We start from the raw sequence: 277,769 nt of genomic DNA on the forward strand, positions 1-277,769 counted from the left end.
GGCAAAGCCTGTTTTTACAATGTTGTGCAGAAATGCAGTATTTAGAGGCGTGTAGAGAAGCCTTTAAAAAAACAACCTTAAATTAAAATTTGTAGCAAAGCCTGTTTTTACAATGATGTGCAAAAATGCAGTATTTAAAGGCGTGTAGAGAAGCCTTTAAAAAAAAGCCTTAAATTAAAATGTGTAGCAAAGATTTTTTTTATTTTTTAAACATTTTTTTACAACAAAGTTGTGCAGAAATGCAGGCTTTGTTTTAAAATGTGTAGAGAAGCCTTTAAAAAAAAACTTTTGTTTAAGATGTGTAGCAAAGCCTATTTTTAAAAACAAAGATTCAGTGCAGAAGGGTCCATTTTAAGATGTGTAGAGACGCCTGCTGAAATGCAGAAGCGGAGAAGGTTTTATTTTAGGATGTATAGCGAAGCCTTTTTTTTTGTCCACAGTTTGTTCCTTTGTGTGTCCTCTCCTGCGGCTTCCTGTGCGGTAACCTTTGTGTTTCTTCTTCTGCTCCTAGTTCCGATGGAAAGTCTGTGTCATGGTCTGAGGCAGGTGCGAGGCCCCCCGCCCCCAAAGGCCAACACATCTGGCACAGACTGTCTGTGCACGTGAAGAAGCAGGAGGCGGCCTCCAATCAGACGGCCGTCATCAAGCCGTTGACGAGCAGCTGCCACGCCTCCACCAGGCTTCCGTTCTCACAGCTCAGCGCCAAGACTTTGTACAACCTGGCCGAGGAGGACGAGGGCGACGCCGCCATGTTGGACAGCCCCGTGACTCCTCCCTCCATGGCGGACCGGCCTCCTTCAGGGCGTCAGCGGGCCGAGCTCTACGCGCCGGGCTGCATGCAGTACAACAACGTGGTCACCCAGGAAGTTCTGGTGAAACTCAACCCAGAGGCTGCGTGCGGCGTGCCCCCGTACCCCCACAGCCACCTCGTCCACCAGGACCGCCTGCAGTTCTATGACCAGGAGCCCGCCTCCCCTTTAGAGGAGGACGTGGAGAACGAGCAGTTTGGTCTCCTCCAGGGCTACATGTATAACGGCCACCCTCCAGACGAGGAGGTCAAGGTGGCCACGGGGGAATCCTTGGCGCTCATGCCCCCGTCTCCTTTTCGAGATTTCGCAGCGCCGCCCTTGAGCCCGTTCTCCAATTCGCCCATATCGGAGTCCATTTTGTGCTCGCCACCCAGTGCTGCGTACGCGTCGGCCGTCCTCCAAGACAAGCAGAGTTCCTCCACTCTGTAATTAACATAATTACAATTATGTTATATTATTATTATATATATTATATTTATATTATATATTTATTATATTATATTTATATAATATTATAAAATATAATAAAAAAGATATAAATAATATTATTCATAATATGACAATTTTTTAAAGCTTTTTTCTTGGGGAAAAAAAATAAAATATTTTTTTTATATGCGCACCAGTTAGTTAGCTTACGTGCAAAGAGGGCGTCAATTTGAAATCATTAAAAATATTAAAATGAATACGTGAAAATAAGATAACGATATACCCAAGTGGTTATTTGCTCATGTTCATGACGTTAATCGGAGCATTTACGGTATACGTTTATGGGTACGGTATACCCATAACGTACAGCTTTGACACGACAAATGCTATGAAAGACATGAATACATGCTACAGAGCTACGAGCTAACATTTATGCTAACGTGTTGATGTGTAGTAAGGTTACGTATAATAAACTAATAGTTGCTTGCTCTGTAAGCATTTAAACTAGGCTTAAGTTTAGGGCCTTTTGTTCATTTGTGTCTTCAATTCGAACAAAAGATTAACGTCAAAGCGCGTTAGCGTTCGTTAGCTTGCGTGAAAACAACATAAAGTCTTGTTAGTCCAAGTGTAAGTTGATAAAAATATCCTTGAAGGGATTTGTAGGGTTGATTTTGTTATCAGGGAAAAAGCAGGCTAGCGCTTTAGAAACGTTTTTTCCAAGTGTGCTATGCTAGGTAGCTGCTAGCTTTAGCGCTACAGATAATAATGGCAGTGATACTGCCACATTTTTCATCATATGGATACCTTTTTCTGTGTGATTTTTTTTCTAAAGGCTTGAAAGGTGAGTTGTTTTTTCCAACGAGACGTATGTTTGGTTGGTCAATGTATCGCTACCGATAACATATTGCAGTGTTAGTATTTCCCATGTTGTGCTTGTACACAATGGAGTGGTACTGCATTATGTCATTATGTTAAAACAAAAAGTTGTCATTTACCAAGGAAAAAGTCATTTTATAAGACTAATGGAATCGGGGGAAATATCATTTTAGTAGCATACAGTTTAAATATTCAAGAAAAAATATTTTCTTTTTTTTTTTTTAAGTAAAGGCATAATATTATGAGAAACTACAGTGGCGTATTAGGGCCACTTTGGAAAAAAGAAACAAATAATCTGAGATATCGAAAATAGTCGTAAATGTACGAGAAAAAAATACACTTATAGTCACGTTCTGATGATAAGAACTTTACCGCTGTTTTTGTTCTATTTCAACTTTCTTCTTGTAGATTTTCTTTTCATAATATGGCTTTATTCCCGCACTATTCTGAATTTAGTCTCATAATATATATATATATATATATAAAATCATATTGAAACTTGGTTTTTCTTAAATATTTCAACTCTATGCCACCAAAATGACATTGTTTTTATGAGAAAAATGTATAATTTTATTCTCGTAATTTAAAAAAAATGTAAATGCAGGAGGAAAAAGTCATACTTTTTTGTTGTAAATTTCCAACTTTACTCTTGTACATTTATGTAAAAAAATCTTATATATACAAGAGTAAAGTTGTACATTTATGAGAAAAAGTATGATTTTATTCTCGTAAATAAAAAAAAGGTTCTGAATGCACGGGAATAAAGTCATACTTTTTTGTCGTAAATTTCCAACTTTACTTTATGAAAAAACATCTGACATTTTTGCAAGAGTAAAGTCGTACATTTATGTGGAAATGTAAAATTTTATTCCCATAATGTAAAAAAAAGTTGTAAATGCACAAAAATAAAGTCATACTTTTTTGTCGTAAATTTCCAACTTTACTCTTGTACGTTTCTGAAAAAAAATCATACATTTACGAGTATAAACATTGTCATAAATTGAAGAAAAAAAGTCAGAAATTCACAAGAATAAAGTCGTACTCTTTTGTCTTTATTTTTGACTTTATTCTCATAAATGTACGACAATGTTACAAGCGGAGAAGAGTGAAGTTGATCGTAATAATATGCTTTTTCAGCAATACCACAGAGCTGATATGCAGTCTTGAAATATATACATATAACTTGTTACATAACTTGCTACAACATCGGTTGTGCTGTGTTGTAGGGTATCGCACTGCAGGCGAGAGGTAAGCAAAGCTAAATATGTCCTCATGTCCCAGATAGCTGAGACCTCAATTCCCGAGTCCTTCATGCCATCACACACACACACACACACACACACACACACAAAAGCTGCCCCTCTTAACTTGTTTATAGATATGACACTCTCTCTCTCTCTCTCTCTCTCTCTCTCTCTCTCTCTCTTTCTCCCTTACACACACAGATCCCGTCACTTGTGCATTATTGATACAGGACCCATTTTATCTTGCCCTCCAGTGTGCATTTTCTGCAGCAGCGTGGTTCATATATATATTGATACTGCAGACGTGAAAATTTTTATTAAAAAAAAAATCTTCTTAGCATTTGTCATAGTTGACATGTAGGATAAAGTGTTTTGGTGTCGACACAAACGTTTTGCTTCAGTTATCATGGTGGCTACTCAAAGTGTGAATAAAAGGGACATTCAATGAAATCTGACTGGGTGCTGTCCGTGGTGCTGACATTTGTCCCTGCAGCCCCAATAAACCGATGGATTAATGCAATGCGAGACAACGGTGACATCTGGCGGATACAGCATGCATGTGCACCTGAAGTTATTTTTGAAGTTTTCAATCTGTTCAACAGCATTTGCGACCTAACGTTTGATCCCACAGTTAGAACAAAAGTAATAAATCTGACATTTTCACTTTTCATCATCCAGCTATCTGTCACAATTGTAATTTCAAAATACTAATAATAAAACCATAACAATAAATACCTAGAAAAACATTATAGTTCCCCCCATATTATTATTATTATATTAGTCCTACACTTATTTTATGTACATACTTATATACCTTGACCATGAAAACAGGACCTGGAGGGGCTTGAATGAATTCTAACATGCTAATGTTTGCATGTTAAAACCTGGCATAATAGCGCTAAGTGCTTATCTCTGAAAATGCTAAAATGTTAGCATGCTAACGTTACCGTGCTTACACCTAGCATGATAGTGCTACGTGTCTGCTTCAGTTCATATACATGAAAATTGCAAATATGCTTTTATTTTACCCATGAAAATAACAAAAAAAACGCTACAAAGCTAAAATTAGCATGCTAGCAATGCTAACAGGCCAATCCCTGGCATGATAGTGGTAAGTGTCTAACCATGAAAAAAATGCTAGTCTGCTAATGTTAATGTCATACTAACATAATGTTAGCATGCTAACACCAAGCATTTCACCAAGCATTTGGTGTCGACATATGCAAATGTTTTGCTTCACCAGGGGCTTCCGTTTGCTGTAGTGGTAAGTGTCTAACCATGAAAATGGAAAAAAAAATGCTCATATGCTAATGTTAGCATGCTAACACCAAGCATGATAGCACAAAGTCTTCTTACCACTTTGTTGTGGCGGTGTAGTTCTTGGCAAAGGCTACATCCCTTGTTTACGTTTTCATAAAGTGCATGACTCAGAAATTCTGTTCGGCAATTATATATATATATATATATATATGTATGTGTGTGTGTGTGTGTGTGTGTGTGCCATGATGCAACAGTCATTTTGCCAAAATGTAGGTTAGCTAAGAAAAAGGACAAAACCATCAATTAGCCTTTCATCTGACCAGATTTTCCGGTTTTAAACGTCTCGGTGGAAGTAAAACATACCCTCCTTTTTTTTTCTTTCCTCCTTGGGGAACGAGTCGTAAGGAGGAAATGGGGCCTATTTTCACACGCTGACAAATGGTGCTGAAAGAAAAAAAAATGTCATCCTCTGCCATCATACACACACACACGGAAATATCATTGAAGAGTGCTTGAAATATATATCATATAATTCATAATATTATGAAGGAAAATAATTTAGTCATTTTAGAAGCGGAGAGGTGAAATATTAAAGACTTTTTTTTAAGAAGTCCAAATGAGAAATGAAAAACATAAAGTGCTGATTTTTGGAAAAAAATAGGTAGAGGCAAAAGATACAATATTATCAGAATAAAGTCAAAATATTACGGTAATAAAGTGATAACATTACGCAAAGTAGGATTCCTTATTTATGAATGGAATATTTTCTTAGTTAAAGCATAGAAAACCTGTTTACTACCGTCGAAATTATTTTTTTCAACATTATAAGAGCCCTCTCAACATGAAATAACACCCCTATAGTGACCTCTACACTCCTATTACAAATATAGTGGACATAATAAGAAAAAATAAGACACAAATAAGACTCATAGTTGTGTGTGTAGCTGTAAATGTGGACAGGAAGTGACATCTGGGGTTCGAGTGACTTTTTATTCTTGTACCTATATGTTTCCTTAACCTACTAATAGGACTAAACCTACCAGATACAATAATGGGTAGGGGGAAGGGAGGGAGTACTGATAAATTATAAGTGCTGATATTTTACTCAGCTACAACCCAGTTCGTGAAGTACTTAAGTAACTTAAGTATTCCTTTCTTTGTTATTTACTTTTTCTTATTTATGCTATTGTTCTGTAGAATTGCACTTTTGTGTTCCTGTATATAGTATATATATAGTATATATATATATAAAGTAACTTAAGTGCTTAAGTAAAAGTGCAAATACAAATAAAAACTACTAAAATACATACAGTAACGCAATAAAATGTAATTATTTACTTTCGAAATCCGGACTAATTACGACGGGTCCTGTACATCCGGGTCCCCGACACTGTCGTCGCTGCGTTTCCGTAGCATGCTAGTAGCTAAGGTAGCTAGCTAAGGTAGCTAGCTGACAGCTCGGCTTGCTGCTTCCTTCCGGTGACGGTCGAGAACGCCGAAGATCGTCTTGTCGATGCCGGATTGAAGCCGGTGACGACGCGGGGAGGGGGGCAACCCGAGTGGAGTGTGTGGCAGTGGCTTTTGAAATGGAGACGGACAGGCGTTAAAAAAAAGTGTGCGTTTATCGAAGCTAACCAGCTAGCTAACTACCTAGCGGCTCACCCCTCCTCTCCCTCCCGCCCCCCGCCTTCCTCGGCTTGCCAGTTTACGGCAGCTCGCTCGGTGCGTTTCGTCCAGCCGTCTGCCGCCGACGACGACGACGCCGCCGCCGCTGCACCGGAGCTCTCCCGCTAAAAATGAAGAAGTTCAACATTCGCAAGGTGCTGGACGGCTTGACAGCGGTCTCCTCTTCCTCGTCGGCGGCCGCCCAGACCGGGGCCTCCAAGGAGAACGACGCCGTGCAGGAGAGCCTGCAGTCGGAGCATTTCCAGCTTTGCAAGGTGCTGTATTTCCTCTCCCCATTCTCCTCCTCCTCCTCCTTCTCCTTCTCCTTCTCCTTCTCCTTCTCCTTCTCCTTCTCCTCCTCCTCCTTCTCCTTCTCCTCTTATTAGCTGCGACCATGAGCTGAGGGTTCTCACGCCGTGACTGTCAGGTGACAGCAGGCGCGGTTGTGTTTAGCCTCCACCGCCGACAAATGCACTTAGAAACGGACTTCTAGTTAAGAGAACGTGGTCTCTAAAAGAACTTATCTTGAACCTTGTTTGGTTTGTCTGTGGTGGCTGCTTGCCAAAGCTTGTTTGCGCTGCACTGAATCCTCGCCTCCAGTCACTTGACATCCAGGCGAGCTTGCCGAAGAGCTCCTTCAAAGCGGTCATTTAAAGTCCACTTGAATGCATACATGTGCATTGAAAGACATTGGGGGGGGGGTCAAAGGAAATAGCATTTGCTGCTGTCATGTGAGATCTGTGTGGGAACAAAACATGCACTTGTTTCCTCGTTTGCACAATCACTGACTTCTCTATTCACCTCCTAAAGCACAGTGCAATCTATTCAAACATCAGTATCCACGTTGACATGAGGAGTTTTTCTCTTTCCCAGAGCAATGGTATCCATGGAAAGGAATATTCCAATCTCTTGTCTACATGCGCCGCTATAATCAACCGGAATAGTCAATGGGGCATGCGCGGTAAAACGTAAACATCAACATCACGTGATACCGACTTCCTCCAGTTTTTCTTTCACTTGTTGGAATAACTCCGTATTGGCAGTTTTTCCTTCGTTCTTTCCAGTCTTGAAATTTAGTTTGGATCAAAAACAAACTTTCCGCAGCAGTCCAGTGCCGATTGCTCGCCTCCATTTTTTAAATGGAAGAACATCTCAAACTGCGTGTTACGTCATATCTCAGCATTCGCTGAAAGAACGCACCCGGGAACAGGAAAAGATGAAGTTCAATCTTGCTCATATTTTATAATTAAGCTGCTTATAGTCCAGAAAATAGGGTAAATAAATCCGCAAAAAATGCAACTTATACTCCAGTGCGACTTATGGTTTTTTTTTTTCCTACACATTTATGCATTTTTGGCCTTGCGCGACTTATAGTCCAGAAAATATGGTAAATAAACCCGCAAAAAATGCACACATAAACACAATTCAACATGGAAGAATAACAGCGGCCCCTGCGGCGTACAAGGCGCATTTTGTGGACACATTTTGGATTTCTACACAAAGTCGGGTGTGCACAAATTGACAAAAGCCATGCCGTTGGGAAAATGTGTCGTGTTTCCCCGAATAACATATCGGGGGAAAACGACAAATCTGCCAGTCCACTTAGCGGGACACCATGAGGACCTGCTGCTAGCTAGCAATGCCAACGTCCTTTTGTATACTACAAAAGTAATACTGGGATATTGCAGCTATTTTCTTTTTCAAATTGATATGACTATTTAGTTAAATAATGCTCATTTCAAGCATCCTAAAAGGACTTTTCACTGATGTTAGTTACTTTGTTCCACCAAAATACTCTTCTGATGGTGGATAAGTCAGGGAATGTATACTCTATACATTTTTTCACCGCTAATAGAATGGGAACATTTGAGCAGGATCTTGAGATATCATTTCATTTATTTGTTTTTTTTGTGTAAATTTAAAGTTGGATGTTAAAGCTTTATTTATCCGAATGCTACACTTTAAGTTTTTACTGAGGAAAGTTTATGATACAGCATAACATACTGTTGTAATGGAATAAAAATGTGTTTAGTAAGTGCATATTGCTGGTGTCATTCAGTTTTTCCAGGAAATAATCTTTAACTACAAGATATGGCCTTGTTAACAGTATCGTGATATATGGTATCGTGATACGTATGGTATGGGCAGATTCTTGCCAATACACGCCCCTAGTCACACACAAAGGCAGTAGTGCACGCTCACAAGTAGGAACACCTTCACAAGGACTGTTTATTATTTTGGTTGTAGTTTGTACTGCGTCACAGTAAACCACAAAGGGCGTTAATTGGAAGCAGGTAATTAACGTTAGTTCATTTGGGGAAACATATTGTCGTTAAAAGCCAGCGCTGTCCAAACTTTTCCCACTGAGGGCCACATACTGAAGAATGTAAGGACGCAAGAAAAAGCTTGGAACATAATTTTTTTTTGGAAAATGACAACTTTATTTATTGTTTTGTTTTTCATAAGATTATGGCTTCAAATCTTTATGCAACTAAAATTATACTCTGTTTACTATTACGGTACAGTAATATTACGGTATTATTTTTGTAAAATTGTGTCTTTTCGGCTGCACGGTGGTGGAGTGGTTAGCGCGCAGGCCTACATACAAGTACTAATCAACAATAAAGTTAAAACATAACTGAAAAAATACATTCATAAATCAATTTAATTGTAAATACAATACAGAAAAGATGAAATAACAAATATATTTAATAAAAAATATATAAATAATAAAAAAATATATATATTTACATACAATACAATACAGAAGGGGGCTACACAGCGACCGAGTGGTTAGCGCGCAGACCTCACAGCTAGGAAACAACAGAACCAATGTTGTGATGCTCAGCTAGCATTGATAGCGCTGATGAGTTGATTGTTAGCAAGAGTTGTACAGCGTTTTAAAGTGCATGCAGAGCTACATAAAATGTGGATGCTGACCACTCTTCACTACACTTCACTACAGCAATCTTGTGGCGTTAAAAATAATAATAATAAATTACATCTGGAGGTTGCCCACAGCCACAGATGTTTTTTTTGTTGTTACGTTTTTTTTTCCCTTTATTGAGATGTGACTGTTGTGACTGAGTTTTTTTGTATTTTTAATTGTGCTGTTAAAAGTGCTGTTCTTTGAAGTTGCTGTGACAGTGTCAACTCAACGTGAGGTGTGTTCTGTGTGTTCTGTGTGTTCTGTGTGTTCTGTGTGTTCTGTGTGTTCTGTGTGTTCTGTGTGTTCTGTGTGTTCTGTGTGTTCTGTGTGTTCTGTGTGTTCTGTGTGTTCTGTGTGTTCTGTGTGTGTGTGAGAGACTGTGCCGAGGGCCGGCCCACCTGCCTCCGTCCCAGCAGGGAAGGAGAGTAGGTCAGGTCCCCCAGGTTGCAGAGAGGGCCTGGCGCTACCTGTTACATCATCCCGCCCTGCTACAAGCTGCGCTCCGGTCACGGAATCGCCACATTCCAAAGGAAACACAGCTTTTTTAGGGGAGGGGTGGTGGTGGGGGAAATATGCTGTATTTTTCAAAAATGAGTTTCAAATTGGAATACCGTATTTTCCGGACTATAAGTGGCACTTTTTTTCCTAGGTTGGCTGTTCCTGCGACTTATACTCCAGAGCGACTTATAAATGAAAAAAGTGTTTATGTTCCATAAACACTGGACACCTTTTGTGTTCATGTTTATTTTTAGTGTAGCTGAATAAGCATTGTGTTAGCATATCTTACACCTATTCAGCCTGTTCTCTATTCTTTTATTATTGTTACAACTTGCCTTCCAAGATGGCGGAATGTCTGTTTTGGTCAAGTAGTTTGGAAAATTAATTACCCGCAAAAAATACCACTTATACTCCAGTGCGACTTATGTATGTTTTTTTCTACCTAATGATGCATTTTTGGCCTTGTGCGACTTAAAGGGGACCTATGATGTAGTTAGAATGTTTTCTGGTGTTAAACCGTGCCAAAGTTTCAGATCATGAGGTTCACGCATTTGGAAGTGAGCCCTAAAGGAAGTTTGGGATGGCTCAAAATGCTCGGATTTGAAAAGGTGTTGTCTTAGAAATTGCGACTCCAGGAGGTCTAAAATGAATTCTGCTCTCTCCTTAGACGGTGCGTCATGGTTTCCCGCATCAGCCGTCCTCCATGGCCTTTGACCCGGTGCAGAAAATCCTGGCCGTTGGGACCCTGACCGGAGCTTTGAGGCTGTATCCTTTTTTCCCCTTCCTTCCCTTCCCACGTGGAGACGACAGGACACGCACAAGGAAAGTAAAAACTTGCATTTTTTTTCCCCTTTGCCCCTTTTTAGGGGTTATGCTGTCTCTGTTTATATCTTTGGAACCCCCCCCCCCCTAACAGGAAGCAGTGGGTTAGACCGGTATGCATAGAACATAGAAAAGGATTATTACCATCATCAATGTGATTACACTCTTCCTAGAAGGGTTCCTTTAAGGCCAGTAGGCTCTCTGAGTAACCAGGCTCATCAGCAGCGTCTCTGCAGTAGCATGAACAACCCCCCCCCCCTCCTTTCCCACCACCCACGCCATATGCCGACGAGCCACCCCTCATCAAGCTTGCGCTCGCCAGGCTGTGGCGCGATGCTGCTTAACGCGTGCCGTGCACAACCTCTGGAGCGCAGTGTTTTACAGCTTTTACATTTCAGCAAGCGTTTCATCAGCAAGAAAATCATCTTGGAAGTACTTTAGTGTAGTCAGCGTACAGCTTTTTGCCGTTTTTGCCTCTTGCGCAAAAAAAAACGTAAAAGGGAGTTAGCGTTGGAGTTGAAGAAAAAAAAACGTATTCGGTTCATCGAGGGGACGTTTAGTGTTTAATCCTCCGTGGAAGAGTCCTTAATTAAGGTCTCAATGGCCGAACAAAACAGGTCGTTTAGTTTAGAGGCGGTTCGGTGATGTAAACAATCCCAGCTTTGGTTGTCCCTCTTCTTCATTTAGATTTCCCCCTGGAAGCCCCCCCACCGCCACCACACCATTATTAAAAGAGTGGTTGTGTTTAAGGGGGGCGATCCCCGCACAGCGCCGTCCCATCCTGCATCTCGCTTACTCCGTCGGCCTTAATGTGCGAGCCGACGGGATTACTGTCGCTCAGGCAATTGGTCCATTTATCAACAGACAGGCGGCATCGATCCCCACCCTCATTGCCCCCCACCCCCACCAAACCCGGAGTTTGGAAAAGCCAGCGGCATCTCGGCCGCGCGAGTTCAATGAGATGTCTAAGCAGTAAATGTCCACGTTTACAAGATGTCTCCGCTACAGTGTTTTCATCTGCCTGTTAGCGCCGCTCGCTCTCAGGTGCGTTTAGACATACAGGAGAAGTTAGCCATAGTATCAGCAATATCATTTTGCTCCACAGATGGTCCTCGGTTGTGTTGGGTTTTATCCTTCACTGTACTTTTTAACCAGTGAGGGTCACCTTAAAATGAAAGGCTGCAATGTCCACTTTGATATTTTGTAAATGTGCTGAGACCTTACATAACGTAATTCTCCTTTATAGGTCTGCGCGCTAACCACTAGACCGCCGTGCCGCCCTACTGAAATACATTTTTTTCGTTTATCAATAGATGACGCACAAGGAGTCCATGACTCCCATAGCATTGGTTAGCATTCAATCACCTTTGTCTATGTTGATGGCCGCAGTCGAGCGGTTGGAGGCTAAAGAGTGGCCGATATTGGCAGGTGTTTATGTTCATTTTCACTTCCGTGGTGGGGGCGGTTCCCCTTTTCTTTGGCGCTCCGCCACTCGGGAGACTTAAAGAAGTGTCAAAAGTGTGTTCATCCGCCCAGCACAAGGCGCCCAGTGGGGCACGTGGCGGGCGTCTAGGTTGTGCTGGTACACCCGAATTAATCAAGTGAGGGCTGGATGAGACTAGATATCCGTTTTTAGTTGTTGCCGGCGTGAAGAAGCGAAGCGAAGCGCTCGCCCCGCCTCAGTTTGTTTTAAGCTTTTTTTTTTGTTTGTTTGTTTGACAAGCAGGATGTGGAGTCTTGTTCCATCAGGAGCTGCAGCGTGTTTGGACGCTTCTCCTGCTGTCCTGTTTGCAAAAGGAGTTTTTGTTTTTCTGTTTTTTTTCCAGGGTTGGGATGAGTGCAGGTGTCCACGCGCTCCTCCTCCTGCCTTCTTTCCCTTTCATCTCCGAGTTCACTCGCCAGCGCAGGCAGCCGACATCTAACAGCCGCACGAGCGGGCGGCACACATTGGGCAGATGGGCGTCCTCGAGAGTTGCGTAAATCACGACGGACGGGAGTCAACAAGACTCAGGGAGGGGGGGGTTATTTATAGCTCCATCGTTCAACTTTTGCTTGCATATATAAATTGGAAAAGCAAAACAAACAGTCCACCAGGTAGAAAAATATTATGGACACGTTACTTCTAATGTTGGCTAGAAAGACATAACATTAGGTACACCTGCCTGCACATGCTAACGAGATCCAAGAGCGATTCATTGATAGGTGACACCGCAGGGAAAGGATTCATCTTGGAGTGTACCACTTTTTCTAATGCGAACGACTCCCAGATATTTACACACAATATTCAAATCAGCTCTCCGTATGCTGCAGTGCAACCACAATAAGAAACATATTCTTACATGAATCATTGTTCAACAAAAAGTCAATATTGGGATTCAATAATTCCAAGAATTGTTCATTTAAAAATAAATACATATGAATATATATTTGAACATTTTAATTCACATGGGCATTTTTGATAAATATATATAAGTATGTACTGTTCAGTATTGAAAGACCTTCATACAAGTACTAATCAACAATAAAGTTAAAACAGAAGTTTAAAAAAAATACATTCATTTATCGTTTTTGTTGCGCTAGTACTTGATACAAATCACAAAGAAAAAAAAAACATGAAAAAAAATCGGTAAATACATAAAATACAAAATGACCATCTCATTAATGCCCATGAATATTTCTGACTGTATTTGTAATAACATACACAGTGGATATTATTTGGCACCTTTTCAAGAATTGCATGAATATTTTGTATGATGAATTTTGTCTTGTAATGTCTTCAAAGGTGGAAAGATGTAACGTTATGGTATGTAATGTTCAAATGAAGGTCTGGTTTTCTTTGACCAAACTGACCAGCTTCGGCCGAGCGGGTGTGGAGTGCTACTGTCAACACGAGAGCGGCGCTGCCGTCATCCAGCTCCAGTTCCTCATCAACGAGGTTGGTCCTTTTCCTCCTCCTCCTCCTCCTCCTCCTCCTCCTCCTCACCATGTTAGCTTCGCGTGATGCTAATGGGGAGCACTTCCAGCACCACGCTTCTGTTGGCGGAGTCAATTTTGCCTTTTTTTGTGTGTGTGTGTGTTTACAGGGGGCGCTAGTGAGCGCCTTAGCGGATGACAGCGTCCATCTGTGGAACCTGAGACAAAAGATCCCTGCCATCCTGCATTCCCTCAAGTTCAACAGGGAGAGGTAATATCGCCACTGTTTTTACATAAGGTAATGTTGTAGTCATAAGAGGGAAAATGTCATTTTAATGTTTTGTATTTATACAAGAATGAAGTCAAAATATTAAGAAAAGAAAGTTGCATTTGCTCACTTCCTGCTTTCCTAATATAGTTAGTTAGTAATTTGCGGTAGGAAATGAAATGAAAAAATCAAAAATTATAATAAAAATATTGTTATAATTTGAATGAGTGATGGTGAGCTCTGGTTCATCGAGGGGACGTTTAGTGTTTTATCCTCCGTGGAAGAGTCCTTAATTAAGGTCTCAATGTCCGAACAAAACGGGTTGTTTAGTTTAGACGCGTTTCGGTGATGTAAAGCAGTGTTAACGGATCTACCTGTAGTACGCTCTACCAGTGGAATACCAGAGCACCGCTACTTCGACCGCTTTTTAACCCTTTTTAACCCTTTTTAACCCTTTTTAACCCTTTTTAACCCTTTTTTAACCCTTTTTAACCCTTTTTAACCCTTTTTTAACCCTTGAGAAGGATATCAGAGACAATCGTTCTGCTCCGTTGTTGTTGTCTTTAGCCTGTCTCTTTCCGACTGACAATGCAGAGTGCTTTTTCACAGCTTTCACCATCAGTCAGTCACACAAAATCCTGGTGTCACCCCCCCCCCCCCCACAGAATCACGTACTGCCACCTGCCCTTCCAGAGCAAATGGCTTTACATTGGCACGGAAAGAGGAAACATCCACATCGTCAACGTGGAGTCCTTCACCCTCTCAGGCTACGTCATCATGTGGAACAAAGCCATCGAACTGTGAGTCTCATAACCAGTCTTCCCTCCTCCTCCTCCTCTTCTGCTTGTCACCTTTCTCTTATCTGCTGTGTGCGCACGTGACGCTCCTGGAAGCAGGAAGATGCAAAAGAATGCGGACGCACGTGTTTTGGTGACGGCTTGCTCCTGAGACCTTGTTCAGGCGATAAAGGAGCGCTGGCTTTACGAGCATCACGTGCTGCTTTAAAGCTGTAAAGATCCCAACGACGTTATGGCATGACTAGTACACCAGTACACCAGTACACCAGTCTACATCACTTCCAGTACTGTGCCAGTAAACACCAGTTCAACTCCTCTATGATGCAAAAGGGATTTATTAACCTTCCTCTTGTGTTAGCTTTCTGGTATCATCTCCTATGTTAACGGGTGGGTTTTGACCCGTGTATTAAATCAGCTATAAAATACACTAAAAACAATAAGTTACCATCAAATTTGCTTCTCATGTCTTGGTTACCTTCTTAGGCTTCCTCATCCATGAAAATGTTGCTTTTAATACTTTTGGCCTTTTTTTGTCACTATACCCCTCCATTTCTATTTACAAAAATGCTAAAATGAACCTCAAAAGAATCATATTCAGAAATTGAAGCTTCTTTTGTTACCTGGCTATTACTGAGGGATATAGAACATATCTCTTAAATCAATGACTTTGATTTATTTTTTCATTTTAGTATTCATCACTAAAGAAACATCTATGGTGTTGGGGTGACTTTTGACCCATATATATTCATGTCAAGAAAAGGTAGAAAAACATATTGTTTTCAGCAACACAACTTTAGTATAAACTGAAATCAAAAAGCACAACAGGTCCAGATCTTGGTTCACTCTACTTCTTGGCATTCTTTCCATCATCCAAATTGTTCTTTCCATGATCCAAATGGTTCTTTCCATGATCCAAATGGTTCTTTCCATGATCCAAATGGTTCTTTCCATGATCCAAATCGATCTTTCCGTGATCCAAATGGTTCTTTCCATGATCCAAATGGTTCTTTCCATGATCCAAATTGATCTTTCCGTGATCCAAATGGTTCTTTCCATGATCCAAATTGATCTTTCCATGATCCAAATAGTAAAAGTGAAATCAGCCAATCAAATGAGTGAATTCCCCTCACATGTCTGGACCTTGTTTTTCTGCCGGTATACTGGAAAAGCGGTCAAAATGAGAATCCCCTGAAGCTTCCATGATGAGAAGAGGAGCTGGTTGTCATCGTGTTGGCTAATTGTACACTTATGATTTCAGTTGTGGCTCAAAATATTGCTTTCTAGTCATATTATTCTAACCGGGTGGAAACCGACCCGAACAATACAGTGGTCATCATTTCAAGCAGACCATTTTAAAATGTAGTAAAAATGTTTTTTTGGTTTTATTTTGTTGAAATAGAGTTTCCTGACAAAGTGAAAAAGCCTTGATGCAATAAACAAATGTTATGGGATTCTTTTTATGCATTCAAACGTAAAACACAAGAGGAGGGTTAATGATGTGTCCCTAGCGCCTGTTGATGAGCACCAAATGTGAGAAGCTCTTATCTTGCTTGCTTTTCGTGAAGCCCTAAAAGAAAAAAAAAACGTTCCTTGTTCTTCGACGGCGGTGACCCTCCCCGAGCTAGATGAGCCCGCCCCCGTGTGTCCGCCCACCGCTCTGTAGAAAAGCAGGCCTTCCTTCAGATGTATCCGGTCCTATCCAGACCACCTCATGATGTGGTGATGGGGAGTTGCTATTGGACGTCCATGCCAGCCTCCTATGCCCCCCCACCCCGCAAATGTATCGACTCATCAGCAATGACATCATTAGCCAAGACCGCACAGGCAGGCGGCGACACTTTCCGTAGGCCGTACTCGCTGTTTCCTCTCTGCGGCCCTCGCTCTGTTGCCACGGTGATGTCGTCTCCGCACGCCGTAATCTCTCCTGGACCCTCATGTGACCCTGCGCCGCCTCCCTCCCTCTCCATTCTCTGTGGTACTTCACAACATCTCGCTCTTCAATTTGGTGGTTTTCTTCTTCCCTCCTTAATTGGCCGTCTAGCGGCTTCTGCATGGTTTTTTTTTGTTGTTTTTTTTCCCCGACTGCTCCCTCCCGCTGCTAGACTCAATGGAAGGCTAATAAAATAACCTCACGTCTGTCTGTAGGGGTTTCTTGTCTATGTTTCTCTATGCTTCAGTGTGTTACTTTAACGTTGTTAACATGCTTGTAGTTAGTCATGCATGTTTGTCAGCAGAATGCAACAACTGCTAATTGTAGACGCCTGTGTTTCTTCCTCCTCCTCCTCCTCCTTAAACCTTCTTGCACAGATCCACCAAGACACACCCAGGGCCCGTAGTGCACATCAGTGATAACCCCATGGACGAAGGAAAGGTAAAGCAGTGTTTCCCACAGGGCTGCAATCTATTTGCAACATGTGCATCTCATTTTTCTGGACACTGTGAGGCAAAAACAAACAAACACATTTTAGGTTTAGAAATACAAGAGAACTTTTCTTCTGGCGCTTCTTTTTCTTTGTGTGTGTGTTTTTTTTTTTTTTTTTTTTTTTTTATGCATGACGGAGTCTTGAGTGCATGTACTCCACCCCCCCCCCCAGCTCCATCACACTTTAAAAATCATCTAACATTGCTTACCTGTTATACATTTAATGAATTATTATAAAATATATTATTATTATTTTTACATATGATTATATATATTATATTATTATATTATTACAAATACATCAATGAGTATGTGGGACGATGGTACATTTGCAGTCCAGGCCAACGGTAGATGGCGGGATATTCCCTTTTGAAGATGATAAACCAGGCATAGATATGCCAAATAGGAAGAAGCCGAACCCCCACAGCATCTGTCCTCTTCTTGCAGCTCCTGATCGGGTTCGAGTGCGGGGTCGTGGTGTTGTGGGACCTGAAGTCCAAAAAGGCTGACTACCGCTACAATTACGATGAGGTAAGGCATTGTTGTTATTTCCTTTCCTTTTTGTTCCTTGGGGGGGGGGGGTGCTGTCACAAAACCAGAAATACAAGAAGGAAAGTGGATAGTGTAACAGATAAGCGGCAGAGGAATCACAACATTGCAAGTCTCTCGGGGAGTGTCTTTCATTGGCATCGACTTCTCAGTGCTTACCATTGGGCCTGTCACGATGACACAATTTTTTGATAAAGGGGAATACAAGCAACTTTCATCCACACTTTGACCCACAACCTGTCCAGTTTTACAGGAAAATGGCGGAGGGAAAAAAAACTACAGCTGGAGATGCGGCGCAGCCTTCCTTCCAAAGGGCAACACTTACTGAGGCGTTTGGTGGTCAAAGTAAATCTAAACAAAACAGCACAACATGGTGCACGCTCACAGACGCTGTCGTTGGCTGCATGTTAAACCTTCCTGTTGTTGAAAATCCCCGGAATAGACTAGAATGGCACTTTTAGTTTCACATGTTAAGGAGTAAACTTGACTTCCCACCAGCCACCAGGCGTATAAATACATCTTTTGGAGTGACAGGTCGGGTTGAAAGAAAGGTATAAATACGTCTAACTGGAATGAGTAAACAGCGCTGATGACAGCAGTAGGCGTTCCGAGTGCACCACATGAGCAGATGTTTACAGAAGCTGTTGCTAAGCTAGTAAACAATACTGTAGAAATAATGCCGAACCACTCTTAACGGTCATACGAGTGTAAAAATAAGTAGGCAAATCCATATAAGGACACTTGGGAGGTTCTTGTGGTGCCATGGATGCTGACGGAATTGTACCTCTGGATTGAGTAAGGAAATCAAACAATGCACAACGATGAGCCAATTCAAGAAACAATACAAGCAGTTGATGTTTGCTAAATCCAAGGATGAAGAGTCTTGAACCAGTCATGATGTGCTATATATATCACTATATTGACACTTACTATGGTACCCATTATGGCATTGGATGCTCATATCACAGAGTACTTTGCTACGTGACTAAAATTAAAATTAAAAAAAACCCAACTTAAACTATATTAGGAGAGCAGGAAGTGAACAAATGTAACAGTTAGCAAAATAAAAATAAAAGTACCAGATGGTGGGGTAGGATTTAATAAGCTTTGCTTCTGCCTACTCCTTTTGGACATGTGGAACTGGGAACTGATTATGGGATGCACTCAATTGGAATCTGATGCATGTTCTAATGAAATTAAACCATTGCCATTATGAATCTGTAATTTATTAAGGTGGATAAAACAAACATACACATCTCTAGTTGAAGCTTAGCTTAGCTTAGCATCCACCTTCCCTTTCCTCTTGAATTAGCTGTCTGAGCACAACCTGCCGCCGTGTCATCATTTCGCCATCGCAAGCCACGTTACGCAAGTGTCGATGTGAGAGAGTGAAATACTCCCGCACCAATGTGGCAGATTAACGCCCCCGGTGTTATTTACGCCTCATTAGTGTGATTGCGAGGGAGGGAGAGACGCCGCGATTCAGCAAAATAAACGCAAGATGGTGTCACGCCGCTGTGTGCAAGGTGTCGCTGCAGAAGCACGGCACGGACGCCACTGAACGCTGGTGTCTTTTTTATTTATTTTTTTTTTTACCTGGCCGAGTGCAGGATGCAAAATAATGTGCCAAAGACACATTTGTTGATATTTTCTCACACTTCCAGGCCATCCACTCGGTCGCCTGGCACCACGAAGGAAAACAGTTTGTCTGCAGCCACTCGGACGGCACTCTGACCACATGGAATATACGAGCCCCCGCCAAGCCTGCGCAGATCATCACGCCGCACGGTAGGGACTGTTGCACATACACACTAACTAGCATTATGTAAACACACGCGTGTTGTGTGATGCATTCATGCACTGTATTATGTCTCATGCGTCCACCAGGAAAGCAGCCCAAGGATGGCAAGAAGCCAGAGCCATGCAAGCCCATCCTGAAGGTGGAGTACAAAACAACACGGGCTGGGTGAGTGTTCCGGTCCCCACCCATCCTTCTTCTTCCCCACTTCCACATCCCGTCCTGAGAAGCAGCCTTTCCTGTTATTCTGCCACAACACAACACATGCGTGTCTGTGTGGTGTCTTGGCTTGTTTGCACCGTCCCAACACAATCATGGCTCTGAAACGGGCTATTCCACAGGATTGATCTAATGACAGGCATCCGTCACCACTCAGCTGTTTGAAATTGACAGCTTTACTGCTGTATGGTCTTTCAACAATAACATTAACGCCTTCGATCCTCCTCAATAGCGCTCCTCTCCTCTCTGTATCAGACATTTTTTATTGATTTGGACTGATTTTTCTGTGTTCTACGCCACAACATAACACACATGTATGCAGGCATGCACGTGTTTGAGCTCCCCTCAGTGCCTAATCGCACTAAACGCTACAAGACTCCGGGTCTTTTCCCTTCCTGGTTGCTGTGCAGGATGTACAGTATTTCTGTGGGAAAGTTGCAGGCCGACTTCTTACAAAATGCACCTTCGGTATGCGCTTTAAAAGGTCTGCTGCACTGCTCAATGTTGTCCCGATACAATTTTTCACCTCCCATTCTGATGAATATTCAGTAAATAAATGCCCTGGTTGTCAATAGAGCATTCATGGGGAAAAAAGATGTACACAGAAGGCACAATCGTAAAAATCGTTGTCTCTCCTCATCCGTTCACCAGTGACTGCACCAGGAAGCGTTTGATCTCCGATGCACCATATTAGCAATTCAAACGTTAGCATGTTTCCCCCTGAACCCAGGGACCCCTTCATGGTTCTGTCAGGAGGACTGTCCTACGACACGGTAGGAAGGAGAGCCTGTCTGACCGTGATGCACGGGAAGAGCACCGCCGTCCTGGAGATGGACTTCCCCATCGTGGACTTCCTCACGCTGTGTGAAACGCCATATCCAAACGGTGAGCACCACCGTTTCCCACAAGCTTTACATGTTTGTCTTTATGCTTCACGGACAATGTTTAGAGATTTCGAACTTTGTTTGACGGTCCTCAAACGCACCATATTTGCTGTGGGACACAAATGTGAAACTTACAAACAGTAGTCTGTGAAGTATAATAATAAGTAAAATGAAGTATAATACAAATACAGGGCATTCAGAAGACGTATTCTAAGACGTGATGACATGTGGTATTTGTTGTGGAAAAAATTTACCTTACTAAAAGAGAATGCCTGAAATAAAGACAGAGTTGCGCAGTTTATTTCTTTTGCAAAAGAGGTCAGACAGAAACATACATCATGCGTGGCAGTCTGTAGGTGTCTGACCAAGAGTGGCCTCTTGGTGGGAACTTTTATACTCCATAGCATGCAAATGAATTACATTACAAGAGAAAAGAGACATTCATGTCACTCCCCCGATGCCGCCCTCATGTAGGGGGGTTAGCCTACACACCCATTCCTCTGGCACGGTTTGCCACACCCATGTGAGATAACCTCCTAGGGTCAACCATTTGGTGGGACCTCTTGATGTCCCCTGTCCCGTGAAGGTAGAGCTTTGATCAAAGAATGACCTCCTCCGACACTGCCCCTAACCCCAGGTTACAGATAGCCTCCTGCTGTGCCACCATCCTTGAAGGAACAGCAGGATGTGCTCGGATGCAAACGTTGAAGCTCTACAAAAGGCCGTAAAGTAATTCACACAATGTGTAACCTATGTTATACCTGTGAAATATAAAATTTTCCATCACACTCCTCCCTTTTGATTATTAATTAATCACGAATTACAGTACATTTACAGATAAACAAACATCAGACCGGGGTTGTCAGTAAACTAATTATCGTGAAAGTTAGGAATGTGGAAAACCTTATTATAATGTGTTCAATTGTTGCGATAGATGGTGGAGGTGTTGATCGACAGTCAGTTCAATTCATTTTGATATTTGGTGTCTGCCATGTGATTGGTTGGCAGTCCGTGCATCCTCTTGCCCAAAGTCAACCGGGATAGGCTCCAGCCTACCCACAATCCCAGTGAGAATAAGTGACACAGGAAAAGACGAATGGATGTCCAGGTGTCTTAAAGCGAATCATGTCCTTGTGCCTCCGTTGATGGTTTGCTGTTGTTCTATCGTGTTGTATTCAATCAGTCAGTCAGTCAGTCAGCCAGCCAATCCTCTTGATCGTAGCACTTGTTCTTAGGCTGCCGGAGCTCGCGGTGCGAACTCGTGAGCTCCATCCAAACACGCAGTTGAGAAGGTTGAGTGCGTCATGGACATTTCTCCGTTCTGGTTGTCGTTGTAGTTGTAGTCCTCTAGTGTTCAGGTAGTGTCTTTCTGCCTTGACCGATCCGTGTGCAGGTCTCTCATATGACCACGCTGACAGTGGAGTCTTCCCTCTGCTGGAACTCCAACACGTCCTCTCCATGGCCCCCAGGGCCAACAGATGTCAGGTCACTCGACACCCACCAAGAACATAGAAAGAAATGAATGAGCAACACAACATTTTACCATTACGCGATACATGTCAGATGTGTTCTCTACAGCAGTAGGCAACCTAAGAGCAGTAGGCAGCCATCATGTAGTGTCTGATTGAATACCAACACTTTGTTCATATTTTGGCCATTGAAGTTGATTGTAAATGAGCCTTAAAATTTTCGTCAGGAGAAAGCCCGCGTAAGCATGAGGAGAACATGAAACTCCACACAGAAAGGTTCTCAAACCTTCTTGCTGTGAGACAGCAGTGCTAACCACTCTGCCATCATGCCACCAATATCTATTTTAACTTGAATTTTCGAAAGTTGTCTTTTAACATCCACTCTCCGCATTTACGTTTTTGCCAAACAACACAAGGTTTCCCTGAACCAATACACCGTCTGGTCTCTGCCTGAATTTGCATTATCACACTGTAGTAGTGTTCCTTGCTCACAGCTGGAAATTTGGGTTTCAATGAACCATTTGCTCTCATTAGCATGACCATTGGCACTATGGAAGGCAAAGTACCAAATACTGTAATATAGTCAAGAAAAAACAAGATACAGTAACTTACCAAAATCTTCAGCGTGTTGTACAATCCATGGAGTGTCATTACTACTGCTGATCACTGATCATTATCAACCTCTAATGTTGGAACTCATACCTACCTTTGTTTCACTCACTTTGGTTTTGGAGAAACCAATTTTAGCAAAAAAAAAAAAATATATCATGACCAATTGTTAACAATGATTACTCAACAAAATCACAATCTCCCCCCTTTTGACACATGTATTTCCCATGTGTCAACTTCCAAAAGCATTGGCAGTTCCCTGTAAAGTCAAATGATGGTTATCTTTCCTATACATCTGCAAACAGTAATATATGAAGCTGGACACATCAAACAAAGTTCAACAATTCAAACTCTGGATCCTGAAGAAGTGTCCTGTGGAACAAGTTAAAAGTTAAAATGATGACACACCCTGCCAGGTGTGTGAATGACTTCAAATGTTACAGTGTTAATGTTAGTACATGTTAGTACTGTTAAACGGTTTTAAACAAAAAGGATGTCATGTTTCGGCCACATATGACATTTGTCTTCTCCTCCTCCAGGAGAATGTGCTTTCCTAAAGTGGAACAATGAAGGTTAGGCTGGAATAGTTCATAGTAGTTGATGTCTTCCCACAACACAAGAACAACACTGAAAAAACAATCACATTTAAATTTCAGTCAATTTAAATTTTTGTCACAGTCCACTGTCCCCCGTGAAGAACCCTGCTGTCGGTGTGTCGCACTCATAGTCGTCATGTCAGGATGTCATTTGCAACACTTAAAAAGGTCCAAGGTCCTTTGAAAGTCGTATTGTCCTAATTTACAAGGCCTTTTTCATAATAGCTAATTTTTAGATGAAGGTTCTGCATACCCTAAATGAACTATCACATTTTAGCAGATGTAATTTATGCCTATTGATGCTAAAAGAGCAGAACAACCTAATATGTTTTTTTGCATGCGTCTATTAGTAAACTAATCATTGGGTTTGTTCTGTATTGCAATACATTTGTTTCCCTTTCCCAAAGTGATGGTCAGGGATGGCTTCAGCCTCACATTCACAGTCACACAGACAAACAAGACAACACAACAATGAAAAACCAGCTGGACAGTCCTTTCGGAGTGTATTTTTGCCAAAAACACTTTTCAAAAAATCCAATTCCGGACTGTAATAAATTAGCAAATTCTTTGTGCATTCCCAATCAAATGTAAAATAGCATGCTTGTACAAAAAAAAAGCCCACATTATTCCATTTGTCACTGTGTCTCTTTTAGATAGAGACCCATGAGGAATGGAATCATTGACGTAAAAAAAAAAACAGTACCTGAGTAACCCAAATGTGCATAAAGGCAGCACTTATGCCCAGAACAAAATATTTGTGAGATAAACATTCCCTAACAGATATCCCTATGTCGATATCTTTTACCAAACTTCTCATCACCATAGAAAGGTATGATGTGCATTGAAGACCTTGAAGAGCATCAATTTGCAATAATTGTGTGTGTGCGTGCGTGTGTGTGTGTATGCGTGCATGTGAGAAAGTACATTCTTAACCTCCTCCACCAGTTGAGCACTCATGTCACCAGTTTGCATCTTCCTTTGATATGCATACAGCTGATTGGCATCTTGCTTCACCAAAGTGTGAACATCAGGGTCAGTGTCAGTTTTTACACCTTCACCTCCATCTGAATTAGAAAATAGGCCATTTGGTCCTTTGCACCATATGCCAACAAACTTAATTTTTGAAGTTGAATTTTCTCTGAAACAGAAAATCCAATGGTAAATTGTCTTCTGACCACTTCACCTGATTGGCCAACGAAGTTAACATAATTGCCATTCAACTTTGGAGAGGTTAGGAATTTGTCACTCTTAGTGAGTGTGTGTTTCATCAGAGTCGAAAGGAAAAAGAAATAACCTTGCCATATTTTGTATTCTTAGTCTTCTTATAGCATATTCTAAAAGAGAGAAGTAGATCATATTCTACGTAGTTATCAGCAAGAGGGGCTGATTTAAGCCAAGACTCTAAACAAAAGGAAGAAAAGGACAGAGCATGTAGATGTATATGTGTGTGTGTGCGTTACTGTCAACTTCAGTATCATCCTTGGCATCAGATGAGTCAGAGTAGCCACGATCCCATCACGCCCCACCTCCTTGCTTCCTTCCACCATGCTTGTTAAGAAAGTCCTCCATCAAGTCTTTGGTCCAAAGTCTCCTTTTGCTGCACATGCCAGGGTCATATTGCTGTTCCAGTCTCTTCTCTGGATGTCCTCCTTGCAGGTGGCCATTTGTTGCCACCCATTGATTCTGGTGCATGGCTTGTCCTTGCATCAAAGGTGCGATCCATCCAGTTCTAATTCGGCCACATTCCGCTTTAGTGGCTGGTGATGTGATTGTCGTCACCGTGAACACCATGTCAGCAAACGTCTTCAGAACTCTTCAGTGGTCAGGGAAAGTGGGACAACTTCACTAAACACAAGCAGGGCTGTTATGGCCTCCCTGCACGCCTTCCTTACACCATTGTCCCACTCATGGTCTCCACAGTCATTCACAAGATACTTGCTAAGCATCCGTTTGGATACGAGTGACAATGTATGTCTGGAAGGGATCATTTGCAGTCAGAACACAGTTCATTTGATGAATCTTCTTTAGGTCTTGGTGATGATGAAACTGGACATAATGGCATGGCTGATGATATTGGACTCATCGTGCATGTTGTTGTATCAGGATGTTGTTGTCAGGTTGTTGGCAGAGCATGGGTGGAGGTGTGCGATCAAGATCATGGTCCACTCTGAGACACTGAGGCACTGTAGGATACAGAGAAGAAGCCGCATTCTGAGAAGTTTTGTCTGTTCTATTCATGTCACTGTGAGAGACCCTCATTTGAGATGAGTTATCTACTTCTGTGAAAGAAGTAGATGTGGGTGTTTGGGTGTGATTGTTGGTGTTTTCAGGCATGGTTGGAGTAAAAGTGTGTGCATTTTGTGTGTGAGTATCAGCTTTGTTTGTGGTGATATTTCTATTCTGTTTTCTCTCCCTAATCTCTGCTTCTTCCTTCCACAAAGCCAGTGCAGTAAAATGGTCTTCAATGTCATCATAGTCTTTCTTTGACACCTTTGTTTTTACCTTTTTTGACCTTATGTAAAGGTTTATTTTTCCTCAAGCACAATCAACTTGTTCAGGCTGAGAGATCCCTTTTCTGGGAATCCAAACTCAGTTATCCATACATCTACTGGGCGTAAAGCTCTTTCCCCGTATTTAATTTTCATGCATGTAATGATCGGGCTTGTGACATCTACAATGTCCTTGAATTTTTGTTTATTTGACTGATTTCCCATATCTACAAGTGTCACTACCTGTGCACAGTTACTTTTAGACGAGGCCGTCGCCCCGAATCCGAATTGTTTCCTGCTACAATTGGAAAAAGCTTAAAGGTGGTACTCAATCCTGAAGGTCAATATAAATTAACGTCAGCTTCTACCTACCCATTGGCGGTACTCAACCCTGAAATTGAATGGCAGGTATGTCTATGAGCATGACTGAATTCTGAAAACTGGTTTCAGCCTCAACATATCCATCGACAAGTTTTGCGCATTAATTTCAGCTTCTACCTGCCCTTTGGCGGTACTCAACCCTGAAATTGAATGGCAGGTATGTCTATGAGCATGACTGAATTCTGAAAACTGGTTTCAGCCTCAACATATCCATCGACAAGTTTTGCGCATTAATTTCAGCTTCTACCTGCCCTTTGGCGGTACTCAACCCTGAAATTGAATGTCAGTTATGTCTATGAGCATGACCAAAATCTGAAAATTGGTTTCAGCCTTGACATACCCATCGACAAGTTTTGAGCATTAATTTCAGCTTCTACCTGCCCATTGGCGGTACTCAACCCTGAAATTCAATGTCAGGTATGTCTATGAGCATGGTCGAAATCAGAAAACTGGTTTCAGCCTCGACATACCCATCGACAAGTTTTGAGCATTAATTTCAGCTTCTACCTGCCTAACAGCGGTACTCAACCCTGAAATTGAATGGCAGGTATGTCTATGAGCATGGCTGAAATCTGAAAACTGGTTTCAGCTTCAACATACCCATCGACAAGTTTTGCTCATTAATTTCAGCTTCTACCTGCTGATAAATGCCACTGCAGCGGGGTTGAGCCTTTTCTCAACCAGCCAGCCCTGCAGTGACACGTGACCAAATATATATATGGGAAATATTAAGGTGTGTGTATTGTTAAATTATGTCAGAATACAGTATTTATTTCAGGATTCTCACCGTGAAAAGGACGGAGTTCCACTCTTATAAGAGATTCCAGTGGAGATGGTCTGGATTCTGGACGTTCAGCCCTCCCTTCTCTTAGTCAATGAGGTAGAGGCTGGAAAATGAATTTACTTCCAGGATGATCAGTCGCTGTTCGTCGCAGGTCCAGATCCAATCAGCCAAGGAATCCCACTTCTGACACCAAATTGTTGTGGAAAAAATTTACCTTACTAAAAGAGAATGCCTGAAATAAAGACAGAGTTGCGCAGTTTATTTCTTTTGCAAAAGAGGTCAGACAGAAACATACATCATGCGTGGCAGTCTGTAGGTGTCTGACCAAGAGTGGCCTCTTGGTGGGAACTTTTATACTCCATAGCATGCAAATGAATTACATTACAAGAGAAAAGAGACATTCATGTCACTCCCCCGATGCCGCCCTCATGTAGGGGGGTTAGCCTACACACCCATTCCTCTGGCACGGTTTGCCACACCCATGTGAGATAACCTCCTAGGGTCAACCATTTGGTGGGACCTCTTGATGTCCCCTGTCCCGTGAAGGTAGAGCTTTGATCAAAGAATGACCTCCTCCGACACTGCCCCTAACCCCAGGTTACAGATAGCCTCCTGCTGTGCCACCATCCTTGAAGGAACAGCAGGATGTGCTCGGATGCAAACGTTGAAGCTCTACAAAAGGCCGTAAAGTAATTCACACAATGTGTAACCTATGTTATACCTGTGAAATATAAAATTTTCCATCACATATTCTACACTGGTTACTAGGTGTCAGTAATGTTACATCACAGGAAGTACAGTACAAAAAATCTACGCATGTATATCATGGCTTATTTATATTAAAAATGCCTGATTTTCTCTTATGTCTACCATATTGAGTAATACGAATGTAAAGATTCATGGATCATGTCAGACTATACTCTGTATTTTTTGTCATAACAGAACTGGATTGTGGGAGCATGCTTTGTGTGGTACCCGTGTACGACCACGCCGTTATGCTTTGTACTGTTTGCAGACTTTCAGGAGCCATACGCAGTGGTGGTCCTCCTGGAGAGGGATTTAGTCCTCATTGATCTCGGGCAGATCGGGTGAGTGTACCCCCCCACCCCCCCCCCCGTTGGTTCAGCTCCCAGAAGGAGAGTTGACGGTTCAAACGGTAAACGATAGAATTGTCAACTTGTCACCCAGCGCGGCCCTGAACGTGTCGTGTCGGGGAGCAAGGTTTACCAGCGTACATATTGTATCATAAAAAGCTGAAATTGTTATACTCATAACTGGAAAAAAAACATATAGCTTATATATAGTCTTTAAATGTTTGTTTTACCAAATTGGGAAAAAAATATATAAATATATTAAAGAATAGTGCAAAATATATAAATATATATACAGTATAAATATAAAAGCCGCTCCTTGTATTCTGGTGGGGTGTTCAAACCGTGGCCAGCGGGCCATTTTGGAGCCAGAGGTTTGTTTTTTATTGGACTGTGGCATATTGGAAAAATAAAATTCAACCAGAAAAAATTGAAAAACAGACCAAAAAACTTGAAATGTTAATAGAACTATCACGGATCTAATAATATTTCTTGTTGAAAAACAACTTTGTCATCAGCTTCAGCACGTCGCTCTCCTGACAGGTACCCGATATTTGAGAACCCGTATCCCCTCACCATTCACGAGTCCCCGGTGACCTGCTGCGAGTACTTCGCCGACTGCCCGGCCGAACTCATTCCTGCACTTTACTCCGTCGGCAGCCGGCAGAAGAGGCAAGGTTACAGCAAGAAGGTGAGCCAGGTTGCTGTTACTAATACTAATTAGCGGTACTATTACTAACCTGTGCTGATTTCATGCTAATATGTCTGTCCAGGAGTGGCCAATCAGTGGGGGAAACTGGGGTCAAGGCACACAGAGTTACCCAGAGATTATGATCACGGGGTGAGACAAAAATGATCCATGCATGAACCGATGAGATGAAAAGATGTGGACAGATGATTCATGTTGATGCTTTCTGAACATAAATAGGCACGCCGATGGCTCCATTAAGTTTTGGGATGCTTCTGCATGTAAGTACTCCTTTAACTTTAGCTACCCCGGGACCCGCTGTCACCGCTGTCAACACATGTACATTCAGTAGCCACGTTTACATGAGATTTTCCTCTTTCTGAATGACGTATCAGAAAACAGTGAATACATGGAAAGGAATATTCCAATCTCCTGTCTACATGCACTGCTATAATCAACCGGAATAGTCAATGGGGCATGCGCAGTAAAACGTAAACAACATGCTAATGGTAATGGTTTCATTTCATTTGAACATGCATCAGATTCCAATTGAGTGCATCCCATAATCCGTTCCCAGTTCCACATGTCCAAAAGGAGTAGGAAGAAGCAAAGCTTATTAAATCCTACCCCTCCATCTGGTACTTTTACAATCACTAACTCTTACATTTGCTCACTTCCTGCTTCCCTAATATAGTTAGTTGTTTTTTTTAATTAAAATTAATTTGTTAAAAAAATATTATAAAACAATTGTTATAAATTTTTAAATAATTAAAAAAATATATATTTATTTTTGTCACGTGCCACGTACGTTCCTTTCCTAATATAGTTTACGTTTATTTTTTTAAATTTTTTTTTTACATGTTACATTTGTTCACTTCCTGCTTTCCATAATACAGTTTAAGGTTTTTTGTTTGTTTTTTTGGGTTAGATAATATTTGAGTCCATGTAAACGAGGCTAGTGTTCAAATAACACACAAATAAATACTTGTAGCAATTATTTTTTGCGCATTGACAACTCATCCGCTGTCTTTCAAACCCCGCCCCCCTAAAAAAAAAAAAAGTGATGCTCCAAGTGCTGTACAAGCTGAAGACGGCCAAGGTGTTTGAGCGGGCGCGAGGCAAAGAGGACAAGGCCAATGCAGACATCGTGGAGGAGGACCCTTTTGCCATCCAGACCCTGTGCTGGTGCCCCGAGAGCAGGATGCTGTGCGTGGCCGGCGTGTCGGCGCACATCATCGTCTACAGATTCAGCAAGCAAGAGGTCACCGCCGCCGAAGTGCAGGTGAGACGCTTTGCCGCCCCCTTCTGGCTGTTGGGGGAAGTAGAAAAAGAAAGGCACGACTGAGGAGAGAATGAAGTTGCAAACCCTGACAGTTGACATTAGCAGACATTCATTTTGACTTAACCCTCCTCTTTTGTTTTACATTTGAATGCATAAAAAGAATCCCATAACATTTGTTCATTGCATCAAGGCTTTTTCACTTTGTCAGGAAACTCTATTTCAACAAAATAAAACCAAAAAAAACATTTTTACTACATTTTAAAATGGTTAAAATACATGATGACAAATGACCTCTCACGTGTTCGTAGCTCTTGGAGGTACGCCTGCAGTGCGAGCTGAGCGACGTGGACTCGCCCGACCCCGCTGGAGAGCAGACCCCCACGCTGCCCACATCGGTCGGAGCGCCCCCCAGCCCCCAGGAGGCGGAGCCCGCCACTCAGCCCTCCACCGGCAGCACCTCGTCGGACGGGCCGCGAGACAACTCACCCTGCCTGCAGTAGGGAGAACCATTCTTTATGCCGCGTAGCTTACACGCTTCCTCAACCGCTCCGGTGAACCAATCCTCATGACGCCTGCCTTAATGCAGGGTGCGGAGCGCCGCGCTGAAGCAGTCTCCTGGCTACCAGGTGGAGCTGGTCATCCAGCTGGTGTGGGTGAGTGGGGAGCCCCCTCAGCAGATCACCAGCTTGGCCATAAACTCCTCGTACGGGCTGTAAGTTATCTCCAGGCCTCCACAACACGCTTTGTACGGCATAAATCATCCGGAATCTTCTTCCTGATTTGTATGGATGGATGCGTTTCAGAGTGGTGTTCGGGAACAGTAACGGTCTGGCTGTGGTGGACTACCTCCAGAAAACACTGCTTCTCAACCTGGGCACATCGGAGCTCTACAGCCCCTCTGAGCCCTACCAGAGGCAGCCTCGCTCCCCACGCAAAGCCCGGCAGCCCTCTGGAGGTCAGCTTCCCTGATTTGTTACCGCACTCGTTACCCGGGTATCCCTTCACACACACCATTGTTCATCTGCATATGCTAGTGTCCCCAGTAAACAGACTTTACTGTCAGGAATGCTAATGCTAATGGTAATGGTTTAATTTCATTTCAACATGCATCAGATTCCAATTGAGTGCATCCCATAATCAGTTCCCACACAAGCAATGACTTCACGCTGCTCAAAGATCCTCTAAATGACAGGAGGACTTTAACTAGTGATTTTGCAGTAAGTCTTCAAAAACAGAAGAAGATCTTTGCTCTGCTGTTTTTAAGGATTACTTCAAACACTCTGCAGTGGTTGTGTCACGTTTGAGGTAGCGTGACGGTAGCTTTGGCAGCCTCTGTGGCGTCCTCCTGTAGTAGCTTCTTTCCCTCAACAGGGGGCAGCGCTGACAGCTGCACCACCTGTTCACTTGGCCTGCATCGTGCACAGAGATTGTCGTCTTGTTCCCTCTGTGATTGTGTTTGGTTTTTGTACCGTAAGTGCTCGCAAGTACGTTTGGAAGGCCATGCTCACATGTCTCTGTCTCACTCTTTTCACGGCTGTCGGTAAAGACATTCCCACCGGGGTGTCTTTCGTTTCCAGAGTTTCTGTCTTGTATTCAGAGTCTGTGAAAAAGCTACGATCTTCTCACTTCAGTAAGTCAGACTTTGGACTCCGTTGTTTTTGCACCCTGCAGAGGTGCTGTAGATGTAGCACCCCCACTGCCATCCTCTCCTAGGGCCCTGATGCATTCTAGTGTCCGTGCTGGACGTGTGTGTCCCACAGATGTCATAGTTGGACATGTTTAGTAGTTACCTTGTAGCATCTAGACAAAAATACAGGATTTTTCATTCATCGTGTCACAAATGGGGCGGCACGGCGGTCGAGTGGTTAGCGTGCAGACCACACAGCTGGGAGACCAGGGTTCAATTCCACCCTCGGCCATCTCTGTGTGGAGTTTGCATGTTCTCCCCGTGCATGCGTGGGTTTTCTCCGGGTACTCTGGTTTCCTCCCACATTCCAAAAACATGCTAGGTTAATTAGCCACTCCAAATTGTCCATAGGTATGAATGTAGGGTGTACCCCGCCTCTCGCCCCAAGACAGCTGGGATAGGCTCCAGCATCCCCTTGTGAGGATAAGCGTCAGAAAATGAATGAATGTATATATTTGGAATATGCTGCAGGCCGGGTTTGAACACCCCTGGCAAAGGTAAATTAGAGTTCAAGCTTCCTTCATTCTGGTGTATTTACATTCTCTCTGCAGCGCTGTGCGATTCCAACGACGGGCCCAACGCCTCCGAGGAGCGCTGCAAATCGCCGACTTCAGGTGAGCCACTCTTACGTGTGTGTGTGTGTGTGTGTGTGTGTGTGTGTGTGTGTGTGTGGTGTCTGTCTTTTTTTTAAATTTTTATTTTTGAACGCTTGCCATCCGCCACGCACCGCAGGATCGACCTCGCCGTGCAATTCCGACGAGGACCGAAAGGCCAAGTTCATAAAAAAGGGTACCGTATTTGTTTTCGACGGCCGCCAGGTGAACGGTGAACGGCCGCAGTCATGTGATTTGCCTCTGCACCCTGTTTCCAGTGAAGTACAAAAGCAGACGCTTTTCCAAGACGGTTGCCAATGACTTTGGTACTGTATCAGCCACGTGTACCGTATATACTCTCTCTCTCTCTCTCTGACTGAACGACGGCTCTAACACCACCGTGCCTTCCTCTTCGGTGCGGCTGTGCATCCTGTGATAATGAACAGAAAAGGAGCGCAATCAAATATATATATATATATATATATATATTTTTTTTTAATCACTAATCAAGTGGGGTGTTTTAATTTGGAAACTTAATCACAGTGTCCTAACTAAAATAAATGCATGACGGAAAAATCTTTTCAATGTGAGGCCTCAGATTTTCTGTGCAGTTTCTCAAATTTGGATTTGGAAAAAAAAGCAGACGAGCCAAATGGTGCAATTTTTGCATCAAAAAAAAAAGGCATAGAAAATCCGCATAAAGCCTTACTCCTCACCATTCTGGTGTTGAATGTGACTTCCGTACGTGAATTTCTCTGCAGCTGTAGACACGTGGGTTTGATTCCAGGGCTGTTAACTTGTTTGACTGCCGGCTTCCTGATTAGTATTTTTTCCTCTTCTTCTTCTTCTTCTTCTTCTTCTTGCATCACTCTGTTGACGGAAGTGCAATCATCATGCTTTGACTGCTTGTTGCTTTGTTGGACCTTGACGAGGCATGTCTTCCGCAGTGAAAAGGTGGTGACAGACTGTAAGCTGGTTGTGATAACACACCAGTGCCAAGGTCGTAGATGTGCTTCAAAACAATAGACAACACACCAGTGCCAAGGTCGTAGATGTGCTTCAAAACAATAGACAACACACCAGTGCCAAGGTCGTAGATGTGCTTCAAAACAATAGACAACACACCAGTGCCAAGGTCGTAGATGTGCTTCAAAACAATAGACAACACACCAGTGCCAAGGTCGTAGATGTGCTTCAAAACAATAGACAACACACCAGTGCCAAGGTCGTAGATGTGCTTCAAAACAATAGACAACACACCAGTGCCAAGGTCGTAGATGTGCTTCAAAACAATAGACAACACACCAGTGCCAAGGTCGTAGATGTGCTTCAAAACAATAGACAACACACCAGTGCCAAGGTCGTAGATGTGCTTCAAAACAATAGACAACACACCAGTGCCAAGGTCGTAGATGTGCTTCAAAACAATAGACAACACACCAGTGCCAAGGTCGTAGATGTGCTTCAAAACAATAGACAACACACCAGTGCCAAGGTCGTAGATGTGCTTCAAAACTTGCACATGTGAACATGAATGTCAGCATATCAAATACTTCGTAAAAGTACCACTTTTTTTCTCTTAAATCATTCACCCCCAAACATTTTTCAAAATAAATCCCCTCCAATTCTGTCCATTTTTTAAATTTTTTAATAATGCATTTTGACTGACCTTTCAAGGCTAGGGGTGTAAGAAAATATCATTTTGGTGATATAACGCGATACTTTTGTATTTTTATGTAGTCAATTAGGCACATAATCTCACACATAAACACAGTTCAACATGACAGAATGCCAGCACATTGATACTGTATCGATATTAAAAAGTATGATATGGCTATTTTTAGGCATTTATCATAGACTGTATATGGTATTTATTCAGGTGCAGACAGGGCAAAGGTTCATTTGTGATTTGAATTTAACCCCTCCGATCGTTAGGTGATTTCTGAATATGATTCTTTTGAGGTTCATTTTAGCATTTTTGTAAATAGAAATGGAGGGGTATAGTGACAAAAAAAGGCCAAAAGTATTAAAATCAACATTTTCATGGATGAGGAAGCCTAAGAAGGTAACCAAGACATGAGAAGCAAATTTGATGGTAACGTATTGTTTTTAGTGTATTTTATAGCTGATTTAATACATGGGTCAAAACCCACCCGTTAACATAGGAGATGATACCAGAAAGCTAACACAAGAGGAAGGTTAATACTCCCAATTGACCAGTCGACAACCTCTGCTGTAGTACGTTCTTTCCATCCAGCATAATCATTCCGCCTAATGGTTCCTAATAACGTGGCCGGTGTGTTGCCAAGCAGTTCCTGTTACCACCTTTCAAAATGAGCTGAGTCCTGATTGTTTGTCATGAAAAATGACCTTTTCTTTCCTCACAAAAGAGGCGTCATTTTGTTTCTGTTACAGCCAGGATGTCACGGAAAATTAGCTCGTCTAACGAGCAAAAGCCAAACACGGGTAAGCCTGAGCTGCTAACTTGTATTATTATTATTATTATTTTTATTGTTTGCTTATTTTGGAGTTTTTGCTTGGTGAGGTTTTCATTGAAGCCATAAAACGTGTTGACAAAGAGCGTCCCGGGTGATGGTGGCGATGATGATGATGTTGTTTATGTTTGCGCCGCGAGCAGAGTGGCGCTCCCTGCCGTGTCGGAATCGCATTTGTCACTCTGACGACGGCATGACGACGAGCAGGAAGAGCGTCAAGCTGGTCTTCTCTAGAACCAGCTCAGACGTCAACTTCAGTGAGTGGAGCCGGCCCCCGGTGGGGTCCAACCGGGACACCGCTAACATGGCACAGGGCTTTTATTCTGACAGGGTGTCCCTAATGCCCCCATAGCCATCTGGAAAGTGGTGTCTGCAGCTTTTAATACCAGTTCTTCAGGTTCTTTTGGGGTTTTTTTCCACGTCTTTGCCAAACATGTGACGGCATCAAAGGGACTCGTCCTTAAACGGAAAAAGCACATGGAAAAACTTTTTGATGTGGTGGGGGTTTTATTTTATTTTATTTTATTTTTATTTTTGTTTTGTTTTGTTTTGGAAGCTTGGGTCACTTTGATATGAAGGCCTCAGATTTCCTGTGTGGAAGTGGGTGCTTCAAATGTAAAAACCAAATGTCTGCCTTGGTTCTTCACAATGTTGATGTGACTAACAGAATTCAGCAAGCATCTTGTCTGTACTGCAAAATAGTCGGGGGGGGGGGTACATATTGTATATGAAAGGGTGAAAAGACTGCATGTCAGCTTTGTGATATTTTGCTGGGGTTTTTTCAAAATATTTATGGTAATGGTTTCATTTCATTTGAACATGCATCCCATAATCAGTTCCCAGTTCCACATGTCCAAAAGGAGTAGGAAGAAGCAAAGCTTATTAAATCCTACCCCTCCATCTGCTACTTTTACAATCACTAACTGTTAAAGGAACTGTTAAAGTTTTTTATTATTTTTTTTTAATTAAAAATGTTACAAAATTATTATTATAAAATGTTATAATAATTTAAAATCAACAGTACATCTTGGGAGTTCATGATCCCCCCCACCCCCAACAATGAAACCGCAGCTCCCTTCTGTGCCGGCAGCACTCGTGCAACCCCAGCCCAGGATGGCGTTGTCTTGCATGATGTTTGTGTTACTACATCTGTACTGCTATACCAGCTGTACACTGACTATTCTGAAGTAGTGACAAGATGTAGCGTCATGATGCTACATAAAATACCTTCCATATATGTAATTGTATTTGTTTGTCCCCCCCTTTGTCCAGACTCCAAGGACAACTCGTTCAGCCGCTCGCGTAGTTCAAGTGTGACCAGCATAGACCGAGAGTCCCGCGACGCCATTTCCTCCTTTTGCTTCTGCGAGACCTTCCCCAGGAAGACGGAGAGTCTGCTCGGCCCCTGCGTGCTGGTGGGCACCACCCAGGGCACCGTCATGATGGTGGCCGTCAGCCTGCCCCCCGGTGGGGACCAGAGGCTGCTGCAACCGGTCGGCATCTCCTCCTGCGGTGAGTAAGCAACAGACGGAAAGGAGCGTGCCGCGGCTCGCCGTCTAAGAACGACGGCTTTCGATCCCCAGGCACCGTGGCCAGACTCAAAGGAGGCATTCTGACCATGGCACTGCTGGACGCCACCGGAGCGTTGCTGCCCGCCTCCTACGAGCCCTGGTACGACTCCAACGCCTCCGACGAGGAGAAGGAGAAAAGCAGGAGGCGCAGGCCGGCCACCCCGCCTTCGTCGCAGGATAGCCAGGACTCCCAGTTTGCCGTGCTGTGCTCGGAGAAGCAGGCCAAGGTCGTGGCCATGCCGTCTCAGACGCGCGTCCACAAACACAACATCACCGAGTCGTCCTTCGTGCTGAGGGCCGACGTGGTGCAGATGGCCGGCGCCAACTGCATCGCCTGTTTCTGCGCCAACGGCCACATCATGACGCTAAGGTACTTTTTCCCATGACCATCGTGTTCCAAGTTGCAAGCGTCGGTCCTCACACGCGTGCATCTGCAGCTTGCCCAGTCTACGGCCGCTCCTGGACGTCAACTACCTGCCGCTCACCGACATGCGGATAGCCAGGACGTTCTGCTTCTCCAACCTGGGACAGGCCCTCTACCTCACCTCCCCCACCGAGGTCCAGAGGATCACCTACAGCCAGGACACCTGCGACAACCTGCAGGTACCGTCGTCTCACCCTGACCTTCGTGTGTGGGGCCTCGGGTGCCGTGTTTGGGTTTCTAGGCTGCCCTTTCGGGCTGTGACCTTCAGCGTTGACTGGGACGGTCTGCATCTGAGTGGGAAGCGTCTGGGATGGCCTCCAAATCAGAGGCCATGGTTCTCAGTCGGAAAAACCGTGGAATGAGGTCCTGCCCCAGGTGGAGGACTTAAAGTGTCTCGGGTTCTTGTTCACGGATCGCAGCCTCGGAAGTAATGCGGTCGCCGAACCGGACCGTCGTGGTGAAAAGAGAGCTGAGCCGTTAAATGAAATTAAAATTTAATTTAATATTTCATTTCATTTCATTTTTATTTTACAACTACAACTGTAGCGCAACCAATGTTGTAAAGCGCATGCAGAGGTAGATAAAGCTGTGGATACTTCCCATGCATCTACTCCTCTATCTTGTAGCGTTAATACAAAGGCTTTATTAACAGGTTGCCTACAGCCGCAGCACCAGACCAATCACCTGGCGGCTATTTGAAAGACTGACGTGTCTTTTGTCGTCTAGGAGATGCTGAGCGAGTTGTTTACTCCCGTGGAGACACCCGAGGCTCCCAACAGAGGTTTCTTCAAAGGCCTCTTTGGCGGAGGAGCCCAGTCTCTGGACCGTGAGGACCTATGTGAGTACCGAAAACAGGCCCAGTTAGCGGCCCCTACCAACTGCTCTGTCCCTGTTGGCCGCGGCAGTTGGCGAAACCACCGCCGGGAAGGCCTCACGCAGCCTGGCCCAGCACATCCCCGGCCCGGGCAGCATGGAGGGCATGAAGGGTGCCGCGTCGGGCGTCGTCGGGGACCTGGCCCGCGCCAGGATAGCCCTGGACGAGCGAGGGCAGAAACTGGGAGAGTTGGAGGAGAGGACGGCCGCCATGATGGCCAGCGCAGAATCCTTCTCCAAACACGCTCATGATGTAGGCACCCACGACACACACACGACACACACACGACACACACACGACACACACACGACACACACACGACAACCACACGACACACACACGACACACACACGACACACACACAACACGACACACACGACCATGACGTCTATCTCAGCTAACCAGTAAGTTGTAAACTCATGAGCAAAAGCTATTTTCAAGTAAATTTTACATTAACATTTTAGTAGCATAACATTGAAATATTCAAGAAAAAAAGACCGTATCTTCTTAAAGTCGTGAATGGCAAAAAAAAAATGTGTAGGCTAATGTTAGCATGTTAACAATGCCAACATTTTAACATGTAGCATAATAGTGTGCACCTGTAGAAATGGATAAAAATGCCAGTATGCTAAAATTAACATGCTCACAATGCTAACATGCTAATGTTAGTATACTAACACCTAGCATGATAGCTTTAAGTATCTGCTTAAGTTCATATTCACAAAAAATGAAAAAATTCTAGTATGGTAATGTTAGCATGTTAACACGTAGCATAACAGTGTACACCTATGAAAATGACTAAAAATATTAGTATGCTAAAATTTGCATGCTCGCAATGCCTAGCATACAAACATTTAGCATGATAGTATTAAGTTTCTGCTGAAGTTGCAAAAATTGCAAAAAATTATAGTATGCTAATGTTAGCATGAGAACACCTAGCATCATAATGTGCATCCATGAAAATGGCAGAAAATGCTAGTATGCTAAAATGAGCGTGCTCGCAAAGCTGACATGCTAAAGTTAGCATGCTCGCAATGCCTAGCATACGAACATCTAGCATGATAGTATTAAGTTTCTCCTGAAGTTGCAAAAAGTGCAAAAAATTATAGTATGCTAATGTTAGCATGAGAACACCTAGCATCATAATGTGCATCCACGAAAATGGCAGAAAATGCTAGTATGCTAAAATGAGCGTGCTCGCAAAGCTGACATGCTAAAGTTAGCATGCTCGCAATGCCTAGCATACAAACATCTAGCATGATAGTGTTAAGTGTTTGCTGAAGTTGCAAAAATTGCAAAAAAAATGCTAGTATGCTAAAATAAGCGTGCTCGCAATGTTGACATGCTAAAGTTAGCATGCTAACACCCAGCATAATAGTGTCTACCTATGACAGTTACCTAACATTGTTAAAACCCACGAGACGGCAGAAATAACAAAAGGTGGTTTGTTGCCCCGGAATTGTCTTTTTTTTCATTGGTCAATGACTTTTGCCGCTGTTCCACAAAATGTAGCACGCTATAAATAGCATGCTAACCACGATCAAGACCTCTTCAACGAATGTGACATATGCAGCGGTTCGGTGCATGCATTAGCCAGCATGAACGCTAGCAGAATAACAATAAAGAATACATTTGGAGTCGTGGTATGGGTCGCTTTGCTTGCAGGCCCATAATAAGCCCCAACATTGGCATGTTTCATTGGCCTGCAGACGAAGCAGCATATCTTTACTACCAACTCTTGTCGTCTTGTCCTCAGATGATGGTGAAATATAAAGACAAGAAGTGGTATCAGCTCTGATGGCGGCTCGCGGATGAGCACTGTGGACGCTATGAACGCACACACACACACATACACACGCACACACACACACACACACACACCAGTATGGCCGAAGAGGAGGTGCAGATCCTTTTGGAGGTGGGGACTTTTTTGTGTGTGTTTTTTTTTATGGGCAGCACAGAAACATCACCTCACAAAACATGCTTTCTCCACGCACGGCCCACCGGAATCGGGAGTGAGTCAAGCACTTTTGGGAACGTTTGGGATTATGAAGCATCTCCTACCTTTTGAATAAGGGCTGGTAATACATCACCAGGCGTTAGCATTAGCCGGGCATTACTTCCACACTATGTATTTATTCTTACAATATTACATTTTACATATTATTATATTGGAGATGTTTACCGCCCCCTGCTGACCATGACTTTACATTGCAGACACTGGAAACACCCTGGAGATATTATTATACTATTATTATTACTATTATTAATCATTGCATATTTTGGTAAGCGTTCTTAACGCCTATCCCCCACCCCCCACCCCCCCAAACGAGGAAGGAAAAACCACCTGTCAAATCCATATCGTTTATGATGCGGACTGTTTTGTCAAAATATCCCTATTATGGCAATCGACACCAGTATCTTATTTTGGTATCGCCAGTCCCCTGTATATGTTTTTTTAATAACATAGTTGTAATCAACACATATGTCAGAATATCGCTAATTGCCGTATGAGTATCGACACCAGTATCGGAAGGCACGGCTTGGACGTGAGCTGCTGGTCCAGGCCTGTTTTAGATGAAAATTTATGGAAAATGGAGGGAAAATAACGGCTTTCATAGCACAGAGTTTACAACGGAAAGAAAAAAATACATACATTTTAAAGTCATAATATGAGAAATAGAATATTAAACAACAAATGTAGCGTAAGCGGTAGAAAATGAATGAATGAATTATCAGAAGCAAATTTATAAAAAATATTTAAGAAAATTCAAATATTTTTTAAAAATCCCAGCAAAAATGAGGGGGAAAAAAGGCAATCTACAGATGTTTAAAAAACGAACCCCCCCCCCCCCGTACCCTCCAGATTGTGTGAAAATATCGATATTGTACAATGAGAATCGACACCCGTATGGGTAGTCTTGATATTTTGGTATCACTAGCCTTTGTCGTATATGTTTCTTAATATCATATTTTTTATCAACACATTTTCAATCTGAAAATGTTCATCTGACCCCCATACCCCCCCCCCCCCCCCACTAATAACTAGGTAGTGTGCAGGAATATCATGGGTGGCTTTTTCTTCTGATGTTTTTGGAGCGTCGCTTCCTACGTTTGGGCGTTACGGGAGCCTCATCCTGGTTGTCGTCGTGTGACAGAGAAAGACTCGTCGCTGCCAAAAGTTGTAAATAGTCAAACCACAGCGGAGGTTCAGGCTTCAAAGGGGCGGCCATCTTGTTTTTGTGACACCAAAGAACTTAATTTCACGGTTGTGACTATTATTATTTGGATTCTTCTAGTTTTTTTTTTTTTTGTGTTATATTTTTGGAACTGTTTGGAATGAAGCCCCTTGCTTATTCGCTGTGATTTTTTTTTTTTTCTTGCTGCACCGACAAACCCGCAAGAAGAAGCAGCCATTGCGGTGGCTTTTTTGCACTATTTTTTCTACTATGGTTTCTTTCAACGAGGACCAAAACATGGCAGAGCCTATGCTTACTGTATCTAGCTAGACGTATATCTATATCTGTATCTATACATCGGTCTGCCCACTCCGCTGATGATCACGTTGGGTTGAAATGATATATTTCTATATTTGACAAAACAAAAAGTTTACTTCGGAGAATACACTGTATGAACTCAAAGTTGAGTACCTTTAACGTCAGTGGGATTATTATTATTTTGGGATGTGCTTAACGGTCGTGCTTCATTAGCCGTCCTCCATGAAGCACATCCAAGTGTGTGTGTGTGTGTGTGTGTGTGTGTGTGTGTGTGTGTGTGTGTGTGTGTGGTCACATGATGGAACTTTTCTCTTTTAAAAGTGTGGCCTCAAACTTTGAAGTGCTTGGACACTCTCCTCCTCCTCTTCTTCTTCTTCTTCTTCTTCTTGCACATGGACGGATGCATGTTATTAAGTGTTTACAAACTTGAAACCACCGCCGTATGTTGCCCTCTTTTAAAAGCTGTGTGTGTCCTTGACCTTTGTTTCTATGCCCCGCTGTTTACATTGTGTGTGTGTGTGTGTGTGTGTGTGTGTGTGTGTGTGTGTGTGTGAGAGAGAGAGATGATTTCTGTTGTCCATGTCTGCTTCATCCATGAAAAGCTTTGGGTGCGCTGCATAAAAGGCTTTGCTTGGCTTCCAGCACTGTGCAAGGGAGGGGGCGGGTTTCGGAGGCGGAGCCCCCTGCCCTCCGCTCGTCACCACCATCCTTCCATCTGTCCGTCCATCCGTCTTCTGGGATGAATATCTGTGGAGTTGCAGTATTTTCTGATTTTTGTACAGTTTTATTAAAGATGAATTTCCCATGGATTTAATCTGCTGCCACAAACAATTAGACTGTAGATACAACAGTACATATAGATATTATTGTGCAATGGAAAATAAATGTTTCAAAAAATATATATAATGCTGCTTTTTGTGTCTTCTTCTGTGGTAATTTCATGTATTTTTGAAAATATATAATGTAGGACATAAAACCTTTTTTGATGCGATTATGGAGCCGATCTGCAGTGAAATGTACTTCCGATCCTGTTTTTTAATATTTTCATATTAAACTATATTAAAATATTTTTAAATATAAAACTATAAAATATAAATATTTTAAAGCTTTTTAATTTTAAGGTCATGAAATAAATTATTTAAAGATTTAAAAATATAAATATCAATTTCAAATTGTTAGAAATTTTTTTTTAATGGTTTGTACTTAAAAGCAGTTAATTGCATTTAGATTTAAATGCGTGCAAACAATATATTAACAATAGAAATAAAAGATGTTTTTACTTTAAAGCAATTACATTTTGTTATAAAATATATTCATATAGATACAAATATTAATAGTTCCATAAAAAAGGTTTTTACCATTTTAAAGGTTTCATACTTGAAAGCAATGCAATACATTTACATTTATGAGCTATAGAAAATGGATGGAATAAAATGTTTGGTAGAAATGTTTTTAAAATATTTTATAAATTGTTTTTATTCTAAGGCAATGACATTCATAAAAAGTATTTTAATCAACTTTTTAAAATTTAACACCTTAAAAAAACTAATATTTCAGGTAAATTATCCCGGCAAAAACATCTTACAGCAATTACATTAAAATCATTAAAATAAGTATATGACACTTAAAATCATTAAAAAATGTTAAATTATTTATTTGTCTTGCAAATGATAATGAAGTAATTGAAAAGTAAATACAAATAGATTTTACACTAAGAGATGAAGTTTTTAGTTTTATTTATCGACTGTATTTGAACCTGGCCACCTGACTGCATTACCCAGAGTGTCCTGCAAGTGGCGCCAAATCCCAGCGAACTCCCATCATCCCGCGGGGTTGAAACGCTCCAACCCAGCATCATCTTCATCAGCTTCTTCATCAGCTTCACGCCAGTGCGGTGGACACGCCGGTGTTGGCAGCAAAGCCAAGTTGGACTAAATAAGACACGATGAGTCTCACCGGAGAGCTGAAGATAAGTTTTAAATCCGCCTTATTGTTGTTGTTGTTGTTTTAAAATGAGCGCCATTCCGGACCGGCGTCTGGAGGGCTCGCTTCCATCGCGTCATGCAATGTTTGAATGTTTGGTGCGAGAGAACGACTCAAACCGAGTAAACGTAAAGACGATGGAAGCAGCGTGTTGGAAAGAACTTTGGGCGTTGTCCGCAGTTAATTTCATCCGAGGGATAAGCTCCTAAACCGGGGTTTCCAAAAACCCGTCGTCTTCTGGCTGAGATTTGAACTGAAGTAGTCGTCTCGTGCCATTTCACCATAACAACTTCCGCTTCATTTTGGCTGAAGGTAAAAACCACGTGCTAGCTTCAAGCTAATGCTACATTTCCACACATGGGATGTCAAAAGTCACGGTTGACAAGAGTTGTTAAAGGTCGGCGTGAGTTACAGAGGTCAAAGGTTAGACGTAGCTGGTCTTAATGTCAGAATGAAGCAGAGCAGATGCACAGTGCCTATGCTTATGCATCTGCTGTGAACACACGCTTATCAAGTGGAGATTTGAACGTGGGGCTTGCATGCTCAGCAGGACTCGACGGGCTCTAACCTCCCAGCGGGGATGAAAGGGATGATGGCGGCCTGGGCCTGAGCTGGGCCGGAACTTGGTGCATCCCAGGATGAGCCAGGGCCCAAACATGGTTCTGGAGTGGCTCTCCAAGCTCCACCTGGCCCAGTACGTGGAGGCTTTTCTTGACAACGGCTATGACGATTTAGAAGTCTGCAAGCAGATCGGAGAACCCGACCTGGACGCCATCGGGGTCCGAGTCCAGTACCACAGACACCGGCTCCTGTCCGCCGTGGGGCGGCTGAAGGACACGGACGAGAGGAAAGCGCCGGGGTTCTACTTCACCCTGGAGCCTCCGCAGGCCCCGCGTACGGGGGTGGACCTCCTCGGGACCTTCAGGTCAGGAGGGAGGGGGCCACACCAGCCGTCCTGTCCCGGAAACCACGACCCGAGATTCACGGACTGTAACGAGTTTGTGACCTACCCCAAACTGAAGCTGAAGGTCCTCATCAGGGATAAACTAGCAAAGGATGGAATCGACCTCCGAGAAGCACCGTACACCCGCCAGGTAGGAGGTCCTCCTATGTCCCTTTTTAATACCACAGTCCACACGCCTGTTATTGATTTTCATATCCCTCCAGTCTGGCTAACTTCCTCATGCTAACCTGGCTAACTTCCTGGTATCCAAGTCATGGTAATCAGGCTAACTTCCTGGTAACCACTTCCTGGTAACCTGGCTAACTTCCTGGTATCCAAGTCATGGTAATCAGGCTAACTTCCTGGTAACCACTTCCTGGTAACCTGGCTAACTTTCTGGTATCCAAGTCATGGTAATCAGGCTAACTTCCTGGTAACCACTTCCTGGTAACCTGGCTAACTTTCTGGTATCCAAGTCATGGTAATTTGGCTAACGTCCTGGTAACCACTTCCTGGTAACCTGGCTAACTTTCTGGTATCCAAGTCATGGTAATTTGGCTAACTTCCTGGTAACCACTTCCTGGTAACCTGGCTAACTTTCTGGTATCCAAGTCATGGTAATCAGGCTAACTTCCTGGTAACCACTTCCTGGTAACCTGGCTAACTTTCTGGTATCCAAGTCATGGTAATCAGGCTAACTTCCTGGTAACCACTTCCTGGTAACCTGGCTAACTTTCTGGTATCCAAGTCATGGTAATTTGGCTAACTTCCTGGTAACCACTTCCTGGTAACCTGGCTAACTTTCTGGTATCCAAGTCATGGTAATCAGGCTAACTTCCTGGTAACCACTTCCTGGTAACCTGGCTAACTTTCTTGTATCCAAGTCATGGTAATTTGGCTAACTTCCTGGTAACCTAGCTAACTTTCTGGTATCCAAGTCATGGTAATTTGGCTAACTTCCTGGTAACCTAGCTAACTTTCTGGTATCCAAGTCATGGTAATTTGGCTAACTTCCTGGTAACCTAGCTAACTTTCTGGTATCCAAGTCATGGTAATCTGGCTAACTTCCTGGTAACCACTTCCTGGGACCTTGGCTAACTCCCTGGTAACCTGGCTAACTTTCTGGTATCCAAGTCATGGTAATCTGGCTAACTTCCTGGTAACCACTTCCTGGTAACCTGGCTAACTTTCTGGTATCCAAGTCATGATAATCTGGCTAACTTCCTGGTAGCCACTTTCTGGAACTTTGGCTAACTCCCTGGTCACCTGGCTAACTTTCTGGTATTCAAGTCATGGTAGGCTAACTAACTTCCTGGTAGCCGCTTTCTGCTAGCCTGGCTAATTTTTATTTTGTTCTCTGAACTTGCAGCAATTCTCTCCTGCCTTTTGTGTATTTGTGGGTCTTTGGGGTTTTTTGCTATTTGCAGCATTTCTCTTTTGCGTTTGTTTATGATCATGCAGTGTTTACGTGATTCCAGCGTTTTTACCATCACATGTTTTATCATTTCAGTAATTGTTTCAGCGTTTCGGGCCCTGCGGGTCGCCCCTGTGTGGCACCCCCAGTGTCCATCTTAAGGCTCTAATAACGTCAGTCGGCTCACATGAATGACAGACGTGTGTGATGTGTGGAGTTCATGGAAAGGTCGCAGATACTGTATGTAGGCTACTAACCCCCCCCCCCCCACCCCCCACCCCCGGTACTTTTATTCAAACATGTGTAGATAGTTACCCCAGCCTACCTTTCATCATGGTGTAGTAGGAGAAAGTGTCTCTAAACATTTGCTCGGTACCTGTAAATAGCGTCACCTGTAAATAATTTTACTATTTCAAAAGTTTAGGGACACCTTGTCATTGTGTAGCATAAGGTGTCTCCAAACTTTTGATGGGTACTGCGTATTACTGTAACTGCATAAGAAGCTTCACCTGTAACAGTATGTTTACTATTGACTTTTTTACCATTTACTATTTACTACTATTTTGATCGGTACTCTATATTCCTGTAAAAACGCATCACAAAAGCGTCACCTGTAAATGTTTACTATTTCAAAAGTTTAGGGACACCTTGTCATTGTGTAGCATGAGAAGGTGTCCCCAAACTTTTGATGGGTACTGCATATTACTGTAACTGCATAAGAAGCTTCACCTGTGACTAATGTTTACTATTTCAAAAGTTTAGGGACACCTTGTCATTGTGTAGCATGAGAAGGTGTCACCAAACTTTTGCCCGGTGTTGTCTTTTTGGCGCCATGCACCATACGCCATACGCCATACGCCATACGCCATACGCCAGCGTTATGCGTTATGCGTTATGCGTTATGCGTTATGCACTGCAACCAATTGGTCTTTCATTAAAAAGGCTTTCTTTCGTTAGCCGTCTGAACAATGCCTCGTAGCCCCACTTGGGCCCAAAAAGCACGAAAACCCCTCTAGACCACACCCCCCCGGTCCTGTGACAAAAGACGGTAAGACAAGCAAAACCGGCAGGGGTTACAGCAAAAGTGAATGGCAGGATTTTCCTGAAGGCCACTCAGACCCCGTTCCGCTGCCAGGACCAGGACCTTTGTGTCAGTCAGACAGCAAGAATCCTTAAATGAAGACATTTGGAAGTGAAAGGTTGCTTTTGGCAGCTTTCCTTCAATTGAAAGCTCTTTCCAAAGATGTTCCTGTTTGCTTTTTCTTTATTCATTTGTCAACTCATCTCATCCCAGTGGGGGGGCAGAAAGTAACCACAATAGAAATAATGTGACCATTGTTAACCTTAACTTCTAACATACCGTATTTTCCGGACTATAAGTGGCACTTATTTTCATAGGTTGGCTGTTCCTGCCACTTATACTCCAGAGCGACTTATAAATGAAAAAAGTGTTTATGTTCCATAAACACTGGACACCTTTTGTGTTCATGTTTATTTTTTGTGTAGCTGAATAAGCATTGTGTTAGCATATCTTACACCTATTCAGCCTGTTCTCTATTCTTTTATTATTGTTACAACTTGCCTTCCAAGATGGCGGAATGTCTGTTTTGGTCAAGTAGTTTGGAAAATTAATTACCCGCAAAAAATGCCACTTATACTCCAGTGCGACTTATGTATGTTTTATTCTACCTAATGATGCATTTTTGGCCTTGTGCGACTTATACGACTTATAGTCCAGAAAATACGGTAACTAAGAGTCGGACACGTACATAAGAATAAGCACAGCTCAGCCACCAATTTTAATCATTGTCTTTTTGTGTCATTTTGCTATTTCATACTCATCTCATTTCAAACACAAAACACAACTTGAAAACTTTTGGGGTGGGGGGGGGTGCATCTTCGGCCTGCCGACAGAAAAACTTGACCGTGTCAACCAGGAATTCCCACGTGGAGCGCCTACCGAAAACAATGGAGGCTGTCCTCCCGGCGACTAAATATACCCCCCTAAGTAATTATTGAGTGTCACTTCTTTATGCCGCCGCTGCCTCCGGCTAGCGTTGCTTTGAAAGCCAAGCTCCGCCCACTCCCCTCCATTTAAGCGCATGCATCATTCAGCATGAACGCCATTACATGGCCGATTAAAGGGCGTGCACGTTTCACTTCATCGCTTTTTTATTTTTCAAAAAGAATGAATGACATTTTAAGAAATAACGAATTCTATAATTCTTCTCTTGCAATATTATGATCGTATTTCCCATCATGTTATAACATTTTTATGTTTTAAGACTTATTATTGAAAAACATATTTTTTTAATAAATCAATTTAACTCTACTAAAATGACACGATATTTTTTCTTCGTAGAATTTTTTTTATTATATTATTAAATTATGCTTGGGCTGTTGTTTTTTTTTATTTGATGTCAACTTTCTTCTTACAAATTCCTTCCTTGCAATAATTCTAACTTCATTCCTGTAATATTATTATTATTATTATTATTATTATCTTTTCCCCCAGTGTAATATTCCAAATAATTTATTTTGTTTTATTTGTTTCTCATAATATTACGACATATTTCAACTTCATGCGACTAAAATGACATTAATATTCTTTTATGAAAGTATGACTTTTTCATTGTAGTTCTTGCTGTTGTTGTTTTTACTGTTTTTTATTCAATGGTACTTGAAGATGTGCCGGGTGCCAACACCCTAACAGCCGCTGGACACAAATGGCCCCCGGGCCGCATTGTTGTAACAGCCTGACTTCCAAGTTGCCGGGGGGGGGGTTAGGACCGACATGTCACTCGACATGTCACTTTAAAAGTCAGCAAGTAAATCTCCCGTGTGGTTTAACCATCCTTCATATATATGGACAGTGCGTGTGTCGACAGGAGCTTAGCGGAGGGATTGGTTCTGGTTCCCGTGAAATCCTTTATGTTGGTCTTTGTGAGGATTTGCCAACAATGGTGAAGGTCTCCCAAACACTAAAACAGTCGTGACCTCAGGAAAAAAAGAAGTGGTCTATTATATTTAAGAAAAACAACGGCATCTCAGCTTTGTCATATTGCTGAAAAAGCCAATTAGAATCAATTTGGCATATTTTTTTCCATTTTTGCTTTTGTTTTTTTTAATTTAATCTTAATAATCTGGGTAAATATTTCTTCTTTATTCCTTCTCGTATGTTATTACTTAATTCCTATAATATCACATTTTTCTATATAATTTTTTAAATAATATATATCAATTTGGCAATTTTTTTCCATTTTTGCTTTTGTTTTTTATTTTAATCTCAATAATATGTGTAAATATTTCTTCTTTATTCCTTCTCGTAAGTTATGAATTAATTCCTATAATATCACATTTTTATATATAATTTTAAAAATAATATATATCAATTTTTTGCATAATAAAAGTTTCCAGCAATTGCAAGTTTATTCAGTTTGCTTTAGTTTTGCTTATGTCACAACTTTGAAAAAGCCGTTTATTCTTTTCTTTAATATGGCTAACATGAATGGCAGCATCATGCTAGGTTAGCCTCTTTGCGGAAGAAAACCAACAGGATGAAACTTCCAGCCATCAGTCTGTTGCCGAGACTGGCAGAGACTGGCATAGCTGGCAGAGCTTTATTTGAAGATTCGTAGCGAAGCCTGGCTTTCTTTTTTTCTACATGAAAAGACGCAACTTCAGTGAAATGTCAAGCAAACAAGTGAGAGAGAGACGCCAGATTGTTGCCACCTTAGTGCTCCTGGTCCGGACGTACTTTCCAGTGGAACAGCCATCCCGTCGCTGCCCTAATTAACCAAATTTCATAATCACGTTAATCTCCGAGCTGGTGCAGATGGCTGAGCTCCGTCTAAAGGTTTTTGGGAAAAGAGCCGAATTGTCCGCCCCGCAGGTCTGAGAGCTGAATGGCTCCCATTTTTGTTTTTGGGTTCCTCAAAGGCATCTGCACCAAAGGCATCTGCACCAAAGGCATCTGCACCAAAGGCATCTGCACCAAAGGCATCTGCACCAGAGGCATCTGCACCAGAGGCATCTGCACCAAAGGCATCTGCACCAAAGGCATCTGCACCAAAGGCATCTGCACCAAAGGCATCTGCACCAAAGGCATCTGCACCAAAGGCATCTGCACCAAAGGCATCTGCACCAAAGGCATCTGCACCAAAGGCATCTGCACCAAAGGCATCTGCACCAAAGGCATCTGCACCAAAGGCATCTGCACCAAAGGCATCTGCACCAAAGGCATCTGCACCAAAGGCATCTGCACCAAAGGCATCTGCACCAAAGGCATCTGCACCAAAGGCATCTGCACCAAAGGCATCTGCACCAAAGGCATCTGCACCAAAGGCATCTGCACCAAAGGCATCTGCACCAAAGGCATCTGCACCTGCAGTTTGTAAAGCGTCACGTGTACTGTACATACTGTATGCTAACACTGCATACACTATATTTCATCCCGCCTTTGTCATATACTGCTAGGTGAAAGGGCCATTATTAACCTCAGCAAGTATGCTGGAGCAGATTCATTTTCATTTTCATTTTCATTTTACAATTTCATTTAACAATTATTTAACAAATGTAATTTCATTTAAAGTCAATAACTTAATTAAATTTAAATAATAAAATAAAAGTAAATTAAATAAAATTTTATTAATTTTTTTTATAAAAAAATTTATAAAAAAAATAAATACACTTAAAATATAAATTAATATCAAATAAAATAAATTAATATATGAAGGTAGGAGTAAATAAATATAAAAATAACATGTAAAAATAAAATAAAAACCCCTTAAATAAAAGTGCAAGGATTTAAAATGCAAATAAAATGACTTAAATAAGAGTTAAATAAATAAATAAATGAATGAATGAAAACTACTTAAATAATAATGGACTCGGAAAAATGAAAGTGGCTAAAATAAAAATGTCAAAATGTCAAATGACTGAAATAAAGGTGCATGTTTCCAGCCGTTGCATTGTGGGAACGCGGCACAGCCGCCATGTTGGCCTGATGTCTTCCTGAGAGCATACGTCTGACTGAATGTGCATTGTGAAGGTTGCCATGATATATTCATACACTGGGACACAACCATTCCCGCTGGGATCTCATCTGTTTGCCGACGTTTTACCTCCTCCGATTTCCACCGGCCGTGATGCGTTTGCGTGTCGTTTGTAGCGGACGCTGTGCGGCAGAGAGGAAGGAAGAACGTTGCGGCAGACAAAGTGGGTAAAAATAAAGCCAAATCATGTTTAGGTGTTTAGGATTTATCACGTCACAAACGATAGAACCCGCTGCTCGTTGAGAAGAGCCATAAGTGCTTTCACGCCACGTTTTTTTTTGTTTTGTTTTATTTCCTAAAATGTTACAACTTTTTAAAATAAATCATAATAAAATCTTTTTTTCTTGAATACCTGAACTAAAATCACATTTTTTTCCTCATAATATTACGACTTTATTGATGTCACATGACTTTTTATTCAATTACAACTTCACTTTGACTGTCGTTCATTTTATTTATGGAGGTTTTTTTTGTTTTTTTTAATTAAAAAAGTCTCTGGGCTGCATTCTCGAAATATTACGTCAGCTTTTCGAGCGCACGTCTTATTTTACTCTAATATTATTTACTTATATTGACTCTAATTTCGTTGTTTGTCTTCATTTCCGTGTCGTGGAATCCAGTCATCTCTGAAAGCGAGTCCTCTTAAGGTCTCGCTTAACCGCTTCCCTCATGCAATTCTTATGATGTCAGCGTACGCTCGGCTAGCTGCGGTTAGCATCCATTAGCGGGCCTCGCCGTGACACTCTGGACGGGGCGGCGGCGGCGGCGGCGGCGATGCTCACGGAGCTGGACTGTGAAAGGCCTGTTGCTGTCTCGTCCGCTGACAAAGTCCATCACAGCGGCGTTAGCGCTGGGCTAGCTTTCTGGGGGAGGGATCTACCCGAAGGGAACGCCTCTGGCGGAGAGCTGACCAGATGACATTTGAGGGAGAAGAAATAAAAGAATCTAGAAGGTTTCCACTTGTGGCTTCAGGAAATCTCTTGAAATGTCAGATGAGTAAATGTTTCAGCTGTCATATGACTTTACTTGGAAAACAACAATGCTAATGCTAATGCTAATGGTAGTGGTTTAATTTCATTTGAACATGCATCAGATTCCAATTGAGTGCATCCCATAATCAGTTCCCAGTTCCACATGTCCAAAAGGAGTAGGAAGAAGCAAAGCTTATTAAATCCTACCCCTCCATCTGGTACTTTTACAATCACTAACTCTTACATTTGTTCACTTCCTGCTTTCCTAATATAGTTTAAGTTGTATTTTTAAATTTAATTTTAATTTTTAATTTAGTATGAGTAGTAGGTGAGTATGCGGTATCGAACACTTCCAAATACTTCAGTCTGAGGGGAGATTTGTCTTTGTCAAGCGTTTCCATCCATCCATTTTTTATGCCGGGGGGGGGGGGGTCCTGGAGCCTAAAGAAAAAAAACAACAACCGCATGGTCTTTTCCCACCCAATCCCACCAGTTGACTGGCTTTCTTCCACGTGCTGACCTACCGCCTCCTCGGGGTCCATGATCTCATCTTCATGACTGGTGGCTGCCCTTGACCCACGGGGGGTGGGCGGGCTGTGTTCCTGGTGACGGTGAGGGGGGGCATCGTACATTATTGACACACGGGAAACTATCCATCCTTTTTTTCTGTGCTTCTCTGAATGCATAATGCTCCATGGGATGGGAAGACCCCCCCCCCCCCCCCCCGGCCCCCCTGCATCAAGTCAGCATTCAGAGGAGCTTTAATACCCAGGACGCTCCAATTTCTGTGTGGTGTGCACGGCCCAAACGCAACCAATCAGGAGGTTTCATGCTGAGACAAAAGGTTTGGGTCTGTGCCTCCTGTCTGCCCTCCTAATCTTCTTAGGAGTGTCGCTCACACTAACCCATTTGATCCGCCCCCCTGGACGCTTTCCCGCGCCGCCATCGTCGCTGCTTCTCACCAGGGCGCCGCCATCGTCGCTGCTTCTCACCAAGACAGCTGGGATAGGCTCCAGCAAAAATGTCCCTGTGTGATTGCTCCCTCTGTTGAAGCATAACTGAGATGAATTGAGATCTATCAGTGTGGAAAAGGTTAAAGACATTTCTAATGCTTTGGGACTCCAGCAAACCACAGTGAGAGCCACTAGCCACAAATGGCGACACCCCTGGTCTAGGGTCCTTTTCCCATGGCCCAGGTCAGTTGAGTGCACGGCGACATTTTCCGTGCGATACGGTTCCCGCACACGGGACCGTGCCCTCGTTGTCGTGAGCGCAGGTCCGACTCCCTAGGGATGAAATCTCTAAGTGCCCAGGCGGGGATGTGACAGCGATATGAGAGGAGCGACGGGGGCGATGAGGACTAACCAGATGGGATCACGCCCTGTCTGGCAGGAAGTGTGCCAGGCCTTTTGCTGCCGTGTGCCCTCTGTATAGCCACCCACCCAACCACCCCCCCCAACTCGACCCCGTCCATCTGCAGATGGACATAATCTGCGGCCTCCTGCCACATATGTGACACGGCTATTGTGCCCCCCCCCACTTAATCTCAGCCACGCCAATCCAGGTCACTCCTGCGGGATCTCGAGGCAGGTCTTTGACTGCCGGAGTCCATTGGTTGCTAGGATGAAGATCTAGTAGGCCGTGTGGCCGGCTAAGAGCGAGAACATGCTATTTGCTGCCACCTGCTGGGAGACTAGTGTATTACATCTGTTGCTTGGTGCAGCCATTGGTGTTTTATTGGAGCGAATGCACCCTTTTATTGAGGGTAGGGCTTCCATTCATTCTTTCATACGTTTTCCAGGAAAGAAGAAATGGCCGTGATGACGTCATGAAATGTAAAAGTACCCCAAGGAGGGTTAGCTCATGCTTCAACGAGGTCCTTGTTTTTCCAGGTGCCGCCTTATTTTTAGTAAGCGGCGTGCTTATGAATCACTCGCATTCACGCAACAACAACCCGGGAAGACCCGCAAAAACTTAGCATTCGTCATAGATGGTCTGGCACACAAAGTCATGGGGGTAAAATGAGGGCACCCCCACGGGGGTCAGAGTCAGGGGTGTCCAAACTGTTCCAGCCAGGATCACATTGTGAAAAGCTTATTTGTATTCCCATAATTGAAGAACTATTTCTGTAAATAAAGTTTCCTCATAATATTACAACTTTAAAACATTATGAAATGAATTGTACATTTTTTTGCTGGTAATTAGGACTTTATTTCCATAATATTTGGAATGAATGCCCATAAAATTCAAACTTTTTCCACAACCTCATTTTGGAAAAAGGCCACTTTATTTCTTGTTTTGTTTGTTTCTCATCATACTACACAAAATATATTAATATATATATAATTATTATTTTTATATTTGTATAATTATTATACTATATATAATTTTGCTTCAATATTTATTTTTCTTCATAATACTTGTATTTCATAAAGTTGCAAATGAAAATATGAAGAAATTGGGAGTTCAGCCAGCACCCTGAAACAATCACCTTTACAGTTAAGATGGTGACAGTTTGACCCTGGAACGGACTATCTCCTGGAATCCACTGGAAAGTTGCGCCAATGATGCTCGGAGTCCACTGGGCCGGAGCCAGTTCACGCCACAGATTATGCGATGGCCGCGTAGTGGCTTGCTGTGGCGCCGCATAACAACAATATGGCAACAAATATGGCAACATGCCGAGCGAACATTAATTCGCCGCCGCAGCGAGCCACTACTGGCCAACTGGCCCCAACTGGCCCCAACTGGCCCCAACTGGCGCCGGCCCAGTGGACTCCTAGCATTAGTCTGCAGTTGCGTCATCACATCTTTTTGCCTCTTTTGCAAAAAAACGTATAAATATGTCTTCGGGATGGGCCCTTGAGGTTATGAAATATTGATATTGAAAGAGCTAATTGTGTGCAACTGCTTAATAACCCGCCACGGGGCCAAAGAATGTTGCGCTTTCATAAAGAATGTCAGCAACATTACTAAATGCAGTCTGGCCAGGATGTACGGTGCATCATAAGCTCCACCCACTTCTCATGTCTGCATCTTTCTCTATTAAATGTAATTATTATGTTGGGATCGAACTGCAGAATGCGTGTCTTCACAAGCATTTTAAGCACAACCCACAGGGGCCACCGTCTTTTACTTGACTTCTGCTTCCTGTCCGGCTAGTTTTCCACGTCCACGTCCGAGGGAGGGCGTTTTTTTTTTCCAACAGCAGAGGGAGTCCTGACTTGATCTGTGATGCAGACATAAACACAGCGCGGTGGAGCAGTGGGTTATTTCAGCATCTCCCCCAGCAGCTGGAGAGCCCCACCCAGCGTCCAATGTGCTTCCAGCACACACACGCCGACACGCTGAGCCCTCCCCTTTCACCTCCACGCAAAGCAGCTGCTAGGCTGCGGACTTGGGTGCGGAGCGGCAGGCGAGTCGAGAGCGGCGAGTGGCGTCGAGTGGCGGCGAGTGGCGGGTGGATGCCTGTTTGTGGTGAGTGTATTTTTGTGTGTGTTTGTGCTGGAATGCGATGCAGAGGTCCAAGCGGACATCCAAGCTTGAACATCTCCACGTTTAATGTTGGACTCCAACTTTTCACAGTGGGATTCAAACGTTTTCTAATTCAAATCAAAAGTTCTGAATGGACACACGTTGTTATTGATCATGTATGCCGTTTGTGTTCATCCATCAGTTATTGTTATTTATTTACATTCCATTCATTTCATATTACAGTATCATCATGTTCCCGTTTTAGTAGTTTGCCGTAAGCCAACTAATCAATACCGTACCAATAGATCATACCAATAGATCATACCAATAGATCATACCAATAGATCATACCAATAGATCATACCAATAGATCATACCAATAGATCATACCATTGGAAATGCTGTTAACAGGACTGCTGGCTGCCTGCCTAATTTGCAGAACTGGCCGTGACGCATGTACAAATGTATGCCACCAAAGTCAGTTTCAGCGAGCATACGAAAGGCAGAGTCGTGTATTTTTGCTTTTTCTTAGTTTTATTTAGTTTTACTATGATGTGAGAGTTCAAAATGTCATAACGTACAAGGTCTGATGCCAAAACGGCCTTCGCTAAGCATCCTAAAGGTGTCATCAAAGGCTGACTAGTGTACTTTTACTTTTAGTTTTATTTAGTTTTACTATGATGTGAGAGTTAAATATGTCATAACGTACAAGGTCTAATGCCAAAACGGCCTTCGCTAAGCATCCTAAAGGTGTCATCAAAGGCTGACTAGTGAACTTTTACTTTTACTTTTAGTTTTATTTAGTTTTACTATGATGTGAGAGTTAAAAATGTCATAACGTACGAGGTCTGATGCCAAAGCGGCCTTCGCTAAGCATCCTAAAGGTGTCATCAAAGGCTGACTAGTGAACTTTTACTTTTAGTTTTATTTAGTTTTACTATGATATGAGAGTTAAAAATGTCATAACGTACGAGGTCCGATGCCAAAACGGCCTTCGCTAAGCATCCTAAAGGTGTCATCAAAGGCTGACTAGTGAACTTTTACTTTTAGTTTTATTTAGTTTTACTATGATGTGAGAGTTAAAAATGTCATAACGTACGAGGTCCAATGCCAAAGCGACCTTCGCTAAGCATCCTAAAGGTGTCATCAAAGGCTGACTAGTGAACTTTTACGTTTACTTTTAGTTTTATTTAGTTTTACTATGATGTGAGAGTTAAAAATGTCATAACGTACAAGGTCTGATGCCAAAGCGGCCTTCACTAAGCATCCTAAAGGTGTCATCAAAGGCTGACTAGTGAACTTTTAGTTTTATTTAGTTTTACTATGATGTGAGAGTTAAAAATGTCATAACGTACGAGGTCCAATGCCAAAGCGACCTTCGCTAAGCATCCTAAAGGTGTCATCAAAGGCTGACTAGTGAACTTTTACGTTTACTTTTAGTTTTATTTAGTTTTACTATGATGTGAGAGTTAAAAATGTCATAACGTACAAGGTCTGATGCCAAAGCGGCCTTCACTAAGCATCCTAAAGGTGTCATCAAAGGCTGACTAGTGAACTTTTAGTTTTATTTAGTTTTACTATGATGTGAGAGTTAAAAATGTCATAACGTACGAGGTCCAATGCCAAAACGGCCTTCACTAAGCATCCTAAAGGTGTCATCAAAGGCTGACTAGTGAACTTTTACTTTTAGTTTTATTTAGTTTTACTATGATGTGAGAGTTAAAAATGTCATAACGTACGAGGTCTGATGCCAAAACGGCCTTCGCTAAGCATCCTAAAGGTGTCATCAAAGGCTGACTAGTGTACTTTTACTATTATTTAGTTTTACTATGTCGCGGTCCACCTTTTGTATGCCTCTTAAAAATGCAATGTCAAATGCCAACTTTGTTTGACTGCACAGCGGTCCACTTGTCTTACACTTGTCTTACACGTGTAAGACATCAAAAAGCATGACACGTATATTTCCGAAGTCGCCTTCACCAAGCATCCTTAAGGTGTCATCAAAGGCTGAGTGGTGTACTTTTACTTTTTTAAGTTTTATTTAGTTTTACAATGCAGCGGCCCTCTTCTTTTAAGACACTTAACAACATCAAAAAGCGCCACGCCCATTTCCAAAGTCGCCTTCATCCTAAAGATGTCATCAAAGGCTGAGTAGTTTACTTTTACTTTTTTTAAGTTGTATTTAGTTTTTGCAGCGGTGTGTTTCTTTTTCCACCCGTAAGACAGTTAAGAACATCAAGGTCACCTACTGTCCTTCACGCACCACTAAAGACCAGGTAGCATACTTTTCATTGTTTTAGTTTTATTTGACATATACAGTATATTTATAAATAAATGTCATTTGGCAGCCGCTTTCGGCAGCACATACCTCCACTTTGTTTCTCTCCATTCGCTTAAATGACAGAGGGGCTGTAAAAAAAAACAACATAAAAAACCACTCCTCCGGGGGGGGGTGCTGGGGGGGCCACGTGAGATCTTTTGTGCCACCATGTGATGCTCTCCGCCTGAGAAACGTGACACTCGGCGCGTTCCTCCTTTTCAAGCCCGGTCTGTGGTGGATGTCTGTGGGGGGGGGGGGGGGGCTGTGGCTACCACACCATTCATTTGCAGGCAGGCCCCACGTTTTGCTTTTCTCTTTTCCCCGTTAAAAAGGGCGCCATTTATCGGGAGCCTATGTAGGTCAGGGCGGAGTACTCTTCACTGTTATTAGTATTCTCTGTGTCTAATACGCCGCCGTCATGTGGCCGTGTCACAATGGGCCGTTTATGGATAGTGTATGAAAACACCAGCATGTTTTCCTCACCCCCCCCCCCCCCCCCCCCCCCCCCAGCCGAGGCCATGTCATTGGGCAAATGAATGGCCCTGTTTTCCGGACAGTCCAGCCGCAAAGTCTCGCACGCCACAAGACGACACGCGAGGGCGGCCTCCTCCGCCTGCCGCCGTTATGACGCTCGATGATGACGATGACAAGACGCCACACAGACGTGCCGTTACCTCCGCCAAGGAAGGACCTTTGGAACTTTTTCTAGCGAGGGCCAAAGGATGCAAGATTTTGAGATTTTGTAAAGCAACGCATCTTGACATATGCTAAGAAGTACATACTTTGTACCATGTACTTTATACTTCAAGAAAAAACTGCATCTCAGGTGACAAAGCACTGGTTTCCATATAATATTACATTTCCACATCTTTTCTCATTGGAATGCAACTTACAGCTGTTGCAGCTGACGTCAATGCAGCGTCACAAAGTGCTTCCTGGGGTCAGGGAGTCAGCCAAAATTGAGCGTATTTTTCCTCATAATATTCATAAATATATATCATAATATTCCAGTTCTGCATCTTTTCTCATTGGAATGCAACTTACAGCTGTTGCAGCTGACGTCAATGCAGCGTCACAAAGTGCTGCCTGGGGTCAGGGAGTCAGGTGGTCAGGTCTAAGGAGGAGGAGGTCGTTTTCACACGCCTTCACTAGTCCCCCCCCCCCCCCCCGCTTTATCTCTGCGTTTCCTGGCTGTGTGTGACTCTCCTCCAACAATGCAACAATAGCTTGTGATTGTTTGTGATTGTTTGCGTGTGTAGCTCCGCTATCTTCCTCTCCGTGTGAGTCAGAGGCTTTGTTTTGTCTTTCAGGATGGCTCCGTGGGGAACCTTGAGGAGCTGGCTCAGGAGTATTCTCGCTACTACGGCACCTCCCTCGCCGACGTGTGTGGAAGGATGGAAGAGCTGCGCAGACGGCGAGTAGGGCAGGAGGTTGGCCGGATGGTAAGCGCCTTCGCTGTGCGTCCTTCGCTGTGCGTCCTTCGCTGTGCGTCCTTCGCTGTGCGTCCTTCGCTGTGCGTCCTTCGCTGTGCGTCCTTCGCTGTGCGTCCTTCGCTGTGCGTCCTTCGCCGTGCGTCCTTCGCCGTGCGTCCTTCGCCGTGCGTCCTTCGCCGTGCGTCCTTCGCCGTGCGTCCTTCGCCGTGCGTCCTTCGCCGTGCGTCCTTCGCCGTGCGTCCTTCGCCGTGCGTCCTTCACTGTGCGTCCTTCGCCGTGCGTCCTTCACGTGCCTTTTGTTTTATTTAGTTTTATTTTATTTATTTTTAAGAATGTAAATAAAAGCACCGAAAAATGCAAGACACCCAATATCATTTTTTTTATTTAAAAAAATACATGGCATCTTTAAAAGGCCTAATAGAGTACTTTTACTTTCTTTAAGTTTGATTTAGTATTACTATAAAGCGGTTAAGACTTTTTACACCTCCATGACAGTTAAGAACATCATTTGATTGTAGTTGCCTTCACGAAGGCTTCAAAGTGGAGTTTTACTTTTTTCAAGTTCTATTTTGTTGTCCACTTCTTTTTACACTTGTATGAAAGTTACGGATATCAAAAGGCACGATACAGGACACTGAAGTTGAACCTTATAGATGTCATTGAATGCTTTTTTTAGTTTTATTTAGTTTTATCACACATTGGCTGACTCCTTTTTATACCTGTATGACAGTTCATGTCAGAAAGCAGGATGCAGGACGCTGACGTTGCATCTTTTACATGTCATTAAATGCTTAGTAGTTTTACTTTTTACTTTTTTTAGTTTTATTTAGTTTTTTTAGTTTGATTTTATTTTTATTTTTTATGCTAAGACGTTATAGATTTTGACTTTATTTCCATAATATTCAAACTTTTCCCCAACCTCATTTTCCAAAAATGATCTATTACCCATCAATGAATATTGTTTTTGATATTTAATCATCGTAAAACTTGAAAGTGTCTTTCATTCAGTCAGCTGAGTTTTTTATGTCCTGATGGCGTAATGGCATAATGATGTCATAAACATAAAAATCCTCAGCTCCCACTTCACGTGTGCGCATGTGTTGTTGTTGTTTAACCCCCCTCCCCCTCCCCCACTCAGCTTGACTCGGCCGCCACGTCGGTGCAGCTACGCTCTCAGGTCCAGGTGAGTGGATCCAAAAATGACAAAGACTTTTAAGAACTTAAAAAAAACAAAAACAATTATTTTTCTACAAGTTTATTTTCTTCAAATTGCAACTTTTCCACTTTTTTCTTTTCCTATTTTGACTCAATTCTTATAAAATTACAGCAGTTTTTCCCATTTCTGCTGTTTTTCTCCAACTATTTTAACATTCTTTTTGTAAATTTCTCTCTCACAATGTTATGATTTTTTTCCCATAATATTGGGACTTTATTTTAGGGACATAACTTTTTCCACAACCTATTTTTTTTTATTTTTTAAGTCCAACTTAAAGGGGAAGTGCCTTTTGGGGGAAATTTTAGCCATCATTCCCTTCTCATGTGAAACGTGAATACATATTTCTTTCTATTTCTTCTTCTGTTTTCTCGCATTAGAATACACAGAAAAGGGAAAGAAATATGTGTTCATGTTTCACATAAGGATTATGAATGATGGGAACCCCCCCCCCCTTTAAAATATTATCACCTTTTTTCCTTCCATATTTCAAGGAATCTCTTGGACTCTGTAGCACCACGTCGACTCCAGAGGCGGAGAGGAAGTAAGGAACTTTATTATTCCACTCTTGGCTTTTTAAGTACAGTCGTCTGTCGCCATTTTGCCCTTCGGAATTTTTTGGCTTAATTCTCAAAAGAAAGAAAGAAATAATGAAATGATGCCGTTTGTGGTTAGAAACTTTCAAGCATAACCTTAGTTAAGGCATTAAAAGATGTATTCAGAAGGTGCTAAACAGGTTTTCTATGTCTTATTATGTGTAGTATATTGGGTAATAGGAGTGTAAAGGTGACTATAGGGGTGTTATGTCATGCCTAGAGGTCTCTAATCATGTTAAAAGGCGTATTCAGAAGGTGCTAAACAGGTTTTCTATGTCTTATGTGTAGTATATCGGGTAATAGGAGTGTAAAGGTGACTATAGGGGTGTTATGTCATGCCTAGAGGTCTCTAATCATGTTAAAAGGCGTATTCAGAAGGTGCTAAACAGGTTTTCTATGTCTTATTATGTGTAGTATATCAGGTAATAGGAGTGTAAAGGTGACTATAGGGGTGTTATGTCATGCCTAGAGGTCTCTAATCATGTTAAAAGGCGTATTCAGAAGGTGCTAAACAGGTTTTCTATGTCTTATTATGTGTAGTATATCGGGTAATAGGAGTGTAAAGGTGACTATAGGGGTGTTATTTCATGTCTAGAGGTCTCTAATCATGTTAAAAGGTGTATTCAGAAGGTGCTAAACAGGTTTTCTATGTCTTATTATGTGTAGTATATCGGGTAATAGGAGTGTAAAGGTGACTATAGGGGTGTTATGTCATGCCTAGAGCTCTCTAGTCGTGTTCAAAGGCGTATTCAGAAGGTGCTAAACAGGTTTTCCAAAACATTTAACTGCTATGTTACTGCTTGTGTCATCGGTGTATACACTCCGTGTATACACTCGTGTTTCCTCCACTTCCCAATGCCTCTCCTTTGCCCCCCCCCCCCCCCCCCCCCCCCCGTAAACATCCCTTCATCTTTCCTCCCATTGTTTCTTTTTTAGGATTGTGTTGGTGACTCATTGGGAGCGACTGGAGCTATAAACCTTGTGGGGGGGGGGGGGGGGGGGCAGTAATAGAAAGTCAGCCTTGATATACTTAGAGGGCTGCACGAGTGCTGCCGGAACCTGGGCGGAGGCGCGGTTCACATGAGGCATCCTCACAAGGAAGGGGCTATACAGGATTCCAGTCACAACCCGTCCACTTCCCCTTGATGAACCGCAGCTCTCCACACTTTCGGCAGCGCTCGTACATCCCCAGACCGTGACCTCGGTTATCCGTGTTGCCAGCTATGGACTCATTTTCTGGGGATACTACATCTATACTGCTCTCCAAGCTGTACACAGACTACTCTAAAAAGTATGACAATTTATAGTATCGTTCAGCACAGGGCTGTTTAAAAAAAAAAAAAAAAAAAAACTAATTACATTTTGTCTGTGATACATTCAAAATATATATTTTATATATATATTTTTTAACATTTATAAAAATACCAGAATAAAGTCCAAATATTCCGATAAATAAGTTGTAATAAAAAGAGAATAAACTTGTAATAAAAGTTATGTCATTTTAGTCGTATAAAGTTGAAAATGAAAGAAAAAAAATAGCCGTTGTTTTTAATCCAATATTATGAGAAACAAATAAACCAAAATCATTATGGGGGGGGGGGGGGGGGTAGTAGCAGAAATGTAAAGAATAAAGCCAAAGTATGAAGAGAAAAATGTCACTATTTTATGAGAATAAACTTGTACTATGAGGAAAAATAACATCATTTTAATGGCGTAGATTGGAAATATTAAAGAAAAAAGTAAAAAATATTAATTATGGGGGGAAAGTCAAATATTGAGAGCAAAAAGTCCTGGGTTGAGACTGTAAAAGAAAGTCCAGTATATCCGGTACACAGTGTTGGAGGCCAGCACCAAGCCTGGAGAAGTCACTGCCCTCTGGTGGCTGCTTTGCATATTGCAGCCCTGAGGAAGTTGGCGAGTGATGCCCGGGCAGATGGAATCAGTCATTTCTTTGTTTTTCATATACAGTTTTTACACATTCCAGAGCGGTTAGTCGGGGTGGGGGTGGAGGAGGTTTGTGGGGGGGGGGGGGGATAAGCAGGGAATGCGGCGAGCACACCAGAACTGTTGCCGCGGCAAAACCTCCACTCCAAACTGAAAAAGGACTCCATTGTTCCTGGCGTGACTGCGGACGGCTGACCTCTCCATCAACAGAGAGAAGCTTTTTTTTTTTTTTTTTTAATCCGGCTTTATTGACAAGTTGAGTTTGCCTGACTGGTGTCACAAGGCCTTTTATGTCTAATGTGGCGTCTGATGGCGTAGAGAGGAGGCCAGATGAAGACGTACTCATGATGCTGCTGTTGGCTGGGAATTGGCCAATGAGGACGATGTTTACATTTATGTGACCCTTTTTTTTTTTTTAGGTTTCCCATGCTCAAGTCAAGCTCTGATGATGGCTCGGGGGGTAAGTTTACCTCCGCTTCTGTCTTTGAGTCGTTCATTTTGTTGAAAAAATGGTGTTTTTGAAGGGAAATGGGACAGCAAGAGGAAGAGCAAGTCTTTATGGCTGACCTTCCGAAGGTCCCAGAAAGGAGCCGTGCGACACACGTCAAAGGGTATGAACCAGTCCCACTCCCGACATGAACATGAGCATGAGCATCTCCATCCCCACGCTTTCTACCGCTTTCTACCGCTTTCTACCCGACAGGCGATGACGTCGGCTTTGTGGCCAGCCGGATCACCATGGGCGATGAAGAGCGAATCCAGCTGATGATGATGGTGAAGGACAACATGATCTCCATCGAGGAAGCCCTGGCGAGGGTGAGAATTCCAAGTTCCAAATTAGACATTTTAGAGGTCATTCATTCATTTTTCATTCAAATTTAGAATCAAATAAAACCAATGTCATGTACCAACTTTCAGTCAAAGTGACAATAAAACATCAATATCCTTTTTATTTACGTTTTCATTTTGTGGAATATTCTTTTCATTTTTTCATTTATTTTATTATTTTTTTATTTCATTTTTACAAAATTGACCTATTATTTTCTAACATTTTTATGTATTTTTATTTCATTTTTTTCCCTAAGATCCAAAGTGCATTAAAAAATTGTTAAGACTTTTTAATGCATTTTCACTTCTTTTTGGTTTTGTCTTTTTGTTCTTTTTGTAAAATTTATTTTTAGTCGTAAAAGTACTTGGATTTGCTATTTTGTATCACATTAGTATTTATTTATTTTGATTACAAATCACATTCAAAAGTGTTTTGTATCCATTTTATTTACTTTTTCAATTTTATTCACATTTTCAGTCTTTTAAATTTTTATTCGATGACAAAATTGATGACCTTTTATTAGATAATATTTTTTAAAAGACTGAATTTAAAATGTAATTTCTAATTACTAATTATTACTTATTATTTTATTTCTTTGTAATATTTCTAATCGGATTTATTTTATTGATAAGACATGTTATTTTGTATCAGCTCTTTATTGTTCATTTTAATTGAATATTCATTTTTTTAATTCTTAAAAATAAGAAATCTCATTTACTGATAACCGTTGTATTTTATTTACTGTATTTACTTTACTTTTATTGACTTACTTTATTTACTTGTATCTTTTTTGTCTGCAACCATCAGAGGCGCTGTTGAGTCAGTAGAGGCTCCATTGGCGTGGAAAACGTCCCAAGTAGCGTGTCGACTTCCGTATGAGATGAACGGTGCTTTGCGTGTGTGCGTCGCGTGTCTCGCCGAGTGTGTCATGAACTTGGCGTGTGTGCGTCGCGTGTCTCGCCGAGTGTGTCATGAACTTTGCGTGTGTGCGTGCAGCTGAAGGAGTACGAGACGCACAACAGGCAGACACGCACGTTGGAATCCGCCGAGTGCACGGACGCCTCGCCCTCTGCCGCCAGCGAGCCGGTCCACTGTAACGTAAGTGTGCTGAATCACGGCCGGAGGCCTGGCGCTAAACCCCCCCCCACCCCCAAATGACCCCGGGCCCCCTCTGGCAACTCCAGGCTGGTGGCGCTTCTATTGAGCGCTAACACCCCATTGTGCCGCCAGCCAGCGTTCGCATTCAGGCAGCGTTTGCAGCTCTTTTATGCAATGGAGGGCAGATCGGGGGGGGACCCCGGGGGGGACCCCAGGGGGGTTCAGGCTGATGCACATTTTTCAAAACTTGCAACATAAAGGAGATCTTTTCTTCTGCTTCAGCTAAGCGACCTGCCAGACTCGGAGCAGGAAGAATGGCTGACCTTCAGGAGACTCCATAAGCTGGTCAGCTCCACCCGGAAGGTCAAGAAGAAGCTCATCAGGATCGATGAGGCCAGGAGGAGCGGCGCTGAAGGTACGCAAAGTACTTTAGATACTACGTTCAGTCCACGTGGCCTGCCGAGCATGTTGGCCACACAGTCTGGAGATGTGGAAGATCTGGGTTCTCCAGGTAGCCCGCCTTCCTCCCACGTTCCAGTCTAAATGGTCCGTACCTATGACTGTGGTGTGACTGCTTGGTCCATACACGTTGTCACACCGTGCAGGTTTGGGCTTGCCTCATATCTCAGGTGGGACCCCCAGGTGGGACCCCCAGGTGGGACCCCCAGTACATGTGACATTTGCTTCCAGAGAATCAAAGCGGAGATGCGGACACGTGGAGGAAGCCGTCTCATTGTCCCGTGGACTCGCTGACCTTGGCCCTCCAAGACCACCTGAGCTGCGACACGGAGGGCCAGGCCACGCCTCGCTCCTCCGGTAGCCACCAGGCCTTGGAGGGCAGCCCTCTTCCCCATGGTGGTCAGGAGACGACCCCCGGGGCGGGACAAGCCAGCCACGATGGCGAGGAGCCCGCCGTCGCCCGTTCACGGACGGATGGCGAGCTCCGCCGCCGTCTTCTCAGCCCGCTCGGCCACCACGGGGTGAGATCTTCATAAAAATAATAATAATAATAAAAAGAAGAAGAATAGTTATTATTATAACAATAATACTAATATTTATAATTTATATATATTATTATTATTATTATTATTATTTGGAGTAATATAATGATAATAATAACTATTCTTCTTATTATTATTATTGTTATAATAACTATTCTTATTATTATTGTTGTTACAATAACAAATATTATTTGGAGTAATATAATAATAATAATAGTTATTATTATAACAATAATAATAACAAATATTATTTATATTATGAATACTGTTATTATTAGTGTAAGTATTAGTATAATAGTTATTATTATTATGAATATTATTATTATTGTTATATCTATTATTATTATTATTATTTGGAGTAATAATGAGAATAATTAATAATAATTGTTATTATAATAATTGTTATAATAATAATAAATATTATTTGGAGTAATATGATAATAATAATAATAGTTATTATTATAATAATAATAGTTATTATTATCTGGAGTAATATAATAGTTATTATTATTAATAATAATAATATTATCTTCCTATGCTGACCTACTCATGGCACTGCAGAGAGCATCCAGCTTCGGAGGGTTTGACCTCACCAGCCGTGCATCACACGGCTCCTCACACGGCTCCTCACACGGCTCCTCACACGGCTCCTCACACGGCTCCTCACACGGCTCCTCACGCGGCTCCTCACGCGGCTCCTCACACGGCGTAGGTCCTTCTCCCGCACATCTCCTCCACGACCACGCGTACGCCCGCTTTCTTGACGACTCTGCTGTCTTCCCTCACCAGGCCAACGATGGAGACGACGTGAAGGACGCAGCGAGGTCCCCGAGGGTTCCCCGCGTCACCCTGGGGAGGAAGGTGAAGTCTGTGAGGGAGACCATGAGGAAGCACCTCACCAGGAGGTATCAGGCGGCTCTCTCGGAGCAGGTAGGCTTCACCAGCTCGCACCGGTCAAAAGACCCTGAAGTTCACCCGGTTTTTATCCTGGTCTCCTCCCCGTTAAGTCGAGTCCGGACGGAACGTTCAGCTGCCCTCACTCGCCCCAGATGGACTCTTTGGAGAAACCCAACCTGAAGGCCGCCGGATCTGTGGAAAGCCTGAGGAGCTCCCTCAGCGGCCAGAGCTCCATGAGTAAGCCTGGGAATCTACACGTTCTAGAGTAGTCCGTGTACAGCTCTTGTAGCATCACATTATTGTCAAGATGATTATTGTTACATGGATGCTCCGGGGCTGCACGAGTGCTGCCGGCTCCGGCGATGTAGAGCAAGAATTCCAGTGTGACTTTTGGACAAAGTGAAGCAGAACGGGATCCTCTCCCTTGGCACGGGACCCGTTGTTCACCAGTGCTGGCAGCACTCGTGCACGCTTCCAACACCATGACACATTTCTACTGAGGGACAAAAGAGACTAAATCATTTTAGTTGCATAGAGATGAAATATGATGGGAAAATATCAATATTTTGAAGTTGGACTATGAGAAGAAAAAAATCTTGGCAAAGTTTTGGAGTCTGGTTGTCAAGCGGGTCTTTGGACTCTTGTGCTCTGAGCAGGCGGTCAGACGGTGGGGACCACGGACTCGTGCAGCAGCAATCGAGAGAGCGTCAAGTCCGAGGACGGCGAGGAGGAGGAGGTGCCTTACTGCGGACCGTTTTGCGGTCGTGCCCTGGTCCACACCGACTTCACGCCCAGTCCGTACGACTCCGACTCCCTCAAGCTCAAGGTGACAGCACTTGGGGGGGGGGGGGACCACAGTGACACAATATCACGCTCGCCCTCCCACCGCAGAGCGGCGACGTCATCGACGTCATCAGCAAGCCGCCAATGGGCACGTGGATGGGCATGCTCAAGGGCAAAGTGGGCACCTTCAAGTTCATCTACGTGGACGTCATCAACCCAGACCAACCCAAGCCCAAGAAGACACGTCGGCGCAGGAAGGCCCGACAGCCCAAGCCCACGTCGGTGGAGGAGCTCCTGGAGCGCATCAACCTCAAGGTAAGACACAGCGCCATCGCCGCCGCCACCGTCGTCATCATCACCGCCGCCCGTCATTTTCCGCCCCCCCTTCTCCGTTCGCCCGCCTACAGGAGCACCTCCCCACCTTCCTGTTCAACGGCTACGACGACCTGGACACCTTCAAGCTGCTGGAGGAGGAGGACCTGGACGAGCTGAACATCAGGGACGCCCAACACCGAGCTGTGCTGCTCACCGCCGTGGAGCTGCTGCAGGAGTACGACGGTGGGTGGCCATCAAGTCATCAACCACCAAATCTATATTTAATATTATTACATATGGCATAGACATTCCAAAATACCTAAATATAAGTAATATTACATATCTTAGAAATCTATATTTAATACTATTACATATGGCATAGACATTCCAAAATACCTAAATATAAGTAATATTACATATCTTAGAAATCTATATTTAATACTATTACATATGGCATAGACATTCCAAAATACCTAAATATAAGTAATATTACAATATCTTAGAAATCTATATTTAATACTATTACATATGGCATAGACATTCCAAAATACCTAAATATAAATATTACAATATCTTAGAAATCAATATTTAATACTATTAAATATGTCATAGAAATTCCAAAATACCTAAATATAAATAATATTAAAATATCTTAGAAATCAATACCGGCAAAAATGATGTCTCCATTGTAGTACCCAACAGTAACAGTATGCCCCCTGCTGGCGGCGCTGTGCCCTGCAGGCAGCAGTGACCCTGAGCGAAGCGGCCAGACCGGCGGTCTCTCCGAGGAGACGCCTCTGCTGGGGGTACGCGACCTGGTGGGAGACTCCCCGCGCGACTCTGGATGCTACGAGAGCAGCGACAACCCGGACAACGCCAACGACAGCTTGACTCGCCTGTGAACTCTTCCTCCGGGAAGATACGCTTTTTTTTTTTGTTGATGTCCATAAAAATGACACGCACATGCGTCGTTTAACCGAATAGACGCCGATATCCTTGCCGCGAATAGATTGCAGTCCTGTGGAATTAAGGCGGGGTTCTACTGAATGCTCACACATACGAAGTGAGATGTGCGGTGCGTCTTTTTTTTTTTTTTTTGAAGACAGAATATTTTCCGTGAGTGCTTGGTTTGGAAGAAAAGCTCTGGTGAATTTTACAAAGCTCACCAGTACGCATACAGTTTTTGTATATACTGTATACTTTGTTTTTATCAGGTCAAACATTGCCCTTTTTTTTTATCATGTGCCTCGAAAAAGTGCAGGAAGCAGACTTTGATGATACGAGGCGGAGGTTTGTGTTCGCACGACCGCCATGTGATGAGGAAGTGGGCTGGCGTCATGGCTGCTGAGTGTCAAGTATTTAAAAAAAAAAAAAAAAGAGTTTTACCAAACTGAACTTCTTGCTTCTTTCATCAATTTCTTTTATTATTGAACATGCATCAGATTCCAATTGAGTGCATCCCATAATCAGTTCCCAGTTCCACATGTCCAAAAGGAGTAGGAAGAAGCAAAGCTTATTAAATCCTACCCCTCCATCTGGTACTTTTACAATCACTAACTCTTACATTTGTTCACTTCCTGCTTTCATAATATAGTTTACGTTTTTTTTGTTGTTTTTTTTTTAATTTTGGGGGAAAATGAGGTTGTCAGTTATGAGAATAAAGTCCAAGAAGAAGACACTTCCAACACTGGGGGGGGGGGCAGCAGAGAAAAAACATTTTTTCTTATTTTACTCAAGTAGTATCAAGTTGTAGTAGTATCAAGTGAGCTACTGCAGTCACAGTTTGGCAGGTAAAGACGATTCCTGAAGACACTTCCCCACCAGCCTCATGGCGTCCACAGCCGTGCCCCAGGCCATGCTGACCCCCCATCCTCCGTGGCCGTAGTTGTGGACCACGTGCACACGGCCGCTGCCGTTCACCTCCAGCTCCTCCCTCTCCACCCTCGGGATCCACCTGCCGGGCCTCAGCCCCACCCACTCGCCCACCAGCCGGGCTTCACGGAGCGACGGTTCCAGGAGTGTGCAGCGCTCCAGGATGGACTCGCTGTCTCGCTGGTCCACCTGCAGGCGCTCGTCCCTCACCTGCCTGGTGCCGCCCAGCGTGACGTAGCGGATGCCGGGGTACACGTACGTCTTTCCGTCCCCGTCTCGGATGAAGTGCTGCAGCCAGGGCGCCTCCGCCCTAAGGACCTGCCCCCTAACGGGGTACACCTGGCTGTCGCCAGCCACATCTCTGGAGCCCAGACCTGAGCAGTTGACGATGACGTCGTAGCGGAGGCCCAGCTCTTGGAGGCGGCCGACTTTCTTCTGCTCCACGTGACCCCCGGCTTTCTGGAACCTGCCAACAAAGCACACATGAGCACAATTTAGAATCCAGAAAAATCAGGCTTCGCTACAAATCTTGAAGCTCTGCCAACTACCCAACAGTCTAAGCTAGCGTGATATTGCTGTTAAAATGTGAGTGTAAAGTTACGTAGCTACACGCTACGTAGCTACGCGCTACGTAGCTACGCGCTACGTAGCTACGCGCTACGTAGCTACGCGCTACGTAGCTACGCGCTACGTAGCTACGCGCTACGTAGCTACGCGCTACGTAGCTACGCGCTACGTAGCTACGCGCTACGTAGCTACGCGCTACGTAGCTATGCTAGTGTTGCTAACCCCCAGCGGTCGCCCAGTTCATATTGGCCCAGTGGAGAGTCTGAACCTCTTGAGGAGCCATGGCAGGTAGCTGGAGCATTCACACTTGATGGTGGTGAAAGCCTGGCCAAACTTGTGATGCGGGAAGCGTTTCAGCTCGCTCTCGCTCAAGAATCGGAAACCCAACACGATGTCCGACCAGTATGGCGTCTTGTTGGATGGAGGTTCCTTGAAGATTTGAAATCTGGGGAAGAAACGCTGTTGTAATAACGTCTGAATATCACAGGGTCTTTATTTGGAGGTCACCCTGAGCTGAAGATGATTCCGGCCTCCAGTGAGTGAGGAGACTGGGCGATGGCCAGCAGGTGCTCAAAGCTGTCCTGGAACCAGCGTCTTTGTCTGTCCGAGGGAATGTCTGAGACACATGGCGTCTGGCGCTCAAACGCTGCTGACTTGAGTTCAGGGTGGAAAGTCCAGCACCTACCTGGATACTCTTCACCCAGCACGATCCCAGCGGCGACGTCACTGGTGGTGTCCGGACTGAACTTGTCGGCCAGGAGCGTCACGGAGCAGACGGGAAGGGCCTCTGCAACGCAGACGGCGGTGGACAAGCCCACCACGCCCGCTCCCACCACCGCCACCTTGATTGGTTTCATCCTGCTGGAGACACGGCCACTTGGACACTTTAGACGAGTCCAAACAGGAAGTCCGAGGTCCAAGTTGACGTAATCAACTATGACATAACAATCAGTACAGGAAGTGGTGCACTTTGCTTCCTTTTAGATTCAGCCTTTGCAACGCCATTTACAAAAAATATTGATGAGACATCTGACCGTCTTCTAGACATGCCCACAGACCTGGCAGACCTGGTAGACCTGGTAGACCTGGTAAACCAGGGCTGTCCAATGTGGCTGTGCCTGTGGCTTTTTTTTATTGGCCCCAAAAATCCACAAAAAGTAAAAAAAATAACCAGCAGCAAAAAATCAATACAAATAAAGTCAAAATATTAAGGAAAAAAAAACGATAAAGTTGTAATTTTACAAGATTGACGTCGTAGCATTATGAGGAAAAATATAGCATTTTAGTAGACTAAATTGAAATAAGAATAAAGTCAAAATATTATGGGAATAAACTCACATTACAAGAATAAAGTTGAAATAGTGGGGAAAAAAATAAAACAGATGAAACAATGGCAACAAATTTTATGTGAAAGTCAAAATATCAAGGGAAATAAATTAAGATAAGATTAGATATGCCTTTATTGAGGAAATGAGTCACAATTTTATGGGAAAAATAATATAAATATATATATATATATATATATAAATAATATAAATAATATTTTGCACAGGCCACAGACCACCCAATCGTTACTTTTAGGTGTAAACAACCAACAACTCCTTTCCTCTCCCTTGACTCGCTGTTACTTGATGACGTCACCGGAGTTTTGTTGCTTTTTTTCAAAATAATTGTATTTTACTTCCGGTATGGGCCACGCCCATATAATAGTAGACGTGTGTTGTGCAGGCTCCCGCGTCAAAGTTTTCTATTTCCTTCCAATCCCTGATACTTTCAGCTAAGTGAGGTCAATTCTTTATTTGTATCTTGTGTGTGATAATAGGGCGTCTCAGCCGTCTCTAAGTCGAGGGCAAAACTTGTCGAAAGAGACTCTCCGGCTAGCATGCTAACCAAGAGGGAGATTAGCTTGATGCTAACGGAGCTACGTGCTGCTCTTGCGGCAGACTTTTAAGTTTCGTTTGACTCCTTGACTTCAGACCTAGATTCATTACATGCTAATAGTGACGTTACGAGAGGCGCCGTGGGTTCGAAGGGTGTCGAGTAATCGAGTGGGCGCTTCCGCAAAGCGTGCACGGAGGCTTGCTTCATTGGGGGGGCGGGGTTGGAAACGATGACGTCAGAAGTCTCGCTGCCCGGTTGTACCACGTGACGGATTCGGGAAGTGGTTTGGAATTTGGCGCGACGTTTGCCTGTCAATCAGCGATATAAACCTCAGGCTTAGACATTAAAATGTGGTGTTTTGTGGCGAGAGTCAATTAGTTGAGCGTGTGGCTAGTGGTAGTTTGGAGGCTTTGTGTAGTACGTAGTAGTACGGTGGCATTAGTTTGGAGTAGTTCAGAGATGGAGCCACCTAGAAAGAGGAAAATGTCTCCTGTGTGGAAACATTTTGACTTGATCAGTCCAAATAAGGTAAGCCAAATCCAACATTATTCTATAGAGATGGTATGTTAGCATTTCCAAACCTGTATTTTCACTGTTTCTCATTGTTATTGAAAGGTGAAGTGCTTGTTGTGCTCAACATCAGCAACACCAGGACCTCAGGCCGGTGAGCCCCCCTGGTTTTGATAAGCTGGTAGGGAGAGTGCCACTGTGATGCTACTGTTGTGGTAGGCCACCCCCATGCAGACCCACACTATGCTAACAGTGTTTGAATTAAGTTTTTCATTGTTTTTTTTTTGTTATGTCACTGATAAATGACCTACCTCTGTAGATCCATTGGATTTTTGGGACCGGCATGCAGTTTCTGAATCAATTATTCCAAATGATTTAATCGTTTCAATGTTCCATTTCTGCCACCCCTAACAAAAACAAGGAAACCTATACATGTCCATTACCACCAAGCTTTATAAATGACGTACAATGTCGGCTACTTCAATCCACAGCGTGTGAAGCTTTGTCATTTTACGGCAGTCTCGTCGTGGTCGCACTTCTCGCGATAACACATTCAAGCATTTTCTTCAGGCGGGCTAGCATTGGACTACGGCGGTAAGGTCCTAACAGCTCGCTACTGCTTTAAATAACCCAGATAAACCGTGACAGGTTTGGTGAAGTAAATGTTTGTCTATATTGTGGTTTTTTCAAGTTTTTATTGCAGGGAGTGTTTAGCTGAGTTTTTAGCTAGGTTTTGTTTGTAGAAGGGATCGGGCGTTTTGTTCGAGACGTTGTAGCTTCCTTGCTAACACGAAAAGTTGTATGCTGGCTGTGTTTGAATTCGGGCTCTGCATCGTACTAGGGTTAGTATCTTACCCGGTCTACGGAGGCCAGACGTTCGGAGGCTCCTGCTCCAGCCGCGCCTCGGCTTGCTGGATTCAGGCGGTCTAGCCTTTCACACTTCCTGGTTGTGTCACGTGGTCCTTACAGAATGATGTAATAACCGAACTAAAGTGAAGGCAAACAAACAAAATTGACATTGTAGAAGCAACGTCATTAGTTTTTTTTAATATTGGTTTTACAGGAGATTTATTTCCAGTAGTAACGTTAATAGCACCTATATTTAGTTATTACTTTATGGCTACTTTGTTCATTTCCATTCACTCATACCAATGTATTTAAATACATCATTCATATAGTCGCTGTATTTTGCTGTTCCAGATTTTGACTGAGAAGTGTTTATTTTATAATGGAAGATGGTTGAATTCAAGCGCCGTTGATTAGTAATTGCTATCAATATTCTTTTGCAGTCCTTCCGGGAGGAACATGACTCTGACAGCCACATCTTCCTCGCACAAGACCAGCATCTTGAGTAAATTCGACTGCCTCAGGAAGCGGGATGTCCTGTGCGACATCACACTGCTGGTGGATGACGAGCGCTTCCGGGCTCACAAGGCCCTGCTGGCGGCGAGCAGCGACTACTTCTCCCTACTCTTCACAGCCGAGGACCAGCTCGGTGACTGCGTCGGCGCCACCTACCGGCTGGATGGCGTGGAGGCCGCCATGTGCAGGGCCGTGCTGGAGTTCATCTACAGCGCTCAGGTGTGCGTGGAGGAGGACGCCGTGCGGCAGCTCCTGGCCGCCGCTCGTCTGCTGCAGGTAGGTGATCTTGTTGAGGCGCTGCTGCTTGGACTCGATGAGGGGGCGGAGCCAAAGCCAGCGGAGCAGACGCCGTCATCAAGGCCCAAAAGGGGGCGACCGAAGACAACCGTGGTGGCGAGGAAGGCACGAGAAGAACACAATGATGCTGAGGGAGCATCTGAACTCGAAGAGCAGTCCAATCGGCGGAGGAGACGCAAGATCACGCTACCTGTGAAATACAGCTCCTTTAAAGTGGGCGCTGATGCTTCAGGAGGAGAGCCGGCGAGGAGAGGCAGGAAGAGGAAGTACCCCGACACGGAGGCAAGATGTGACGACTGTGGGAAAGTGTTCAAGAACCATCTCTTCCTAAAGATACACCTGCGCACTCACACAGGTGACGTCCTCCTGCACGTCTACCGAACGGAATACCCAATATTCTTGTGACGCGTCTGTCCCCGCCTCCAGGTGAGAAACCTTTTGTGTGCCAGGTGTGCGGGGCGGCGTTCACCCAGAAGCACACGCTGCTGGTCCACCAGCACAAGCACACCGGAGAGACGCCGTTTGTGTGCAGCGTGTGCTCCAAAGCCCTCGCCACCAAACACAGCCTACACGAGCACATGAACCTCCACCAAGGCAAACGGCCGACGCCCACACTGTGTTTGTGTTGGATGTCTTTAAACGTGCCGTCATTGTGTCGTGTCGCCTTGCAGAAAAGAAATCCTTCTGCTGCGACAAGTGTGGGAAGAGCTTCACCCAGCAGAGGCAACTGAAAAGTCACTACAGAGTCCACTCAGGTAACCCCAAGGTGTTCTGGAGTTCAAGACCAAATGACTCCATTTTCTTTTTCCTTGTCTGCTCATTCTAGGCAGGTCCTTACCGGAGTGTGCTCAGTGTCAGCGCAGGTTCTTGGACACGGCTCAGCTGAAGAAGCACCTGCGCACTCACACGGGTAAAGTAGCGCCAGGGGGTACAGCTAGAACCACAATGCCTTTAGTTTATTTTGCACAAAAAACCAAGGATGCAGATCCAGATAAAGGTGCAAATCCAGTAATGTATTGCATTTTTGAGTCAGCTTGCTTTGGGGCCAAGTTTGGCAAGGTCTCACCAGATCCAACGCAACCAGTGGTTTAAAGAAAAGTACACTCACATTTTGTGCATTACTGCCACCTAAAGGACCGAAGTGGAACAGTTACTTGGATTGTTCTATCAAACCTGTGAAGTGATTTTATTAGTCAGTCGTCCTGATCTCATAAGGCATGCAAAATAAGACTAAAGTTAGTGTTTTAGGAGTGAACTATTTCTGGTACAATTCTCAACCAAAAAAACATTAACGAGCGCTGTCGCGGCAGGTGAGAAGCCGTTCACGTGCGAGATCTGCGGGAAGTGTTTTACCGTCAAGAGCACCTTGCAGACTCACATCAGAATACACAGGTGAGGATAGCTCGTTACCACGGTACCCACCGGGGTCAACTTCATGACCTTAGAACGGTTCTTCCAGCGAGGGCCACACAGTGAAAAGTGTCATTTCTGTGGCATTGAGTCGCTGGGGCTGGATGAAGTCGTCGTCTAATTTGCATCATATCAATTTGGCCATGATGCAAATGTCTGGAGCATTCCATTCTTTATTAGCGTGTTAGCGTGCCTGCCGTGTTTAATGCGGCCATTCAAACGCAGCTTTTCTTTGTCGCAGCGGATCCCAAATGTTCCATTTTGCTCCACAGAGGCGAGAAGCCGTACAGCTGCGACGTATGCGACAAATCCTTCTCGGACGCCAGCGCCAGACGCCGCCATGTCGCCTCCCACTCGGGGAAGAAGCCCTTCACCTGCTCCGAATGCGGCCTGTCCTTCACGCGTGTGGACAACCTGAAAACACACGTCAATTCCCACAACAAGGAGAGAGCGTCACCAGCCCAGGAAGAGGTGAAGTACCATCTGACGCCAGGCTCCGAGCAGGAGATCCGGCTGGTGGTGACGGGCAACGACATCGCCTTCGTCCCGGGTCAGGCCCAGGAGATCAGCATCATAACCTCCGAAGAAGCGTCGGCCCGATCCAGACCCCTGGCGCCACAGAGCGACCACGCCCCCCACATCCAGATGATCAGCATGCTGGAGGGTCCGCCGGCGCCCCCTGTCGAGCCCACGCACGTCATCACGCTGAGCAAAGATGCCATGGAGCACCTGCAGGCGCAGCACGCCCACGCTGCACACGGCCCCGTCCAGCGGCAGCAGCAGCAGCAGCAGCAGCAGCACGCTCAGGCCATCCACGTCAGCAACCAGGGCGGCCAACCCATCTCCATCAGCCAGACCAGCGAGCACATCTCCAGCCACCACATCCACGGACACACCTTCCAGATACAAGCCGGGACCGTCTCCTGCCTCTACGCCACCGCCGGATCGCTCCCGCCGACTCCGCAGAGCTGACGCTAGCCTAGCCTAGCCTAGCCTAGCCTAGCCTAGCCTAGCCTAGCTTAGCCTAGCCTAGCCGCTCCAACACAACTGTAAAACATACACTCGTACAGTCTTACTTTGCTACACTTGCTTTAAACAACTACATAAGATCTTCATAAGTACTTCTTTTGCCAGCAAAAACAATATGAGCATATTATACTTTTAAATAAAGTTTTTTCAACATCCAACACAAGGCTGCTTTATTTTACTAACACAACACTTTTATTGTATTACTTTTATTAATACTCTTTTTCAGCCCTAAATAATTAAGCTTCCAAGCTTATTTAGCAGTCTAATGATTTTAGACATTTCATGACATTTCAGTACAATCAAACTAATATTGCTGGAATGTGCTGGAGCCTATCCCAGCTGTCCTTGGCTGAGAGGCGGGGTCCACCCTGGACTGGTGGCCAGCCAATCCCAGGGCACATATAGACAAACAATCCTATAATATCATTAATTCATGTTATTTTCTACAATAATTTAGTAGTTTTACATTTATTATAGGTAAAATAAAAAATAAAAGAATACATTTGGAATGTCCCTTTTTTTTAAAATACATGATATATAATATAATATTTTCATATTGAATATATTTATAAATTTGTACATATTTTTAAATCTTTAAAGAAATATATATATATATGAAAAATGGATGTAATTGAGTTTTGATATCAGGAGCACAATATGTAACATTAACATTCATAATGATTCATGTAATATTTTGTCTCTAGTTTCCTTAAAAAATTGACATGTAATTTTGTCTGGTTCATTTCCAATTATTAATAATTAATAATATATATTATATATAATAAAAATATATAATATACAAATATTATTATAATATTTATATATTTAATTATAATAGTCTATAATAATAATTATTATTTATTATTATTATATATATAATAAATTTATATAATATATATTATATACAATAAAATTATACATATAATTTTATTATATATAATAATAATTAATAATAATTATTATTAATAATCAGTTGTCTTTCATACCCCAAATCCACTTTGTGCTACCCCTGCTCAGTTGTCATGTTGCCATGGCGACAGCATCCTCTGTCCCTCATGTTGAGATGCTCTGTGACTTCATTTGACCTGTAGGGGGCGTTCACGCTTCATTGGAGTCCTTTTAAATATGACATCAGTCCTCTTTTTTCGGGCTATAGAAACAGGACTAAGGCGTATTTATTAGTTTTTCCCCTTTGCAGTGTGGTGTATGTAAATATTAAAATATGCACGGTGTGCGTCAGTTGCCGAGCAGCCTCCAGCTCCCTGCGACGTCATCAGGGATGGCTGCGTTCTTCTCGGATACAACCCACGATTGGTGCGGAGTTGTGAGCCTGTGAGCCAATAGGAAATGACCTCTGTGGTGCCTGCAGTGTCTGCAGCCATGCAATTCCTCCAGGGAGAACATTTCACACACCATGAAAGACAGGAAGAATGGCCATCTGATAGACGGAGTGCTTCTTGAAGCTTTATTTACAAGCTGCAAAACACAACATTTTGGTAGGAGCACGAGGAGGGATGTTGGCAGTGAGTGAGAGGGCGAATCGTCTTTTAGAAGCACAACAAATTCAATCCAAAAAAAGGCTTCAACTGAGGTGGTGACAAAAAGCGGTTCTGAATCCAGCGTACACAAAGACAAACACCAAAGAAATAAAAACTTTTTTTTAATGCAAACATCCTGGTGTTTCTACCCAAAAAGAATCCGCTGATATCTTTTTTTTGTGCCTTTTATGGCACTGCTCGCTATGATCTATAGACTCTATTTCTAGGTACGTATATGCAGAAACATTTGGCAACATTGAAAATACTGGCCCCGCCTTTTTTCTTCTTAAAACGGCAAGAATGGCTCTCAAGATATAGCTCCTGTCACAGGCTCGCAGCACCTGCTGTAGCGCTGATAACGGGATAACGGGATAACGGGAGGGGGAAGGGGGGGGCGGGGGTGCTAATGCCGCACCCTGCTATCTTCTTATTTATAGCACCAAGAAATCCACGTCACCAAAACCACGTAGAAATACCGCATGTCGCACAACCTCCATAGGTCGAATTCACACGGCCTATTTGCCTACAAAAGCAAATAACCTCCAGGTCATTCACAGCCGTGGCTGTAGGCAACCCCCTGACATTGTTTTTCTATGGGCATTGCTGCGTTTGAAGAATCATGAGTGGTTAGCCTTTTTTTTTTTTACCTCTGCATTCAAAAGATCCACTGTGGCGACTCCATAATAAACGCTTGTTGACTACCTATTTAGCTTCCTGTGTGTTGTAGCAGTACTTTTTTGGCGTTCTCACAAGAGGAAGAACACGGAGAGAAGGAATATTTTTTTGGGGGGGGGGGCATGTCAAGCTTGACTGCACGGAGTGACGCTGTGGCATAATTTGTTGTACTGTTGCATACAGTCAACTTATCTGCATTATTAATGCTCCTTACCACCATAACAACATTGGTTCTGTTGATGCGCTGTTGTACAATATACTGGTAAATTCTACGACATATAAGAAAGCTAACAAATGGCTTGATAGCATATTTAGCTGTCTAGAGTAACATCTGTATAAAAATATCTAGCTCTGTATGCGCTTTAAAATGTTGCTATTCAGTTGTTGGTGCGAAAGTGGTGCACGTGCCATTAGTGTTGACCACATGGTTTGCTCCTTACCACTATCACAACATTGGTTCTGTTGCTGCTGTGTTGAGAATATACCGATATATTCTACAACATTGTTGGCTGTTTTAAAATGTTGCTATTCAGTTGTTGGTGCGAAAGTCGTGCTCGTGTTACGCATGTGTTTACAATCAACTCAACGCCATTAATGTCAGCCGAGCAGTTTGCTTTTAACTGCTGTTACAACATTGGTTGTGTTGCTGCTGTGTTGTACAATATACCAGTATATTCTACAACATAATTGGCCACTTTTGGAAGCTAACAAATGGCTTGATAGCATATTTAGCTGTCCAAAGTAACATCCCTATAAAAAATATCTAGCTCTGCATGCGCTTTAAAATGTTACTACCCAGCTTTTGGTGCGAAAGTGGTGCACGTGTTAGGCTCAACACATCAGCGCCATTAATGTTGGCCATATGGTTTGCTCCTTACCACTATTACAACATTGGTTCTGTTGCTGCTGTGTTGAGAATATACCAATATATTCTACAACATTGTTGGCTGCTTTTGGAAGCTAACAAATGGTTCCATAGAATATTTACCTGTCCAAAGTAACATCCCTTTAAAAGTATGTAGCTCTGCATGCGCTTTAAAATGTTGCTACTCAGTTGTTGGTGCGATAGTCGTGCTCGTGTTACACATGTGTTTACAATCAACTCATCAGCGGCATTAATGTCAGCGGAGCAGTTTGCTTTTAACTGCTATTACAACATTGGTTGTGTTGCTGCTGTGTTGTACAACATACCAGTATATTCTACAACATAATTGGCCACTTTTGGAAGCTAACAAATGGCTTGATAGCATATTTAGCTGTCCAAAGTAACATCCCTATAAAAATATCTAGCTCTGCATGCGCTTTAAAATGTTGCTACTCCGCTTTCGGTGTGAAAGTGGTGTGTATGTTGCGCTTGTTGTACTGTTTACAACCAACTCTACACTATTAAGCAGTTTGTGCCTTCCTGCTATTACAACATTGCTTCTGTTGCGCTGTTGTTTTTATGAAATATCATTTGAATAGATTTGAATTGAATTGAATGTGTTTTAACTCATCATTTCAAATGTAAATGTAATGTAAATGACCTACCTTTTTAATAAAGAATTCTAAACAATGTTGTTCAATTGGAATTGAACTCAGTTAAAATGTATACATTTCATTTCAACGACTAAATAACAAATCAGAATCAGGTGACATCAAGAGCACAGGAGCATAGGAGCGTAAATCACATTTCCATGTGGAAATATGGGAATTTCAACAGCGCCAGCCCCGACCTATTCCGACACAGGAAAAAAACATGAAAGCGGGATGGTGGCAGGAATACAGGAGGTTCCTGGAGTAAATTCAGCCTATATCATGAAAATCGTAATTCTAAACTTCGTATGACGAGTGCTTGTTCCAATGTTGCGCTCAATGGAAGATGAGCGGGGAATTGTTTTTTTTTTTTTTTTGGGGGGGGGGGGGGTATGCAGCAGTAACAACTTCAAAATGCTGTCAGGAAAAAGCACAAACGTTGGCGTGGATACAAACTAAAGGACCCAAAGAGAGCACAGGATGTAGCTCACATGTTAGCATACACGTTCATATTTGGTGTGCATGAATGAGAAGTATCCTCCTCTGCAGCCCCCCCCGACCCCCCCCCCCCCCTTCCAGGTGTAAACGAGCTCTCGGACGTTGGTTTGGCAAAAACGTTTAATGTACGGATTCCCTGAGACGAACACAACCGGACGCATTTTGTTCCCCTGCTCGCTCCCTTCCGGCACAACACCGCCGTTCACATCGCTCAGGTTCTTTGAGGACGGAGGCTGCGTTAACACTCGCAACGTTTGTTTGGCTTAAAGGAACTCTGGTGCGAGACTTGGTGTGAGCCAAACCCGGAGGACCGAGATCCCTTTAGAAAGGGGTCCTGGTCTGCTTGCGGTTCGGTTCACTGAAATGTGAGCGTACACGGACCAGCATCCATCCATCCGTTTTCTATGCCGCTTATCCTAAATTGGACCACAGGGGTATGCTGGACCAGCATCGGACCAGCATCCATCCATCCATTTTCTATGCCGCTTATCCTAAATTGGACCACAGGGGTATGCTGGACCAGCATCGGACCAGCATCCATCCATCCGTTTTCTATGCCGCTTACCCTAAATTGGACCACAGGGGTATGCTGGACCAGCATCGGACCAGCATCCATCCATCCATTTTCTATGCCGCTTACCCTAACTAGGACCACAGGGGTATGCTGGACCAGCATCGGACCAGCATCCATCCATCCATTTTCTATGCCGCTTATCCTAACTAGGACCACAGGGGTATGCTGGACCAGCATCGGACCAGCATCCATCCATCCATTTTCTATGCCGCTTATCCTAACTAGGACCACAGGGGTATGCTGGACCAGCATCGGACCAGCATCCATCCATCCGTTTTCTATGCCGCTTATCCTAAATTGGACCACAGGGGTATGCTGGACCAGCATCGGACCAGCATCCATCCATCCATTTTCTATGCCGCTTATCCTAACTAGGACCACAGGGTATGCTGGACCAGCATCGGACCAGCATCCATCCATCCATTTTCTATGCCGCTTATCCTAAATTGGACCACAGGGGTATGCTGGACCAGCATCGGACCAGCATCCATCCATCCATTTTCTATGCCGCTTACCCTAACTAGGACCACAGGGGTATGCTGGACCAGCATCGGACCAGCATCCATCCATCCATTTTCTATGCCGCTTACCCTAACTAGGACCACAGGGGTATGCTGGACCAGCATCGGACCAGCATCCATCCATCCATTTTCTATGCCGCTTACCCTAACTAGGACCACAGGGGTATGCTGGACCAGCATCGGACCAGCATCCATCCATCCATTTTCTATGCCGCTTACCCTAACTAGGACCACAGGGTATGATGGACCAGCATCGGACCAGCATGCTGCTCAGCGTTCTCCCTCTGTGTGTTTAACAATAGCACTCCTTTAAAAGGATATTTTAGAGGCTTTTGGTGAACTCTAAACTGGGTAAGATATCAGAATATTCAAAATGACCTACTGTATGTAAAAATTTCTTTGATAGTATATTTGACAAGCTTTTGGTAAAATTTAAGCTGGTTAAAATAGGAATCTAACCTACGTATTGAGCTCAGCAGATGGCATTCTGGTTTGGAATATGTGAGTTACCTCATTTAATATTTCACAAAATCTCTTTGAAAGTATGTTTTACAAGCTTTTAGGGAAATTGAAGCTGGTCAAAATAACAATATATTCAAAATAATTTACGTATTTAGCCCAGCAGATGAGATTCTTGTTTGGAATATGTGAGGTACCTCATGTAGTATTTCACTAAATCTCTTTGAAAGTATGTTTACAAGCTTTTGGGGAAATTTAAGATGGTCAGAATAACCTAGTGGTCCGTGGGGGTCTGAAAACCAGTTAGCATTTGGCGTGACCGCCATTTGCCGTCTTTAACACGCAGCATGTTTGTAGTCCATAACCTGATGACCCCACTGCTGCCGTGGGCCACTACATCCGTCCATCCATCCGTCCGTCCGTCCATCCATCCATCCGTCCGTCCATCCATCCATCCGTCCATCCATCCATCCACCCATCCGTCCGTCCATCCGTCCGTCCGTCCGTCCGTCCGTCCATCCATCCGTCCACCCATCCGTCCATCCATCCATCCACCCATCCGTCCATCTGTCCGTCCGTCCATCCATCCACCCATCCATCCATCCATCCATCCGTCCACCCATCCGTCCATCCATCCACCCATCCATCCACCCATCCATCCATCCATCCACCCATCCGTCCATCCATCCGTCCATCCATCCATCGGGCCATCCATCCATCCATCCGTCCATCCACCCATCCATCCATCCGTCCATCCACCCATCCATCCATCTGTCCATCCATCGGGCCATCCATCCACCCATCCGTCCATCCATCCATCCGTCCACCCATCCGTCCACCCATTCGTCCATCCATCCATCCACCACAACAACTACAACCTTTAGAAGATCCATTGTCGGTAGGTATTTTTGTTGAGTAATAATATAATAACCTACAGTTTAGAATAGTTGAGTTACATTTGATTTATGAAAAGTATATTTTAGCTTTTGGTGAACTTTGAGCTGGTAAATCTGGGAAATGATCAAAAGAAGTGCAGATGGCAGTTTGGAATATTTGAGTGATGAAAGCTGTTCAAAGCTGTTCAAATGTTCTTTACCGCGCAACCTTTGGTCACATGACAAAAGTACCAAACTGTGCACCAGGTACCATTTTTGGTCCGGACCGGAGTAGCCAAAGCACAAGTGTGAACGCAGCCTTAAAGTTGCCGAACTTAAACAGGATGGAAAACTAGGACTCCATAAATACATGTCAATACCCAGTGATCGAGTTCCAAGCTCTCAGCTCTGGACCCAGTTCTGTGCCGAGGTCTGTTTGGCGCTGGAGAAGCCTCCCGGGTTCATGTTGGTGTTCTGGGCGGCGTCAAAGCTGAGGTCCAAGCAGTCGGCCTCCATCAGCTCGTTGCGGATGATGGAGTCCATGTCACACTCCAGACCGCCGTTAAAAGCCTCCAGATCCAAGTCGGTGGGGAAACGGTCCGGGCCGGGCAAAGCGTTCTTGCTGGGGGACTTCGGGTGCTTGGCGTCGCTGTTGTCCGCACTCGCCAGGGCGGCTTGCCAGGCGGGCAAGCCCGGGGCCTGAGCGGCACTGGCGTGGTCTTTGCGTAGCAGGAGAGCGTTGCGGCGGGAGTTCTGCAGGGCAATGGCCGTGCTGGCTTGCGACATGAGCGGGTCGGACTGCGTGAGCATGACGCTGTGGCCGTGGGAGTCCAGGCTCAGGAGGTCCTGCAGGGTCTGGTGGTTGCTGAAGTGCGACACGCAGGAGAAGGTGGTCTGCTTGTTCTCCTGGATGGTCTGCATGGGAGACTGGCGCAGGCTCGTCATGGACGGCGGGCTGAAAAGAGGATTTGGACCGTAGCTGCCCACGGGGCTGCTCAGGCCGCTTCCAGAGCAGCTGAACGTGAACACGGGGCTCCCCTGACCTTTGCCTCCGCTGTCCTCCTCTCCAGGAGGAGGCTGCTGGGACGCCGTCAGGCTGATGTTGTCCAAAAGGTCGTCCATCAAGTTGTCAGAGAGACCGTCGTTTAGGTTCATGGTTCCCGCCAGGTCAGAGAGTCCGGTGGGTCCGGTGGGTCCGGTGGGCCCCGTGGACGGCGACATGCTGCTGGGACTGGAGTACAACATGGGGGACAGAGGAGAGTCGTCAACGGGGACCTCGTCCAGCTCCAGGTTGGCCAGGATGGGCGACAGGCGGCCGCTCAGGGTGCTGGCGTTGGAGTTGGTCCGCGAGCGGAAGTCGGTCCAGGCGTCCAGCTCGTCGCTGCTGCGGGAAGTGGGGCTCCCTGTCCACTTGGAGAGGCTGGACGAGCTCTCTGAGCCGCCGTCCTGGGCGGCCTGCAGCGAGGCCTTCTTCTTGGTGGCGCGGCCCCGGGCGCCCTTGATGTACTTGCTGTTGTCCATGGAGACGGCCCGACGCCGCGGGGCTTTCCCCCCTTTGCCCCCGTCCGGGTTGACCATCCACCAGGAGCTCTTGCCCGTCCCTTCATTCTGAACCTTGACGAAGCGGCTGTGGAGGGACAGGTTGTGCCGGATGGAATTCTGCCAAGGACGAAAAGACAACAGTAACTGGACGCTGCTCTGGCAGTCGGGGCAGGACTTGGGCTAATGGGGGCTAATGGGGGCTAACGGCGTGCGCTGACTGCCTCCAACCAGCGGAGGCGCTGTCGATGCGGTCTGGCTAAAAAGTAGACGTCGGCTGTGGTACAACTTCACTTCGCCGGAATGGAAACAGGAGTTCAGAATGATCCAGGATTCCTTGAATTCTCTTTTTTATATATTTGGAAGATTGGCGTAAATTTACGACATAAAAAACTATTTCTGGTTTCAAAGTAAACAATAATAAGCCCTCTACGATAGTCCAAAATGGGAATGTTTAAGAGTTCAAATCCTACCCAAACTTGATCAGGTAGCAGATGCTAATTATTATTTTTTTAATGAGAGAAATTAGCGAGTCAATCAATAGGGTTAATTACCAAAATCAACACTTGGGAGAATTAACTTACTGAAGATGACAGCTGGGCAATATGGACCAAAACTCATATCCCCATATATTTTATATATACAAGTAGACTAGCAATGTATAAAATATTTTTTTTCCATAAACTCAATTTAGTCAAAAGTCACAGCCAAAAAGTTTAATTAAAATTTAACAATTTTATTTTTTTAAAAATGCACTGCACTCACGGTAGTCTCTGCTGCCATGTTAGCGCCGTTAGCGCTTCCATCTCACATTCCCCACGATGTACTGTCTTTATCCGCAACCTTTATACCGTCTTTTTCGCTGTTCACTCCCGCTATGCAGCCTCTCCTCCTCCGTATCTCCGCGAGTATACCCGATCATTCAGCGTAGCAAAGGGGTGCTCAAAGCTAACAGCTACTCCGAAGTGTAAACAATGGCGCAAGAGGCAAGCTACAAACGCAACAAGATGAACAGCCATAGCTGCACGCTTCCTTAAGGGGTCGCTATAGCACAAAAACAATAAGGAAGTGATAAATAAAACACTATTAAACACTACAACCGCCACAGGACTAGCTTGCACTCGGGCGGCGCCATCTTGAAACATGAGACCATCCCCTCATTGCAGGGCTGCTGCTATCCAGTCATGCTAAGCTATGTTTGATCCCTGACCACCCCGTCCCACAGGTACATCCTGTACGACCCAAGCGGCGTCTGAGCGGGTGAATATTTCACTCCCCCCACCCCCCCGCTGCTGCTTTGCCAGTTCATCCGATCTCCTGATGTTGACCTACATGATTTCGACTGAGCTGATTGGCCCCTCCCACCCCAGGAAGCAGCCATTGGTCATGGATGACACTGACATCCATCGGAGGTGAAACACTATGAAATGTTAGCACGTTAGCATCACATAGCTATGCTCGTGTTGCTAATGTTAGACGTTATTCAGGTTGGGGATTTCAATTTGTTTCATTTTTGAGGCGTATGTTCCCTAATTGTTCTCCAGAATACAACCTGAGTGGTATTTGACCTAAAACTCTCTACTTACTAGTTACTACTAGTACTACGAGTACTACTTACTAGAAAAATGGTATTCATACACGTGATGGTGGTCAAGACGCTGATATTTTGTGTGACTTCAGAAGCGTTCTTGCGACAATGCACGCAATGGTGTAAAACAGGCTTCGCTACACATCTTAAAATACAGCTCTGCAAGCTCTCTGTCGGGCGGCAACAGGCATGGGAAGATAGATCATTTCATTTGTCCGCAGCAAACAGGCTAATGTTAGCACTTAGTTAGCATCACGTAGCTATGCTAATGTGTTGCTAATGTTGGATGTCATTCAGGATGGGGATTTTAATTTGATGGACTTCAGAGGTGTATGTTTCCCAATTTTTCTCAGAAATTCCAAATTGTACAACCTTAGCAGTATTTTACTTTATTTTGAATACTGCCTATTATTAGTCAGAAAATAGGCTACGTTAAATCAAATAAAAATGGAAGGCATTTAGAAGGCGGTGTGATATATGTAGTATTCTCTACAGGTCAATGGGTGTCAGTACTGTTACTGTTATTTTAGGTGAGACACACAAGCACCAGACTTGGTCACCAGAACAGCAGGCTTTTATTGCAGCGCTGAATTATCTGACATCAGGCACAATAATCGCTAACAGCCGTCACCCAGCGGCAAGCTAAAATTAAACTCTGAACCCCCGATGTCACTTCCTGTCCACCTTACTGAAACACATTTACAGAAACGCAAACGAGTATGAGTCTTATGTCTTAAATTGCTGTTCTGTCTACTATATTGGATAAAAGGAACGTAAAAGTGACTATGGGGGTGTTATTTCATCTTTAGACTGCTCTAATGTTAAAAACCGTATTTAGAAGGTATGCTCTAACCATGAAAATATTCCATTCCTAAAAAAGAAATCTTATTTCCCTGAAATGATCATGGTCAGGTCTAGAAGGAATTGACTGCAATACACGAGGGATTACTGTATGTCAGAAGTGGACCAGGCGGATGTACTGCATCATCATGGTACTTCAAGAAATTCCCGGGAATCGGCCCCCGTCCCACATGCAGTTGTGCAGGATTACAAACCTACCCCCCCCCCACACACACATACAGTATATATCTAAATCCTGTAAAGCTCAAAGCTCTCATCATCAGACTTGATGCCATGACAGATGAATTGGTTTTCCAGGCTGCACTAATCCTTGAAATCAGGTCTGTCTGCAATGTGTAGCATTGTCCGTGCTAGCTCATGGTCTGGAATATCTTACGCTACATAAATACTCCCAAAATTCAGCCTAAGCAGTCTCACAAAATTAGACGTGTCAAAACGTGGTGGCGTGGAAGAGTCAGAAGGGCCAGCAGTAAGTAGGACTTCATCGGTGTCCTAACTGTCTTTATTTGGTGGAGTCTTGGAACAAAAGCGCTTATCTGTGTAGCATTATAGCATAGAGGAAGCAGGGTTGCTGATAGCCTTTTCCCACCACAATTAGTGGCTCTACTAGAGGTTTATTTTACACAGCGGCAGTCCCGTAAAACGCATTAGACGCTAAAATGCTAAAGCCACTTACCATTCAGAGACGTCTTGAAGTAACCTCTTTTTTTGTGAAACTTGGGACTGTCTAGTCTCTTCTTCTGGATCAGATTGGGCATCCAATACTGTTCCTGAACTCCGATAAAGTCAGCGGCACAAACTGAAAGTGTTTCTATTTCGTGCCTCCCACGAAATCCAAAGAAATACATCTGAATAGGTGCAGATTCTGGAAGATCTGGAAAGCTTTGTGTGCTGGTTATGGTGTGTAGCTGCTCTATAGGAGTCCACAAGTCAATACAAAGGGCCAAAAAATTTACAAAATAAGTACCCGTGACCGCTGGGATGTTTACAATATAATTTCTTTTAAATCACCTAAATCAACCTATAAATGTATGTGGAAGTGTCGCACAACAAAACTACAATATTGTTTAAAAAAAAGATATAAATCATGGAATTTAAATGTACGGAAATAGTAAAATTAAACAGTAAGATTTTTTAAAATCCATTCTGCACTTTGTTTTTTGCATGCATGACAATCACATACTGTACATGTGCAACAGTATGACAACATGCATGTTTAAAATGAAGTATGACTCCAATACCAGTTGCACGCCAAGCGCCTAAAGGAGTGAACTCAAAAAAAGCCATCAAAACTTCGGACACACTCGCTCATGCCATTGAATGACTTATGACTTATGACTTATGACTGCTACCGAACATGTTTAAAAATAAAACATTTGCACGCTAAATGCAGTAAAATATGCAGTAAAATGCAGTAGTTTATGCACCCATATTGCGGTGATTGGAGCAGTAGGACGGATATAAGGTCTGGGGACGCTTTGTCATGCAAATACAAATACCACATGGAAAATACAAGGTTGAACACACTAAATTGGAGGCTAGTTTATACACTTCAGTGGTGTTGTGGTGACGTCACCACGTAGCAGAAGTGTGAATGAAAGCACTCATGGAGAGTGGGGGGGGTCTATGGGTCTATGGGTCTATGGTGCTGTGCGTCCTTTGTCGCTCACCTTCCAGCCGGCCGAACTGTTGCTGTCTCCCTTGTCCTTGAAGTAGGGGACGGAGCGGACCATCCAGTCGTAAATCTGGGACAAGGTGAGTCTCTTCTCGGGGGAGGACTCTATAGCCTGCGTGATGAGGTCTGCGTACGAGTAGTTCCCCCAAGCGTTCCTGCGGGCCGAAGACTTCCTCAGCTGCTGCGGAGCCGCCGCCGCCGCCGCCGCCGCTGCGGGGGCGAACTGAGCCGAGGAAGGTGAGCCGTCCCCGGCCTCGTCGCCTCGGAGCCCCCGCTGCTGGACCTCCACCGGCCGCGAAGCCAGGTGGAGGCGGCCGCCATTCCCGCCGCTCGGGGTGAGAGCACCGGCGGCCTCCCGGGGGGGCTCGCCACTCCCCGCGCTGCCGCTGCCTCCCTCGTCGTCATCCTCTTCCTCGGGGATGACGTCAGCGTCATTTGCCCCCGGTTTGCCCGTGCCACAGTCCGGACGGGGCAGGGGCCAAGTGCACGACCGCGGCCGCTTCTGTGGCTCAAAGTCCGGGTCGATGTCCACGATCGGCGCCTCCTCGGCCATGTCAGCGGCGGTAAGCGGGACGGTGCACGGACGGTTCCAAAGTCACTCGGGTCGCATGCCATCAAGTGAGGGCTTTGGGTGCAGGCTATTTGCTGGAATGTCAACGCACATGTCCTCCTGCCGGACTACCAGAACATTGACCCCCCCCTTTTTGTGGTCCTGTCCTCATGCGGCGTGCACCGAATGGCGAGCAGGGGAGGGCGGGGGTCGAGGGGGGGCTCTCTTGACGGAATCCAGGCAGCGTTCCAGTACAAGCAGCCCGGAGCCCATTCACAAGATCGGATCGCAACACGTCATCTTCATTCTGCAGCCCGAAGCTGCCATCTTGACCACCTTCTCTGCACTGCACAATTCATCTTCATCGTGCACAGCAGACCTCCACTGGCTCCTTCTTCTTTCTCCCCCCCCCCCACGCAACAAAATGACTGCAGAAATGTGGCGCCGCCCACTCAGTAGTTAGCAACAACATTGACAGGAACCAGCATGGTCATGAAGCAAACGTTTCATTCAAGATGATGAGCTTTGGTGCAAAAAACCCCAACCAAAATGCTGCTGCTGGAAACAAGGCTGCACCGCTTCTTCCTCCTCTGCTGTGCTGCCTCCAATTAAAGCGACAGTATGGAGATGGCCAGTGACGTCATCCTCCTCGTGCTGCATTGCACGGGGATGCCCAGCAGGGGGTCACCGAGCGACAGCATTGTACTCAAATCAGCGTCAAAATATCAGCAATACAGTCGCTATTGACAAGACCAAAGGTAAATATAACAATTGGCACATGGGGTTATCACTTTATTTGACCTTTGCTGCTAGGTACGTTTTATTTTTAAAGCATTTAGAGTGAAAAGAGTGAATAGATGTCGAATGTATCTGGTCCCTAGCTTTCATATTTTGACAAGTATCGGACTGCGATAGTAGCTATCGCGATATCAGCTTGTCAGTTTGTGTTTGGATAGTTGCGTGCCATTAAGTGCATTCTCAGCTGACTTGGTTATATTTTCATAACGCACCGGAGAGAAAGCCGTGTGTTCAAGTCTCACATAAGGATTGTTATGATTGGCAAAATTCCCTCCCAAAAGTTTTACTTTTAGAAAGTGTTTCAAATGAAACAGCGATCATTGTTTATTCGCTATTGAGAAACGGCGGCATAGACCGTATTGATAAAACATTCTTGAAGCAAAGGTCCATGAAGTGCAACATGGTTCATAAAATATTGCATGAAATACTTTCTGTACAACATGGAGTCTCTGATGGAGTCAGAGTGAGCGAGTAGTGTTTTCGTTTCCTTTCCCCACCAGATGTGAGGATTTGGGCTTAGCGCTGCGGTCGCCCTCCAGCCAGTACTCCTCAGTCTGCATCTCAGTGAGTCTGGAAACGGTCCTCTGGAAGGCAAACATCTCCTCTTCTCCGCTGAAGATGGACAAACTGCTGGCTTCTTCCTGTGATCAACACAATCCCGTGGTAATCGTTTATAATCGCGACTTTTAAGAAAAACCTTCCCCTACTCTTTTCAGTCCCAGGTCGTCCATGAGGATGTGGCTCTCGTTGTGATCGTGGTGGTCTCCCTCGTGGACAAAAAGCTCTTCCAGCGGGTGGTCTGCCAGGAGCACCACACGCACCTGAACAACACAAACCATCAAAATCTGAAATTCAGTCGTTGTACTCAGGAGGTGCTGGAGATGACCTTGTGGTCGTAGAGGGCGTCCACAAGCGTGATGAGTCGCCTGGCTTGAGTCTTCTTGTTGAGCGTCAGGAGCGGAATGTGGCGGATGAAGACGGTGTCAAACAGATGGGACATCTCCAGGTAGTCGCTGGCCCCTAGAGGCTGAGACACACATTACATGACAATGGGTGTCCAAAGTGCAGTGTGGGGACCGTTCTAAAAATAGAATTTTACAACAAGATTATTATGCAATACAAGAGTATATTGAAGAAAAAACGTTGTTAACATTGTTCAAACATGAGTCTTACTCTGTCGCACAGCTCCTCAAAGGTGCAGTCTGCAATGGTCCCGCATGCTTTGCTCAGATGCACTTTCCTGTTGTGGACGTTCAGGACTCTCGGTCGAGTTACTGTGGCGGCAATTCACATGTTACTCCATCATCATCACACATTAGTAATATTAATAGCGCTTTGCTTACTGTCATTCTGCTTAAAGGCCAGCTCATCAAACATTTTATCCAGCGTTGCTTCTGCATCGGGCTCACTGGAGCTGCAATCAACATAACGCAATCGTTTTTAAATGTATAAACATTTTCAACATCATGCCGGGACGTCTCACAGGAAGTAAAGCTTCCCCGAGGAGGGTCTGTTCCTCTTGCGGTAGTCGATGCCAGAGTCCAGACGAAGAGTTTGGCAATATTTCTGCTCATCAGGGAGAAAACTATTAATTTGCTGGCGGAACTAAAAAGGTGAGGATGGTGAGGGTTTACCTGCAATACGGCAATAAAAGGCACAAAGTTGACCCTCTGCAGCCCGTTTTTATACAAGTCTGAAGGGAAGAGAGCAAGTATTGCACTAAATTGGTTGCATGGGTTACGGCCCCGACAGTAGTCCATGTTATTATGAATGATGGCTATTATTATTACACACCTTTTTAATCAGGCTTTTAACTCATATTTTTATCTTTTTAGTCCTATTTTATGCTTTTAGTCTTTGGCTTTTAACTCAGGGGGGGTCCTCCACACTGGGGGCTGTGTCGGGTCTGCTGATGGAGGTGCTGTCCTTGGGTTCCTTCGACCCGGCCGGCTGGGGATTCCTCCCATTGATGTGGGGGTCCGCCCGTCTGTTGGGGCTCAGGTGCTGGTCCCCCGATCGCACGGCCTGTGGCTCCTCCCAGTGTGGACAATTGGAGTGGCCAATTAACCTAGCATGATTTTGGAATGTGGGAGGAAACCGGAGTACCCGGAGAAAACCCACGCATGCACGGGGAGAACATGCAAACTCCACACAGAGATGGGCGAGGGTGGAATTGAACCCTGGTATCCTAGCTGTGATCTCTGGTCTCTGCACGCTAACCACTCGACCGCCGTGCCGCCCTGTTTTCCTTTTAATTGTGGTAATTGTTTTTAATTCTGTAAAGCACTTTGTGTTGCATGTCCTTGCAGGAAAAGTGCTCTATAAATAAAGTTGGTTTGATTTGACTACTGCGTGATGAAGAGCTTTAGCTCAAGCTAAATGGCTAACAGCTTGACAACAAAAGCGACACAGAGCAACAACGACAGAGAGAGACTGACAACGTGTGTGACGAAGGAATATATATTTATAAAATCTTTCCGTGTACTAAATATGTAGTACCATGCTACGACGTGGACACCCGTGTATTATCAGTACATAAGCTAAAAATGCATAGGCAACAATCAAGGTCAAGCAATCAATCAGTTTAAAGTCTTCATGCCCACATTCTTGTTTTCATTTTAGCCACTGTTTGAGTCCTTTAATTGATTTAAGTGTGGTTTATTTATTATTATTTTCCCTAATTTTTGCTTGGCTTCTTACCTTCAGGGGGTCTATTGGATGTTGCTACAACGACAACGCCGTTCAGGAAGAGATTCTCAAAGAGCTGCTTGAGGATCATGGCGTCGGCGATGTCTGTGACCTGGGACATAACATCAGCACACACAGGTCAGGACCTTTTATGCTCATTTTGCCATCCTTTGTATTGAGTTGCGTGTCCTATAGAGCAGCTACACACAATAACCTGCACAGAAAACTTTTTAGATTGTTCAGAATCTGCACCTATTCCAGCTGTGTTTCCTTGGATTTGTGCTTCCTGCCAAAATGTTCTTAATTCATTCCACCCACGGCTCACCTTCGGACATGCCCATTCTGACACTTGACAGCCCTAATTTTTAAAAAAAAAGGAAGTCGTTACCTGGAACTCATCAAAGCAGAGCAGGCAGGCTTCCTCGCTGATCTCCTCGGCAACCGGTGCGATCGGGTCATACGATTTGGCCATTTTCCCCGCTTTCCTCTTTGGCAAACTCTGCTTCAGTCGATGGATTCCTAAACAAATAAAAAGTCAAAAGTCAAAAACCTGGCTCATTGTGTGAGCAAGACATGGTAACCATGTCACCATGGTAACAGGATTTTAACCTTGTATGGCGCTCAGTGTCACTCAGTTGGCAAAACCGAACCCTCTTGCTACATCTTCTTATTCACTGGCAGACCAGGAGCGTGTGAGCGTGTGTTAATAAGCCGAGTTAATATAAAAAATAAATATAAAATAAAATCATTATGAGCGACGGCGCCAAATAATGTACATTCAGCACATCCGGTGTACACGCTTGGACAATCTGGTCATGAAGAAACACAAACTAACGTTTATGCACGTCCAACATGAAGCCGTGAAAGTGCACCCTCTTCTTCTTGTCTGTCTCCACGTGCGAATAAAACATGTCCATCACCATCGTTTTTCCCGTCCCTGAAATGACACGTGCGGACGTCGTCAGTTTTGGATTGAAATCGGCCAGAAAGCGTTGTAGTCGGGATTGGGGTCACTTACCGACATCCCCGTAAATGTAGTGACCCTTCGGAGGCTTCGGCTTGGAGAAAAGCTGCAAAAAACATACGCTGTGCAGTGGAGGGTGGAGCCTACTTGCTGGATTTATCATTTCATCATCAGCATTGTTAGTGTCAAAATGAAACTTTGTTTTTTATGGGTAGTCAATGACTAGCGTTTTCTCCCCATTCACAGATGGTCTTGGATTGGAACCCCCACAAATGATGTTTACATTCGTCCCATGTTAGTGGGGGTGATAATTGGGATGAAAATTAAAATTTTGGAATTTGATTACGTCCACTTCAGGAGTGATGCATAAGGCTATTTAAAGTTATTTGACACAAGAAATTCATTTCTACCTTTTAGAAAAAAACACCCCTTGCGAAGAACAAATGGTAGTATTAACCTTGCGATCACGACAGATATTGCGGTACGAGAAGTGGCAAAACAGATATACGCCAAGTACTATCATGACACTGTGTACTGCGTGTCGATCAGCACCATTCAGAGGAGCGTGGAGGTTCTCAGGAAGCAGTTGAGAAGGAAGAAAGCGGTACGGACAGAAAGGAAAAGATGATGCAAAGGTTGTGAAAAATACAAAGAGCTATTTGAGAGGAAAGGCCAACTCTTGGATGTGTATGCTGACCATCCCATGCGCCGGCAATCTTTGTAGAAGGAGTGGGGAGTCAGCATGAGTATAATGGAACATCAGTACTACGAGGACCAGAAGACCGAAGGCAAGATGATCTGTTCCAAAGGAGTGGATCCTGTCTGGTATCACAGTACAAGTAGTCCAATGCGAGCCCAAAGGAAGGGAGAAAGACAAGACAGGAGAGCGAGAGAGACGAACAGTTTCAGTACAAAATAAACTCTGGATAAAGTGGATAACTGGATCAACTCCTTTCACCAATAGCGGGGAAGTTGAAAAGTATCTTGCAAACGATAATTTGAGTGACAGCGTCAAGCAACAGAGGATGAAGTTGGAGCTACAGTTTGCTAGGGAGACTTCCACACTTCTTCTTTCGGATCCAGATGACACTGCCAAGTGGAAAGAGGAGGATGAAAACTGCAGAGGGGTTTGGAGATGCCCTTGTGTCGTACTTGGCTAAAAGAAGTGATAGAACGACACTGGAGTTTGAAAGGTTCCAGCAAAGTCTTGACAAGCTGTCAGTTTCTTAAAGACGCTTTTGTAAGCGTCAGTTTGTAAAGTTAATTCATATCCGCAATATCGCTCGCCAAAATCCCAGAAATCACGATTTAGGGGCTGTATTTCATTTGCAAGAGGTGGGGGTTTTTCTAGGTAAATAAAAAAAAAAAAAAATACAGCCTTAATTTTGGTGGCAATGTGTCTGTATGACAGGTGTTAATCATATCCCAAGTGGACGTTGCATTTTGATCTTTGGATTTACCACCCCCTACTACCGAAGTTTTAATATTAGAAGTATATTTTACCTTTTGGAAGATGGACGTGGATGTGTTGCTGTATCCTCGGAGTGTTTTGTGCAGCTGGTCCAGTTTGAGCAGCACCGCTCTCTGATGCTCGTCCTCCCGCAGGGTGCCCTCCCGAATCAGCCCGCTGTAGTGGTCCAGGGGGCCGCTGAAGCTGGCGGCGGTCACTACGCTCGTCTCCACCTCCGCCACCGCATGTTGGGCGTCCACGGCGTAGCCTTCATGTCGACAGCAACAACGCAACGAGGTCAGTCACTTTTGACGCTTTCTTTCCAACTGACAGCTACAAAGAAGGGGTGGGCGGCTCCAATGAACCCTTAGATGCACGAGTGACTGGACCCTACATTCTTCCATAAGTGGCTCAAAAATCACCCATACTAGAATCTACGCCTTTTTATGCCAATTATGCCATTTTGGTTAGGAATAATCACTTGTATGATATTTAGTATTATATTTAGGACCACACAAGAACGATTTCATGTTAGAAACATCTTCATTTTTCACTTTTTTATATCTTTGAAAAAGAAAGAGCCCAGGGGTCAATACTGGGGCCAAAACTGTTCAACTTGTACATCAATGATATCTCCAAAGTAACGAAAGACTTAAAGCTGGTATTATTTGCGGATGATACCACTGCTTTTTGTTGTGGAGGGAGTACAGACCAAATCATTAGAAAGGTCAGAGAAGAAATGGTCACACTAAAAAGATGCTTTGATGATAATAGATTGTCCTTGAACCTAAATAAAACTAAAATCATGCTGAAGAAATGATCACACTAAAAAATGGTTTGATAATAGATTGTCCTTGAACTTAAGTAAAACTAAAATCATGCTGAAGAAATGGTCACACTAAAAAAATGGTTTGATAATAGATTGTCCTTGAACCTAAATAAAACTAAAATCATGCTGAAGAAATGGTCACACTAAAAAAATGGTTTGATAATAGATTGTCCTTGAACTTAAGTAAAACTAAAATCATGCTGAAGAAATGATCACACTAAAAAATGGTTTGATAATAGATTGTCCTTGAACTTAAGTAAAACTAAAATCATGCTGAAGAAATGATCACACTAAAAAATGGTTTGATAATAGATTGTCCTTGAACTTAAGTAAAACTAAAATCATGCTGTAAAACTGAAATTTCTTAAAATGTATAAAAGGTAAGTTAAAAATGTGAATGGTATGATATCAAAAACATATAGGAATATGAATGAGGAATACCTGGAATATGAAATGATGAAAAATTTTCATTACGAAGATATTTCAAGAAAACAAACCAGACCGGGTCATTTTTGACCCACTTATGGAAGGTTGGGGTAGTAACACAAAAACTACAATTTCTTAAAATGTATAAAAGGTAAGTTAAAAATGTGAATGGCATGACATCAAAAACATTCATATAGTCATTGCGAAGATATTTCAAGGAAACATTTTTGTCATTTTCGACCCATTTGTGCATCTAAGGGCTAAACATCAATACTAGCATGATCAATCAGTTCTCTTCAAGGTTGTGTTGTTGTTATCTTTATATGTTGTTATTTTCTAACTCAAGGAATAGGTGTATTTTGGGGGTTATTTTGTTAATATAGTATTATATAACTGTAGTTACATATTGTAAAATGCTCACAAATTTGTTTGTTGATTTCTTGTTTGCCTCAATCGTGTGTGTCAATAAATTTTAAATCCTTTTTTAAATTATTTGAAATGCCTTGGTGTTCGATCGACATCAACATTTGCAGTATCGCCCACTCCTACTACAAGCAAGGTAGTAATGTTACTCCGATTAATGTTGCTGTTTTTGGTCAGGGGCAAAAAATCGCTGTAAAAAAATCGCTGTTAAGTCTCCAAAGCGTGAGTTTCAGAAGGAAGCGGACGACAACACGACTCGTCACACACGGTCACCGAACGAACTCACCCAAAAGGCGTCTCACCTCGTCTGAAAAGGCCGGCCAAAGTTTTCAGCAGATTTTTGTGGAACTGTTGCTCGCTCCGACGCAGAATGCAGCCTAAAGAGGCTGAGGGTGACATCCTGACAGACAGCGGCGTCCACACCGCCATCTTGCTTTGAATCAACTTTATTGCTACACGGACAGCTAACAGAAAATGCTCATAACCAGCAGGGGGAGACATTTCATCCAGTTTGAATGGGGAGACTACATGAATACGATATACAGTATCATTTCATGTTAATGATATAGTGACTATATCATTAACATTTAATAAAAAACATATGCTACTTTCTTTAATGCATCTATAATACAAGTTGAGAGATGTCACTAAATGACAAGTGAGCCGTATACCGCCAAGAACTATTAATCAAATTTGAGACAAAAAAAATAAATCTCGTGTTAAATAGTAGTCAAGATTATGTAGTAGGGAGAAACAAAATCTATATGTATATAGAATATTTGTATGTGTATAATAAATAACAAAGGGCAAATTAAAACAAAATAGATAATAATAAATATATAAATAATATTATATAATTGTTATATTATTATATAATATAATAATACATAATTTAATAACATTTATTAAATTGGACAAAACAGAATAATAATTACTTAATTAGAACAATAATTAAACTATTAATAATAAGTACAAGTAATATTGCTGTGTATGTGTGATGATTTATGATTCACTATAGCGAACCATAGCACTGGAAATCAAATGTAATATTTTTTTAAACAAAGAAACCGTGCCATAAAACGCATCAAAATCAGTTTATTCAGCAATGAAATCGATGAAATGACAAAATGAATAGAGAATATGTGATAAATAAGACTTTGATTGTACGCAGCATCTTGTGGTCTAATTTTACCTCCACATCAGCGAACTGCAGACTAAACATGGGAGGGTGCTCGCAGGCTTACAGGCTTGTTGCCATGACAACAAAGGAACCCCACCATCACCACCGCTACGACCCCCTAGAGGCACATACTGTCTCTCTCTCTCTCTCTCTCTCTCTCTCTCTCTCTCTCTCACTCTCTCTGTCTGCCTCCGTTGTCCACACAGCGTTCCAGCGGAATCCGCCTTGCTGCGCCGCCGAAGGGAAATAGGAGCGAGGGGTCCATCCGTGTCGGGGGGGTAAGTGGCTGACGGTTTTGTTGACATTCTTTGTGCACGTCCGAGGAGATGCTCCAAATGCCGGAACTGTCATGGTAATAGTACTACATATAGCTGGGTCGCCATGGTGAAGGCCCCCCCCCCCTCTCCTCCGCCTCTCTGCTGAATGCATTAGTCTAATGAGACGCTTGCAGCCCGTGTGCAGCCGCAGCAAGAAGTACAAGAGGGAAAAAACATGGCTGCTTGTGAATTCTGACATGTTTTTGTGATTCAGAAAGGTCTCCCCGCTGGCCCCGCTTGCCCCGCTTGTACGGTGGCCGTGCATTGGTGCCGTGCATTGGTGCCGTGCATTGGTGCCGTGCATTGGTGCCGTGCATTGGTGCCGTGCATTGGTGCCGTGCATTGGTGCCGTGCATTGGTGCCGTGCATTGGTGCCGTGCATTGGTGCCGTGCATTGGTGCCGGGCATTGGTGCCGTGCATTGGTGCCGTGCAGTGGTGCCGTCCTTGGGCGTATTGATCCCATCCTATTTGTGCTCTTGGTCCGCTGTTGCGTTGCAGCTCCAAATGAGTGTACCTGCGGCGTCGGCGCATAAAGCAGACGACAACAACGTTGAGATGCAATCAGCTGCAGTGGCGCCCTCCTCCTTCATGCCCGGTCAATCGGGCAAGATTCCCGGCAGGAAGAGAGGGAGACCCCCGCTCCGCAACGTCGCCAAGCTGGATTTTCCCAGCCGCTATCCCGACTCGCTCCCTCCGCTCAAAGTGCCCAAGAAAAGAGGGAGAAAGCCGGGCTTCAAGGTCAGCGCTTTCATAACTGATGCCCGAGTTGAGTGATTGACAACCGTGAACGAGTAGTCTTCTTCCTGCCGCAGCTGAAACCCAGGATGGTGATGACGCCGCTAGCCATCTCCCCGCCCAGCAGCACCCCCGAGCCCGACATGAGCTCCATTCCTCAGGACGCCGCCACCGTCCCCCACTCGGCCACGCCCCAGGTGCTCACAGGTAGGACACGCCTTCAGCACGTCCGGGACGGCTTGCGGTGTAAACACGAAGACAAAACTTTCATTCGCTCTGGCAACTCCTGACAGGACAATAATCACGATTTGGTTTGCATCCGTTCGTCATGTTCTGTAAGAGTTCCACATGGATTTGGATGAAACTTTCAGGAAATGCGATGTGGAAGAACTGGTTCCATTTTGGAGGTGATCCGGATCACCGTCTGGATCCGGAAACTTATCAAAGGATTCTTTAAGATTGCATTTTGCACACATTTGTGCACATAACTCCACAATAAATGATCAGCAAAGTTTCCAGCTGGTTCAACAAAATATCTACGCATATAATAATACGCCGCTTGGTGGAGGTCTGAAGTACTGAAGTACTGGAGTACTTCTCTAGTTTATACATGGAATAGTTTGGTACAGAAAAGCAGTTTACGACCATATAACTACTTTTTTAGATCATTAGAGCCCTCTAGACATGAAATAACACCCCTATCACCTGCTATAATAGACAACTAAGGGGAATAAGCCATATTAGACAGAAATACGACTACATTGGTAAAGTTTTTCAGACAGCGTACTTCCTGCGGTGTCTATTGTCTCGTCAATATAACATTACTGACACCTAGTGACCAGTTTAGAATACTACATGTTATGTCGTATGAGTCATGGCATCATGCAATGACATGATAGGACAGCCTTGGCACTTTCGGTACAGAGCACTAGCTTAGTGCTAGCATGCTAACACTTAGCATGTTTGCTAATGTACTCATGTGTAATTGCAAATACTCTCATGGCATGATGGAGGGACAATATAGGACTGCTTTGACACTTTGGGTACTATCTTGCTAGGTGGTAGCATGCTAGCATGTGTTAGAATGTTAACATTTTGGCTCCATGACTAAATGCAGACACACACATGGCAAGATGTGGGGACACTATCTTCAGCCATTAAACAGCAATCATTTTTTGATGAATTTCTTTTGGTAAACCGCCGTAGATGTGGCGAGGGACGACTGCGCCGCTTAGCTATTATACGTTATTTTTGCCGGGAGCTTATGTACACGACCAGTCAAAAGCCTGGAGACGCTTTGCCATCCAATAATATGCTTCTGTGTGTGTTCGATGTCAGTGTGCATCTACATCAACAAGCAAGCCAACGCCGGCCCCAACCTGGACAGGAAGAAGATCCAGCAGCTGCCCGGTCACTTTGGACCCGACAGGCCCTCGGTGGTGTTGCAGCAGGCCGTCCAAGGCTGCATCGACAGCGCCTTCCAGCAGAAGACCGTCTTTGCGTTGCTCACGCAGGGCTACGGTGGCGAGAAAATTTCAGGTACTCAGGCCAGTGAAGATTGCTTTTATAGTTATTAGCCCATATTTCCACACAATAAGTAAGATATGGGAGAACCAGAGAGCAACAAAGAGTGTGGAGTGAATTTTGCTTTGTTCAATACTGAAATATTTCTGGCCACCTTATGTTGTATATTTGTAATATGAGGTTTCCAGCTCATATTTTCATCTATTGTGATCCCCAGAAATGTATTTTCCGTCACCCTTTCAATGTCCACACCGTCTATTTGTATTTGCTGGTGCGTGTCCTTGATGATTTTAGTTTTATTTAGGTTCAAGGACAATCTATTATCGTCAAAGCATCTTTTTACCGTGACCATTTCTTCTTCCTTCAATTGCAATTGTGACAAATGATATTTTTAAGGCAATTGGCCCACGGCCACCAGCTTGGGACGGCCAGCTCCATCAGTCTTCTGTATGAAGTCTAAAAAAACATAGAGGAAGCAAAGGCCAACTGAACAGAGGAGAGCTTTGTGTTTCCATTGCAGCCACGTTCGATGGCAAGCAGCACCTTCTCAGCCTCCCCGTGGTCAACAGCATCGACTACGTGCTGCGCTTCCTCAAGAAGCTGTGCCGCAGCCTGCACTGCGAAAACCTCTTCAGCGACCAGCCCATCAGCCAGCGAGCCTCCTACCAGTCCGATGGTACCCACACCACACCACTCCTGCCCCAGCTGCTGCCCCCGACTCACACCAACCTGCCTCTCATCTCCAGCTGAAACATCGCTGGTGGACGACTACCACCACGAGCAGTCAGACGGGAAACGCTACACGGTGGACCCCGGGGAGTCTGCTTTCAGCTCCATAAACTCCTCCTACTCGCCAAAGTCCTCCTACGGCTTCCGTTCTTCACAGCAGTTCCCCAACGGTTCGGCCGCCATCAGCGCGTGCAGGCAGTCGGCCGCCAGCCCCAACGCCTTCCCCGAGAGCAACAGGACAGGTGAGGGGTCTTCACCTGGCACATCAAACACTAGAGATGGAGCACAAAGTCATCGTTTGAATGACACTGTCAGAGATCCTCTATGTGACAGGAGCGCTTCTCTGTTTCTCAAGGACCGCCTGCAAAACACACCAGCCGGGGAATCTATCTGAGGGGAGCCCTCTGTAGTTTTTAAGGTCCTACTGTAAAACTTATTCTCAAAGATCCTCCGTACGACAGGAGCGCTCTGTAGTTTTTAAGGGCCTACTCAAAAATGCCAGTCGTCCTCCCCCTGAGGACTCTAAGTGGGTTTCGAATAGAGGATAAGGGAATCTTAAAGAACCAAATTATAAAATGAGAACCAGATTGTTTATTCCTGACAACAATACCTAATACAGACGTCCGGGCTTATCTGCAGTCCCTGTATGCCTACAAGTAAGCGGGTCTTATTACAGCAAAGCTGCAAAAAAGCACCCTTCCTTTCCCTGCCCGCCCGGCTGTTTTTGAGAATCCATCCTCTATTTGATAGGTGAGCTCTTCTGTCTCATGCTATTATGAAAAAAAACTACATCTGAAACAAACGCGAGTCAAAGATCCTTTTTTTTTTAGTTTTAAGGACCTATGGCAAAAATGATAGTGCTCTGCTGTTGTTTTGGACATACTGTTAAAATACAATTCAAAGATCCTCTGTATGACAGGAGCGCTCTTCTGCTCTTCTGAAGGAGTCAAAGATCTATCAACCGCTAAAATGCTTGCCAAAGATCCTTTATAAGACAGGAGTGCTCTGCTGTTTTTAAGGTTCAACAACAAACAAACACATGAGCTGTGTTTTCAGGGCACGCTGCCTGCAAAAACACGAGTCAGAGATCCTCTATTTGACAGGAGGCTTCTGCAGTGTCATCTCCAGCTGACAGGATGCTGTGTTGTGAAGCCATGACACAACGGCGTGTGGATGCAGAGCATCTCAACGTCGCGTGTATGTTCAAGGAGCCATGTTCAACTCGGTAGTTTACCCCGCAGAGTCCCAGGAGTCCAAGGCCCCACCCAGTAAGGACCCGTCCTCGTGGACCGTGGACGACGTGGTCTGGTTCATCAAGGATGCCGACCCCCACGCCCTGGGCCCTCACGCCGACGTCTTCAGGAAACACGTGAGCTTCGTCTCGCCTCGCCTCGCCTCGCCTCGCCTTGACCGAGAAGGAAGCCCGGCATCACGTTTATTTTGTCCCCCGCTAGGAAATCGACGGGAACGCGTTGCTGCTCCTGAAGAGCGACATGATGATGAAGTACCTGGGCCTGAAGCTGGGCCCCGCCCTCAAGCTGTGCTTCCACATCGACAAGCTCAAGCAGAGCAAGTTCTAGAAGGTGGGAAGGTTTGAGTATCTGAAGAAGAATCATCGCACCTTGTTACTTTCACTTTCTTTCCCGGACTCCTTCGGCTTCCTTCCAATCCAAAACAAAACATCTCCACTGGCGATTCACAAAGATTTTACACAGACAGAGACTGCGCTCGCACATCTTTACACCCTCGAAGCTATTGACTTTATTTTTGTCAAATGAAATTTCTTGTTGTAAATTTTCCTCATAATATTCAGACTTTTCCGCCATTCTCCCAAAAAGTCCGACTTTATTTGTTTCTCATATTACGAGTTTTAAAAAAGCATTTTTTTGCATTTCATCTATTTTTAAATTTTGAAAATAATATTTCAACTCTATCCGACTAAAGCGAAATTATTTTACCTTGTATTACGAATATATGCTCGGAAAACTGACCTTTTTTTCTCATTCAAATCCAACTTATGTATTTTGATTTTTTTATGGGTGATCTACTTTCCGCAACTAAAATGGCGCCATTATAGTACATCATTTTCGTACAATGATACTTTTTTTTTATTTCAATTTTTTCCCTTCATATTTTGCCTTCATTCTGGTAAAATGACTGATCCTTCAGTTTTTGCATTTTTTTTTTAACTTGTAAAAATAATACTTTGGGAAAATATATAATATTTCCCAATATTGGGATAATATAATATTTTTTGCTCCAGCTCCTTAAGTGTAGCAACAAAGTGGCTAAGGTGCCGAAAGCGATCCCTCCAACCACGTCTTCTTCTTCCCTGGCGTGGCAGACCTGCTGCGTTGTGACGCGTTCATGAGCGAGGGCCAACACAATGCATTTGTGGCGGTCCAAATGTATTTAATAATAAGTCAAGGAATATAGGGGAACACTGCTAAAGCGCATCATATTACGTACAATACATATTGCTTTCCATAATACATTAATAACACAACATCCATCGTTATTCTTTCTATAGGCTCTTTAAAAATCACAGCAAATCATCTTTTATATGTCTTTTTTTCAAATAAAAAATAATAATCACTTGCTAAGTGAATGCTGCTGTCATGAAAAGCATTCCGGTGTTTTTCTTTGTGAAAATAATTCATGCTGAGAAGTGCAGATGCGAAACGTATACAGTATTTACATTTGTTTATTATACAGTATTTACATTTGTTTATTATACAGTATTTACATTTGTTTATTATACAGTATTTACATTTGTTTGTTATACAGTATTTACATTTGTTTATTATACAGTATTTACATTTGTTTATTATGCAGTATTTACATTTGTTTGTTTGCTGTGGTGTCCAGCAGGACCATACCGTGTGTAATCCTGTATGTGAGTATTAAATTATAACAGACACCCAACTGGTGTGTGTGTTTGATACACTATACAGTACGTATAGCGTATGGTATAGTGACTACACCATACACTATACAGTATAGTGTATGGTATAGTGACTATACCATACACTATACAGTATAGCGTATGGTATAGTGACTACACCATACACTATACAGTATAGCGTATGGTATAGTGACTACACCATACACTATACAGTATAGCGTATGGTATAGTGACTACACCATACACTATACAGTATAGCGTATGGTATAGTGACTACACCATACACTATACAGTATAGCGTATGGTATAGTGACTACACCATACACTATACAGTATAGCGTATGGTATAGTGACTATACCATACACTATACAGTATAGCGTATGGTATAGTGACTATACCATACATGCAGCTATTCGCTCCCGGTGGACATTTTCGGGTCAAAATGGTCTATTTAGTATACTTCATTAGTTACAGAGCAGCTCTGTCGCCCCCTGGTGGTACGAAGTAAACCACCATTTAAAGGGGAATTTTGCCCATTATTCCCAATCCTTTTCTTTCCCTTTTCTGTGCATTCTAACGCCAGAATATGAATTAATGTTAGCTAGCTAACAACGCACGTCATGGGAAACATTGATTTTGATGCTAAAGCCCTCACAAAAAATGGCAACAGTGTATCATTTCCATACATAAGTGACTTGTATATTAACCAAGATGCAGCCATATTGTTATTGTGGCTAACATGAAAATGATTTAGTCATGTGCTGGAAGACACAGCCATCCCAAGTGTAGTAAGGGACTTTAATTCAGCAATTCTGTACAGGCGAGCTCAGTAGTAAGATTGATGTCTTCCGTCATTTATTTGCAGTCATGTGACACATCACATGCGTGTGTGTGTATCAGAGGTTGTGAGTGTGTGTGTGGTTTGTGTGTGTGTGTGTGTGTGTGTGTGTGGTTTTCTATGAGGGAACAAGCACACAAGACAATGCTAGTGAGTATAAACACTTAGGAGCCTATAAAGTGTTTACAATGAAACGAGGCCTTCTACAGTACACATTAGTTAGCAACATGCACACAGTTGAACAGCAACACATCTAGTGGCGATGCTAACACGGCTAACTAGCCAGGCAGTTAGCAACCAAAGGCACATGATACTATACAACACAATAATATGGACCAAACAGCGTCTAACATTAGTTAGCAACATGCGCACAGTTGAACAGCAACACATCTAGTGGCGATGCTAACACGGCTAACTAGCCAGGCAGTTAGCAACCAAAGGCACATGATACTATACAACACAATAATATGGACCAAACAGCGTCTAACATTAGTTAGCAACATGCGCACAATTGAACAGAAACCCACCTAGTGGCGATGCTAACACGGCTAACTAGCCAGGCAGTTAGCAACCAAAGGCACATGATACTATACAACACAATAATATGGACCAAACAGCGTCTAACATTAGTTAGCAACATGCGCACAGTTGAACAGCAACACATCTAGTGGCGATGCTAACACGGCTAACTAGCCAGGCAGTTAGCAACCAAAGGCACATGATACTATACAACACAATAATATGGACCAAACAGCGTCTAACATTAGTTAGCAACATGCGCACAATTGAACAGAAACCCACCTAGTGGCGATGCTAACACGGCTAACTAGCCAGGCAGTTAGCAACCAAAGGCACATGATACTATACAACACAATAATATGGACCAAACAGCGTCTAACATTAGTTAGCAACATGCGCACAGTTGAACAGCAACACATCTAGTGGCGATGCTAACACGGCTAACTAGCCAGGCAGTTAGCAACCAAAGGCACATGATACTATACAACACAATAATATGGACCAAACAGCGTCTAACATTAGTTAGCAACATGCTCACAGTTGAACAGCAACACATCTAGTGGCGATGCTAACACGGCTAACTAGCCAGGCAGTTAGCAACCAAAGGCACATGATACTATACAACACAATAATATGGACCAAACAGCGTCTAACATTAGTTAGCAACATGCTCACAGTTGAACAGCAACACATCTAGTGGCGATGCTAACACAGCTAACTAGCCAGGCAGTTAGCAACCAAAGGCACATGATACTATACAACACAATAATATGGACCAAACAGCGTCTAACATTAGTTAGCAACATGCACACAGTTGAACAGCAACACATCTAGTGGCGATGCTAACACGGCTAACTAGCCAGGCAGTTAGCAACCAAAGGCACATGATACTATACAACACAATAATATGGACCAAACAGCGTCTAACATTAGTTAGCAACATGCGCACAGTTGAACAGCAACACATCTAGTGGCGATGCTAACACGGCTAACTAGCCAGGCAGTTAGCAACCAAAGGCACATGATACTATACAACACAATAATATGGACCAAACAGCGTCTAACATTAGTTAGCAACATGCGCACAGTTGAACAGCAACACATCTAGTGGCGATGCTAACACGGCTAACTAGCCAGGCAGTTAGCAACCAAAGGCACATGATACTATACAACACAATAATATGGACCAAACAGCGTCTAACATTAGTTAGCAACATGCGCACAGTTGAACAGAAACCCACCTAGTGGCGATGCTAACACGGCTAACTAGCCAGGCAGTTAGCAACCAAAGGCACATGATACTATACAACACAATAATATGGACCAAACAGCGTCTAACATTAGTTAGCAACATGCTCACAATTGAACAGAAACCCACCTAGTGGCGATGCTAACACGGCTAACTAGCCAGGCAGTTAGCAACCAAAGGCACATGATACTATACAACACAATAATATGGACCAAACAGCGTCTAACATTAGTTAGCAACATGCGCACAATTGAACAGAAACCCACCTAGTGGCGATGCTAACACGGCTAACTAGCCAGGCAGTTAGCAACCAAAGGCACATGATACTATACAACACTGCTGTTTGCTGTTTTCATTTTACAAACTTTGTGCTATTATGGTTTTTTTTTTACTTCATTGTCATAATATTTGAGTATTTTATGGTCATATTATAACTTATAACTTTGCTCCAACTTTATTTAAATTGTTTTTCATAATATTGTAACTTTCAATATGATAGTGAATATTTTAGTCTTTAATATTTCAACTTTATGCTATTTTTGTTAATATTATGACTTTGCTCAGAAATTGCCGCTTTTTTCGTTTTATTTCGTAGCATGTTAGCATTGCTAGCACACTAAATTAGCATACTAGCATTTTTAACTATTTTCACAGACACATATATAAACACTTGGCACTATTATACTAGGTGTTAGCATGCTAACTTTGGCATGCTAGCATTGCTAGCATTTTTTCATTATTATGACTTTTTTTGTTTTCTTTCTTTCTTATTCATCATTTTAAATATGCCGCAGGTCACTAAACAACAGTTACAAGCCCTAAATGGTCCCTGCGCCGCACTTTGGACACGCCTGGTTTAACAACACAATTATTCCTTTTGTGAGATGCAACTCAGTAAAATAATTCAAGTTAAGCAAAAAGTACTACAATAATCAGATATTTATGAGCATAAACATAGAAGAGATGTCGCTGGTATCTGTACTATCGATATTTGGATCACCCCCCCCCCCCAGTGGCTAGCTTGTTAGCCACTAGGATGCTAGCCCTGAAGGCATCATGGAGGCTAGCCATATTGTCATAGAGATAACTTTTCGCTCCGAGTACCTCCTCACAAGTGATCAGGCTGCCCTGTGATTGGCTGGCCACCAGTCCAGGGTGGACCCCGCCTCTCGCCCCAAGACAGCTGGGATAGGCTCCAGCACCCCCGTCACCCTCGTGAGGATAAGCGGTAGAAAATGAATGAATGAATAAATATTGTATTTTTACCTTACCTAATTTACTGAAAACTAATTGTTTTGTTTGTATCCCATAATATTACCTTTTTACAATTACAATGTTTTTGGTCATAATATTCTGACTTATTATTTTTTTAATGACACATTCATCTTTGTGCTACTAAAATGAGCTTCTTCTTCCTCATAATTAGGAATGTCCGATATTGGCTTTTTGCTGAAAAACGATGTTGTCCAACTCTCAATTTCCCATAGCGATATCAGCCGATACCGATATGTGTAACATGATATATCTACAGCATTGTATATAGTATTTTTTAAATATCGTTTTTCGTGATTGTAAAAAATCCCAATATCAAGCGATATCAAATTTGTGTACTGATATGGGGCCGATAATCATTGGCACTGATGATGTTTGGTAGCGGCGGCGGCGGCACTTACCCCAGGCAGCTGTGGCCACGGATGTACTTTACCACCGGCAGTGTGTGACTATAAGGGGTGAAGGAATCCAAATTGTACAATAAATATAAATAATGTGGCTGTACTGCAGTGTACTGTACTGTCCAGTACTGTAGTACACGGTATTGTATGGTACATGTACACGGCAGGTGGAGGTACTACATGATGGACACACGGAGTCACCTCATCTTCCTTCCATCGGCAGGTTCCTTGTGGAAGAAGGCGAGCAGTGCTGCTGAGTGTCATTACCCCCCCCCCCCCCCCTCCCTTACCCTCCACCGCCATCACAACCACCACCACCTCCCCCCCACCCCCCCCCCCCCCACTCTTTTGGACCAGCCTCGCAAGCGGAGGGGAGTTTTTCCGTGTACTTTGCCAGCAAGGAGCACATTGTGACGCCAAGCGCAGAAAGGTAAGCCTGCCGCACCACGTCGTGCTGTTTGCGGGTGAAAGCATAGCATGAATGATGGAGCTTCTGCATGCATGCGGGCGAAGATTTGCGCATTACGTCTGAAGGCGACTCATCGTGTCAGGGTTTTTTTTTAAAGGGAAGGGGGGTTCACTTTGGCGCATTTTGCAGGACGTTATCTGCCATCACTGCGTCGTTTCCATCGGAATGCGTGCAGCGCCTTTTTGCGGTCGTTGCGCCAAGTGCTTGTCAATACATCAGCCTATATTTCTCTTTAGAGGCCCGTGTGCGCGTATAGCGTTTTATCCCCCCCCCCACTAAAAAAAAACACACCAAAAAAACAGCCGCACAGTTGCGTGATGTGGCGCGGCTGCTGCTTCCATGCGGAACAATTTGCTTGTGTCATCCTCCTCCTGCAAAGTGTTTGTCCTTCAAGGTCATTGTCTGGGAGGCGGCCGATGCTCATCTTAAGGTGTTTTTGTTGGTGGTTCCACATCCACGACCCTGTGCTGGTTCTGGGGAGGGCCCATGCAAGCAAAGCAAAGCAAAGCAAAGCAAAGCCCGGCCGCCCAGCCGCCCAGCCGCCCGGCCGCCCGGCCTCCGTCATGCTGCAGAGAAGTGGAGCATATGTTTGGCGTGCATGCTCGATGCTTACAAAATTGACGCATTCTGGTGGCTTCCCGCACAACTTTGCAGCCACCCAGGCCGGGCTGGCCCAGCATGGGCTGCCCGCTGCAGCATGTGTGTTGCTTTTCTGATGAAGTGGATCAGCCCTGACCGTGACGGGGATCCAGGTCAGGGCCACAGACTGGCACAAACAAGCTACATGACACAAATAGAAACACCAGCACGGCTGGGGGGTGGGATCAAACCAAAGTGGAGCCTCTAAAGTTGAACACGATGCGTTCACATTCTATGTTTTTTTCTAGGGCATCATGGAAATGGTCAGTTCCAGGGTTAAACTGTCACCATTTTGGTGCTGGTCACGTTTAGAATGTTTCCCACCGGATCTGTACGGATAACGTTTTAGCTGTCATACGAATGGAAAGAGAAGCTAGTTGCGTCATACAAAGATGGCGGATGCATTCGCAAGTTGGAACTTTAGGCGCTCTGGCTAGGAAATACTGGAAGGTTCTGACGTGCCAAGCATGCAATTCATTTCAATAGTCTGTTCCAGGGTCAAACTGACACCATCTTAACTGTAAAGGTGATGTTTGAACTCATCAAACATTTTTGAGGGTGCCCATAGGAAATAATGGAGATAGTCCGTTCCAGGGTCAAACTGTCACCATCTTAACTGTAAAGGTGATGTTTGAACTCATCAAACATTTTTTAGGGTGCTGGCTGATCTCTTATTTGTTCATATTTTCACATTTCCCATAGGAAATAATGGAGATAGTCCGTTCCAGGGTCAAACTGACACCATCTTAACTGTAAAGGTGATGTTTGAATTCATCAAACATTGTTTCAGGGTGCTGGCTGGACTCGATTTCTTCATATTTTCACATTTCCCATAGGAAATAATGGAAATAGTCCGTTCCAGGGTCAAATAGCCACCAGTGTCTATATAGGCTGTCATTTGTCGTTTCGGGATGCTGTTTGAGCTCCAATTTGTTTCTATTTAGACCTTTACTATTGGAATGAATGGAAATGGTCAGTTCCAGGGTCAAGCTGTCACCATCATTAGAGACACAGGCAGTATTTTTAGTCGTATTTGAACGTTTTCCATGTGAAAGGATGGAAATGGTCAGTTCCTGGGACAAATCGCCACCATCTTAACTGTAGACGTAAAGTTGTATCTGTAAAAAGCAGTTTGATGTCGTCAGCTTGCGTTGCCATCTGATGCTATAAGCGCTTTGATAATAAAAGCTAGCATAGCATAGCCGATATGGGCTACAATCACACTTCTTGAGGGTGTCAGCCATGTTTGGTGTTGCCTTTTGAGTCGGACCGTGTCAAATCGGGATATCTCACGCTTCCTGTGCGGCTCATTTGGCCATGTTGTGCTGAACAGCCAGGACAGGGACACCTGCAGTTAGTTCCATCTCAGACTCTATGGTTGTCATCATATTTTCATGCCGTCACTGGAAGCCCTAAGGATGCTTTTGTTTGAAAACATAACAACGGGAAATTCACAAATGTAATGTCAAATATTCATGAAAAAACCTTAAAATTATGAGGAAAAGTTACATATTTTGTTTTGATTTCAGAAGAAGGTTCAATATTGGAATTTAAAAAAATTAAGAAAAATGGAGAAATCAGCAGTCATTTTACAAGTATAAAGTATAAATATTATTATGAGAATAATGTTGTAATTATGAGAAAAATATAACATTATTTTAACAGTTGAAATATGAAATAAAAACTGATTTCAAAAGTGCTAATATTAGGAGAGACATAGAAAACTAAATAAAGTGGTCAAAAAAATTAGGTTGGGGAAAGGTTTTGGGAATATATAATATAATAATATATAATATTTTGGGAATAAAGTCAAAATATTATGGGAATAAAGTCATAGTATGACGAGAAAGAAAATGTATGAAGTTGAAATATTTGGAAACTGAAAAAAACAACAACAACAATGGAAAAATCAACAGTAAATTTACAAAATAAAGTCAAAATATTCTGAAAAAATGTGTAAAATAACAAAATGTATATGAGAATAGTGTTATTCTGTAATATTATGGGGAAAAGTAATATTAATTTATTTGCGTAAAGTAAAGTAGAACTATTGAAGGAAAATTATATTTTCGAAGCAGTTTCCAGAACGGTATTGCGTTCTACTTTAGAGGTTGTGCTGTCTTTATGTAATGTGCTGTTGCAGTACACACACACACAAACACACGCACACACACACACACACACACACACACACACACAAATGATTGTTCTCCCTCTGCGGCCGCTCATGCATGCATGAAGGCATTATTGACGTGGCCGTGCACCGCAGGAAGCATGGGGAAGCAAAACAGCAAGCTGACTCCCGAGGTGATGGAGGATCTGGTGAAGAACACGGAGTTCAACGAGCACGAGTTGAAGCAGTGGTACAAAGGATTCCTCAAGGACTGTCCCAGCGGCAGACTCAACCTGGAGGAGTTCCAGCAGCTCTACGTCAAGGTGGGTCCGCCGAGTCGCCCGCTGCACATTCGTCACGTACGCAAGTGCAGTACGTTCACCTTGTAGCCTGATGCCGGCCCACCGCTGACTGACTCCTGTCAAATAGAGGATCTTTGACTCCATCTTCATCTCTTGCAGTTCTTCCCTTACGGCGACGCCTCCAAGTTTGCACAGCACGCCTTCAGAACCTTCGACAAAAACAGCGACGGCACCATCGACTTCCGAGAGTTCATCTGCGCCCTGTCCATCACGTCACGCGGGAGCTTTGAGCAGAAACTCAACTGGGCCTTCAACATGTACGACCTGGACGGGGACGGCAAGATCACCAGGGTGGAGATGCTGGAGATAATAGAGGTGAGTGGAACCACCATAGGAAATAATATGTTTCCCATAGGAAACAATGGAGATAGTTATTACCAAAGAGGCAAACATCAGGCAGAAGTGGTTGGAGTTCCAGATTCCTGACCAGCAGGAGGGAAATATGCGAACATGGGCGAAAGCCGGAGGTCACAAATGAATTTATCAGTATCCTAACCGTGTTTATTTAGTGGAAGTAAGCGCTTCTCTGTGTAGCATTATAGAGTGTGCATACAGGGAGCATCTCACCTGCATGCATGCTAACTACAAGCTCACTGGAGTTGCTAACATCCTCTTCCACCACCAAAAAACATTTCATGGCCAAACGTTGTTACCCGGTAAGTCAGGGCTCTCTAGCGAGTAGCTCCTAATCACTTTTCAATTAGCTTTATTGGTTTATTATCAACTCCTATACCCACTAAATTAGAAAGCAGCCGAATAGGTGCAGATTCTGGAAGATCTGTGCGGGTTATTTTGTGTAGCTGCTCTATAGGAGTCCACAATCCAATAGAAAAGGGCCCAAAATGCTGATAACAGTTGCGGCGTTGCGATAATGACGTAACAAAGCGCTCCTCGCTCCCGCAGGCCATCTACAAAATGGTGGGCACGGTGATCATGATGAAGATGAACGAGGACGGCCTGACACCGGCCCAGCGGGTGGACAAGATCTTCAGTAAGATGGATAAGAACAACGACGACCAGATCTCGTTGGAGGAGTTCAAGGAGGCGGCCAAGAGCGACCCGTCCATCGTGCTCCTGTTGCAGTGCGACATGCAGAAGTGAGAGCCCCCGCAAGCCCCCGCAAGCCCCCGCAAGCCCCGCCGCCAACGCCGCCCTTCTCCTCCAACTCTGCTCGCTCCCCGGCCCCGCCCCCCTTGGCCCAGCCCAGCCTGCATCCACACACACACACACACACACGGGACGACAGCACATGTTCCAACGTCTCATTAGGTTCTCTGCCATTTCCACAGGAAAGAAGAAGAAGAAAAAAAACAAACAACGCTTGGACTATTTTTCAATGGACTCGCTTCTTGTGGTCGTATGCATGAGAATGTCAAATATGCTGAATCATTTTCAATATGCTAAGATATCCTTACATTTCTATTTGCCAACATGCCAGCGTGTTTTGTGCACAGTAACCCCCCCCCCCCCCCCCCCCCCCCCGCTCATCCAGCTTGTAAATCGGCGGAGCACTGCCTTGTCAAACTTGTTGACGGATAACACCACCGTACGCTTTCAGTCATAGTAAGGAATGACATCACTGGAACGTCGAGGACAGGGAGGCTTCTTCCGGAAGGAACCCAGAAAAAGTATTGCATGCATATATTACGTGTCGAAAAAATGTATCTATATATAAAAAAATCTCTTACATTTTTTTTTTTTTGCATCTTGAGATGGTTAGGAAAGAGTAACCATCTTGAGATTCATTTAGTACACAGGTGGTCCTCGGGTTACATACATGTTCTGGTGTAAGCCAGGGGGGAATATTAAAAAAAAAAAAATCAGTAGTAACAAAAATAAAGTATTAAGAGAAAAAATAATTCAACTAAGAAAGCAGACTAAATTCAGGGGGAAATTAGGTTGGGGAAAAGCGATAGCATTAAGAAATCATACTAATATAGTACTTGCGTCATAATATGATAAGAGGGAAATATAGAAATAAAAAAGCCAGGGGGGGGGCATATTAAAAAAATATATAATTTACAACAAAAAAAACAATAGTAACAAGAATAAAGTATTAAGACAAAAATCAATTCAACTAACAAAGCAGACAAAATTTTGGGGGAAAATTAGGTTGGGGAAAAGCAATAGCATTACGAAATAATGCTAATATAGTACTTGCGTCATAATATGATAAGAGGGAAATATAGAAATAAAAAAGCCCAGTTTCTAATCATAATGGAATCTCCTATTTTCAATCTCCACCATTTAGATTTTTTCTTCTTCTAATATTAATTAAGTAATTAATAATTCCCATTTTATTCTCGTATAATAACTTTTTTCCTTCATAATATTCCTTTATGAGGGAAAAATATAGAAATAAAAAAAGCCAGTTTCTAATCATAATCATCATCACACCATCTTTATCCTTAAAGATAGCAAATACCAAAAGTGCAGTCAATATTGCCTGGGGTGTTTTTATGGCTTTCCTTTTCCTTGGCGCACGTTCACCAGAAGTCCCTGCCCAGGCGACGACTACTTCTTGAGCGTTTTGCGGACCAAAATGACGTTTTTGCTTCATTTACCGGAGCGCGTTCATAACCACGTAACGCCGTAAACCCGAGGACTACCTGCAAGTTGCATGGGATGTACAGTGTGTGACGACGCTCACCTGAGGTGGGAGCATGACCCCCCCGCCCACACTTGCCCCCGACCCCCGGCCCCCGGCGTCCATTTGCAGTGTCATGTTGGTTTTCTGTCCACTTCTGATCCCGGTTGCTTTGTTTACACGGTACATATCGACATGTTTACAGAAACAAAGAGCACTACTTTGATTAAAAATGATTCCTGTGGCTTTTGACCTCCGTGCTGAGAGCTCCCTCATGACGGGGATGCTTATTAAAAAAAAAAAAAAAAAAAACGTTTACTGGACACACTGCATTCCTATGTCGACAACATTCTATTATTATATAATATCTTCCAGGCTATGCAAGCATGTCTGCTTGTAAGTCCACTCCCACTGGTGGACGTCCCGGCAGAAGAGCTTTTCTTTTCGCTGTTTACGCCCCCCCCCCTCCCCAGTCTCTCACTTCATATTTATTCATATTATTTGCTTTACTGTCTGCACACAATTCAAGATCTTTGTCAAAAGTAAATGTTTCTATCAAATATGAAAACTCATGATACAAGTGACTGTATTCTTTTATACATGTGGCATGTCTTTGCACCCCTTGAACAAATAAGTTCTGTAGTGATTAAAATCAATAAACCACAAACGGGCTTTTTTCAAAAGACACTGGAGGTGATACTCCTGGCTGATTTGTTGGAAAGATATAATGTATTGTTTGCAAATTATGTTCTTGGACTAAGGTTAGTGAAAGATAATGGTCGTAAAATGGTGAGAAAATAAATAATATTAATAACAAATTTGTTTGAATAGCATCTAAATGTGTAACGTGTACTGAATGGTAAACAAGAAAGTGACTTCCTGGTCAGTGGTCGAGCGCCTACAGGGATTGGACGTGACTAGATCCCCGCCCACCAATGAACACGCCCCCTCCAATTTATGTACACGCCCCGCCTTCCTCAGGCAACTGAAAAAAATGGCAGCGCTGCTGCCAAAATGCCAATTTATAAATATTTAATTTGTTTTTTAAAGTTTATTTTTAGATGTCAGCTTTCTGAATGACAAACCAGAACGTGGCTCTCTCGATATTTCCGTTTTTATTTTAGACTTCCTGATAAAAAAAACAACAACAAATTTTAGACTTCCTGATTATAGTGTCAATCACCTAAAAGGATTGGACGTGATTGGCTCCCGACCCACTGGCGTACAAGCCCCGCCTACCTCAAGCAACTGGAAAATGGAAACTCCTCTGCCTAAAATATGAATTTCGAAATTATTTGAACGAATTTCTGTCAACTTATTTTTTTCGACCTCCTGATGAGAGTGTCAATCACCATGATCACCAGAGGTGATTGGACGTGATTGGCTCCCCGCCTCCAGGAGTACAAGCCCCGCCTTCCACCCATGTTCTTTCAGTTATCAGCTCCCTGAATGCCAAAGAAGAAAGTGGTGCTATCTACTTCCTGTTTTTTAGACTTCCGGGTCGATTCACCTCAGGGGCTTAGACGTGATTGGCTCTCCGGCCTCGCCCCGCCTACCTGCACGCAGCTGGAGCAGCAATTAAACTTCAAATGCAAGGAGGCCATTTTAAAACTGCTGTTTAAGACCAAAAACAAACATTCCGTTCGTTTTTCTTCTTCTTTCGTAGCATCCAAAGTGAAATAATCGCTTTGTATGTGAGTCCCCTTTCTGTTTGTTTTAAGTGCTACCTGTTACCAAGGAGTTCAGGTAAGAATCTAACTGAGCTTAGAGTTAGCACGACTGAGCTGCTATAGTGAACTCATATTAATGGACTTTGACATGATTGAAAATCTTGCCAGTGTAATGTTAAATCTGTGGTTATGTTTCTGAGTTAGCCAAATGTACCTGAAATGAACACTGGATGGCAGAATGTACCTAAACTAAAGTCAACTTTTGTGTTTCGACATGCAAAGCTCAACACTCTTACGTGCTGGATTTTTGACTCTGTAGTCATTTATTCAAGTATTGTAACAATATATACCATACTGACCCAAAGTTAAGATCATCCCTAATAGAAGACTACTTTTTTTTTTTTTTTCAAGGGTTGTTTAAAAAAATGGAGAAAAAATGAGTCGTATTATTTGTTAGTGTAAGGTAAATAAAAATATACAATAAGTTAACATGGTTAACAACTGTTTAAAATGCATAAATATATTTAAAGTAGTTATAATTTATGTTTGATATACAAACACCCCACTATTTTTAAATATGTTTGCGTCTAATATAATGCAAATCTCCTTTGTTGGCGTTCGAGTGTACTATCGCAAGGTCCACTAGGGGGTGCTAGCAGCGATGGTGGTATAGAATAGGTGCTAAAACGACAGAGGAAGAATAAATCCTGATGGTGAATACACATCAAGTCATCGTGGATTATCTTCCTTATTCTGTACCACAGGTTAGTATAAAGTATACATATTATTTATACAAACGGCTGTAAAAAGTGTAGAAAATTGCTAAAGTAAACAGCTGACTGCAAAGTGGTTTGTTATAAAATGTCTTGTAGAGCTTTTGAGCACATGTGAAATGGCTAATGCTAGCAGGCCTTCATGTATGGTGAATAGCATTAGCATTAAATTGTCGCTAGATTGACATGTGAAGACAATGTCTTAACATCACAAATGCTATTGTATAACTGTTTGGCTGTTCAAGTGTTTGTTTATTTTTATGTTATTCATAATCCATCCATCTCCTTTGCCACTTATTGTCACTAGGGATACATATTGCAAATGATGATCTGAAATCGGTGTAGAAGATCAACAGCAAACAAGTTTTTTCGGAATGTTTACATGCCATCTCTGTGTGGAGTTTGCATGTTCTCCCCGTGACTCCAAATTGTCCATAGGTATGAATGTGAGTGTGAATGGTTGTTTGTCTATATGTGCCCTGGGATTGGCTGGCCACCAGTCCAGGGTGTACCCCGCCTCTCGCCCCAAGACAGCTGGGATAGGCTCCAGCACGCCCGCGACCCTCGTGAGGAAAAAGTGGTAGAAAATGAATGAATGAATATTTGATTTCTAAATTAGTAATCCTACTTTGCAGCAATTCACTAATTACGTTTGGGTCTGGAAACGATGAAGTATTAAACAAGAGGTAACTCTAGCCTTGTTGTGTTTTACAAGCAAGGGCCAACAGGTGGCGCCAAAGCTATTTGTAGCCACCACTGCACAACACTTCACTAAGTTTCTGGTGAGTTTTGAGCACTTTAACGTGTTGTTGTATTGTAGACATTTTGTTCTGTAATGTTTTGATTTACTGTTTAAGCAAGCTAAAAATATCAAATATTAATAGCCTGTTTTGGTTTAATATTCTCTTGCTTTCCAGGGACATTTAATTCCCACAATGTGTTCGATTCCCGGACTCCCGACACCAGGCTCAGAAGTAACTGTTGACATCAAGAGAGTCAACCCCAACCCCAAATGTGGACTCGTGGAACTGTGGGTCAGCATAGACGTGGGCAGGAAGCATGCCTACGAGCAAATGAAGGAGCTGATCCAAATCCCGAAAAGAATGTTTAGTGGATCTGAAGGAAAACCGGGTGATCTGTGTCTGGTTTGCATCGCCGACAAGTGGCACAGGGCTCGCATTGTGTCCATCCAAGAGGAGGCTCGCCATGTCTTCCTTATTGACCAAGGACGGCCCCACATCACCAAGTGGGATGCGCTAGCATGGGGACAGAGCGACAGTTTCTTCCTCCCTCCTGAGATCGAATCCTGTATCCTCGCCACCATTATCGCTCTTGAGGAAAGCTGGCCCGAGAAAGCCGCTAAGTTTTTGACGTCTCTTCCTGGAAAGACAATGAGTGCCGTGGTTCGTCATGTCTTGATGCCGGACCGGACAGTTCTCTTAGACATACCTTTAATCTCCAAGCAAATGTGCGCCTTTCGGGCTACTAGGAAGCTTCCTGTAGATGAGTGTAGAGAAATTGTGCTGGACTATCTGCATCCACCCAAAGCACATGCACCCGTCACCTGTGACATAACGCAGGAGCGTGTGAATACGGGTTTCCTCGATAAGACCGAACTGTACTTCTACCCAGAACTGCACAGTGGAATACTTGAAACAGTTCATGTGACTGAAGTAGTCAATACCCATAATGTATTTTGCAGACTACAGATTTTTACAAAATCATTGAATATGCTCTACAAAGAGATCCAACAGTACTATGAGGAGTTCTTGGATCCTGGAGAGGAACGCCCAAAGACCTCAGGAGAACCGTGCGCCACCAGAGGGGACAACGGCAGATGGCATCGCTCATTACTACAGCAAAACATCCTAAATTGTGACGAGCTTGTGCAAGTCATGCGGGTAGATGAAGGGAAAATTGAGTTTGTCCACGTGGGATGCATTAGACCCCTGCTGAGAAAATTCCTGAGAATGCCGGTGGTCACGTATCGCTTTTCCCTAAACGGAGTAGAGGATGGTGGCACCATGGATCAGATTGAGTATTTGAAGTCCTTACTGCTGAATAAAACCTTTGTGGCATGGCTTGAAAAGCATCCCACACACGAAGGCGCCTATAACGTCACGCTCTACAGCTCAAATGCTACGTGCATGAACACGTGTTTTTTGGAGAAAGTGGAGACTGAAAGACCGTTGGATGTCGAGATTGAACCCTCGTCAGCTCTCAGTGCAGAAGGTGTCGATTTTCACAATCTTGTCAACTTAAATGTTGAAAACATGGAAAAGCAAACTTTGGCCATTACAGAGAATGGACAGGTTGACGACCGAGAGGACGCCGTGGTGACTTCTAGTCCCAATGGCCAAGATGACCCTGAACACCCCCAACCGGTAATAGCCACAAATGGGCATTTTTGGACTTCTAAGGTGAAAAGTTTTCATTATGAAGATGAGTTTTTTGCGGGAAGCACCATCAAGGTAAATGTATCCTGCATTGAAGGTCCACACAAGTTCTGGTGTCAAAAAACTGAAAACGAAGAAACACTGAGGCTGCTGATGGAAAGTCTCCAAGACCAGTACCGCTCCGTCCGACCCCTGTCCCTCGACGAGTCAGCCTGCGTCGCCCGAAACCCAGACAACGGCATGTGGTACAGAGCGAGAATTGTCACGGGTCGCCACACCCCCGAAGTTGAGGTGCAGTTTTTCGACTACGGTGCGACACAGACGGTGCCCCTGAGAGACGTACACCCCATTGACCCGGCTTTCTTGCAGCTTGATATGCTCGCCTTTCAGTGTCGCTTACACCGCCCCAAGACTCCAACCAACTCCGCCTGGACCGATGCTGAGTCAACTGAGTTTCACAAGTTTGTGGAATTGGGCAAATCTGAACTCAAATGCATCGTGAAAGCCAGAGCTTCTGATGAAGATGGCCAACTGGTTCATGTGGTTGATCTCCAAACGTCCTCCGACAGTGCTTGTAAACTGCTTACCCAGAAATGTGTTCAAGCCCTCCCTGTGGTTTCCGCGGATACGTATCGTTATTCCACGTACGATATGGACGTAGGCCGAAAAGAGAAGGTTTGGATAACCTCATCGCAGACGGTGCATCACTTCTTCTGCCAGCTGAGCAGAAATTCTCATTTGTTCGACAAAGTGACTGCAGATGTTCAGCAGGTCATTGGTAAGTCTCGGTGCAGGGATGGCCTCATCAGACTTAACGATCTTTGCCTTGCTAGGTACACAGGTAACGAGTGGTATAGAGCCCAAGTGGTGCAAATGTCTCCAAATCCTGAGGTTCTGTTTGTGGACTACGGCAGCACCCTCACAATGAACAAGTCCGATATTCTCCCCTTGCCCGCCAGTGCAAGCGTCGCAAGGTCTGTCCCGGTACTTGCGGTTCCTCTTGGACTTTTTGGCGTTCCAGCGGATGGACCAGAGGAGGTCAACCAATGGTTTGCAGATCACGCCGTTGGCACAGCATTGACCATTTCTGTGGTGTCAAGAGGAGATGGAGGGAAGCTAATTGTGGAACTATTTGATGGGTTGGTGAATGTAAACGCCATTGTTAGAGAGAAGATAGAAAATGCAAAACGACAAACGGTGACTGAGCAAGTGCAGGATTGTCAGGCCTCAAAAGAGGAGTCCACCGTACAGGATGCGGACCTTAGAACTGAAGAACTCGTGTGTATATCAAACCTACGGGAGACGCTTGAGCAGAGAAGCAATGGAACACAAGACGACGTAGCCCTGGCGACCGTATTGGAGTGTGATCCTCAAAAGACACTTGAAGATTCAAACGTCATTCTTAACAACAACAACAAGGAAATGCTCCAAACTAACCAACCAAACGATGCAATGACTCAACATTGCCCTCCCGAGTGGCCTGAAGGGCCCGAGAAGAGGTTTGCTTACAAGACGCCGAATGTTTCTCCTTCCAGGTCGGAGGAGGCGTACATCTCCTGCATTGTTGGGCCTAGCTACTTTTGGTGTCAGTTCGCAAACACTGAAGACTTGAAAGCAGTGTCAACACTGGCTCAGACAGTCGGAGAGTCCCTCCAAGACATAACGCCCCCCAAGAGTTTGAACCCCGGTAGTCCATGCCTTGCCCTCTTCTCCGGTGACTCTCAGTGGTATCGAGCTCAAGTTGTTCGGAATACCGACAACATGGTCTGTGTTCTGTTTGTGGACTTTGGAAACGAGTCTGAGATAGACGTTCAAGATGTGAGAGCCATCCCCCGGTCTCTGATGGAATATGCTCCTCAGGCCTTCTTGTGCACTTTGGACGGATTTGACGAGTCCAAAGGATCATGGGAAGATGAAGTTTACGATGACCTCTACAATCTTGTCGTCGATAAACCCGTCAGAGTGACCGTTTTCGTTGCTAAAGAGCATTCAGAGATGGCACTTCCTCAGCATTCAGTTAAGCTTGATTGCGGAAATACAAATGTGAACGAGGCCATGCAGAAATATTGGAAAGCAGAGATTTCCACCGAGTTTGAGACTGGAACGATTCAAGAGGCCACAGAGCCCAACGCCATCGTAATCAAGGAAAATCCAAAAGCATTCCCATACAGACAACCAAATATTCCCTTAAACAAAGCAGAAGTGGTTTATGCGTCGTGCATCGTGGAACCTCACTTCTTCTGGTGCCAGTTTGCCAACACAACAGACCTTTGCACGGTGGTGAATCTTGCACAGGAAGGAGGACAAGCAGACCTGGACCCCTCGTCCTTTGAAACCTTTAGAACGGGCAGTCCCTGCCTTGCACTCTTTCCCGCAGATAACCAATGGTATCGAGCGCAGATCTTGAGCAAGGAAGGAAACGGAGCCCACGTTGTGTTTATTGACTACGGGAATGAAGCTGACATTGACGCCCAGAATGTGAGACCCCTGCCTCCGAGTCTGCAGGAGTACACCCCCCAGGCCTTTTTGTGCACCTTGGACGGATTTGATGACTGCCAGGGCTCCTGGGAGGATGATGTTTACGATGACTTCTACAATCTGGTCGTTGATAAGCCCCTCACAGTGACGGTGTCTCAAGCCAAAAACCAATCGGCGATGTCTCTTCCTCATCATGTGGTGAAAGTTGAGTGTGAAGGATTGTCTGTAAATGCAGCAATGCAGAAATACTGGACAGCAACCACTGGAGAACAGGGATCTCCCCTTCATGGTCAAACGCAAGCTCGTATGCCGATTGTAAATGCAAACATTACCATGTACAAGAAGCCAAACATCTCCAGTAAGAAGTCTGAGATGGTTTACGCCTCTTCTCTTGTGGACCCTCATTTTTTCTGGTGTCAGTTCACCAACACAAAGGACCTCAAGAACCTGACCAGACTTGCCCAGGAAGCAGGAAAAGCCGAACTGGATGAGAACTTCCTGGAGACTCTCGTTCCCGGCAGTCCTTGTCTGGTTTTGTACTCCGTGGACCACCATTGGTATCGAGCTCAAGTTGTCAGCAGAGCGGATGACAGTGTTTACGTGGTGTTCATCGACCACGGGAACTACTCGGGCGTCGACGTCAAAAATGTCAGGCCGCTCCCTCTGGGTCTCCTGGAGGTCGCTCCTCAGGCCTTCTTGTGCTCGCTGAGCGGATTCGAGGCGTCCAAATGCTCCTGGGACAAAGACGCCTGTGACGAATTTGTCAGACTTCTGACTGACAAAGAGCTCAAAGTGACAGTGTTTGATGCGGAAGACAATTCAGAGATTGCTCTTCCTCAATATGAAGTACAAATAGAGTGTGAGGGGGTAAGTGTGAATGCAGTGATGGGGAAATACCGCGATGAAAAAGCTCAGCTTCAGCTTAGTTGCTCCAATGGACTCCCGGTATCCCTTACTAACTAGAACACTTGGTTCTAGAACATCTCACCCAAACGGCAAATGGAGCATTACTATCTTTGGTATCTTTCGCTCTGCATATATTCTTGGATCTTGTCATTGCTGGGTTTCACGTGACGTCGCATTCAGTCCTTGCTCTGCCCCAAATGGATGGGGGGGGGGGCTTCAATCGCTTCAATCTCCAAAATATAGCACAAACATACTCTGTTGAAACTGAAACAGCTTTTAATGAGAACATTAAAAGTATTGAACAAAGCAAAATTTGTTCTCAATCAGAAGTCATTCCACACTCTTTATTGCTCTCTGGTTCTACCATATCTTACTTATTGTGTGGAAATATGGGCTAATAACTATAAAAGCAATCTTCACCGGCTAAATGTACTGTACTCCTTATTTGTAAAATGACATACTTCAACTTGGTGATATAGTTCATCTTCAAACAGCTAAAATAATGCATAAGGCTAAAAATAAGCAATTAGCTAAAAATGTCATCCAACACTTCTCTACAAGAGAGGAGAAATATGATCTCAGGGAAGAAGTACATTTGAAACACTTCTATGCTAGGACTACGTTATGCTAGCCATAGCATTTCAGTATGTGGAATCAAACTATGGAATGGATTGAGGAAGGAAATCAAACAATGCACAACGATGAGCCAATTCAAGAAACAATACAAGCAGTTGATGTTTGCTAAATCCAAGGATGAAGAGTCTTGAACCAGTCATGATGTGCTATATATATCACTATATTGACACGCTCTATGGTACCCATTATGGCATTGGATGCTCATATCACCCAGTACTTTGGTACGGGACAAAAAAAAAACTATATTATGGAAAGCAGGAAGTGAACAAATGTAAGAGTTAGTGATTGTAAAAGTACCAGATGGAGGGGTAGGATTTAATAAGCTTTGCTTCTTCCTACTCCTTTTGGACATGTGGAACTGGGAACTGATTATGGGATGCACTCAATTGGAATCTGATGCATGTTCAAATGAAATCAAACCATTACCATTACTATGCCGAAACTAGCTGTAAAAAAGTTATGTCTGGGTTCAAACAACCAAGAGGTTTTTGGTGTCCAAAGTGCGGTTGTCCCCTCGCTACTTTGCGTTTTTTATCGTCTATTTTCTTTTTTTAAAAAAATGAATTTTTTTTTTTTTACAATTTTAGAAAGTTTTCAGTTTTACAATGCAAAGTCAACAAGATGCAAAAAAATGTTGATTGGGGAATCTTGCCAAAGAAAGTCGGTGTTGGCGCCTATGAGAGCTACGAGATGGATGACCTTGAAGTTTCTTTGCCTCTGCTCTTGAGGCAAAGAAAGCGAAGCAATATTCGGGCTTGCAAGCAAAAAGCCCTTCAGCCAACACGCTCTGAGGGCATCCATGTTGTTTCTGATGTCTCGTAGGTAGTGACTGGGAAACGTAAAACTACCGTTATTGGCGTCCATACCCAAACAAATCATCGGATTTTTCTCCAAATCCACACTTTGGCCGGAGGTTTTGAAAACCTTTTGTTTTAGTACCAAATATCTTGGGCCAAATAGTGGAAAAATAACATAGTTTGATGAGATACCTGCCTATGTGTGGACAGGGCCTCTGTTTGTGAGTATTTCTGTCTAAGATGGCTACTATTATGTCTACTTTATTGGGTAATACTAGTGTGAAGGTGTTATTTCATGTCGACAGCGCTAATAATGGTGTAACCCCTATTTAGAAGGTGTTACGTAGGTTTTCTATGGTTTCAACTATGAAAATGACTCTAAAGAGTATAAACTAATTATGTGCCATCCAGCAGGGGGCAGCAATACTGGCATTAGTGTCTGCCCCTTGTTGATGCCAGTTGCCTCGGCAACCCACAGACATGTCAGAGTTGCACCAGGCGGCAGCAGCGGCAGACTTTGATCAGGTCGAGGAGCTTCTGAGGCAGAAGAAATGCGACCCCAACCAGAAGGACGTGGACTGGGGCAACAAGACACCTCTGCACTGGGCCGCAGCCAAAGGTTAGGACGGCATATGGATAAACCATCCGTACAGACTGGTACTCTTACTCGTCTACAGGAGACGTGGAAACGGCCAGGCTTCTCATCGACCACGGCGCCCGGCCCTGTCTGAGAACACAACTCGGGTGGACACCGGCCCACTTTGCAGCCGAGGCCGGGTCCCTGGCGGTGCTGAGGCTGCTGCATTCGGTCCACGCGCCCCTCCACAAGGACGACGCCAGCGGGGACCAGCCGGCGCGGATTGCCGAAATATACGGACACAAGGAGTGTGTTTTGTTCCTTAAGAGGTAACACGTCAACTTGGGAATCACGTTAGTGAAAGTGGTTTGAATGCAACGGAGTGTTTCTGTCGTAGGGCAGAGGTGGAGGCGAGGGCGTACCGAAAATGTGCCGCTGGGAAGGGAATACCAGTGGATGACGATGATGAGGAGTGGGAAGGGCAAAAAGGCAAAGATGAAGGAAAACAATAAACACAAGGTCAACACGTCAAGAGGTTTTTTTTTGTAACATACAGTACATACGTAGTTTACATGGGGGGGGGGGGTATCAGAAGTCCGTGGACCGTGACACAGTGTTAAAACAATTTAACAAAACTGGAAAAAATCAGTCTTACAGGAATGAAGTCAAAATATTAAGACATTAAATTTGTAATCTAAAATGGGAAATATAATTTTTGGAAAATTAGTTCATTAGGGAAACGGTTATTGTTGGAATGAAGTCAAAATGAAGACATGGAAATGCACAGTAATATAGTTGAAATGAGTGCATTTCTAAATAGTTGGAACAATTTAAAACTATTTTTAAAGAATATTTTTACAAAGATTATGTAAACATTGTTCTTCAATAATCTTCATAAATGTTATCATAATATTTTGTCTTCATTCCCACATTTTGACTTCCTTCCTGACCTTGTAAAGTTAGTGTTTTTCCATTTCTGCCCAACCTTTGCACCTTCTTTTAATATTAGTAATATTATATAATATAGTAATATTTCTCCTAACTTTCTGTGCAACCTAATGTCCCAAAAATTACAACTTGACTTTGGGTTTTTCATATTACCATTACCATTATGACCCCCTCACCCCCCCAATATTTTCACTTTATGACTTCCTGTTGTTCCTGTTGGTATTTTTCAGGGTGCCTAGAGAGGAACTGTGGTATTGTATGAAGAAGTCTGGAGTGACAGAGAAGTATGTTCAAGTGGTGCAGGACATGTATGAGGACTGGAAGACAGTAGGAACATGTGCTGGAGGTGGGACTGCATCAGGGTGTTGTGAATGAGAGGGACCCAAGTGGAAGAGTGAGGTTACGGGGAGAAGAGATACAGAAGGTGGAGAATTTGAAGTACTCGGGGTCAACAGTTCAGAACAATGGAGCTTGGAGAAGGATGGAACGGGTGGAGGACAGTGTCAGGCGTGATAGAAGAGTTTCAGCTAAAATGAAAGGAAAGCTATACAAAACTGTGGTGAGAGCAGCCATGTTGTTTGGTCTAGAGACAGGAAGCAGAACTGGAGGTAGCAGAGATGAGGATGCTGAGGTTCTCATTGGGAGTGACCAGGATGGATAGGATCAGGAAGGAGTACATCAGGGGGACATTAGATGTTAGAGATTTATGGACCAGACTGAGATGGTTGGGACATGTCCAGAGGAGAGATAGTCAATATACTGGTAGAAGGCGTAGAGGAGGACCAAAGAGGAGGTCTATGGATGTAATGGAGGACATGAGGGTGGATGGTGTGAGAGAGACAGATGCAGAAGACGGAGTTGGATGGAGGAGATTGGTAGGCTGGAATCCCACCAGTAGATGTTCCAAATGGTAGCGTATCATAATGAAATAGTGAGTTCAAGTACTACATAGAGTGAAAAAAATAAGTCATTTTAATTTTTCCATATCGCGCATTGATTGGACAATAAAAATAAGTAAGGCAGCAGATACAGGCACATGTAACAGTTGTAACATACAATCATCTTTTCATCTGCATACATATTCAAGTCATTCCCATTGCTGTGATGATGACATCCTAGCTGCGTAAATAGGCAGACAAACGTGACGCGTCATCACAATCTTTGGCTTGAAGCAAATATTACATTGACATTTTTTTTTTCCAGTGCAAAACCAGAGATGTTCTTAAACAGATGATTCATGCTCCACGTAAGTCGTGGCAGGAAGTAAACGCTCATGTGGTGCTTTGTCGTCCGTGCCGCTGAGGTCTTTATGCTCTGCTGGCTGCACGCTGCATACCTAAAACCGTATCAGAAGGTCACATGACCTGTCAAACCTGAATGGAAACGCTCGTTTAAGTCACCTCTGACCCCAAAATGTCAAACTTACAGGCTGCGGCGTAGCAGTCACACAGCACAGCTTCTTTGTCTGCAGCTTCCCCAGCAAAGGGTAGACGGTACCCGGAGCCACATCCTCCTCTCTGGTGTGACCTTTTCATCAACATTAAATATATTTCAACCTTATTTCAGTGGAGGAAAGTTTGGCTGCATGCTTTGAATGGGGAAAAGCAGTGCCATCTGGTGGACAGGGCTAAGAATGAAACACTGAAAACCAGGCGTGCAAATTCAAAGGTTTGTGTCAGGGCTGCACGGGCGACTAGTGGTTAGCGCTCAGGCCTCACAGCTGGGAGACCCGAGTTCAATTCCACCCTCGGCCATCTCTGTGTGGAGTTTGCATGTTCTCCCCGTGCATGCGTGGGTTTTCTCCGGGTACTCCGGTTTCCTCCCACATTCCAAAAACATGCTAGGTTAATTAGCCACTCCAAATTGTCCATAGGTATGAATGTGAGTGTGAATGGTTGTTTGTCTATATGTGCCCTGGGATTGGCTGGCCACCAGTCCAGGGTGTACCCCGCCTCTCGCCCCAAGACAGCTGGGATAGGCTCCAGCACCCCCGTGACCCTCGTGAGGATAAGCGGTAGAAAACAGAATGAATAAAATGAAGATATGAAGAGGGAAAAAAGTAATATTCTGTTGACAAAAAATCCCATCAAATTATGAGAATTTACAAAGATTATTTAAGAAGAAATTTGAAAAATATAAAGAGCTAATTTGATATAATGATGGGCTTTTTCACCTGAGATGCACTTTTGTTATATGCATATTTACAAAATATCCTTTCAATTGTTGTGAAATGTTGGGACCCCCCCCTTAAGAGGCGAGGCTGTGTAACCGTACCTAATGAAGTGTCCAGTGAGCGTACCTGTGAAGTAGCTGACGACCAGACCAGTCAGGATGACGACCCAGCAGTTGAAGCCGCTGTACCACATGTAGGACAGCGAATAAAACCCCCCCAGTCCAGACCACGCACGACTAAAGACGCAACGGAAGTCGTTAGTACTTGGAAATAAATGTCCACCGTGTACGTAAGCGGACTGATTACCTCAGTGTGACGTTCCCGATGCTGGAGGTGGCGTTGGGGGCCCCACAGTCCGGTGGCAGCGGCCGGGTGACCGTGCTCCCGATGCCGATCCAGAAGGCCACGGTCAGACCTGCCCCCATTCCTGCGATGGCACCCTGGTGACCAGCGTATATGATACGTTTTACATGACATGTATTTTTAAATAGCCATGTTTTTATAGCCGTTTGTTATCTTGTTGGCAGGATTACGCATCGGCGATCACATGGATTACCACGAGATGCGGTGGAGGAGGGGGTGCAGGGGTCAAGGACAAAATCATAACATTCCGGTGAAGATCTGAATAAAGCTGCAGAATCAAGGACGTAATGATTGCACAACTACCCATCATGCATGAGCAAAAGGTGAGAAGTGAATGTACAGAAATGAATATACTAAAGTATGGCCTTTTAAATGGAAAATCAGCAGTCATTTTTTAAGTATAAAGTCCAAATATTTGGAGGAAAAAGTGTTAATTTACAAAAGAATGAGGAACAATAACATCATTTTCATGGCATACTTCCTGCTTTGGCTATTGTCTCATCAAAGTGCGGTAATGGTGGCTTTAACCCTCCTCTTGTGTTTTACGTTTGAATGCATAAAAAGAATCCCCTAACATTTGTTTATTGCATCAAGGCTTTTTCGCTTTGTCAGGAAACTCTATTTCAACAAAATAAAACCAAAAAAACATTTTTACTACATTTTAAAATGGTCTGCTTGAAATGATGACCACTGTATTGTTCGGGTCGGTTTCCACCCGGTTAGAATAATATGACTATAAAGCAATATTTTGAGCCACAACTGAAATCATAAGTGTACAATTAGCCAACACGATGACAACCAGCTCCTCTTCTCATCATGGAAGCTTCAGGGGATTCTAATTTTGTTGCTGAAAACAATATGTTTTTCTACCTTTTCTTGACATGAATATACATGGGTCAAAATTGACCCCAGCACCATAGATGTTTCTTTAGTGATGAATACTAAAATGAGAAAAGAAATCAAAGTCATTGTTTTAAGAGATATGTTCTATATCCCTCAGTAATAGCCAGGTAACAAAAGAAGCTTCAATTTCTGAATATGATTCTTTTGAGGTTCATTTTAGCATTTTTGTAAATAGAAATGGAGGGGTATAGTGACAAAAAAAGGCCAAAAGTATTAAAAGCAACATTTTCATGGATGAGGAAGCCTAAGAAGGTAACCAAGACATGAGAAGCAAATTTGATGGTAACTTATTGTTTTTAGTGTATTTTATAGCTGATTTAATACACGGGTCAAAAGAAAGCCAACACAAGAGGAAGGTTAAAGGGCTTTAGACTCGTATTGGTCAATATAGTCCACATAATAAGAGTAAATAAGCCATCTGAGCCGTGAATAAAACTCCTGCTCATGTTTATCACAGTAATTGTGTTCCCTAGCGGACCTTAATGACAGATAGCGACATAGTTAACGTAGTAACAATAGGCTTTTCCAGCCATATCATAAAGCTGACAAGCATTTTTTTTTGGCCCTCTGGAAACAGTTTGGATACCCCTCCGTCTGTTTGGCTCTTTAGTTTGAACTCACAGTGGGGTTGGCCCAAGGGAAGAACATCCCCAGACAGAAGAGACCCAGATTTGGGCCACCAACCATTCCAAAGATCTTCAACGCCACCTGCAGAAGCAAGATGGCAACCGGTGTGATGGAAAAGTGCTGACAGGGTGGTGAGACGCGAGCTTACCTGCAGAACCGAGTCGCCCATCAGGTGAGTAAGACAGGCCATGGCCAAACACAGCAGCCCGTAGAACATAGCTGCACGGAGATGACCGCTCGTTAGGAGGCTTCAGTTACTCGACTTACGTACGTTTGATGCTGCCAGCTGACCTAAAGCTTTGGACAGCAGCGTGGCTCTGGTGTCCGACATGGCGGGGCAGTGCGGCTTGACCAGGTCCTCCATGGTCACCGTGGCCAAGGAGTTGAAGGCAGACGAGATGGTGCTGGGGGGAGAACGAGTTAGAATTCCTTCAAGGCACTTTTTCCAAAACTGGACACGTGTATGTTAATAATAATGTTTTATTATTACTGCAAGTTTTGTACTTTTGTTAAATTACTGCTGTTATTTTTCTACTTTTTCCTTTTTCCTCTTTTAACCGACTTAACTACAACCTCATTTTCCAAACTCCAAACTAAAATTATGTGATTTTTCCTCATATTGCATTCATGTGAAATGATAACTTTTTGGACTTTATTATGGAAAAATGGTAAAAACTCCGGATTTTTAGGTTTTTATTATTATTTATTTTATATATTATTTTTTTGTTAAATTAAAAGAAAGTGTAGGTATAAAATGTATAGGTACATGTATGGTATGCTGTACTTTTTACCTGCATTGCCACATATTTCTTATGAATTATCATACATTTCTCGAGACAATGCGTGAACATATCAGCCTGTCCTAAAGTTGTTGTTGTGCTGACCAACCTGAGAGCGGCACTGAATAAACAAGCCACAAAGAGTCCAGGCAGTCCTGGAAGATCTCGCAGCATGTCCATCACAAAGTGAATCACTACCTGTGCAAAAAAACAGTACGTTAAAGGGCACCTAAGATGCTTTTTCTACTTTTCTGACCTATAAATGTAGTTGGAATGTTGTATTCTGGTGTTAAACCATGCCAACGTTCCACATCATCAGGTTTGCACATTTGGAAGTGAGCTCCGGAAGAACTTTGGGATGGCTCAAAACGCTCCTTTTTTCTAACTCCATCTCCCTGCGATGTCACAGTGAGTCAGACTTCCTTATACGGGCGTGTCTAGGTACAAGCTGAGTGGGACCATCAGCCATGAGTCGGGGTGTCATAAATATGGAACCTACCAAAAGAAAGATTACACTCGTCTTTCGTCAGAATTTTTTTTTTCTTTGTTCCTTTTTCTATTGGGTAGAACATGGTAACGGTAATGGTAATAGTAATGGTAATGGTTTAATTTCATTTGAACATGCATCAGATTCCAATTGAGTGCATCCCATAATCAGTTCCCAGTTCCACATGTCCAAAAGGAGTAGGAAGAAGCAAAGCTTATTAAATCCTACCCCTCCATCTGGTACTTTTACAATCACTAACTCTTACATTTGTTCACTTCCTGCTTTCCATAATATAGTTTTTTTTGTCCCATACCAAAGTACTGGGTGATATGAGCATCCAATGCCATAATGGGTACCATAGTGCGTGTCAATATAGTGATATATATAGCACATCATGACTGGTTCAAGACTCTTCATCCTTGGATTTAGCAAACATCAACTGCTTGTATTGTTTCTTGAATTGGCTCATCGTTGTGCATTGTTTGATTTCCTTACTCAATCCATTCCATAGTTTGATTCCACATACTGAAATGCTATGGCTAGCATAACGTAGTCCTAGCATAGAAGTGTTTCAAATGTACTTCTTCCCTGAGATCATATTTCTCCTCTCTTGTAGAGAAGTATTGGATGACATTTTTAGCTAATTGCTTATTTTTAGCCTTATGCATTATATTAGCTGTTTGAAGATTAACTATATATATATATATATACATATACATATACATATACATATACATATACATAGGTAAGTTTCAGGAAAATATCAGCTCTCGACTAAAAAGCTTTGCTTCTTCCTACTCCTTTTGCACATGTGGAACTGGGAACTGATTATGGGATGCACTCAATTGGAATCTGATGCATGTTCAAATGAAATGAAACCATTACCATTGGGAAAAAAAGTAGAAACATTTCAAGCATAACTTTGACACAAATATTTTTTGCTTTTGTGACAGCTGGAATATCTAAATGATACCGACGTAACACAAAAAGGGGTTGTCTTACATCAAAATAATTTCTTTACCGATGTAACGCCACAAAAAGTTTGCAGCTTTCCCATTTGGAACTGAACTATATAACCTCAGAGCGCTTATCAAAAATGTTGTTGGGATTGATCGTTGGGCTTTATGAAAACATCAATGCATCACGTATGACCTCACAAAAAAGTTAATCACATCCTCCTCACGATACGGTCACGCGGATGCGTGTATGATTTCCTCCAAAGTGGCAGGAAGAGGTCTCACTCTGTGCATTGCGTCCAGCCCCTTGGCACTTTTGTTCAATAGAATAACGGCATGAGCGGAGTGAGACCATTTGTCAGTCATACAGTCAGTGGGGGGAGGCGGGGACGCTAGCATACACAGAGTGCAAGGTAGTAGCAATGAAATGAGTAGATTGTCATTATTTTTTTTTGTAATTTGTTCGGCAGTCACTGAACACGCCACAGTGAAACTAACTTTCTCCCACTCTGCCACAGACTCATCAATGCGGCAAATCAAAAGACCTTTCTTCTCCAAAAGGGTCTCCCGTGGATTTGTCCATGCTGCTTCAGCAGACGATTCTGTTCTTATTGGCCAATTCCGTGATTCCGATAAAGCAGAAAGGCCAATTGGACAGTGTATCATGAATGCACAGTCAGCCCTTGAAGCTCACCACGTCCCGCGAGGAGGCGTCCGGCCCGTCCAAGTGTTCCTCTCCACTGTAACGTGCAAACATGACCAGGCCCATCACGCAGCTCAGAGCCAGAGCCAGCTGCAAGGAGGGAAACGCCATGTAGCAAGACCTGCAGACAAGTAGCGCACGTCAACATCACGTCGTCGACTTGCACTTGGTTTGGCTCCGAGCCTCCAACCTGACGGCCTCGTCCTCTGTGCGAGCGCTGAGGTATCTTTGGACCTGGGCCTGGTTCACGCCGTACAGGGACAGCATCAGGAAGACCCCGCCGACGCCCAGAGTCCAGAAGGTGTGTCTCTCCGTAGGGTCCGGGTTTAGGCTAAACACCCGACAGACCATTCAGGTATAAATAGAACAATGTCTTATTGTTCTAATGTTATTGTGGCTGTAATTTGACTGTCATTTTTCATGCATTATAAAGATATAAAAACAGATACAATGAGACACTAACTAATGTACGTAATGGGACACACCTATTCCGCCTATTAAAATGCCTCCGTCAAGGTTTTCTAACAGGTACATTCATTCATTCATTTTCTACCGCTTTTTCCTCACGAGGGGGTGCTGGAGCCTATCCCAGCTGTCTTGGGGCGAGAGGCGGGGTACACCCTGGACTGGTGGCCAGCCAATCCCAGGGCACAAACAACCATTCACACTCACATTCATACCTATGGACAATTTGGAGTGGCTAATTAACCTAGCATGTTTTTGGAATGTGGGAGGAAACCGGAGTACCCGGAGGAAAACTATAAACCATGTTTTGTCCCTTTTATGATCAGATATGAAACCCCAATGCTATTCTGTCTGAACTCACTCCAGACCCGAGATGCGGTTTCCCTCCCAGGCTTTCCTCCACACATGAGAAACTCCTCCGGTTTGTTGTATCCCCACGACGATGACGGCCAGCTGCCCGGCGAACATCACGGCGGTCTGGAAGACGTCGGTCCAAATGACGGCCTTCAAACCACCCTGTCAAGGTAGCAGACACCTTTTTCACCAATCAATGGAACATCATTAACCATCTCGGACACAAATACCTTTTCATGCAACAGCAGCCAGCCATAGTATTTGCAATGCTATTTTTAAATGGTAGCAAGACTTGGTTCCTGAAGCCAGAGACTCTCGTGATATACGTACGTAGTGATATCATGATCCCGTAGCCTAAGCATTAGCAATGTGGTGTAAACAAATAATAAAGTGTCAAACTGGATATAGGGGTGTTATTTAGTGGCTACAAGGCTCTGATCATGGCAAAACTTTAGAAAGTCCAACAGATGGTGGCCAGCCAATCCCAGGGCACATATAGACAAACAACCATTCACACTCACATTCATACCTATGGGCAATTTGGAGTGGCCAATTAACCTAGCATGTTTTTGGAATGTGGGAGGAAACCGGAGTACCCGGAGAAAACCCACGCATGCTGTGAAGTCTGCGCGCTAACCACTAGACTGCCGTGCCGCCGTTATCGTATGTGAATTAGTCCAATCAGGCTGCAAAAATGTGAAATGAGAAAAGCTGCAGTTTGTCATATGAAAAAGTGTTAGGAAGTCTTTTGTCGCGTCCTGTCGCTTAAGAAGCAAAATGGCCATCTTGTATTTCTTACCATGGTCGTGTACAAGGTGCACACCAGCCCCGTGACCACCACTACCACCCACAGGTCAAATCCAGTCACTAAACGGGAGGAAATGATGCATTAGTATAGTAGAGTATAGCACATCACACAGCTGGTGGTGATGTTTTTACAGTACCTGCATTGAGTGCCAAGGCAGGAGTATACATGCACACCCCCATGTAGATAACCTGAGCAGGGCGACAACACGGTGTCCTAAATGTTTCTAGCCCCTGGAAGCCAATATTTGTGTCTCACCTACCATCTGAAAGATGAAGGTCAGCGTTCCACAGATGCGGACGGTTTTATTGAAGCGCAGTTCGAGGTACTGTAAATGGACGACACGTTACACTAAGCATTTATCATTCAAAGATGGACGCACATCCAGAAACCTCCCGCACTACACCTGGTAGGCGCTGGAGATGCGGAGCCTGTACAAGACCGGTATGAAAACCCGAGCCGGGATGAGGAGGCCGAGGATGTAAGCGCAGCCGATGAACCAGTACTGCGTCCCGTGCGCGTAGATCTCCGCCGGTACGCCGATGATGGCCACGGCAGACTGGAAGGAGGCGATGAGTGACAGGGAAACGGGAAGACAGCGCATGCTGCGGCCCGCCATCAGGAACTCCTGCGTGGTGCGCTGGCGCCCGCCAGACAGCGCGTAGTACAACCCGATGGCCATGGAGGCGGCCAGGAGCACGGCAAATATCACGTAGTCAGCTACTGTAAAGTGATTGGACGGGTCCATCTCGAGCGCAGTGTCAGAAGGTTCTGGCCCCCTCCCAGGCACCAGACGGGTAGGGAAGATTCTTGGATGCCAGCATCCGTCAGCAGCCACCTTGGGAGCAGAAGATTTCCTTATATGGGCGTGGCTGTAAGCCAGATAAACTCTCTGCCCTCCCCCAAGCTCTGCTTCTAAAATGCTAAAGCTAGTTAGCGTTGAGATACGTCTCGAAGTAACCTCTTTTCTTGTCCAGTCTCTACTTCTATGGCTGGATGTTAAAGCTCACGTTTTAAAACGATACATCGACCTTTATTTTCAACTCCTATGAAGTTGGCTTTGCAGCTAGAGGCAACAACAGCGAAGCGGGCGTGTCTGGAGGCCGGTGTGGGTGGGGTGGAATATATTATAACCATATGACCATTTTCGTGGGAAATACAGCTGAATAGGTGCAGATTCTGGAAGATCTAAAAGCTCTGTGTGCTGGTTATGGTGTGTAGCTGCTCTATAGGATTCCACAAGTCAATACAAAGGGCCCAAAATTGAGCATCATACTGTAGGTCCCCCTTTAAGAAAAAAACTGCATTCCAGCTTTGTGCTACAGGTGAAATGCTTCCAAATGTTTCCTCATATTATGAGTTTTGTCTTGTAAAATTGCTATATTTTTATCCATCATTCAATGATGACTTTTTTTCTCTATTTGACTATTTTCAAAATTTTTTTTTTTACAATGTTCTATTTAATTTAAACTTTAAATCTTGTAATTATGGTTTTATTCCCATAATATTTTGACTTTATTGTAATGATATTTTACCCCACTCTAATTTTTGAAAAAATACAACTTTATTCTTTTTGTTTCTCATATATTATATCTTTTTTTTTTAATCATCATTATGCTACTAAAATAACATTTGTCAAAATGAGATTTTTGTAAAATTACAACTTTATTCTCATAACATTTATTTTCTCCATTTCCGCTTTTAAAAAATTACAACTTTATTCCTTTTTTATGACTTTTTCCTCATTAAATACTGCTGATTTTCCAAATTTTGTTAGTTCTTGTTAAATTTTATTTTTAGGGCCAATACCGTCTGTCTTCTTTCATGGGAAAAACACATTATTCATATGTCAATAAATATACTGTATACATATACTTCTATACTGTAAACGGTCATTTTAAAAGATAGAACTTTTTTGCCATCCGTGAGAAAGTAGGAAGTTATCTCCGATAATACAGCGGTGACTTTGAAGTGTTTTAAACCTGATATTCTCAATTACTTTAATTCTAATTCACTAGAAAAAACAATGTCAGAGGTGACGTAATGGTGACAGGAATGTGGTAAAAGGTGAACAAAACAGGTTAAGTTACATAAACACTCACCTGTCCAACTCGTCGTCGTCCGGGTGACCGCCACCGCCGCCATGCTGATCACCGGGAGGCGTTCAAGAGCCCTACGAACGTTTTAAACGTGTTCAGCAAACCACCGCCGTCGGTACAATTCGATGACGGATTGACGTTTTAAGACAACCCTCACGTGATTTGTTAATCGTATCATTTAATGCGCAGTCCTCTGCTTTCACATGACAGCAATGTTTACGAAGGTCTTCCGGGTAGGGATGGGCGGATCGATCCAAATGGCAATACCAAGGACGGTATCAGTTTTAGACCGATACTAGTGTGATATCAAGTATTTCGCTAATCATGCTGTTAATCATAAGATATCAGGAAAAAGCCGAAAGAAAGAAACAAACTAATCACGTTACATTCATGATGCTTCTTGTTAGTCATTTTGACTGAAAAAGATTCGAATGGAAACCAATTGAAGTTTATTTCGCACTATTGGCTATTGGTTATTTTGCTTTGATAATAATTATATTGTAGTGCTAAGTTACCGATACATAATTCACCCCGGAACGATTGATCGGAGAGTAGTTGCCACCCGGAGGGGTGGGCGCGAGGGAGAGGGGTTTTTCCTCTTCCTGTGGTGGTTGCAAAGCGTACGGTTATGTGCAAGTTAATGTTTGTGAGAAGAATAAAGTTTTCTCCCAAGTTCTTAGGCGCTTCAATATTTACATTGTTTAGACGTATTGTTGAAAAAATAACGTGTTTTATTCTGATTCTAATAAGATCAAAAAAGGTTGGTACATTTTTAAGTATCGGCATCTGAAATATTGGCTATGCACTTACTTGGTATCGAATTGTCACCGGAATTGACAGTATTGCCCACTTCCGGTTTTTTGTCGAGGTGGGAGGGAGGTAGATTTTTCCTGGGTTGACGACAAACAGCCGCCAAAATCAAACATTTGTCAGCGGAGCGGCGACAAAGATTCATCATCCGGGGAACGTTTGTCATCCAAAATCAAGATATCGACTTGTTACAGGATGGAAGCGCCGGGAGGTAACATTGTAGCGGCAAATTAGCCGTTAGCTTATCTTTTGCAAACTGCTAACACTAGCTCGTCCGCACGTCACCGACGCTTTGTTCGTAATATGGCGAATAACTTGACTTCGGTAGGTGTTCTAAGTCAGCTGTGTGCCCTGGAGGTGAAGGCGAGGAGCCGGAAAGCTCAACCCAGGCAGCGGAGTCGAGTGAAGGAGCTGAGGGCCCGAGTGGTGGCGCTGACTGCCCAGAGAGACCTGCTGAGGGCGGACATCCAGGCACTCAAGGTGGGAATGTGGCACTGATGTTTGCACTTCTGCCGTCAAATTCCGGCCTGTCGCGGCTCATTTGTTGTTGCTTTGCTCCATATGTAGCAATATATAGCAAAAACCACAAAGCTCTTATTCATGACTTCATAGCGGAAAGCGGCTTCTTTATCGGGGTGTTTTTCCAGCGAGGGCCACATAATGACAAATAAAAGGATGCAACTTTGACACTTAGATTATATTATATTATAGTTTATTATGTTTATTATATATTTTTTAATGTTTACTTTTTTTTTAAAGCAACACATTCAATAAAAAAATATCTCCGCTCTTTGACATCTACTTGGTTACCAATTTTTTAAATGTTCCAAATATTACAACTTTCTTTTTCGTTTCAACTTTTCCTCTCCTAATTATGACTTTATTTTCATAATATTTAGATTTTATTCTCCGGATGTAACTTTTCCCTAACCTAATTTTCTCATGTTATGTTTTAAAAATATACTTTTTTCAAATATTTCAACTCCATGCCTCCTAAAATGCCGTTTTTTTGGAACATATTACAAGTTTATTCTCATACAACTGCAGCTTTTGTCTTGTTAGAATACAACTTTCTTTCCTTAATATTTTGACTTTCCAACTATTTCAGCTGTGTACTTGTAAATGTTGTTCTTGTAATATTTTGACTTAATTTTCATAATATTACAACTTTTTCATGAGCACAATGTTCCGAAAGTTACGACTTTAGCCTGGTGTAGTTGTTGCTTTAAATCTCCACTAGTAAGCATCATTGGTATTTGTTAGGAAAGGCATCCGGAATAGAAAGACTCCATTATCAAGAAAAAGCTGACCTCTCTTGATTTAATAAGATTTGCTTCTTCCTACTCCTTTTGGACATGTGGAACTGGGAACTGATTATGGGATGCACTCAATTGGAGTCTGATGCATGTTCACATGAAATGAAACCATTACCATATAGCCATAGAACAGTGGTTCCCATACTTTTTACAGTCGCGTCCCCCTTCAGACATTGAACCTGAAGCCATTTTGCTAGTTTTGATCCTGCTTGTTGAGCATGAAGTGTCAATTTTCTGACTGGAATCTTTCCATGGTGTCCCAACTCTAAAAGAAGCACTAGCCCCCTTCGTAATGGTATCAAAAAAAACACCCAATCATCAATAAAGCCTCATTTTCCGATCTCCATTCACAGTGCCAGCTTTTCACCGTTTCACCGTATTTTAGATGTTTGCGGAAGTGTGTTTCATCCATCCATGACACATAAAAAGACTGTTTCAATGATGACGATTGTTTCCTCCTGCTCAGGATATTCAGAAGCGCAGGACGCGGCTGGAAGAGCGAGGCGATGGTGATGAGGACGGAACAGAGTCTGAGGATCCCGAGAAGTCCCAACTTCTGCAGCTGATGGCCAGGCAAACCCAACTGAAGGAGCTTCTGCACGCTCATCACGTGATCGGTGCGTCACGTTCTCCATCTCCTTGGCTCTAGGGTGACCCCCCAAAACACTAAAACTGACCTTCATGACGTCCCCAGGAGGCTATGACGTTGTGCAAACCCGCCAGGGCAAAGGCATGTGCGTGACGCTGACGACGGCCTACGAGGGCACGTACTTGGACTCCTTCAACCTGGAGATAGAGCTGAAGCCGACGCTGAGGATCAGTCGCCACAACGTGCCCCCGTTTATTCCCCTGAGCGGCCTCGGTGACTTGCAGGCTGACATCAGGGGCTTCCTGGACACGCTCGGGACACATTTGAACGCCTTCGCCGGACGCAAGCATCAGCTGAGGCTTGTTAAGGTGACACCCTCTTTGGCTATTTGAACCGCAAGTCTTTCCACCTCCATCTTAGCGTGATGTTGGCGTGTTGGCAGGAGCTGCACACGTCCATCCAGGTGATGGAGAGCAATGTGTTGTGTTCCATTCTGGTGCTGATGCTGACCGTGCCCACAAAGACCATGGCCGTGCTCTGCTCCATGGACTACACGGACCACGCAAGATGTCTGCCCACACGCGTCTGCTTCCACTGCCAAGGTGCCACGCTTTTATTGAAATATCTTACCTAACTAGTTGGATGTTTTGTCATGATACGTTCTTTTCATTTCATACAATTGATTTACTCAGATATTTCTTCAAATATGAGCTATTTGTTTTCTGACATTTACTTTTTTAGTTGGCAACTATTTTGGGATGAAATGTTTATTTCATTGAAAGCTACTTCCTCTGTTATGAGATTTATTTGGGAGCTATTTATTCCAATATTATGTCATTTTAAGGTATGCATTCAGTTAGATATGATATACTTCATTATGAGCTATTTAGTTGGGAAAAAACAAATTTCACAACAAAATAGCTCCTAACTATCTCATAACAAAATAAATCTCTCTCCTAACTAATTAAGTAAAAATTAAATATTTCATGATAGCTCATAAATAAATAAATACAAATAATTTGTATTTTGTATTTATTTAGTTATGAGCTATTATGAAATTATGAGAGCCATACCATAATTTTTCACGTAGAAAACACGTGATATGTATTTTTAAGCAAGACCAACAAGTTTAGAATATAAGTTTCTGAGTTTGTTCTTTTTAATAAAGCCAATTAGGTAACTAATTCAATAAAAATTAAATATTTTTATTATGTTATATTATATTATATTATGAAATATTTTTCATTTAGTTGCTTATGGAGGAGATATTTATTCTTCAGAATTGTCATTTAGAATTAGCATTTATTGATAAACCAGAATGTACATTTTACCCAAATTCACCCGGCAACTACTCGGATAAGTCACGTATCAAAGAAAAGTAATCACTTTTGCACCACAGGACAAAGAATTGAGTATCTTTTGTACTGAACATATGAAATCCATGTATCAATACTTAAAATACATGCCGGTTGCTAACACATGTGTTGAATATTCTGAATATGAACACAATATTCATCACAATGTTATTTTCCCTCACACTGTTTTACAGACGAGGAGCTTCCGGATTCTCCCAAGTGGAAAAACAACACCAGCCTCCTCATGGAGACTCCGGTCCACAAAGCTTTGGCCACCATGAAGATGATGGGCCATATTGTTTAGTTAGCGCAGCCACCCAGTGCATTGGTGATAATAAAATATTCTGTTGACTCCTCTAAATAGGTTTCTCCATCATTTCCATTTGGTTCTTGTACTCCAGCTGCTGGATGAAGTCCATCACCTTCTGGTGCAAACTCTCCCTCTGGAGGATCTTCAGCTTCTCAATCTGCTCTCTGGCTTTCCTCTGTCGCTTTGCTGCTTCTCTTTCCGAGATGGAGTCGATAGCGGCGATGCTCTTCATCTGCAGGAAGGACAAACTCCTCTGCATGTGGCCCGGCGGTGCCGACACAGAGCGGTTGTGCTCATCCTCCTCCCGGCGCGGCGGCTCGTTGAAAGCGGATCTCCGACCCTTAGCGGTGCGAGCGTGCGCCTCGGTATTGACGCGCTCCACTATTTCTTTCATGGCGATGTTGACGGTGGCCTTGGGCTCGCAGGCCTTCAGCATCACGACCCTCCCGCGTTCGCTCGACAGCCAGCGGCGTCGTTGTTGGAGCATTCTGCGCGTGTACCTGAACTGTTTCTCCAGCAGGTCCAGGTTCAGCTGGAGGTCTCGCTCGTCCGACGGCTTCAGCGCCCTTGGCTCTCGCAGGAGCGCGGGGCGTTTGTGCCGTAGGTCCATGGGTCTTTGCACGGAGATCTGCAGTGTTTGCTGCTATGGTGCCCGCTGCGTAACGTAAGACGCTATTGTAAGTGGAAGTCATTGTCCATTGGCACGTTCCTCATAAGATCACATTTCAGGGACGTTAAATGCATGTACACAGTATGAAGACAACTTTATTGGGTTCACAGCAGGAATGCCTGCAACGTGGGGGGGGACACGAGCACTGGCACAGGTCAACCAGGATAGCGTCATTCGATCAGGGGTCGGGACGCTTTTTGCTAAGAGAGCTGTGAAAGGCACATACTTTAACATGTATTTCAGTGAGAGCCATACCATAATTTTTACGTAGAAAACACGTGATATGTATTTTTAAGCAAGTTTAGAATATAATTCTCTGAGTTTGTTCTTTTTAATAAAGTTTATACAGAAGCTAACCAATAATACATTAAAAAACGTCTTGCACTAATCAAATCTAGTAGGGCAACTGGGGTTTGAAAAAGCGCCGGCGCCATTTTGGCTCTGACACGCCGCAAGCCTGGAACCGCCTCATTTTTATACCTACGTCACATCCGGTTTTTACTTCCCGGTTCTGCTCTGCTCGCAGCTGAGCTCATATGGCTAAGCTAACTAGCGTGCTAACTCCTACCTCGCTCACTCATCATGAAAACGCCGGTGTGAGACACACAACAACCTGCATGTCAGCCTCACTTCATGGGTCGTAACAACCACAGACAGTCGGTCTACAACGTTTGGACTCCATGATCTGACTCAGAAAACTCAGAAAAGGATTTATCTCCTCCAGAATGTAAGAGTCTACCATTCCGTTGCTGTTTTGCTAAAGTTAGCTAAGGCATGTTAGCACTTTTTAGAAAGTTCATCCGGCGGCTCTTTAAAGTGTGTTTTTACCGTAAAGTCAATAAAGGTTTCTGAGTTGAATGAAAGTCAAAGTTTTAAGACCGCAAACGGAATACGGTGGAACTACTATGTTGCTTAAATGGCATGTAATGGCAATGATAGCTTAACACAGATTGAGCAACTGTAAAGTCGTCAAATCTAACATGACACTGTCACACTAGTGACAGTAGTACGAATGTAGTGAAGGTACACTTAAAATACATCTATTTTAAAAACGGCATAGAGTAATTGAACAATGTGAAAGCCAACTTGGTAATTGTTTTTAATTCAAACGTCAAAATGAAAGTCAAATTCAGTCATTTAAAATATTCTGTTCCTGACAATGTCCAGATAGTCTGGTTTGCTTCCCTATTTTTTATGTGTTTTACTTAAAACCAGTTCAAATGAAAGATCTGGGTGTGTTTTGTTCTTCCTGAGAATAAGGTGCTGTGTTTGTTTCAGCACATCCTGAAACATGGACGACCCAGACAGACCTCAGCGGAAAATGTCCACAGCAGGGGACAGCCTGTACAAAGTCCTGGGTCTGCAGAAGGGAGCATCAGCAGAGGAGATAAAAAAGGCCTACAGGTGGGTTTGCCAGGCTCTCAGGTCAGACTTGCTCTCCTCAATAGCTGTTTGGATTTCAAAGCAGTTTCTTTCTCATTGTAAGTCAGGAAAATAGAAATGATCTCTTCCAGTTATTGTACATGAAGGTATTACACAGCCCTTCTTGAGACCGCTGCTTCTTCTGGAATCATTTGACTCCAGGAAGCTGGCGTTGAGACACCATCCCGATAAGAACCCCGACAACCCTGAGGCAGCCGAGAGATTCAAAGAGATCAACAACGCCAACTCCATCCTCAGCGACGAGAACAAGCGCGTCATTTACGATGAGTACGGCTCCATGGGTCTCTACGTGGCCGAGCAGTTTGGGGACGAGAGCGTCAAATACTACTTCCTTATGTCCAAGTGCTGGTTTAAGGTGAGCTGGGAACTAGGATCAGGGCTCCACAGTGTGGCTAAATGCTCACATTTTGCCACTAAAATTTGAAGGTTGACCTCATTATGTGCCCGTCAATTTTCTGCTTGTGCTCCTAAAATTTTGCTCCTAAAAAGTTAAGGACGTCTGTTCTCCTAGTAGAAAAAAACCTTAGCACAAATAAGGTATTGAAAGCTGGACTCAGTCTGAGCACATTTTTGTTGCTGTTGTTCTTCAGGCCCTTCTGGTGTGTTGTGGGATTTTCACCTGCTGCTGCTGCTTCTGCTGCTGCTGCTTCTGCTGCGGGAAGTGCAAGCCCTCTGAGGAAGAGGAGAACGGATTCTACGTGGATCCCGATGACCTGGAAGCGGAAATCAGAGAACAGGAGGATGGTGAGCGGCTGTTACAATGTGTGCACGTTAAATAAAAGAAGTATCTAGTGAATTTAGTGCATCAGGGATCGGCTCTAAGCCCCTTCTTGTTAATTTAATATATTTATTAATATAGTTTGAAAATCCTCAAGAGTGAAGCCGCAAAGCATGATGTGATGAGTGGAAAAGTCCTGATGCTAAGGTTAGGTTGACTTTCTCCCTCTTTGTTAAAGGAACTGTATTGCATGTCATTGTTTCCCAGCACGAGACGCCGTAATTGTCATCCAGCCGAGCTCTTCTGCCAATGCTGACGCCTCGGGCGCTCATGGAGCTGCTGATGGAGCTGCTGATGGAGCTGCTGATGGAGCTGCTGATGGAGCTGCTGATGGAGCTGCTGATGGAGCTGCTGATGGAGCTGCTGATGCCGCCTCAGGTAAAGATGCTGCCCGGTGTGTCGAAGCAAAACGCTAAAAACTCATACACCAGTGACCTGCGCTACAACACATGACATTACAAATGCTTTTAGCAAAACATTGCTAACCTTTACCTTCCTCTTGTTAGCTTTCTGGTATCATCTCCTATGTTAACGGGTGGGTTTTGACCCATGTATTAAATCAGCTATAAAATACACTAAAAACAATAAGTTACCATCAAATTTGCTTCTCATGTCTTGGTTACCTTCTTAGGCTTCCTCATCCATGAAAATGTTGCTTTTAATACTTTTGGTGTGGGCATGGAGGCCTTTTTTTGTCACTATGACCCTCTTTCCATGATCCAAATGGATCTTTCCATGATCCAAATGGATCTTTCCATGATATTCCCATAATATTTAGATTTTATTCTAATTACAGTGTTGTTGTTCTTTTGAAACACGGCACCCAGCATTTGAACATGCCAAACTGTGTCACCCCCTGCAGGCGAGGTCAAGGCCATCGTCGTCCAGCCCCACGCCAGCAACGGAGCCATACATCTGTCGGTGGAGGAGTGAGTGGGTCAGGCTCTTAGTGGTCCTGGTCTTGGCTCCAAGTCTGGATAGAGTTTTTTTTTTTTTTCCTTTTTTGTTTACATTACAGCAGTTATTTTGGATTTATTTTTGCTTCCAGCTAGATATTTATCTTTTTAAAACATGCTATTTTTGAGGGGAGACCAAAGCCTCGTCTCCTCACGCACTTTAAACGCGTGTCAAAGTGCCAATGATGGCCGGATATGAACGTGAACGATGCCAAGCAACTGCAAAAATGGACTGAAAGGCACCAAGATGGCTGCCACAATCAAGGCCAAGATGACTCAAGTGAAGGTGCCATGTATTCAGTCCCATATGTACATCATCAAGTGACTTCCTTTTCCTGTTTGGTCCTGGCCCGGCGATGCGGCTGTTTGAGACCTTCAATCCAAATCCTGTTTTTATGTCCGTTTTTATTCCACATATACGCAAGAGAAAGCCTTTCATTTTTAATCCAATGTGTTTTATTTCTTGGATGTATATTATGTGTTGGACATCAGCAATATATTGAAAGAACGAGTGTAGAAGGTGAATGTTTTTTCTTTTGTAGGCTTTATTTGTACTTACGGATGTATCTTCATCCCAACATTCCCAACGTGTATCTCTCCTGGATAAACGTTTGTCACTCTGTTCTGATGGAATAAACTCAGGTGTCATTGATCCCACTGCGTCCACCTGCAAGCTCATTGGCCGGCAGCGTGCTCCGCCTCCTGACAGATAACGCCCGTCGGAGCAGGTGGCTTTTCTCTCGGCAACAGTTGAGTCTATGGAGCCGTCTGCCGAATCCGAGAAACCGCTCCTGGAGTGCCGAGAGCGTCCATCCTGGTACGCGGCTCACATGTTGCCGACTCGTATTGCGTGTCGTCACCAGTTCTTCTTTCTTTCAGCGCTCGGGATCAACGCGGTTCTCACTCGGACGCCCCCCTTCCAGACCACCTGCAGCAGCTGGAGCGGTCCTGTGGTGGCGAGCTGGGTGTGACGTCGCCGAATGAAAGCGAGGCGAGATGTGTGGCCAGGAGGAAGCTCCTTGTTGCCTTGGCGATCAGCCTAATCTTCATGGTTGGGGAGGTGGTTGGTGAGTCTCCTATTTATATACATAGCAATATTAGCTTTTTCACAAATATATGAATAAATCATCACGCATTTTTAACATATTTATTTCATAATAATATTAATGTTATTCTATCTATTTACCTAAATTAAGCATTTTCAAGCATAAAAATGGCAAAATGAAGTAAAATACACAAAGTAGCATGAGTCTTATTTTTGTCTTGGAGTGTAAAGGTGCATATAGGGGTGTTATTCCATGTCCACAGGGCTCTAATGTTTTCTGTAACTATGAAAATACGGCTGTTTGATTCGATTAAAATATTTAATTGCATTTTGTCCATATTTAACTGGTAACATATCACCCTTAATCGCAGCTCCAAATAAGTTATCTATGAGAAGTATGGATGTAAAACTCTTAAATTATTATGAATTATTATTCATTTAATTTAATGCAATGCAAATTAATGCAATGCAAATTTTAAATAAAAAATATAATAAAATCATAATAATCCGTAATAATTTATAGTAATTTAAGCGTTTTACATCCATACTTATCATAGATTACTTATTAAATTCATAATAATTTATAATAATTTAAGCGTTTTACATCCATACTTATCATAGATTACTTATTAAACGTATGAAATGAAATGAAATGATTCAATACTACATCACATTTTATGCATTGTGTCCCACTTTGACGGTTCTTGGACGCATCTTCTAACTTTCCTACACTTTCTCCCAGACTGTATTGTATAGATTTTAAAATGCTGACGCTATGCTGGAATACATAAATGTAACATTTCATCATCTTATTGAGTGCTAATGTGCTTATTATTATGGAACACTTTCTGAAAAACAAATCCCAGGCTCATACTGGTGGGTGGGGGTTCTCAATTAGATGTTTTAGACCATATATAATCAATAATGTCAAGTAGAGGCTGCGTGGTGGGGGAGTGGTTCTCTGTTGATTTTGTGCTCTCTATTAGATGTTTTAGACCATATATAATCAATAATGTCAAGTAGAGGCTGCGTGGTGGCGGAGTGGTTCTCTGTTCATTTTGTGCTCTCTATTAGATGTTTTAGACCATATATAATCAATAATGTCAAGTAGAGGCTGCGTGGTGGCGGAGTGGTTCTCTGTTCATTTTGTGCCCTCTATTAGATGTTTTAGACAATATATAATCAATAATGTCAAGTAGAGGCTGCGTGGTGGGGGAGTGGTTCTCTGTTCATTTTGTGCCCTCTATTAGATGTTTTAGACCATATATAATCAATAATGTCAAGTAGAGGCTGCGTGGTGGCGGAGTGGTTCTCTGTTCATTTTGTGCCCTCTATTAGATGTTTTAGACCATATATAATCAATAATGTCAAGTAGAGGCTGCGTGGTGGCGGAGTGGTTCTCTGTTCATTTTGTGCTCTCTATTAGATGTTTTAGACCATATATAATCAATAATGTCAAGTAGAGGCTGCGTGGTGGCGGAGTGGTTCTCTGTTCATTTTGTGCCCTCTATTAGATGTTTTAGACAATATATAATCAATAATGTCAAGTAGAGGCTGCGTGGTGGCGGAGTGGTTCTCTGTTCATTTTGTGCTCTCTATTAGATGTTTTAGACCATATATAATCAATAATGTCAAGTAGAGGCTGCGTGGTGGCGGAGTGGTTCTCTGTTCATTTTGTGCCCTCTATTAGATGTTTTAGACCATATATAATCAATAATGTCAAGTAGAGGCTGCGTGGTGGCGGAGTGGTTCTCTGTTCATTTTGTGCTCTCTATTAGATGTTTTAGACCATATATAATCAATAATGTCAAGTAGAGGCTGCGTGGTGGCGGAGTGGTTCTCTGTTCATTTTGTGCTCTCTATTAGATGTTTTAGACCATATATAATCAATAATGTCAAGTAGAGGCTGCGTGGTGGAGGAGTGGTTTGCTTGTAGACCTTACAGCTCGGACACCCGAGTTCAACACCACCCCTCGGCCATCTCTGTGTGGAGTTTGCATGTTTTCTCCGGGTACTCCGCCCCCCCCCCCATTCCAAAAACATGCTAGGTTAATTAGCGAGCATTCTACAGGCGGGTACGCCGCCCACAGCCTGGCCATCATGACGGACGCGGCACACCTGCTGACTGACGTTGGAAGCATCGCTGTGAGCATCTTCTCTCTCTGGGTCTCAGGACGCCCGCCCACCCCCACCATGACCTTTGGGTGGCATCGAGCAGGTGACCCCTCCCATACAAAAGACCCGTCTGCTGGTACTTGGACTAGATGAGCAGTGTCTGTCCTCCAGAGGTTCTGGGCATGCTGCTGTCGCTCATGTCCATCTGGACCGTGACGGCGGTGCTGGTCTTGTCGGCCGTGCAGAGGATCACAGACGGCGGCGGCGGCGGCGGCTACCACATCGACGCCGACGTGATGCTTCTCACTTCGGGCTGTGCTGTGGCCGCAAATATCCTGTGAGTACCGTAAATACTACAGTCAACCCCCCAGTCTCCTATTGTCCACGGGTGCATGGTTGGTTAAAAAAAACACAGCTGTGGCTGTAGGCAACCTCCTGATGTCATTTTTTAAAGATAACGTGATGTTTGAAGAGCTTTTAGTTATTGTTCAGGACCATGTGGTCAAAGGAAGTCCACTTTCTCATGCACTCCAAATCATTCTTAGTTAAAGATGAAGTTATATACAGTCTTCCTTCGCTGCAGATGCTTTATTGATCTCAAAGAGAAATATTAGTTCATATTTATTTATTGAGTGACAGAAAAGTAGTAATTTTACAAGAATGCTGTAATGTTGTAGTGTGTATGTATGTAGTGTGTGTATATATACATATATGTATATGTATATATATATATATACGTATATGTGTGTATATATATATATATATATATATGTATATGACCCCTGTTCCAGGATGGTCGTGATCCTCCACCAGTCGGGTGTCTCTCACAGCCACGCCTTCTCCGCCGCTCACGGCAACGCCAGCGTGAAGGCCGCTTTCATCCACGCGGTGGGAGACCTGGTGCAGAGTGTCGGCGTCCTGCTGACGGCTGCCGTCATCCGACTGTGGGTGAGTTGCAGCACGCCATGCGCACGCCATGCGCACGCCATGCGCACGCCATGCGCACGCCATGCGCACGCCATGCGCACGCCATGCGCACGCCATGCGCACGCCAAAGTATCTTCATCTGAGGTTTTCTTCTTCTTCCTCTGGCAGCCTGAATGCAAAGCCGCCGACCCCGTATGCACGCTGCTCTTCTCGGTGCTCGTCATGTGGAGCACCTTGCCCGCCGCCAGGGATGTGTTCCGAGTGCTGATGGATGGTAGACCGGGCATCAAACATCATCATCATCATCATTGTTGTTATTCTGATTAAGGCGCAATCTTCTTCCTGCAGGTGCCCCGCCCAACGTCTGCTACACTTCCGTGCGGGACGTCCTGCTGTCCGTGCCAGGGGTGGCGTCGCTACACGACCTGCACGTGTGGAGCCTGGACACCACCCACTGTTTACTTTGTGTGCACGTGACGGCAGGTAAGACCACACGATGGAGACTTGGAAGTCATGTACAGTATATACAGTATATACAGTATATGTTTGCATGTTCCATACCATTATTCTATTCAATTCTCTCCTTACATCACACACCGTTATCTTCCTCAAAATTGTTTTACTAATTATTTTGGATGTGGTAAGGTGTTTTTTTCCTTACTTCCTGCCAAACAATATGCTTTCAAATATATTTGAAATGTTTAAAAAATCATTTTTAACTACTTTATTTTTTTTATTTATGTTATACATTTTTTAAACATGTTTTATACATATACTTTTACATGAATTTTTAAAAAAATATTTAAAAATAAAATGCTTTACATGCATTTTTATGTACTAGAACGTTTTTTTTAAACAGAACACCTTTATCTTTTACACTTTGAAAGAATATACATAAAACATGTTACATTGTTACATTCAACTGGTGTTTTTTTAACACTTTTTTTAAACAATACATAAAAATAATTGAGAAAAAGAAGCTTCAATTTCTGAATATGATTCTTTTGAGGTTCATTTTAGCATTTTTGTAAATAGAAATGGAGGGGTATAGTGACAAAAAAAGACCAAAAGTATTAAAATCAACATTTTCATGGATGAGGAAGCCTAAGAAGGTAACCAAGACATGAGAAGCAAATTTGATGGTAACTTATTGTTTTTAGTGTATTTTATAGCTGATTTAATACATGGGTCAAAACCCACCCGTTAACATAGGAGATGATACCAGAAAGCTAACACAAGAGGAAGGATATAGTACGACATATTCCAGACATTAGGACAGCTAAGCCATGCAGTAGAAGTACTCGCCGCTCGCTGACGTGTGATTGGATGTAAACGCTGTATGTTGCAGAGGACGACGCTGATCCACTCGTCATCCTGGCAACAGCAACAGAACTCCTGCGTTCAGAGTTTGGCTTCACCGGAATGACACTCCAAGTGGAACAGTCCGGAACCACCAAGACGGACTGGTGACCCCCCCAATGAAAAGTGAGGGAGGATGCTGCATAGACGTGGAAGTAGATAAAAAAAAAGAAAAAGTACCAATTATTCGTCACATGAGGGCGCCAGATCGCACACATGAGGAACTACTGAGGATTTGATTAGCGCTAAAATGTCTGTAGAATGATGTAGAGGCAAACTTGGTATTTTTGTTGCATGGAAACATGTTCTGCACATTTGTAGCAGTTTGTACAAATAAACATTCCCACGTTATTCTCAAGGCACAGCTGAGCTCTCCCATTTTCCACGTGTGCAAAAAAAGACATAAATAGTGCAGTTTTTAGCACATCCCTAATCAGGACGTTGTCCATCCTCCCAGTAGCGAGCGTAGGCCTCCCGGAACATGTCCGCGCAAGCGATTTTGGCTTTGAGTTTGGAGCAGATGAGGAATGATCCGCCCATCTTGCGATGCAGGGAGTAGGTCTCCTCGGGCGGCGGCGTCAGGCGCTCCCTCAGCATGACCGGGATGAGGCGGTGGATGCGCTCGGTGGTGCTCTGCGCGCCGAAGTCGAAGGGCTCTGACGAGGCGAAGGCCTCCCCCAGGGTCATGACGGCGTCCACGTGGGCGTTCTCCATCGCCTGAGGACCAGAAGTCGTCTGTTTGTGTTTTTGCGTTGGCGGCGACCAAAAAGTTTCTTACCTTGGACTCGAATCCAGTAAGGAACTTCATGTCTCGGGATCTCTGCAGGACGCCTTCTCTGTCTTGATGTGCGGCCGCGTTGATAACCTGGACAGCAACACACGAATCAGAACATACGATGGCACTTGAAAAGCAACAATACATTTTTCATATCTACAAGAAAAATTACATTTAAAATTAATGCACAAAATAATATTAACATTTGAATTCAAATTAACACGTGAACTAGCACTAAAATGTCAAAACTATTGAAATGCATTCAAATTAATATGTGAAATAATACATAAATATGAATATATATAAATACACATAAATATAAAATGCATCAGTAATGCATGAAACAATACATTACATGTTTTCATTATATTTAAATTAATTCAGGAAATTCATAACATTTTAAGAATAATCAGTGCATAATCAGTGGGGCTTTACGACTACTACTAGTGCTACAACTACTACTACTACTACTACTACTACTACTACAACAGTGACTAAACCACGACCTCTGGTGGCACACAATGGAATTGCAAGCGTCAGGTCTTACCTCCATGTACGAGTCTGTGAAAGTTTTGTCAAATTGTCGCGTGGCTCCAAAGTCTAAGAGCGCCACCTGCCAACACGACAATCGTGACTTCACTTTGGACGCGTTGGAAATAAAAACCACGTTGCAGCTCACCTTGTGTGTTTGCGGGTCGTAGAAGAAGTTGGACCAGTTGGGGTCCGTCTGCATGTAGCGGAACTCGAAAAGCTCCCTCAGGCACAAAATGAGGATTTGCTCACAAATCTATCCAAAAGGTGAAAGAAAGTTCCGGTGAACAAAGTTTGTGTTTGGAACACCAAAAAAAAAAAAAAAACGCTTCTCCGGTGCCGAGCCGTACCTCGTTCCTGAGCTCCTGGGAGAGTTCTGTAGCCCGGTCCAGAGGGAAGCCCGATACCAGCGTGGTGGTCAGGATGTGGCGGCTGCTCAGTTCGTCAATCACATCGGGCACGTTGAAGAATGGGTGGCCCTTCAGCAGCTCTCTGACACACACACACACACACACACACACACACACACACACAGTTAACTTCCTCAAAATTGTTTTACAAATCATTTTGGATGTGGTAAGGTGGTTTTTTTCCTTACTTCTCCCCAAACAGTAAGTTGTCACATATTTAAAAAAATATTTTTAACATCTGCTTTATTTCAGATGGTACACGTTTGTTTTATACATATACTTTTGCATGAATTTTTACGTTTTAAAATTAAAATTGTTTACATTCTACAACTTTTTTTACAGAATACATTTTTATTTTACACTTTAAAAATATTTACATTAAAAAACACGCGTTTCATGAGTTTTTATGTAGCAGAAGTGGGGTTTTTTTACACTTTTTTTAAACGCTTTTTAAACAATACATTAAAACAGGGGTGGGCAAATACTTTCACTCGTGGGCCGCATTGAGGAAACAAAATTGTCCGGGGGGGCCAGAACATACATATATATATATATATATATATATATTTAACACATACACTATTTTATACTTATAATTTTCCTTGAATTTTTTTTTGTCTAATTTTATCTGTAAGTGTTATATACTATCAGCTGTATGTTTTCATGTCCCTTTTTTTCAGGAGCACTTTAAACATCACACCACATCTAACTACGTCATTTAATTTGACAGTTTTGTTGTTTTTTTTTTACTAAATAAGACTTGCAAGTCATGTTGCCAGTTTGTATGTTAAAAGTTGAAATACTTAGAAAGCAACTGGCGGGCCGGATTCAAACGCTTGGTGGGCCGCATGTGGCCCCCGGGCCGTAGTTTGCCCACCCCTGCATTAAAACAATGTGTGTGTGTGTGTGTGCGCGTTTTTACATACGAGAACTTTTTTTTACAGAACACTTTTACACTTATATATATATATACTTAATATTTACATAAAAAAACATGTGTTACATGAGTTTTTATGTAGCAGAAGTGTGTGGGTTTTTTTTTTTTTACACACTTTTTAAACAATACATAAAAAAATGACATGCATTTTCATTTGGCAGAATGTAAGTATATTTTTTTACACTTAAGAAAATATATCATCTGTTTCCATGAATGTTTTTATAGCAGAACTCGTGATTTTTTTTACACTTTTTAAAAATGAAACAATTTTTGACATGCATTTTATATAGCAGATGTGTTGTTTTTACCCTTAAAAAATATAGAATTTGTTTACATGCTTTTTTTTAATATATTTTTTTGTACAACAGAACCTGTTTTGAATACATTTTTTACATGAATATAAAGCATTATTAACTTTTTTAAAATGTTTGATGGAATAAGCTCGTCTTATCAATCTTGCGTTGCGTTGGGCAGCAGCAAATAGTGCAGATAGCGCATGCCAGTTTACGGTATCAACAAGGCGTGCAGGACTCACTGGAACTTTCTGGTACACTGGGCCTCTCGGACGTAATCGCATTCCAGCGCCAGCTCTCGGCTCATGACCTGGATGAGGTGCTCTGGGAACAGACCTGCGCAAGAAAGGAGAAGAAATAAGAACACGGAAGCGTGGCGTCGAACAATAGCGAGTTATCTTCGAGCCGACGTGTGCGTGGCACCTTGAGGTAGAGCGTTGCTTAAGCTCAGAGCCGCCATGATGTTGCTGACGTCGCTGTCGATACTCTTGGAGACGGCGGGATACTGAGGGAAGATGGAGAGGTGGCGTTTTGCTCCTCTTGGCCGCATGGTTCTTTCTCACCTGAATCTTCATGGCCACCTCCCTGCCGTCTTTCAGCATAGCCAGATGCACCTGGCCGATGGACGCCGCCGCGAAGGGCTTCTCCTCAAAGTAGTCCAGACGCTGGCGCCAGTCGGGGCCCAGGTCGCTGCTGATGGCCTTCTGCACAACGCACAAGCCGTTCCTTCATTTCAGCCTCTGTGCACCCCCCCTCTAGAAACACACATTACCAGCATCTGCTTGGTGGGCATGAAGTCTGCACTCTGGCGAACTCGATCAAAGATTTTGGCCAGCTGAGGGTTAATGAAGGCGTCGTCTAAAGAGGAGTTATTTGATTGTTGTTATTCCTCATCAATACATGAACCCCCCCCTCCCCCCCCCCAAGGCATCCTCTACATGAATGATGCAAACACGCCCAAAAAAAAGAAGATATTTTAATTTGTGTTTCATACTTTATTCAAAGTATTTGATTTGTGGCGGGCTGCTCCACATTCATATACAGATACAACTCACTCACATTTCCCATGGGGGGTGGGGGCGGGTCCAACTTATGACTTTGTGGTCATGGTCTTTTTTATCGCCCTACACAAATAACTCCAAAGCGTTTAGCGGGAATTTAGAAATACCAGTTGGTTTAAGTTGGTGGTCGATGCCTTGTTTTGGTTTCGTTACACCGTGAGAAAGTATATTGTACGTGCACACCCCCACCCGCGGTGTAGCCCCTCCCTACCTTGAATGCTGAGCATCTGTCCGAGTTTCAACGCAGCGCCGCGGACTTTGCACAGCGTACGGACGATCCTCTCAGCATTGGCTTCAGACAGGAAGGCGGTGGCATCCAAGATGGCCTTTCTATCGCCTGAAAACGTAGCAACATGACCCGATGGATACGTTTGTCTGCTATGACTAAGTATTGTTTCATATTCCAGAAAGAATATCCTACCTTGCTCTTGTTGAGGTTTAAAGGTTTTCTTGGCCACTTCAGCGATGGCGCCAATGCCGAGTCCCACTGCCAAACCTGGACAAACGTGCGCACACAACACGGACATAACGCTATGGAGGCTGGATGACACCAGGCTTCATTCAGCATGTGTCCATCGTAGAATGAACCCTCCTGTCAGCCAATCAGCATCTTCGTCCCAGTACGCGGGGGCGGGGCTACAGAATGCTAGCAAGTTAGCAAGCAATGAAGGCAAAAAGCCATTGCTACAATATAGTAGATGAACGTATAAAACCTGTTGGTGACCTTCTCTGATTGTTTTTTTAACATGATTAGAGCGCTCCGGACATGAAATAGCACCCCTACAGTCATCTGTACAATCCTATGATACAATATAGTAGACGTCACCAGAGAAAATAGACATGTAAAACCTATTTATGACCTTCTAAATTGGCTTCTTAACATGATGAGAGCCCTCCGGACATGAAATAACACCCCTACAGTCATCTGTACAATCCTATGATACAATATAGTAGACGTCACCAGAGAAAATAGACATGTAAAACCTATTTATGACCTTCTAAATTGGCTTCTTAACATGAGAGCCCTCCGGACATGAAATAACGCCCCTACAGTCATCTGTACAATCCTATGATACAATATAGTAGACGTCACCAGAGAAAATAGACATGTAAAACCTATTTATGACCTTCTAAATTGGCTTCTTAACATGATTAGAGCCCTCCGGACATGAAATAACACCCCTACAGTTATCTGTACAATCCTATGATACAATATAGTAGACGTCACCAGAGAAAATAGACATGCAAAACCTATTTATGACCTTCTAAATTGGCTTCTTAACATGATTAGAGCTCTCCGGACATGAAATAACACCCCTACAGTCATCTGTACAATCCTATGATACAATATAGTAGACGTCACCAGAGAAAATAGACATGTAAAACCTATTTATGACCTTCTAAATTGGCTTCTTAACATGATTAGAGCCCTCTGGACATAAAATAACACCCCTATAGTCACCTTTTTCGATACTATTATCTATTACAGTGGACTTAAAGAGAGAAATACTAATAGCATACTAACGCTAACATTAGCATTCTAACATTTTTAGCCATTTTCAGAGGTAGACACTTTGTTAGGTGTAACCATAGTAACATGAGCATATTTGCACACCCGCCTAATTATCCTCCAACTCATCAACGCGAGGGTGGTCTTGGACAGGAACAGCAGGAAGGCGTGTGAACGTACCTCCAAAACTCACTAGCCGTCCAATGCGAGTGACGGGCACTTTTCTCTCTCGGGCGCTTTCACTCAGCTGAAACAGAAACCGAAACCAAGAACATTAACGTCATTAATATCACCACTTGAATTGAAAATGGATTTTTCTTTAATATTTCAACTTTGTTACTAAAATGTTCTCGTGTATATAAGCAGGAAGTGAACAAACGTAAGAGTTAGTGATTGTAAAAGTAGCAGATGGAGGGGTAGGATTTAATAAGCTTTGCTTCTTCCTACTCCTTTTGGACATGTGGAACTGGGAACTGATTATGGGATGCACTCAATTGGAATCTGATGCATGTTCAAATGAAATGAAACCATGACCATTTTTGGTTCTATTTTTAGACTATTTATCCACTGTTAATAAACGTCCCAAATGTCCCACTGTGGACAACCTGCCTGGAGCTACAGCGTATACACACGTAGACGAGGGCCTATACCACTTGCTTGTAGGGCTTCACGTCCTCCCTCTTGCTGCTCCTCGCCTTGTCCACGTCCTCCGCTGTCAGTCTCCCCACTGATTGGTTGTCTCGGCTTAACATTCTGCTGCTGCTGCGGTGCGCACGTACGGGCTGGAGGGGCAGGTCCGAGCGTGACCTGGCCCGCTTGGTTCTTCCTCCACGTTCCGGGCCCGTACCTCCGTTTTGACCGCCACACAGCCAGGAAGGGAAGGTGGAGCATCCGCGGACGAGGAGGTCCCCGTGTTTGTTCACCGTTTCCTGGAATCATTCCACATTACTTTGGAGCATCTGTGTGCAAGTTAGCATCTTCTCAGGTGTGCTATAGAAATGATATACAGTATATAATAATAAATAATATAATATCATGCTACGGTAGTAGTGCCTTCTTGTCATTTAGCAGTTGCTTGCCAAAATATAAACCATGCTGTAGACTGTTGAATCTAGTGGCCTCTAGTGGTGAGCAAGCACATTGCAACCACATGAAATCCCTCCTTTTCCAGCTGCCCATTATTTTTTTTAATATGAACGAATTTAAAAAACGGCCACAATAATCAATATTCTACATAAACACAATTAATAATTAGTCTTGTTATTTCTATAGATGCATCGTTTGTGATAGAGATGCTGTATTGGATGCATTTTGATGCACTTAATATTAAGTGCATTTTGAGATAGCTAAATCTCCAAAAAGCATGACTGTACGATACAATTACGTCATTTCAACATCTTCCATCCCATAATAACCCTTCAAGCCAGTAAAAGAAAAGCTGGCAGAGGTTTGCAATAGTTGTGGCTCCACAAGTGGGGTCCACTCTCACCCGCAGCGATCCGTGATGGAAGCTGCCGGCACCGGCTAGCCCTGCCGGGGGAGCCCGGCCCACAGCCTGCTTGATCCAGGCGAGAGCCACCGTCCGAAGCACCGCGTCGCCTGTCATGTTGCTCTGGAGCGCCCACCTGAACGGTCGGGTAGTCTTCATTAGAGTTTTAAAAGACAGAATGAACGCTTTGGTTGAATTGAGTGTACTCACCAACAAAGTGGTTCACCTTCATTTGACTTGACGCCGAGTCAAGGCTCGTCTCGTCTCCGCTCAAGGACACTTTTCTACCCGAGGAACACCCGCGGGGAGGTCCGCTCACAGTGAGGGAGGGGCAGTTCATCCGAGTGTCAGCCTATCCACATAGAGACCGACGCCACCGGAGAACGGAGGCCGCTGGGGAGCGACTATCAGCCCGCTTGTTAGAGCCTAGAAGTCGGCCTCACGGCTGACGTGTCCGGAGCGGGGGCGGTCCCTGAGGTGGCCACGTGTGATGCGTTCAACGCACAATCGTCGGCATTCGGAAAAAGTGATTCCGCTTTTCTTTCAGCGCCAAAGAAAAGTTTTTAAAAGTAGCCTATCTTATCATGACTATGTTGAACAATTACACGCCGTTGTAGTATTTCTAAAAAAAAAAAAAAAAACAACTTAAAAACAATGAAATAGATTACAATATGTGTGTGGTACTTTTTACCATTACCACTTGTTCACCATTTATCATACTTTGTAGCATATATGGTAGATTTTGTGACATATTTTTTGCTCCCTGAAGGATTAAACATGTAGTTTTATTTTTCTTAAAAAGCCGTAGACTTGTGAGCTTGTATGTTTAAAAATACGTCAATATTTAACCTTGGACTGCAGGGATGTCCAAACGTCCACCGAGGGCCACGGACTTCAAAATAAAATGCCAGAGTTCTAGATATTTCTATATCAGGGGTCAGCAACCTGCGGCTCCAGAGCCACATGTGGCTCTTCAGACTCTTTATTGTGGCTCCCTTTGCGATGCTTGAATATTTTTAACACCCGAGTGGGGAAAATGCACATCTTTTGTAATGAGTTTTAAAAAATCCAACTTTGTCTGAGACCATGAATGCATCCTGAGTGAGTTCTGACTGCTATCCAGTTCAGTACATGAAGAAAAACAGGTAATACTTACCTACAAATCTAAAAAATAAATTCGAGATAATTTAAAAACAGCGGCATGGGAACTTGTTTTTACGTTTACAGTAGTTTACACATACATTTATGTAAGTTTATCTCCAAAACTAGCAAGAGTACTCCAACTCGTCTTTTCTTATCTGAACTACTTTGATACCCCCAAATTCCCTCCAATGTTGTTTTAAACATACTATATGTTTTGCGGCTCCAGGCTATTTTTCTTCAGTGGGCATTGGGTAAAATGGCTCTTTTCATAGTAAAGGTTGCCGACCCCTGTTCTATATCATATACAGGAGGTGAAAAAGTCCATTATTACTTTGCAGTTTCCAAATATCTCAACTTTTATTCTTCTTTCTGCTTTTTCCTCACACAAAAGAAACTTTTTCCAAAAATATTTTCAAAAAAAATAGAATTTTCTCTTTAATATTTCAACTCAATGCTACACAATTTTCATTAAATTAGAATATACATTATTCTCTTCATATTGACTTATTCTCATTTTCCAATGCCAAATATTTCCTCTTTGTTATGACTTTATTGCCGTAATATTTTGACTTTATTCTCGTAACATTTCAATTTTGTGCAACCAATTTTTTTTAATTACAACTTTGTTTGCTTCTCATACTTAAAAATATTTTTTTTGCTTCTCATATTTTACAATTCTTTTTTTGATAAAGTAACAAAATGTCATTGTCAGAATATTATGACCTATATTTTGTCTTTTTTTGTAAAATTTTTGCAATTTTTTTTTTCGCAATCTTTTGTGGGAAAATTATATTTGCCCAACATTTGATTGACAAGACCATCACGTTTGGCATGCGATGGTCTCGTCACACCTCCATAGCCGACTTCAACCTGGGGAAGAGTCGGAGCGCGTTCTCCGTGGTCGCCTCCATCACCTTCTCCACGGACACGCCTTTGATGTGGCTGATGTACTCGGCGGCGATCCGGATGTTCCGCGGCTCGTTTCTCACCTACACATCCACCAGGAGATGAAGAACACGACACAAAGACTCTTCAAAATACCCAAAATCCTCTCACCTGCTTCTCAGGGCCCAGAGCCGGCGAGTCGGTTTCCAGACACATGCTCTCCAGCGGCAACTGTTTGATCAATTTCTGCTTCTTGGCGGACACAGAAGCGCAATCAATCATTAATCCGCAATGACGCTACCTTCCTATCGCTGGAAACAAAAGCTTGTAATCAACCGACCAAAGCTCGAGCAGCCGTTTGGTTGCAGAAGGAGACCAAGTGAAAGGTGAGCCAACAGTGCCATTGTTTTGAAATGAATGTTCATTCATTCATTCATTTTCTACCACTTTTCCTAATGAGGGTCGCGGTGCGAGAGGCGGGGTCCACCCTGGACTGGTGGCCAGCCAATCCCAGGGCACATATAGACAAACAACCATTCACACTCACATTCATACCTATGGACAATTAACCTAGCATGTTTTTGGAATGTGGGAGGAAACCGGAGTACCCGGAGAAACTCCACACAGAGATGGCCAAGGGTGGAATTGAACTCTGGTCTCCTAGCTGTGAGGTCTGCGCGCTAACCACTAGACTGCTGCGCCGCCCGAAATGAATGTTGATTTTAAAAAAATTATACAAAATTATAAAATAAATAAAAATATACTTAAACTTTATATTATTAAAAATAATTTAAATTATACATTATATCAGAAAGGCAGGAAGTGAACAAATGTAACAGTTACAGATTGTTTGAATGTTGACTTAAAAAAAATTATACAAAATTATAAAATAAATTGAAAAAATACTTAAACTTAAATATGATTATAAATTATTATAAATAATTTAAATTATATTAGAAAGGCAGGAAGTGAACAAATGTAACAGTTACAGATTGTAAAAAAAACTCCAAGTGGCCAACTGAGGCAAGAAGAACGCAAGACATTTTAAGGCCTGATGTGTGTGTGTGTGTGTGTGTGTGTGTGTGTGTGTGTAGACTATGTCAAAATGAATACAAGAAGAAGACTGGCTGGACTCCAAAGGTTTAAAACGCACCGCCAGAACCAAAAGACAACACCTAGGAACTAAAAAAAAAATCAGCCCGTGTGTTTGCAGTAAAAGATGAGGAAATAAGATGTCCTCTCACTGGGACAAAAGTGCTGTGATGTGCTAAACAGCAATCAGCTATCGGCGTGTGTGACTGCGACTGAAAGGATCACCAATAGTTACTCAATTCGCTCCCAAGGCATCTAATCTGGCCATTGATTGGCTTATCAAACAAACATTCTCGGTGGCACCGTGAGAGGAACAAAAGTAGACCGATAACACTGGCAGCCAGCAAGGCACTCCAGGAACCTAACCTTATTTTAGGCTTCAATTGAACTCAAATGACATTTTTAATAAACATGTTTTACATTAACTTGGAATTCTGATTCAGCTAGGAGACCCGAGTCCACCGATTCGATTCCACCCTCGGCCATCTCTGTGTGGAGTTTGCATGTTCTCCCCGTGCATGCGTGGGTTTTCTCCGGGTACTCCGGTTTCCTCCCACATTCCAAAAACATGCTAGGTTAATTAGCCACAGGTATGAATGTGAGTGTGAATGGTTGTTTGTCTATATGTGCCCTGGGATTGGCTGGCCACCAGTCCAGGGTGTACCCCGCCTATCGTCCCGAAGGCAGCTGGGATAGGCTCCAGCACCCCCGCAGAAATGACTGAATGAAAAAGTTTCATCTTTAGATTTATAATTTACATTGTTTAAATTTAATCATTTTTTAATGTAAACTTTTAAATTTATTTTTGTTTACATTTGATATAAAGTCAATTATTTGAATTTAATTTAAATGTACATATATATATATATATATTTTAATCTTTAATCAACATAATCTTTTACTTTTAATTTTAAAGTTTTTCACAATTCATTTAAATCCAGTGGTTGGAATTGAAGTTTGTATTTTTCATTTACATTTAATTATTACATTTATTTTTAAATTCTTCATTATTTCCAATGTTTACATGTCATTAAAAAAAATTTAGTTTTTAAAAATTTTATTATTGAAATATAATTTTGTATTTTTCATTTCCATTTAATGAAAATTCAATTAAAATGTATTTATTTAATTCACATTAAGTTAAAATAAATTATTTATTTAATGTTTGCATATCAGTTAAATTATATATTTTTAAAAATTTAGTTTAGTATATAAGTGTACTTCATTCCAATGTCTAGTTGTGTTTAAAAACTAATTGAAATGTCGATGTTTAGACTATGGAGCTAATGACATGAGCAGTGAGCGTGTTAGCAAACATACATTAAAGCATGTGTTGCAACAATGAAGATAATCACATGACACCCCCCCCCCCCACACACCTGTTCACTGCGTATTACAGATGGTGGAATGGAGAAGTAGTATCCGGCCTGTACCGCCTCCATAGCAACCGACGCTTTCCCATCAAAAGCGTGAAGCAGAACTTTTTCAACACCTGGCAAACACCACAACCAACTTGATGTCATGATGATGTCATGATGATGTCATGATGATGTCACTACGTCTGCAACACATCTCATTTGTACGTACAGTAATACACGACACCTGGTACCGGAGGATACGTAACACAAGTCGTTGTTACCTTGTTCTTTCAGGAGCTGGACGGTGGGTCTTCCTGCTGAGCGGGAGTGGACGTTTCTAGTAAAACATTGACAAATATCGTATGACACACCAACGTACAGTTAAGACAACTCGCTAAGTAGAAGAGATGAATACGAGCGCCGAGCACAGCACGACGCAACACGAAAGTTATTGTATGTTCTTGCTGGCGTTTGTCTGTTTGTGTTGAAAGTAACTTGAAAAGTTCTGAATGGATTTGGATGACATTTTCAGGAATTGTCGGAAATGGGAATTTCATTCTTTAACATTGTGAGAGGACCATTTTCGGCATTTAAAAAAAGAAATGGTTTGAGCACTTCTTCGGGACATTTAGACTTCCAGAGACATTGCGTATCAGGTGTTAGCATGCCAACATTAGCATTGTTAGCATGCTAGTATTTTTAGCCATTTCCATAGGTAGACAATTACTTAGGTGCTAGTATGCTAACATTTTTAGTCATTTTCAGAGGTAGACACTTTATGTTGGGTGTTACCATACTAACATTTTTGAGATTTTTATGAATATGAACTTTGTCCTATCATGATGATATCATGCTATGTGTCACCATTTTTACAAAATAAATGGTCTGAGCATTTGTTCGGGACAATTATACTTCCCGGTATATTGCGCTCATCATTGCACTGATCATTCTAGGTGTTAGCATGCTAACATTAGCATACTAGCATTCTTAATTATTTCCATATGTAGACATATTTAAGTGCTAGCATGCTAACATTAGTAGCATTTTAGCCATTTTTAAAAAGGTAGACACTTTATGTTAGGTGTCACCATACTAACATGAGCATACTATTTTTTATGAATAAGAACTTGGTCCTATGCTATGCGATACCATTTTCAGCATTTACAAAATAAATGGTCTGAGCACTTCTTCAGGATATTTAGACTTCCCGGTACATTGCACTAACAGCATCATGCTGTTAGAATGCTAACATTAGCATTGCTAACATGAGCATATTTGCATTTTTTTTAGATTTTTACAACTATGAACTTGGTTCTATCATGCTAGGTGTTGGCATGTAAGCATTCTTTAAGTCACTGAAACCCTTCCATGGCAAATGAAAATAAATGCAAAATAAATGCATAAATGGCCACCCAAATGAGGATAAGTGGTATAGAAAATTGATGGATGGGGTGCTTTTCTACTTATTTATTTTTTGCATTGACTCACAGAGGGAGGTCCAGTTCCTTGGCTAAACGTGACTGACAAACGAGAACCTGCCTTTGACTCTCTTTGTCGGACTGGCTTTTCACATATCTGGGCGTAAAATCCAAGCCAACCTAACAGGAAACATAAATTGTGTTATAAATTGTGTTCAATCCAAGGTTCTGAGTAGTGATGTCTGCTACCTCTCCAATAGCCACAAGCTGCTCCCTGTATTTCTCAATGATGGGCAGCGCCGCGTCCACATCCTGCATGGAAGACACACATAAAGTACCAGGCTGTAGTAAACTAAATCAAAATAATTGCATCCCAACCTGGAGAGAAGCACTTCTGTGTCGCTCGGAGGAAACCTCTTGGACGGGGTGGACTCCCAGGCAGGGGAAGACAAAGCCTGGGAATCTGACAGGACAAATACAAATATAAATATCATAATCCACATTAAACAACACGGCATGAAGTCAAGTTACCTTTGTGACAAGGCAATGATCTTGTCAAATTCCCCAGCATGTTCTGCCACGGCTAGCAATGCTAGCAGTCCAGCCTGGGAGTACAAACACATTAACAACACATAAGTAAACACCGCAGCAAGTTGCTGAAAGCGAGATAACTCACCCGTTTGGAGCTCTCGATAACCGTTTCGATGTCCTAAAACACAAAAATGACACTTTATGATGGGTTTGGAGTAATTACTTGAAGTAATTCCTGTATACCTCGTCGAAATCCCCCGCGGAGATGTGACAGTGGCAGTCGATAAAGCCATGCATACTGTGGGCTCAGCTATATACAACTTCCGGGAAGCTGGCCGAATACGCATGCGTCAAACACACACATAAAGCATTGGATTATTTATAGGAGTCACCCGCGAGGGCGGTGCTCTCAGACGCGGACCAGTCGAAACCACTTCCACAAATCAAAAGACTATAAATCAAGCGCACACACATTTCTACGTCATCGCCAACTTCCTTGTTTTAGTTGTTCACGGAAGTGAAGAACGTAAAGTCCCTCTAATATACTTTAATGACGAGTAACTCTCAATGTATCGAAATGACTTTGCGTTAACGTCACATAACATGGCGGGCTGGGGCGCGGTGTCTTTCCTCGTCTGCCTGCTGTCCACCCAAGTCTCCACAGCAAAATACCAACCCGACTGGGAGTCCATTGACTCCAGGCCGCTGCCAGATTGGTATGACCAGGCGAAGTTTGGCATCTTCATCCACTGGGGGGTCTTCTCTGTGCCCAGCTTCGGCAGCGAGTGGTTCTGGTGAGACGAATTGGGGAGTCGTTTCATGTGTGTAAAGTGATGTATTGTTCCTGCGTGTTATACATGAGTAAAACTGAAAACCACATTCTGTAAACACGGCAGTCACGTGATTGAATGTATGCACTTCCTGTGTTGGCATGCAGGTGGTACTGGCAGGGTGAAAAACAAAAGCCATACGTTGACTTCATGCAGAAGAATTACCCTCCTGACTTTAAGTATCGAGACTTTGCCCCTCGCTTCACCGCAGAGTTCTTTGACGCCAAAGAATGGACGGACATCTTTGCGTCGTCTGGAGCCAAGTACATCGTCCTGACCACCAAGCACCATGAAGGTTTCTGCTGATGTGGTATCCCTGTTCTAAATCCAATCTAACTTGTGTGGGGATCACTAGGTTTCACGCTGTGGGGCTCCACGACTTCCTGGAACTGGAATGCGGTGGATGTGGGACCCAAACGGGATCTGGTGGCGGAGGTGGCGAGCGCCCTGCGTGCAGGCAGCGACCTCCGCTTGGGGCTTTACCATTCGCTGTTCGAGTGGTTCAATCCGCTCTTTGAGTCGGACGCCGCCAATAATTTCACCACAAATCACTTCCCGTCTTTGAAAAGTCTCCCTGAGCTCTACGAGATCGTCTCCAAGTACGAGCCGGATGTGCTGTGGTCCGACGGGGACGGCGACGCGCCGGACAAGTACTGGAACAGCACCGGCTTCCTCGCCTGGCTGTACAACGACAGGTACCGTCTAGTCTACACAACGTTTGGGGGCGTCCCTCTTGAATGACGTTTGTCTTCCAGCCCGGTGCGGGACACCGTGGTGACAAACGACCGTTGGGGTCGCGGCTCCATCTGCACCCACGGCGGCTTCTACACCTGCGCCGACCGCTACCAGCCGGGTCACCTGCTGGCGCACAAGTGGGAAAACTGCATGACCATCGACACCAAGTCATGGGGCTACAGACGCAACGCCCCGCTCAGCGACTACCTCGCCATCGAGCAACTGGTGGCGGTAAAAATGCCGGCGACCTACTCGGTTGGTGCAGCTGAACATTCCCTCCGCCGTGTGCGTGTGTGTGTGTGTGTGTGTGTGTGTGTCGCAGACGTTGGTGGAGACGGTGTCCTGCGGCGGGAACCTGCTCATGAACGTGGGCCCCACGCTGGAGGGGAGGATCGCCCCAATCTTTGAGGAGCGTCTGCGTCAGATGGGGCGCTGGCTGGGCGTCAACGGCGAGGCCATCTACAACAGCAGCGCCTGGCGGGCTCAGAACGACCGTGTCACGACCGCCGTCTGGTACGGACACGCCGTTTAACGCCAGTAGTCCATGCCAGTCACTCAAGTACCAAGTACCTTGAATGCATTATTAATAAATATTATTTACATCATATTTTGACTTTCATCCCATAATAATGTAGCTTTTTCCCCAACCTCATTTTTTCAACAATTTTTCTTTGTTACCCGTAATATACGTATAATTCATAATATTTCAACTCTGTGCAACTATAATACAAGTTTATTCTCTTAAAAATACAATTCTTTTCATAGGAAGGTTGCAGCTACAAAGCTACAATATTACAAGAAGAACAAAATTTGACAGCAGAAATAGAAAAAAAACAGCTGCAATTTTTATAATAATTAATCATTTATAATTTTTGGAAAATTAAGTTGTGGAAAAAGTTCAAACATTATTGGATTAAAGTCAGTTTTTAATTAATATTACCAAAAGAAAAATTACAAGAGGAAATTGACATTAAGTAACATAATTAACAATATTACAGAAAAAAGTAGCAATTTTCTGAAAAAGAACTTGTAATATTGCGTAATTTTTGTTGTATAGTAATATTATAGTAATATTATATGAAAATTACAAAATTTTAATTCTTTAATATTTCAACTCTGTGCAACTATAATACAAGTTTATTCTCAAGGTTGCAGAAAAAGCTACGATATTACAAGAAAAACAAAATTTGACAGCAGAAATAGAAAATAACAGCTGCAATTTTTACGGTAATAAAGCCAAAATATAAAAAGAAAAAAAGTTGCAATTTAATGAGAATAAACGGTAATAAAAAGTAAAAATGATGTCAATTCAGTAGCATGGAGTTGAAATATTAAAGAAAAATGTGTTGTTGTATGAGAAATAAGATACAGTTATAATTTTTGGAAAATGAAGTTGTGCAAAAAGTTCAAACATGATTGGATTAAAGTCATATAAAGTCAAATATTACAAAACGAAAAATTACAAGACTAAATTGAAATTAAGTAGTTTTGAACATTTTAATAAATACCATAAATTGCAAAAAACAGCTGTAATTTTACGAGAATAACATCAAAATATTACAGAAAAAAGTCGCAGTTTTCTGAAAAAGAACTTGTAATATTGTGTATTTTTTGTTGTATGGTAATATTGTGAAAAACAACAAAAATTCAAGCTATATTTTTGGGAAAATTAGGTAGCGGGAATAAAGTCCCACAGCGTGATGGTGATGAGGAGTAAACTGCTGAGTCGGCATCAGTAACCCCCGGGAGTTGATTGGACACGAGTACAGCAAGTGTAACACGCACGGTTGTCACGACGACAGCTGAGGATGCTGACCACTCGTGATGCTTAATTGGAGCTTTTACCGTACTTTTACCGTATTTGGTGAAAATATATTTTTTGGTTTTTATTTTCAAAATGTCACATGTTCTCCAGGTACACGTCCAAACTGACGGAAAAGCTCGTCTTTGCCATTTTCCTGGCTTGGCCCGCTGACGGATCTTTGATTCTCAGTGAACCAGAGGTCACGCCAGGTGACACTCAGGTGAGCTGCAATGATGCTTTATTAGCTACACTCACTATTTTAACTGGTGACTTTATTTCCCTCATCTATTATCTTCGTTATTATCTTCCTTTTAAATGGGTAAAAACGTCTAATGTGTACGTTTGAAATGCAAAAAAAATTAATCAATAACTGAAGCTACTACACGGCCGCCATGTTAACGTCTTTCCTTGTTTTTTTCACAAAACAACAAACACAAAAGGTGGAGCTGTTGGGTCACGGCGCCGTGCAATGGGAACCCATGAGGGACGGTGGACTTCGGGTCCTTCTGCCTCAGCTGTCCTTCAGCCAGATGCCGTGTCAGTGGGCCTGGACCCTCAAGCTGACAGGGGCCGAGTGAAGAAGACTGGAAAACCACAACCTGGCAGATACTGTGGAAAATAAAAAAAACTTCTTTTGGACCTTTTTGTACTGTACTACATGTGAAATGTTTCCAAGTCATGTTATGTTTTATTTGAGTGTTTATTATCTTATAAATGTCTTGATGTTGGAAATGTGGTTATTGTTTTATAAATGTTTTTCTCAACATCAAGTCTTATGTATTAAGTTTTTTTTCATCTTAAGTGTGTTTAATGTTATAAATGTCTTGTCATATAATATTTTTTTATATGTTATAAATGTGTTTTAATATTTTATAAATGTCTTTTGGACCATCAAGTCTGGCCATGTCATTCTTTATGTTATCAATATTTTAACACATAACATTGTGTTTTATATAATGTCTTTTTTGCATTTCATTTGTGATTATTATGTTATAAAAGCATTGTATTGTCTTTAGATTATAAGGGTTATGAATGTGTTTTATACGACTGAGTCTTGTCATATGTTATTTTAATTGTTTTTATTTTTATTTTTATTTTTTTAATGCGTTTTGGACCATCAAGGCTTATGTAGGTTTTTTACGATTTCTTCTTATTCCTATTGTTATTCCTGTTAGTTGTATATGTTTATAATTTTTATAGATATTATACGGGTGTTCTATTATTTATAAATGTGTTTGATCCCATCCATTCCGTGTTATGGAAGTGTTTTTTTAAATAAATAAATAGTAAAATTGGCTAAAACGAGAGTGCTTTTAGCAGCCTCTGGTGGCCATCACTCGTAACTGCACCTTGAGAAGCGTCAGGACGTTTCAGCTCATCTCTCCACCCCGGACCGGGGAAGCGACCCTCGTACCCCCCTTAACCGCACCACCCCCTCCCCCGTCTGTCATGCGTCCGTCAATTGGGGTTCCAACGAAGGTGTGGGCGTCGTCTAAGGACTGGTAAGCTTCCGCCGCCGCCGCCATCTCATTGTCCTATTTATGGCGTACTGCTTCTTCACTGTATGAGCCCAATTTAGCCTGGTGGGGGGGGTGGTATGTATGTATGGGATGTGGTGGGGAGAGGTCACCTGAGATGGCGGTTAAGGGGGGGCAACATCTGACTGTTGTGTCTGCTCCCTCCGCTGCACGCGTTTTAAGGTGGGAGGTCCCTGTTCTGCAAATGTTCCATGACATGCAGATGGGGGGGGTGGGGGGGTTGAAGGGGGTTTTCGGGTCCATGCCCCCCCACCCCCCCACCCCATACACACACACACACACTGGATATCCCCACAGGCAGGGATGTGCACATGCCAGCTGATCCACGGCACACAAAGAAGCCTTCTGGTGCATTTAAGGTTGTGCAGTCATGCTGTCATTTGTTTGCTTTAATGCGCAATATTGACACTTCCTGTCTCTGGAGCCGCACTGTCATACCTTGGAAAGGGTTTTACGGCAATGCAGTGCATTGACACGCATTCAAGTCCCATAATAATAATAATAATAATAATAATAATAATAGCAATAATAATGATAATAATGTGAATGAGAGCAGCCTGCAGCCTGAATGCTGCACTTCACTCCTTCAGCGCTGGTAATTATACATGCGCACCGGAAGCGGGGGAAAAGTGTAAGAGACTTGTGTTGCCATGGCGACAACACAATGGTGTCAAGATTATTTTCAGGTAGCGACCACGCTCGCGCGCGGCGTGCACGTTTAAAGAGACAGGAGCCGAGCCGCTGAATGAAATGACGGATGGGTTGTTGTTGTGTGTCGATGGTGATGTGTGCGTCACATGATCAGGCCCGCCCGGGAGGAAACCCTCGCAGCGGCCATTAATAAACATAAGCCCCCCCCCACACACACCCTGTTTATTTTGGCCCCCTGTGTGACATTCAAGCTCATGGTAGTTTTTTGGGGGGAATGATTGGATGGCGGTCAGCTGCTCCTGTGGGTCAAATGCGGAGCAAGTGCATCATCCCTGGGGGGTTGGGGTGGTTGCGGTTGCGGGTGTTATATTTATAGTCCACGGGTGGCTTGACCTTGACTGCACATGAAGTATCAGCCATTTTAGTGCCCCCCCCCACCCTCCAAATGCTGCATAATGGAGCTGAGCTGCAGTGCAGTTAGCAGGCTCTATCCACACTTCTTGATGACTAAGAATAGCGGCCCGCTGGCGAGATTGGCTCTGGACATATTCTCTCACGGCCTCGCCACCCGAGTCGTCAAAGCTAACGACTGACGTGAGGGCATCACGACACGACTGTTGTTGTTGTCGTCCGTGTCGCCGGCACGCGTTTCAAACACAACGCAAACCCTGGAGGAGGAGACGTTTCCGATGCTAATGCTAAAAACCAAGCTAACGACGCAACAAAGGGCTATTTTGTAGAGCTCATGCTAAGAAGTTCTAGATTCTAGAAGCGCTAGCAGTAAGCTAAGTCGAGTTTGAACACATACGGCTGGATGTTAAAAGCTCACGATTTAAAATAATACATCGCTCCTTATTATCAACATCAAAATATTACAGAAAAAAAGTCACAATTTTGTGAAAAAGAACTTGTAATATTGCGTAATTTTTGTTGTATGGTAATATTATGAAAAACAACCAAGATTATTATTATTATTATAATACACATTTTAAAATAATACATCGCCTGTTATTATCAACTCCTATAAGGTTAGCGGCACAACACTGGAAGTCCTTGTGAGCATTCGGGAATGTGACCAACCACAGAGGAGTGGGCGTGCCTGCAGGCACAGAAATACTGCTGAATAGGTGCAGATTCTGGAAGATCTGGAAAACCTTTTGTGCTAGTTATGGTGTGTAGCTGCTCTATCGGAGTCCACAAATCAATACACCAATCATTTTCTATGCCGCTTATCCTCACTAGCTGTCTTGGGGCGAGAGGCGGGGTCCACCCTGGACTGGTGGCCAGCCAATCCCAGGGCACATATAGACAAACAACCATTCACACTCACATTCATACCTATGGACAATTTGGAGTGGCCAATGAAGCTAACATGCATGTTAGCTTCACTGCCACAAATAGATTGCAGTCCTGTGGGAAACACGTTTTTAGTCAAAAGTTGTCATTTTCCCGCCCTTCTTCGTGTCGCTGTCTCTTGGAGATGCCGCTGAGCCGTCGGTTTTCCGCCTCCAGAGCAAACAAGCCAACTTAGCACGATGCTATCAATGTAAATGACTCCCACAATCAATGAGGATTCCCTTCGAGCTGGACCCGGAAGTACACAACATGATACACAAGTACACGGTGTACATACACAGTATGTACTAAGTGGCTCCGGTGCGGCGGTTTGAAGTGGCAGCGCACGCCATTGGCAGGATGAGGCGCAGCTGCACGTAATCTGCAGCATTGTCCCACTTTTGGCTGCGCTAATGGCGGCCCTCGTCACGACTCGGCCTCCATTCACAAAGCTGCCGACGTCGTGACGGGAAGAGCCGGCTACGAGCAGCCGGTGGGTGTCTCACAAAAGACCTCCAGCGGCTTTTTCACTCAACGCAGCTTTCCACCACTTCCTGCTCCCAGCGCACACCATGAATGGCGTCCGTGTGCACGGCAAGCATGCGTGCACTTTGAGGGGGTGCTGAAAAAATGCATCTTTTCCATATGCTAGCTTATGCTACTTTTTCCATTTGTGTTGTTGTTGTTGATGAATTGTGTTTTTGGAATGTACCAAAACAGTCCCAGGCTGTGAATGCCCCCCAGGGCGCTGCTGTACTTCCACGTTTTCCACCACAAGGGGCTGTACAAAGTGTGGCCCGGGGGCCGTTTGTGGCCTGCAGCTGTCATTTTAATGGCCCATGGCACATTCTAAATATAGCATTTAGCAATAAAGCTAAAAGAAATCCAGCAAAAATGGTAAAAGTAGCATTCATTTTACTAGATTGAAGTCAAAATATTCATTCATTCATTTTCTACCGCTTATCCTCACGAGGGTCGCGGGGGTGCTGGAGCCTATCCCAGCTGTCTTGGGGCGAGAGGTGGGGTACACCCTGGACTGGTGGCCAGCCAATCCCAGGGCACATATAGACAAACAACCATTCACACTCACATTCATACCTATGGACAATTTGGAGTGGCTAATTAACCTAGCATGTTTTTGGAATGTGGGAGGAAACCGGAGTACCCGGAGAAAACCCACGCATGCACGGGGAGAACATGCAAACTCCACACAGAGATGGCCGAGGGTGGGATTGAGAGAAACAAAATTTAAAAGGTGCCATTTTATAAGAATAATCTAGTTATATGTGGAAAAACTATTTTAGTAAGTCCGCCCCTCTGTGACATCACAAAGGAGCAGCTTTACCACGCCCTCTGAAACCGAGCGCTTTGAGCCATCCCAAACTTCTTTCAGGGCTCACTTCAAAAATGCCCAAACTTCATGATGTGAAACGTTGGCATGGTTTAACACCAGAATACAACATTTTAACTCCATTTATCGCTCAAAAAAGTGGAAAAAGCATCATAGGTCCACTTTAATTGGCCTCTAAATTCTCCAGGTTTGAATGTGAGTGAATGATTGGCTGGTTGGTTGTTTGTCTATATGTGCCCTGGGATTGGCTGGCCACCAGTCCAGGGTGTACCCCGCCCCTCGGCCCAAGACAGCTGGGATAGGCTCCAGCATACGCCCTGTGGCCACAGCATAGAAGAATAGAAAAATATAGCATAGAAAAATACTAAAGTTGATGCAAATAATACTGCATTTTTTTTACCGATTTCACAGTTTTTTCCTGAAATATACAATATATAACATCTTAGCATATTTTAACAAAATATCAAAAAGTGTATTCTTCCATTTTTCACCGTGCCCCCCCCCCCCCCAGGGGAAGGTTCGATTGTGGTTGTCAGCTGACCGGTGAGGATGAATGAAGAGTTTCACAATGGTCTTCGTATCTGACACCCCCCCCCACCCCCGCCCCCTCCCCGTTGAGAGTGCGAGAGAAGGAGGGAGAGGAAAAGCGCCCTCCAACGTGGGCTGTTGTGTAATCCCTCCCAGGGCCCCTTTGCTATTTTTGTGCCCGTGTCGGCGCGTCACGGTTGGGTATTTTCTCCTGTGACTCGCTCGCATCAATAGAAGCTTCTAAATGTTCCAGCGAGCCTCCTGGCTGATGGGACGCTCGCCCCGCGCTGCTTTATTGCCCACGGCACGAGGAAGGGAAAAGGCGGGAATGGACGGCGCGGGATGAGGAACGCCACATGTGGGACCGGGGGTGGGGGAAGAGCGCTCCAATGTCAGGTTTGTGTGAGGAGGATCGGCGCTTCGGTTGCATGCGTGCAATGTTTAGGATGCTTTGCTTGCGAAAAGCAACCCCCCCCACCCCCACCCCCCACCCCCCCACGGCACCCACTTCGCCGCTGCCGTGTCGTCGTACATTTGTTGCGCAGGTGCAACACCGTGAGATGCTTTCCCCTTTGTGGGACGGCTTGCCCCGCATGGACGCTCGTCTCTCGGGATGGGAACTAACCAATGGGGTCAGAGCGACCTTGACGAGGGAGCTTCCTCTACCGGCCCCGGGATATTTGTTACCCCGCTCCCAGACGCTCCTCGACGCTCCCCGACGCTCCGGGCGCGAGTTGTGCCTCCCAACTGAGGCAAACCCAACCAACCCCCTACCCAAATCTCCCCTGATGGCCCTCGTCAATCACGGCTCAAATCTTTGCTTTGTGAAGAGTCACCTTGGGTCCCCATCCTCCTCCTCCTCCTCCTCTCCTACTCCTCTCCTACTCCTCTCCTACTCCTCTCCATCCAACAAAGAAACAAGAGCCAGCAGGCTAGAGGGATATAGCAATAGAAGGAGAGGATGTCCTAATTAAGGGGGGGGGGGGGGGGGCTCAGAGGGTTTGAACCAGATAATCTTACATAACCTCGTTAGGGAGGACACAGCATTTGATACGAGAGGATGAGGAGGATGAGGAGGATGAGGAGGATGGCGGCGTGCCCTCGGAGAGCCGAGAAGCAATTCCCCGAATTCAGGAGGGGACGGACGGCGGTGGTGCGTTCGCTGACGGGGTCGGCAGTCGTGAGGGAATACGAGGTGATGCAGTAGAGGCACTTCCGGTTAGCAGGAGTGCATCAAAAATAAACTCTGCACATCAGGAGGGTCCAACTCAATGTGGGGGGGGGGGGGCTGGACCGTTTAACCTGGAATTTTACAAGCAGTATTTTTCCTCATAATATGACGAGTAAATTATCCCAAAATTGTGACTTTTTCATTAGAATGCAATTTTTGTCTTTTAATATTTTGACTTTATTTATTTTTTGCCCATTTCTGTTGTTTTTCATTTTTTTCAACAATTTCAACTTTCTTCTTGTAATCATAATATTGATAAATATTATGAATCTTTTGACATTCATGTAATAGTCTGACCTTATTCCCATGAAATGATAACTTTTTTACCAACATAATCTTCCAAATATTTAAAATCTTGTTTTGTTTGGTTCTCATAATATTACATTTTTTGTATTGATTTCAACATTATTTTCATAAAATGACAACCTTTTTTTGATTATATTACAATTTTTTCCTCTTTGACTGATTTTTCCAAATTCTATTTGGCAAATGGCCCCCATGCTTCAGTTTGGACACCCCCCGCTTTGCTTCTCCATCTTCCTGCTTCCTTTGCCTGTTGCTTGCCGCCAACGTTTCCTCTTCCACAGCCTCACTGGCAGAGCTTGCGGCTTCCCGGCATGCCTTGCGGCCCATGTTGGGGAAAACTTTGTAAAAGTTTGGTGTGTTTAGTATTCTTCGTAGTAGTCGTAGCCCCGCGTGCTTGTACTTACTTGTTATGTGCTGTGCTGTCATTTTTGTGTCATCATTTGGTAGCTAGCTGTGGCTAAGCACCCTGATGCCACTGTGGCTAGCGGCTGTTTTGATATCATTTTACATTTTGGCAAATTGTGGAAGCAGAATAATGTGATTATTTTGTGTTAGTTGGATTTTTTCCCAACAAAACTTGATAAAAGTAAAGTTGAATGCTCATTTTTTCCATTCATTTGTCATTTGTAATTATTTTTATTTTTATTTTTATTTTTATTTTTATTTTTATTTTTATTTTTATTTTTATTTTTATTTTTATTTTTATTTTTATTTTTATTTTTATTTTTATTTTTATTTTTATTTTTATTTTTTTTCACGAGCCGGACCTCGTGGTGATGTTATCCAAGGCACTACTGTAGTTGCAAAAGGAAATTTGTCGGAAGAAAAATTGGACGCCCTGGTTATTCCTCAATATTTTCCATTCCTGTTCCATTCCAAAATGACCACTGCTGGGAATGTTGGAGCTGATAGTCTACAAATTGTCATGGACTTCTCTCCTTTTTTTCAGATGGCCCTTCCCGGCAGCCAAACCCTGCGTATGTAAATACGGCCACATAGCAGATATTTATCCCTGAGAATCCCAAAGATCCCAAAGCCAGTGAGGTTGGATTCATGGAGTCACTGGAAACCTCTACGGGAGGTCAGGAGAAAGACGCTGCACCCAAAAAATGCCCATCAGAGTCCGGCAAGACAAGGAGGAGTCCGTCAGCGGAAACGGAAGGCCAAGTGTGGCACCAAGACGTGAAAGACGGCGCCGCCAGCGGCTCCAAATTAGGATCAGACTCAGGGAAATCAGCGAAATCAGAGGATCTGCACGCTGAAACGGAAGCGTCATCGGCTATAAAAACGACGAGCAGACTCAGAGGCGCGGCGTCATTCGGCGGGGGCGGCTCGGCGTCGCATAGAAAGTCCCCGAATTCACCTGAGCAACAGAGTTGCTATTCAGGGATGGAGCAGTCAGACGCCAGCGGCAAGGTGGAGCCAAAACCACAAAAGGCCGGCAAGTACGTGTGCGATTACTGCGGACGGGCGTGCGCCAAACCCAGCGTCCTGAAGAAACACATCCGCTCACACACCGGAGAACGGCCCTATCCGTGCGTTCCCTGCGGATTCTCTTTCAAAACCAAAAGCAATTTATACAAACACCGAAAATCCCACGCTCACTCCGTCAAAGCCGGAACAACGCCGCTTTCAGAGCACGGCTCTCACAACGTCAACGCCGACCAGGGATCTTTGGAAGGGGATGGAGAGTTCTCCGACGTGGAGCAAAGCACGGACACGGACGAGGACACCCTCAACGACCCGCTGCTTCTCCTGGACTCTCCGGCGGAAGGATCGGACCACACCGCCGTGAAAGTACTTAGCCTTATTTCTCAAAAAAAGGCATCCACCATGTCCACACCAGGGCAGGATAGTTCATCCCACGCGCCTGAAGGCAACGCCAACGCTGCCAACGCCGCCGCCGCCGCCGCCGCCGCCGCCGCCGCCGCCAACCATGCCAGTCAGTCTTGCACGATCAAACAAAGACTCGCTCTTCGGTTGTCTGAGAAAAGAAGCAGTGACTCCGAACACAATTTGTCGCTTCCGAGTCAGTCTAGCAAGGGAAGCACAGATTCCGGGTACTTTTCCCGATCCGAAAGCGCAGAGCATCAAAGCGGTCCCCCAAACGCCAACGCCAAATCTTATCAAGAAATCATGTTCGGGAAGTGTTACAGGCCGAGCCCAAAGCAGACGACGACTTACGTGACCTGCAGCACCGAACCGGGCGACGTCCAGGCGGCGAGACGTTCTGAGAAAGGAGTTTCCCGCGTGTTCACCCAGGAAAAGGACGGCGTGGAATACATCAAAATAAACACAAAGTCTTTGATGAGGGACGAGGCTAAAGAAGAAGAGTCGGACGGCGCTTCCGACATGGGGCCGCTCCTCAGGAGCAACTCCATGCCGACGTCCTCGGCGGGCAGCCTGACGATGCCTCAGGCGCTCAGGGGCAGCCATTCCTTCGACGAACGGGCGAGCAACGCCGGCATGAGGAGACTCAGGCGCCAAGCCGCTTTTGAGCTCTCCCCCCACGAAGGTCACGTCGATTCCGACAGCAGGATGAGCGACATTAGCGTGGCACCTTCCGGGCCGGAAATGGAAAATCCCACCTCAGCGGCATCGAGCGTGAGTCAGCAGAGGCACGCGATGGAGCTGGCTACACGGAAGCGCCGGAAAGAAAAGCGGGAGGAGGAGGACTTGCCGTCGCGGTATGGATCTCATCGGGAACAGTGCGAGGAAATGTTTGATGAGCCGATGAAAGGACGTTCTTCGACGACACAGCTGGACGTATCAGTGAAGCGGGAAGTGTGTGCTCGGAAAACTTTAGGGAACGTTATTTCCGTCATCCAGCACACAAACTCCATCAACAGGCCCCACGCGGAGAAGACGGAGTCTTACAAGGGTCACAAGCAGAGACAGGAAGTCTTCTCCTCCCGTCAGCCAATGGAGGAAGCGTACGAGATGGAAAGGTGCGACAGTCGACTGAGGCATTCCTTTCAAATCGGACCCAAACTTGTCCGACAGCCCAACATACAAGTTCCGGAGATAAGAGTCACCGTGGAGCCGGATAGTCCGGAAAAAACTCCAGATGTTCAAGTGAAGGAGCCGGAGAAGCACGTGGAAGAATTTCAGTGGCCTCAGAGAAGTGAAACTTTGGCTCAGTTCCCGCCGGAAAAACTCCCTCCGAAGAAGAAGAGGTTACGATTGGCCGACATGGAGCACTCCTCCGGGGAGTCCAGTTTCGAGTCCGCTTGTACGAGTCTCTCCCGGAGTCCCAGTCAAGACAGCAACTTATCTTACAGTTCCGCTTTCTCCTTCGACAGGGAGGAGAACTTGAAACCAGTTTCTCCAGCCAGGCAGGACGACTTCGGAAAGCCGCTCGAGCTCTTAGCCGTGCCGGGAAGCGGCCACTCGTTTTCCGTGCTCCATCAGCGTCAACAGCACGAAATGAGACGTTCCTCCTCCGAGCAGGCGCCTTGTAACTTGCGCAAGGAATTCCCGGAAGTGCGAAGCGTATCGTTTGACTACGGTAGCCTTTCTCCGACATCCAAAGTTCGATCTCCAGAACTCGGATCTTCCTGCATAGCGACCAAGGAGAAACGGCGAGGGAACTTGGTGCGACAGGAATCGCTTCGCATGGATACGGAAGCCTCGCATGTCACCACTACCACTTTGCCTATCTTTTCCACTGGGAATACGTTTCCCCAGCCTCCCCATCCCATTCCGGTTAGAATCCAGACTAATGTTCCGAGCTACGGCAGCCTAACGTACACATCGGTATCGCAGATCTTCGACAATCAGTACGAAAGAATTCATACTCTTTTATACTCGCCGAATCAAACGTCACGTTCGCCGGGGAACGCCGACTGTCACGGCGGTGTCGAAGCTCTTGATCTGTCCTCGGCTAAGCTCAAGACCGGCATTCCGCTCTCGCTCACTTCCCGAACTATCTCGACGACTAACGCGTCCAGCGGTGGTGCTAGCAAGCGCATGTTGTCGCCTGCTAGCAGCTTGGACGTCTTCATGGAGGTCAAGCAGCAAAAGCGCGTGAAGGAGGAACGAATGTTCGGCCAAATTGTAGAGGAACTGAGCGCGGTGGAATTGGGTAAATGTCATTTAGGCGAGGAGAAGGGTCGGGGTTGGCGGGATGACTCACGCAGGCTTGTGACACTCGGCCAGAAGGCGCCAGAGGCCAGCGAGCTGCCCATGGATAGCGGCTCGCCTCCTCCGTATTCCACGATGTCCGTCTGCGAAAGGACGGAAGTTGGCACGGATAAGCGGGTGCAGATGGACACGGGGGCACAGCCCGTCTCACAACGTGAGCATCCAGGAGCGTTAGCGCCGTTTCCAAGCCTTCGCACCACGACAGGTGTGAGCTGGTGTTATCTCAGCTACGCCAAGCCGAGCTGCTCCCACGACAACGCGCCTTTCTACTCCGTCTACGCCACCTGGTGCGTGAGCGCCCGCAATCCCAACCCTCTGGAGCTGAGCACCGGCGCCGCGCTGGCTTTGCTGCGGTCCAAACAGAAGGGAGGGAAGATTATATACTCCATGGCGGCCATGTGTCAGCCTGGCAACGGGAAACTGGTCTCGTCCCTCATCCTGTGGCGGCAGACTTTTGAGCAGGTGAGAAGATTCAATCCATTCAATTTAAACCCAACATGTACATAAGCAACACGTACAGATAGGCTGCGCGCTGGCCTAGTGGTTAGCGAGCAGACCCCACCCTCGGCCAAAAGCATAATATCCTAATATTTTAATTTACGCTTTTTTTTTTTAATTATTATTATTTTTTAAAAATAAATTATTATTACAAAAATATTAATTTTTTAAAAATTAAAATGTTTTTTAAATTATTTTTTTTTGTCACGTTCCGAAGTACTGGGTGATATGAGCATCCAATGCCATAATGGGTACCATAGTGCGTGTCAATATAGTGATATATATAGCACATCATGACTGCTTCAAGACTCTTGAACCACTCTTGAAGGTTTTCTCCAAAAACATGCTAGGTTAATTAGCCACTCCAAATTAAACATGTTTTACATTAACTTGGAATTCTGATTCAGCTAGGAGACCCGAGTCCACCGATTCGATTCCACCCTCGGCCATCTCTGTGTGGAGTTTGCATGTTCTCCCCAGGCATGCGTGGGTTTTCTCCGGGTACTCCGGTTTCCTCCCGCATTCCAAAAACATGCTAGGTTAATTAGCCACAGGTATGAATGTGAGTGTGAATGGTTGTTTGTCTATATGTGCCCTGGGATTGGCTGGCCACCAGTCCAGGGTGTACCCCGCCTCTCGCCCCAAGACAGCTGGGATAGGCTCCGGCACCCTCGTGAGGGTGGAATTGAACCCTGGTCTCCTAGCTGTGAGGTCTACGCGCTAACCACTCGTCCGCCGTGCAGCCCCTAAAATATATTATTCTTATTTTATTATTATTATTATTTTGACTTCATTCTCCTCATATTATAGCTTTATCTACAAACTCATTTTCCAAAAATGTATTTGTTGTTTTTTGTAATATTACGACTTTTTTTGAAAAAAAAGAGTTCCTTCTTCCCGCAGCAGCAGCAGCGTCGTTCCTGTTTGCTTGGCGAGCCCGAACAGAGTCCCGTTACATCATCGATAGCCGTCCACTCAGAGAGCTGGTCAACAATCAACAATCTGTTTGCTCATGTCAATCAGCAGCAGAGGAAACCGGAGCCCAAAGAGTTGGACGCCAACCCCGGGAAGAAGAAAGACGCCGGCCTCCGACTGAAGGCCGCCAAGGAGGAATGGAAGGAGAGGGAGGCTTCCGCCGCCCAAACGGCGCCGACGCGCGTCAAGATCTTTGAGGGGGGGTGAGTACAAACGCGCACGAGCGAGCACGAGGCGGCACACTCATCAAGATGGCCGCTGTTGCGTTGTCAGGTACAAATCCAACGAGGACTACGTGTACGTCCGAGGTCGCGGGCGAGGGAAGTACATATGCGAGGAGTGCGGCATCCGCTGCAAGAAGCCCAGCATGCTGAAGAAACACATCCGAACCCACACCGACGTCAGGCCGTACATCTGCAAGGTCTGCAACTTCGCTTTCAAAACCAAAGGTGAGCATTCCCGCTTTCGGACCGTCAACGCATCATATTTGCACTTTATTCCCAAAATGCAACCTGCTTTTCCAAAAATGATAACGTTATTAAGTTTAGTGTGTTTCTCGGAATACTGTATTAAGAAGAAAATAATAAACATATGTTTTTTTAAATATTTCATCTCTGTTCTACTCCAATCACATCATTTTCTCTCATAATATTCCTGTAAATTTCCAACTTTTTCCCTTGTTATATAATATTTTGACTTTATCCTTGTAAAATGACAGCTTTTTTTTTACATTTCTACTGTTCTTTTTCTTAAGATTTTCACTATTTCAACGTTGTGTATTTTTTCCTCACAATTATGTCTTCATTCCCATAATTTGATTACTTTTTCCAAAAATGTTCAAAAATGACAACTTCATTTGTTGCTACGTTTGTTTCTCATAATATTACAATTTAAAGAAAACTTTTCTTTATTATTTCAGCTTTATATTACTAAAATTTATTACTAAAATCAAATTATTTTGGTGAAATTATTCCAGATTTTTCCATTGTTTTTTTGTTTAATTCAATGGATTTATTATGTATTTATGTACCATTATGTTACTTTATGTTCAACTTTATATTACTAAAATGACATTATTTGTTAAAAAATAAATAATCAATTTATTTAAAAAAAATTCTGTCAATATTTTTACTTTTTCTTTTTTTGATTTGGTAAAATGACTGCAGATATTTTCCATTGTTGCTTTTCTGTTGCCGAGCGTGTGTCCTTTTCTTTGTTTTTGTGCAGGAAACCTGACCAAGCACATGAAGTCCAAGGCTCATATGAAGAAGTGTCTGGAATTGGGCGTGTCGTTGACCATGGACGAGACGGAGATCCAGGAGCATGGTAAGAAGACCCGCGTCAGCCTTGCACACGCAAAGGTTTTGGTCGCCATTTTTGCCAGAAAACACACAAACAGCGGTGACCTCACTTTCTGTTATTAATCCACGCCCTCGCTAATCAAATCAACATTCTAAATGGACATAAAGTTATGACTTTACATTACCACTATTTATTATTATTATTATTATTATTATTATATATATATATATATATATATATATATATATATATATATATATATATATATATATATATATATATATATATATACTCAATTCTCCTAATATTTTTAATTTAATCGCCTAATGTTTCAACATAAAATTATGAAATTATTAATTATTATAAAATTATACTTTCTTTTCGGGTCATTTTAAAAATTATCATTAGGACTTTATAATATTTAGAATTTATTGTAAAATTATGACTTTTTCTTAATATTATGACTTTACTTTCCCAGTATTCATTGTTCAGTATTTCCCAGTATATCGACTCATTTTAAAAATTCATATTGTTATGACACTATTCTCCTAATATTCATTCATTCATTTATCCTCACGAGGGTCGCGGGGGCGCTGGAGCCTGTCCCAGCTGTCTTGGGGCGAGAGGCGGGGTCCACCCTGGACTGGTGGCCAGCCAATCACAGGGCATTCTCCTAATATTTAGAATGAATTCTAGTAAAAGCAGATATTACAGTCACTCCAATTTCTCTCTGTAATATTCACTTATTTGAATACACCACTTTACCCCCCTGTTGTTGGTTTTTTTACTTACTTTTTACTTATACTTTTTTGGATTGTTATTATTAGGACTCAATTCTCCAAATATTTGAGATTTGTTCTTGTAAAATTCAGATTTTTTTTTCCCGGTAAGATTATATGTTTTTTAAAATTAATATTATGACTTTATTTTTCCAATATTTCAACTTTCCTGTCATAAAATGACGATTTGTATTCTTCGTAAAAGTGAAAATATGTTTGTGATGTTGCTGTGACCTTATTAGTTTATTATTTAATTGTTCTGACTTTTTGGCGGTAAGACTGTAAGATTATTAATATTCTGGCTTAACGCTCATAAAATGAGGACACGGACCACAAATGGCCTCGGGGCCACAGTTTAGACACCCCAGGTATAGGTACTTATAGGTTGATCCAAGATGGCTGAATCAACAAGCAAGCATCAATGCACACTTTTGTTCCAGTGATGATGCGTTCAAGCACACTACGTAACGCAGGCTGAGCTCTGAGCGTTGGACCAATAGGCTTGAAGTCATTTCAGTTTCGGGTGGGGAAAGCGAGGTTCCACCGTGGATGTGAAAACTTATGGGGAATTCTTGTCTTTTAAAGTGGACGACATGCCGCAAGAATCCAAGGCAGAGTTTGCGGTTCCGACCAAGCACCAGTTCTCCGATGCCGAAGACTCGGACGGCATGGACGAAGATGTGGATGAAATGGACGAAGACGACGACGAGGACGACGACTACGAGGGCGCTTCCACTCCGAAGCCGCGCTCCAGAAGCACGAGTCCACAGCCGTGCGGCGGCACGTCGTCACCGGTCACGGCCAACACCGCCGTCCACGGCTCCTCGGTGCCGGGCGTGGACGTCCGCCACCCAGCTTCGGGCAGGTGGGCGGGCTCGGAGCAGAGAGACAAGAATGTGGAGGAAGACACGCTGAGCGTTCTGTCCCCCCCGGATCAGGCCAGCTTCCTCTTTGATCCGTACTCGTCCTGCCTCCTCTCTCCCGGATGGGAGTCCCCCATCAGGGAGCCCTCCCCCTCACGGCTGCGCTACCCGTCGCCGAGGAGGGAACTCTCCCCGCGAGGTCGCTCCTCCCCGCGGAGGCCGGGCTCTCCCAATTTCTCGCCCATCCAGCACCTTTCTCCCGTGACCGTGGAGAGACCCACTTCCCCTGGAGCCGAGCTGACCGGGAAGCGGGAGTCGGCGGTTCGAGGCAGGCAGAGAGTCGTGCTAAGAGCCGTGTCGCCACGGAGGGGGTCCCATCAACACCGAGGCGTGGGCGACAAGAGCCGACAGCACGCCAAAATGGACGTGGCTCCGCCGCAGGGAGTCTTTGAAATGGAACTAGTACGTAACTTTTTTCCTGAACTTTCCCAAATCACAGGCGCAGATGATTGATGATCAGGAATGATCAAGTACTTCGCTACGAGGTGCATTATTTAAAACAAACAAACAAACAAAAAAAACCTTAAACTGTATTATGGAAAGCAGGAAGTGAACAAATGTAAGAGTTAGTGATTGTAAAAGTACCAGATGGAGGGGTAGGATTTAATAAGCTTTGCTTCTTCCTACTCCTTTTGGACATGTGGAACTGGGAACTGATTATGGGATGCACTCAATTGGAATCTGATGCATGTTCAAATGAAATGAAACCATTACCATTACCGTTACCATTACGTTACCGTTACCATTACCGTTACCGTTACAGTTACCGTTACCGTTACCGTTACCGTTACCGTTACCGTTACCGTTACCGTTACCGTTACCGTTACCGTTACCATTACCATTACCGTTACCATTACCATTACCATTACCATGATTGCTCATGTTTGTCCTTGTGGTGTTTCTTTAAGGATCAGAGGAGCGTCTCCGCCTCCGGTTTTCCCGGTGGTTCCCATCAGAACATCCTGAGCCACCTGCCTCTTCACTCGCAGCAGCCGGTTCTCAGCTTGCTCCCGGTTCTTCCAGTGGGAGGACTTCGGCCGTCCCCGTCTCCTCCGGCCTCCGACGTCGCCTTGTCCTCAGTGTCAGGACCCCCGAGTGTCGAAGGGTCCGCTCACGGGCCCACGGGAACGGGTGAGGAGGACCTCGGCGTGCAGGAAGGAAGCTTCAGGGACAGCGGACAGGAAGAGAATGTCCAAACGTGCTTGAAAGCCATCGCCTCTTTGAAGATCAACACCGAGGACCCTCATTAGAGCCCCCCCAGTTCAACTCCCACCCCTCTTTTGTAACCGAGGCAATAGGATGACAGCTTCTTGGCGAGACAAGCGACAAGCGACATGCGACATGCGACATGCGACATGCGACATGCGACATGCGACAAGCGACATGCGACGGGATGGGCGTCTCGGGTGCAGGTGCAATACAGGAAGAGATATATCGCTAATATGCCTTTATTTGACATAGCATACGATTGCACATCAATTCTATTCTATTTCTAGATTCTCTATACTCTCCTTCTTAGGTGCATACAAACAGTGTATTTTAACCTCTGTGTACTTTGAGAATAGACTGTTGTTTCATGTACTTATATCAAGGTGTGATGCAGTAGTGCAGTAACGATTTCTATAAAAAACAAAAGAAAACAATAACAATAATAATAATAATAATGCATTAAAAAGGGTGCGTAGAGAGATGAGAGACGCGCAGTTGGAGCGACGAAGGTCTGTGCCTTTATTTTGCTTTTCGTTGAAGAAGGTCAAAGGTCAAAAACGGGACGGACGCCGCTTGATTTATGGTGGAACAACCTTTTGAAGAAAAAAAAAACAACAATTTGTTTTTCTTAATGTTGTGGTTTTTATCTTGCATGGGATTTGCTATTGCACAAAAACACAGGAAGTCAACATGTCATTACCGATACTGTAAGATGTATTTCTATTAGAACGTAAGCACTTATTGATACTGGTAAATATTTGACTACGATTTCTATATGCTGTTATTATGATACGTATTATTATTATTATTATGCAGCAGCGATGCCGTTATGCAGTCAGCCCGGCCGCGCTGGTGTTGCTTTTGATATCACGTCTTTGCTGTCCTATACAGACCACGGCGACTATTTTAGCGCTTTATCCACGATGCACTTTGTTCCGTTGACATTTGGCGGCGGGAAATGAAGGCGATAGTCAAACATTCCACTTTTTTTTTTCAAATGAATACGCGTCATGGTGTGAAATTCACGCGCATATCGGAGGAGGAAGGAAAACGTGACAAGGAATTGGGCCGGGGGTGTCCAAAGTGCAGCCCCGAGCTCCTTTTATTGACATTTCAAACTAAGACAAAAAAAAACTAACTGGAAAGATTGAAAACAATGCAGTCATTTTACAAAAATAAAGTTGAAATATTCAGAGGAAAAAAGTCACACTTCTACCAAAATAAACTCCTAATATTTCATGGCAGAAAGTTTAAATATCAAAGACAAAAAGATGTTATTTAACAGGAAATCTAAGCCAAAAACTAAAACTCCAAAGTCTATTTTTTTTTACACTAATAAAATCTAAATAGTAAGAGGAAAAAAGTCACAGTGAAAAACAAAAATGAACTCGGAAAAAATGTACTTGATCTTTTTAAAGTGGTATTATTATGAGAAACAAAACAAAATAAAGTTGTCATTTTTGGAAAATGAGGTTAGGCGAAAAAAAAAGATAAATATACGTATTTATAAATAACTATAATTAATAAAAACCAATGTTAGGATAATAGGTAAATATGTAAATATTATGGGAATTAAGGCCATAATTATGAGAATAAGATTGACCAAAAAATAATAAAATAAAGAAATAAAGAAAAATGTACAAAATTTTGAATTTTAAATTACATTTTTTAAAATGATGAAGCAAAATAACAATCATTTTGGTAGCATAAAGTTGAAATATTAAAGAAACTCACTTTACTCACAATAAGGTACACAAAAATACAGTAGTAGTAAGTAATACAGAGTGTAAGTTGTTAGCATACAGTATTTATCCGGATGTGTCGCTCCCACCTGTCAGTACGCTACGTAGCCCGGCTGGATGTTGGACCCCCCCGGCTCTCCGTAGGTCACGTTTGCCCGGAGGTTGATATTTTTCAAAAGGCATATTTTTCTACGCATTTTGGCCTCCGGTTCACACGCAAACGTCCTCAACAAGCAAGACTCATCCGACATGTGCGACATGTTTGGTACTTTTGAAGCTTATTTAACAAGTGGGCGGGACTTCCTTCCTGGGGGGATACGCTGAAAGTCAACATTTCATGGAAGCGTGTGCTGATCTTGAAGACAGAGTACACTTGATGGTACATCTTGGAACTGTCCATCTACGCTCACTTACGAGGTTTCTCATTGGCTCCTTTTAAGACGGCTGTGGGGGATATTTTTTCAGTCTTCATTTCATCCACACAAAGATATCCATCTTTACTTCACTAGAAATGAATAATGGCAAACTAAATTAGAATAAAAATATACATCATATTCAAAAAATCAATTAAATAAAATGTCATTTTTATTTTCTCAGTTCCTAAAATTTTTATTCAAATTTTTTCATTATTTTAATTTCAGCAAATGCAGCAAATGAGAAATCAAATATAATATCCATAACATGAATAACCAGAATTTTTTTTTCAATCAAATTTAATTCATTCATTCATTCATTCTTTAAATGACATTAACATGAACATTTTTATTTCACAAAATTTTTATTAAAATGTTAATACATTTTTATTTGGATTATTTTAATTTTAGCAAATATCCATAATATCAATATCATCATTGCAAACACAATTACATTTAACATTTTATGTAATTTTATGGTATTTATTGTTTAATTGTCATGAATTTATTTAATATAATTCACTTTTATGAATTAATTAATTTTATGAATAATGGCAAACAATTATATTTATTTACATTATAATTTAAATGTATTTTTTTTGTTAATTGAGAATTTTTCGTGTTAGTCATAAACAATAAAAAGATGAAGAATGTTAGTTAGCAAATGAAAACTTCCTAAAATTCACTGTCCATAATTATTAATTATGATTATTATTGGGCGTTGGAAATGTGTCCGTAATCCAATGAGTGATCGTATCATTGTCTGAGTAGGGTGCACTACCATCTGCAACCAGCCTAGGCGCTATTGAGGCTGTTTTTTTTTTTTTTTACGAATCGAAAAATAGTCCAATTCTTACACGGGAAAGGCACGGCCATCTAAAAAAGAATCGCTGGTGTCTTCAGAGGTGGATGAAGGACACTTTTTTGCGTGTTTACCTGTGTACATACAATGCCTTTTGCTTTTATCGTTTCAGCTATTTTTGCAGTGTTGACGACTTTTTTTACGTGGCTTTTTTGTATCTCTGCCGGCGCCGACAGGGGGGGGGTTTACGAAAACGGAGGCCGTGTTGGCCCGAAGAAGGGGTTGAAGAATCACTTTCATGTTTACAGCCGACGTATTTGAAAGGTGCACCGCTTTCATCCATGACGGCGTTTTGCAGCTTTGACCACATTTTGTGGCGCTAACCAAGCAGGTGGACATAAAAGAGCCTTTTCAAACATTTCTTTGCTTTGCATAATGTACACAGTTTGTGTTTGTGTTTGCTTTTTATTATGTATTCATATATATCTATATCTATATAAATATCTCGATAGAGTATATATACTATCCTATATAAACTGAAGTGCGTTGTGCCTCTCGTGTCTACGAGCTCTGCCCCAGAGGACAAACCATTGACCTCTGGGCTGGGATTTATGGAGGACGAAGGAAAGAAAGAAACAACAACCTCAGTAGCCAATCCATGGTTGAGTTGTTTGCATCAAATGTGCTTGGGCAGGATGGAGTGCCTCTTTTACGCTTTTGGGGGGAAGGGATTCCATTCTATTATTTGGTGCTCAGATTCCATTTGAAATTGTTTGAAGAGAATATACTTCTAATAATAACCCAGCAAGTCTGTGTCTGTGTCTGTGTGTATATCGCACTTTCTTTTACGCTTCATAAATGATAATAATCATACATTTTATTTGTATAGCGCTTTTCAAAATACTCAAAGACAACTTTACAGAAGAATGCAGTTGAATAAAGCAAGTAAACAGTAAAAGATACGTTCAAATCCAACATTCATTGGTTAATACACAGTTAAAACATGAGTACAAGCGGGGCGGGGCGGGGCGGGGCGGGGCACACTTGCGTGAATGTGTCATACAGGCGGGCGTGTACGACACATTGTGTCGCAGTTGTACTTATACGTGAGCTTTGGCAAAAGTAATATTTTTATTATTATTTATAATTTTACTATGATAAATTTACAATGTTTTTTTGTTTTTATGACTTTTTTTTCATGTGAATTTACCACTTTATTCTTGAAATGTATGATTATTTTGATACTCACGAGAGTGCTATGAAAGGGGGGCACTTTCGTGACCTTTGGCTTTTGGGCATTCATTTATGACTTTATTTAAAAAAACTTTTTTCAAGGTGGCCCTATTAGTCTGCCGTATATTTGGGACCAAATATGAGGTATGTGTCGCAGTTGTTTTTGGGAGTGTTGTGCCCCCCCCCCCCCCCCCCCCCCGGTTTATTTTGAGGAGGTCTTATCACAGCTGTGTTGGTGGCAGCGTGTCCCAGCCCCTCCACACTCCTTCCTTTCCCCCTCTGGCCCTCGGTCCCGGTAAGACCCCCATGCGCTGCCTAGCCTGCCGTGTTACTAACATACAACTAACATCCAGTACGTTAACGTGTTAACATGTTAACGTGTTGACATGTTAACGTGTTGACATGTTAACGTGTCAGGACTCGCATGCGTTGTGTGATAGCATGAGAAGACTTGTCTCTCCAGCCCGGCGTCCACGCTGGGTCAACCATCCTCCGCCACGTCTCCTCTCTCCTGCTCGCCGTCACTCGTGTTTTCCAGCAAGTACAGGCTGGAAATGCAAGTTTCTGCACGCACAGCTGCCGACGCCGCCATCTATAGTGTTGGATTAGGAAATAAATAAATGTCTTGCCCATATAAAGGAGTTCTTAAAATAGCCCGCCGCTTTGGAACAGGTGCCATGTGCTCCGCTTGTGAAAGCGCCGCGCTAATTTTATGCACGTAAACAGCTTCTCGACCGTGGAACATTTGCAAAAGGACGAGTAGAAGACAAATTATACCACGGGTGTCCAAAGTGCTGCCCGGGGGACATTTGTGGTCCATGGCACGTTGGAAAAATATACCTTAACGACAAAAACAAAAGCCATTTTACCAGAATAAACACATAATATTAGGACAAAAAGGAGAAAAAAAACATTATGTCAGAAAAATAGCATAATTTTAGTCGCATAATGCTGAAATATAAAAAAATTAAATCTGTTGTTTTTTTAATTTAGAAGTTGTAAAAAAATTGTGGAAAATTAAGTTGCAGAAGAAATTAGAATGTTACAAGAATAAAGTCAAAATATTATGGGAATAAATTGGAAACAAAGTCCTAATTATGAGGAGAATATTGACCAACCAAAAGTAAACACAAAAGTAAAAAAGTCACAGTAATTTCAAAAGAGAAAAAGGCAAAATATTATGGGAATAAAGTTATAATATCACAGAAATTAAATGTACAAAGATTATTTAGGAAAAATAGCATAATTTTAGTAGCATAATGCTGAAATATTCAAGAATAAAATGTGTTGTTTTTGTAAATTTATAAGTTGCAAAAATATTTTTTCTGGGGAAAATTAAGTTGCAGAAAAATTTTGGAATGTTACAAGAATCAAAATATTACGGGAATAAAGTTATGATATCACAGAAATGAAATGTACAAAGATTATTTTGGAAAAAATTGAAATATTTGCACAATAAACAGCAAAAAAAATGTAAACATGACAAAGGTTGCTAGCATACGGCCAACTTTGTACCAATACCAAACCTTTTAGACCCGCCCCTCAAGGCCAGCTAGCAGGCGTACGTTGTGACAGTAAGACAAAACGTAGCGATGAGTCCTGACCACCAAGACTGGCTCTAGGTATCAAGAGCACCCGCCAAGATGGAGGCTTGTCCAGACAACAGCGCTCAGGCGGCACCGGCAGGAGCTCCGAACGTGGACCCGACGGACGACCTGGCCAAGCAGCTGGAGGACATCATCAGCACCTACCAGGCTGACGCCGTCCCCGCCGAGCCGGAGGACACGGAGGACGTCCAGCCCAACAAGGACAGCAGACGGGACCAGAAGCTGGAGAAGAAGATGCTGAAGAACTTGGGTAGGTTCTCTAAAGCACTTGATTGACATAGACAAGCCTTCATGGAGGCACCATGACCATCCATGAAAGCTCAACTTGTCGCCTCTCAGGAAAGGAGGCCATGCTGCTCATGCAGAGCCTCAACAAGCTCCACACGCCGGAGCAGAAACTGGAAGCCACCATCAAGAAGCACGCTGAGCTGGTCAGTGGATCAGGGATGATCATCTGATGAACACCAACTCCAAATCCATGCTCGTGGCTGTCGTTGTTGCAGCTGGAGGAGCACAGGAGCGACCAGAAGCAGCTGAAGGTTCTGCAGAAGAAGCTCCTGCAGGTGATGAAGGACAAGGACCAGCTGCAAAGCGAGCACAGTCGCGCCGTGCTGGCTCGAAGCAAACTGGAGGGACTGTGCCGGGAACTGCAGAGACACAACAAGACCTTAAAGGTGCCTTGAAAAAATATTTGTAAAGATTTATTCAAAAACATTTTGAAATACTTTTCAATTCCACCTTTAGGATTGGAAATCATAAAATAAAATAAAACTTCATGACTTTAAAAAAATATGTAAAACACTTTAAAATGCATAAAAACATAAAAATGAAGGTTGAAAAAATCAATACATTTACAAAAATGTACTATGAAAATACATTAAAGGTGCCTTCTGAAAGTCCACCTTTACAATAAAATAAACAAAGAAATTAATATTTATTTATAAAATACATTAATCATGTAAAAAAAGTAAAAGGTAAACGTTTAAGAAATGATATGGAATGAATAAATTCATAAAAAATAATATATATTTTAAAAATCCATAAAAATATATTACAAAAGATGTAAATAATAATAATAATTATTTATTATTTATTATTTATTATTTATTATTTATTATTTATTATTTATTATTTATTATTTATTATTTATTATTTATTATTTATTATTTATTATTTATTATTTATTATTTATTATTTATTATTTATTATTTATTATTTATTATTTATTATTTATTATTTATTATTTATTATTTATTATTTATTATTTATTATTTATTATTTATTATTTATTATTTATTATTTATTATTTATTATTTATTATCAATAATAATATATGGTGATGAAAACTGTATTCATCAACATTAATAATAACTTCATACATTTTTTTACAAACACAAAGAATAAAAAAATAATAATCTAAAGCGATTCAAAAATAATTCAAAGCTATAATAATTAAAACATTTCCAAAACGTATTAAAAATGCCTTAAAGGCGCCTTGTAAAAAGTAAAGAAGCAGTCCAGCGTACCTCAGGGTACCCCACCTCTTGCCTGAGAAGAGCTGGGATAGGCTCCAGCACGGCCGCCACGCAGGTGAGGACAAGCTGTATAGAAAATCCACGGCTAGATGAAAAGTGGGTAATCGCTAATTCATCAAATAGAAATGAATAAATACGTCCAGTAGATCCTCACACGTCCATGTTTGCAACGCAGGAGGAGACGTTGCAAAGGTGCAGAGAGGACGACCTGAAGAGGAAAGAGATCACCACCCACTTCCAGGGAACGCTGAGCGACATCCAGGCCCAGATCGAGGAGCACAGCAGCCGGAACACCAAACTCTGCCAGGAGAACAGCGCCCTGGCCCAGAAGCTGAAGGACCTCATCACGCAGTACGACCAGCGGGAGGCGGTACGTCGCCAGACGCAACATTGGCATCACGATGGGGGCGCCACAGTGTGGGTGGATGCATAGACGTCCCATTTCATGACCTCATTCAGTGCTCAGGTGCTGATACTGATGCTGCAGTCCAGGCTGGTCCTGGTGGATGCTGGCTCAGTACTCGTTACTTCCTCATTAGTTCCTCTGTAACTACTCTAAACTACTCTATGTATCTCAGTCATTATGTCTTCATTGGTTGCCTTAGTCATTAGTTCCTCAGTAACTACTCTAAATGTATGTGCCTTAGTCCTTAATTCTTCACTAGTTCCTCGGTAACTACTCTCAATTTGTGCCTTAGTATTTACTTCATTAGCTCCTCAGTAACTACTCTAAATGTATGTGCCTTAGTCCTTACTTCTTCACTAGTTCCTCGGTAACTACTCTCAATTTGTGCCTTAGTTATTAGTTCCTCAGTAACTACTCTAAATGTATGTGCCTTAGTTATTACTTCATTGGCTCCTCAGTAACTACTCTAAATGTATGTGCCTTAGTCCTTACTTCTTCACTAGTTCCTCGGTAACTACTCTCAATTTGTGCCTTAGTCATTAGTTCCTCAGTAACTACTCTCAATTTGTGCCTTAGTATTTATATTTTATTTATATTGTATTTATATATAACTACTCTAAATGTATGTGTATAAGTAATCAGTTCCTCAGTAACTACTCTAAATGTATGTGTATAAGTCATCAGTTCCTCAGTAACTACTCTAAATGTATGTGTATAAGTCATCGGTTCCTCAGTAACTACTCTAAATGTATGTGTATAAGTCATCAGTTCCTCAGTAACTACTCTAAATGTATGTGTATAAGTCATCAGTTCCTCAGTCACTACTCTAAATGTATGTGTATAAGTCATCAGTTCCTCAGTAACTACTCTAAATGTATGTGTATAAGTCATCAGTTCCTCAGTTACTACTCTAAATGTATGTGTATAAGTCATCAGTTCCTCAGTCACTACTCTAAATGTATGTGTATAAGTCATCAGTTCCTCAGTCACTACTCTAAATGTATGAATTAGTTCAGTACTGTACTGTACTGTACTGTATTTTTGTGTACCTGATTGTAAAGTGAGACCAAGCACCCCAACATGTCTTCCAGAACCTTGAGAAGGTCTTCAAGCACCGAGACCTGAAAGAGAAGCTGCTGGACACCAAACTGACGCAGGCCAACATGCTGCTGAAGGAGGCGCAGGAGAAGCACAAGCTGGAGAAGGAGCTTGTAGGTGAAGGGGGGGGGGGGGTGTTTCACGCCGTCCTCCAACGCTCACCTCCAGCGTTGCCCAACAGTTGCTGCAGCAGACCGCCGAGTACAAGACGAAGATGAAGCTGCTGAAGGAGCAGGAGACGGACATGAAGGCCCAGGTAGGTGATCCCGCTCATCCCGCTCATCCCGCTCATCCCGCTCATCCCGCTCATCCCGCTCATCCTGATCGATGTTCTCCTCAGCTCAACGTCTACTCGCAGAAGTTTGACGAATTCCAGGGCACGGTTTCAAAGAGCAACAGCATCTACAGCGGCTTCAAACAGGACATGGACAAAGTAAGAAGGTCTTCTCACGGCACCACGAGGCTTTGAAGGAAGAGAAGCTAAATATGGAGCCAGGATATTTTTAGCTGTTTTTCCTGCTAACATGTTTGCCGCCTTCCAAGATGGCCAAGAAGATGAGAAAGCTGGAGAAGGAATGTCAATCATGGAAGAGTCGCTTTGACGGCTGCAACAAGAGCCTCCTGGACATGGTGGCGGATGTGAGGAGCTTTTGTTCTTGGCTGGCTGCTTCACACAGCCGACATGTCTTCATTGTGTCTTCTGTGTGCTGCTGCAGAAAGCTGTGAGGGACAAGGAGCTGGAGCTTCTCACCATCAAGAACCAGAAACTGGAGAACCTGTGCAGGGCTTTGCAAGACGAAAGGAAGAGCCTCTACGAGAAGGTGCAGGCGGCAGAGAAGGAGGCTGCCCAGGAGGACCGCCACCACCATGAGGAGCAGGAGACCACTCCGACCCCCACCCAGCCCCCTCTTACCTCCGAAACCCCCCTTAGCAAGGAACTGGCTCTGCTGAAAGCAGAGCAGGCTCTTCTGAAGGAGATGGTCCTCGTCTCCCACGTCGTACCCACAGACGCCGCAGGAGAACCCTCCCACGTCGAGGAGCACCCGGAGAAGAGCAACAGCCAACACCTCCAGGAGGTGGAGGACCATGGACCTCAAGAAGGAAAAGATTTGGAACTGGAGTCTGTTGATTAGCGCTTGGAGAAGATACATTTAATAAATATAACTTCTCTCCCAAAAACATTTTGTCTTTTACAAGAATAAAGTCCAAATATTCATGGAAGGAGATTACCACCAAAATAAAGTCAAAATATTATGGCAATAAAGTCATAACAGGACGAGAGATGCGAAGCAAAAATATTCCAAAATAGTCTAAAGTCGAAATATTAAGAGGAAAAAGAGAAAAAAAATGTAATTTTGCAAAAAGTTAAAATATTAAAGACAAAAAAAGTCATTCAAAGTCGCAATATTATGTAAGACAAACAAAACAACAAACAAAGTTGTCATTTGGGGAAAATTAGCCAAAAAAGTTATGGTACAAAATAAAGTTGAAATATTAAAGTCATAATACTATGTTTAAATTTAAAAAAATAAAAATAAAAACAACACCAGACATGAGGAAAAAACAGACGTCATTTTACAAGAATAAAGTCCAAATATTTATTTGCGCGCTAACCACTAGACCACTGTGACGCCCACTATATATATATATGTATATATATATATATATATATATATATATATATATATATATATACATATATATGTATATTTATATTTTATAGTACAAATGGCTTTGTGGGACCGTGGGCCAGCGGGGGACAGAACAGGGAACGGGATCGTGATCGGACGCCAGGTCCGTATCCGGACTTTCCTTGGCCTAAAGTTATGGTCTGATTTGTTTTTATGGGAACATGTCAGAATCAGGCACGGCGGTGAAGATGGTGACATCATCAGGTATCCTCAAAAAGACGTCCAGGAGCTTTTGTTTGGTCTCCATGGAAACGTAGCCGTGAATCCACGTGCTGTCACAGAGTGTAAATCTAGCGCATGGGCCCTTAAAAGCTAGCAAACAATGGCAGGCGGGGGGGGGGGGGGGGGAGATAGCAACTATCACAGCCTCACACCAAGACCATACAAAGGAGGCCCTGGCGGCCTTTGTCCCGCATGGTTAAGAGGAGAGGCGGGTCGCACATAAAATACAGCAGCCTGTCAATCATTCAGTGGACTGATCTCACACACACACACACACACACACACACACACCTGGTAAGATAAATGATGTCTTTTTGGCTCTGGGGGTAAAGCAGGCCGTCCACAAAGCCAAGGGTTGGCGGTTTGAATACAGCTAGTACCTCTATCCCAGTCACTGCCAATGTGTCCTTGAGCAAGACAGTCTGCGGCTGCGCATGGAGATGACCAACACCGGCGTGTGGCTGCGGAGTCCACGAATCAAAGGCCCACTTATTTTTTATTATTATTATTATTTCATGTTTAAAAAAAATCTTTTTTTCAGTAGAAGCCCCAGGGACACTGCACTTTAAAAAAGACACTTATTTTTTATTATTATTATTTCTTGTTTTAAAAAAATATTATTTCAAAAAATGTGCCTATACAGTATATTTTCATGTAATTATTATAATTTTTTTATTTTATATACTTTTTTCAGTAGAAGGCCCGAGAAACACTGTACTTCAAAAAATACACTTATTTTTTATTATTATTATTTCAAAAAATATGCCCATACAGAATATTTTCATGTAATTATTATAATTGTTTTAATTTGATATACTTTTTTCAGTAGAAGGCCCAGGAAACACTGTACTTCAAAAAAGACACTTACTTTTTATTAATATTATTCCATGTTTTACAATAATATTATTTCAAAAAAATTGCCCATACAGTATATTTTCATGTCATTATTATTTTGACATTATTTTTGACATTATTTTGACATGTATGACGTTGGTTTTTATGATTTATACATGGGGGGGTTTGGGCAGCTGGGATCAGAACGGCCAGCTGGGACCTGATGCTTCTCGCTCTTTGCGAATGGTGGATATCAAATACAGGAAGTGAACACATTTTTAAGTGATTGCTGTGATATGGAAAGGGGGTAAAAAATATTTAAAAATATTATGGGAATAAAGTCATAACAGGACGAGATGCGAAGCAAAAATATTTAAAAATAGCATAAAGTCAAAATATTAAAATATTATTATTAATATTAATATATATAATGTTATCATTAATAAGAATATATATGTATTATTATTATTATTAATATATATATTGACTATATATGTACATAAATATTAATATTATTAAAAAGAGAAAAAAATGTAATTTTACAAAAACAACCTAATGTTAAGGAAAGTTAAAATATTAAAGACAAAAAAGTATTTCAGATATATATAGTCAAATATATAGTATATATATATAAAAGTCAAAATATTAAAATATTAATATTATTATTAACATATGTATAATATACATAAATATTAATAATAATCTTTTTACTTTTATCTATATATATATTTTGACTATTAATATTATTAAAAAGAGAAAAAAATGTAATTTTGCAAAAACAACCTAATGTTATCAAGAAAGTTAAAATATTAAAGACAAAAAAAAGTCTTTTGAAGTTGCAATACTATGTAAAACAAATAAAACAACAAACAAAGTTGTCATTTTGGGAAAATTAGCCAAAAAAGTTATATTACAAAAATAATAAAAAAAATATTTTTTTATAGTTATTTTTATTTTTTTAAATAAAATCATAAAAATATTAATATTGAAATATTAAAGTCATAATATAATGTTTATATATTTTTTTTAATAAATAAAAGCAACACCAGATATGGGGGAAAAAACAGCTGTCATTTTACAAAAATAAAGTCAAAATATTTCTAGAAAAATTGGAAAAAGTCAGAATTTGATGAGAATAACAAAAATGACAAAAAACAAGATAAAATGGAAAAAAGAGAAAATATATAAAGGGGGAGGGACTTAAGTCCGGTTGAGAGACATAGTTCCTTCAACATGTCCCGGGTCTTACTGACGCATCCTACCATGTCCGGATGGGAGTGCCGATGACAGTTCCAGTTCCTTGGAATTTTTGTGGAAGTGGTTTCGATGGCGCCAGTCCACAAAGTCCTGAATGAGATTTCTGATGAGTCCAATGAAAGTCGTCCGAGAACCTCTGAAGGTGGCGGTTGGGAAAAGTCGGCAGTGCAGCGGCATGTCATGCGTGACAGGAATAAATCTGACGAGTTAATAATTGACGCCTGTCAGCCAGGGTTTGAGAAAAGAAAGTGACGGATGCAACAAAGCAGCGTACCGTATTCCCGATTCCGGATGGCTCCCTTCCAGGGACCAAAGACCACGATGAGGACTTTGAGCGGCACAGATTGCTAAGTCTTCTCAGACGCTTCCAACCACGATGGCAGACCTCAACGACCTCATCAGGCAGGCCGGAGACTTCGGGCCTTTCCAGAAGAGACTGTTGTTGCTGTGCTCCCTGCCGCTGGCCCCCTTAGCCTTTGTCCTGGTGGGTGCTGTTTTCTTAGGGAAGACACCCGAACACTGGTGTGCGGCCCCCGCGGGCCAACGCCTCCAGAATGAGTGCGGATGGACGGCGGTGCGGGCGAGGGAAGTCACCGTGCCCCATTCGGGACTGTCCTTCAGCCGCTGCGAGAGGTTCGACTTGAACTGGAGCCCCAGTCAGAACATATGCAGTGAAGCGGAATGGCGGCCGTCCAACCGGACCCCGGTGGTGCCCTGCCATGGGAGATGGATGTTCGATGAAGGCCACAGCACGTTCGTTTCTGAGGTATTCCCACGTATTGTCATGGCCGTCGCTTCAGGCTTTCTTTATGGACCTCGGCTGAGTCCTGAGGCCTTGGCGGGGACCACATAGTGACTAATGACAGGATGCTACATGCTAGGTTAATTGAATGTGAGTGTGAATGGTTGTTTGTCTATATGTGCCCTGGGATTGGCCGCCTCTCGCCCCAAGACAGCTGGGATAGGCTCCAGCATAAGGATGAACTTCACTCTTAGCCCGAGTGGTTAGCATGTAGGCCACATAGTCAGGTGATTGGGAAGACCTGGGATTCGATTCTCCGGTTGGGCATCTCTGTGTGCAAGATAGATAGATGTTATACTTTACAGTTGGCGTCAGGGTTTCTCATCCAATTCCCCCCCCCTCAGTTCTCCTTGGTGTGCGAGCGCTCCTGGCTGGCTGACCTCAATCAAGTCATGGTGGCGTGTGGGCTTTTCCTTGGTTCGTTCATCACTGGCTCCATGGCAGACAGGTGTGATCACACATTTTTGCCCAACGACCCCCCCACAACATGAATTCCACAGCTGAATGCTATCCGACAGGTTTGGCAGGAAGCCATGTTTTATTGCGTTCATCCTGTGCCTCAGCGTGGCCGGCGTCGGCGTCATGCTGTCGCCGTGGTACCCGCTGCTGCTCGTGTTTCGTTTTCTGCAAGGCTGTTTTGGAAAGGGAGCGTGGTCAGCGTCCTACGTGCTTTGTAAGTTGACTGGGCATGAATACCGCCGGGGGAATGTCCGCCTTATTCTCTGTTGTGGTCACGTGCAGTGTTTGAGTTCTTCGGCTCAAACAACAGGAAACTGGTGTCCATGGTGTGTCAGACGTTCTTCTCCATGGGGATGGTGATGCTGCCTGGTCTGGCGTACCTCGTGTCCTCCTGGAGGACCCTTCAACTCGTCATGAGCGTCCCTTCCTTCCTGTTCATCTCGTACTACTGGTAATTGCCATGTGGCGAGCCAGAGATACGGTTGCATCGGTAGAGTCATGCCAACATGAGCAGGCTAGCACCTAGCCCGATAGTGCTAAGTGCTCATATAAGCGTCTACCCAAGAAAATGGCTAAAGCGTTACTATGGTAGTGTTAGCATGATAGCAACATTGACATGTAGTGTTGCTATAACTGTCAACCCATGAGAATGACTAAAAATGCTAATATGCTAATGTTAGCATGCTGATAATGCTGACATGCTGATGTTAGCATGCTAACACCTAATATGATAGAGCTAGGGGTGAATATAAGTGTCAACCTATGAAGATGGTTACAAATGCTACGATGCTAATGTTAGCATGCTAGCAATGCTGACATACTAATGTTAATAGGGCAAAATCTAGCTTGATAGTGTTTATACGTCAACCCATTAAAACAGTAAAAATGCTACTCCGCTAACATTGGCATGCTACCAATGCTAACATGCCAACATGAGCATGCTAGCGTCTAGTGTTAATATAAGTGTCTACCCAAGGAAATGTATAAAATGTACGATGGTAATGTTAGCATGATAGCAACGTTGACATGGTAATGTTAGCATGCTGTCACCTAGCATGACAGTACTAAGTGTTTATATAAGTGTCAACCCATGAAAATGGCTAAAAATGCTAATATGCTAATGTTAGCATGCTAACAATATTTTGTAATTAAGATATGCCTTTATTCGTCCCTCAGGGGAAATTTGTAATACAAAAATCAATAGGGGTAATAGGGGTGTAAAGGTGACTATAGGGGTGTTATTTTATGTCGAGAGGACTCTAATAATGTTTACATACGTAATGTATTTGGAAGACTGTAAACATGTTTCTATGCCAAAACAAATTCATTAATATTGGCTCAGACGTCATGGAAATTAATTTCTTGTGGTCGGGTCTTGAAGCAATTCAGGAGGGACGAGTTTTATAATAAAGTCAAGCGACTCGTTGGTGTAGGATTGTTCCAGAATCTCCACGCTGGCTCTTGGCTCAAAAGAGGACATCAGAGGCAGCGAGGATCATGTCCAACATCGCCAAGTGCAACGGGAGAAGTCTGCCGCAAAGCTTCCAAGAGGTATGCTCCTTTTGTGGCACTCGACTGCCGCAGTGAGGATGCAGCTGCTCATTTTCACGTCCCAGATGATTCCTCTGGATATGAAGAAAGAAGTACATCCTGTATCTGTCCTGGACTTGGTGAGGACACCTTGCATCAGGAGAAACACGCTTATTTTAATCTACGCCTGGTGAGCCTCTTCAATGGTGACCTCATGGACCAGAGCCCTGCCTTCCACGCTCTTTAACTTCGCCTTGATGCCCCCCCCCCCAAACAGGTTTACAAGCAGCATCGTGTACTTCGGTCTGGTTTTGCGACTGGGGATAACGGGTGACAACCATTTCTTGGAGTTCTTCATCGCAGCGCTGGTGGAGCTTCCCACGGGCCTCATTTTCTACCTTCTGGTTGACAGAATGGGCCGACGCGCTTTGATGGCCGCCACCAATTTAACAGGCGGCCTCGCCTGCCTCATTGTGGCCTTCGTCTCCTCTGGTAGGTGGAGCTGATGCTGGCAGGGTCACTTGACATCTTCTGCAGCAAAGTTCTCCCATATAATGAAAAATGAAAGGATGCAACTTAATATAATGATGCTTTTCCCACTTTTCTGAGCTATAAATGGAGTTAGAATGTTGTATTCTGGTGTTAAACCATGCCAACGTTTCACATCATGAGGTTTTCGCATTTGGAAGTGAGCCCTGAAAGAAGTTTGGGATGGCTCAAAACGCTCGGTTTCAGAGGGCGTGGTAAAACTGCTCCTTTGTGATGTCACAGAGGGGCAGACTTCCTTATATGGGCGTGGCTGTAAGTCAGATCAACTTTTTAAAACTGCTTTTTCTACTCTGTTTACTTGCCAGCAAAGCCCGATTTGTTTCCAATTCCCAAAGACGCCAGCATCAGACACAAGTGGTTGGAGTTCTTGACAGGATTTTTCTCCTCATATTTTGACTTTATTCTTGTAAAGATTGCAGTTGTTTTTCCTCCAGCTAATTCTAATTTTCGGCCCCGAATATTATGACTTTATTCTTGTAAGATTCTAACTTTCCCCAAACTAATTTCCCCACAAGGACACCTTTATTTTGTCATTTTTTCCCTCATAGTATGACTTTTATTATTTTTTCAGCTCCATTCTGGTAAAATAACGAATGTTTTTTTTTTCATATTTTCTAACTATTTCAAGTTTCTTCTTGTATATTTTTTCTCTTAATATAGTGACTTTATTCCCATAATATTCCAAAGCATTTGTGCCTTGACAGCGGAGCTGTCCTGGATGAGGAAAGCTGCCGCCGTCATCGGGAGGTTCGCTATCGCCGTGGGATTTGAGACGGTCAGCTTTTCCAACATCGAGATGTATCCGACCACTCTGAGGTGTGGAAGGAATTGCTGTGGCTGTTTTTTAATTAATTACATTTTCTCAATTTCTGTCAAATATTATTTTAAAAATATTTCTAAAATTATTTCTCAGAATTTGTGTGATACGACAATTTTTTTTTCTCTCAATATTTTGTCTTTATTCTCCCAGTTTTTTTAAATAACATTTTCAAAATATTTCTACCATGAATTTTTTCTCTCATAATTTGTGTGAAATTACATATTTTTTCTCTTAATATTTGGACCCTATTCACCTTGTTTTTTTATATATTTATAATTTTCGAAATAATTGTTTTTCCTCAGAATCTGTCTCTCTCACACCAACTACCCTCATGTCCTCCTTCACTACATCCATAAAGCTCCTCTTTGGTCCTCCTCTACGCCTCCTACCTGGCAGCATCCTTCTACCAATATATTGACTATCTCTCCTCTGGACATGTCCCAACCATCTCCGTCTGGCCTAAAGGACTTTATCTCTAACATGAAATGTCCCCCTGATGTACTCCTTCCTGATCCTATCCATCCCGGTCACTCCCAATGAGAACCTCAGCATCCTCATCTCTGCTACCTCCAGTTCTGCTTCCTGTCTTTTCCTCAATGGCACTGTCTCTAGACCAAACAACATGGCTGGTCTCGCCACAGTTTTGTATAGGTGTACAAGGACCCAGTGGAGGAAAGGTAGTGACGTAGCCGGGGTGACTAAGTACACCAAAAGGGTTGTCAATGTTGACTTGGGTGCTTTCTGCCATTTGCTAGAAATCTGGGCGTGTCCGTGTGCTCATCGGCCAGCGACGCCGGCATCATTGTGGCCCCGTTGCTGCTCTACAGGCTGGCAAGCATCAGACGGGAGCTCCCGCTCTTGGTCTTCGGTAGGTGAAGAATGTCCTGGCCAACGCCTCACACGTGAAAGAACGCGACACGCCAAGACCTCCGTGTGTTGTTGTTTTTTGGTGTCAGGGGTTATGTCGCTGGTGTACAGCGGCTTGGTGATGTTGCTGCCCGAGATGACGGGAGTGGCGCTGCCAGAGACCGTGGAGGACGCGGAGAAGCTAAAACGGTACATTTGCTTTTCATCATTGAAAACAATATATGGTCCTTTCTTATGTGTCCTTTCCTACAGGAAACATCACCAAGCCAAGGACACAAACAGCGTGCTTCCATGATGGCAGGATGAAGCCGCAAGATTTCGGCATCCTTCCACGCAAAGATGACATGATTTTTCTTCATCATATGATCACTTTATTCTCATAAAATTGTGACTCTCCCTTAATATTTTGACTTTATTCTGGTAGAATTACAGCCATTCAATTTTTTCAACGATTTCAACTTTCCTTGTAAAATTTCAGATGTTTCCTAATACATCTGCTATTGCTCTTCTTTCATCATTTTCAAAAATATTTCATCTTGTCAATATTTGTCTTATACCATTTTGATTTTTATTGCCATCCTATTCTACATTTTCCTAATTTTCGAAAATGTCCAACTTTATTTTTGGTTTTGTTTGTTTCTGATATTATCATAGCATGTGACTAAAATGAAATTATTTCTCCTCATAATATTATCCTCATTAAATTGTGACCAAAACTGCAACCATGCTAATGTTACTATGTTAGCAATGCTGAAATGCTAAAGCTAGCATGCTAACACCTTGCCTGATAGTGCTAATTGTTCATATAAGTGTCTACCCAAGAAAATGGCTAAAGCGTTACTATGGTAATGTTAGCATGATAGCAACATTGACATTGTAATGTTATCATGCTAGCACCTAGCATGATAGTACTAAGTGTTTGTATAACTGTCAACCCATGAAAATGGCTAAAAATGCGAATATGCTAATGTTAGCATGCTAACAATGCTGACATTAGCATGCTAACACCTAATATGATAGAGCTAAGTGTGTATACAAGTGTCAACCTATGAAGATGGTTACAAATGCTACTATGCTAATGTTAGCATAATCTAGCAAAATCTAGCTTGATAGTGTTTATACGTTATCCATTAAACGCTAACATTAGCATGCTACCAATGCTAACATGCCAACATGAGCATGCTAGCACCTAGCACGATAGTACTAAGTGTTCAAATAAGTGTCTACCCATGAAAATGCTACTATGCTAATGTTGCTAGCAATGATAGCGCAATGTATCGGGAGAGCTAAATGTCCTAAACAAGTGCTGTGACCATTTTTTGTGGAGTTATGTGCACATATGTCGAAAAATCTCGCAATATTACCGAATCCTTGAAAAATAATGACGGAATCCCGACGGTGATACGGATCATCCATCATCATGCGACAGACTCATCTTTGAGTGAGTGGTCGGTCGGTCGGCCGGTCGGTCGGTCGGTCGGTCGGCCGGTCTTTCTGAGCATCTCCAGACAACAATAGCAGCGATTGTCCAAGATGTCTATTTGTATTTGTATTTGTATATCTAATTGCGATGGAGGCTTTTGTCCCGCTGAAGGTTTACCCAGAAAAGGCCCAGACCCAACAAAAGCTGCCCCACATACGCGGGGTGGACTGAATGGGACGACCTGACAGCACCAACCGAGCTGCAGATGCCGGCTACGCGTGAGAAGTGGGTTTCCCCTCAAGCGCAGACGTGCCCCCACAGTGGTGACTGTGGCATCCCGGGGGTGTCCCCACACCCACAATGGCTTTTTGATATTGGTGATGACACAGAAAAACAGAAATGACACGCCTCCAAGGGGTGTATGATTAGATGAGCGCTCCTCACACATAACGAAGCTCCGCTGACCCGTTAAACGGGGGCAGAGGGGAGGGGGGAGGGGGCGTGCGGCTCTGAAGTAAGCAAGTATGTTAAGACCTCCCAGCGGGGGCACGGTGAGTTTACAACTAAAAGGGCGAGGAGGAGACCACGGCTGAGAAACTCGTCCCAGGTTACCAACAGGAGCCGCTCGGTGACGCCTCATTGGTGCAGAGATGCCGGCGGAGGAAGAACGGGAAAAACTGTCCCACGTCATCAGACAGTGGAACAACAACAGACTGGACTTGTTTGAGATAAGCCAACCGGACAAGGTGAGCAACCTGGAGCTAGCTGTTCAACTAACTTTGGGTGTCCAAATTGTGGCCGGGGGGCCATTTGCGACCCGCGGCTGATTTTAGACCTGAGACCATCTGACAAACATAACTAGATCTAGCTAATAAAAATATCACCAAAAACTTTACAAGAATGAAGTCAAAATATTCAGAGAAAAAGTTGTAATAGAACGAGAAAAGTTTGAAATTTATGAGAACAACGTAAAATTCTGAAAAAAAAATCTTGATTGGAGTAAAAGTTATTATTTTATGGCAATATAGTCAGAATTACAAGAAGAAAGTAAAAACAGTAAAAATGTAACAGAAAACGAGGGACAAAAACAAAAAAAGTAAAAAAATATTAAGAGAAAGAGTCGTATTCTAACGGAAAATGTTAGAAATTTGACAAGAATAATCTCATAAAAACGTCAGAATATTACAAAAAACCAAAAACTAAAGAAAGTTAGCATTTTTGGAAAATTTGGTGGAGAAAAAGTTATAATTTTGGGGGAATTAAGTTATAATTACAAGAAGAAAGTAAAAATAATAATAAATATATATAAAACAACAGCAAGCAAAACAGAAAAAAGTAACAGTAAAGGAAAAAAAAGTCATATTCTAAGGAGAAAAAGTTATTATTTTATGGGAATAAAGTACATATATTATGGGAATAGAGAAAGTTCAAATTGTAAAAAAAAAAAAGAAAATGTAATAAACAGCAACAACAGTAAAATATTATTGGAATAAAAGTACAAGAACAAAGTTGAAATAATTGGAATTTTAGAAAAACAAACCAGCTGTATTTTTATGAGAATAAAGTCAAAATATTAAGCGAGTCGGGTAAACTGGTAATATTAAGTGGAAAAAAGTCATTTTTCATAACATGGAGTTGAAATATTACAGGAAAAATATTACTGGATTATCCAGACTATAAGATGCCCTGGAATGTAAGTCGCACCAGCCAAAAATGCACAAAGAAGAAGAAGAAAAAAACGCAAAAAAAAGTCGCCTTTTGGGGGAAAAAGTGTGAAAAAATAACAAGTCGCTGTGGTGTATAAGTGGCAGGACCAGCCAAACCAAGAAAAAAAGTCTGATTCATAGTCTGAAAAAATCAGAAAAAAAGTTGGAATATTACGAGAAAAACAAAACAAAACAAAAGTTATTTCTGGAAAATTATTTCTGGGAAAAAGTTCCAGGAATAAGTCCAAATATCGCCAGAATAAATTGACCAAGATGATTTAAGAAGAAAGTTGAAACATTTGTAAAAAAAAAAAAAAAAAAAAAAATATCAAAGTGTCAAATTCGCCTATTTCATTTTTCACTATGTGGCCCTCGCTGGTAAAAAGCTTTGGACCCCCCAGGTGTAAAATCTTGCATATTTAAGCACACTGAGCACCGTTTTGCGTGTGTTTGTTAGAACCTGGTGTTTCACGGAGTGATGCGCTTCTACCTTGAAGATCCCTCCGGAGGGAACGTGGCCACCAAGTGCCTTCGTTTTTGCAGCAACGCCTCCACCCGTGAGGTTGTCCAAGCTCTCTGGGAGAAGTTCCGGCCTGATCTGAAAATGCTGAGTGACGGCTACTGTCTCTACGAGATACACGCCGATACAGGTGAGGCGCCCCCGTTCCCATTTGAACCACTAGCTAGTAATGCCGCACGTAAAATGTATGCCATATAATACGCAATGTAGCGAGTGACACCGCCTGTGAGCGCGCACTAATGATCAAACGCCTGGGTCAGCATTGACTGTCGGGACAAAGGCGCCAAAGTACCTCCATTGGTAGTTTTTTTTCTGCCCCGGTTTGAGCACATTTTCTTGTTAGCATACAATGGTGCCATTAATATTAGCATACGCCCCGGTTAGCATGTTTTTCGGTTAACATAGGAAATTCTGCCTCGGTTTGAGCACATTTTCTTGTTAGCATACAATCGTGCACACAACATTTTTGTCTTATTGTATTTGTATGCTGTCTTATGGGAAAAACTGATTGGGCCGGCGTACATTTTGGTTAAAATTGGAGCTGTTGGAGAGTTGACTGTGGTGGTGACTTCTTCCTGTGCATCACAAGAACGTAAACTGGGCCTGGATGAAAGACCTTTGGAGGTTCAGCTGAACTGGAACTCTGACAACAGAGAAGGACGTTTCGTGCTCAAGCAAAGCAAGGAGAAGACAGAGGTATGGATAGTATCTTCAACACTGAGCGACAATCAGTCAATCTTAAATTATGCGTGTCCAAAGGTTTTCCCAGCGAGGGTCACATAGTGACTATATATTAGTCTACGTATATATTTTTGACTTTATTCTTTATTCTCGTATCTTGTATTATTCATTTTTGTTGTCTGTGTTTTTTTTTTGTTAAATTGTATTTTTAGTTGTTTTTTATCAATTCAACAAATAGCTCTCGGGCCGCACTTTGGCCACCATTATCCCAAGTGTTGTAACGATGTGTACATTTCTATTTTTGCTGCTCAACAGGAGAGCAACCATGATAAAGAGAAGGGGGGCATGATCCAGACCTTCAAGAGGACTCTGTCAAGAAAAGAGAAGCAGAAAAAGAAAGTGCCTGACGGGCCTGCGGAGGACGGGTAAAAACATTGGAGTTCTATTTAGTTCAAGGGAGATGGTTTACTGTTCTCATTATTATAATCAACATCAAGGTCCAATGGAAATCCAGCAAACGGTGGACCAGAAGTACCAGAAGAATCTGCAGTAAATAAATGGAAGGGAGATGCTCGTAAGTCATACACTCCTCATGCGGACATCTTCACCTTGATGATTCACGATCAGAGATGAATAAAGTATCTATCATACAGCTGCCAGAAAGAACACAGAATGTCCTGAGCCAGGCTTCGCCAACCAGCTGGGATTACCAATTGGAATTATGATCACTGACCACCGTGAGTAGAACGCTAGCACCGTTTTAGCTCATACTGGAACACAGGGGTGCCCAAAGTACAACTGTAACACCGTTTCGCTCATACTGGAAGACGGGGGTGCCCAAAGTACAACTGTAACACCTTTTAGCCCATACTGCAAGACAAGGGTGCCCAAAGTACAACTGTAACACTTTTTAGCTCATACTGGAAGACAGGGGTGCCCAAAGTACAACTCTAGCACCTTTTTCTCTCATACTGGAAGACAGGGGTGCCCAAAGTACAACTTTGGCACCGTTTGAACTCATACTTTAAGACAGGAGTGCCCAAAGTACAACACCAGCACCATTTCAGCTCATACTGGAAGACGAGGGTGCCCAAAGAAGAACTCTCAAACCTATTTAGCTCATACTGGAAGACAAGGGTGCCCAAAGAAGAACTCTCAAACCTATTTAGCTCATACTGGAAGACAGGGGTGCCCAAAGAAGAACTCTCAAACCTATTTAGCTCATACTGGAAGACAGGGGTGCCCAAAGTACAACTGTAACACCTTTTAGCCCATACTGCAAGACAAGGGTGCCCAAAGTACAACTGTAACACTTTTTAGCTCATACTGGAAGACAGGGGTGCCCAAAGTACAACTCTAGCACCTTTTTCTCTCATACTGGAAGACAGGGGTGCCCAAAGTACAACTTTGGCACCGTTTGAACTCATACTTTAAGACAGGAGTGCCCAAAGTACAACGCCAGCACCATTTCAGCTCATACTGGAAGACAAGGGTGCCCAAAGAAGAACTCTCAAACCTATTTAGCTCATACTGGAAGACAGGGGTGCCCAAAGAAGAACTCTCAAACCTATTTAGCTCATACTGGAAGACAGGGGTGCCCAAAGAAGAACTCTCAAACCTAGTTAGCTCATACTGGAAGACAGGGGTGCCCAAAGTACAACTGTAGTGCCTTTTTTAAGATTCTCTTACTGGTTTTTAAATGTCGTAACGGCCTTGCACCTTCTTATTTATCTGATCTGCTTTTACCACATCAACCCCCGCCGACCCTGCGGTCCTCCGGCACCGGCCTTTTAACAATACCAAAACCCAGAACCAAAACCCAACTCGAGTACCTTTTAGCTCACACTGGAAGACAGGGGTGCCCAAATGAGTACTCTGGCATCTTTTCACGTGGTAACCCCAATCGTCGTCCTCTTGTCCTCACACGATCAGTGGAGGAAGCCTTCCTGTCTGCGGTCATCAACTACGCCAACAGCTCCACAGTTCGTTTCAAGCTCTCGCCGGCGTACGCCCTGTACGCCGCAGGTCGCTCCGCACTGCAAGGCCCCGCTTCCTCATCGCACAATGTGACCTTCATCGCCGACAAAATGGCTGCCATGACCGGCAAGATTATCCAGGCAAGTCAACGATGAGCGTCACACCGTTACGTCCAGTCATGTGACATTCCAAAGATTCTTTCAGAGGCAGCGAGGCATCGCCGGCGCTCTCGCCTTCTGGTTGGCCAACACGTCTGAGCTGCTGAACTTCTTCAAAAATGACGCAGACCTCAGCGGGCTCACGCAGCAGAGTCAGCTGGACCTGTCCCACCTGGTGCACCAGGCTTACAGGTTGGTGCACCCATGCCTGAATTTTTCCATTTGGGTGTCGTGCGTGCCTTATCCCGCCCCCCTTGCCCCCTTAGCCAGCTGATTGGGTGTCTCCAAAGTGAGCTTGAGAAGCACCTGCCAACGTTCTTCATGGATCCTGAGCACCACGGTCTTCTGCCTGCCGGGATAGGTGATGCAATCCATGGCTCACGTCGAGAAGAACTGCCTGATGTTTGCGTTCCGTGCCGCCCCCGACAGAGATGGTCTTGAACACCTTGCTGAGCACCATGTCGCTGCTACGCCGCTACCAGGTCAACCCCGCCCTCGCCATTCAGCTCTTCTCCCAGCTCTTCCACTTCATCAGCTCCTGGCTCTTCAACCGCCTCATGAACCCCGACGCCGATGTTGCCGCCGCCCCTGGCGTGTGCTCACACTACTGGGGGGCGGCCCTCCGCCAGAGGCTGACGGGCATCGAAGCCTGGGCGGAGAGGCAGGGCCTGGAGATGGCTGCCGACTGCCACTTGGGCCACATTATCCAGGTGGGTTGTTGTCCCAACAGGGGCAGCGCCGCATCTTGAAAACGTTCTTTTCGTCTAGGCGACCACGCTACTGACCATGAAGAAGTACACGACGCAAGACGCCGTAGCGATCCACAACACGTGCTTCAAGCTGAATTCCCTGCAGATGAAAGCCTTGCTAGCAGGATACTTCTACGCCACCGATGAGCCCGCCATCCCCGCTGTAAGGTTTGATTCCGTCACCCCCACAGTATATCCTTTTATTCGAAAACAGCACAAATGGCCCTGCTATTGGCTGGCCACCCATCCGGCGTGTACCTGCCTCTCACCTGGGATAGGCTCCAGCAAACACGCCACCCCGGCCCATGTGGCCCTCACTGGACACCAGGTTTGATGTGTGCTATTCATCACGTACCACGCTTACTCCATAGATGAGGGGTACCAGATGGAGGGGTAGGATTTAATAAGCTTTGCTTCTTCCTACTCCTTTTGGACATGTGGAACTGGGAACTGATTATGGGATGCACTCAGTTGGAATCTGATGCATGTTCAAATGAAATGAAACCATTAGCATTAGCATTAGCATTAGCATTACCTTTGTCACCATCTCGCCACAGGATTTGATCGATGCCGTGGTGATGGCCGCAAAGGCGTCTGCAGACCGAGAGATTGAGCGAGAAGGACGAGACATCGAGCTAGAGGAGAGCCTTCATCTCCGCCTGCCCTTCCTGCTGCCGGAGGGAGGATACTCCTGCTCCAACGTGAGAGGAACCCCTCCCGGCTTTCGGGAATTTCTGGAACCCATTTGCCACCGAGGTAAGGAACTGGGAATAGAATATCACAAAAAAAAGTGAGGTTCTCCTTCTTCCTTTTGTAGGTCTGTGCTGCTTCACCTCTCAGCACAACCCGCAAGGTGACTGGACTATCTTCTTTACGGAAACCACGACATCCGCTGGACTTCCATACACGGTAAACCATTAAGAGCCAATTGACAAGCAGTCCTGCCAAGACTGAACATTTTGTCCTGAAAAGGAAAGCCAGCAAGAGCCAGAGAGTGTAACGGTCACCCTGAGGAAGCCCCTAAACAGCAGCATGGGGGTCAGCATCGTGGCCGCCAAGGTAAACCGGGATGGAACTAGCCATTATCTTCTTAGTGGACTCATCTGAAGCTGGTTGTTTGGATTCGCCGGTTAGGCCCGAGACCAGGGAGGGTGTCCAAAGTCTGGGCCATTTGCAGTTTGTGGCACACGTAGTAGCATAATCTAACGACAGAACCAAAAGCCAACGGCAACAACAGTTATGTTATGGGAAAAAGGTCATAATATTACAAAAAATTAAAAATTAAACACATTTAAAATAAATAAATAAATAAATAAATAGAAAAAAGAGCTATAACTTTACAGGAATAAAATCCAAATATTTCCAGAAATAAGTCACATTCTACCAGGATAAAAAGTCCCAATTTCACAAGACTAAATCATGAGGAATAATAATGTCAATTTAGTAGCAGAATTTGAATATTTGAAAAAATATTTAAAAATGTACTCAAATATTTCAAATGTACTCTATTTCTGCCTCAGGGGGCGGGCCAGGACCACCTTGGGATTTACATTAAATCCGTAGTCAAGGGAGGACCGGCGGCCATGGTGAGTTGCGATCGGACACGCCTCACGTACCGAGGTCGGCCGCTCCTCAAATCTTCCATCTTGGGTACAGAGCGGTCAGCTGACGGCGGGGGATCAGCTGCTCAGCGTGGACGGCCGCAGCCTGCTGGGCCTCAGCCAAGAGAGGTAGCAGCGCCACGTGACAAAAGGAGAGCTTTTTCACACTAAACCCTAAAAGGTTTGATTTCTGTCGTATCAGGGCAGCGGCCATCATGACACAAACTGGCCCTGCTGTCTCTTTAAAAGTTGCCAAGTTTGCCGCACGCCACCACGGTCTTGGGGCTCTGCTGTGTGGTCGGACCGCTGCCAGGATTACAGGTAAAAAGAAATCTCATCTGCTGATCTCCATTTATCTTCTGAGGTCGGAAGTGCCGAGTCAGCAGCTGCCGAACGAAGCAGGGAAGCCCAGAATTCGTTGGAAAAGAAAAGCTCTTTTATTTTTAATTGCTCTTTTTCACAATTTTTGTTGGAGGGGTTTTTTTTGTAAATAATTTTAGTAATTTTTTTTATTTATTATGACTTATATTATCATATTATGATTTATATTATGACTTTATTCCCATAAAATTATAACTTTTTCCCCCCAAACATTTTGCCAAGATTTGTAAATATTTGTTGTAATTTTGTTTATATATTATGACTTAAATTATTATATAATGATTTATATTATGTCTTTGTTCCCATAAAATTATAACTTTTTTCCCCAAACATTTTCCCAAGATTTGTAAATATGTTTTGTAATTTTTTTTATATATTATGACTTAAATTATTATATTATTATTTATATTATGACTTTATTCGCATGAAATTATATTTTTTTCCCTAAACATTTTCCTAAGATTTGTAAATAATTTTTGTAATTTTTTGTGTAACGTTAAGACTTTATTCCCATTAAATTATAACTTTTTGCATAACCTAATTTTCCAAAAATTCTCATAATATTATGATGTAAAATAAAGCTTTTTTAAAATTACAACTTTATGCTACTTTTCCTCTTAAAATTACTAATAACCAATAACTTTTTTTCTATAAATGTTTTGACTTTATTGTTGGACAATTACTGCTGCTTTTCTATTTTTAATATTGTTGGGGGGGTGTTTGTTTTCTTGTTGTCAACTTTCTCCTTCTAAATTTCCTTCTGCTAATTCTGAATTTATTCCCATAATATTTTTATAATATAATATTTTTTTATTTATTTTTAATTAACTTTAATTTTTAATTTATTTTTAACTTTTCCCCCATTTTTGTTGGGTTTTTTTTGCATTTTCCCAAGATTTGTAAATCATTTTTCTCCTAAATATTGTAACTTTTTCCACAACCTAATTTTACAAAAAATATATAACTTAATTTTGCTGTTTGTTTCTCATAATATTACAACTTCAAAATTTCTGATTTAAAACGGTGTACTACGAAAATGATTAGTCCTTATTACAAGTTTATTCTGGTAAAATTGTGCATTTTTTCTCATAAAAAATAACGTTTCCTGTTAATATTTTGACTTTATTCTTGTAATATTGCAATTTTTGCAGATTTTTTTTTTTACCATTTCAGCTTTTTTCTTATATATTCATATTATTATTTTATTTTGACTTTATTCCCATAATAATACAACTTTTTCGTATATAATAAAGCTAATTAAAATTAATGTAAACATTGTGTTTCTCTGTCCAACTTTTTTCTCTTTATATTTTGACTTCCCACTTCCCACTTCTGGGATGAATGGGTGATAAATGGCCGCCCTGGGGGACGCCAACCCTCACTGGAAACGAGTCATTGCCGGCAATGCCAACCAAACTCCGACACCGCTCATACAGGAAGCGAACAGTCTGAATTAGGCGGTCCACCTTGTCTCTTTCCACAGGGGAGGGTAGCAGCCACGTCACGGCCAACCGCGATGCCGAGGATCCAGGTCAACCGGAGCATCCGTGGAGTCGTCGGGGACGTGGTAGCAAAATGGAGCAGATCATGCAGAAGAACCGTCAGTTTTATTGCTCCAATCCCAACATGACCAGTAAGTGGCATCCATTTTGATCCCTTTGGCGCTCTCGCGCTCGCACGGTATTGGTCTTCCGTTGTTCTTCCCGCAGATTACGCCTCGGAGGATGGAGATGATGGAGATGTGCGAGGGAATAAGTCTGCTGCTAATCTTTGCACCCATGTATGAATTTTCAACATAAATCCACTAAAGGTGTCACAAGGTCTCACAAACGCTTGCACAAGATTGGGTCCACGAGAACCAGAAGTTGATCTGAGGTCAGGTTGTGGGGGTGCCAGCAGCCTGGCCTCTTGGTCAGATCTTCCCTGAAAACAATCTAGACCAGATGCCGAACCACCCCATTTGGTTCTGTATGACTGATAAGAAGTCTCACTCTGTTCTCTGTTGTTCTACGAGGCATCTAAATGCTAATCGCCTTCATTTATACGTTTATTATCTCAAAGAGCGAGAGATCCCGTCATCCTGTTTTAATGTGGCGAGATCTTGTGGCACCCTTAATATCCACCTTTACTAAAAATGGTTGACTAAAGGAAGGGTCTGACCCGACGACGCTGGCGTTTCCTGTCCGTGTTTAGATGCTCCACAGGGAATATTTCACCCTCCCAGCCCCCAAATCTCAGGACCAGAGCAGCCGACCCCAGCAAATGTTCCAAGTGTGCTTGAGGCCTTTAGGAGGACACAGCTCCGTTATCAAAAGGACCTTCATGGTAAAGCGTGACGCCACCCTGTTAGCATAGCACCCTGTTAGCGTAGCACCCTGTTAGCGGGGTGTCCAAACCCTGTCCCCAGCGAGCCACATAGTGACAGTGAAAGGATGCAACTTTGCCACTTTTGTAAAGATACGCTAAGTAGGAGCATGTTAGCATCTGAAAAAGCTTTTATTTTTTATTTATTTTTAATTAACTTTAATTTTTTATTTATTTTTAACTTTTCCCCCATTTTTGTTGGGTTTTTTTTGCATTTTCCCAAGATTTGTAAATCATTTTTCTCCAAAATATTGTAACTTTTTCCACAACCTAATATTACAAAAAAATATATAACTTTATTTTGCTGTTTGTTTCTCATAATATTACAACTTTAAAAATTCAGATTTAAAACAGTGTATGCTACTAAAATGATTATTCCTTATTACAAGTTTATTCTGGTAAAATTGTGCATTTTTTCCTCATTAACAAATAAATAAATAAAACATTTCCTGTTAATATTTTGACTTTATTCTTGTAATATCACAATTTTTGCTCCATTTATGCTGATTTTTTAACCATTTCAACGTTTTTCGTATATATTCACATTATTATTTTATTTTGACTTTATTCCCATAATATAACTTTTTCCAAAAAAATTAAAATTATATATTATATTATATTATATAAAAATGTAATGTAAATATTTCAACTTTTTCTCTTTATATTTTGACTTTATTCTGATGCTCTTGCCACTTTTGCTTTCTTTTTTAATGCAGTGTTGGCTAATAAGAAAAACTATTGCAAGCTGCAAATGGCCCCTGGGCCTCCTTTTGGACACCCCTGCACGAACCAAAGCAGTAAACGGAGACAATGCTTTGTTCATTCAACGGAAAAGCAAACTAACAAACATCTCTGCTCTTCCCTCCTAGCGTCCAGCTCTCTCACAGGAGAACTTGTGTACGGACACAGGAGGCCCCCTGCTGGACACAAGTCAGAACCGGAGTGCAAAGCTAAGCACGGATTACCACCATCACCTGCCAATCCGCCCCGGCTTCTCCTCCCAAGACATCTTCTCTGACAAATCCAGTGCGCACCAGGGCACCTGCGCCGGAGTGTGGAGAACTCCATTTTCCCAACAAGCCACACCAACGCCTTCCACCCAGCCTATACGCATAGACATCCCTGTCACCAGGGCCCCCGGTGTCGGGGCCAATCCTCCGCTCACCACATTCCAGCAGAGCGCGAGTCAAACCCTCCGAGTGAACGGACACATCCAGAACTCCACGCGTCCCACGGCTGCTGCTAAGAATCTCCCTCTGTTAGCAAAACCCCAAGTGAGCATCACCCCCACCAAGCACGTTTCCTTCCAAGAACCTCCCACCCAACAGCAACCGACCGGGCCAACACACCTCCAGGAGCATATACAGGCCAGGGAGAAGCTGAAGGAGAGACCGGGGTCACAAGACCTGGAGCCCCTGGAGCAGGAGGCTAAAGAGGAGGAGACCCGACGACATCGCAACCTGAGCCTGGAATGGCGGTTTCAGAAGAGGCTGAGGGAGATTCAGCAACGACGAGACGATGAGGATGATGAAGAGGACATGGATATGATGGTGATGATACAGCAGCTGGACACAAGAGCTCAGGTAGGCATCAGAACTGGGAGTGGACACGTTCCTCGTGTCCATTGGTGCGTTCCTTCTTACTTATTCTGCAATAGGCTGTGGAAATCTCCACAAAAATACAGCCATAAAGTTGCAATATATTTTTTTAAAAAACAAACAAAACAAAAATTTGGTTGGGGAAAAGACCAAAGTCCAAATATGATGGAGTAAAGTCACAATATTGCAAGAAAAAGAAAATATAAATGTAAAACTATGAAGACCAAAACAAACCTCCTCCTTCCTGATCTCTTTGTAACAGCGCACAGACTCCATGACCCCCTCTAGCATTCAATTATCCTTAGCCGCAATGGTAGCCGATATCGGCTGCCATGTCCCCACTCTGAGCTTTTTAATTGTGTGCCTTTTCACGTCGGTAGTGATGATGGTAACGGTAACGGTAATGGTAATGGTTTGATTTCATTTGAACATGCATCAGATTCCAATTGAGTGCATCCCATAATCAGTTCCCAGTTCCACATGTCCAAAAGGAGTAGGAAGAAGCAAAGCTTATTAAATCCTACCCATCCATCTGGTACTTTTACAATCACTAACTCTTACATTTGTTCACTTGCTGTTTTTTGTATTATATATTATATATATATTTATTATATATATATATATATATTACTTTCTATTATAGTTTGTTATGTTTATTATTTTTGTCACGTACTGAAGTACGAGGTGATATGACCATAAACTTTATTTTTTAAATTTTAATTTTCTTTATTTTATTTGAATTTTATTTTAAATTTATTTTTTGTCACATACCGAAGTACCAGGTGAACTATTTTATAATTTTTTGTTTTTATTTTATATTTTTATTTTATTTTTAATGTATTTTTTTTTTGTCATGTACCGAAGTCCGTGATATGACCATAAACATGAATGTTACTTTTTAAAATTATTTTATTTTATTTTAATTTTTAATTTATTTTTTGTCGCGTTCCGAAGTACTGGGTGATATGAGCATCCAATGCCATAATGGGTACCATAGTAAGTGTCAATATAGTGATATATATAGCACATCATGACTGGTTCAAGACTCTTCATCCTTGGATTTAGCAAACATCAACTGCTTGTATTGTTTCTTGAATTGGCTCATCGTTGTGCATTGTTTGATTTCCTTACTCAATCCATTCCATAGTTTGATTCCACATACTGAAATGCTATGGTTAGCATAACGTAGTCCTAGCATAGACGTTTCAAATTCAAATTCAGATCATATTTCTCCTCTCTTGTAGAGAATATTGGATGACATTTTTACGTAATTGGTTATTTTTAGCCTTATGCATTATTTTATTGCTGCTAATGATGGCTTTCCTTTTCTTTGGCGCACTGCCGCTTGGGAGATAATATGAAGTGCAAGAAGTGATTTGCCTTCCTCAGCGTGGATGTATAATACGTTATTTCTTCCTCTAGAACGACAGAACCATGCCGGGAAATGCGGAGAGCAATTTTAAAGCGCAGACAAAAAGCGTTCCCGCCCCAAAGCGTGAGAAAAAAGGTGATTGATGACGAATCTGTGTGGCAAGGAGTCACTCATACAGATTTTTTTATTGTCGTATTCTCATTCCTTGGCAGATCACACACCAAGTGGATGCCTTCAAGGTCCCCCGGAGTTTAGAAAGTGAGTGTGAACTTCCCTGAGAAGAAGAACCCTGACATGAATAAATAGAAGCTTTAGTTATTGCTGGTGTCCCGGTAGTGGAAAGTCAAGCATTGTGTGTGGATCCACAGGTGCCAGGACGAGAAAACACGGAGGGTGTCGGCTCCAGAGAAGCTGACGTTCAAGGAGCGCCAGCGTCTGTTTTCTCCGCCATCTAGTGCATGAACCGTGCTGGACGCTTGGACAACTTGTGTTGAATCAAATGTACAATTTCACAGTCTAAAATGATGCCATTATGCTGAGTAGCAGCCAACACTTGATTTTAGTATCATTAGTAGCAGGGGTGTCCAAAGCAAAATAGAAAAAATAGCCATTTTGCCAAGAATAAAGACAAAAATTATGAAGAAAAAAGTTGGAAAACTGGAAAGTACCAGAAAGTTAGCCAGGTTACCAGAAACTTTGCCGAGGAAGCTTACCACTTCCACACGGAATGCGAGGGGAACCTTTTTTTACCCACCCACTCGTCGGCCATGCCCTGACTTCATGACGTGTTAAGGTAATGTAATGTAAGGATTGAACTGCAGTCTCCTAGCTGTGAGGTCATGTCTCAATGTTCTGTCATTACTGCCACCTAGTGACTAGAATATTAAATAACACTTGTGTTTCTTTATGTTTTGAATAATAAAAGATCATAGGTCAGACTGCAAAACTGCGAGGGACAAAAATGTTGCAAATTTGCATCCTTTCATTTTTCAGGAAGACCTTTGGACACCCCTGCCTTATACAGAAGGTTCACCTTCTTTTTGATGTAGTCTCGTACACCTTATGATTAAAAATGTGTTTTCAACATCATCACCTATTTGACGCGTTGATAAAATTGCACCACCGCCTTCTCCTGCTCGTGGGTTTCTATGGAGCCCTTGCGGAGTCTGCGGATCTCGTCGATGGCCTCGATGCCGGAAATCTTCCTGGTCTTGACCAGGTAGCAGGCCAGCATGGTCCCAGTTCTGCCATGGCCGTGCATGCAGTGGACGGCCACACCCTGGCCGGGAATAACGTACGTTAGTGATGGATTATGTGACAGCACAAACGCCAGCGGGAATCTTGACGGGAAGATGCTGGGAATGGCTCACTTTGGAGCGCCATCGGACACACACGCCCCCCAATCTATTCAATGGTGTATTGGTGAAACAAGGCGCTGTTGGTTCAGTCCCAACATATTGCCGTAACAACAAAATATCAGGTTTAGGGGTGTAATATCCAGCCTAAAGCGCTGACAAGGAAATAAAACCATAATAATGACATTTGTTATAATAAAAGAATAAAAACTATTTACTATGATCAACAAATACATATATTTTGTATTGTGAAATAAGTATTGAATAATGATTTAAATAAGTAAAAAAAAAAGTCCCAGAAATGAGGCTTACTTCTCCCTTGGCGTTGGCGTCCTCCACGATGGCGAGGAACCTGTCGATCTGACTGGGCGAAGGCGGAGTGAAGTCTGCCATCTTGATGTGGTGCAGCCGCAATGATGGACACGTGTCGTAATTGTTTGGCTTGCGCTCACACAGGCACACCAGATGCTTGATTCCCTCATCCAGCAGAAACTGGTACTCTGCCGTCATCCGGGGCAGAGCCAGTCCGGCCACCCGGCCCGGGTCCACCCAGGAGAAGTTGTTTGGAGCAGTGGGTGCCATTCTGGGGAGATAGGTTTTAGGTCTCAGGAAGTCCCACAATCATGCTTTAAAATTGATTTCACACTTAGCCTGCCAGAGAATAAGACGCTCATCTAACTGGCCCGTGTCAAAATCTTTCTTTCTTTTTATTTTAATTTATTTTATTTATTTAATTTCAGGCATGCATACCATGTTACATTAATGTTTCTCACATATATACACTTACAATATCTATTTATATACTTACATATATGTACACACACATATACACATGCAGCATACATACACATATTCATACATATACATACACACACACACATATATATATGCAGCATACATACACATATTCATACATATACATACACACACACATATATATATGCAGCATACATACACATATTCATACATATACATACACACACACATATATATATATGCAGCATACACACACATACACATATATATATACACACATACACATATATACACACACATACACATATATTATATAGATATATATATACATATATATATATATACACGCACACACACACATACATACACAACACTTCATTACTACACATGTCTGAAAAGGAGCAGGAAGAAGCAAAGCTAATTAAATACTACCCCTTCTCCACGCCAGAGCAGTTACCAATTCAAAGTGATTTTTTTCCCCACATATAATCACAGAATCTTTCATAAGACAAAACAACAACAAAAAATCTCAAAATATAAAGCCAATGCATGATATCCTGAAAGTTCATGGGGAAAAAAAAGTTAGCCAGGCTACCAGGAGGTTAACCATGCTTCTGGAAAATTAGCCTAACGATAAGTAGTGAGAGGAAATGTTCTTTTGGACGTTGGGACAATATTTATTTTTGTATTTTTTGTGATAACCAGAAGAAGGACTTAATTGAACTTCTATATTAACCATTTGTGTTATTACATTTATATTTATGATTATTGTGGGAAGCAATAATTAGGGGTTGCTGTGTAGGGGACAGGCTTAAGTGTCCGCACCAATGGAGGGCGTGGTCACGTGGTCATTGGTGAGTGTGTGCGGAAGTATAAAATGAGTCAGGAAGAGGTAGGAAAGGCTAGGAAGCCGGATTTTTGTATCGAATATTAATATTCTGCCATCATTGCTTTACATCCTCTGGTCTCAAGTAATAAATCGCAAGTTTTTTGGACTTTGTGTCTTTGTTGTGAGCGTCACAAAGACGTGTTTGTTTGTTTTCGGCATTTTCAGCACAGTCCCGTTACATGTGTTTTATTATAAGTTTATTGTAAGTTATCGCCTGAGGGAAAGACACCGATTTGAAAGCGGCCAACAGCTACACGACTGTTAGCAACCAGTTATCGCCCGAAGGAGATAGCTAATCAAAAGACACTGATTCAAAAGTGGCTAACCGGCTGTCAGCATGTCAGCTAGCGAGATGGCGGTCGCTGTCACATTTAGAAAGGCTACCTTGTGTCACACGAAGGAGACTATGAACTCACACCGTCGGTGGGTCGAGGGTAGTCGGCTGGCTGTTCGTCGCGTCACGTCTCCGATGTGGAAGAGATGAGTTTGGGTGCTCCACTCGCACCTGTTACATAACCACGCAGAGCATGGTGGGAAGTATTGCTGAAATGCGCACCCGACCGTCCAATCCGGGGAATGGGCACAGACGTAACTTTAAAGCATGGAGGTGTTTTATGCACACTTGTGGACGGGCCCAGCGGTGGCAAACATGGAGGGCCGAGACATATCAGATTTTTATTTCCAGTCGGTCACTAAAGAAGGCGATTTTAATGATTAACCCTCCTTTGGTTTGAGGGAAGTAGCTCATCAATGAAATCACCTGATTGGAAAGAAAACCTGCGGTGCTTCGGTCCTCCGCCGACACGTGGGCTAAACCCTTCTAGAATGAAACGCAACATACAAATCAGAGACATAATCATATAGTAGTCTTTATCATAATCATCTTATATCAATACATCAATACAATTATATATTATTGATATATCATATAATTCGCATTACACGGTGGTGTGTCAGGATGGCCGAGCGGTCTAAGGCGCTGCGTTCAGGTCGCAGTCTCCCCTGGAGGCGTGGGTTCGAATCCCACTTCTGACAGCAATATGTTTTTCACCATGCAAAAATACTGCGGTAAACCCCAACTACAATTTAAACTCAGGCTACACATGTTAGTAGTTCATTTATCTGCTGCTCTAAATGACTTTTATAAAAAACACAATCTTTACCAAATATACAGCTTGGTATCCATCTACGGTCCACGACTGACCATAAAAAGCACATACGACAGCAGCAAAAATGGAACAATCAGCGGTATATTTTGTTAGCGGTAACACAAATAATGGCTAGTAATGTAAAATATATATTACGCTGACAAAAAATCCCCAATTGTACTATTGGTTGCACACATACAAACAAACTAACAATAAAAACACATTTTCCGGGACTGGTCTATCGTTGGGAGGGCTCAGAAAAAAACGGCCGAGCTGATTGGTCAGAAACGTTGGCCAAGTGCATGATTGGTCGTTTCGTCCAACGTTCAGCTGATTGGGCGAATGTTGATGCGGCCAGAAAAACAGTTGACACAATATGCATATTTTACAATAAACATGTGTTTATAATGTCAGAGCTCGCCTACGAAGCTGAAATATTCACAATAAACGTTATTTAAACGTAGCATCCCTGATTGGAATTTGTACCTATTGTGACGTTGCCTGAACTTTACTCATTTGTATCGATATACTGTACTACTGTAGTATTGACATAATATCAAGTTAGCACTTGGGCTTACGTTTTAAAGTTAACTGTTATGCTAATTTATTTAGATACTATTGTTTCTGTTGTCGACCAAACCACATTATCGTTTAACTGTCCTGTGTTGGTGCTTGCCCGTTCGCCACCCGGTCCACCAGGGGACGCCCCAAATCCGTTTAGTCAGGACACAGCTAAAGACTAAAGATATTTTCAAGAAGTAAAGGCCAATACTTTACAGCACATCACAGTTTATTTTGCGTATTGTTTTGTACAAAGAGTAGAAAGAATGTTTGTGTGGCAGAAGGAGTCGGACGTGATGACGTTGGTCAGACAGATGTTCATTCTCACACACACACACACGCACCCAGTTACATGTGAAGAGTCTTCCAAACGTTCCCCTGGAAACCAAAACGTTGCGGGTAGGAGACAAAAAATCTTCAAGCACATATTAGCGGTATACAAAGATAGGAAGTGAGGGTACGGTAAGACGATAAGAAAGCGGCAAAACAAACAAACCAGCATTTCAGCCATCAAAGTGGGGTCTAGTTTAGTCAGCAGTTGCGGTGTGTCGGTCATGAACGAATGGGTCAAAAGAACTAGTTCTTTTTTGTGGATGGAATGAATCGTCGCGCCTTGCTCTGTGGGTGGGGTTAGCTGACTGAAAGACCGAAATCGAGAGATTGACCGACACTGTCTGTGACCGCGTTCATTCCGTTCACAAAGAAAGAACTAGTTCTTTTGACCAGTTCGTTCATGACTGACACACCACTAGTCGTCACGTGTTGTTGCACTGTTGAGTCGGAGCGAAGGTGAACATGAGTGAACGGACTGACTCGACACGACTGACCGGGTGTATGCACAGGGGGGGTGGGAGGGGGGATCACAGGCTAACGACCAATTGACCGAAATGAACAGATCTTTTTACTGAATGAACTGTAATGATCCGGTTCACTGAAATTAACGGTTTTGCCCACCTTATGGTTCACTGAAATTAACGGTTTTGCCCACCACTCGTCAGCAGTCGACCACACACGCGCGCGCACACACACACACACACACACACACACACACACACACACACACACACACACACACACACACACACACACACACACACACACACACACACACACAAACGTCCAAAGAGCTCAACAAAAGCACAAAATATGACTTTTCATTTGAACTAGTTTTGTACACATCACAGCCTGTAGAGTCGTCCATCATCATCATCCCCCTTTTAGCATCTTCATCATGGTCACCCTCCCCGTCAACATGCTACCCCCCACCCCACCCCCTCGCAAAAAAAGACGCCACCACGACCTCAATGTTTTACCACGGTTCTCATCTTCGTATGACACGACTAGAAGATGTCTACATTTTTTTCTTTCTTCCTCTCGTATTTTTCGCTTGAACGTCGTCCGCGTTCAAAGTCCCGCCTTTACAAGATAGCGCAGAAGAACTTCTTCTCCCTGAACGGGTTCTCCGAGGCCGGCACGGGTGAGAGCAGCGGGTCCTCTTTGGCGTGAGCTTCGCAGTAGGACATCAAGTCGGCGGCCGCTTTCGACACCTGCGCACACGCCCACACACACACACACACACACACACACACACACACACACACACAATTATATACTTATAGTCTTATATAGACTTATAGTCCGCAAAAAATGTGACTTATACTTCAGTGCGACTTATGTATGTTTTTTTCTACCTAATTATGCATTTTGGCCTTGTGCGACTTATACTCCGGAGCAACTTATAGTCCAGAAAATATAGTAAATAAACCCGCAAATAATGCGACTTATACTCCAGTGCAACTTATGTATGTTTTTTCCACCTAATTATGCATTTTTGGCCTTGTGCGACTTACAGTCCAGAAAATACGGTATTTCAAAAAAAAAAAAATGCACCTCCAGCTTTGTGACATGGCTGAAATGCTCCTAAATTGACCAACATTTTCCTCTTCATATTTGATTTATTCCTATGAACTGTCAGATAGAGCTTCTCAGTCATGTTACTATGAACACACAAAAGGACATGACAGTGATGTCATTCCTTTTCCACCTGTGAGAGCTCTTAGATCTTCCTGACAGTCCGTGCCGAATCGACACTCACCTTTATCCTGTCGATGTTGGCCTCCATCTTGAGCTGCTCCACCAGCTTCCTGGCTTGTGCGATGCTGGCCGTGTTATTGCTCGCCATAGGCGCCCTCTGTCGGATCTGCACGGGAAAGCGGGGACGGGGGATGTCATCGTCGGGTCAGACGTTCACATAATCATGCAGATGTGCTCTATGATGGCACGGTTTTATTTACGGTCCCCGGTTGCTAGGCAGATCTTCAACTTAAGTGTCCACATTGTGACTGACTGACTCTTGTTTTGCTGTTTTCCCTCCTCGCTGTAAGATCAATCCCTGACCCTGTTCTCGCGAGACATCTTTTCTCGACACGAGAAGTATCGTCACGCTTTCATCTTGCGAGATCGCAAGCGCTCTCTCGTGTCTTGTGACGCCCTAAGTGTACAATAATCCCTCATTTAATCTGCTAAGTAGGATTCCGTATTCACAAATTGAATGTTTTGGTACCAGTTTAAGGCGCTTTTTAACACCATTAGAGCTCTAGACATGAAATAACACCCCTATAGTCACCCTTATACTCCTATTACCCAATTTAGTACATAATATTAAGAGCAAATAAGACTTAAGTAAGACGTTTGTTTGTGTGTGTTACTGTAAATGTGCTCCCAATTTTGACAGGAAGTGACATCGGGGTTTCAGTGTTGTGTATTATCCCGGCGTGGGTTAGTGGCTTGTGTTGTGGATCGTTGCGCCTGTTGTGAGATGATTCAACGTTGAAATAAAAGCACTTGATGTTCCCGCCATTGATTTTGGTGCTTGTGTATCGGACACCGGACAGCCTCTCAGCTTTGTGATAAAGGTGAAAAACAGGACGCCCCAGTCCAAATGGGGGCATGAGTATGAGTGAGCAGTAAAAAGTAAAGTCTTTTGTATCCGGGTTATTGTTTCAAGACTCGGGGGAAACGTCTAAACGGGCCAGCGGATCACTACCGCGGCCCTCGGCACAATTTCTGGGGTGTCGACACACCCGGCTGGCTTAGCTGAGACATGTCTGATGAGAGCAGAGTTACTCACAGCGGACATAGACTTTGCTGCGCTACGCAATGTAAACATCACATGTATTATACATCAATGACGTTCAAGTACTGCAGTACTGCGGCTGTTATCATGTTGAGAAGCAAATTTAGAAGGCTGTAAACAGGCTTTTTTGTCTTGTGTCTTATTTGATCTTATTATAGTGTCTACTATTTTGGGTAATATGACTGTACAGATGAGTTATAGGGGTATTATTTTACATATGGAGGGCTCTAACCATGTCAAATGTCACATTTAGAAGGTCGTAAGCAGGTTTTCTAGGTCCCCAGTGTCTTATTTAGTCTTATTATCTCCACTATATTGGGCAATATAAGTGTAAACGCGACTATACGGGTGTTATTTTATGTCTAAAGGGTTCTAATCATGTTTAGAAAGCATATTTAGAAGGTTGTAAACAGGCTTTCTTTGCTTTATGTCTTATTTTATCTTATTATAGTGTCTACTATATTGGGTAATATGACTGTACAGATGAGTTATAGGGGTATTATTTTACATATGGAGGGCTCTAACCATGTCAAATATCACATTTAGAAGGTCGTAAGCAGGTTTTCTAGGTCTCAAGTGTCTTATTATCTCCACTATATTGGGCAATATAAGTGTAAACGCGACTATACGGGTGTTATTTTATGTCTAAAGGGTTCTAATCATGTTTATGTGTGTGTATATATGTATGTATATATATATATATACACACACACACATATACACATATATATATATACATATACATACATACATACACATACATACACACACACATATATATATATATATATATATATAAACTATATTGGGTAATATAAGTAATATGTCAAATATCACGTTTAGAAGGTCGTAAGCAGGTTTTCTATGTCTTAAGTGTCTTATTTCCTCTTATTATCTCCACAATATTGGGTAATATGAGTATAAAGGTGACTATAGGGGTGTTATTTTATATGTAAAGGGTTCTAATCATGTTTAAAAAGCATATTCAGAAAGTTGTAACCAGGTTTTCTATGCTTATAACAAATAACATAAGAATGAATAAATGATCCACAGATTCTCAACGATGCCTGTGTTTGCGGCTAGCTAGTGGCGGTGCACCCGTGTCTGATATTTGTCTTACCTGGTCTGCTCACGCCGACCGCCGCGCTCCACCTCGGGGTCTGCAGCTAGAGTCAGCGCTTTGAGTCAAGAACTTTGAGGCTGTGAGGGAAAGACAAACATGACCGTGACCACCATGATGCAACTCACGCTTCTTCTGAAAAACCAAAGCATTTTCTGCACAATTTGTGTCGTTCGGTGGTGTCCAAGGCTCATCTCAGTTGACTGTTTCACATCCATTTATTTGTGGCGGTAAAACTTTCTTACCAATTACTCTGACTATACTTAGCAATTAGCCACACCCTTTTCTGGTCTCGTTGGGACACCTCTGGAGATTTGTGAAAGCACATACGACTCCTCCTTTTCCAAGGACGAGTGGACCACCTTCTCTTCCTTTTCTGCTGAAGCAGCAAATAAATACCAGACAATTCCACGTCTTCTTCTAGACGGTTCCCGCAAATATGGTCTGTTTTTATGTATTCCACCCACGGCCCGCCTCCAGGCACGCCCGCTCTGCTGTGGTTGGTCACACATCCAAGGGCATAGAAACTTGATAAGCGGTATAGAAATTGATAACAAAGGTTGATGTACCTTTTTAAAATGTGGGCTTTAACATCCAGACATATGTGTTGGATCCCCGATCCCATCCGGAAGTAGAGACTGGACATTCCCAAGTTTCTCAAGAAAAGAGGTTACTTCAAGACGTCTCTGAATGCTAAGTAGGTTTTTTTGTCTTTTGCAGGACTACCAGTATGTAAAATAAACCTCTAGTAGAGCCACTAATTGTGGTGGGAAAAGGCTATTAGCAACCCTGCTTCCTCTATGCTATAATGCTACACAGATAAGCGCTTTTGTTCCAAGACAGTTAGGACACCGACGAAGTCCTACTTACTGCTGGCCCTTCTGACTCTTCCACACCACCAAGTAACGTTGGAAAGGCGTAGGGCTAAAGCAAGTTTGTGGGCTAGTCCAGCTACATAGTGGCCCATGTTCACTAAACAGTCCAGTGGGAAATGCCCTTCACTGACGAAAATCTGGTAGGGAATCAAGCACTCCAACCGCTTGTGGCTGATGGTGGCGTCTTTAGGAATTGGAAACAAATGTGGCTTTCCCTTTCCAGCATCGATAGCAAGTAAACAGAGAAGCAGCAGAGAGTTTACAAACAAGGGAGTCCGTCCCTCTGTGACATCACAAAGGAACGGTTTTACCACACCTTTTCAAACAGAGCGTTTTGAGCCATCCCAAACTTCTTCCAGGGCTCACTTCCAAATGTGCAAACCTCATGATGTGAAACGTTGGCATGGTTTAACACCAGAATACAACATTCTAACTACATTTATAGGTCAGAAAAGTCGGAAATGCATCATAGGTCCCCTTTAATGGACCGATTAATCGGCATGAGCTGGGGGTAAAGGAAGGTTAAATCCTGGCAGTGCACACAACACCGAGAGCATCCACTGTATGATGAGAATGTACGGTATACCCTTTCATGTGAACCCCGCATCAAACAGTTAACCCGTCCATCACTTCCATTCTCTGCCGCCGAATCCCTGATCCCTGCATTCATCCCAACCAGAATGGACTACTGCAACAGTATTCTCTACGGTACACACCTTCCAAAACCCTCATAACTACAATATATTCACAACTCTGCCCGCCTCCTCACCTCCACCCGCTCCCGTCAACACATTACCCCTGTCCTCCAAAACTTCCACTGGCTTCCCATTCCCCAACGCATTCACTTCAAAATTCTTCTCATCACCTACAAAGCCCTCCACAATCTGACCCCCCCATATCTCACAGACCTGCTCCATCCACATAATCCCTCCTCAGACTCCAACCTCCTGGCACTCCCCTGTAAGACCAAGCTCCGAACCTGGGGAGACAGGGCCTTCTCCATCGCTGCCCCCACCCTCTGGAACTCTTTGCCCCATTCACTCCGTACTTGCCCTGACCTTCTCAGTTTCAAAAAACAACTAAAAACCCACCTCTTTAAATTAGTTTTTAATGTCTAACTTTTTATATCTGACTGCTGTGCCCCGCCCCGCTTTTACTCATGTTTTAACTGTGTATTAACCAATGAATGTTGGATTTTCATGTATCTTTTACTCTGTTTACTTGCTTTTATTCAACTCCATTCTTCAGTAACGTGTCTTTGAGTATTTTGAAAAGCGCTATAAAATAAAATGTATTATTATTATTTTTATTATTATAAGTGCCATTCATGTCTTTAGTTCTGAAGCAAGCGTGACTTGGATCTGGACCAAAGACTACATGCTTCCTGACATGATGCTAATATGCTAATATTCCCTCAGCGTTGACACAGCAAATATGTGAACGACAACGCACCAACACTGTAGACAAACGCTGCGGGCCAACTTGTGACTGTTTGCGCTGGAGGGCATCCGAGTGGCTCCATGAGAAAAGTGTGCTAGGGATATATACACGAGGTAGAATATGGCGCTCATGGGGCACGCTCAATGTAAGACATTATACTTCAATGTAAGACTGTACTGTGCTGTTCCTAATATTATGGTACCCTTAACACCTCTTTGAAAGATTCATGTACGAATAAATTCATTCATTCATTCATTCTCTACCGCTTTTTCCTCACAAGGGTCGCGGTGGGTGCTGGAGCCTATCCCAGCTGTCTTTGGGCGAGAGGCGGGGTACACCCCGGACTGGTCGCCAGCCATACGAATAAATCAATCAAATAAATGCAACTTTTTTTGTTGAAATGACACGATCCATTGAATTTTGACCTACTTTATCTAAGGGTTGTACAGTATTCCCTCCTTTATCACTGTTAATTGGTTCCAAGCCTCCCGTGATAAGTGAATTTCCGCCATGTAGGATTCCTTATTCATAACTAGAATATCATTGTAGTTAGAGCATGGAACACCTGTTTATTAGCCCTTCGTTAGAGACCACTAGAAACCAACACGGCAGTTTGAAGTGGATTAGAAGCTCCAAATGTCGTTTTTTGTTATTTTTCAATGAATGGGCCAGCCTTAATATGTAGTACTATACGCTGGTCACATGGTGCCAGTACTGCTACTGTAATGTTGGGCGAGACACACAAGCACCACGCCTGATTGCGGCTTTGACCGATCCCTAATAAAAAAAAAAATGGGTTGCGGAAATATTGCTGCGGAAAGCCACGTCGAGCTAGAACCTCAACTCTGAACCCCCGACATCCCTTCCTGTCCGTCCCTGGTGCGTCAACGCACACGTGTGATGATGTTACCACTGACTTTAAAGTGTGATTGAGCGCTACGGGAGACTTCCTGCTGAGGAAAATATAATTGCAAACCCGTGGAGACAATCTGTTACTCTGATATCGACTCTGACGCCCCCATCTACCACCCCCCACCCCCGCCGCCTTTCCACTTCCTTTCTGTGCAAACCTAATTACTCTGTCTATTTTTGTGCGTCACGCAAAGACAAATGAAGACGACCAAGCGGGGAGCGTCCCTTGTCCTCCGCGATGCCCAGGGTGCAAAATCACAGCGTGGTAATTAAAAACGCATGTCTGGCTCAGCCATCTGGACCCTGGGGGAGCGGTGATTAAACAGCCAGGGTCTACAGAGAGCCTTTGGTGGGGGAAACATACACTCCTGTATGGTTCCCTTTACCCAGATCCTGCTAACTTTTTTCACAAACTATTTGTTCTTCTTTTTCTTAATAATGATGAATTTATTCCACAAACTTGCTCAAACGCCTTTCCAACGTTACTTGGTGGTGTGGAAGAGTCAGAAGGGCCAGCAGTAAGTAGGACTTCATCGGTGTCCTAACTGTCTTAATTTGGTGGAAATCATGGAACAAAAGCGCTTATCTGTGTAGCATTATAGCGTAGAGGAAGCAGGGTTGCTAATAGCCTTTTCCCACCATAATTAGTGGCTCTACCCCAGTTTTGTTACACACTGGTAGTGCTGCAAAAGACAAAAAAACTCTTGAAGTAACCTCTTTTCTTGAGAAACTTGGGAATGTCCAGTCTCTACTTCCGGATGGGATCGGGGATCCAACACATATGTCTGGATGTTAAGGCCCACATTTTAAAAAGATACATCACCCTTTGTTATCAATTCCTATACCGCTTATCAAGTTTCTATGCCCTTGGATGTGTGACCAACCACAGCAGAGTGGGTGTGCCTGGAGGCGGGCCGTGGGTGGAATACATAAAAACAGATCATATTTGCGGGAACCCCCAAATCCAAAAGAATACAGCTAAATAGGTGCAGATTCTGGAAGATCTTAAAAGCTTTGTGTGCTGGTTATGATGTGTAGCTGCTCTATAGGAGTCCACAAGTATAAAGACTTAAAAATGAGCATAATATGTCCCCTTTAAGGTTTTTCCAGCTTTGTGGTATAGTTGAAAAACGTCACTTTTTGCCCCATTTTTGCTGTTTTTTTTCCAAATACTATTTCGATTTTCTTCAACAATGTTTGTACATTTTCTTCTCGTAATATCATCCATCCATTTTCTATACCGCTTATCCTCACTAGGGTGGGGTGTATGCTTGAGTCTATCCCAACTGTCTTTGGGCGATAGGCGGGGTACACTCCTAATAATAATAATAATATATAATATGCATTTATTCCCACAATATTTTGACTTTATTGTATGCACAATATTATTTTTCCCCCGAAGCTTCCCCAATTTTGTTTTGTTTTGTTTGTTTCTTGTAATATTATGTTTTTTTTAATAGAATATTTAGTCTTTATTTAGTCTTACGCGCAGACCTCACAGCTAGGAGACCCGAGTTCAATCCCACCCTCGGCCATCTCTGTGTGAAGTTTGCATGTTCTCCCCGTGCATGCGTGAGTTTTCTCCGGGTACTCCGTTTTCCTCCCACATTCCAAAAACATGCTAGGTTAATTAGCCACTCCAAATTGTCCATAGGTATGAATGTGAGTGTGAATGGTTGTTTGTCTATATGTGCCCTGTGATTGGCTGGCCACCAGTCCAGGGTGTACCCCGCCTTTTGCTCCAAGACAGTTGGGATAAGCTCCAGCACCCCCCGCAACCCTTGTGAGGATAAGCGGTAGAAAATGAATGAACAATATTATATATAATATAATTATACATAATATAATTATAGTATCACATTTTTCTGTAACCTGATTTTCCCCCAAATTACAATTGTCATAATGGCTCTGTGCTACAAAAATGACAATATTTTCCTCATAACATTATGAGTAAGACTGTGTCTGTTTTCTAGTAAGAATATTACTTTTTTCTTAATATTTTAATTATATTCTTGAAAAAATGTCTTGTTTTTTTTCCATTTCAGCTGTTGCTTTTTAAAGGGCACCTATGATGCTTTTTTCCACTTTTCTGACCTATAAATGTAGTTGAAATGTCGTATTCTCGTGTTAAACCATGCCAAAGTTTCACATCATGAGGTTTGCACATTTGGAAATGAGCCATGAAAGAAAGTTGAAAGTTTGGAATGGCTCAAAACACTCGGTTTCAGAAGGCGTGGTAAAACTGACCCTTTGTGATGTCACAGAGGGGCAGACTTCCTTATATGGGCTTGTCTGTAAGTCAGATAAGCACTCCGCCCTCCCCCAAGCTCTGCTCCTCTGTTTACTTGCGAGGAAAGTCACATTTGTTTCCAATTCATAGACAGCACCATCAGAAGAGTCAGAAGGTTTATCAGTGTTTATTTTGTCGAAGTCATGGAGTAAAAGCGCTTGCATACAGGGAGCGGGATTGCTAATAGCCATTTCCCACCACAATTAGTGGCCATATTTGGTTACCCATGCTGTAAAAAAAACAAACGCTAAAATGCTAAAGCTACTTACGCTTGGCTAAGATGCTAGGTGACATTTGGAAACAGGCTTCAGTACAATGACACTGAGGTGAAGTGGATGATGTGCAAAGCCACCCTGACAACGTGAGAATAAGGTTGGTCAGCAATAACTCTTCCAGTACGGGGTGCACCGAGGAGTAATACAACACCAGCCCAGCGACTATGACATGCAACACTCTTTCATGCGCTGCCCTTCAAGAGCAGCAAGGTCACCCCCCCCTCCAACCCCCTGCTCAAGTGAAGAGATGGCACCCTTGTTTGTCACCACTTGGCCTCAGTTGCCATCACGCTCTGCTTCGTCCGACTTGATTGTCCGACTTAGTGGGTCGCTTCCTCCCTCCAAGCTTAGATTAACACAGGGGTGTCCAAAATGCGACACATATATTAAAGCTTAGCACTATCGCGCTAGCATTGCGGGCATGTTAACATTAGCATAGTAGTATTTTCAGCCATTTTCAAAGGTAGACACGTATATGAAAACTTAGTACTATCATGCTAGGTGTTAGTATGCTAACAATGGCATGTTACCATTGCTAGCATGATAACATTAGCATCGTAATATTTTCATGTTCATAAGTAGACACATACAGGATGTAAACACCACTATTATGCTAGGTGTTAGCATACCAACGTTAGCATTGCTAACAGGCTATCATTAGCATAGTAGTATTTTTAGCAATTTTCATAGGTAGACACTTACTATATGAAGACTTAGTACTTAGGGTAAAAACCTGCTCAAGTTCCAAGTCTTCATGTCAGGCATTCTCTTTCTTAGTAAAGATTACAGTTTTCCCACAAGAAATTCCGGGTGGTGTTTACTTGCGTTCTAACCTGCTGCCTTCACAGTCAGACCACCAAAACCACCCGTGATCATTCCATTAGCCCGGACATCTGTGACACCCCCAGCATTCTCTGCCCGTCCTGTCATCTTCTCCGCTGTAGCCTCCATTTGTGTGTGTTGGGGGGCTCGTCGAGGCCCCGAATGGGGGGGGGGGGGTGGGAGGAGGCAGCAGCCCAGGAAATGATGCATCTCCTGGGAGTCACGGAGGCAGCGGGGAGGAGGCTTATTTCTCCAGAGAGCGCAAATGTGCTCTCTTATGTTTATCAGATCAAAACCAGCAGTCTCGCCACGTCTCCTCTTTGGTGGGATTAAAGGGCTTTTTTTTGTTCTGTTTTTCCAACAATGGAGAGAGCACAGCTTTTTTAGTGTCAAAAAGCTTGAAAGGGCAAATTAGCCTCAGACCCCTAAGGGTTAAAACCTTGAAATTGTTCCGTGTTACATAAGAGCTGTGGTAAGTGGGGTAGAAACAATGTACTACAGCCACACAGCGTTTCGGGGGTGGGGGGGGACAACTGTGTTTTTGCTCATCCGGCGTGGAAAACCAGCACCACACACAAAATCCTCACAAATGTGTTTTCCCCCCTGTCTGTGATGACGCCGGGGTCGGCCGTCAAGTCAAGGTGGAACTTCTTGTGGAGGTTAAAAGTCCTCATTCAGCAAACCGGAGCGTTTCTGCATTCTCCTGGAGTGAAGACGAATAAACATGCCTTTCCCTGGAACCAATCAGCAGGCCAACAATAACAGTTCTAGACTCGTCGGCTGTGAACCATATTGCAAACATCCGGCCTTGTTTGGATTCTGCTGCTCTGCTCAGACCGAGTCCTCTAAATTGATGATGGGCTTCAGGGACAACATGAGCTGAGGGGACTCCAACACGAGTCACTGAAAATGTCTCAAAGACAAACCAATTGGTTCATTTGGTAAAGACTGGGATGCTGAAATAGATGGGATCGTTTCCTTAGGTCTGAAAGGCGTTGAAGCAGGTCTGGTGGTCTTGGGAATCAACATACTGATTTTTTTCCTGAAAAGACTATAAAACAATCCCAGATCTTGGGACTTCAATGAATGAGGAAACGTCCAATAAATGTTTTTCTGTGAGGAGAACTGTCCTTGTCCTAAAATCCTTAGAAAGACTGGCTGACTCAAGGTATAATCAAGGATAGGACCTGAATTACAAGCATCCAACATTCCGCTCTGTATGGAAAACTGAGATGCGGTTGGTTGGTTGGTACTTATCATAAAATTCTTAGAAAAACTGGCTGACTCAAGGTATACTCAAGGATAGGACCTGAATTTTAAGACAATCCTAGACCTTGGATACCCGGCTGCTCAAAACCCAAGACTCATAGAAGCATCCGACATTTCAATCTGTATGGAAAACTGAGACGTGGTTGGTACTTATCATAAAATCCTTAGAAAGACTGTCTGACTCAACATATACTCAAGGTTAGGACCTAAACTTAAGTCTAAGGACCTCTGACATGGACAACTGAATTTAAGGCAATCCAGAACCGAGGCACCCTGGCTCCTTTGAGTCTCCAAGACTTGGACCTAACCTTTAGTCCCAACTACAAAATCAACTTTACCAAGACTTACTTTGACAAGAGTTAAGCCTCTAAAAGGTTTTGGCAACAAAAGTCTCAAGACTTAGACTCAAGAATAGACTGCACTGACACCTGAGAGCAGGACCTGAATCCCACCTATGGTCCTAACAAAAAATCCAAAAGCTCGGATTTGACAGCCATGCTGTCTGACACAGACTTTACCTGGACTTTCTGCCAAAAATCTTAAGACTTTTCCAGCCTGAGGGACTTTGAGATTCATCGAAAAATCTGACAATTTTTGTGTAGTTGGACCGAACTTCAGAAAGGTCAGTTTCTGAATATGTTTTGGCAGACTCAAGACTCAGTCGGACCTGAATCGGTCCGAATGTCAGAACAATAGAACTCAAAAGCGGTAAAACAGTCAGTCTTCTCAAGACTCACCTGAGGTTCTAAGCAACAAAATGCCTTCAGCCTACCACGACGGTTGAAGAAGCTTTCAAAAGACCAAAAACCAACACTGTCACGAGCAAACAAAGTCGAGAAGGTTGAAGCCTTGAGCTCATCCTCCCTGATTCTAACCAGCCTAAGGCCGTTTCCACCTGCTGTAAACCAGTTTTTTCCGTTTGAACTCAGATCGCACACCAGGTCAGCCAGAGTGGGCTGCCGATGCTTCAAACTGTTGACGGCAGAAAATTACTCGCCCTCTCTCGCCCTGTTTGGTGACACCTGTAACGCTCGCGTAACGCTCGCCCGATTAGAAGAAGCGACTGGCCGATGCCGGAAACAGGCCAGGATTGGGAAAACAGACGCACACAAAGACTACGGTGCTTTTAGTGTATGGATGTTAATGCCTTGGGGGGGGGGGGGAGTACATGGTGTCTGTTCCATACAATATTCCAGCTTCACCCCCCCTCCCTCCTTCCCTCTACTACCCCTCCGCCCCCTCTTCCGACCACGACATAAAGCTGCTTGAGATGGCGGAAAAGGTCCAGGTTTATTTGTTGACTTATTGCACCGTCATTCCCAAAACAAATCTTCAATCAAATCCTGAATGGAGCTAAAGGCACAAAAGGAGGGAAATCCAGTAGGTTCGGTACAAAGAAGAGGGGATTCCGGATCATCAATCAGTCAAGCATGGCTAGGAAACACGCTCCTTCTCGGGAACGGGAATACACCCATGTAGAAAAAAAAAAAATACAATAGAAGCCTACCTTTCCTGATGTTTAGTCAGAGTCTTTTTCCCAACAAAGATGAATCCGGAACTCCCGCTTTCAGGATGGACACACAAGCGAGTCCGGCTACCATCCACACCGTCCTCTCCCTCCTTCCCTGCTCCGGTTGAGATCCTCCCTGCTTCCCTTCCTCGCCGCCGCTCCCAGTCTCCACCCTCCAGTCAAACGCCGTGGCTGCGAGAAGATACCCTCCTCCTCCTCCTACTTCCCCCTCCCTCACTCCCACACTCTTTCCGTGTCTCGGTGGTCCACAGCAAAGGAGCCCACCGCCTCGCTGAGATCTGTGGGTAAAAACAATTACCATTACATCCACGTGTTTCTGCTAACAATATTAATGTTACTACAACATTAACAACTGTAAGATCATGTAGCATGCTAATGACAAGCTCCACCCCCCGACCCAGGAACCGAGGAACGTAGATCCAACGCTAACGTTATTCGACTAAAATTTCCACTTCTGTCATATGTTTACTTATTTGATTAGGACATTTTCAATGAATATTTTGATAAAATTTTTCATAAAATGACAGCTGTTATTTCCATTTCTGGTGGGGTTTTTTCCAACTATTTGAACTTTCCTTTTATAAATATTCTTCTGGTAATTATGACCTGTAATATTATTATAATATGATATTAAATTGTGTTTTTTTATCATTAGAATAGTACATTTTTCTCTTAATATTTGGACTATATTTCTATATTTACTTCTGCAATTTATTTTTTGATTACGTTTTCCAAATAGTTTCAACTTTCTTCTTATGATATTCTGACATTACTCCCATAATATTCTAACTTTTTTCCCAACTTAATTTTCCAACAACAAAATATGACATCATTCCCGTAATATTATTATTATACTATTAAATGATGATATTAAATTGTGTCTTTTTATCGTTAGAATAGTACGTTTTTCTCTTAATATTTGGACTATATTTCTGCTCATTTTTCCACTTTTGCTATTTCTTTTTTGTTGACGTTTTTGAAATAGTTGAACTTTCTTCTTATAATATTCTGACTTTACTCCCAAAATATTCTAACTTTTTTCCCAACTTAATTTTCCAACAATTTCAGCCAAATTTTATTACAACTTAAAAAAAATAATTCTTCAGGGTGTCACGAGATTTAAAAAGTGACAAGATTGGACGGCAGTTGTGCCCGACTATACGCCATTTCAGTTTGGCGAGCATCTAACTACTTTTTCTTTGCCTTTTTGTTTACTTTTTCTCTTCCTTGAGGGTGATGATGCAACTCAGGAAGTTACGATGTGGTGTTACATCATTTTTTTGTTGCTAAAATGAGCGGTTAACTCCCTCTAACACTGAAGTGATCTTAACTACAGCTTTACTCGGGCCACAGTTTGACCCTGGAACAGATGAAGTGAATTGACATGGTTTTCTTTTGGGGAAAAATCTTTGCAAACAGTTGCTGCAGTGGCAGCTCCAGCGCAAAGTGCTCATGAAAGGAGCCTTTTTGTCACGTGATAGGAGGAAGGGTGTGTCGCTTCGCTGCCATAGAGAAGAATCGACCAATGACGGCGATGCATACGCACACATAATACAACAAATACGACACACGCATACAACAACATCGCAGCTGTACAGGAAATCAGCCATCCTCTGTGCAAGGGCTGTCGCCATGGCAACAGAGGGAGGGAAATCCATTCTCTCCTTTCTCCGTCACTGACCCAGCACCCCCTCCCCCGTCCTACTCAAATTAGGTGTTGCTAGCCATCTTTTTTTTTTAATGTTCACTATCGGCGCATCAATTGATTGGAGAGTATTGGGTGGCAGCGTGACCTCTCACAAGCTCCCATGAGGCATTGGGATGGAGGGCCTGGATGCCTGGGGTGGGGGGGTGGGGGGGCTTGGGGGAGTCCAGATGGTCACAAATAAGAAATGAAATCCAGCCCCCCACCACCACCATAACCACATGAACACACAATGTAAACAATGCTTCAGGCATCCTTCCTCCTCCTCCTTCTCCTCCTCCTCCATGATGAGGATGTTGCTATGAAAAACCTTTCCTCCATTTTTGAAACCTTCTTCATGTCCCTTCGCCTCCATCCAAACACTAACGCTTTGCTTTTTGATTACACCAGCTTATCTTCTACATTCATTATCAAAAACAGTCTAATAAACTAAAGCATCTGCAACATGATCCCACCGCAAGATGATAATAAAACATAAATAATCAGATTACACATACATCACTAATCTCCGGGTTTATCTGTGCCAGCCAGCATCGCCATGACAGGCAGGAAGGAGGGAAAGGCTCCCTTACTGCTCTCTCTGGTCAGTCAGGGTATGACAGTCTCGTGACGTCACAAGGACGCGTCAAAAAACAGAAAGCTTGTGCATTTCTTCATTCATTCATTCATTTTCTACCGCTTATCCTCACGAGGGTTTTCTTATTAAATTTATTTTCGAAAAATGTTTTGGCATTTTTATTTGATTTTATTATTTTTATTACTAAAGAAATAAAACGAACAAGCTTTATCCTGTTACGTCTTGACACAACCATACCCTTACTTACGGAAACCTATTAATAGAGCTAAATCCACTTTTATGAAATACATTGATTTGGAAATAACAAAATCGGGCATATTTTGGGCTAGTTTCAATATAAAGTCAGCTTGGACTTACCCGTCCAAGATGGCGGATTCGTGCGGAATCATTTCACCTCGTTTTGAAATGGCGAGAAAAGTCATTACGTCATCCAACATAATGTGATGTTTCTAAAGTATTCTCGAAGTTCGTAAACGGCATCAAGTGTTTAGTGGCCAGTTTGAACATTTTTAACGTCGTAACTTTTTGGTGTTTTTGTTACGTCTGTGTACAACAGGAAGCAGTGAGGGAAATGTGTTTAGGAAAAAGCGCAAGGCTTAGGCGACATTGCCCCCTACTGGCCCAGATGACTCGTGGCGAAAAAAACAGTAGCAGAAGTGGGCGTCGCCGACATGACAACACAACAGGGCCACACAGTGACCAATCACAGGACGCAACTTTGCCTCTTTCATATTTTCTAAAGCGACACATTAATTATGGCAAGAAGTTAAATATATTTTAAAAATATATTATATAAAATATGTATAATATAAAAAAATATACGTTATTTTTCAACAATTAAAATTTTCATGTTCAAAATTTTTTTCTCGTAACTATTACTTTATTTTCAGAATATTTTCTTTTCTTTCATAAAACTGCAACGTTTTTCCTGTTGGATTAGAACTTTCCTTCTCGTAATATTTTGACTTTATTCCCATAAGATTAATTTTTCCCTAGCTTTGCAAAAAATACAACTTGTTTAATATTTAATATTTTTAAAAAAGTCTTAGTAAAAAAAATATCAAAAACAAACAAGTTGTACTTTTTGCAAAGTTAGGTTGGGGGGGGGATTTTATGTTATGGGAATAAAGTCAAAATATTACAATATTACAAGAAGGAAAGTTCATATCCAACAGGAAAAAATTTTTTTTGAGAATAAAATAATGGTAAAAAGAAAATATTCCGAAAATAAAGTAATAGTTACGAGAACAAAATTTAGAATATTTAACAATATTTAATATTTCTTTAAGCTGCTAAAATGATCTTACTCCCCATAATATTACTTTATTGTGGTGGAATTACATCTTTTTTTCTGTCTTCATTACCAATTTTGACTTCTTGACTTTTATTTTGAAATTATTATTATTTAACAAGTCCTCTTGTTAAATTGTATTTGTGCCACTGGTGTTACACTTTGGACACCCCTGTTTTAACATAATTTAAAAAGTAACAGTGGCATTTTAACATGATAATAACATATTGTATGCAACTCATTAAAATAACCACACAGCAAAAATAAAATGTACCCTTTTATTTGAATATTGATGGCGTTAGTACCAGAAAGGCACACAGACCAGACTTCATAATAATGACAATTCTATTTTTTAGCTACAAGTTGAACAACAAAACGTTTTTTTTAAACCTGAAGGGAGAATCCTTTCACAGAAAGGACGACGTTGGACAGAGACATAGGAGACTCTTAGAAGGTTTATACAGTATATAGTAACATGGCGTTATGGCTATGTACCTTAGTTCATTAACACACATATAAGAAACATCATTGTTAAAATATGTAGAAATAATTGCTTTTTTAAAAAAAACAGTGGCAAAAACAACCTGTTAGAAATATAAATGCTGATTTTTATTTATTAAAAAGAAAAATTGTTCAGATGCTGCGAGTGTAACAATGTAGAAAATATGAGTTGATGCAGGATTGAAGCTGAAGAATAAAAAAACATTTTTTCTGCTTTTCTGACTCTATCACACAACAACCGTTTTCCCTTTGGTGTCTTTTTTTAGCAGCTTAAAAAGCTTGGAAGACGTTTAAAAAAAAAGCTGCTTGGAAGTGTAATTCTGCTAATTCACGCGAGAATAAATTGTTTTCTTTCGCAATGCAGACCCAACTCCGACGATGCGCTATGCCGTTTGAAGCGTTTTAAAGCTGTAAATGGGCGGCGGGCATGAGATTGTCAAGGCAACGGTTTGACACCCACGTAGGGCATCGAAGGCACGTCGGCTGGTTGGCACGCTGCACTTTCCGTCAAAGTGTCCAACTTTTCTTTGGTCGGTAGCAACGCTGTGTTGAGTCTTCGTCACGTTTTTTGGCTTCGAGAACTCTTCTGTACTTCCATGCGTTCATTAATGACAAAAAGCAGGAAGACATCCTCCATTTCGGAGGTCACACCACAAACTCAGGCACCTCCTCGCTGGTCAGGTCCAAGGAGAAGTACTTGCTGGTCCTCTTGATGGGAAAGGCCTGCTGGTCGCCCGCCCGCAGGCCTGCACGCTGCTCGGCCAGGCCCTGGTAGCTGCATCCATCGCTCAGCTCCTGGGCGCAGCCGAAGGTGTAGCTGTGGGCGGTGTCCTGGCAGAGGTCCGCCCACTGCAGGCAGTCTTTCTGATAGAGGCGGATGTCGTCCAGCGACTGGCTGTGGCGGTCGGTGGACGAGGGAGGCTTCCTGCATGTTGACGTCTGTTAGTGAAGGAAACATAAAGGAGGTCAGCACCTTGTCCAAGGTTCGCCACTCTCTCGGGACAGTTCGCTCGCCAGCATAACAAACTCTACCCCCTGGAGAGGGGGCACGTAGCTCAGCAGGGTAACCAATCTCTATGTGGGCAACAGCAACTCATATATATAACTTGAACTGTGCCCGCAAGGCCTGCTGGGTAGTCTTGGGGCAACAACAACATGCTGCTACAGGATACAGTAAGGCATCAGACGGAACTGTGAACTGTGCCCACAAGGCCTGCTGGGTAGTCTTGGGGCAACAACAACATGCTACTACAGGATACAGTAAGGCATCAGACGGAACTGTGAACTGTGCCCACAAGGCATGCTGGGTAGTCTAGGGGCAACAACAACATGCTACTACAGGATACAGTAAGACATCAGACGGAACTGTGAACTGTGCCCGCAAGGCATGCTGGGTAGTCTAGGGGCAGACGAGTACATTGTGTTTAAGTCAGTAGCTTCCCGTAATGTTCCCATGATGCTTCTTTCCCCCGAAATCCACTCCCACAGTGAAAGTGCAGATCTGTGGGGAACACCAAAACGCACCTGCGGCAGGGACTCGATGCTTTGTCCTCTCATCTTAACAACGGTCTCGGAGGAGCTGGAGGCGGAGGAGCTGACGTCTTTGACGATAAGACCTGCCAAGATCACGCTGTTAGTCTTCTACAGCGGGTATGAGTGGACATGAGTGAAAGTACTTTTACCAGAGTATCCGTTGGTCTGATCCGGGGACATGGTCAACATGTCCTCCGTGATGTGTATGCACAGTTCCTGGTCCAGTGACATCTCGCTGAGCTCCTCGTAGTCTTTGGGGTCGTCCACCAGCATCTCAATCTCTGCTGAGAGCAAACACACACCGAGTCATCTCTCCAGCGTTCACAAGGTCACACCTTCTCTTCCTTTACCGTCGTCATCCAGGACGCGCTCTTTTCCGCCGCTCTCGATACCCGAGGTGTGCGAGCTCCCGTGGCTGGCGGTGGACGAGCCACAGGTCCTTGGCGGCCGTGGGGCGGCCTGGTTGGACGCCCTGAAGCTGTCCGCCTCGATGCCCGAGGTGTGTGAGCTGCCGTGGCTGGCGGTGGAGTGGCGGGAGAGACGCTTGTGGCGGGACACGCTGCCGGCGCTGCTGCCGCTGGCTCGGGAACGCTTATCCAGGTGGTCCATGTCCAGGTCCAGAGCGTCACTGATATATGACTCCCGGTACTGTTTCTTCTCTGGAAGCACACGGACATCTTGAGAAAGTTGGCCAAGATCGCCACTTTTTAGGACATTCATTTTTCAAACATTAACTCATTCACGCCCAACAACTTTGGTGGCGGCCATTTTAGAAGATTTGATCTGATCTTTCAAGTCTGTATAAACATGGAACCTACCAAAAGAAAGACAAGACTCTTGACTTTCATCAGGGAAAAAAAGTTTGTTTCTACCTGTTTCCGGTTTTTAGTAATCAGCAGTAGAAGTTTCAGGAAAATAGCAGTTCCTGATTAAAAACGCCAATACGCCAATATTTTTTGTTTTTGTGACAGCTGAAATATTTAAACAAGTACACTACAACATAAACAACACACGAAGGGTTGCTTTTACATTCAAATGCATAAATACATGAACATTTAGCTTAAAAAACATAAAAGACATATAAATAGGTCTTTGGGATTTACAAAAACGTAGGTTTTTGGTGTTGAATGAGTCTGAAATGGCAAAGCATTTGTTCCTCGTAGCAAAAAATTATTCATTCATTCATTTTCTACCGCTTTTCCTCACGAGGGTCGTGGGGGTCCTGGAGCCTATCCCAGCTACGGTGTAGCATGCAGGACACAGAAGCGCGTGTGTTCAGCTTTTAATGCTCATTCATTCATTTTCTAACGCTTTTCCTCACAAGAGTCGCGGGGGTGCTGGAGCCTACCCCAGCTGTCGTGGGGCGAGAGGCGGGGTACACCCTGGACTGGTGGCCAGCCAATCCCAGGGCACATATAGACAAACAACCATTCACACTCACATTCATACCTATGGACAATTTGGAGTGGCCAATTAACCTAGCATGTTTTTGGAATGTGGGAGGAAACCGGAGTACCCGGAGAAAACCCACGCATGCACGGGGAGAACATGGAAACTCCACACAGAGATGGCCGAGGGTGGAATTGAACCCTGTTCTCCTAGCTGTGAGGTCTGCGTGCTAACCACTCGACCGCCGTGCCGCCCAGCAAAAACTTTATTAATTAATAATATAAAAAACAGGTGATGACACAAGTGCACAATAGAAGGGATCATGTTTGGTGCAGCTTTCATTGAAGCCATAAAAACGGCCACAAGGTGGCAGAAGTAAATTTGATTAGAGCTCGCCGCAAGCAGGAAGTAGAAGAGCACGGACCGATGTAGCATGCAGGACACGAAAATTTTAACGTACGCAGAAGCGTGTGTGTTCAGCTTTTAATGTGAAAACTGTAAATAGTTGATGGTGTTATATTTGTAAATAAATGGCTATTTTCATGTGCTGTTTATGTGGTATAGTGTTCAGAAATGTAGGCTAAATGTATATGGCGACATTTGTGTCAAAGTGAAAGTTGGGTTTATTTGTTGAGAACTGCTATTTCACCATGTGGTCCTCGCTGGAAGGAAACAGGACAGATGTTTGGGAAAGACCGTGTGTCATGTGACCGGCCAGAGGATAGGCTCCAGCTGGCAGAAAGGGATAACTGTGTTGATCCAATCACCTTCGTGCTCCTCCAGCCGGCGGACCTGCTTGAGGACGGGTTGCAGGTTCATGTAGAGCCTGTGACTGTTGCTCAGCAGCTGCAGCAGGTGGCGAGAGCGCACCGAGCAGCCTGTGTAGTAGATGAGCTTCCGGGCCGAGGGGAGTCCGTCTGGAAGGATTTCAAACTTCTTGCCCTGAGAGAAGAAGCGGGTGGGGAGACGAGAAGAAGGCTTAAATGGGAAACCTCAGAAGTCCAATCTGAGTCCTCAGCCAGAAAGCTAATAATTTCTCCACACTGACACTCAAACATTCTTGCAGCACGAGCACCGCTGAGCTTCCAAGCGAGGAGACGAACACGTGGAAAAACTCCTATGGCCTATGGCTGTTTTAGAGGATGTGTGGAAGTACAATGGCTGAGCAAAGCATGCAGGAATGGATGGACGCGCTGTCAAGATGTTCCTATCAAACACAATGAGCGTCTCCGAGAAGCAGAGGCCACCGCTGCAATGACCTCACCCCGCCTCAGAGGAGCACAAACACGGCTTTGTTTCGTAGTATTGCATCAGCCAATGACCTCCGCCGGGAGCCGTCGCAACATCTGGCGTTTATTGACATGCCCTGCTCGCCGCAGCGCTGGGTGACCTGACGCGTGGGTGTGGCCCGTGGGGGAAGTCTGTTATTCGGGAGAAGGGCGTGACCGCCACCCGAGCCGGTCGGAGTTGCAATTAAGTCAGATGCAAAACTACAAAGAAAAGACCGTGAAAGCCCGCCTCGATATTCAGGAAAGCCGCTGATCATGTCAGGACTTAACATCAGGAGGAACCTCATTCCCATCGGATTATAACTTTTCCCACAACTGAATTTTCTAAAAATAACTAGGGCTGACAAATGATTAAAAAAATTTAATTGAATTAATCACAGATTTTTAATGAATTAATCATCATTAATCACCATGAACAACTATGTCTGAAATATGCCAATTTTTACTGTATTTGATGATAATATATGTATATTACTATGCATAGAGAGCTCCAAATGAACTGGTAGTCTAGGGGCAACAACAACATGCTACTATAGGATACAGTAAGGCATCAGACGGAACTGTGAACTGTGCCCGCAAGGCATGCTGGGTACTCTAGGGGCAACAACGACATGCTACCTCAGGATACAGTATGGCATCAGACGGAACTGTGAACTGTGCCCGCAAGGCATGCTGGGTAGCCTCGGCGCAAAAACGACATGCTACTAAAGGATACAGTAAGGCATCAGACGGAACTGTGAACTGTGCCCACAAGGCATGCTGCGTAGTCTAGGGGCAACAACAACATGCTACTACAGGATACAGTAAGGCATCAGACGGAACTCTGAACTGTGCCCGCAAGGCATGCTGGGTAGTCTAGGGGCAACAACAACATGCTACTACAGGATACAGTAAGGCATCAGACGGAACTGTGAACTGTGCCCGCAAGGCGTGCTGGGTAGTCTAGGGGCAACAACAACATGCTACTACAGGATACAGTAAGGCATCAGACGGAACTGTGAACTGTGCCCGCAAGGCATGCTGGGTAGTCTAGGGGCAACAACAACATGCTACTACAGGATACAGTAAGGCATCAGACGGAACTGACTATGCCAATCAAGCTAAAAGCTTTTATTTGACTCTCCTGAAATGACAGCAGTTTTTCCCCATTTCTGCTGTTGTTTTTTTCCAACTATTTCAACTTTCAATTTTATTCCCATATTTTGACTCCCCAACTTAATTTTCCAGAAATTACAACTTTATTCATAGCTTTGTTTTTCATAATATTACAAAAAGTAAAAATATTTTTAAAGTATTTATTCTTTAATATTACAATTTTGATCTACAAACATTTTTTCCCTCATACTCATTCTTGAAAAATTACAACTTTTTAACAACATTAATTACAACCTTTTTCTCTTAATATTTTCACTTTATTCACTTTATTATATGAGTTTTCAATTTTTACTGTTGTTGGGGTTTTTTTTTTGTTTTCTTGTTAAATTATATTTTGAGAATGTCCTGCAAGCCAATAAAAAAAACCCCTGGGCTGCACTTTGGACACCCCTGATTTATAGGTATTATAACTACAATGTGTGCAGTCTTCCTAAATCCTTGATTTGTTCCAGGGGACTTGCAGGGCTGAGGTAAAGCATCCATGAAAACAAATAAAGCCACCACACAAACTCTCCATTCAGTCATAGATGCTTAGCGTGATTAAAAAAACACAACTGTACTGTGTGTAATAGTGTGTGTGTGTGTGTGTGCTTATGTGAAACTCACCACAAAAACTAGTTTTCCCACGTTGGTCCACGGAAAGTCGTACAAAAGCTGCCTCACAGAGCCGATATTCTGCAAAAAACGCAAAAAGCTTAGAAAGCTGCCGACTGCTTTTGGGATTAAACGCTAACATTTCTGTGAGAATGGAAAATGAAAGGAAAATGTATGCTACATCATGAATGGTACCTGGAATATTTGAATCCCGCGTAAAGTCAGTCCCAAAGTAAGAGACGCCTCCACTTCCTTTTTGTCCTAAAAGGAAATCAAAACAGATGAGCCCAGGATTCATACTTAAAATCATCCTTTCCATTGTGAACTAGAAAAGCACTCACAGAGTGCAGACCTGCATCAAGTGCCATACATGCTAACATTAGCATACTAACACCTGACATTATAGTGCTAAATGTTATTATAATAGTCTACCTATGATGCTATGATACTAATGTTAGCATGCTAGCAATGCTAATAGATAGCATAATTGTGCAAAAACGCCTAGAAAAGCTGCTATGCCAATGCAATGCAATACCTGTAGCATGATAACACTTAAGCATAATAGTGGTATGTGTTTATATAACTCCTGATAAAAATGGCTGAAATTGCGGTTACCATGCTAACAGTAGCATGACATTGTGCTGATAGTGTTTATATATGTGTTTAGCTAGGAAAAAGGCTAAAAGTGGTACTATGCTAATGTTAACATGGTAACATCAGCATGCTAACACCTAGCATGATAGTGCTAAGTGTTTATATAATAGTCTACATAGTCTATATATGAATGTTAGCATGTTAGCAATGCTAACATTGGCATGCTAACACGTAGCATAATAGTGCTGATTATATACAGTTTATATATAATGTCTAAAATGAAAATGGAAGAAATGGATGAAAATGCAATTATGCTAATGTTAGCATGTATATTTTTGATGCATTTTTATATACTGTACTGAATTTTTAAACATTTCAGCATATTTAGGTGTATTTTTTTTAATTCTGTCCACAAAATTCAAATGGCAAAAAGTAAGTTACATAAATTAATTGAGAGAAAAAAAATGTTGGCATTAAATACTAACTTGATAAAAATAGGTGAGGCGAGCCTGATGTCGCTGAGTGTAATGTTAGCATCCATAACCTAAAACTAAACTAAATCCCAGCATCGAGACACGCCTAAGACACAACTGTGGGTTGAAAAATATGACCTTTACCGGTGAGACAAAAGCAGTATACAGTGTGTGTGTGTGTGACCTTGTAGAGCCTGTAATAGTGGACGGTGACATCATCAAGCTGCGCACACTCCTTGATATACTTGAGGTGCGCCTCAGAGGCCGTGAGGGCAAACTGGTCCTTGTGCATGTTAGGGATGTGTCTCAGGATGTAGTCACGGCCGCGCTTGGCTATCACCTGCGACAAGGAGAGGAGGAGAGGAAGGGACATCAGGCTTGTTCGACAGCGGCATTGGGCAAACCCGAACGGGAGACAGGAAGGGCTTCTGGTAATTTGGAAATCTGTGTTGAGATTGGCTTTACCGTTATAAGCCGTGATAAGGAGGCAGGGGGAAATTACAGGAAGTGGCGAGCAATCAGGCGGGTGTGGTTTCATGACATGTCGGCAGCATTGGAGAAAGAAAAGCCCAACAAGTGTGGGCCACTTCCAGTGACAAAAATAAACCCTGCGCCCCACTTCTCATCATAGTCCAATGTCGTCACGCAGCACCATGAACATGGTGAAATTTGAAGCTGCTTTCGTATTGTATACAATCAAAAATTAAAATTGTCATAATAAAAGGTGTACTGAGATCATGAGGCGATTATGTGGTGAAACGGGGTAAGCTTAAGCGGAACGCCGCTTGCACAAGGTCATTCACTGTCAGGTAAAAAGGACCCATCCGAGAGACCAGATGTGTGTGTGTTTAGCCGCACTCACCCAGGGGGGGAAGTAGGTTTCGGGTTCAAAGTATTTGCCAAAGTGCTTGTTCCGTTTGAAGTTGCCCAGGTCGGCCTGCAGGGCGAAGGCCGCCAAGAGGAAGTAGGCCTCCTCCCGCTGGATGCACTGGGAGAGCAGCACCTGTTTCCTCAAGTGCCAGTAGTAGTAGTACCTGGCCGCCCGGTCGCTGCAAATATAAGGAAAGACTCCACGTCATGCGGGGCTGAGCGTACAGCGACTGATGACGGGGGCACACCTTACCTGATCAACCTGCCGTTCTCCACGTAATACTGAGCTCTGAAGTGGATGATCATAGGGGGCCCAAACTGGTCGATTCCCTGTCGGAGATGCTCATTTTTGAGTATCAAAGCAGTGGAAACACCTGACACTGCGTTACACTTTAAAATGTCCCCTCTTGTATGGAGAGAAATGTGTCTTTTTATGCAATCAAAGAAAAATCATGGATTTGAAATTTAAAATGAGCAAACAACTCCTTGCTTTGTTCTTTCATGTTCAAACGACGATTGTTTACATTCCAAAGACACCAAATTATACCAGGAGTGGGGTTCGAACCCACGAGGACTACCGTCCATTGGATCTTAAGTCCAACGCCTTAACCTCTCGGCCATCCTGGTGATGCTACCCTGTGTCTCACCTTGCTGGCTTCTCTCTTCCATTCTTTGGGACAGTACTTGGACAGTTTCTGATCCAGTTCCATGTAGATGTGTTCATTATCTGAGGGGAGGTGAATCACAGTTTCAAACCACAAGCTTATTTGATGTATTTGTGTTGACACAAGTGTGGGTGACAGCAACAAAAAATAAAAAGGTGAATAAAAAGTGATTTTCTAAAAGGGGACCTACGATGCTTTTCCACTTTTCTGAGCTATAATGTAGTTAGAATTGTATTCTAGTGTTAAACCAAGCCAAAGTTTCACATCATGAGGTTCACACATTTGGAAGTGAGCCCTGGAAGAAGGATGGGATGGCTCTGAGTGCTCGGCCCTCTGTGACCTCACAGTGAGCCCACAGTGAGCAGTTTTCATGTGCTGTCCACAAACAGAGCAGAGCCATTCGTACAGACAGAAAGATGACAGAAAAGTCGTGGGAATCAGAGCGAACGCCCGCCGGTGTGGTGACCTTGGGGCCTAAGGGTGGGTGTCACAAAGTGGCTGGGTGGCCACTGTTTGCCTTGGGGATTTCACGCTGTTCAGACAAGCACTCGAGGAATGTCCTGCAATCGGGGGCCGTTGGCTCCGGCCCAACGGACTGAGCGGCCGGCCATTGGCTCATCTGGTGGCCAGCTGTCTGAAAAGAGAGCTTTTGCAACCCACTCTCCTCTCCACAGTTGCCTCCCAGCATCATGTGTCGTCTGCTCCCACACACACACATACAGTGAATCATACGACCCTCGCAGAGCCTCGTCACCGTAAACTTTTGCTTGACAAACAATGGAGCCAGTCAGGGCCTCCGTGACATCTAGGTGAGACATGCTACATTTAGGGCCCGTTGTGCTTTCACTCGGCCTACGATGTTTTTATGTGGGCCCAACGTGAGGTGTAACAAGCGGGAAAGGGAATCATTGCTTTCTTACTTTGAATCACACTGAGTCCAAACAGGTGGCAGTCCTTGAGCCTCAGGAGGTCACACACCTGGACCAACAGTTCCTGGCACAGAGTCTTCACCTGAGTAGGAGGAGATAACCAAGTGGGGATGATAACACAGCCATTAATTTAGGAACAGTGTATAGACTGGTCATATATCTCATCTGGTTTCATATTATCTACATACTGTATTGTATATAACTCTGGGAAAAACTGTTGATTTCTGTTAATACTTGGGCTGTTTATATTGTTTATTTTTCTATATTGTGTATTTTGTACTGCTTAACTGACTCTGTACTCTTGCTGCTGTGCAATACAAATTTCCCCACTGAGGGACGAATAAAGGCATATCTTAATCTTAACAGATAGTGGGACCTTAGTTAGCCTCATTCACCCCTTCCAGAAGCTCAGACTCTAACCCAAACCGACTTTAACCAAGTCATCTTTTCCCACAAGATAGACGTGTCCAAAGTACACCCCGAACAACAATTATAACTTTTTTTTCTGGTAAAAAAAACAAATGTTAATTTCTCTATGCTAGTCTATGCTATTATTTTCCCTCATAATAATGTTTTGTCCGATTAAAAGACAGATGTTGTATAATTGGTAAACATAATGTATTTCTTCATCAAGGTCATTCACGCAATGTGCAGTCTGTGTTAAAACAGACAATTAAAATACACAAGCATATTCTTGTGGGAATATAACCAAATTCATTAAAAACTGTCAGAAGTGGGATTCGAATCCACACCTCCAGTGGAGACTGCGACCTGAACGCAGCGCCTTAGACCGCTCGGCCATCCTGACGCAGAGTAGAAATGCAAACTATGGACAGGGGTGTCAGAAATACAGAACAGGCAACAATTACACATTTTTTTCACTCACAATTAACAATGTTAATTTTGTTTCTATATTATTATTTATTATATTATTTAATATAATATATGCAATGCAATATCTGTAGCACGATAACACTTAAGGATAATAGTCGTATAACTCATGATAAAAATGGCTGAAATTGCTATTAAGGTTACCATGCTAACACGTAGCGTGACACTGTGTTTAGAGTCTTTATATACTATGTGTTTAGCTAGGAAAAAGGCTAAAACTGCTACTATGCTAATGTTAACATGGTAACATTAGCATGCTAACACCTAGCATGATAGTGCTAACTGTTTATATAATAGTCCACATATGAAAGTAGCTCAAAATGCTGCTATGTTAATGTTAGCATGCTAGCAATGCTAACATTGGTATAGCGCCTTAGACCGCTCGGCCATCCTGACATCAAGTACATATGCAGACTATGGACAGGGGAGTCTGAAATACACAACGGGCAACAATTACAATTTTTTTTCACAATTGACAATGTTAATTTTGTTTTGTTTGAATCTTCCAAAAAATTAACCTTTATACTTTAATATGCTTGAATATTTCAGCTCTATGTTAGTATATGCTATTATTTTGCCTAATAACATAATAATATGCAATGCAATACCTGTAGCACGATAACACTTAAGCATAATAGTGGTATGTGGTTATATAACTCATGATAAAAATTGCTGAAATTGCTATTAAGGTTACCATGCTAACACGTAGTGTGACACTGAGTTTATAGTCTTTATATATGTGTTTAGCTAGGAAAAAGGCTAAACTGCTACTATGCTAATGTTAACATGGTAACATGCTAATGTTAACATGGTAACATTAGCATGCTAACACCTAGCATGATAGTGCTGATTATACAGTTTATATATAGTGTCTAGCAATAAAAATGGAAGAAATGGATGAAAATGCAATTATGCTAATGTTAGCATGCTAACACCTAGCATGATAGTGCTAACTGTTTATATAATAGTCCACATATGAAAGTGGCTCGAAATGCTGCTCTGTTAATTTTAGCATGCTAGCAATGCTAACATTGGTAATGCACCTTAGACCGCTCGGCAATCCTGACATAAAGTACATACACGGACTATGGACAGGGGTGTCTAAAGTACACCGCCGGCAACAATTACAACTTTTTTTCTCATAAAAAAATGTTACTTTTGTTTTGTTTGAATCTTCCAAAAATAACCTTTATACTTGAATATGCTCGAATATTTCAGCTCTATGCTAGTTTATGCTATTATTTTTCCCTCATAATATAATATAATTGGTAAATATAGTGTATTTCTTCATCAAGGTAATTCAGAGCAAGAGTAAAAAGGATTATTTATATGTGCGGCAGAGTTAGAACGGATAGTTAAAATACATAAGCGTGTTCTAGTGGGAACATGACAGAAAAGGTCATAAATATCATGTGTCAGAAGAAGGATTCCAACCCACACCTCCAGGGGAGACTGCGACCTGAACACAGCGCCTTAGACCGCTCGGCCATCCTGACACTTACATTGACTATGACATTGAGGGTGTCGTCATTGGGCAGAAAGACACAGACGCAGCGGCGGTCTTGCATGGTTTTGTTGTTGTGGAAGTTCACTTTGTTCATCTTCGTGTGAGCTGGTGACAGGACAGGGCCCCCTCCGGGCCGGCCGTAGCCGTGCTTCAGCTGCCAGCCGGTGGTGCGGACGCGGCGGCTCCGACGGACTCAGCGGGCCGGGCAGCAGTGGAGAGGACGAGCATGAGGATCCCTGCTGCACGTAGCCACTGTGGAGACACAATGCGGAGAGCGTCAGATGTTGCTTGTGTATACAATCATCTTTCCTAATTCAGGTGGAAACATGTGACCATTTAGCCCGTTTTTCTACCAGCACCTTTATGACTAACAACTTTTTTAACTGGGTAAGAGAAAGGGAATGTATGTCGGGAGGGCGGGGTAATGGACTGGTGGCCAGCCAATCACAGGGCACATATAGACAAACAACCATTCACACTCACATTCATACCTATGGACAATTTGGAGTTTTTGGAATGTGGGAGGAAACCGGAGTACCCGGAGAAAACCCACGCATGCACAGGGAGAACATGCAAACTCCACACAGAGATGGCCGAGGGTGGAAGTGAACCCTGGTCTCCTAGCTGTGAGGTCTGCTCGTTAAGCACTCGTCCACCGTACCGCCCTTTCCCCTACTTATTATAGATAAAAAGTATTTATTTAAGTTAACTATGAACAAAATGTGATTAATCGTCAAATTTTTAATCATTTGACAGGCCTAGTCGCAGGCTATTACATAAAAAAAACACATTATGGACACCCTTGGGCTATAGTGTTATTTAAAGCTTTTGAGGGAAAAAAATCCCGACACACTGGGAGCTGACAGAGAGTGTGAACATTCCCAGAGAGGACAAAAGAAGAATGTAGAAGAACAATCAGAGCACATCAGCATATCTTCCTGTTAGCAGCCATTCATTCACCTTGCAGGCACCTTGTCATTAAAAGCAGATAGCAGCATCGGGCGGGATCACGTTACATAGCAAGAAGCAATTAGCCTTGCAAGAGGACGCGGTCAGTCAGCTGTGAATACCAACCAACGCATTGCTTCCTTTCTGCCAACAAAGCTACAGCGGCAAAGCATCATCATTGCGGACACTTAAAACAAGACATAAAGCCGCTTCAGCGCTCCTGCTGTGTGCTCTGTCACCACGGAGACGGCCCATCGTGAGCGTGGATACACTCGTACATCAGCACTCTTTAAAGCCGCGTACTGGACGCACAAAGCGGTGGGCAACCGGCCACGGCGCAGAGACTGCTGACAAGCCGTGACCGGGTCAGACGCACACGTGCTGCGGCACGCTGCTGACCTTGGACTCAATGCCTCCTCGGGACTTCACTCACTTGTACACAAAACCGTGGCACGTGCACACCTAATGCAGTTGTAACACATGACCATATGGGAGACTACTTTAGGGCAGTGTCATGGCGTGGTGGAATAAGGCTAATGAGAAGTATGATATTTATGTCACTTCCATCGTTTCTTGTTGGCAAGGTGCAGTGAAGCCGCATTATTAGAACAACCTTTCCCACACACATTCATACCTATGGACAATTTGGAGTGGCCAATTACTAGCATGTTTTTGGAATGTGGGAGGAAACTGGAGTACCCGGAGAAAACCCACGCAACAATGGTTGTTTGTCTATATGTGCCCTGTGATTGGCTGGCCACCAGTCCAGGGTGTACCCCGCCTCTCGCCCCAAGACAGCTGGGATAGGCTCCAGCAACCCCAGCGACCCTTGTGAGGAAAAGCGGTAGAAAATGAATGAATGAATTAAATCTATACAGTTAAAATTTAATATTCACTCTCCACTGAAAAAAATCGGGCCTCGACGTCAAAAAGGTTAAGAACCTCTGATATATGGCATAAATGCGGAGTTACAGAGCATACAGTACATCAATTCAGATTGATTTGTAGCCAGCTTGATGTAGAAACAAATCTTCACCATTTGATGTTAGGAGGCAGAGGATCATGAGAAAATCTTTGTAGAAAGTCTTAGGTCATGGGCTTAAAGTCTAAAAAAAACAACCCTGCCACACACGGCCAGGTATTTATGGAAAGCATCGACACAAGAACATCCTTGGAACCCTCCGCTAGTACAACACACACGTGAGTATGTTTACGCTGCGACATCCCGAGTGTCGCCCCCTTAAGAGGCTTTTTCCTGTTTATATTCCGACACTCATCTCCTCCTCTAGGCCTATGCCAGCGGCTTTAAAGGAGGAGAAGCAGAAGCAGGCCCGAGCGTCACTGTCAAGGCTAACGCTAACTCCATGTGACCGCTGTCATTTAGGGCTTGTCGGCGGCTCAGCAGCATTTTCTCTTCAGCTGAGTAAACAGGACTGTTGGTAGCGAGCTGGTGGCGCTTGGCGGGCAGTTCAAACACTTATTACTCAATTTTTTTTCAGAGTCCAAGTTCCACTTTTTTTACATAGCTTGGCCGGTTCTGCGACTTACTGTATATACTGTACGTCTAAATATTTAGGCTTGGATTCAGTGATGTGCAATGAGATCAGGAGCTCGGTGAACTTGCTTACTGGTAATTTGCTTGTTAGGCACGCTGGCTTGTTATGTTACTTCAGCCTATTCAGCCTCCCAGGTATGTTCTTTGCATGACTGTGTAGCTCAAGGGTGTCCAAAGTGTGGCCCGCAGTGTCAAATACTTATTTTCCTTATTATAGTTGTTGGGGTGATATTCTGTCTTTGAAGTGATCAGTAAAATTCTACGCTGTTGAAGTACTGTTTGTCAGTGAGAAAACCTGCAAAACCAGCAAAGTGTGTAATAATTATTTCCCCCACTGTAGCTGTTTGGACAGTTGGAGGATGCTAACAGGGAATGCAGCTTGCGGGCGGCGGTCGCAGCAGTGCTGCGTCCAGAATCAATGGACCCCATTGTCGGAATGAGAAGCAGATGTTAAAGAGGAATTCTCCTGACTGCAGCACTTTTTCTTTCTTTTTGTTTTTTAATGTCCAGGCTTTGAATGCCGCCGCCGGTCTCCATGTACCCTGGCTCTCCGTTTGCTTTCCTGGTTCTCAGCGCTGACACGTACTGTACCTGCAGGAATTCAGCACAGTGACAGCCTCCTCAAAGGAGTTCCCGTCTGCTTTTTATCTCAAAGCAGAGGAAGTTTTCCTTTCTGCGCCTCGGTTGTGTGCGGCACCTGGGCCCGGAAAGTCATCTCATGTCAGAGAAAACTTGGAAATGGATCGGCATATTTTGCAAGAGAGGCCCTGCCTCTGAAGCCCTTTGTGGGATTTGATGACAGGACCGACTCTGAGCTCTGCCACGTTGACAGAATCTCTGTTTGGGGCTGAAAGGCTGGAGGAAGCTCAGTTGGCTGCTCTTTGTTGTGCTCTTTTTAGACGGGCACGCGTGTTGCATCACACTTTTAGCGCGGCGGTAATGTGATTATCCAGCACTCTACCCTCCTCTCACTAATTGTTCCAGCCTTTCATTTCACGGCAGCAACCGCGGGCCCTCCTCCTGTGGTCTTGCGTGTGACACAGTGCATTACAATACATTACAATATTACAATGTGACTTCAGCTAGTTCTGACTCAGTCAGCATGGCTTTCTGCCTGGGTCCTCCACAAGCACTCATGCTAAACACTTCTGGCTAAAGTAGCACCACACAAGGAGAACATATGAACATCAAGCTATCCACTTTCTAAACCCTTTATCCCCCTCAGCGTTAAGACAGCACTTAAAGGGTCTCTGACACGATTCATCAACTTCGCTTAAATACGGATGTTTGTCATTATCGTGACATGTTTTAATGCGAATGGCACATTTGCAAAAATGAACTATATAGTTACATTTCAGCCTCATTTCATCAGGGTGACACCTCACAGCTAAAGCAGAGTAAACAAACGCTTCTAAAGGTAAATCGTCTTCTTGATTCAGTATATTTTTCCTCAAAATAGTAGCCAGGCCAAAAAGATTGTGTTGCTGCTGGATGTTCATAGAATCCCAGTGATACTGTACATTTGTTTTCTTTTCCGAAAGAGGATGGCTCAAGACAACAAAACAATGGATGCCCATCTGAGTTCTGTTCTGTGCAGTGATCATTTGATCATGTTTACGTAATGTCTTCTCGGGGTTTCCGTTACATGTAATCCTAATAAAAGCTGGCCCACCTTAAAAAATTACTTGAAGACAATGTCAAGTAATATTTGGTATGAATGTAGTATATACTGCATATGCACATAGATACATATATAACTTAGTATTTACGCACATATGGACCACAATAAGTGTGAAAAGAACTAGCATCTTTGTTTAGACGTTCACTGTGTTCCTTAATATTGTGCAAATAAATTTTTTTACGAAAAATGTGTAGCCCATTAACGACTGCTTATCACCAGCCAAGCCGATCAATGCCAGCGTGTGTGATCACCCAGGCTCCATTCTCATTCCACTCATTCTGGCATCTTTTACCCAATTGTACTGCCTCTCTAGCTAGCTAGACATGGCTATCAAGTTCATGCTAACTTCCCTTTTAAAATGTCACTTAACAATCTTGCACTCTGGTTATCATTAGAATACTTACAGTATGGCTTGACTTCAAAACAAAAGGCGATGCTATCACAGGGGTCTCCTACAGGTAGTTTGCGCTCCAGCGTTAGCTCACCAGCTCATGTTGAGTAGTTGATATATTTGCTTCACGTCCTAGCATTTTTACAAGTGTTCTATTCAAACATGACACCTGTATTTACTAACAAATGAGCACACTGAGTGAGGAGCGTTGGAATTAAAGTACAATTAAATGTTGGCACTCTCATAAACCAGATCGCCTCTTCTTTCTTTTCGTCAAATAGATTGAGGTTTGTGTCAAATACAACAAAATGTTGTACTTTTGTACTAATAATCACATAGTACTACTGGACTGAAAAGGCCATGAAAACACTTAGTCTCAACATTCATCCATTTTCTACCGCTTGTCCTCACGAGGGGCACGGAGGGTGCTGGAGCCTATCCCAGCTGTCATTGGGGCGAGAAGCGGGGTACACCCTGGACTGGTGGCCAGCCAATCACAGGGCACAAATAGACAAACAACCATTCACACTCACATTCATACCTATGGACAATTTGGAGTGGCTAATTAACCTAGCATGTTTTTGGAATGTGGGAGGAAACCGGAGTACCCGGGGAAAACCCACGCATGCACGGGGAGAACATGCAAACTCCACACAGAGATGGCCGAAGGTGGGCTTGAACTCGGATCTCCTAGCTGTGAGGTCTGCACGCTAACCACTTGACCGCCGTGCAGCCCCAAAACGTTAAATGAGTATGTTAAATAAATAACAGTGGGAAAAAAACTTGCAGATACAGCAACAGCACTACTCAGCTGCGGCAGTCCCATGCAGCCCATCACCACCCAACCCTAACCCTAACCCTAACCCTAACCCTAACCCTAACCCTAACCCTAACCCTAACCCTAACCCTATCCTAGCGGAAACCCTGCTTCTGAACATGATCCTACCATAGCAACAGTCCTCATCTCCATGTCTTAATGCTTAAGTCCATGTTCTGCAGGTTCTCTAGTTCACCTCCAAATGTTTCTCCCTCCTCGAAAACTATTGACACCTCGCTCAAATATTGGCTATAATCACTGCAAAAATCCTCTGTCTCGTACGTCGCTATGTTTGTTTACCTGAGTGCAAGAGCAAGCCCGTCATAGGCGACGCCATGAACTATAAGTGTCATTTTGGCAAATTCAGAGTTAGCTTTCAAAAAAATCCAACAATCTACAATATAATTACAGACAATATATAACGTACTTATTCAAAGTTGATGGCCAGAAATATTTCAGTATTGAACAAAGCAAAATTTGTTCTCAATCAGAAATCATTCCACAATCTTTATTGCTTTCTGGTTCTACCATATCTTACTTATTGTGTGGAAATATGGGCTAATAACTGTAAAAGCAATCTTCACCGGCTAAATGTACTGCAAAAAAGGTCAGTAAGGATAATTCATAATGCCGCCTACAGAGAACATACTAACTCCTTATTTCTAAAATGGCAAATACTTCAACTTGCTGATATAGTTCATCTTCAAACAGCTAAAATAATGCATAAGGCTAAAAATAAGCAATTAGCTAAAAATGTCATCCAATACTTCTCTACAAGAGAGGAGAAATATGATCTCAGGGAAGAAGTACATTTGAAACACTTCTATGCTAGGACTACGTTATGCTAGCCATAGCATTTCAGTATGTGGAATCAAACTATGGAATGGATTGAGTAAGGAAGACAAACAATGCACAACGATGAGCCAATTCAAGAAACAATACAAGCAGTTGATGTTTGCTAAATCCAAGGATGAAGAGTCTTGAACCAGTCATGATGTGCTATATATATCACTATATTGACACTTACTATGGTACCCATTAAGGCATTGGATGATCATATCACCGAGTACTTCGGTACGTGGTGCATTATTTAAAAAAAAAACAAAAAAAAACTTAAACTGTATTATGGAAAGCAGGAAGTGAACAAATGTAAGAGTTACTGATTGCTTTGCTTCTTCCTACTCCTTTTGGAGATGTGGAACTGGGAACTGATTATGGGATGCACTCAATTGGAATCTGATGCATGTTCAAATGAAATAAAACCAATACCGTTACCAAATCTCCCTGCTAGTCACCGTTACAGTTTTAGTGCTCTCCCCTTTACAATCTTTTTACAGCCATTGTTGTATGATGTTTGAAGCAGGCATGTGTGTACAAGCAACAATGGCTTCCTGTTTGTCTTTTCAGCTTGTAACGATTCCACTGACATTTTTAACATTTCATTTACATGTAGCGTACTTGGCTGTGCTAGTGTTGCTGCGCTTTGCTACACACAGTGATTTCTCATTGAGAACAAATTTTGCTTTGTTCAATACTGAAATATTTCTGGCCACCTTATGTTGTATATTTGTAATATGCGGTTTCCAGCTCATATTTTCATCTATTGTGATCCCCAGAAATGTATTTTTGTTCACCCTTTCAATGTCCACACCGTCTATTTTGTGACATACTTTGTCACACATACTTAGCATTTCATATCACATGAGGAAAAAGTGGTGGAAAAAAGCGGCGAGGGTTCCATTTTTTTTCATCCTTGTTAAATGACATTTTTAAAATGGTTCTAAAGAATGTTCATGGCCCTTACAAAAAGAGGGAGTGGAGGTTGTGTCATCGTATCAGTCATCGTCACGGTACGGTTACTACAATGTGTATCACTACATTGTAACAACGGTTGAGCTAACAATAGCTAAACATCTGTGTATGTGTACAAGTCTTTTCATGAGCAAATAAAGTAACATACCTTCATTTGTTAGATCCAAGTGATAAACACTGTGTGTGTAGCTGGCGTCCATGTGGTTTTGGACTAGAGCGAACGACAAACACACACACACAGACACACACAAGCTGCAGACATGTTAGAACAGAGTCAGCAGAGGCTCCCAACCCGGCGCAGGAGCCTGAATCGTGCATGAGTAATTCCACAGGAGCAACACACCGCAGAGACGTCAAACCGGCCATTACGTATGCTGGAAATAGAGCACGCAGCCTTTAAGCAGAGGGTTAGCGCAGGAGTTGCAATTAGAGCAAACCCCAACCCGGTTGTTTTGATTCAAGCTTGCCTCCTTACGGGTGCTTTGCGGCTGATCTTGCCTTGATTCCTTCCTCTTGCACTTTTTTACCTGGACTGAAATGTGCAAATGAAAAATATGATCATGTTTAAAGCCGGGCGGAATGTGTACCAGCCAGCATCTGCTTGGTGTGTGAAATCTATCAAGCAATCACGACGGCCGGTTGAAGGCTAAAAGCTACAACGCAAACCGCTGGAAATAGCTTGTTCAATTATCATGCCGAACAAACCCGAGGGGAAACGCGGGGCAGCTGCCAACAGAAGAATGTGTGCGAGCTCGGTTGTGCGATACCCGCAGAGAGGTGAGACGGCTCCAGCTCCATGAAAACGTGCCTAAAGAAGCCAAACAAGTAGAGGAAAAAACACAATGCAAGGAAACAGAAGGGGGGGGGGGTACAGAGAGACAAATGTAGGAAGAGGTGACCCACTTTCTTGAAAGCACAGGGGTTTTCTAAGGGTCTCAACCTGGAACCCACTTAAGTCATTTTTATTTTTATTAGTTTTTAAGATTTTTTTTTTTTTTACACTTTCAGCCATTTTTATCTTTTACAATTTTAAGAAATGTTTAATTGTTTTTTTTATTCTTCTTAATTCTGATGTTATTTAAGTAATTTTCCTTCGTATTTTTTATGTTTTAGTCAAGTCATTTTATTTTTTTACATTTTCAATTAAGTGATTTTGTTAATTCATTTATTTGTTTTGTTTACTTTTATGTCATTTGGATTTTTATTATTTTTTTACAATTTTTTTTTTATTTGTATTTTTTCATGCTGTTATTTTCATCATTTTTCTTCGTGTTTTACTTACTTTACTTATTTAAAAAAATTTAAATATTTTTTTCATTTTCTTTGAGATTGTGATATTTTAATTTTTTATTGAATTCATTTTACTTTTTTTACATTTTGTTTTTTTTTACACATTTTGTTTGACATTTTTAAAATAATTTTTACACTTTTTATTTTACTGACTTTTATTATAATATATTTTTATTATTGTTTTACACTTTTTTATTTTGATCAGTTTTAACACTTTTGTTGAAGTCATTTTTATTTTATATGTATTTATTGATGTCTTCATTTGTTTATTGTACACTTTTATTCAAGAATTTATTGAAGCGTTTTGTCAAGGAAATGGGGAAGAACTGCATGCACATTAATAATGAATCCAGTAACATTAAATATTAAAAGACCTCCAAATCAGATATTTCACTTCTAACCATGCAATGTGCATATACCAAGGAGAAAGATGACTAAAAGGCACATTCAAATAAGTCAATAAACACTAAAATGTCAGAATGGAACATTAATATTATTAATGTAATATTTTGGTTTTCAAAGCACCTGACAACCTGTTTACGACCTTCTAACTTGAATAGAGCCCTGTAGACATGAAATAACACCCCTATAGTCACTTTTATACTTCTATTACCAAATTTAGCGGACATAATGAGAGAAATTATGCCATTTATTTATTTATAAGACTCATGCTTATGCATGTTGATATAAATATGTTCTGGAGTTGAGTTGAAAGAAAAAAAACAATGAGATAAGAAAGCCAAAACTACAGGATAAAATACAAGATATCCATGCTGTGATCATGCATTAACATGTACACTGATGATAACATGTAATAGTTGTAGTATCTAGCCGTATTTTCGTGATTTAAAACACTACCCAAACTTCTTTTACAAAATTCCCCAAAAAGTGACCCCTTTAAATTAAATGAAAACATATTTTGAGGATGCGTCGTGGTCCGATTAAAAAGTAGATTACACTTCAGAGTTCAGAGTTAATCAGCCAAAGTCAGTCCTGAGGCTACTAGTACTACTACTACTAGTATTACTACTATGAGTAGTGGGTTTCTGATGTAGAATGTAGTAAACATCCGCTCCCTCAGCCACCAAATACTACACGTGACGGATAGTCCCATCCTGAACGTGGAAGAACATGAAGGTAAATCAACTACTTGCAATGAGGAGGGGGTAGGGGGGTTGGGGGGTCCATCCCGCATTCCGACACTCATCTGAGTCATCTTTGTCCACACGTTTCCTGCTTGTTTCCTACTCAAACAGCCGCCTTCCTTCCCAGACAATACCTTGCACTATTTGCTCTGCCACACACCAGCAAAGCCTCTTTTTACGCTTCAGCTTTTCGCCATGCGCCACGCGGATCATCTGATTGACATCAAACCGACAGAAAAGATTTTCCCTCTTGATTTGTGGATGTGTACCGCGGCGTTGGGCGCTTATTGTGCAACACAGTGAAGCGCCAATGTTAAAAAAAACATTATTTATGACTTCATTATGACTTGACGCCTGATGTGTTAGTAACAGTTCAGACCCACGCATTCCCGCGCCCCCAGGGACAAACAATGGATACCTTTCTACATCTTCATTTCGTTACATTTTTCATTGGTGGGGAATTTTTTTTTTATATTTATCACTACTTTGACCGCATCAAGTTCTTACATTATTGGTATTTTGTAGGGGTGTCACAAGATTGGGTTTACAACATTACTTTTAAGAGGGACAAATATCTATATATATAAGTAATCGACTCATTTCATTTCTACTATGTTACACTCTGTGTGTATGCTCGAGGCCCCGCCTACACCCACCGAGACGAAGACATTGTATGACTAAGAAGAGGGCTCACTCCATTCATATCATGTTCTACAAAACAAATGCGGCAAGGTGCTGAAACCAATGCACAGAGTGAACTCTCTTCCTTTTTCCAGAATAAACAACTTTTTTTCTTGAAAATTTACAACTTTTTATCCCACACATTTTCAACTTTTTTATAAGACTTTTTTATATATAATAAGTTTACGACCTTATTCTCGGAAATTTATGGGGAAAAAAATATGAGATTTCCTGAATAAACAACTTTTTTCTTGAAAATGTACAACTTTTTTCCACACATTTGCGACTTTATTTCTTTATTTATTTTCTTGCAAATTTATGACTTCGAAATCTCAGATTATTTCAATACTCCGTCATAGCATGCATTGCCTGAGACAGTTTACGACCGTATTCTCTGAAATTTATGAGAAAAAAATATGAGATTTCCTGAATAAACAACTTTTTTCTTGAAAATGTCCAACTTTTTTCATAAATTTGCGACGTTATTTCTTGTTAATTTATTATTTTTCTTTCTCATAAATTTACAACTTTATTAGCTTACCCCCTTATATTTGTAAACTTATGAGTTTTCTGGAATAAACCACTTTTTCATGAAAACGTATGACTTTTTCATAAATGTTCAACTTTATTCTCATAAGTGTACAACCTTTTTCTCATGAATGCATGAAAAAATAGTCACACATTTACGAGAAAAAAAGAGAATAAAGTCATATATTCACAAAAAAAGTATTAAAGACAAAAATGGCTAGATTCTTGAAAGCTCATATCTATTTTTTTAATGTGACCCTAATATATACGTCATAATGATCTTCCCATGCTTATTGACCAAGAGCAATATTTTTTTTCTGAATGACAATCTCGCGAGATCTTGTGACACCCCCTAGCAGATAGCCATTAAAAACCAGAGGAGCCCTCGTGCAAACGTCCCTAAAAGGATGACGTAAGTACACAAATTCTACTCAAACATTTGGCAAGTGTATCAGGAATGACGTCATCATGATTTTGTAATAGATGCTCCGTCTCATAGCATGAATGTAACGCTCTGCTTTCTAATTACACAACAACAACACGGGAGGAAATTAGCACTACTCTAAAGAATGTAGGGTTGTAACAAGAGAACACCTTGTTTTTAAACTTGCAACAAATACAATCAAAAATGAAATTCATGGAGTTGAAACTTTACATTCCTCAGCTAACTAGTAAAAAAATGGCAAACGTCGCTAGCTGGAATTCCATGGCAACATTCCCTGTTACATCAAACTGGCAGCATCGTCAAGTTACTTGTCCCGACACGGCTTGGTAAAAACAGTTCATTTAAAGCAACTACAATTCAGAAAAAACACATTAATTCATTCATTGAAAAAGTGGACGTATTTTAAGCGTGTTATCATCAACGTGACGTCAGAGCTAGCAAGAGTCCGCTGGGATAAAAAAAAAGCAACAATACTCACCTTTGAGTAAGGATTCCTTCCTTCCTTTAGATAATCCAGACAAAACGGTGTTTCATAAAGTATGTTGATTTAACCAACAAGAGGAAAAAATGTATCCGTGATGCTAGGAAAAAAGTTTAGAGACTTCGACGAAAGAGACGTTACCAGGTCGACACGCGCCACTATTCTGCCCCAGCTCGAGCGCCCCAGCCGGGATACAGGAGTGTGGAGCGAGGCGGTGCTTGGAGGAGCTGGGGGGGTGACTTTATGATCGGGCGAGCTAATACTCACTTTAAAATGGTAATTAAGCCCAAAATGTCACTTATTATTACAGTCAATCATTCAAAAACACTATTACGGGACATTTGTGTCAGTATTGGGCGTCGCTGTGGACAACATTTGTGGTAAACGTTCAGCTCAACGCCCCCTCCAATGCAAGCAGCTTTGGTACGGTCCACGGCTGCCTATCATTCCTGTCCCAGCAGGACTGGACGGAAGTATCCCACTGGGCTCCAAGACGGCGTGTGGGACGTTTAAAAAAAAAAAGATATTAAAAGCCGGGCCAGAAAAAGTATTGTAATGTTGGGGCAGCTTATTTTTACACGAAGAATTCCCAGCAGCTTTTATGATACTGACATCATTTTTAAAAACAGACCCAGCTTGGAACAAATCACAAAGGCGCGTCAAGAACTGCATATGACAGGGATGAAGTATCACAGTGCAACCTCAACTAAGTATTTTTTATGCAGTGCCAGATACTCCCTCTTATGATGGAGTATAAATGCCGTATTAAAAAAAAACAGTGATTTCTCAGTCTTTCTCGTAAATTTACAAATTTATTCACGTAAATTTAGAACATTTTTCTTGTAATTTTAAACTTTTTTTCCATAAATCTTGTAAACTTTGCTTTCATAAATGTACAACTTATTATCGTCATAATTTAATGACTGTTATTCTCGTAAGTATACGACTTTTTTTTCTTGTAAATTTGCAACTTTTTTCCTCATAGATTTTGCAACATTATTCTCGTAGTATTTTGACAGTCTTTCTTGTGAATTCACAAATGTATTCACGTAAATTTACAATTTTTTTCTTGTAATTTTAAACTTTTTTTCATAAATCTTGTAAACTTTGCTTTCATAAATGTACAACTTTTTATCGTCGTAATTTAATGACTGTTTTTCTTGTAAATATACGACTTTTTTTTCTTGTAAATTTGCAACTTTTTTCTCATAGATTTAGCAACATTATTTTCATAATATTTTGACAGTCTTTCTTGTAGATTCACAAATGTATTCACGTAAATTTACAAAAATTTTCTTGTAATTTAAAACTTTTTTGTAAATCTTGTAAACTTTGCTTTCATAAATGTACAACTTTTTATCTTGGAAATGTACAACTTTGTTCTCATAATATTTTTCTCGTGAATTCACACATTTATTCTGGTAAATTGATACCTTTTTTCCTGTAAATAGACAACTTTATTCTCGCAATGTTAGATTTTTCTCATAAATGTACAGCTTTATACCTCATCAATTTATAACATTTTTTCTTGTAAATTTCCAACATTGTGCTCAAAATATCACCCTTTTTTTCAATGTACTAAATATTATCTCATACCCTTTGGAGTCCTTCTTGGCTAAAAATGGTGCGCTAACTTGCATTAAAAACATTAAGATTACTAAAATGAATGTCAAATGAATATCAGGGGGTGGGACTTTGGTGGTGATTAGAGTCTGGGATACCGCAATGTAATTAAGACAAATTATTATGGGACAGGACCTCATTGTTGACACGGTGACCTGTGATTAGTGCTCGGTGCTCCTCGATCCCGCCTGCCTTGTCACAAAGAAGGATTGGAGCAGCAAACATGAAACCGTGCCGGGTCAAGTTAGGTCAAGCCGGGTCAACCCCCCCACCCCCCGCCCCCACCTCACTCTTTTTAATGCTTTGAAGTAACACCAGGACAGGAGCAGAAGACCATTCAGCAGAGATGATTATCTGAGAAAAATAGTGCAGGGTGCACTGGAACCAATGAGGTAGCCTTCCCGGTTCATAAAACATTCAAGCATTCTTAGTTGCTGTACAAGTGTAAAAAGAAGCGAAGCGGCTATTTCTTGGTGTTAAATGTGTACGTAGGTGACTATTTATTCATATCAACTTCCCTTTTTGCTCTTTTCCCCCATTCTTGCTGTCAATTTACTTTTTTATTTTCCAAACATTTCAACTTTTTTTGTAATTTTTGTAAATTTTTTTCTTTTGTGTAATATTATGACTTTATTCCTACAATATTTTCAATTTATTCCTACATTCTGACTTTCCCCCCACCCTAATTTTCAAAAAATGACAATTATTTTTTTGTTCCTCATATTATTTTTTTTAATATTTCATGTCTATACTACAAAAAATATTTTTCCCTCCTAATGTTATGAGTTTTTTTCTCATAATGTTTTGACTTTATTTTTGTAAAATGCATTTTTTTCCATTTCAGTTTTTTTCTAATTTTGCAGCTATTTCAGTGTTCTTTATTCCCCTCATATTATAACTTTCCCAAAAATAATTTCCCAAAAACAACAGTTTTGTTTTGTTGTTTTGTTTGCTCATAATATTTTGACTTTTTTCTTTAATATCTGAACTCTACATTTCTAAAAATGACAATTTTTCCTCATCATATTTTGGCATTATTATAGGAAAACTAGCTTTTTTCTTTTAATATTTGGATTTTACTTTTGTAAAACTACTGCATATTTTTTTTCCAAATATCTCAAATAATTTTTATAAAAAAAAAATTCTTGGACTAGAAATTATAAGATTATTCTTGTAAAATGTATATATATACTGTATTTTCTGGACTATAAGTAGTATAAGTATAAGTCACACAAGGCCAAAAATGCATAATTAGGTATATTCATTATTATAATTTTGTGGCTCTCTATGAGATTACTGTGTATATATATATATATATATATATATATATATATAATTTTTTTATTTTTTTCATTTATAAGTCGCTCTGGAGTACAAGTCGCAGGAACAGCCAACCTATGAAAGAAAGTGTGACTTATAGTCCGAAAATAAATTTTTTCTTGTTATAAATGACATTTTTAGCCTGATGACCAGGCGAAAAGCTATGCAGTAAGTTGTGGTAGTTTGTGGTGAGTCGCTATGCATTTTATACCTCCATCCAATATCTACAACTTTTATTGCAAATGTTGATTGGAAACTGCCCCCCCCCGGCCAGTAATGTGGAAAATGAAGCTCAGCGGGCGTTGAAATGTGTCCCACGCGGTGCTGCGTTACGCAAGAGTGAATACCAGCGGTCCAGTTGGGGTCAAGTAGGGCACTGAATCAGCCTCCTCTCGCATGGCCACAACAAAAGGACGATAAATGCAATACTGGATTGGCACCGTGGAGTCGATGCCAACCTGATGTGATACAGCGCGACCAAGAGAAACAACAGCGATGGCGTCAATGTTGTCATTGTTGGAGCCGGACACAAACGACACCAAACATTCCAGGCACCCTCGCATCTGCACACTCACCAGCTTCTTTGTTTGAAACATGTGGGGGTGGGGGGGGCAATGGATGAAGGGATGCATGGATGGAGGAGTGCGTGTCACCAGATGGCACCGTGAAAAGAATACATGATGGCAACACGACACTACTTTCATTCTGCACTCCAGAGCAAGTGCACTTATGTTGCATCAATGCTGGGCCTGCAACAACCAGCATAACACACACACCAAAATTCAATACAAGTAATCACGAGAAAAAAAATCATATTGTCATTTACAACAGATATAATACTCCTGCATTTATTTTATTATTATTTATTTATTATATTTTTAATTTTATTAGATTCCTTGTTCCTGGTATAAAAACATACCATGGAAGACTATGAATGACTTAAATAATGCTAACAATGCTAACATGGAAACATTAGCATGCTAACACCTAGCATAATAGCGCTAAGTGCCTACTTATTCATTCATTCATTTTCTACCACTTATCCTCACGAGGGTCGCGGCCATGCTGGAGCCTATCCCTGCTGTCTTCAGGCGAGAGGCGGGATACACCCTGGACTGGTGGCCAGCCAATCCCAGGGCACATATAGACAAACAACCATTCACACTCACATTCATACCTATGGACAATTTGGAGTCACTAATTAACCAAGCATGCATGTTTTTGGGGAGAACATGCAAACTCCACACAGAGATAGCCAAGGTTGGAATCGAACTCGGGTCTCCTAGCTGCGCGCTAACCACTCGTCCACCATGCAGCCGTGCCTACCTATGAAAATGCTAAAAATGTATAAAAAGTCCAATATAGTTGTATAATAATATAATATAGCGGTTTATAGTATAATATGCTAATGTTAACATGCCAACACCTAGCATAACCGTGTCTACTGATGAAAATGGATTAATGTGTAATGTCTAAAAATGCCACTATCCTAATATTAGCATGCTAGCAATGCTAACATTCAGTAGGATAGTGGTACAGTAAGTGTACATTAATACCGTATGTGTCTCCCCATGAAAATAGCAAGAAACTTTAATATGCTAATGTTAGCAACAATGCAGCAATGCAATTTAACATTTGAACATTTTTCCCCCCGTTTTCCAGTACAATGCTAGCAATGCTAGCGTGCTGACGTAAACATGCCAACACCTAGCATAGTTGTCTACCAACGAAAATAGCTAAAAATGCTATTAGGCTAATTTTAGAATGCTAACATGCTAATGTTAACACCTAGCAAGATAGTGCTAAGTGTTTATATGTGTCTAAAACCAGAATGCTAATATTAAAATGCTAACATGGTAACTTTAGCATTTGAACATTCTTGTAAATAAGCTGAAATTGCGTGAAGGGTTTTTTGGAACTGGAAGATCATCGGCTCGATACCCACCAGCGGTATGTGTGATGATGAATGAATGATGAGAATAAATACAGGATACGTATGTAGAAGTACAAGAGAAGATGGAGTACTTCCCTACTCGTTTGCATGACTGCTGCTGTTTGCCATCGAAAGGCAGCAGCAGGTTAGGCGTTGCATGCACAATTTGCTTCTTTACAGGCGCTCGCTTTGCATCCCGCAGTGTCCTCACCCACCCGACGCCACCCCACATGGCTCCACCCCCGACTGAGCCCAGAGGCCGCCGGCATTAAAAGAGCCGTTTACCCCGAGTCAGCATCCTTTGTCATCAAGTCGCTACGTGAAATGGGCCAAATGGACGTGTACTAGTACTCCGACATCAGTTGGCCTTTGTAACTAACTTGGGAAGGGGTGCTCCCTTCTTTGACGAATTCTTGGAAGTACTGCTTAGAAATTAAAATTAAGAAATAAAAAAAAAAAGAAAAAAATATGTATATATATTTTAAGATCGTAAATAATGAAGTAAAAAAATAAATTAAAAAAAGTAAATAGATGAGATTGGTAAAACAAATAAACAATGTAAATGAATAATAACATAAATAATGAAAGTGTCGATTTTTGTTCAACAAATATATATTTTTCAGCGACTCCATAATGACTGAGGAAACACAGAAATATCTGGAGCCTACCCCAGCTGATATACTCGCTATTGTTTGGTTTACCTGCTTAGGAAAGAATTGGCGGTGAATCGTCAGACGCCGCATCAAACATTGATGGAATGCCCCGCCCACATGTGTCAGTCTGTCCATCATCTGTGGACAAAAAAACGAAGACCAACCTTGATGTTGAGCCTTGATGCACTTCTTTGAATGTTGTTGTGGGTTCTTAACCCTAACCCTCTTGGGGTCATTTTGGTCGGTTTTGAGAAGGTTCACCACTGTTCCATTTGTGGAGAATGGCTCTCACTGTGGTTGGCTGGAGTCCCAAAGCTTTAGAAATGGCTTTCTTACCTTTCCTACACCGATACATCTTAATTTATGTCACTTAAGTTATGTTTTAACAGGGAAGCTTGGGATGTTTTTGTCCTTTAATAATAAAAAGTATGATTCAAAAACTGCATTTTATGCGATGATCCTAAACATTAAAGTGTGACAAAGATGCCAAAAAAGAAGAAATCAGGAAGGAGGCCAACACGGTATCATTGTCAAGGCCTTGTTTGCTCGTGGCTGCATCCTGTTCACATTGAGTGAAAACAACACGGACGCCACGCCAGACAAAATATGAGTCCGATATGTTTACAGCGAGGAGCCGTAGAGAGAAAAGGAAAGAGAAAACTACAGCAAATATTTGGCGTCATTGACAAATGTTTGGGTTTCGCTATTTTGTCCAAAGTTCAAAACCCCCAAAAATTCAACTGGCTCGTCTTCCGTACTCTGACAAACCAAAACATTCATGCTCAATCAGCAGTCTGACCTCGCAGGAGCTGCTCCACCCCCGGGTTCTCACACGGCGCCTGCAGATAACCTGCACAGGATATGAATGAATATGAATGAATGATCAAAAAACAAATAAGGAACAAGAACCGAGATATAACCTTCCCACCATTCTGTCCAGTCATAATCATTATTATATTATTCATTAGCCTATTATTATTACTATCACCACTATTATTATTCTGATTATTAATACTACTAGTAGGCTAGTTTTAGCCTGCTTTTGCCCTATTATATGAAATTTATCAGAGATTTTTTTTGTGAAAAAAAAGTAAATAAATAAAAACTTTTTTTAAAATCAATAAAAAAATATACAATTATTTAGGGGGAATTAAAGAATATTTTAGGGGGGCTGAAGCCACCCTAAAATGTTCTAATAATAATCATTATTATTATTATTATTATTACATTATTAATTAGCCTATTAACCCCTATTTCAGGGGGTTGTCAGGGGGGCCAATGTATAAAATAATTTAGGGGGCCACAAGAACATTTTAGGTTGGGCTTGAGAGATGAGCTTTCAGCTGAAAACCAAAAGAAGTGAGCATCAGTGGCATCATTAGGTCTATTTTAGGGGATCTTCAACCCCCCCCCTATTTTATTTTTGTCTTCTGAGATAATAAGATAATACACTTAACGATAATACACAACTTCAACTACTACTACTACTACTACCACCACCACTGCTGCTACCAATGTTACTGTTCCCAAAAGCTAAGAGCTCTTCCAAGCGCGGAGCCGACGGCATTGTTTGGATTTCACGCTCGACATGCCGACACATTCCGAAATGTCAGCTTAGGTGGATCCCTCGGAACGGGAGGGCAAGTCTCCACTTGTTGCCAGCTGAGCGTGAAAGCTCACCTGTGGTCACACATCGCTTTAAAACGGATGGATTCTTCTTACCCTGACCCTAACCCTGTTTTTTCCTCCGCCTGTCAATCATTCTGTCTGTGACGATGTTCAACTTGACGTCAATCACGCTAGTCAGCGTGTCACACGAGTCAGCAATCGTATCTTTTGGGTTTCTTATTCACCATAACTCGACAATCCTTGATAAATTGGTGATAATCTACAACTGAGTTTTTTTACACTTTCTTGGTGGTACGTGAACGCACCGTAGTTGCTGTGAGACGTAAAAATAACAGTGAACAGTAAATACAGGAAATAAAATGTTTATACCTTACTACCTCACAAATCAGCCAGTAATAATAAAATCAAATCATTAGTAAAATAGACAAAAAATATTGGTTAAAAAAATAGAGACAATAAATAAAATGAAAATACATGCAATAAAGGAAAATAAATAAAACAAAATGGATAAATGAACATTAAAAAAATTACAAGTAATCTGCCAATAAAAAACGATTAAAATCATTAGAAATTAAATAATGTAAGAAAATAGATTAAAAAAACGGATGAAATAATAAAAATAAATGAACAAAATGAATAAATGAAAATAAAAATTAAAACTTAAAACAAGAAATACACTTCAAATATACATTACTAAGTCATCAAGACATTAAAAATATTATTTGAAAATAAGATACAAATTAAGTCCATAAAATCATTACAGAATCGACTAAAATAAAGAAACAAATGCAAAAAACCAAAAGATTTTAAAAACTAGATCAAATCAATAAAATGGAAATAAAGTAAATAACATAAAATCATAAATAACTACCAGGGAATAAAATAAAAAGGAAAAAAATAAAATAATCTAAAGAACTGTAACAAATTGGTCAAATAAATCATACACTGAAAATAGCGACAGGTAAATAAAATCATAAATGCCTTAAAATCATTAGAAAATAGGCTAAAAATAAAACCCTACATGTGAAAAATAAAGATTTTACATAGATCAAATAAAATACAAATACAGACACTAAATATGGTAATGGTAATGGTTTATACCATTATTGTATTTAATTTATTTAATTTAATTTAATTATTCTATTTGATCTATTTAAAATTTATATTTTTCACATGAATGGTTTTATTTTTAGCCTATTTTCTAAAGATTTTAAGGCATTTATGATTTTATTTATTGTCTATTTTCAGTTTATGATTTATTTGACCAATTTGTTACAGTTCTTTATTTTATTTTTTTCCTTTTTATTTTATTCCTCCCTGGTAGTTTTTTTATGATTTGGTAGTTATTTATGATTACCATATTTAGTGTCTGTATTTGTATTTAATTTGATCTATTTAAAATTTCTATTTTTCACTTGTGTGGTTTTAATTTTAGCCTATTTTCTAATGATTTTAAGGCATTTATGATTTTATTTACTGTCTCTGTTTTCAGTTTATGATTTTATATGACCAATTTGTTACAGTTCTTTAGATGATTTTATTTTTTTCCTTTTTATTTTATTCCTCCCTGGTAGTTCTTTATGATTTGGTAGTTATTTATGATTACCATATTTAGTGTCTGTATTTGTATTTTATTTGATCTATTTAAAATCTATTTTTCACATGTGTGGTTTTATTTTATATAAATAAATAATATTTTAAATAAATAAATACAACATTATTCATCCAATTTATCATACATTTAAAAAATCAAATAAAATGGACAAAATGCCTTAAGATATTAAAAAATCATGAGAAAATAATAAATGAACATGAAGACAAGTAAATACGTGTAAAATGAGAACGTCAACGTCAGGTTAACATATTTCCTATTTCGGCCGTGTGACGGATTGAGCTAATCTGTTATGTTTGTTGTGTTTGCCTCTCCCAAACTTCAGAGTTTCATGTTCCAACAGTTCCCCATGCAGAGTTGACAGTCCAACGCAACATCAAGGTCTTTGTGACGCTCTTCTGACATCACACACGTGTCTACATGTCACCATGTGGTCTATGATGCTTTTAAGGACGCATCATCGGACAAAGTTTCACTCTTTGTAAGCACAACCGACCTCCTCGATGACCGCCGAATTAGCCAACCGCAAGGCTAGTGTTTTGCCCCCATCGTCAAAAGCACATCCAGGACCTCCCCGCCAACAAGATGGCTGGGAAAGGGAAGGCCAAAGGAAAAGGGAAAGGCAAAGGAAAGGCTGAAGTCAACGAGAACCTGCCGTTAACCGAGATGACGGAGGAGCAACTGATGGAGCGCATCACTAAAATGACGGAGGAGCTGACCCGCATCCAGGAGGAGAAGAAGAGCTTCCAGCTCATGAGGGACCAGGTCAAAGCCTTCTGGGAGATCTCCAAGCAGAAGCTCCAGGATGTGAAGGACAAGCTGAGGGAGGGCAGCATCGTCCGAGACGAGGCCAAGATGCTTCACCGGGTGAAGGTGGCCAAGTATCAGCAGAAGGTCCGGCACCTGGAGTCGGAGTGTCACAGCAACATCTCTCAGCTGAAGCTCGACAGGGCGGGCTTCTCCACCGTCAATGACAACAAGCGTTTTGAGATGGAGCAGAGCGCTCTCAATGATATCCGCTGCCTCCAAGTGGACCTGAGCGAGAAGGAGCTCCTCGGCCAAAACCACATCGAAGAGCTGAAGTTTAACCAGGCGTCCGAGGTGGTGGAAGTCCAGGTCCCTCACGACTGGAGGACGGTGGAGCTGGAGGCCAAACACAACGCTGAGATCCTCCCCATGATTGAGGCGTCTGAAAAAAAGCTAGAGGCAGAAATCAACATTTTGGACACCCGGATGCAAATACGGCTGGAGACGCTGAAGAAGGAACATGACGGCGCTTTTCGACATGCTCTCAAGCTGAGTTCGGACTTTTACCAAGCCCACATGGATGAGATATGCCTTCTGGAGAAACATCTGACGACGCTGATGTGCCAGGGCGTGGTGCGCCAGCTGTCCTCCGCTCATAAGCAGCCGTCGTGTCCGCAGGAGAACCTCCAGCAGGAGAAGAGGAAGCTGCAGGAGCTCCACAAGCAGCTGGAGAAACACAACGAAGACAAGGCCTTGAGGGAGGCCAGCGAGGCTCGCCTGAAGGCACTGGAGGACGAGCTGGAGGAGGTGTCTATGAAGCACGGCAAGCTGCTCCAGGAGCTTCAAAGCAAGGAGCTGGAGCACGAGAGTCTTCTCAGGGAGCAGGCAAAGGCTCTTCTGGACGCACAGCACCGAAACGGACTGAAGAAGAGGCAGCTGAAGCTGAAAGTGCAAGAAGTGACCGAAACGCTGGAGAAGCTGGAGAAGAGCCTCTGCATGTGACAACGCCAGCGGACGGGGGTCCGTGTCTCACATCTGGCTGGGGAACGCCTGGAGGAACTGGAGGAGTTAACCGGGGTCAGACAGACCTAGGTGGCTGCTCGGGCATCTACTACAGATGGCGTTCCAGGTATTCCTTGGAACGCCTCCTGATGGAAATGGAGGAATTCTCGGCTTACCGTCGAGCCGGACAAGCAGACCTTCAAGGGGTCATGAAGCCCCCCTAAAATGTTCTCAATTATTTTAGGCCACCATTAAATGTACACAAGTACAGTACAGTACAGTACAGTACTATATACTATGTACTATGTACTATGTACTTATATTGCAAATTTTCCCCACTGAGGGACGAATAAAGGCATATCTTATCTTAAGGCATATCTTATATTATTATTTAGCCTATTATTATTACTAATACAAAAAATATTGAATTATTTAGGGGGGCTTAAGAACCATTCTGTCCAGTGGACAGTGATCAATTATATAATAATCATTATTATATTTATATTATATTATATTAATTAGCCAATTATCATTATTCTTCTTCTAATTATTACTAGTATTACTAGTAGGCTAGTATTAGCCTGCTTATTGGCTTGCTTATTAGACTGCTTTTGCCCTATTATATGAAAGTTGTCTGATTTTTTTGTAAAAAAAATCAATAAAAAATAACAAAAAATCAATAAAAAATATTGATTTATTTAGGGGGGCTTAAGAACATGTAAGGGGGTCATGAAATCCCCCTAAAATGTTCTCAATTGTTTTAGGCCACCATTAAATGTACACAAGTACACACATCTACACTGCAATTATATAATAATCATTATTATATTATTAATTAGCCTATTATTATTACTATCATCATCCTTCTTCTGATTATTACTACTAGTGGGCTAGTATTAGCCTGCTTATTGGCATGCTTATTAGTCTGCTTTTGCCCTACTATATGAAATTTGTTCAGAGATTTAAAAAAATAATAATAAAATAAATAAAATAATAAAATAAATTTAAAAAAATTTAAAATCAATAAAAAATATTGAATTATTTAGGGAGGCTTAAGAACCATTCTGTCCAGTGGACCGTGATCAATTATATAATAATCATTATTATATTATTAATTAGCTTATTATTATTATCATTCTTCTTCTTCTGATTATTACTACTACTATTACTAGTATTAGTAATTTACTAGTACTAGTAAATTTGTCAGATTTTTTTGTAAAAAAATCAATAAAATTTTTTTAAAAATCAATAAAAATATTGATTTATTTAGGGGGCTTAAGAACATTTTAGGGGGTCATGAAGCCCCCCTGAGCATTTGCCCTGTTATTGGCTAGCCACCAGGCCAGGGTGTACCTTCCCCTAAGACAGCTGGGATAGGCTCCAGCACACCCTGCAACCCTCGTGAGTATAAGCGGTAGAAAATGAATGAATGATCATACATCTGCCTGGAGACGCCCGTGCTAACCAATGTCAGCGTCCTTAGCTCGCTGGCGGTGATAAAACTGAATCATAGGACAGGGGAGGGAGTGAACAAAAAGGACGCCAAGAAATCCACCTCCATCTTGAGGGCCGCTGTGACACATTACAACACAGCCTGCCTGCAAGGAATGTTGTCCTGGATGAACAGCAGGCCTAAGCAGAAGCAGATGTTCCCCTGCGGCTGTGAATAAGAAAGCACCGTGGTCCTGCTCTGGACCCGGCCCAGCCCAGCCCAGCCCGGCCCTCCGATGCGTCAGATTTAGGCCCTAGTTCAATGCTGAGCCTCACTGAAGCAACTATTCCTATTCTGAGAGGCTCTTTAGCGTTTCATTGGAGGCGTCTGACGCCGCAATCAAAGCAAGATTTCCCACAATACAGAGGGGGTGGTTTAGAGGGATGTCTTTGTCCGGAGAACACACGTTACACAGGGCTCCAAGAGTCCTCAAGGCTCTCCTCACACGCAAGCAATCCTGACTTCACGCAACGAGACGCAGCCTGGTGGCGCCGTACACCGACATCAAACACTTCTGTTCATCCGCGTCCCCACACAGGTGGGCGGGGCCTGTCTACAGGTGCTTTGGAGCCAACTGGCCGGCCTTGCTGGAGGGTTTTGTTGATCAGCGGACTGATGGATTGCAGCGACCATCAGGCCCCCCCGGGCGGGGGTGTCCTAACTTTTTTAACCCAGCATAGGCTCCATGAAAAATAAAAGGATGCAACTTTGCCACTTTGATGGTTTGTAAATCACATGCAAAGAAGTTACTATAGACGTATTTCATGAAGAACAAAATTAAAAGTTGTCCCTCGTTTACGGTGCTTGATTGGTTCCAGACCTAACCTAAAGTAAAAGTAGAATTTAATATAAATTAACAGAATATTTTTGTAGTTACAGCATAGAAAACCTTTATGACTTTCTAAATACGGGTTTAAACATACAGTAAAGTCTCGTTATATTGATATTCTCAGGAGTCGGAAAAAATACCGATATAACCGGACTATCCATATATCCGATCCTGCGCCGAACTGCATTAAAAGTGGGCAATAATGCACTCGACATTGTTCTATACTATAGAACAATGTCGAGCAGCTTAAATCAATCTTTGCTTAAGGATTTCAATACCAAAAAAGAACACGGCGAACAGCTGCTTCCAGTCAACTTTATTTTTCACACTTCCACCACCAGAGCACAGCACACACACCGATTCCGGCACTTCCTGGTTCACAGGTCATGCTCAACCCGCCCCACATAGCTGGCCAAACACATGCCTGCAACAGAAGAACCAACGAACGCCAGCATGTACATATGAAAAACAGTGATTATTGCAAGCGATAAAAAGATATCTGAATACAACACAATTAAATACATGTATTTGTACGCTTGTGTCTTCGTTGGAATAGGTGTGTATGCTATGTCAGTTGGTTCTTCTGTTGCAGGCATGTCTTTTTTGGTATTGAAATCCTTAAGCAAAGATTGATTTAAGCTGCTTTTGTATCGATATAAGCAGACCAAATTGGCTGGCGGGAGATGAAAAGGGCATCGTAGTAACCGAATTATCATAATAACCGGGTATCGTACGGAACTAATTATATCATAAAAGACTAGAAATTTGCCGGGAAATGAAAATAGTATCGTAATAAGTAGTAATTCGTTATAACCGATATTGATATAACGAGACTTTACTGTAATTGAGATCTCTGGACCTGAAATAACACCCCTACAGTCCCTTTTACACTGCTATTATTATTTTTTTACATCATATTGCGCTGACTACAACATCACTGCAGGGACATAACATGCAGTCGTTACATACAACTCGTTTGCCTCTTCAATTTATTTACTCGAAACTAGGACAAAATAGACAAGAACTTACCACTTCCACATGGAATTATAGGAGAACCTTTTTTCACTTGATCTCAGGTATGCTATGTCTGTCTGACTCAGCCATGGCATGTTCGTCTCAGCCATAGCATGTCCATCGAAGCCGTGGCATGTTCGTCTCAGCCATGGCATGTCCGTCTCAGCTATGGCATGTCCATCAAAGCCATGGCATGTTCGTCCGTCTCAGCCATGGCATGTCCATCTCAGCCATGGCATGTTTGTCCATCTCAGCCATGGCATGTCCATCTCAGCCATGGCATGTCTGTCTCAGACATGGCATGTCCATCTCAGCCATGGCATGTCCTTCGAAGCCATGGCATATCCATCGAAGCCATGGCATGTCCATCTTAGCCATGGCATGTCAGCTGGGCTCCATGTCCAGTCTCCATGCAGTGTGAAAGGTAATGTAATCTAACATTAAGTGTTCATAACATTACTGATGCCTGGTAACCACAATACTACATCATAACTTTCTGTCATAACTTGTCTTTCAATATTTCTGGACTAATAATAGGCCATGGTCAACCACTAAACAGCCATCATTTATTCATAAAAAAAACAATAGAGTGAGGGAGTGATATTCAAACTGTTTTTCTAATATTTAATTTTGCAAGCAATATTCCTAATATTTCAACTTTTTTCTTGTGATATTGTGACTTTATTCCCATAACTTTTCCCCCCAACCAAGTTTTCCAAAAATGACAAGTTTATTCTTTGTGTTGGTTTCTCATAATATTACAACCAACTTTCTTTCATTTACGTCCTGGGGTGCTATGTTGGGTTGACTGTGTGGGGGACACACAAGGTGGGTGGCACCCCCCTCCCGGCTTACTGTTCTCCTTAATGAGGCCATTAGTGGATGACAGAGGAACATGCCCGCATGAGGGGGGATGTAATTGCTTGCAAAAATACCTTTTGTTGTTTTTTTTGTGCCGCCAGCCTGCCAGATACAATCAAGCACATTTACCATGGAGGGGCCGGCTGTAAAAAAAAACAACAACAAATGAAACAAATAAAGACTTTTTATTCATTTTTTTGTTATTAATAAAGACTTTTGGACAGATTTAGTAGAGATACTCAATTGTTTTAGACCACCATTAAATTAAAAGTATACACAATCTTCACGGCAAAACCGCTGCTCAAGCTCTGCAACCATTCTGTGCAGTGATCAATTATATCATAATCATTATTATATTATTAATTAGCCTATTATTATTACTATCATCATTATTCATCTTCTGATTATTACTAGGCTAGTATTAGCCTGCTTATTGGCTTGCGTATTAGCCTGCTTTTGCCCTATTATATGAAATTTGTCAAAGTAAATTTATTTTGTCAAGTAAATAAATAAATAAAAATTTAAAAATCAAGAAAAAATATCAAATTATTTAGGGGGGTTAAAGAACATTTTAGGGAGGCTTCATCTCCCCTGAAATGTTCTAATAATAATCATTATTATATTATTAATTAGCCTATTATTATATTATTACTTTATTTATTATTACTTTTCTTATTATTCTTTTTCTGATTATTACTACTACTACTAGTAGGCTAGTATTAGCCTGCTTATCGGCTTGCTTATTAGCCTGCTTTTGCCCTATTATATGAATTTTGTCAGAGATTTTTCTGGTATTTTTTTTTTATTAAAAATATCAAATATTTAGGGGGGGATTAACAACATTTTAGGGGGCCCTTTAGACCCCCTAAAATAGGCCTAATGACGCCACTGCTAAAAACTCATGAAGATCCAAATGTGCTAAAGCTCCATTCTAGCTAGTTTTATACTGGTCTTAAGGTTTTCATCAGGTCTGTATTTTGTTGCATCCCACTATAGAACCATTTTAGGGG

The 277,769-nt window shown here is 42.8% G+C and overlaps 26 protein-coding genes and 3 non-coding genes across 63 annotated transcripts in view; 18 read left to right on the forward strand and 11 right to left on the reverse strand.

The window, feature by feature from the left end:
- The window catches only part of grm1b (glutamate receptor, metabotropic 1b), an 11,436-nt gene extending 9,931 nt beyond the window's left edge, over positions 1-1,505 (forward strand). The window contains exon 9 of the mRNA XM_058056538.2: positions 512-1,505. Coding sequence (XP_057912521.2) covers positions 512-1,238 — 727 coding nt within the window. The 3' untranslated portion in view covers positions 1,239-1,505. The remainder of the gene's footprint in view (positions 1-511) is intronic.
- A 4,560-nt stretch (positions 1,506-6,065) lies between these two features.
- Positions 6,066-41,806, forward strand: stxbp5b (syntaxin binding protein 5b (tomosyn)). 3 transcript variants are annotated; one of them, XM_058056837.2, is made up of 29 exons: positions 6,066-6,555; positions 10,375-10,472; positions 13,383-13,464; positions 13,613-13,713; positions 14,376-14,510; positions 16,815-16,878; positions 17,377-17,460; positions 19,143-19,266; positions 19,366-19,444; positions 20,226-20,380; positions 27,723-27,795; positions 28,342-28,489; positions 28,572-28,639; positions 28,727-28,767; positions 29,548-29,768; positions 30,077-30,264; positions 30,355-30,480; positions 30,572-30,723; positions 32,007-32,069; positions 32,188-32,244; positions 32,327-32,374; positions 34,464-34,514; positions 34,687-34,800; positions 35,816-36,055; positions 36,127-36,484; positions 36,552-36,717; positions 37,265-37,376; positions 37,444-37,664; positions 39,169-41,806. In XM_058056837.2, exons 1-29 carry the CDS (start codon positions 6,412-6,414, stop codon positions 39,208-39,210), a joined length of 3,555 nt encoding a protein of 1,184 aa, XP_057912820.2. In that variant the 5' UTR covers positions 6,066-6,411; the 3' UTR covers positions 39,211-41,806. The 3 variants fall into 3 exon arrangements, with proteins under 3 accessions (XP_057912820.2, XP_057912822.2, XP_057912824.2); XM_058056839.2 differs by lacking the exon at positions 34,687-34,800; XM_058056841.2 differs by lacking the exons at positions 32,188-32,244; positions 32,327-32,374; positions 34,464-34,514; positions 34,687-34,800.
- Positions 41,807-42,760: 954 nt separating this feature from the next.
- Positions 42,761-68,755, forward strand: sash1b (SAM and SH3 domain containing 1b). The gene is made up of 17 exons (XM_078798904.1): positions 42,761-43,986; positions 58,379-58,510; positions 59,640-59,684; positions 60,209-60,258; positions 62,674-62,714; positions 62,779-62,865; positions 62,958-63,070; positions 64,080-64,181; positions 64,464-64,596; positions 64,872-65,161; positions 65,744-65,890; positions 65,972-66,112; positions 66,190-66,316; positions 66,736-66,905; positions 66,971-67,177; positions 67,270-67,420; positions 67,919-68,755. Exons 1-17 carry the CDS (start codon positions 43,531-43,533, stop codon positions 68,077-68,079), a joined length of 2,553 nt encoding a protein of 850 aa, XP_078655030.1. The 5' UTR covers positions 42,761-43,530; the 3' UTR covers positions 68,080-68,755.
- Positions 68,756-68,852: 97 nt separating this feature from the next.
- ddo (D-aspartate oxidase) lies at positions 68,853-72,969 on the reverse strand. Of its 3 annotated transcripts, XM_058057351.2 has the most exons (5): positions 72,863-72,969; positions 70,302-70,477; positions 70,124-70,232; positions 69,885-70,061; positions 68,853-69,515 (listed from the first exon to the last, which is right to left on the reverse strand). In XM_058057351.2, exons 2-5 carry the CDS (start codon positions 70,471-70,473, stop codon positions 68,954-68,956), a joined length of 1,020 nt encoding a protein of 339 aa, XP_057913334.2. In that variant the 5' UTR covers positions 70,474-70,477; positions 72,863-72,969; the 3' UTR covers positions 68,853-68,953. The 3 variants fall into 3 exon arrangements, with proteins under 3 accessions (XP_057913334.2, XP_078655038.1, XP_078655039.1); XM_078798912.1 differs by having other exon boundaries at positions 70,124-70,477; XM_078798913.1 differs by having other exon boundaries at positions 70,124-70,474; positions 72,863-72,957.
- On the forward strand, positions 71,315-76,256 carry zbtb24 (zinc finger and BTB domain containing 24). Of its 7 annotated transcripts, XM_078798906.1 has the most exons (9): positions 71,315-72,025; positions 72,113-72,222; positions 73,297-74,021; positions 74,093-74,260; positions 74,338-74,421; positions 74,493-74,576; positions 74,977-75,058; positions 75,349-76,065; positions 76,101-76,256. In XM_078798906.1, exons 2-8 carry the CDS (start codon positions 72,209-72,211, stop codon positions 76,046-76,048), a joined length of 1,857 nt encoding a protein of 618 aa, XP_078655032.1. In that variant the 5' UTR covers positions 71,315-72,025; positions 72,113-72,208; the 3' UTR covers positions 76,049-76,065; positions 76,101-76,256. The 7 variants fall into 7 exon arrangements, with proteins under 7 accessions (XP_078655032.1, XP_078655031.1, XP_078655033.1 ...); XM_078798905.1 differs by having other exon boundaries at positions 75,349-76,256; XM_078798907.1 differs by having other exon boundaries at positions 72,113-72,161; positions 75,349-76,256.
- A 6,339-nt stretch (positions 76,257-82,595) lies between these two features.
- On the reverse strand, positions 82,596-89,509 carry foxo3a (forkhead box O3A). Its single transcript, XM_058056667.2, has 2 exons — positions 88,419-89,509; positions 82,596-84,419 (listed from the first exon to the last, which is right to left on the reverse strand). The coding sequence occupies exons 1-2, from the start codon at positions 88,974-88,976 to the stop codon at positions 83,163-83,165; spliced, it is 1,815 nt and encodes a 604-aa protein (XP_057912650.2). The 5' UTR covers positions 88,977-89,509; the 3' UTR covers positions 82,596-83,162.
- Positions 89,510-89,790: 281 nt separating this feature from the next.
- On the reverse strand, positions 89,791-97,007 carry afg1la (AFG1 like ATPase a). Of its 2 annotated transcripts, none has more exons than XM_078798856.1 (13): positions 96,838-97,007; positions 94,927-95,141; positions 93,478-93,573; positions 93,295-93,396; positions 92,848-92,978; positions 92,472-92,571; positions 91,406-91,464; positions 91,255-91,337; positions 91,115-91,185; positions 90,945-91,045; positions 90,658-90,798; positions 90,479-90,592; positions 89,791-90,412 (listed from the first exon to the last, which is right to left on the reverse strand). In XM_078798856.1, exons 1-13 carry the CDS (start codon positions 96,978-96,980, stop codon positions 90,230-90,232), a joined length of 1,539 nt encoding a protein of 512 aa, XP_078654982.1. In that variant the 5' UTR covers positions 96,981-97,007; the 3' UTR covers positions 89,791-90,229. The 2 variants fall into 2 exon arrangements, with proteins under 2 accessions (XP_078654982.1, XP_057912651.2); XM_058056668.2 differs by having other exon boundaries at positions 89,797-90,412; positions 93,478-93,529; positions 96,854-97,007.
- On the forward strand, positions 90,255-103,160 carry LOC131107037 (sex comb on midleg-like protein 4). 2 transcript variants are annotated; one of them, XM_078798857.1, is made up of 11 exons: positions 90,255-90,777; positions 92,478-92,597; positions 95,029-95,170; positions 97,938-98,009; positions 98,548-98,787; positions 98,862-98,991; positions 100,123-100,323; positions 100,829-100,984; positions 101,055-101,279; positions 102,279-102,406; positions 102,492-103,160. In XM_078798857.1, exons 5-11 carry the CDS (start codon positions 98,554-98,556, stop codon positions 102,615-102,617), a joined length of 1,200 nt encoding a protein of 399 aa, XP_078654983.1. In that variant the 5' UTR covers positions 90,255-90,777; positions 92,478-92,597; positions 95,029-95,170; positions 97,938-98,009; positions 98,548-98,553; the 3' UTR covers positions 102,618-103,160. The 2 variants fall into 2 exon arrangements, with proteins under 2 accessions (XP_078654983.1, XP_057912654.2); XM_058056671.2 differs by lacking the exons at positions 90,255-90,777; positions 92,478-92,597; positions 95,029-95,170 and having other exon boundaries at positions 97,912-98,009.
- Positions 103,161-108,553: 5,393 nt separating this feature from the next.
- Positions 108,554-114,739, forward strand: vsnl1b (visinin-like 1b). The gene is made up of 4 exons (XM_058056042.2): positions 108,554-108,652; positions 111,600-111,766; positions 111,905-112,120; positions 112,709-114,739. The coding sequence occupies exons 2-4, from the start codon at positions 111,605-111,607 to the stop codon at positions 112,904-112,906; spliced, it is 576 nt and encodes a 191-aa protein (XP_057912025.1). The 5' UTR covers positions 108,554-108,652; positions 111,600-111,604; the 3' UTR covers positions 112,907-114,739.
- Positions 114,740-116,039: 1,300 nt separating this feature from the next.
- On the forward strand, positions 116,040-123,044 carry tdrd6b (tudor domain containing 6b). Of its 2 annotated transcripts, XM_058056024.2 has the most exons (3): positions 116,051-116,138; positions 117,551-117,617; positions 117,753-123,044. In XM_058056024.2, exon 3 carries the CDS (start codon positions 117,771-117,773, stop codon positions 122,670-122,672), a length of 4,902 nt encoding a protein of 1,633 aa, XP_057912007.2. In that variant the 5' UTR covers positions 116,051-116,138; positions 117,551-117,617; positions 117,753-117,770; the 3' UTR covers positions 122,673-123,044. The 2 variants fall into 2 exon arrangements, with proteins under 2 accessions (XP_057912008.2, XP_057912007.2); XM_058056025.2 differs by lacking the exon at positions 117,551-117,617 and having other exon boundaries at positions 116,040-116,138.
- Positions 123,045-123,675: 631 nt separating this feature from the next.
- On the forward strand, positions 123,676-135,736 carry LOC131106714 (ankyrin repeat domain-containing protein 66). 2 transcript variants are annotated; one of them, XR_013630413.1, is made up of 8 exons: positions 123,676-124,667; positions 124,726-124,954; positions 125,023-125,144; positions 125,804-128,432; positions 129,623-129,811; positions 130,738-130,826; positions 132,380-132,865; positions 133,396-135,736. XR_013630413.1 is itself a non-coding variant. In XM_078799164.1 (3 exons), the coding sequence occupies exons 1-3, from the start codon at positions 124,529-124,531 to the stop codon at positions 125,135-125,137; spliced, it is 483 nt and encodes a 160-aa protein (XP_078655290.1). In that variant the 5' UTR covers positions 123,676-124,528; the 3' UTR covers positions 125,138-125,176. The 2 variants fall into 2 exon arrangements, 1 of the variants encoding a protein (XP_078655290.1); XM_078799164.1 differs by lacking the exons at positions 125,804-128,432; positions 129,623-129,811; positions 130,738-130,826; positions 132,380-132,865; positions 133,396-135,736 and having other exon boundaries at positions 125,023-125,176.
- slc5a6b (solute carrier family 5 member 6) lies at positions 126,528-136,542 on the reverse strand. Of its 2 annotated transcripts, XM_058056031.2 has the most exons (16): positions 136,291-136,538; positions 134,595-135,026; positions 134,451-134,516; positions 134,328-134,379; positions 134,183-134,250; positions 133,391-133,545; positions 132,755-132,895; positions 132,556-132,685; positions 130,528-130,616; positions 129,931-130,043; positions 129,788-129,858; positions 129,634-129,720; positions 128,053-128,186; positions 127,873-127,982; positions 127,000-127,100; positions 126,528-126,909 (listed from the first exon to the last, which is right to left on the reverse strand). In XM_058056031.2, exons 2-16 carry the CDS (start codon positions 134,934-134,936, stop codon positions 126,796-126,798), a joined length of 1,773 nt encoding a protein of 590 aa, XP_057912014.2. In that variant the 5' UTR covers positions 134,937-135,026; positions 136,291-136,538; the 3' UTR covers positions 126,528-126,795. The 2 variants fall into 2 exon arrangements, with proteins under 2 accessions (XP_057912014.2, XP_078655289.1); XM_078799163.1 differs by lacking the exons at positions 126,528-126,909; positions 127,000-127,100; positions 127,873-127,982; positions 128,053-128,186 and adding an exon at positions 128,838-129,050 and having other exon boundaries at positions 129,634-129,858; positions 136,291-136,542.
- A 530-nt stretch (positions 136,543-137,072) lies between these two features.
- On the forward strand, positions 137,073-140,735 carry cenpo (centromere protein O). The gene is made up of 6 exons (XM_058056034.2): positions 137,073-137,308; positions 137,426-137,577; positions 138,880-139,030; positions 139,108-139,370; positions 139,445-139,604; positions 140,552-140,735. The coding sequence occupies exons 1-6, from the start codon at positions 137,293-137,295 to the stop codon at positions 140,659-140,661; spliced, it is 852 nt and encodes a 283-aa protein (XP_057912017.2). The 5' UTR covers positions 137,073-137,292; the 3' UTR covers positions 140,662-140,735.
- Positions 140,736-141,813: 1,078 nt separating this feature from the next.
- Positions 141,814-145,166, forward strand: dnajc5gb (DnaJ (Hsp40) homolog, subfamily C, member 5 gamma b). 3 transcript variants are annotated; one of them, XM_078798939.1, is made up of 7 exons: positions 141,814-142,064; positions 142,616-142,741; positions 142,922-143,135; positions 143,371-143,524; positions 143,766-143,824; positions 143,885-143,936; positions 144,421-145,166. In XM_078798939.1, the coding sequence occupies exons 2-7, from the start codon at positions 142,629-142,631 to the stop codon at positions 144,489-144,491; spliced, it is 663 nt and encodes a 220-aa protein (XP_078655065.1). In that variant the 5' UTR covers positions 141,814-142,064; positions 142,616-142,628; the 3' UTR covers positions 144,492-145,166. The 3 variants fall into 3 exon arrangements, with proteins under 3 accessions (XP_078655065.1, XP_078655066.1, XP_078655064.1); XM_078798940.1 differs by having other exon boundaries at positions 143,909-143,936; XM_078798938.1 differs by having other exon boundaries at positions 141,816-142,064; positions 143,766-143,936.
- Positions 145,167-145,190: 24 nt separating this feature from the next.
- On the forward strand, positions 145,191-150,316 carry LOC131106708 (proton-coupled zinc antiporter SLC30A2-like). Of its 2 annotated transcripts, none has more exons than XM_058056033.2 (8): positions 145,191-145,331; positions 145,394-145,581; positions 147,631-147,777; positions 147,846-148,011; positions 148,466-148,622; positions 148,770-148,875; positions 148,950-149,084; positions 149,950-150,316. In XM_058056033.2, the coding sequence occupies exons 1-8, from the start codon at positions 145,273-145,275 to the stop codon at positions 150,069-150,071; spliced, it is 1,080 nt and encodes a 359-aa protein (XP_057912016.2). In that variant the 5' UTR covers positions 145,191-145,272; the 3' UTR covers positions 150,072-150,316. The 2 variants fall into 2 exon arrangements, with proteins under 2 accessions (XP_057912016.2, XP_078655063.1); XM_078798937.1 differs by having other exon boundaries at positions 147,733-147,777.
- On the reverse strand, positions 149,467-157,719 carry coq8ab (coenzyme Q8A, genome duplicate b). 2 transcript variants are annotated; one of them, XM_058056032.2, is made up of 15 exons: positions 157,177-157,719; positions 156,967-157,102; positions 156,128-156,406; positions 155,658-155,724; positions 154,389-154,463; positions 154,179-154,304; positions 153,679-153,764; positions 153,470-153,610; positions 153,330-153,411; positions 153,149-153,242; positions 151,617-151,758; positions 151,415-151,522; positions 151,283-151,348; positions 150,739-150,825; positions 149,467-150,677 (listed from the first exon to the last, which is right to left on the reverse strand). In XM_058056032.2, the coding sequence occupies exons 2-15, from the start codon at positions 157,081-157,083 to the stop codon at positions 150,390-150,392; spliced, it is 1,758 nt and encodes a 585-aa protein (XP_057912015.2). In that variant the 5' UTR covers positions 157,084-157,102; positions 157,177-157,719; the 3' UTR covers positions 149,467-150,389. The 2 variants fall into 2 exon arrangements, with proteins under 2 accessions (XP_057912015.2, XP_078655062.1); XM_078798936.1 differs by lacking the exon at positions 157,177-157,719 and having other exon boundaries at positions 156,135-156,406; positions 156,967-157,096.
- A 737-nt stretch (positions 157,720-158,456) lies between these two features.
- On the reverse strand, positions 158,457-163,734 carry LOC131106711 (putative deoxyribonuclease TATDN3). 5 transcript variants are annotated; one of them, XM_058056040.2, is made up of 10 exons: positions 163,637-163,734; positions 163,539-163,571; positions 163,394-163,467; positions 163,241-163,325; positions 163,112-163,174; positions 162,984-163,042; positions 161,726-161,781; positions 161,466-161,578; positions 159,166-159,243; positions 158,457-159,098 (listed from the first exon to the last, which is right to left on the reverse strand). In XM_058056040.2, exons 1-10 carry the CDS (start codon positions 163,688-163,690, stop codon positions 158,955-158,957), a joined length of 759 nt encoding a protein of 252 aa, XP_057912023.2. In that variant the 5' UTR covers positions 163,691-163,734; the 3' UTR covers positions 158,457-158,954. The 5 variants fall into 5 exon arrangements, with proteins under 5 accessions (XP_057912023.2, XP_057912021.2, XP_057912020.2 ...); XM_058056038.2 differs by having other exon boundaries at positions 159,166-159,246; XM_058056037.2 differs by having other exon boundaries at positions 159,166-159,240; positions 162,933-163,042.
- Positions 163,735-163,870: 136 nt separating this feature from the next.
- fuca2 (alpha-L-fucosidase 2) lies at positions 163,871-168,053 on the forward strand. 2 transcript variants are annotated; one of them, XM_078798811.1, is made up of 7 exons: positions 163,871-164,214; positions 164,331-164,518; positions 164,579-164,918; positions 164,979-165,189; positions 165,281-165,471; positions 166,874-166,982; positions 167,203-168,053. In XM_078798811.1, coding segments are annotated over exons 1-7 (1,179 nt in total). In that variant the 5' UTR covers positions 163,871-164,212; the 3' UTR covers positions 167,341-168,053. The 2 variants fall into 2 exon arrangements, with proteins under 2 accessions (XP_078654937.1, XP_057913316.2); XM_058057333.2 differs by having other exon boundaries at positions 163,871-164,187.
- A 52-nt stretch (positions 168,054-168,105) lies between these two features.
- Positions 168,106-184,649, forward strand: hivep2b (HIVEP zinc finger 2b). Of its 5 annotated transcripts, XM_078798809.1 has the most exons (8): positions 168,106-168,264; positions 174,652-178,307; positions 179,247-179,521; positions 179,592-179,767; positions 180,546-180,644; positions 181,985-182,724; positions 183,231-183,597; positions 183,713-184,649. In XM_078798809.1, the coding sequence occupies exons 2-7, from the start codon at positions 174,756-174,758 to the stop codon at positions 183,570-183,572; spliced, it is 5,184 nt and encodes a 1,727-aa protein (XP_078654935.1). In that variant the 5' UTR covers positions 168,106-168,264; positions 174,652-174,755; the 3' UTR covers positions 183,573-183,597; positions 183,713-184,649. The 5 variants fall into 5 exon arrangements, with proteins under 5 accessions (XP_078654935.1, XP_078654933.1, XP_078654936.1 ...); XM_078798807.1 differs by having other exon boundaries at positions 183,231-184,649; XM_078798810.1 differs by having other exon boundaries at positions 179,367-179,521; positions 183,231-184,649.
- A 3,290-nt stretch (positions 184,650-187,939) lies between these two features.
- txlnbb (taxilin beta b) lies at positions 187,940-193,546 on the forward strand. 2 transcript variants are annotated; one of them, XM_058056793.2, is made up of 10 exons: positions 187,940-188,016; positions 189,344-189,578; positions 189,668-189,759; positions 189,832-190,002; positions 191,039-191,233; positions 192,361-192,480; positions 192,549-192,623; positions 192,708-192,800; positions 192,911-193,006; positions 193,084-193,546. In XM_058056793.2, the coding sequence occupies exons 2-10, from the start codon at positions 189,365-189,367 to the stop codon at positions 193,498-193,500; spliced, it is 1,473 nt and encodes a 490-aa protein (XP_057912776.2). In that variant the 5' UTR covers positions 187,940-188,016; positions 189,344-189,364; the 3' UTR covers positions 193,501-193,546. The 2 variants fall into 2 exon arrangements, with proteins under 2 accessions (XP_057912776.2, XP_057912777.2); XM_058056794.2 differs by having other exon boundaries at positions 187,963-188,016; positions 189,348-189,578.
- Positions 193,547-196,615: 3,069 nt separating this feature from the next.
- On the forward strand, positions 196,616-201,789 carry slc22a3 (solute carrier family 22 member 3). The gene is made up of 11 exons (XM_078798974.1): positions 196,616-197,137; positions 197,518-197,621; positions 197,692-197,846; positions 197,915-198,083; positions 199,066-199,183; positions 199,249-199,352; positions 199,440-199,654; positions 200,416-200,527; positions 201,287-201,399; positions 201,488-201,587; positions 201,651-201,789. The coding sequence occupies exons 1-11, from the start codon at positions 196,748-196,750 to the stop codon at positions 201,691-201,693; spliced, it is 1,623 nt and encodes a 540-aa protein (XP_078655100.1). The 5' UTR covers positions 196,616-196,747; the 3' UTR covers positions 201,694-201,789.
- A 1,571-nt stretch (positions 201,790-203,360) lies between these two features.
- afdnb (afadin, adherens junction formation factor b) lies at positions 203,361-217,445 on the forward strand. Its single transcript, XM_078798944.1, has 24 exons — positions 203,361-203,567; positions 204,985-205,177; positions 205,637-205,743; positions 206,044-206,153; positions 206,226-206,302; positions 206,382-206,465; positions 207,661-207,845; positions 207,910-208,055; positions 208,130-208,224; positions 208,293-208,573; positions 208,632-208,775; positions 209,170-209,368; positions 209,430-209,521; positions 209,585-209,671; positions 210,133-210,198; positions 210,269-210,342; positions 210,416-210,534; positions 212,078-212,227; positions 212,304-212,374; positions 212,788-212,919; positions 213,828-214,541; positions 215,979-216,063; positions 216,141-216,186; positions 216,297-217,445. Exons 1-24 carry the CDS (start codon positions 203,472-203,474, stop codon positions 216,388-216,390), a joined length of 3,447 nt encoding a protein of 1,148 aa, XP_078655070.1. The 5' UTR covers positions 203,361-203,471; the 3' UTR covers positions 216,391-217,445.
- On the reverse strand, positions 216,095-219,508 carry dusp23b (dual specificity phosphatase 23b). Of its 3 annotated transcripts, none has more exons than XM_078798945.1 (4): positions 219,313-219,485; positions 217,596-217,866; positions 217,022-217,207; positions 216,095-216,217 (listed from the first exon to the last, which is right to left on the reverse strand). In XM_078798945.1, exons 2-3 carry the CDS (start codon positions 217,863-217,865, stop codon positions 217,022-217,024), a joined length of 456 nt encoding a protein of 151 aa, XP_078655071.1. In that variant the 5' UTR covers position 217,866; positions 219,313-219,485; the 3' UTR covers positions 216,095-216,217. The 3 variants fall into 3 exon arrangements, with proteins under 3 accessions (XP_078655071.1, XP_057913347.2, XP_057913348.2); XM_058057364.2 differs by having other exon boundaries at positions 216,095-216,202; positions 219,313-219,483; XM_058057365.2 differs by having other exon boundaries at positions 216,095-217,207; positions 219,345-219,508.
- Positions 219,509-219,880: 372 nt separating this feature from the next.
- trnal-cag (transfer RNA leucine (anticodon CAG)) lies at positions 219,881-219,963 on the forward strand. Its single transcript has one exon. It is a non-coding gene; the product is annotated as a tRNA-Leu (tRNA).
- Positions 219,964-220,856: 893 nt separating this feature from the next.
- On the reverse strand, positions 220,857-234,469 carry gng2 (guanine nucleotide binding protein (G protein), gamma 2). The gene is made up of 4 exons (XM_078799053.1): positions 234,284-234,469; positions 224,894-224,973; positions 222,733-222,837; positions 220,857-222,184 (listed from the first exon to the last, which is right to left on the reverse strand). Exons 3-4 carry the CDS (start codon positions 222,817-222,819, stop codon positions 222,056-222,058), a joined length of 216 nt encoding a protein of 71 aa, XP_078655179.1. The 5' UTR covers positions 222,820-222,837; positions 224,894-224,973; positions 234,284-234,469; the 3' UTR covers positions 220,857-222,055.
- Positions 234,470-238,150: 3,681 nt separating this feature from the next.
- On the reverse strand, positions 238,151-262,217 carry frmd6 (FERM domain containing 6). 4 transcript variants are annotated; one of them, XM_058057121.2, is made up of 15 exons: positions 262,042-262,217; positions 257,623-257,685; positions 250,266-250,522; positions 247,864-247,954; positions 246,926-247,005; positions 246,532-246,608; positions 246,271-246,457; positions 245,593-245,748; positions 244,537-244,602; positions 244,354-244,422; positions 242,071-242,245; positions 240,265-240,573; positions 240,064-240,198; positions 239,906-239,997; positions 238,151-239,320 (listed from the first exon to the last, which is right to left on the reverse strand). In XM_058057121.2, the coding sequence occupies exons 3-15, from the start codon at positions 250,362-250,364 to the stop codon at positions 239,027-239,029; spliced, it is 1,830 nt and encodes a 609-aa protein (XP_057913104.2). In that variant the 5' UTR covers positions 250,365-250,522; positions 257,623-257,685; positions 262,042-262,217; the 3' UTR covers positions 238,151-239,026. The 4 variants fall into 4 exon arrangements, with proteins under 4 accessions (XP_057913104.2, XP_057913103.2, XP_057913105.2 ...); XM_058057120.2 differs by having other exon boundaries at positions 257,623-257,726; XM_058057122.2 differs by lacking the exon at positions 257,623-257,685 and having other exon boundaries at positions 240,064-240,195.
- On the reverse strand, positions 246,823-246,905 carry trnal-uaa (transfer RNA leucine (anticodon UAA)). The gene has a single exon. It is a non-coding gene; the product is annotated as a tRNA-Leu (tRNA).
- trnal-cag (transfer RNA leucine (anticodon CAG)) lies at positions 248,598-248,680 on the reverse strand. Its single transcript has one exon. It is a non-coding gene; the product is annotated as a tRNA-Leu (tRNA).
- Positions 262,218-271,395: 9,178 nt separating the features above from the next.
- On the forward strand, positions 271,396-272,802 carry LOC131106910 (dynein regulatory complex subunit 4-like). The gene has a single exon (XM_058056433.2). It carries the CDS (start codon positions 271,400-271,402, stop codon positions 272,561-272,563), a length of 1,164 nt encoding a protein of 387 aa, XP_057912416.1. The 5' UTR covers positions 271,396-271,399; the 3' UTR covers positions 272,564-272,802.
- The last annotated feature ends 4,967 nt before the right edge of the window (positions 272,803-277,769 follow it).

This window comes from Doryrhamphus excisus, linkage group LG19 (genome assembly GCF_037039965.1).
Source record: "Doryrhamphus excisus strain RoL-2023G ecotype Guam linkage group LG19, RoL_Dexc_Guam_v1.1, whole genome shotgun sequence".
In the NCBI taxonomy this organism is placed as follows: Eukaryota; Metazoa; Chordata; class Actinopteri; order Syngnathiformes; family Syngnathidae; genus Doryrhamphus; species Doryrhamphus excisus.

Excerpts from the sequence above, each read along its gene's own strand:
- gng2 (XM_078799053.1), bottom strand. The coding sequence starts at position 222,819 with ATGGCGAGCAATAACACGGCCAGCATCGCACAAGCCAGGAAGCTGGTG. Across the intron at positions 222,185-222,732 it reads CCAACATCGACAGGATAAAG|GTGTCGAAAGCGGCCGCCGA; the intron begins GTGAGTGTCGAT and ends GCGTGTGCGCAG.
- coq8ab (XM_058056032.2), bottom strand. The coding sequence starts at position 157,083 with ATGACAGGCGACGCGGTGCTTCGGACGGTGGCTCTCGCCTGGATCAAG. Across the intron at positions 153,243-153,329 it reads AAGCAACGCTCTACCTCAAG|GTCTGTTCCCAGAGCACCTC; the intron begins GTGCCACGCACA and ends TTTCTTGCGCAG. Across the intron at positions 150,678-150,738 it reads TTACTGGATTCGAGTCCAAG|GCGATGGAGAACGCCCACGT; the intron begins GTAAGAAACTTT and ends TCTGGTCCTCAG.
- dusp23b (XM_058057365.2), bottom strand. The coding sequence starts at position 217,865 with ATGGCACCCACTGCTCCAAACAACTTCTCCTGGGTGGACCCGGGCCGG. Across the intron at positions 217,208-217,595 it reads ACGCCAACGCCAAGGGAGAA|GGTGTGGCCGTCCACTGCAT; the intron begins GTAAGCCTCATT and ends ATTCCCGGCCAG.
- LOC131106711 (XM_058056035.2), bottom strand. The coding sequence starts at position 163,690 with ATGCATGGCTTTATCGACTGCCACTGTCACATCTCCGCGGGGGATTTC. Across the intron at positions 163,175-163,240 it reads ACAGAAGTGCTTCTCTCCAG|GATGTGGACGCGGCGCTGCC; the intron begins GTTGGGATGCAA and ends TCTTCCATGCAG. Across the intron at positions 163,043-163,111 it reads AGCTTGTGGCTATTGGAGAG|GTTGGCTTGGATTTTACGCC; the intron begins GTAGCAGACATC and ends GTTTCCTGTTAG.
- ddo (XM_078798912.1), bottom strand. The coding sequence starts at position 70,473 with ATGAAACCAATCAAGGTGGCGGTGGTGGGAGCGGGCGTGGTGGGCTTG. Across the intron at positions 70,062-70,123 it reads GGAATCATCTTCAGCTCAGG|ATTTCAAATCTTCAAGGAAC; the intron begins GTGACCTCCAAA and ends TTTCTTCCCCAG. Across the intron at positions 69,516-69,884 it reads CTGCCATGGCTCCTCAAGAG|GTTCCAGAAAGCCGGGGGTC; the intron begins GTTCAGACTCTC and ends CTTTGTTGGCAG.
- frmd6 (XM_058057119.2), bottom strand. The coding sequence starts at position 250,364 with ATGAACAAAGTGAACTTCCACAACAACAAAACCATGCAAGACCGCCGC. Across the intron at positions 247,006-247,863 it reads TGGACTCAGTGTGATTCAAA|ATAATGAACACATCTACATG; the intron begins GTAAGAAAGCAA and ends ACCTCCCCTCAG. Across the intron at positions 245,749-246,270 it reads AAACCTACTTCCCCCCCTGG|GTGATAGCCAAGCGCGGCCG; the intron begins GTGAGTGCGGCT and ends TCCTTGTCGCAG.
- fuca2 (XM_058057333.2), top strand. The coding sequence starts at position 163,961 with ATGTATCGAAATGACTTTGCGTTAACGTCACATAACATGGCGGGCTGG. Across the intron at positions 164,919-164,978 it reads GCCTGGCTGTACAACGACAG|CCCGGTGCGGGACACCGTGG; the intron begins GTACCGTCTAGT and ends TTTGTCTTCCAG. Across the intron at positions 166,983-167,202 it reads TCACGCCAGGTGACACTCAG|GTGGAGCTGTTGGGTCACGG; the intron begins GTGAGCTGCAAT and ends CAAACACAAAAG.
- LOC131106714 (XM_078799164.1), top strand. The coding sequence starts at position 124,529 with ATGTCAGAGTTGCACCAGGCGGCAGCAGCGGCAGACTTTGATCAGGTC. Across the intron at positions 124,668-124,725 it reads GCACTGGGCCGCAGCCAAAG|GAGACGTGGAAACGGCCAGG; the intron begins GTTAGGACGGCA and ends ACTCGTCTACAG. Across the intron at positions 124,955-125,022 it reads TGTGTTTTGTTCCTTAAGAG|GGCAGAGGTGGAGGCGAGGG; the intron begins GTAACACGTCAA and ends TTTCTGTCGTAG.
- dnajc5gb (XM_078798938.1), top strand. The coding sequence starts at position 142,629 with ATGGACGACCCAGACAGACCTCAGCGGAAAATGTCCACAGCAGGGGAC. Across the intron at positions 142,742-142,921 it reads GAGATAAAAAAGGCCTACAG|GAAGCTGGCGTTGAGACACC; the intron begins GTGGGTTTGCCA and ends ATTTGACTCCAG. Across the intron at positions 143,525-143,765 it reads AATCAGAGAACAGGAGGATG|CACGAGACGCCGTAATTGTC; the intron begins GTGAGCGGCTGT and ends ATTGTTTCCCAG.
- slc22a3 (XM_078798974.1), top strand. The coding sequence starts at position 196,748 with ATGGCAGACCTCAACGACCTCATCAGGCAGGCCGGAGACTTCGGGCCT. Across the intron at positions 198,084-199,065 it reads CTGTTCATCTCGTACTACTG|GATTGTTCCAGAATCTCCAC; the intron begins GTAATTGCCATG and ends TCGTTGGTGTAG. Across the intron at positions 200,528-201,286 it reads ATGTATCCGACCACTCTGAG|AAATCTGGGCGTGTCCGTGT; the intron begins GTGTGGAAGGAA and ends GCCATTTGCTAG.
- sash1b (XM_078798904.1), top strand. The coding sequence starts at position 43,531 with ATGAGCCAGGGCCCAAACATGGTTCTGGAGTGGCTCTCCAAGCTCCAC. Across the intron at positions 65,162-65,743 it reads GCCCGCTCGGCCACCACGGG|AGAGCATCCAGCTTCGGAGG; the intron begins GTGAGATCTTCA and ends ATGGCACTGCAG. Across the intron at positions 66,906-66,970 it reads CCGACTCCCTCAAGCTCAAG|AGCGGCGACGTCATCGACGT; the intron begins GTGACAGCACTT and ends CTCCCACCGCAG.
- tdrd6b (XM_058056025.2), top strand. The coding sequence starts at position 117,771 with ATGTGTTCGATTCCCGGACTCCCGACACCAGGCTCAGAAGTAACTGTT.
- hivep2b (XM_078798807.1), top strand. The coding sequence starts at position 174,756 with ATGGAGTCACTGGAAACCTCTACGGGAGGTCAGGAGAAAGACGCTGCA. Across the intron at positions 178,308-179,246 it reads GGCGGCAGACTTTTGAGCAG|CAGCAGCAGCGTCGTTCCTG; the intron begins GTGAGAAGATTC and ends TTCTTCCCGCAG. Across the intron at positions 182,725-183,230 it reads GAGTCTTTGAAATGGAACTA|GATCAGAGGAGCGTCTCCGC; the intron begins GTACGTAACTTT and ends TGTTTCTTTAAG.
- foxo3a (XM_058056667.2), bottom strand. The coding sequence starts at position 88,976 with ATGGCCGAGGAGGCGCCGATCGTGGACATCGACCCGGACTTTGAGCCA. Across the intron at positions 84,420-88,418 it reads ACAGTTCGGCCGGCTGGAAG|AATTCCATCCGGCACAACCT; the intron begins GTGAGCGACAAA and ends CGTCCTTGGCAG.
- LOC131107037 (XM_078798857.1), top strand. The coding sequence starts at position 98,554 with ATGAGTGTACCTGCGGCGTCGGCGCATAAAGCAGACGACAACAACGTT. Across the intron at positions 100,324-100,828 it reads CGGTGGCGAGAAAATTTCAG|CCACGTTCGATGGCAAGCAG; the intron begins GTACTCAGGCCA and ends TTTCCATTGCAG. Across the intron at positions 100,985-101,054 it reads AGCCTCCTACCAGTCCGATG|CTGAAACATCGCTGGTGGAC; the intron begins GTACCCACACCA and ends TCTCATCTCCAG.
- afg1la (XM_078798856.1), bottom strand. The coding sequence starts at position 96,980 with ATGGCGGTGTGGACGCCGCTGTCTGTCAGGATGTCACCCTCAGCCTCT. Across the intron at positions 93,397-93,477 it reads CTACATTTACGGGGATGTCG|GGACGGGAAAAACGATGGTG; the intron begins GTAAGTGACCCC and ends GTGTCATTTCAG. Across the intron at positions 90,413-90,478 it reads ACGACCTGGGACTGAAAAGA|GAAGAAGCCAGCAGTTTGTC; the intron begins GTAGGGGAAGGT and ends TGTTGATCACAG.
- afdnb (XM_078798944.1), top strand. The coding sequence starts at position 203,472 with ATGCCGGCGGAGGAAGAACGGGAAAAACTGTCCCACGTCATCAGACAG. Across the intron at positions 209,522-209,584 it reads CCGCTGGACTTCCATACACG|GAAAGCCAGCAAGAGCCAGA; the intron begins GTAAACCATTAA and ends TGTCCTGAAAAG. Across the intron at positions 210,535-212,077 it reads GACCGCTGCCAGGATTACAG|GGGAGGGTAGCAGCCACGTC; the intron begins GTAAAAAGAAAT and ends CTCTTTCCACAG.
- vsnl1b (XM_058056042.2), top strand. The coding sequence starts at position 111,605 with ATGGGGAAGCAAAACAGCAAGCTGACTCCCGAGGTGATGGAGGATCTG. Across the intron at positions 111,767-111,904 it reads TCCAGCAGCTCTACGTCAAG|TTCTTCCCTTACGGCGACGC; the intron begins GTGGGTCCGCCG and ends CATCTCTTGCAG. Across the intron at positions 112,121-112,708 it reads AGATGCTGGAGATAATAGAG|GCCATCTACAAAATGGTGGG; the intron begins GTGAGTGGAACC and ends TCGCTCCCGCAG.
- zbtb24 (XM_078798905.1), top strand. Across the intron at positions 74,577-74,976 it reads GCACCTGCGCACTCACACGG|GTGAGAAGCCGTTCACGTGC; the intron begins GTAAAGTAGCGC and ends CTGTCGCGGCAG. Across the intron at positions 75,059-75,348 it reads ACTCACATCAGAATACACAG|AGGCGAGAAGCCGTACAGCT; the intron begins GTGAGGATAGCT and ends TTTGCTCCACAG.
- stxbp5b (XM_058056837.2), top strand. The coding sequence starts at position 6,412 with ATGAAGAAGTTCAACATTCGCAAGGTGCTGGACGGCTTGACAGCGGTC. Across the intron at positions 34,515-34,686 it reads CGAGCAAAAGCCAAACACGG|AGTGGCGCTCCCTGCCGTGT; the intron begins GTAAGCCTGAGC and ends CGCCGCGAGCAG. Across the intron at positions 36,485-36,551 it reads GGCCACATCATGACGCTAAG|CTTGCCCAGTCTACGGCCGC; the intron begins GTACTTTTTCCC and ends GTGCATCTGCAG.
- txlnbb (XM_058056793.2), top strand. The coding sequence starts at position 189,365 with ATGGAGGCTTGTCCAGACAACAGCGCTCAGGCGGCACCGGCAGGAGCT. Across the intron at positions 189,579-189,667 it reads GAAGATGCTGAAGAACTTGG|GAAAGGAGGCCATGCTGCTC; the intron begins GTAGGTTCTCTA and ends GTCGCCTCTCAG. Across the intron at positions 191,234-192,360 it reads AGTACGACCAGCGGGAGGCG|AACCTTGAGAAGGTCTTCAA; the intron begins GTACGTCGCCAG and ends CATGTCTTCCAG.
- slc5a6b (XM_058056031.2), bottom strand. The coding sequence starts at position 134,936 with ATGGACCCGTCCAATCACTTTACAGTAGCTGACTACGTGATATTTGCC. Across the intron at positions 129,721-129,787 it reads TGGGCGACTCGGTTCTGCAG|GTGGCGTTGAAGATCTTTGG; the intron begins GTAAGCTCGCGT and ends TTGCTTCTGCAG. Across the intron at positions 126,910-126,999 it reads TGACTGCTACGCCGCAGCCT|GTATGCAGCGTGCAGCCAGC; the intron begins GTAAGTTTGACA and ends ATACGGTTTTAG.
- cenpo (XM_058056034.2), top strand. Across the intron at positions 137,578-138,879 it reads CGGACATCCAGGCACTCAAG|GATATTCAGAAGCGCAGGAC; the intron begins GTGGGAATGTGG and ends CCTCCTGCTCAG. Across the intron at positions 139,371-139,444 it reads ATCAGCTGAGGCTTGTTAAG|GAGCTGCACACGTCCATCCA; the intron begins GTGACACCCTCT and ends GCGTGTTGGCAG.
- LOC131106910 (XM_058056433.2), top strand. The coding sequence starts at position 271,400 with ATGGCTGGGAAAGGGAAGGCCAAAGGAAAAGGGAAAGGCAAAGGAAAG.
- LOC131106708 (XM_058056033.2), top strand. The coding sequence starts at position 145,273 with ATGGAGCCGTCTGCCGAATCCGAGAAACCGCTCCTGGAGTGCCGAGAG. Across the intron at positions 148,012-148,465 it reads GCTGTGGCCGCAAATATCCT|GATGGTCGTGATCCTCCACC; the intron begins GTGAGTACCGTA and ends CCCCTGTTCCAG. Across the intron at positions 148,623-148,769 it reads CTGCCGTCATCCGACTGTGG|CCTGAATGCAAAGCCGCCGA; the intron begins GTGAGTTGCAGC and ends TTCCTCTGGCAG.